This window comes from Columba livia, chromosome 3 (genome assembly GCF_036013475.1).
Source record: "Columba livia isolate bColLiv1 breed racing homer chromosome 3, bColLiv1.pat.W.v2, whole genome shotgun sequence".
Taxonomy (NCBI): domain Eukaryota; kingdom Metazoa; phylum Chordata; class Aves; order Columbiformes; family Columbidae; genus Columba; species Columba livia.
The window spans coordinates 76,705,744-76,993,226 of NC_088604.1; the positions used below are offsets into that span (position 1 = coordinate 76,705,744).

The 287,483-nt window shown below is 42.8% G+C and overlaps 7 protein-coding genes and 1 long non-coding RNA gene across 15 annotated transcripts; 5 read left to right on the plus strand and 3 right to left on the minus strand.

Annotated features, from left to right (window-relative positions):
• Positions 1-35,840: 35,840 nt before the first annotated feature.
• Positions 35,841-89,823, minus strand: LOC110363364 (uncharacterized). 2 transcript variants are annotated; one of them, XR_010471478.1, is made up of 4 exons: positions 89,689-89,823; positions 37,290-37,374; positions 37,041-37,078; positions 35,841-36,025 (listed from the first exon to the last, which is right to left on the minus strand). It is a non-coding gene; the product is annotated as an uncharacterized LOC110363364 (long non-coding RNA). The 2 variants fall into 2 exon arrangements; XR_010471477.1 differs by lacking the exon at positions 89,689-89,823 and adding an exon at positions 82,538-82,662.
• A 3,978-nt stretch (positions 89,824-93,801) lies between these two features.
• On the minus strand, positions 93,802-112,668 carry URB2 (URB2 ribosome biogenesis homolog). 2 transcript variants are annotated; one of them, XM_005508634.3, is made up of 9 exons: positions 112,373-112,668; positions 110,672-110,848; positions 105,597-108,975; positions 103,242-103,402; positions 101,879-101,989; positions 100,713-100,955; positions 99,575-99,665; positions 98,037-98,176; positions 93,802-94,535 (listed from the first exon to the last, which is right to left on the minus strand). In XM_005508634.3, the coding sequence occupies exons 1-9, from the start codon at positions 112,496-112,498 to the stop codon at positions 94,338-94,340; spliced, it is 4,626 nt and encodes a 1,541-aa protein (XP_005508691.2). In that variant the 5' UTR covers positions 112,499-112,668; the 3' UTR covers positions 93,802-94,337. The 2 variants fall into 2 exon arrangements, with proteins under 2 accessions (XP_005508691.2, XP_064913808.1); XM_065057736.1 differs by lacking the exons at positions 93,802-94,535; positions 98,037-98,176 and adding an exon at positions 98,355-98,589 and having other exon boundaries at positions 112,373-112,659.
• A 277-nt stretch (positions 112,669-112,945) lies between these two features.
• Positions 112,946-135,024, plus strand: TAF5L (TATA-box binding protein associated factor 5 like). Of its 4 annotated transcripts, none has more exons than XM_065057741.1 (5): positions 112,946-113,085; positions 118,000-118,144; positions 122,893-122,997; positions 126,425-127,149; positions 133,049-135,024. In XM_065057741.1, the coding sequence occupies exons 2-5, from the start codon at positions 118,003-118,005 to the stop codon at positions 133,844-133,846; spliced, it is 1,770 nt and encodes a 589-aa protein (XP_064913813.1). In that variant the 5' UTR covers positions 112,946-113,085; positions 118,000-118,002; the 3' UTR covers positions 133,847-135,024. The 4 variants fall into 4 exon arrangements, with proteins under 4 accessions (XP_064913813.1, XP_064913816.1, XP_064913815.1 ...); XM_065057744.1 differs by lacking the exon at positions 112,946-113,085 and adding an exon at positions 113,127-113,330; XM_065057743.1 differs by lacking the exon at positions 112,946-113,085 and adding an exon at positions 113,762-113,781.
• A 6,595-nt stretch (positions 135,025-141,619) lies between these two features.
• Positions 141,620-171,397, plus strand: ABCB10 (ATP binding cassette subfamily B member 10). Of its 3 annotated transcripts, none has more exons than XM_013369081.3 (13): positions 141,620-141,876; positions 154,271-154,471; positions 154,818-155,020; positions 156,854-156,988; positions 158,585-158,731; positions 159,504-159,639; positions 162,070-162,165; positions 165,969-166,178; positions 166,451-166,530; positions 167,854-168,034; positions 168,258-168,301; positions 170,150-170,184; positions 170,778-171,397. In XM_013369081.3, the coding sequence occupies exons 1-13, from the start codon at positions 141,870-141,872 to the stop codon at positions 171,067-171,069; spliced, it is 1,767 nt and encodes a 588-aa protein (XP_013224535.2). In that variant the 5' UTR covers positions 141,620-141,869; the 3' UTR covers positions 171,070-171,397. The 3 variants fall into 3 exon arrangements, with proteins under 3 accessions (XP_013224535.2, XP_064913811.1, XP_064913812.1); XM_065057739.1 differs by lacking the exon at positions 141,620-141,876 and adding an exon at positions 143,186-143,659; XM_065057740.1 differs by lacking the exon at positions 141,620-141,876 and adding an exon at positions 143,990-144,030.
• A 3,121-nt stretch (positions 171,398-174,518) lies between these two features.
• Positions 174,519-210,960, plus strand: NUP133 (nucleoporin 133). The gene is made up of 26 exons (XM_065057738.1): positions 174,519-174,790; positions 176,933-177,051; positions 177,841-177,944; positions 178,999-179,106; positions 181,402-181,533; positions 184,018-184,188; positions 184,846-185,001; positions 185,094-185,164; positions 185,700-185,847; positions 186,731-186,878; positions 187,551-187,708; positions 188,711-188,802; positions 190,894-191,057; positions 194,052-194,146; positions 194,279-194,503; positions 195,437-195,559; positions 196,011-196,110; positions 198,103-198,345; positions 199,531-199,664; positions 200,352-200,510; positions 201,877-202,012; positions 203,840-203,958; positions 205,462-205,542; positions 207,469-207,533; positions 209,632-209,720; positions 210,709-210,960. Exons 1-26 carry the CDS (start codon positions 174,609-174,611, stop codon positions 210,843-210,845), a joined length of 3,459 nt encoding a protein of 1,152 aa, XP_064913810.1. The 5' UTR covers positions 174,519-174,608; the 3' UTR covers positions 210,846-210,960.
• A 4,260-nt stretch (positions 210,961-215,220) lies between these two features.
• ACTA1 (actin alpha 1, skeletal muscle) lies at positions 215,221-217,675 on the plus strand. Its single transcript, XM_065057747.1, has 7 exons — positions 215,221-215,384; positions 215,465-215,605; positions 215,775-216,099; positions 216,240-216,401; positions 216,623-216,814; positions 216,937-217,118; positions 217,265-217,675. The coding sequence occupies exons 2-7, from the start codon at positions 215,477-215,479 to the stop codon at positions 217,406-217,408; spliced, it is 1,134 nt and encodes a 377-aa protein (XP_064913819.1). The 5' UTR covers positions 215,221-215,384; positions 215,465-215,476; the 3' UTR covers positions 217,409-217,675.
• A 20,410-nt stretch (positions 217,676-238,085) lies between these two features.
• Positions 238,086-253,220, plus strand: CCSAP (centriole, cilia and spindle associated protein). The gene is made up of 3 exons (XM_065057749.1): positions 238,086-238,442; positions 247,026-247,309; positions 249,190-253,220. Exons 1-3 carry the CDS (start codon positions 238,145-238,147, stop codon positions 249,361-249,363), a joined length of 756 nt encoding a protein of 251 aa, XP_064913821.1. The 5' UTR covers positions 238,086-238,144; the 3' UTR covers positions 249,364-253,220.
• A 694-nt stretch (positions 253,221-253,914) lies between these two features.
• RAB4A (RAB4A, member RAS oncogene family) lies at positions 253,915-274,665 on the minus strand. The gene is made up of 8 exons (XM_065057748.1): positions 274,421-274,665; positions 265,924-266,004; positions 264,652-264,766; positions 263,054-263,116; positions 261,702-261,856; positions 260,702-260,797; positions 258,474-258,634; positions 253,915-257,186 (listed from the first exon to the last, which is right to left on the minus strand). The coding sequence occupies exons 1-7, from the start codon at positions 274,449-274,451 to the stop codon at positions 258,519-258,521; spliced, it is 657 nt and encodes a 218-aa protein (XP_064913820.1). The 5' UTR covers positions 274,452-274,665; the 3' UTR covers positions 253,915-257,186; positions 258,474-258,518.
• Positions 274,666-287,483: the final 12,818 nt, after the last annotated feature.

The window sequence follows — 287,483 nt, forward strand, 5'->3', positions numbered from 1 at the left end:
TTTCACCAAATTTGTTTGAGAGCAGGTATAAAACCAGACACAACTCTGACAACAGTTTAATTCAAAGTGTTAGTGTTCATCTTCTTGTAACTAAAGAGTACAAAAGTTGCTTTATCCTTTTCTGGAGTTAAATGACCTAGTCAGAGGTGAATGAATCTTCCAACTGTGCAAATGGAAAGTAGTCCTCACCTTTAGGAATAAGTGAGTCAGTCCCTTACTCATGCAAGCAACCTTATCCTTGCAAAGACAGGAAGGAGGATTTTCAAATCAGGTCTAAACCACATAAAATAGTTTTTAAAATCTTTAAAAGGCCAAAAGTCCAATCAAGATGCCTGAACCCTTTTGACACACGGAAGCTAGTATGTTGCTGATCCAGTTCAGATTACATTCTTTCAAAACTATGCAGTTATGTCAGAAAGTATATCATTCCTTCTCTCTCATGAGAGAGATTACTCATTAGCCTAATGCAAGATGGTTTGTAACATAGAAATTACGTATTAATGTGAAATTTTAAATACATCTGTAGAAGACATAAGTTTGTTAATGCTTTGAGAGCTTGAGCTGAGTACTCAGCCCGAGCCGAGTTCGTGTTTGTAGTGCAAGAATTGTGTTTGTAATGAAAGATCCTGATCCTACAAACGTTTATGCAAATGTTTAACTTCATTCAGTGCGTATTCCCATTGGAGTCAGTCAGACGACTCAGATGTTTAAAATTATACGCTCATGGCTGAGTACTTGCAGGATTAAAGGTTAAGTGCAGCTAGCAGGTCTGAAAATCTATGTGGGTGTTTTGCAATTCCTCACTGCACAGTGGTAACAATGAGAAACAGACTACCTCCTCAGCTAAAGACTTGGGAGTCAACATGTCCTTTCCCATCTGTTTAGATGCCAAGAACTATGTTTGTTTAATTTTTTAGCAGACTTTCTGATGCTACCCAGAGTAGGCAGACATGCTGGCAACAGCATTTGAAAGTGGCTCACTTCCAGAAAATCTTGTTACCCTCCAAGAGTATTTTTTTGAGCTGTTAAAACCCCAAGTCACAAATATTGTATCATGAACATTTTACCTTGAAAATAGTGTGTCACCCTGCCTGACTTGTACAGGGTTTGCCATGCAAGGTCTGAATCCCTTCAGGCCTTTTAGAACTTAAACTCTCTTGTCCTAGACTTTAATATCAAGAAGATAGTATCTTCACTTTAAAAGCATAAAGCAATGGCTGTTTCCTCTGATAGCAGTTCTTTATGCTATTTCCCCATTAGAGATCGATCAACACATTACATCATGCGATACAGATATTGTAAACGCTGCATTTTCTCACAAAGATTTGCAGTATCAGCTTAAGCCCTTGTGCTTCCAAGTCAAATGATCCAAATCTGGAAGCCTTTCCTCTCTATTAAATAAAGTTTAAGGTTCAACATTCCTTGGAGTTGCTCAGTTCTGCAAAGAGAGGAAACAGATTCTTTTCCTATGGGTGGTGAAGACAAAGAAAGAACAACTCAGCCTTTGGTTGGCCTCCCGCTAAAGATGGCAGAAGCCAGTACAAACTGCAGTCCCATTGCCAACTATTCTTCCCAAGCTGAGTCACTTAGTGTGTTGGACTGAACTTCAGCAGCACAAAACAAACCTCTTGTGGCATTCTGTAGGCTGGTGATCAGATTTCAAAATGTGATACGGCTCAGAAGCATCTCTTATAGGAGAGTGATGATAGATGAAAGAGAATCGGCTGTGGAGAGAGAATTGCTGAAACAATGACCTCACCTTTGATTGAGGTAATTTGATCCCCTTTCATTGCATTTATCTGAATTCTGAGGGTCATGCTGGATTCTTTATAGCTGGCAGGAGTGGTAGAGACTGATGATCTATGGTCTGAGACAGGGCAGGAAATTCCATGCTTTCCTCTCAAGCAAGACTATGTTGCAGTGGTGTGCAGCTGTAGTACTGTAAGTCATCTGAGGCTAGGGTTAAACACTGTGTGCTAATGCGTAATACAAAAGTCTATTTTTGAGCAACAAAGGCAAATGTGAATACATCACACAATGGTGCTGTAATCTCAACTGGCACTTTGTCTATTCAAACTCGTAATCCAGATCAGTAGGGCTACAGCCAAGTAATTTGAGGCTATCAATCCATGATACAGCTTTGCTACAGCAAAGCATAGAAAATACAGCTAAATTAGCCTACAATAACATTCATGTCGATCAAGAAAGATGTTTCAGAAGTTGAAGTGTTCTGCCAGAAGAAGGTTTCACCTATCTCTTTAAATAAAGTCTTCCCTAGCTATTTGCACCCTCATCAGTTCACCACAGGGAATGTGAAGGAAAGGGAAAAAGAAAGAACAAATGTAAAAATGAATGAAGGAGATATGGTAGGAAGGGAGGTGAAAGTACAAGGAAGCAACACAAGCCTCTCCATTCCAAAGTCTTCCAGAGTCTCTCTCTGCACTGATAAGTGATTCAGATCACCAGCTCCCCAGGAGGTCAGACCCTGGCTTCTTATACAGATGACAGGGAGAAGCTGATGCTAAGCAAGTGCTCAAGCTAGGTATTGTAAATGCCTCTCTGCAGTGACCTATATGATTCAGAGGGCCAGAGAGAGAAAATCTTTCCTTGCTATACAATATTTTAGTTTCAGCTGGACAGTAGAAAGCACCTCCACACTTCTCCACTTCCCTTACAATAGGAGGTAAAGAAACTGCTTTCGATTTGAGACATGGAAAGCAGATCTCCACTTTTCTGCAGAAGCATCCCAATAATTGACAACGATGAGTTACTTTGGGAGGTGCTACGGTGGACAGGCTGAATACAGCTCAGATGCCTTTGAATAGTGGTTTTTTTATTTAAAATTTATCATTATTCCATGTTCGCACTGTTGACTCCCACTCAGATGCACACAGTGCACTCTGTGCCTCAGAAGCGATGTGCTGCACATAGCAACTATCTGCGCCATTCCTCCTGTGCACAGAGCAGTCAGCACAAAGTCAGCAGTGCTCTGCATCCCCAGAGACTCCTCTGCGCCAGGTGAAGGACACTCCTCCACACACACCTGTCCTGGCATCCCCTCTGCTTTTTGCATTACAACTGGGGCTAAACAAATACACCCCAGTGATGTCTTTTTATCAATGCTATAGATTGTACTCCCAGATACTGCTCAAGAATATTTTGCGTTGTGCAATTAAAAGTAAGAGGTTTTGCACAGCATATATCATCAATAAATACGTTACTTTATCACATCCAATTGCAAAATTTGGTGTTTGGATCCCACAATCATTATAACAAATTACACAGGTATTCTGTATTGCACTCAAGAGCATATTTCATGTAAGAGGGAAAGAGATGCTCGCAGCTATTTCAGTTCACATACCCTCTAGAAGTCATATATTGATTTCTCCCAAATTTAATCTTTCAGTTCTTTGGAACAGACAGTAAATAGGCTCACTTACCACAGGGGATGGAAATTGACCCCGTTTGTAGTCTTCATGACCCTTTTGGCTTCAAACCTGTGCTATCATCTGTTGAAATCATGAAAGACGCTTTCTGAAAACAAGACCAAAATCAGCAAATCTGGAGAAACTAGTTTTACACTGTTTCTCTTCTGACAGATGTAGCCAGATCCACCTCCTGTGTAACACAACTGAACCATGATGAACTTGGCCCTGACACCTATCACACAAACATAATAGTTTGAAAGAGAAACTGGGATTGCCCTGCAGAGACCATGTATTTTTCGTCCCCTTTTTTCTTTCAAGAGTTTCAGGTAGAGGAGCAAGTGTTTTCTTCCAAGAAGTCAAATGGCAAATAAAAGAACTTTCTGTCCTATTTCTATAAGCTGGATCTGTGTGTTTGCAAACTGAGATTAAGGTCCTTTTTCCTTTCTCATTCTACCACAGTATCGCTCACTGTTTCCTCTAGCTTTCAAAACTACTTTTGAACTGAGAGACACATGAACCTCGTGGAGAGATGGTCAAAGAATGACTTTACTTTTACTTTTAAATTAGATTCTTCCAGTGCATACAGGTGATAATGAGGCCTTCCGTATTGAAATAACATTTTTGGCTTCAGGAATTCCCCAGCGAAGTTATTCCTTACATAAGTCTAAGAGAGAGATATTTTGTCCAATTGTCATCTCCCAGGTACTGGTGTAAACTGGGAGTAACTCTGTAGAAAACCATGTAACTACAACAGGTTAAAACTGATGTAAGTTGAGAAAAATAATGAGGTCTCTCATACAGCTCCTTCTCTCATTGAATGGTGGTAATAATACAGAGGAGAAAAAAAAAAAAGGCATTTGCATAGAATACTGCACTTCTACCTATACTTTTGCACAGAACAGCTCTAAAAACTTTCACCACAGGAGACTTTGTGTGTAGAAATGCTCCCAGGGCCACTGATGGCCCCAAAGGCTTGTGTGCAGGGATGGGGGATTGGCAAGGGAGGCACAGGTGAGGAAGGCATGGGAAGAGGAAGAGGAGAACCAGAAAAGAGAGGACATGTGCTCTGCTTGGTTATGTATGGACATATACTGGTGGTGTCAGGAAGCCCAGCATGAGGGACATGCCTTCTCAGTGTAGCCTTTCACACATCATTTCTTAAGAAGGGAGAACCCCACATTTTAAGAAATGTTTCCTACCATGATTCTAGGAATAGAAAACTCTGTGATGTTGAATACGAAAAAACTGTTTCTGGTATCGCATCTTTATAAGCGGTATTTCTACTGTATATTTATTTTTCTTTTGCACTGCCTAAGTCGTCCCCACTAAATGGATGTCCCAGGACAATCTGACAGGAACAAACATCCTTGGCTGTGCTGCACAGTATAAAACATCTACCAGCTATTCTCTGTGAGTCCTTGTTGCAGAAAACCTCACTAAATACTTGCCTAGGGACACAGATGTACCCGCAGAGGTACCGAGTGACAGTGGCGAGACAAATGCGCATACACAATATTGACCTTGGCGGCTGCACGCCGTGTGGAGCACCAGCAGAAATCCTAGCAGCCCGCTGGCAGAAATCCTGCCTTTAAACAGTACAGCCCCTGCTTGGCTTAGCAGTGCCTCACCTAAACCCATTATTTGCCTGAGTCACCTGCCCTTTCAGGATCCTGCCTGCTCTGTGCCCTGGAGCAGCTGAGACCCAGAGCTCTTGCTGACAGGAGCACAGAGTGAATGGTGGCTCAACACTACAGACACTGTCACACCTGAAGGCAAGGATCCCATCAGGAAGGGGGCCATGTCACTGCATGTTAGCCAGGCACACACCTACACACTGCAGATAAACCCTATACTCCAGAAATTTATCCCCCTGTGCTCCCACACTTCCCTGGGGCTCCATCAAGCCACTGGTACAGGGTTTCATCCAGAAAAAAAAGCAACATCCTCTCTACATGGGTGTCACGGTTTTCCCCACTTTCTGAAGGGACCTTGCTAGGGGCTGAATGCAATGGGGAGCCTCACTTGCTGCAGGACCACTATTAGCTTTTATCTTGCTCTTTCCTGCTTCTATTTCAGTTTATCAGATTCACAAATGTTGTCTTTCATCCTGGCAGGCAGACTTCTTTTAATTTGACAAAGGGCAGTGCTTTTTCTTGCTGCAATTAATCACATGTTTTCTCTCATGTGACTAAACTACAATAATTATCCTGGCGGTTGGAGTTTCCCTGGGTTAGATCACAATGCTCTGCGCTGGCTCTCCATAGCATTTGCTTGCTGTCGATGCTGCTTTCTTGGCTGGGTTATCTTCAAGCCTACTACGTTCTTGAGTAACAATAACAAACAGGGAAAATGAGGCAGTTCATAAGATTATTATTTTAGTTAGATTTTCTGTTCTAAAAGCCAAAAAAAACCATCAGCAGGCCCAATGCACTAGGGAGAGCTGTTTTTCCCCTCTAGTCACTGAAACATTGAGCTGTTGTATAGTTATATCAAAGAATGTGATGGGTCACCAAATTTGTTCAGGATCTGACTGGTACTTCAGCTACTGAATTGCATCAACCATTATCTCGTACCATAGCTCATGAAGAGAGACAGAGGAAAGGTGGGGAGTTTGCATTTGAAAGACCTGAACAGATTCAGATCTTGAGCACTTGTCAGGGTCAGTCTGCACATAATTCTTTTACTTCTTGCAGAATTGTACTGTGCTGCTGCACAAGGAAAAAGATTTGAAATAAAGAGCCTCCAAGAACCAGAAGAGGTCCTGACAGGACTCCCTCACCCCGTTCCCCCAGCCAAAGAAACAGGGTCCTGGTGGGAACCTGAGGCAGTAGCTGATACATGTCTGAAAGAAGTCAATGTGCTTCTCATGTCCCAAGAAATGCAGAACCGAAAGGCTCACACCAACAAACACAACAGAGATCTGCATTTGCGATTTACCAGGTGGAGGAGTTTCTCCTTCCAAGGGAAATAAAGTCTTCAGGGAGGAACCTCTTCAATGTAGGAAACCCTGCCAGAGCTGTGTTTTTATTCTGCGTGCCCCATGGGGAGTGATATTACCTAGAGCCGAGAAAAATTTGAGTAAATGAATCTGCTGTGCCAAGGCCTCTTTTCAGTATGTAACCCATTACCCCCTTTCCATGTAAATCTCCCTGCCAAGATTTTCCTCTGCTTCCTCGAGAAAAGCCCAGAAGCATCCAGACTGATCCTGCCACATGCAGACTCTCCACACATCTGCTGGTATAGCTGGCAGCCTCAGGCAGCTGTTAACAGCACATGGAGCTCCCGGTGCCCATCAGAGAGACCTGGCCGGGCTGCTCAGCTCCCTGAAGTCATCCCATAGCTGTCTGTGAAACGATCTGGTCTCATGGTGGACACACTCCAGCAAGGAAGCCTTAGCAAAGCCAGCACCAATCCTGTACCTGCTCTATTGAGAAGAAAGGGAACATCAATACAGAGGCTGTTGATCTGGCACTGTTCAGAACCATTAAATTCACTAAAACCAGCCATACAAAAAGAGCAGTTGAAACTGGAATTCAATATATTTTCAGCTCATTGTTCCAGTTAGATCTCCACCCTACAAAGAAAAAGCAGCATCAAGTAAAGGCAGGATTAATACCTTCTGGAGGCAAAAAGATGTATTTTGTCAATTGATTACACAGACGGGAAAATCATACAAGCAGTGGCAAGGTTAACAGCAACTTGAGAGAACTGGCAACATCCCAAGGGCTAAGGAAAGTATCCTCTTTGTCCAATGCTTCTTGACATTTCCTCAGAGAGCAAGTTCACAAATTGTTCATTTCTGAGTTCAGACAAAACCACCCAGGCTTGTCAAAAGTATAGATGCTGCAATTGCCAAGCCAGGGCTGTAAGACTTCTCTAGGTGTTACTATTTCTTTCTTTCCTTTCTTTTTTTTTTTTTTTTTGTGCTAGAGATGGCTCTTGCAACATCTTGACTCCTGAGCAAGATGAATTCTGTCACTGCGCCAGTTCTTAGCACCAGGCAATGGAGGGCAAAGATAAGGCTTCAGATGTGTCCCACTTATATGTCAAAATACTGCAACACTGACAAGTATTTTAGTGCTGTACATTCCCTGAATACTAAACTTCTTTTTGGTACTATCTTGTGCTATACAATATGGCTCTTTTTATACTTCAGTTTACCAGTGTCCTTTTTCATTTGCCTTTAGGCTGGTAGGGGAAGAAAGCTCCTCTCAAAAATTAGTATTTTGTTTTTCCAATCTTTACTCAAGTATGTAGCACATACAAACTATTTACACAAACCAGGATTAGAAGTCCTACAGCTAAGATATATTTACACCTTTTTCATCCTGAAGTGTTCTTTATCAGAACTTAACTCACTATTTATCTTTGCAAGGTTTAAAAGTAATGTTTTATTACCTAGCTCAGTATCTTCTTGCCATCCTCAGAGATGATGGAGTGGAGAGTGCACTTATAAAATTCATGGATGACACCAAGGTGGGAGGGGATGCAAGCACTTCAAAGGATGGGATCAGAATTCAAAATCATCTCAATACGTTAGAGAAGTGGCTAAAACTAGCAAGACAGAATTTAGTAACAACACGTACAAAGCGCTACACGAAGAAATGAAAGATCAAATATACAAATATAAAATGAGGAATCAGAGAAAAAGTGGAAGGAGTGAAAAAAAAGGATGTGAGAGCTACAGCCAGACCCAAAGCAAATATGAGCAAAGCAGGTAAATCTCCTGAAAGACAAATCTCATACTCAGATGTATTATTACAGGAGTGTCATATACAACAGTGAATTATGCAGCTCTGCAAGGCACTGGTGAAGACCCAGCTGTAGTATTGGATCTAGTTCTGGGTAGCTTTTGAAAGAGCAAAAGGAACATCAGACATTTAGAGAATGTGGCCTATCAGAAACAGCTCAGATAATTAGGCTGGTCAGTTTAGAAGCTCCAAAGGGAGATTTTATAATAGTTTTCCAGTATGCGAAAGACTGTCCAAGAAAAAACAATAATCATTTATTCCCTTTGCCCAGTGTTCAGGAAAAAGTCCACTAGATCCTACAGAATGGCAGTTAGATATTGGAGGAAAATGCAAGGCTGACTAACAGTCCTTAGGGAGACCCAGATCCCATGCTAGCAGAGGATTTTAGGAATATATCTGCCAGTGCTACAGATATATTTGATCCCACTCGGAGCAGGGAAATTATCTCAGTGGTTTCATATAGCTTCTCAACATTCTCAATCCTACTTTATCAACAGCTCCATCCAGTTCCTTTCTTTTTTTTTTTTCCAACAGCACAATGTTGAAGCTGAGCTGCAGGAGCTTTTCAGTCACTTAAACATTTTGGCAGTTACAAATTCCAGATCAGACACCTTTCCTTCCTCATGGTTTTGCTGGACAAGCAGGGACCATTCACAGGATCTAACTCTGCTTGCGCATGTGCGTTTCCCAGCAGCAAGAGTCCTGAGGGAGCAGCTCTCCCCCTTCTCTCCCCAATGCAATGTGTAGGTTCCCAGCTATGTGACAGGGTTACACTCGACTGGTCACATATACCCCTTTTCCAGTCACTCCTAGACCTTGTTCTGATATGGGACTCTACTCCTAATATTTTCTAGGTCACCCTGAATTTTTGTCCTCACTGTGGCTGAAAGCAGAGAAGGTTTATTATTCAGGGTTCAGCTGCCCATGAAGACCCTCAGACTCAAATCTCTACCCCAGGACCAACCCCTCTGAAGGCAAAGCCTGAGCTGTGGGATGCTGCAGCCCCCCAACCTGACCTGTGGGCTGCTGTGCAGATGTTGAGTGAGCCCTGAACTACTGTGAGTCCTGCATCCCTGTCTGCCAGGCCCAGAAAATGAGGAAACCAAAGCATTGTTCCAGTTTACTCCCCTGCATGCTGCTTCACAAGAAGTCCCATAAAACAAGGTCTCTGCCAGAGCCTGAAAGCCCAGCATCCATGGCAAATCCCCCCTCTCCCACTGCACACATATCTGCAACAGCTTTACGATCCGGGGACTTGGAGGGATGGACCAGACTGTTTCCTTCATGCAGGTTTGTAGTAGAGTACCAGGGAGTGCCTGTGCAGCAGGAAAATGAAGATATCACCATCACCTCCCTTGCTCCTTGTCTTAGTGGTGGGGAGCAGTGTGGTCAATGTTGTCTGGGTTTCTGCTCTGTTGCGTGCTGCAGACCCTGGTGCAGTGTCAACATGTGCAAGATAACTTCAAATTATGAGAAATGGTTTAGCTGCAGGAGGATAGAGCCCCATGCAGGCTGATTTGCCTTACTTCACAGTGGCTCTTACAAACAACCTTGTTCACGGACTGAAAGACTGAAAACCCCAGGAATGCAATTAGCACAGAGAATAAAGCCGGATGGCAACCTCAGGACTGAGACTGGTGGAGGTAAACAGACTGAAGATCCCAGTTGCATCACCCTGCAGTGCCTTCATTATGGTTGGAGAATATCTGCCCCCTCCCACCTTGACAGACAACCAAACCTGTGTGAAGAGGTAGTAAGGCAAAATGTAGAAGCTTCCATACAAATAATTCTTTTCTTGGAAAGTATAAAAAAAAAGTGCAATCACCTCTGCTTTCAGAAATCTTTTTTCATTCAAAAATATTTTAAGTCAGAAAAAAGGAAGGCTTCTGGTGGAACTCTAATTTGCTCATAACAAGCTGTTGGGCTTTGCACACAGCAGCATGCACCAAGAAAATTCACTGTATGGACGCACTCAGGTGAGTCCTTGCAACCACAGAAAAGCTCAAGAAAACTTCTGAAGAGAGAGATTCACACTTGCACCCAAAATGCAAGGGCTCATGTGCACACCATTCAGCCAGCACCAGGCCTGACTAGTTCTTCCTCTGCCTCAGCAATCATTCATTGCAGAAAGTGAAAAATCAAAATTTCTTTCCACAACATTCTGGCATCAGCCTTTCCACAGTAACATTGATTTTTGTTATTTGTCTTGCACTTTCTCAGCCATCCAATTCTCCATCGACCTCACCCTCCTGCCAGATTCTGATCCCTTCTTTCACACAGACAAGCCCTTTGCTCTGCAGAGCATCCCCCAGGGTTCACTGGCTTACTTACACTGAACAGCAAGAGGTTTTACATAAGGACAATAAAGTCTGGTTCTACTCATGTTTTACTTCCATTCACAGCCTATGTTTTCCCTTTCCATTAGTTCAACATGTTATTTTAAACATTTTTATACCCTTCAGCATCTTCCTTTTCCTCCTTCCTTTCACAGCTCTTAATTTCTCTATTTTCTTTCTTCCCATTCCCCAATTCCCTCTCCAAACTCCCCTGAGAAAATTAAACACCCAGGAAATTTCCCTCTCTCCCCCCTCCCCCATCTCTTCTCCTTTCCTTCTCTTCCAATCCCTTTCTGTAATTCTATCTTTTCTTCCACTTACTTTTCTTACTATACCCAGGGATATGTTTCCTCAGCTATTTACTGATTTATTTACTTGTATGTTATTTGGGTTTGGCTCTTTTCCTCACAGAAGTCCTCACATTTTTCACATTTCCCATCATCTCCCAGTTTTTGCTCATGTCCCCTGCATCTGGGATAACCTTCTGTACTGCACCCCTCCAGCTATGGGTACACTGCAGCCAGTTACCACTTGCAGCTGATAGAACACCTAGTTTTATGTTAGCACAGTGTTAAAAACAGTAGGACTATAGCTATGCAGGGTTTGGAACAGACTGCAAAGTCTGTCCAAGATATTAATAAACACATCGGGGATTAGCTGTGGCTTTGCTCTAAGCTGTGACAGCTACACGAGCCCCAAGAGAGCTGTAAGCACATCCTGGCATGGGGGAGTAGCTGTAAGAGGCACCACAGGGAGCTCACAGCTTCCATGGTGAGGCATAGCAGCCTTCAGCCACCTGCGCGTTATCCCATCTCGTGTTGCTTCAGAACACTCTGAGTAACACAGAAACACCACTGGAGTCCAAAGAGGGACATTCCCAGCATTTTCGCAGGAGAAATGGTCCTGCCTAGAAATGGCAGTGGAGAGATCTGCCCCCCCCATCTCCTTATGTACCCCTTCCCTACCACTCATGATACCCCAGCACATCTCTGCCCACAGTTTGCCAAATGCCCAGGAATGTAGCCTTGTGGCTGCTCCCTGCAGAGTTCACAAGGAAATCATCTTCCCCCAGATGAGTGGGACCTTTTGTAGCTTTGGTGAGCAACATTTAGGGGTCCGAGCAGGGAAGAAGGTAAGGCAGGTTAACTTTTTGGTTGTGCAACACCTCACATTGCCAAGTGCTCTGTGTGATGTTCATGTCTGGAAGAATTTTGCTTTTGTGTTCAAAGGAATAAAAAGCCTTGTGGCTTTTGCTTCTGATAAGATACAGCACTTTTTCAGCATGCAAGAAGGGGGATAAAAGAAATAAGAGAGAGAAAATAAAAGGAAAGGCAGACCAGTGTGATTTAGGAATGAGGTACTGGAATTCCCACTGCAGCCGATTTAAAGTCCTGGGTTCTCAGCAAGGGCAGATCCCCAAAGGTGTTTGAATGTACAGCTAGCAAATGAAACAAAGAAGAGCTTGGTACCTAATGCACCCATGTGAAACCCCTTTCATGGTAAGCCCTGAAGATAAGGGAGTGAAAGCCAGACTCACCACGGCACAGCACACCGGTATAACTTGGCTGAGTCAGGCCCTGCATGTTTTTCCTACATGGTGTACAAAACTGAGCTCATTGGCAATGCTCAATAAATAAGTAATGATACCAAAATCGGAAGCATAACCACAAGGATACACAGAAATGACTTGTATGTGGAATTCCCTTAGATATAGCACATTGCCTTCAGCACAGGGAAATGCTCTTCCATCGGAACCTTATAGTAAGATAATTGTTACTTTTCACCATTTATTCCAAGGCAATAAAAACAATAATCTGAGACTGTGGAAGGTCAAGTGGTATATAAATTATCAGGCAGATTATATTGCAGGTCCATAAACCTGGTGTTCTGGGAATAATGACTAAAACGTTAAAGATATCTGAATTATTCTCTTAACGTACAGTCCAACCTTTGCCTCTTGATGACCTGCCAGACTTGTCTATGGTGTATCACTTGTTATTTGTGAGAGAGGACTGGGGGAACATAAAAAGGCTGGATGAGTGCAGAAGGTACAAAAGCATGTGTTGAAGGAAAAACATCTATCTCAGAAATTGTCCTTTCTTCTCATGCTGTTCAAAACCGTTGCAGTGAAACAAGGGATTTCTAGTTGCAGGATACTGACATGGGAGATTTTTCTGTGGATCTGTACTATTTTTTTGAGAATGCAGGCAAGGCACAAAAGAATAAGCTGCAGCAATAAAATGCTGTGCAATGGGTAATAGATAAATAATTCAGGGCTATGGACAAACAGCCACCCCCCTAGCTCAGATTCTGGTCCCCAGCTGTGACCGGAGCAGCACACATCACAAGTCACCCCTGCAAATTCATTCAGGCAGCTGAGCTCTGGGCTAGCAGGACCTCTGAGCCCCACCCTGCTGCACACCTTGAAAGGTGACACTGATGACTTGCAATTGTAATGGACTCAAGCTCTCTCCTGCCATAGATAAGGGTGATTCCCCACAGAATTCAGCTGAGAGCAGGATAAAACCACAGGATCATATCATCCCTGCTGTGATGATAAGAAAATATTGTGTAATTGTTATTAACACTATAGCTAGACAAGAAACATGCTGCCATACAAGCACATGGGGAAAAAGTCTCTAAATCAAATACAATTAAATCGGATTTAAGGCATATCATCAAGTGTCAGAAGAAAACTCATAAGGAAAGAATGGAGAAATGAAGAGGAGGATTAGAAATTATAAGACACTTGTGTTCTGGGCATAAGTAGCACAGTTTTATTCTTTAGAACAGACAATTAGGAAATACCGAACCATGTTATTAGCATCTAATAAATATTTACTCAGAGCAGTTGACTTGCACTTCACAACTGAAATGAGATTTTCAGAGGACAAAGTGGTATTTTTATGAATGACTTGGAGACGTTTATTCTGTGCATAGTAGAGAGCAAAAAGAAAGTTCAAAAGCCATCTGCTGAGGTGGAAAATCACTTGTTATCCAGTCTTGTCTTCCATCACTCTATAGAGAGAAATATTTACCCCCTATTGCTTACAATGCAGATCTCCTTTAGGTGATTCGTGATTCGTTCACCCTGCTCACATAAAAGCCAATGGCTACAATATAGTGATGGGTCTGGACCAGATGACATTCATCCCAAGAAGTGAGTTTCCACATCAACAGGTGACAACAACCTCTCGGCCAACACCTGGCAGAGGGAGCGAAGCTGGGATCTTCTGTATGAAAACCGCCAGCTCTTTCCAAAAAAAACAGGCACCAGCAGAGAGGGTGTCTTATAACACCCACTCACCAGAGGTGAGTCCTTCTGCTTGCAGGGTTTGCCATGATTGGAAAGAGGGATATGCCATGGACACATCCTTCTAGCCCAGGAGGACTGCGCAGGAGAAACACAGAGCTGAAAGAAAGTTGGATCTAGGGCTTGTGATACTTGGATTTTCAGTGTGGTGGGGGAAAGTGAAAAACAGCTCCAGGTTTGGGTAAAAGCGAATCAGAACAAATTAGAGGTTTTGTAAAACAAACAACACCCCATCCAAAACAAATTTTCCTGAAATATTTTGGTTTATTTGAAATAAAAGTTTCTTTCCATCCCAAATGATGTTGCATAATAATAATAGTAACAGTAACGATAATATTATAATAACAATATTTCCTGTGATTTCCCTCCAAAAAAAATTCAACTTCAAAACCATGAGCACAAAGTATTTTAAAATCTTTGATTTGACAAATTTGGCTGTAATTCATTAATAACTTGGTTCTCTTCCACAAATTCCATTATTTTCTGAGTGAAAATTTACTGTTTCTCAAAGAACTGCACCTCTTCATATCTTCAGCCACTCTTACCCTCTGTGCATCACACAGAGGCTTACAACACGTACTCACTGGGAGCTGCTAAGATGGTTGCCAAATGCTGCCCTGTTCTGTACTGTGATTAGCAGTTACTGACTTTTCAGGGGATGGCATTCAAACGGCACTCTCAAACAAACATTAATTTAAAAGTACTTGAAATATGACACAGGTCCCTTCTGAGATGTTCTAGAGGTACTGTTTCCAACAGCACAAACACCCTCTAACAGCCTGGAGCGCTTTCTTCTGTCTGAATTGGCTGGGTTTGACCCTTATAAACAGCAGCATGGCAGTAATAAGCACTGTATTCTCAGTGTCATTCTATCTCAAAAAGAAAACAAACAAACCCCAACAGGTACAAGATTGTCAGTTTTACATTACTATTGATATACATCTATATTTTACTAGTATTCATGAAAGTGCTACTTGCTGTGCTGACACTCTGCCACATCATACTTGTAAAATATTTTAATCCAGAGGTTTGACTACTATTTACAAACTGAAACCTGCAAGAAGAAGCAAAAAAAAAACCAACTTTCCTCATTATACAATATCTGATTTTGCTTAACATTTGCTGCATCTGGAAACAATTTAGGCAGAAGAGTGTGGTTTTGTTCATGGTGTTGCCTTCAGCTGGAGGAACATGCTGCGGGTGTGCAGTGTGATGGAGCTGAGCATGAGCCAGCACCAGAATCCACTGACTTCTGCCTCTTGCTCCTCTGGTGAATCCACCCAAAGCCTCTGCTGATGGGTACACAGGGGTATTCACAGGGAAGTCTTCACAGGGTTTCAGTAAGTAGGTTACTGCAATGCTTCATGTCTGCCTCAGGTCATCAGATGCTCCAAACCTCCTTAAACGGGTATCTCTCCAGCCACCTTAGGCATGGGAGATAGGTTTCATCTCAGTCACATTCAGGGCTTGTTGATACAGGGGGACATTCAGGAAAATTAAACTGATTTATCTTTGGAAGTGGATTAGGTGCTGACATGTAATCAGCGGCAGATTAAACTCATTCAGAAACAGAGAGACCCTAATTCAGTTTATCTTAACTCTGGAAGTGAATTAGGACTGTGACTGAAGCGTGGGGAAGGCAGGCTCGGGCACATCAGTCGCTATGCTCCTGCAGCTCTCGCCCAGCCCCTCAGCAGCGGCTGCCAGCCCACGCAAAGGATCAGAGAAGGAGGGGTGGGAGAAAGCAAACCTCTGCTCCCACCTCACTGCCACAGCGCACAGACTGCATCTCAGGGCACTGGGTACCAAGCAGGGTGTTTCAAGGTCTCAGTGGTCCCTCCACCGCCGCCCACACACGCCCTGGCATGGTTGATGAGTCCTTCAAACCTGTCTTGGGAAGTTCTCCTTTCTCCATCCTCTTTAGATATTTTGAGAACTGAGGTTCTGGCAAGGTCAAAGTCCGACTGCCAGATTAATCTGATGATGGGAACAAAATAAAAAGATTTGGCACAAAGGTACTGAAGCTTTTGAAAGTTTGTCAGTGAAGAGCTGGTACTGGAATAGGAGGACAAACCCTGCAACCTGTTAAAGCACCAACTAACAATGCTGCATGACCAACAGCAGAGTCCTTCGCACTTTTAACTGTGCCCATCTCCCAGGAATGTTATTAAAACCCAGGTTGCCATGTTTTATCTACTTCATACTACATTCAGAAGAACAGGACAAGCATAAGGTAGTCAGCCCTTCTCACCAGGCCCAGCTATAGCACACGTGTGGCTTTCTGCTGAGTGAAGGCAGCTGGGGACACAGGAGGAGAGGACCTCTCTTGGGACCTGCCCTGACAGCCAGAAGAGCATGCTCCTCAGCCTGAGACACCTCAGTGCCCTTTGCTAAAGCAGTTTCTCTTTTCCATTTGGAATCCTGTGACCTGCCATAAATAACCTCTTTAGCCCAGCCGATACCAACAAGGCATTCTGCAGAAAGCAGTTCACAGTCTGGCACCCACTCTCTCACAAACAGCAGTTTGCTTTCATTTGAGGTCCCAAATTTCGGCCTGTCTTGCCTCAACCAAAAACCAACTGCTCCGCTTTCAGACACTGGCCCATGCTCCCAGCACGAGAGCAGCTCAGCCCTCTGCTTCGCCTTTTCCAGATGCTCGCAGCAGTGCATTACGCTGAATAATGGCAACTTAAAAAGAAATTGGAATCTCGTCAGACTTCAGCTGACCTTAAATATAGGTTCTGTTTCTAAAATCCCTTCCTCAGCAAAATGAATGTCTGGGAGAGTGGGTAATGGAATATAGAGGATTGCTGCCTCTCGCCATGCCTGGCAATTACCAAAAATTGTTACTATTTGACAGCAGCTTCTGTGTGATTGTACACCCGTAGCAGCGACAGTGTTGATCCTATTCCATGCTTTCTACAAATGTGCCATTAGTTAACTGATAATGCTCCACGGTCCTTCACTGAAGCTCACCCAAGCAAAAGAACAGTTGAGTGCAGATCCAATTATAAGTATTTTACAGTCTGGGAACTCATAATTTATTACTAGGCAAGTTTTGATTGTACAGATCTCAGCTACAGTCACACATGGAAATACCACCTGTAACCATTCACAGATTATTCCCGTGACATGAATTTCCTATTTGCTAACAGTAAAATTACTCACAGAAAGAAAGAAAATGAGCAGGTGACTTGGGACCATCCGCTAGCATATAGACACTTGGGTTGTGGCAAGAGGTGGTTATTTGGGGTGGCCTTACTGCTTTGATATGATGTAGCTGTCTCTTACCTGAGTGCAACCTTTGTATGGTTGTACATCACCTATTATACATACTCACTCACATATACTAACACACGCACTTCCATCCTCTCTTTAGTGCCTGAATTCAGGAGTCCTAATATGCAATTTATTTGTCCAATTTGGTAAATATGAAAATAATAAGTATACGTCCAAAGTGCAGTAAGACAAATAATGGTATGCCAGCCTATTCAAGAATGTTATATACTCTGTCTAAATATATACAGGCTGCTTAGGCAGAAGAAAGCACATATATATATATGCATAGAGACAGACAGGAAGATGTCATTTATATGTACGTGTATATACACATGTGTACAAATATATTTAGAATATTTCAAAACTAAAGAGGAGATTTAGTCACACAGCTTTTTTATGCTAACTGTTACTGTACGTCTATCTGCATACACACATGTGCACACTGCTGGTACTGTAAAAACCATCTGTGCTTGCACCGTATAGCAATTTTAGTCACATTTCCCATGGAAATAATGATTTATTAAATCATTCTCCTTCTGCCTGCTTGCTCTCCTTGTAATCCCAAACCTTTTTAGCAGCTCCAAGCTTACCTGGAGATAGCTAATTTCCTACAGAATCAATGAAAATAGGCATCCAGACAGAGAATAAAGCCTTGGTCTGTATCATGATGAGGTAAAGGCTATAATATAAACTTACCATCACTTTAACCCACAGAATCTGCAAGAGGCAGCAAATTTAGAAGTCTAGAAACCCTAGGAAAATTTAAATGGGAACTTTCATTCAACCACCAAACTCGAGCTGATGGGAAGACTGGCTTCATTAGTTCCAGTACTCATGGCACTACTTTGTTTCTCTTGATCTGAAGGAGGGTGTTCCTCTGTCCATTTCTATATCGGACTTTTGGCAAATACAGTCGTTCTGTACAATTATGCTTCTACCCAACATCTTCCTGCTTGTTAAGGGACTGAATGACTCACTTCCAGAGATAAGATTTCACATTTTGGGTGAGTGACATATATTTACGTCAGAAGGACTTAGACCGGGACTTAACTGATGGGGGAAAAGGGTCCAAGTATAATGATGATTTCTGGGTCTGTTAGCTGGAAAGGAATTAAACATTAAAATAATTTCCAAGTCTGTTTTTCTTTTTCCAAATCCTGAACCTTATTCCCTTCCTAAAGACATAGGAATGGATAAAACTGATGCAAACTGTAGCAAAATTTGCCCACCATGAATGGAAACAGTTTAGAGCCCACATGAAATAGTGGGAGAGTTTCAGCTGAACCGGAGATTTATGCCTCCTGGAGGTTGTTCCAGATGCCAATGGGAAGAACGTGGTTTTATGTCTCCCAGCCCTTGGATTTCTGACCAAAACCTATGCCAAGCTGGAGAAGCACAGTCTGAATTGGCTCCTATGCAGCCAATTCTATACCTGTGCTCCGGAAGATGCAGGGGCGGTAGCCCAGGGATTTAATACAGCAAGTGTCTCTAACTGTGGATATCTAAACTTGCTAAGAGTTAGAAACCTGGACCTCCTAAGACCCCTCCTAGTGAAGGAAATCATGCACTTCCACACTGTATAAACATTCCCATATTGCAGGTTTTGCATGTGATGGCAAGATAGAGCTCATTGGGATTCAAGTCACCTCATTCCCATTAATCATGTTAATAATTGAAAACATATGTTCAGCTTGAAAGCACAGCAAGAGAGTTAGGCAACCCTACATGGAAGCATGTTGTTACTTAATTCTAATGATACTCATTAACATACCCTTGCCAACCTCACACAGAAAATACTCCCACCAAAATCAGGTACAGTGCCTGCTGTTAACTTGTTGTATTCCAGCCTGACAAAACCCTCACCCAGCCACTCATTCCACCCCTGAAACTCCTTCCAGTTAAGTCTGACCACAGCATGGACCTGGTGCAAGTGGTGAGCTCTTCTGTACTGGTTCATAAGCCACTTGTACAGAAAAGCATTTGGGCAGGGCTACTGACTTTGCAGGGCTTGTTCGGCCACAGTCTGTGCCTCCCGCTCCAGCAGCTGCACCAAGGACAGGCACTACCCATGGTACTGCTACCCCTGGCCCTGCCACCACGCTTCAGCATGAGGCTGGGTTGTGACCCCCAAGAAAAACTTTCAGATTTCCAATACCAAAATAGCCCAAACAACCTTCAATAAGGACATCCAGTGATTTTACCCTTTCATTGCTCCTGCTAAAGTGAAGCCAGCATTTCCATTATAGACTCAGTTTTGCCAGAGCTTGCATGATGTAATCGTTAAAATGAATTCCAGGTGAAAACCTGCAATACAAATTCTTGCTGGAGCAGTGAATTTCAGACCAAACCTCACTGCCTGTAGGCAGGTAATGTTCTTAACTCGGCATCTCAGCCTTTCCCAGCTCCTGAAACAAAAAGAGGGACCTTTTGCTTTGAATGATGCAAAGCTGGGTTCTTCTTAGGCCCGGACACGCTATCAAGTTACCATGGCAGCTCCAGAAACCGCAGTAACTCCATCACGCATCTGAGCCCTGAGGGAAGGATGAAGAAGAGAAAGCAAGTTTGGATACAGGTGGAAGAAAGGACGGATGGTTTTTCCTTTCAGATATGCTTCTTCCCCCAATGTGCATATAAATTCCTTCTGCTGCTATTAGTAACAGGAAAGAAATAAGCCTGTTTGGAAATGAGTTGTGCAATCCTGTAAGAGTAAGACAGGGGAGGGAGGGAAGAAAAAAAACAAGCCCTTTTTAGGTATTAATGATATGGTTTACATAGACTTTGAAATCCTGACAGTCTGGTTTAGATTGCATACTGTGTTCTCATCAGCCCTTCTGTCCTCCTACACCCTCTCTCCACTGATGGCAAGTCCCTAGTTGCTACCTATATTTGTGCTGGTCCTTACCTCAAAGGGACAAAGTGGCCCATGGAGAAGCTCTGGGCAAGGAGCCTGGGGGTGATGAGCATCATACGTATGACATCCAGCTAGGGACACTGCTGGGAGCATGAGCCTGGGCAAGACGGGGCCTGTGACTGACCTACTGGGGCTATTGATATATAGAGATGGATCTGAGGCTCCAGCAGCATAGAGAGCATCTCCTGACCTCTCTGGCCATGCCTGCTCTCCTTTCTTCCTATCTCCTGCCAAACAGCTCCTCCCAGTAGGCACTGGCAAGGGCACTGCTGTGTTTCTGAGCTGTATAGAAGAACATGCAGAATAAGTCAAGACCTGCCTGGTACTTCATTTTACTCAGAGGAATGGGATTTTGCAGGCCCTAATGCACTGTCAGCTCATTTCTACTGCTCCCAGAGTTGAATCTAGGCAAAGAGAGGAGACTGTCTCTGAGGTGCTCTTTGGGGCTGAAGGAGTTAATCAGCATCAAGGCTTTTAAATCTTATGCATGCCAAGGGGTGCTCCACAGCTTTTGAAAGTGGGAGCTGAGTGCACTACAGACAGTCTTCTAGATGGGTGAAATCCAGCAGATAATCTCCTGATGTCCTGGTGCCTGCAGACCTCGCCCTGCATGCCCAGCAGGCTGGAAGAGATTGCACCCGCGGCATCCCTGAGGAAGGTTGGGGAGGGAGGGTCCCACACCCTCCCAGCCCACAGACTGTGGTAACCTAACTCTCCGCTGATTAGAGCACTCTGGTATTTTTCATCAGCAAATTTTGGAAAATCCTTTGGAAAATATAGGCCCAGGCCTCAAGCAGTGTAAATCAGCGTAACTCCCCTGAAATATATCACTGGGATCTATCACGTGAAGTGCTCGGGATTACTATTATATAAACAAAGTGTAAAGTCTTGGGCCAGGCCCAAGGAGCTGGAATCCCAGACAACTCCATCATCCTTTCCTCAGCATTCCTGCGTCCCAGTGTGCTCAGATACTTCTTCATGAGGTTTGCTCAAGCTGCCTGTGCTGCTCAGCTCCCAGCAAAGCTTTAGTGGCATGTCCTGCACAGAGGCTTCCTTCTGCTTTGAAAGCAGAGCTTGCGGTGCGCATTGATAGCCAGTCAGAAGGTATTCCAGCTGTCAAAATGAAACAACGAACCATATGCTCTGTATGTATACACCTTAACCCCTTACAAGGATAATATTTTTTTGCCAACACACCAGCAGCTACTTCTTGTAACAGGTGTCCCTCCCCTTGCTGGGCCCAGGTCCTGGCACCACAGACAATGTGCGGTGGGACCTGGGGCAGAAGGATGGTCCACGCCTCCCTACAATACTTCCCAACATGCCATTATAAGCTCAAGTGTTGTAGTAAAAGCCCAGAAGCTGTTCCCACCAGAGGCTCCAGGAGGGCTGGCACACCATCCCAAGATGTCAGGGGGAGAAGACTGTGCCCCCCCTTGCAGTGACAAACCAAGTCAGAGCACCTGACCTGAGGGAGAAATCCCTTTTAGCCCCAAAGCTGGCAATGGGTGTATCTGAGCATGTGAGCAAGGCGTAAAGCCAGAAAATTCTGTTATCAGCTTGGAGAAAAGCCATGCTAATGATCTCATGCAGGGGGGGTGGTATTTTGTCAGAAGGAGCAGAGTTAGACACAAATTGTTGTTTCCCAAATTCCTCTTCCTGATTAAAACCAAACTTTCATAGTATCTTTTTCTTCGAGACTCTAAACTTCTTGGCTCCATCTTTTCTTTTCCATGTCTGGTGAAAGCCAGAGCTGTAAGTGCCAAAATCTTGAGTGAAAGCTTGTTATTTTTCCCAAGAAACTCACCAGTACGGCTCATCCCAAACCTACAAGCAGTGGAACAGAGTTAAGCAGCCAAGAGAGGCGGTGACCGAGCCAGAGACACAGTTACGGGAGAGTTTTCCCTCTGACCCTGGCCATGCTGCTATCCCATCCACCTCCTGAAGACTCTTCCTCAGCCCCGAGGCTGCCAAGCACGTGAGTTTCCTCAGGAAAGTCACGGAACTGCGCAGGCCAAAAGCAAAGCACGCGTGTTATTGCGTTGCAGAACCAAAGGCCAAAGATTCCTCTTCAGCAGAATTCTTAAATATAAAACAATGGGACCACTTACACACTTAAAATAAGGGCAGATGTTTAAACATCTTGCTGGATCAAGGACTTAACCCCTCTTTCTCACAGCCCACCAAGCTTTTAAAAAGCTTTGAATATGTTTATCATTTTTTTTTTTCTGACATTATTTGGAGAATCAAGACTAACTTAAACCAGTGCACATAAAGGACAACTCTAATGTGAATGCCATGAGCCTAAGGGAATAAATGGAATGAATGGATAATAACTGCATGTACTAACCCCGTGTCTTTCTCCATTCCATTTCTCTAGTCAGGAGGATGTTAAAATCTTTTCTTTTAATCTGATTTCTCCAACATCCTTGCATGGGCACCTCAGGAAAAAACAAGATTCGAATCAGAGCACAATCACGTGCACAGGCATTCTGTCCTTGTCTTTGATCTGCTTTTCCCAAAAGAGAGCCTGATCCTGTTTCCCCTGAAGGTTGTATGCAGCAAAATTCCCTGCTGACATCAATGGCAGCAGGAGCAGGCAATCATAGTCGTACATATTAATGCAATTATTCCAGTTTACAGGATCCTTTCTTGCCTGACTGGCTTTCTACCTGTTTCCTCTTGCAATCCTGTCACAGTATCACAGTATGTTTGGGATTGGAAGGGACCTCAAAAGACCATCTAGTCCAATCCCCCTGCTGGAGCAGGAACACCTAGGTGAGGTCGCACAGGAACATGTCCAGGCGGGTTTTGAATGTCTCCAGAGAAGGAGACTCCACAACCTCCCTGGGCAGCCTGTTCCAGTGTTCTGTCACCCTCACTGAGAAGAAGTTTTTCTCAAATTTAAGTGGAACCTCTTGTGTTCCAGCTTGATCCCATTACCCCTCGTTACCTACCTATCATTGTTTGCCACCGAGAAGAGCCTGGCTCCATCCTCATGGCACTCACCCTTTATATATTTATAAACATTAATAAGGTCACCCCTCAGTCTCCTCTTCTCCAAACTAAAGAGACCCAGCTCCCTCAGCCTTTCTTCATAAGGGAGGTGCTCCGCTCCCTTAATCATCTTCGTTGCCCTACGCTGGACCCTCTCCAGCAGTTCCCTGTCCTTCTTGAACTGAGGGGCCCAGAACTGGACACGATACTCCAGATGGGGTCTCACCAGGGCGGAGTCGAGGGGAAGGAGGACCTCTCTTGATCTACTAACCACCCCCCTTCTAATACACCCCAGGATGCCATTGGCCTTCCTGGCCACAAGGGCACAGTGCTGGCTCATGGTCATCCTGTTGTCCACCAGGACCCCCAGGTCCCTTTCCCCTGCACTGCTCTCTAATATGTAATTTCCCAGCCTATACTGGAACCTGGGGTTGTTCCTGCCCAGATGCAGGACTCTACACTTGCCCTTGTTAAATTTCATCAGGTTATTCCCTGCCAACTCTCCAGCCTGTCCAGGTCTCACTGGATGGCAGCACAGCCTTCTGGTGTGTCAGCCACCCCTCCCAGCTTAGTGTCATCAGCAAACTTGCTGATAGTACACTCAATTCCCTCGTCCAAATCGTTAATGAATAGATTGAATAATGTTGGCCCCAGTACTGACCCCTGAGGCACTCCACTAGATACTGGCCTCCAACTAGACTCCGCACCACTGACTACCACTCTCTGGCTTCTCTCCTTAAGCCAGTTTGCAACTCACCTCACTACTCTATTGTCTAGACCACACCTCCTCAACTTAGCTGTGAGGATGCTGTGGGAGGCTGTGTCAAAGGCTTTACTGAAGTCAAGGTAGACCACATCCACCGCTCTGCCATCATCCATCCACCTTGTTACATTCTCATAAAAGGCTATGAGGTTGGTCAAGCATGACTTACCCCTGGTAAAGCCATGCTGACTGCCCCTAATAACCCTCTTATCCTTGATATGCCTTGAGATGGCACCAAGGATAAGTCGTTCCACCAGTTTCCCAGGGATGGAGGTGAGGCTGACCAGTCTATAATTACCCGGGTCCTCCTTCTTGCCCTTTTTGAAGACTGGGGCGACATTTGCTTTCCTCCAATCCTCGGGCACCTCTTCCGTTTCCCAAGACTTGGCAAAGATGATGGAGAGCGGTCCAGCAATGACTTCAGCCAGCTCCCTCAGCACCCGCGGATGCATCCCCTCTGGACCCATGGATTTATGGAAGTCCAGACTATTTAATTGCTCCCTAACCCAGTCCTCATCGACTAAAGCAAACTCCTCCATTGACCTGGCTTCATCCGGGGTCTCAGGGGTACAGGGCTCCCCAGGACAGCCTCCAGCAGAGTAGACAGAGACAAAGAAGGCATTCAGTAATTCTGCCTTCTCTGTATCTTCTGCCACCAGAGCACCCACCCCATTCATCAGTGGGCCTACATTGCCTCTGGTATTAGTTTTATCTGCTATGTATTTTAAAAAGTTCTTTTTGCTGTCCTTGACCCCTCTCGCCAGCTGTAATTCTAAGGAGGCCTTGGCTATCCTAGCTGCCTTCCTACATCCTCTAACAGCAGCCTTATATTCCTCCCAAGTGGCCAGCCCCTGCTTCCATGACCTGTAAACTCTCCTCTTCTGCTTGAGCATACCCAACAGATCCCTATTCAACCACACAGGCCTCCTGGCTCCCTTCCTCGACTTCCTGCTTGTGGGGATGCTCTGATCCTGAGTGTGGAAGAAGCAATCTCTGTGGAAGAAGCAATCTCTGAATGCAATCCTGCTATCTTGGGCCCCTCTTCCTTCAAGCAGCCTGTCTGCTCCTACACCTGAAGCTGGTGGTACTTCACAGGGTACAGAAGGAAGCCAGTTTCAGGTGACCACTGCCAGAGCTTCATGTGCTTAGACCTGAATAGAGATTACATGTTGCAAGCCACAAATCTCTCTCTGAGTTGCTTTCAGATGAAGGCATTTTGAAGAAATCCCATATTAATGTGACATTCAGGTTGGCATGCGTAGCACTGCAAGACACCCCACATGTTGGGGAAGACTTTATGAGTTTTGTTCTGGGCACAGGTCTCAGAGACACGAAGACATGACCACCCTCCATTGGATCCTATCCCACTTTGCTGCATCTCCATGGCTGCTACTACATTTCATGAGGATGGGGACAGGGACAGAGTCATTGGGCTCACCCAGTGAGCCCAGCTCCTGGCCCCAGCTGGAGCAAATCACAGCAGGGTGAGAGTCTGCTATGGGGTGGAGAAAGTCTTGACAGAGCCAGGCCTGGCTTCTCACTGCAGTCCTGCTTGTGAACATATAGGTGGAGGAAAAACTTATTTTCTAGTGTCTTTCTCAGTTCTATCCCCATTCTGTTCCACCCAATAAGTCACTCTACAGCACGGCTCAGGATAAGAGGAGCCCTGTGTTCCTCTAACACATGGTGACACACATGGCATAAGTCAGGTTTCCTATGTGAGAGCTGAGGAGCCTTTTGGATTACATTATTTCTTTTTGCAGATACCCTTGGGGTTTGTTGCTTTTCCTTTTGTCCCTTTTTCATTTGCTTGATTTCTTTTCTTTATGCTGCGTCTGTGACATTTTGTTCAGGGCTGCAGCGAGTGAACAACAATTTAGGATGATGAATTATGGATTAAAAGAAAAGGCTGGGCTATTTTGGAATCACTATTCAGTGCCTTTTGCAAGGACAAAGGAATTCCAGAATGACAGTTTTTCAATTATCTGTGTTGAAGAAGAGGGAGAAGGAAGAGAAAGCAAGCTGGGGAGGATGGGAAGGCAGGAGGAAGAAAGGAAGGAAGGAAGAAAATAGAGGAATGAAAGAACAAAATAAAGACAATTTCTTCTGGTTGGAGCACTGAGAAAGAACTCCACTCTTCGATGAGATTTCCCTACCAGATTTTCCAGGGCAAATTATGGAACCCACACGAATTTTTAGTGGCGCTTACAAAAGTACTCACTTGAATCTACTGCGAGCTACTCACAGGAGCACAAGCCATGCAGCACTTGCGAGGGTTGCAGAAGGCTGTCCTCTACCATGCCTGAGTTCCCTAAGCACAGAGCTGTGAAATAACCCATGGGGGACTCTGCTGGAAATCTGCGGTCCTTTAGCTAAAGCCACAAACAAACATTTTCTCGAGTACTTTGAGCAATATCTGTGTAAATACTCCCTCCCTTGGCTCAAAGATTAGGGGAAAAACAATTGCAATTTTGCTGACTTGACTTCAACATTTTAAAACTATTAATAATGAGGCATGGGAGAGCTTCTGTCGTGGAATAGAAATTGCTATCTAATTTAACTGCAATTTATTGAGCTACAGGCATTTTTGTGGAATGCTCTACAGAAATGCTAACCCTTCTCTGAAAGGACATCATTGAGTAGGGGATGCTTTAAAGTAGATGATTGTTGCCCATTTGGCATGTGAGGCAGCGTGACCTAGGAGATACGGCACTGAACCAGCATGCAAAAATCCCACTGAAGGCCCAGCTTTGCTCTCAGGTTGTGGACAGGCAGTGGACAATTGAATCTTCCCATCCTTTTCTTCTGACTCCCATCTGCAAACTGAGAATGCTCAGAGCAGGACACACTTCAAGGTTTTGGGACAAAAAGCGCTATATGAGAATATGAGGGTGGTGTTTCAATACCTGGCTTTTGGAGGGGACCTGTACTCTCTGTTAGATGGCTTAATATCAATTTGTTTTGTTCAATAAATTATTAGCACTATACTCATTTCATGCTCCAGCCTGCATGTTTCTGTGACCCTGGCAATACGAGAGTCAGGAAGACACAGTTGTGACTCTAACCAATTCCCCACTGCCTGCTCCTACAGATTTCCTCTAATCTCAGCTGAATAGTTCCATTACATGACATGTTAATGCACCAACAGAGCTGGAAATGCTGAGTGCTCCTCTAGGTGTACACAATGTAAAATCATTAGGCTGCTTAAGAAGCTTCCCAAATGCTTTCTGTCAGCAGTTAGATGGCAATTACAGAATTAACTGGAACGGACCATGTTTCCCCCTTGCTGACCCACAGCCTGCCAATGAGGGGATACCATTTCAATGGAAAAGAAGGTATCAACTGTCAGAAGAACAATACGAACATGAATAGCATATGGAAACCATTTACCAGCTACCACAGTATGCACTCACCAAGCACCCTGCCAATTTGAATACTGCTTGGACCAAGCTAGGATCAACAGACCTGCTGATAACACTTGTGTGGCCCTTTCTCTGCAGACCATGCGAGTGAAAAGAACTGGCGGGGGATCAAGAGTTTCAGCCACTTGTGCTGATGAGGCAAGGCCATCCATGACTATTGCAGGTGGGATGGGGTACGCTGCCTGCCTGCCTGCCCTCCCTGCTGCCTGGGACTTTGTTGCTGGCAGAGCATGTCACGATGCTGGAGGCAGGAGCCAAGTTTCCCTGGCCTGTCTCTGTGGTCAACGGAGAGCAGGGAGGTCCTCCAAAGTGCTGTTCGAATGTCCTGAGGGAGGACTCTGCTTCAAGTTACTTGTTTCTGTCACTATCCCTGCCTCTCCCTGTGTACCAGCCACTGCCAGCCCAGTGGCTTGCCTGCCCTGAAGGGGTGACTAATGGAGCTGCTCTGCCCATGGAAATGCTAATCCTAGCCAGATGTTTTTCAGAGTGATTAAAAGCCAGAGACACAGCTTGCAATTTCATATTGGGCCACACACTTGCTGGGCTATTACTGTCACCTCACCCTCACTCCCACAGAGTAACCATAATCCTTCCCCGAGCCATCACACATATAAGCCAGTACAATGGATAACCTCTTTTACTGGCTTTTTAACCTTTCCTTGTCCTCTTTAGGCCTGGACCTTGTGCAACACCTTTCTTTCCTGTATTACATTCCAAAGCCACTCATGGTTCTGCTTTTCCCTATATCTCTGCCCCACGCCTCCTCAATCCTTTCCCTTGATGCTTCACCAGAAACACACTTGGATGCTGCTGCCCACTCCAGCTTGGTGCCATCTGTCCAGACTCCTCCTGTCTCTGGAGGAGCTTCTTCACTACCTACTTATTCAGTTAACTCCTTAGGGTAGTGGCAAGTAAACTCCAATGTCCACCACCAAAGCCTTTGCCTCTGAATGTCTCATTGTTGTGGATCTTTTCCACTCTTATTACTCTGTGTTGCTCTTACTTGCACCTTAGTGTGTCACCTGGACAGATCCTGAGACATCCACATCTGCACTCAAAGCTCATATATAGACCAAATACAGGCACCACTACTATTTACCTGGTCCACAGCCTGCTCCTGGTACCTTTTCTCTCGGGAACAACCAAGGAGGAGTTGTCCCAGAAGCTGTCAAGGCACTTACAGAAGACAGTGCACTGCTGACTGCCTGCCCTGAAGGCACTTCTCAGAAAGGGTGGTGGGCAGCAGGCAGTATGAATTGTCCTGGTGACGGCCACTTCCTCGGGGGGTTCCCAAGAATAGCAAGAACATCATGGATACCACACACAATCACAGGCCTGACGGGGCCCTGTGAGCTGTCAAGCCTCATCACACGCTAAACCTACTGCCCTCCTGACAGATGTTCACCTAACGCGCTCTTACAGACCACCGGGGTTGGGCACCGTCCCCAAGCAGCATGTACTGCAAACGAGCTGTGCTTGCGCAATATTTTGACAAGGTGCATTGGGATTTATAGCAATAGACCGTATGGCGCACGGGCAGGAGATCTGGTCAGATAGAAAAGAAATGGGTCTGGCATCCAGCCCACCCTGACACCAGAATAACAGCATGACCCACCCAGCTGGAAAGTTTGGGCTCACTGCTTTATGTTTGTCTAGGCAAGAGCCTGTTAAGCGTTTTTACACTCTTTCTTCCCTTATTTATTGTAAAGAGCCATGTGAATTAGGGAAATTGGTTATAAATGTTTGGTTCTGGTTTGTTCCATGAGGGAAAAATACGTCATTTTGCTTTTTTACATCTTTTCTTTCATATTTCATTTTTTTTTTGCTCCAAAGAGGCACAGGAAAGGAAAGGAAAGGAAAGGAAAGGAAAGGAAAGGAAAGGAAAGGAAAGGAAAGGAAAGGAAAGGAAAGGAAAGGAAAGGAAAGGAAAGGAAAGGAAAGGAAAGGAAAGGAAAGGAAAGGAAAGGAAAGGAAAGGAAAGGAAAGGAAAGGAAAGGAAAGGAAAGGAAAGGAAAGGAAAGGAAAGGAAAGGAAAGGAAAGGAAAGGAAAGGAAAGGAAAGGAAGGAAGAAAGAAAGAAAGAAAGAAAGAAAGAAAGAAAGAAAGAAAGAAAGAAAGAGAAAGAAAGAAAGAAAGAAAGAAAGAAAGAAAGAAAGAAAGAAAGAAAGAAAGAAAGAAAGAAAGAAAGAAAGAAAGAAAGAAAGAAAGAAAGAAAGAAAGAAAGAAAGAAAGAAAGAAAGAAAGAAAGAAAGAAAGAAAGAAAGAAAGAAAGAAAGAAAGAAAGAAAGAAAGAAAGAAAGAAAGAAAGAAAGAAAGAAGTCTGTCTGTGAAAGGGCATTCAAATAAAGCAGAATGTGGGGTTTCTTTAACATCAAAAACCAAAAATTAAAAAGTACAAATTATTCTTTAAATACCTTTTTGGGTTTTGTTTGTGAAGCACAGCTAGTTGTCTCTATGTGCCATTCATTATAACTACAAATAACTACATTATAACTACAAATAGCCACAGGCTCATTTGTCAGCCAGATCTGGGTAAATCCACGAACCTTGTCAAAAGGCACATTTTCGCCTGTGTAGAGAAAGACACGACAGGGCAGACACTATGGGCTGGGCCTGGAAAGAGGGGCAGAAAGTGCTCAAGGAGGACTGTTTAAGGTGTGTAGCTACTCATTCTGCCAGCATGCCTCTGGTTTGTAGATATGAAAATGAACTGTTCAATACTCCAGTCTTTATTCTCACACAGGGAAAAAGGCAAACCAAAACCAACTGCCAATCCAGGGACCTGCTAAAGGGCAGCTGTAAAGGAGGACAGAGTTTAAAGAACTCCGGGCATTTAAAACAACGAGCAGCTTAGGAAAATATAACCAGCAAGAATGCAGACAAAACAACTGTTCAGGCTGCAGCTGGGTCCTGTCTAAAGGAAAGCAATGGGTGTCAAGTTCAGTTTCCAGCCCTCTCCATCATTGTTCCCTGTATTAACAAAGCAGCCTGGAAGTGAAAGCAGTGCCAGAGGAAAGCCTGACCCTCTTTTCCAGATCAGTCGTTCCCTGGCTGTCCCAACCGTCACCTGTCCCAGGCATCTTAAGTACACGTGGCCATGTAAAACCTCTGCCCTTGCTGAGAGCTCAGTGCCACCCAGGTAAACTCCCAAAGCCACCTGGGGGCAGGGACCTTCCTGCTGCTGCCAGAGGTGCCCTCCAGTTCCCAAGACATGGGTATGCAGCAGGCACGTGGAACAGTGTCTGGGGAGCCCAGGCCACCCCACGCCACCAGCTGCAGCCCCAACACGTTATCTGAGGGCACCTCCGTTGGCTTTAAACATCCACTTGGGGCCTAGTGGATCAGCCCAGTGGTTTCCCAGTCCCCTTCAGCAGCACAAGCAGGTTAAGTTGAGTGCATATGTAAATCAGTGTAGAGCTGGGGCTTGACATACTTAGCTCCTACCGTGAGCTAAATTTTCTTATTTCATATGTAAAGTGCCCTACACATTTTTGCTGATGCACAGACAATCATTTTAAAAGCCAATGAACCTCCTCACCCCACCTCAGGTAGCACCTTCTAATCACCACATGAAATTTCATCCTCTGTATATAAAAAAAGTATGGCAACAGACTTGCCTGCTATATGCCTGCAGAGATAATTAAATGTCGATGCCAGAAAATATGAAGCTGGATGCTGGCAAAATTTCTCTATGCCTTTTCATCCCTAGCTTTTGAGTTCATGAGAAGGAAAATGGGAGTTTGGCAATGACAAGAGATTTAAGCGAGTCTGTGAGAACCATTTTTTTCTGTGAGCAGAGGGGGAAGATTTCATTAATCTTTTTATCTGTCTAGGTACTGCACTGACTTATGCATAGCCACAAATTTCATTCAGTGTGTGATATTATACTACACAACCGACAATTTTTTTTGTAAAATATGTTTTGGCTTATTGAGTTGCTGTACCAAATCATTCATTTCTCCGTTTTCTCCCTCTCTTTTTTAATAAACATTGTCTGCCATATATTATGCAAAAGTTCTCCCATCTAATGCACCACAAAGCAGTGGTGTAAATCCAAATATGAGTAAACAGAGAAAAGAAACAAAATAACACTAGGCCTGTGTCACTAGCAACCAGTGGAAAATGTAGGATGAGCTTTAAAATGTCTAGAAAACGACCTCTTTCAGGGATGTTCTTTGGGGCAGAGGTAGGTGATTAGCAGAGGGAGAAGATCACAGCAGAACCGAGTTGGACACCAGCCCTGAAGCTTCTGTCCTGGCCCATGTCTTTGTCCAGAGTCTGCTCTGTCCAGCCTCCTTGGAGAAGGCAGCAAAGTGATATTGTTGGACACAGCACAGGAACCAGGCACTGCTGCCCATGCACGGACAGGGATGTGTCAGCATGATTGTGCTCTTTATCTCTTGTTTTACCATTTCCTCTCCTCCCTTGTCCTGATGTTCTTGATCTCTTGGCAGGTATCAGCATCTTCCTTGCCAATGGTATTATTGACATCCTAATTGTTGTCCTCATGTTTCTTCTTCCATGTGCTTTTGGTGACCTTAGCATCACGTCTGGTATCCTACCACATCCTCTTTCTATTACTGCAGCTGCTCAGCTTCTGGGAGAGCTCCCCATGGCTCCCTCCTTCCTGCACCAGCAGCTGGGAACAGCATGCTTCTCACCCCTCCTTTTCCTCTTTCCTGCACAGTCACAGTTCTCAGCCTGTGCTGCCATTCTCAGGGCTGCTGCTTTCTCTACAGATGTTTGCTTATTCTACCTGGCTGTGAACAGCCTTTTCTGCTTTACACATGGGAACTGAGGATATGGCAATTATATCTTTTCGATGTTCAGATATCATTGGGGAAAAGAGTCAGCAAAGGATTTGCAGGCAAGACCTTAATGATCTGTTCTATATCAGTTCTATATCTGTTCTATATCTATATCTCTCCTCTCCCTCCTCTTCCTCCTTTATCTTGGCTTTTCTATCATTTCCAGTGCAGGCAACTACACTCTTTTTGGCTCCTCTAAATGTTTCATTCCCACTCCTTCAGCTGGGAGGCCTTCTGTGTCCTTCCTTCAGCTTTTGGGGCTTCAGGCTCTGTCCTTGGTTCCACTCTCTTTTCTTTCTCCATCATTTACTTTACAGAATATGATGCAATCACCCAGCGAGGATCTTATCCTGTTCTTCCTCATCTTTCATCTCTGTTGGTGCAACACATATTTTCTCTGGCTTTAACTTGACTAAAGCAATCCTGCACTCATCCCTTTGTCAGGCTACTGCTGCAGAGACCCACATCCCTAACCCATAACCCTGAGGCTTCACCATTGCTCTGACAAGTATTGTTCCTTTATCTCATTCTGTTCTCTGGATGGGTTTTTGTCTCAATACAAAGAGTGAAGTATTCAGGGCAAGGACTATCTTCTTGTTTTGTCCTTGCACAGCACGTAGCACAGTGGGGCTACGGTCCCCAGTGAGAGTCTCAAAGCGTTGTCACTAATCAGTGATAAAATGATAAGTACACTGAAAGTGGCAGTAGGTGTAACGAGCCTGATCTAGTTTGTCTCCCCTGCTCTCACACAGGTGGTCAAAACTGACTGACAATGCTGTTTCCAGAGAGGGGATTTCAAACTTACAAGCCATAGTAACCAGCAGAGGGAACAGCAAGGTAATGGGTACTTGGGCACCCAACCACCATGTCCAGTATTGCTACACTTACCTGCATAATAAATTACATGGATTAAAAAACCCACCAGGTACCTCTCCAATAGTTATACCCAACAGCCTGCAGGCAGCTGGGTTCATATCATCTCAGTCGCCTTCCCAAGGCTGTTGTCAGTGAGAAAGCCTGCCCTTACTTTGGCCACAGACTATACTTTTCCACAATAAATCTCTTCTCCCGTCACCACTCTTCCTGCATGCTTGCTAGAAGTGATGGAAAAACAGATACATTGTTTTACAAAATAGAGCAAAGTCATGTTCATTTGACTGAGTTTGAAAAGGAGCTCTTCTCCTTTTTCCTCACATACTTCTTTCCATTGTTATGGATTTTACCACAACTTCTCTTAATCAACCCCCTTTTCCCATTAAATTATACATTTGTAAGATTTTCACTGAGATGCCAGATGATGCAAAAAAAAAAAAAAGCTGTAGCATAAACATCTTCCAGAAGCAGAAAATGTGTTTCTTGCCTGTTGCAGAGCCAAACAGCCCTTTGTCTGATCCTCTCTTTTTCCTCCTTCTGACCAGTGACTTGAGAGGAAGGCAGCAGCTCTCCGTGCTCCTCCAGCAACCTTCAACACTGGAGGTGGTTTTGGTGTTAGCAGGAGGGTGGCTGGAGTTAGATGTCATTGATCCTGCCCAGTGACACTGTCTGGGGTGCGGCATGCGGCAACGTATGGTAGAAAAAATGTATGGGGGAAAGGAAGGGAAAGAAGGAGGTGGAAGAAGAAAGGTGTCTTTTGACATCAGCAAATATTTGAAGTAAATATAAGATTAATTTTGCAATCTATTCACATAGTAAACTGATGCCAGATGTGGTTTGTTCGGTTTTTGTCTGCCAAGTCCAATGAATATTAAAATACTATCAGAGTGGAATTCGACCGTACTTACAGTATGCCAGGAAAGAAACAATGGCATAACTGTGGGTACAGGGAAAAAAAACAACCAACCAACCAAAACCCAAAAAAACCCCAACACACCACCAAACAACAACCAACACTGTACAGCCATCTTAGGAGCTTATGGGAAGAAACTTAAGTAACATATATAGGACATGAAAAGCTAAAAGGAGGAAAAGCAACCAAGAAGAAAGCATACAAATATTTTAAAAATTGAAATGTCATCAATATAGTGGAGGAATGAAAGCTATGGAAAAATAGTGGGTCGATAAGTAGAGCTCTTGGAAAAAAAAAGTGACAGAGGAACTAAATGTTTTCCTTGCCTCTCAATTTGTTAAGAAAATAAACTAACAATAAACCTGTGGAGGATACGTGTGTGTACTAATGGGCATGAACTGGACATTACTGAGATTAATGAAAGAACGCAAAAGAGCGTCTCGTGTAGGATACAGATACAAAATGCCAGGCAAGTATGAGTTAACCCACAGCTGATATTGGAGATTAGGGATCAAACAGTTGGACCATAAACTGTACATTCTGAGAGAATTATTTATTAATCATGAGTCAGGAGAGTTTTTTGAAAGGCAAATCATGTCAGACAGCTGTGGGTTTTCTCCACAAAATAACTTGCTTTTGGAAAGATGAGGTAAAAATTGAACTGGATTCTCAATAAACTTCAAATCCCATGGATGTGAGAGCCAGGGCTGACCTTGAAAAGCCTGTCCTGACAGAAAGAGCCGCAGTTCACATTAAGGTCAGAGTTCAATAGTATCAGTCCTGATTTTCTCGAGGGTAATCCAGAATGAATGAGGATGCACCAGCAGTTTACTACAGATGAATTAAAAGATAAAAGCATGATAAAATTTTTGGTGGGCCACAGAATTAAATTTCAGAGTAACTGCCAGATTGTTTCTAAGAAAAAAGAAAAAGTATGCAAGTGGATGCTGGTGGGAAATTCTATTTTCTTTGCAAGAATTGGTAAAGCTGAAGTCCTCTCTCTGCCAAAAAGCAACTACTTCTGGAGCCACATTATTACAGATTTTGACATAAGAATAACATGCAAAACATATTTGGAAATTATACTAAAACAGAGTAATTAAGAGACATACAATACTGTACTTCTTAATTAGTATAGTAGCCTGAGTAACAATAAAAGGCTCTGAGTTACAAATGGATAGCCACATTATCAATCTCACTTTTGCTGCCATAAATTGGAAGTATTTCTAATGAAACAACAAAAAAATATGCTAATATAAAACATGCACATATGTGTATATGGGGCCCAGTTTTGTATGATTATGTAATTAGAGAACAAAGTTTTCTCCGAAGGGTATAAAAAGAAAAACTGTAACCTTAATTACGGCACTTTTTAATTGCATTTTGCAAGCTGAATAATAATCTTCTAGGAAGTTTTGTTTTAAGGGAAGGTAATGACAGGGGCTAATGAGTTGCAGACAAGTAAAAACATACAAAATAGGGCTTGAAAAGCAAGAAGGCACAAGACAAACTGCAACTCTCTCAGTGATGTTGTATGCTTAAGCAAGAATTTCTAATTGAGGTCATTTCACTCACCAGAATTAGAACACCAGCTGAGGGGAAGGCGGAATATGTATCTAAATAATTTAAGGAGGATTATTTTACAGAGAGAGTGATCAGTAGGTGACACAGATATTCAGCTGAAATGGAGAGGTCAGACAATGCCGATGTGAGCAAAATCCTGCTGTCCACATGGAGCTTTAACTGATGCTCATGTGAGATTAACCAAGAACCCAGAGTCCTGCAGGGAGCAAAGAATTTTTCAGTCACCACATTTTTCTTGCAGGCTGGCTGTGCGGGGCTATTCACATTATTTTGATTTCTGGGAGTGGTTTTGCCCTTCTGTGGTACACGTTTTCCACATTTACAGATCATAAAAATCAAGCAGAGTCATAAGCTTTGTAAATGTTATTATGCAAATTGTATTTTTTATAAAAGAGGGAAAGAAAATTCAAATTCACATTTTCCAACCAGCTTTGTGATAGAAAAATGCCAGACAACAGTCAAACTCTCCTCAGCAGGAAGAAAACATGGCAGAATAATTTCAAATGGAAGAAAGCTGTGTAATTATAGAGACGTCACCTTCCACACCTAGTCCAAGCACTCTGCCCAGAAGGGCTGCTGAAGCTGTATTTCTTCTTACCTGTATCAAGCCACAGCCAAGCAATTATTGCAGAATCTTGTAGGGCTTACCTGAAAAAATAAAAATCAAATCAATTTGGATTAAGTCATCTCAAGATTGCAGAAAGAAGTCTTGGTTCCTGGTTTACACTGTCATGAAGTGATATGAAAAGCTAATACCCATCAAAAGTCAGGAAAAGGATTCGTGAAATTTCATAAAGAAACTTAGCACCTGTTTACTTTTCAGCTTTCAGCCAGAGCCCTCCAACCACCTTCAACTTGTCATATGTTGTGTCATCCCCATTTCACAGCCCTCAAATTTAGGCAACAGCTGTTCCCACAGACTGCCTGCAACCCCAGCAACAGAGCTGTAAACCATGGACTAGCGTGGCGTGTCCTTCCCCTGGGTTCCCTGCTCTGATCTCCGGACAGCACTGCCTCCTGTGAGCTCCGTACGTGCATGCACACAACACGCACAGGTGCAAATGCTGAAAAGAAGGGATCCCTCTCTTGAAGAATGGCCCATTGAGGCCAACAAACTTTGCATTTAGACTTCAGCCTTCTTGGCCTCCACCCAGTGCCTGCTTCCGAAGAGCTGGGAGCCCAAATCAATATTGTCTGCAACTTCAGTTTGGCAAACGCACACACAACGAACAAGCACTTTGTGTGCTTCTGCAGGAAGAAACAATCCTGCACCACTGAAAACCATTTCTTCTGCCTTTCATTCTTTGACCTAATTGAATCCTGGCTTTGTCCCTTATTGTTGTTATAGAAATAAGAGAGACAGAAATGTTATTTAGCAGTCCGAGCAGGAAAAGCTAACTGATTACAAAATTGTAATCCTAAACTGAACATAATTTGCTTGGTCAAATCTTAATCCAGCTCCTCCTGAAGTCAAAGAGTATTCCTCAGTGGTCAGGAATTAGGCTGGACAACAGAGATCACTGCTCACTATCAGTCTGCAAGCTCTCCACAATTAATACTTGTATCTGAAAGAAATTATAAAAATTGTGAATGACAATGTTTTTATCTGAGTCTAAAAATAAGGGAGTATGAAGTAGTGGGGAAACAATTCATTTATACATACCAGTCAGGGCAGTTCGTAATGCAGGAGCCAGAGCTTGCCTGGTGGAACAAAGAATTTAGCAACTGTTAAAAGATGGACCCCAGGATACTGAAAAGGACGAGGGTGATCGGCCTGAACATGGAGCTGAACATCCCATGCAATAGTACAATTATGTTGGGGATGCAAGGAAATATCAAGGATGTAGAGAAATCATCTGTATAAAGTAAGTGAAACTATTACAGTAATACTGTGCCCGTTTCAGAGACTTACTTGTAAGTGTATTGGTTAGATATGCAGAAGGGATCAGAGGGACAGTTTAGTCTCCTGAGTTGTCCATGGGCCACTTCTAGAAGGTCTGTAAAAGAGCACAAAAAGAGCAGTAGGCATATGGAAATATTTACAAGTCCATTTACTGAAAAAGGTGAAAATTGCTGTTCCAGTTTGACCTCCTGCATAAAAGACCTTTATAAGCTCTCTTGAATACAGAATTCACTGCTTGAAACCTTGGGAAGCAGTTAGATGGCTAGGAACTCCTGGTGTTAAAAAAGAGTGAATCTTATCTCAAAATGGAGCTTTGTAGCTTTGGCTTCAAATCGTTGGATCCTGTTAAGCCCATAGGGTGCGGAGCCCTCTAGGACCAGATTTCTGCTCTTAGTGTAGCTATGCAGGCTTGGGTCAAGTCCTTTATGGGGTTGCCGATATCAGAGGCAGCACCCCCCTTTCTGTAAGTGCAGCCTACTTGTCCTCTCCCTACAAGCATCACTTCACTTTCAGCCCTACTGAAGCACACAGTATTTGCAAGCTGACATTTTACGAAGGAATTCGGCTCCGTGGCCTGTTTTCTTCATTGTCCTCACTCCCCAGACTTCAGTAATATTTGTAGATTTGCTTTTAGGTCTTTCGTACAGCCAAGGGTTAAACAGCACAGGTCAAGAAAGCAAACAGTTGCTTACTGGAGATAGTTCTATCTATACTTAACAGCAGGTTCTGGGCCCAGTCTGCTAACATATTTTAATCCAGTTTAATATGACATGTTATTTCGAATAGTTCTCAATACAAAATCCTCACTACCATAAAAATAGCCTGAAGAAATATGAGTACATTACCCACAACACCTCTGCCACCAAACAATTAAACACGGTACCATGCTGGTTTTGAACAATTTGTTTCCCTTAAGCCTAAGTTGGTTACGGTTTAGTTATTTTTTTTGCCTTGTTGTTAATGAAATTGCATTATTTTGCTTGGGCTCACTGTCAGGCTGATATGCCTGTAATTATCAATATCTGTATCTTCTGTTTCTCCAGGCAAGCAAGTCTTTCTAGCATTTCCAATTTAATAGCCCACACATCTCCTCATCCAGCTCTTTAAAACTCTTGCAGCCAGACCTACTGGTTAAAAACAGCCAGCTTATTAGCTCTTGCTTCACATATGGCCAAGTTACTGTTGGAAGGGAACAGATTTCATCTTCACCCTCGGTGAATTCTTCATGCAGACTTTTCAAAAACACATTTGGAACAACAAGATATATTGAAACTATTTGCCATTTCTACATTAAAGACACGTTTTTACAGGCTAGTATCATTGTTAGTATATTTTGTATTAAGACACATACTAAAAACTTTGGTTTACTGCCATTCTCTCTCTTGCCTCAGGTTTTTTCGTTGTGTCCTGTCACTTCACTAAGGCATTTTCTGCTTTTCCACCCTTCTAATTTATATTCATTACTATCTCTTTTTCCTCTCTGTGTGTGTGCATTTGTATTCAGCTACACTTGTGTATTCCAGGCCAGCCTGGTTCTTTCTACCAGTGCACAGTTTTTCCTCTTACTTGGGCAGCTGTGTGGCTTTGGGGCACGCAATATGTGATTGTATAGTATTCTCAATTACATTTCCCATTTTAAGACCACGAGAACAGCTGGACGGGGTGCGATCAAAGGCCCATCCAGTGACTCTCCAGCAGCGACCAGCTTGCCTGGAGTACAAACAACCGAGCAGCAGAAACACAGGCAGTACCTCCCCAAACCTTCCCTCCGTTCCCCCCCAGCCCTTGTGTGTCCCCCAGAGCGGTCTGAGCTGGCGGCAGGGGCCTTTGCATTCGACAGGGCTTGCTGGATCTTCCTTTGCTTGGTCTCTTTTGAAATCCATATGGACTTTTAGCAGCCACACAGCCCACATGGCAGGAAACATCCTTGTTAGATTAGAGGCTGGGTAGAGAAGCATCTCCTTTTGTTCACCTTGTCTTTGCATTCGATGCCTCCTCATCATTGCATTCAGTCATTGCCATTCACTTTTTCTGCATCATTTTCAGTTGTATTCTGTCACCTTCCATCCTCAATCAACTCCTTTCCAAGCTGACAAAGCCTAGTCTATTTAATGACTCCTTGAATGAAATTATTTTCACTGTATCTGTGATCACTCTTCTTGTCCTGCTCTGAACCTTCCTACTTCTCCTTTACCATTTTTGAGGTGCAGGGAAACAAAAGTGCGTGTACTACTGTGATGTCTTGCATTTTAAATTCTTCCTCCAGGATGATTTGGCTTTTAAAGGTTTTCAACTTCATGAGACTGGGCTTTGAACTACAGTTTTTTGAGTTTAGCTTCTTCGAATATAATAGAGATTCTTAAGCCACCATCACTGCGCTCCAGCAAGCGACAAGTTTCAGGTCTGTGCCCAATGCACACTTCTTACTGAGTTAATGCCTAATTCGGAGCTATGTGAGGCTGGATGCAGTCCCCAGGCAGGGAATTGCCAACTCTGGGTTTTTGCAGTTCTAAGGAAATTTTATGTCTGCATCATAAAAGCAAAAACCAGAAAAGGTTCAGATGGAAGCTGCAAGAGTAATCCAAGATGGGACAACCTGGTTGTACAGTAAAAGACTAATAAAGCTCAATGTTTCTAGCTTATACAAGAGAAGATAAAAGGCAACTTGATCCTGACTTACAGACACCATTATGAAAGAGATTTCTGACGGCAGATGGATCTGTAATCTGGTGTTGTAAAGGCACAATAAAATCCCATGGCTGAAAGCTGAAGCAGGACAAATTCAGATTAGAAACAAGACAAAAATGTTAGCATCAAGGCTAATTATCCAAATAGCTTAAAGGGATGTACCGGATTCTGTAACACATGATGTTTTCAACTCATAATTAGTTGTCATTTTAAAAGATGTGCTGTTGCTCAAGCGGAAATTATGGTCTCCATGCAGAAATAATCAGAAGAGAGTTTTTAGCCTGTATTAAGCTAGAGGTCAACCTAAATTATCTTAATTACCCCCTTGGCCTTAAGATCCATAAATCTAGAAAAGTGGGCACAATGGCATGTATTTAACTATCTTGTGTTTTGAAAAAGTAAAATTGGGAGATTTGTTCACAGTGAATAATTTATCCTATACATTTAGACCAATTTTTTGCTCATAACATATCTTGGAACAGACCATTAACTCCTCAAATCTATTTTTTCAAATGTGATGGACAGCTATCTTGTCCAATGTTTTACTTAGAATTTGTGAGCTGTTCTGCCTAATTGGCTTGCTAAAGGGTAATGTGCCAGTTCAGCTCTACGATTGTTTAGCAGGAAGGCAAAGCAGGCAGGCATAGTTAAACATTTTAAATGCAGTTTGAGTGAACATGTGTAGGAACATGATTTTGAAATCCATGTTCTTTTAATCAAGCTCCACCATGTCCCGGCTACTGAGGAGTAGGCAGAAAAACTGTGTAAGCATCACTAAAGCAGATTCATTTATTTTAAATGCTAACATCTAATCAAGTATAGTCACAACATGATTTTGCTCATCAGTCATCCAGGTCTAGGTCTAAAGATGCATTTTGTTTTGAAAATGAACGAATTCCCTAGCCATTTGCTTATACAGTAGGTAGCACAGTGAGGTCCTTCCAGGGGTTAATGTAATTGAAACAGCAAATACTCAAGATACTGGGAAGTAAAAAGAGACTGCTTTCCCTTAATACAGGCTGATATCCATGGGAGGATGTACATCATACTGGGAGACAAAACAAGAGCAGGGGCAACTCACTTGGGTTGAAGTTAAATATTACAAAAACAAGATTGCAGTATTAAGATAGGATAGCCACAAAGAGGAACTTCTGTTAAAGAAAAAACTGTCTTTCAAAGCAGGGCCTCTTTTGCTAATGAAACACATTTACATGCTTTTAGGACCGTGGAAAGACATCCCTGGTGATGATGAGCCACATCTGCGAGTGGTCCACCCTGGAAAGAAGAGGGCCCCTCCAGGACCACAAAGCCAGCAAGTCATGCTCGTGACACCAGACCACAAAGGGAAGGCACAGCAAAAGCAAAGAACAAGACTTTTACTACCAAGCTTTGGCAACCTGTGCTTGTTACTCATCTTGCCTGCCCTTCCAGTGTGTGCAGCTGCACACACCTGCATCTGCAGGGCTCATCCAGCAGAGAGGACCTGCTTGGTCGGACCCCGGGCAGCAAGGCCAGGCCATGGCAGGGGTGGAAGTGCTCTCTCCTGGCCAAACTCCAAGGGCCCTGCTAGTAATCAGGACTTCAGCCCACCAGCTACTGCATCACCATGAATCAAAAAGATGGTTCCCCTCCAGATGCTTGCAGTCTCAGCCACATCCACCTGACTGCCAAGAGGTGTGAACATGATATGTGCAGACACAACCAAGCTCGTCATAGTCAGACGTGAAAGCACAGGGCAGTACTCAGACAACCAGCAAGCTTTGACAGCCTGTGGTGAAGCCTGTGTTTCTGCAGCCTTAGATTTTGCAGCCCAGCCTGGATTACAAGCAGTTTGGGTATTGTAACACGTACTTCAATGCTGTATTCCAGCTGCAGCACAGAAACACCCTGCGCAGGAGCCGAATGCCTGCGGACGATGACAGAAGCACAGTCAAGTGCGATTAACAGCCATTTGGCCTGCAGTGAGCTTGTGAAACGAGCACTGTTTATATTACACAGAGATGTCAGGGAGCAGCAGTGAAGACTGTGACAGGCAGGAGGGAGTAGCTGCCAGTGTCGGGGGCCACTTCGTTTTTCACCTCTTAGCTGAATTTCCTGTTATATCTCCAGCCTGGTGTGGAAATTATGCTTGTTCTGTGCCCTCAGTTCAACACTAAATTGGAGGAAATATACAGCTGCCCTACTTCCGTGCGCTTTGTGATGGGAGGTGTGAACATCAGTTACAAGTCCGCTCGGTACTGCCAGCACCTGGGTGGAGTGGTACTCCCTGATGCTCAGTACAAATGTGATGCTTTGGACCAGACTAATCTCTGCTCTGTCTGTATCAAGAGCTATAAGAGCATCTACGCTCCTGGAGACATGCCGTGGTACACAAACAAGAAATAATGCAACAATTTCCTTTTTCCCTACCCATGAAAACAGACTTCTGAGTCATCAAACCTTTGAGATAACTGAGAAGTACACACAGAGGGCAGTGCCCAGCTCACCAGTCAAGCACACCTCCTGCTGTCCTGCTTCACAGGCAAGCAGGCTGGCTGATTTCTCTGCTCCTCAGGGATGGTGGCACACAGGCCACACATCTCAGCTGCTTCCTGGTGTTCGGCTGATGCAACATGCAGGTGTCTGACTCATCGTTGTGGGACCCTGTTTCTGCACTTGCAGAAGGAGGTTGCTTTTACACCTGCAGAAAGCTGCTGACACCAGCAAGGTCCCTCCTGTTGTCTCTGGTGAGACCATGAAGGCAGATGTAGACCCCAGTGAATTCTTCCCAGGCAAGGAGAGCACTTACTGGCAGTGTGCAGCCTGTTTACAACCCCTGCATGCTTGCAGCGCTGGCTAGTAAATGCCTGTGCTGTCAGGCCATATGTTGCTTTATTGTGGTCTGAGCAGCCAGGACAAAAAGAACGGACTCCACAGTGTGCTTCCAGCCAGCAAAGCTGCCCTTCAACTTCCTTCTGGATGTCTGAATTAAGCAGAAGCTGGGTTAACCCCAGCTCTGGATGCTGAGCCACTAAAAAAATGCTTCTTTGCCAAGAATAATGCTCAGGGTTTAAAGTGCTTCAAAACCGCCTGCTCTGCCTTCTGCAGTGGTGGAACAGTGCTAGATTTCTCAAAACGGGTTCAATCCTAGTCATGACCAGGACTAACCTCTGTAATGAGGCTTCTAAGAAAACAGTCTTGTTTTTCACCATCTGTGAGCTAACCTCACAGAGCACTGCAGACGTGGGGGCAGCTGTGAGTTGGGGAGGTGGGTCTGGGTCCCTTTATCCTAGGAACTGGGCGGGGGTTGGTTGGGGCAGGCAGAAATTCAGGTTTGTGTCTAGTCTAGGTCCATTATAGAAACACCTATTTGTTCTCCCTTTACATTCATGAGGTTAACATGGGTTGTCTAATAGTCCAGAAACAGGCTCTAGAAGAATTCCACCTTTCCCTTCCTCCATCCTCCCACCCTCCATCCCTTCCCCTTGTGCTGACTCTGACCTCCAAAGCCAGCCCTGAGCCTTTTCTCTACCACAAGGCTGGGGAGAGCTGGCGGTTTGAAAACTTGTAGAAGTTCATGGCTTCGTTTTAGGGATTTTGAAGGCTTGTTGCACTTCAGTGGGCTGACAGAGATGCTTAGGTATAGCTTACTGGGGATCTGTTTATCTACAAAAACAATGAAGATATTCCCACCAGCTGTTGCATGAAGGCCAAGGAGATGGAACATACAAAGACAAGACCTGTTCTTTAGTTAGCGTGGTTTGTACATCAAGGTTTTATTAGCTTTCACTGCCCTACTCACTGCTGCCTGCAATTGCTTCACACTGGCCATTTCTCTAAAGGCTCCTCTGCTCTCTCTGCTCTCCTTCCCACTGTGTTTACACGAACCTGTTTATTGTCTGCTCCAGTGAGGCAATCAAATTTGGCAGCCGTTGCTGGACAGTTCAGGTTTATTAAATCTGTTAAAAAATCTTTAACTCTCTAAGGTGCACAGGGCTGGGTAACAGCGGGGGAGCAGAAGGAGTGGCCCTGGGACTCCCTGTACATGTACAGTTCACAGTGATTTAGTATTCAGTACTGAGGGGCAGGGAGGTGATTTACAGGCTGGCTGTACACATACATGTATCCACCCACCTGCCCATGTGTGCTTGCCATGTCCACAGGCACATGCTCCAGATATGCATGTTAACCTCAGAGATTTTTATGTCTTACTTAATGCCTGTGCCTCCTTTTAAGTGCTATTATTCAATGTACTACTCTTATCTCAGTCGTTGTCCCAAAGCATTTCAAAGGCCAAGCTTAAGGTGAAGACTAGGTCATCTCTGCAGTTATTTCCTCTCTTTCTTTTAACCACAAGCAGCTCTCAGTCCACTGTTTGTGAGCTCTGAGGACTCCAGATTTCTTGCCTTCTCCTGTCAGTCCCACACCGAGCTTTTTTTCTTGTCTGCCTGCACTTCTGTTCTCAGGTCTCCGCTGCTGGGGTCTGTCTATCTTTGCTGGATGCACAGGATCTCACTACCAAACTGTGTCAAATGCTTAAATATCTCCAGCATCTGTCTGTTGCAGATCTCAGTCCATCTTTTCCACAGCCCTATTCAAAAAGTCATGCATAGAGTGGGTTCTAATGTGGGAAATATACAGTTTTTCCTCCTCCTTTCCACTCTAGCAATGAAAACCTGGGAGAATTGGCATGTTGTACTCCAGCCTTCCCAAAAATTTGGTACTGAGCTGAAAAGCTGCATGAAAGTTTTCACACCAGGAAAAGTGTGTGCTCCTAAAAGTCAGTAGAATGTGAAAATGAGAGATAATCATGGAAAGTGCTTTAAACTTCCCACAGAGTGGCCACTGTTGGCAATTTGCATAATAACCCTGGGAAATAAGCTATTATGCTTCACGACAGCAGCAATAATTAAATGCCAGAGCTGGTCATTACAAGACTTAACCACTGATTAATTAGTCTGTTTACATTAAAAAACAGGGTTGGCTTCACTAACTAATAAAATGCCTGTGTACAGCTGTTACCAAAAAGATCACTCATTAGATAATTGCTTAAGTCATTTTAAAATTGTTTTAATTAAGTTTCAGTAATTGGACTCCCCCCAATTTATTTTCCCTTTTTTACGGAATGGGAAAGAAATAAACAGGCACTGTGCATGTGTAGGTAATACAAGGCAACAAAAGCATGATTGGAAATCTATAGGAAAACAAATACCTGTTGTGATCCTCTTGTCTTCCCAAAGGCTTGTAGAAATCTAGATAAAATTATTTTTTTATTTTATCTTATTTACTTTGCCTCACAGACACTTGGTTCCTACCTCACTCCACTCAGCGAATTCATAATAGGGACAGAGATGCTCAAGTCAGTAAATCTTCGTGTGCTCATTCAATTTATTATGCGTGACAGTAGAGTGCCAAGTGATGCTGTGGGGGGCAGTTTATGGCTTGACGAGAACGCCTCATATACAGCTGCAGGTCCTCTTTAGAGACCCGTGCCAATGGTGGCAACAACGGGGATGCCTTCCCCAAATCAGCCTCCTGACATTGCCAATGTGTCAGATCAAAACAGCCTTGGCACAAGAGAGAGCAAAAAGTTCTTTTGTTCCTGGAAATTCAATTTTAGGGGAGTTGCCGTAAAGGGCCTTTTTAACATCTTGCCACTCTCCGCATTACCAGTCATTATGGTATAGCCTGCTCCTAAAGAAGACTCTTGGGCTTCATTTCACCGGGCCCCTGCATTGTCTTCCCTATCCATAAGGTCACTTTGTTAATGGCTTCATTGATCCATACCTTTGCGTGGTTCAATATGCTATTTTCTGCTATGCTATTTCAATGGTGTGGAGCTTAGCTCTGGGACACAGTCATCCAGGCATGACACTACGTTTTGCTGAAATACAGTTGTTTGGCAGCTTACCGGCTAAGGTTCCATGTTTAACATATTTGCAAGCTCCATGTCCCGAATAGAGCAGTAAGGCCAGAAAATTACAAAAGCAGGAATAACCACATTCTGTTATCTCTTAAAGAGTTTACTACCTGAACCACACCTAAAACATATACATATGTACACATACACAGAGCTTGCCCAGTACACAAACAAAACCACAAGTCCATAAATTCACATCAAAAGTATCCTCCCATACCAAACATTCAATTCCATCTTATTTATATCTGTAATCCACCTGTGGCTCTGCTAAAATTAGTTCTTAGAGCTACTTTTCTTTCCTCTTAAGAAAATGCAATTGCTTTTTAATTGAGAAAGAGTCTTATTGGAGAACAGCAAACCCAGAGTTATACCCTCTGGAGATGTCAAAGCACATGACACAATTATGAGCGGTGTGAGCAGTGTAAACGTTGAGAAACCTTCCTGCTAATCCCCGCTTTTTTGAGCACATTGGCGTACCCACACTCACACCTCCCAGCACCCCTGAGCAGGACAACTACGAAACACATCAGAAAAAACGCAGTCAGGTTTGGAGAGGGAAGGGATGGACACTTCAGAAGAAGAGCTGAAGGGGCCAGGTGCTCGCTCTCCTGCAAGGGGAAAATCCCCACTTGCCCTTTTCAGCCTTACGTCAGAAATTAGTAGCAAGTGACTCCTGCTCTTTATATTCACCCAACATTTAGTCCTGGTGAGAAGCCTCCCATTCTGGTGATCCCACGCCAGAGAAAACTTTGTTTGGTTGGCCTCAGCACTTGCAGCCTGGCCTGGGCAGCGGCTGCCAGCAAGCCAGAATGGGATGGATTTGGGGTGAACTTGAAGTTCACAGAACCGTGACTAACCCGTGTCTCATTTCTCCTCCTTCACGACACTGACGTGCAAATGCTCGTTCTCACTGTTCCAGTTTCCCAGGTCCTGGTCTGACAGCCCTGCCTCCAGCAGCCCTGCAGACCTCACACAGAAGCTGTCTAGACAAATTCACGAAGATTTGGGAAGCACTTGGATGCTTCCCCAAGAGGTTAGGCAGGAAAGCTAATCAGGAAATTGCCGTCCATTTCCTCCACAGCACAGTTTGAATCACAGATTGTAAATAAGGCATGAGGCGCACTCTGAATAATGAAGAGAAATGATGAAAAGTATGAAATAGCTGATCATGAGATCACGATTTATTTTGGACGGTGAATGTAGGAGAGGTTCCCAGGGAAAAATTAGTATGCATGTATGTAGGTTCAAGATGAAAGATGGTATCATAATACATATGGAAATGGAATCAAATGAACATTGCCCAGACACTCCTAAGTCTAACTGTTCTTATATTCCAAGAGCTTAATTTTGCCATTTTAAAATCCTCTTACATTCAGAGGATTAAGACTTTATTAATCGCTAGTATGGAAATGCTCCCAATGTGGAAAAGGAATTCAGTGACCAATAAAATAGCATTTCATGTTTTTGTCATTTTATTGAAATTTGACTTTGTACATTGCAGTGTGGGGTTTCAGCTATTTCTTTGCTTAAGAGAAAAAGAGCTTTGCTGAGCAAGAAAGAAAAAAAAGCCCAGAAAAAAAAAAATCCAGTCACATAAAAATTTGTTCTTTACTTTTAGTATATTCAGCATTTTTCCTGAGTAAAGTTCACAGAACACTCACATGAATAAACCAATCTTTTGTTGTTGTTTAATTGGATTGAGCCTGGAGAGAGAGGAAACCAAATAAATCTTTAAGTGTGGGCAGGGAGGGATAAGGGAAAATACTTTAAGGTAAAGTAGGAAATAGGTAACACTCTCATAGAAATTTCCTCAGCCAGAATATTATCTAATGCTGGGTTATTTTACTGGACTCACAGATTTAAAGGCAGAAGGTGCCTGATTTCATGCATAACACTGGCCATAGGATTTCATCCAGCTGGTCCTGCTTTAGGACCATACCCGAAATCCGTGTCCTGACCACAGGTGAGCTTTGCTGCAGCTGTCCAGAGCAGTGGGATGAGGAGGATTCTGGGGTGAGTAGCCTTTCTCCATGCTGCCTCACAGCTCGACCTCGTTCAGCAAGTACATTAAGGAGATCTGGAGAACAGCAGCCCAGTTGAGTAGTTTATGGGCTAGATGTTAAGAACTCCCACACCCCCATATTTCTGTTTGCCAGTTCATTTCAGGGCTATTGACTTCTGTGGGAGTTCAAATGCAGGGTCAACACAAGAGCTGCTTGAAAGACACATTCAGGTCAGCATGCTGTGTTGTAGGGCTGTGAAAGGAGATAAGACTCTTTAGCAATAGCCAGTATTGTGATGGTGTTGGCAAAGTCTGTCAGTCAGCAAGCAGGTTTTGGCCCTGAATGGAGCAGGAGAGTGAGTGTGACAGTGACACTTGCTTGAGTGCTCTGTACCTTTTAGTTACTACCTGTGGTTGAGCTGGTAGCTCTTACAGATTGGTGTCCTCATTACAATGACCATAAACTGCCAGTGTGCAGGTCATGTTGGTAATCCCAGGAGAGAAATCAGAAACTCAGCTGGAATGGAAACTGCTCTCCTCTGCAAGGGTGGATCCTCCAGAGCAGTATGGAAAGACATCGATGGCATGCTGTGATTTGACATAGCAAACACAACCACTGCCTGGGTTGGACATGAGCTGCAGTTGAGGAGGAAGTCAGGATGTGGACTTGTTAATCCAGCACATCTCAAAAGCACTACAAAAATAGACTAGGAGATAGTTTATTTACAAATGAGATGTTATTTTTATCGCTGGGGAGAAAGGAAGTGCAGAAGGCTGTGACACTGTTCTTCACACTTGTTCATTTACCCAGGCTTCCCCCAGAGAGACCAGCAGCCAAACACAGGCTAGTAGAGGAGGTTTGCAGTAGGAGAGCCAGTTTCCACAATTTGCTTACAGAAAGAAGGCTTCTGTGGCACTCAGTGCAGCACGAAACATGTTGTTCTTCAGTATGGGGTGAGCTATCTTAGGCAAATGCTACCTATTCAACAAGGAGATGAAGAGGACCAGATGGAAAGATGAATTTCCTTTTCTAGGATCCAAGAGAGTGGGCTGATGCTGTTGCAAGCGGAGATGAAAGCTGAGTTGGAGAGTGAGGATCTGGCTGCAGATCTAAAATTTTTTGGGTGGAGGGGGTGAGAAGCGCTGGCCCAAATGTTCACAGAGAAACTGCAGCATGAAGAAAACTAAAGATACTTTCAGTGTAGCTCTGACCTTCAGCACAGCAACACCTGCCCTCCATCTGTGTGTTTCTTAAATGAAGATGCTCGTGCATTTAAAAAATGCAGATGGGAACACCCCACCCCACATTACAATTAGAGAATTGTATTCACATATTGTCCATGGCAGTCCAGCTGTACATCTCCCCTGCTAGTGCTCAGGCCCATCCTCTCTGGCCAGGTCTGTCCCTCAGGTGAGGACAGTCACAGCTTACAGCTACACCAGCCTTTTATTTGTCTGTGATTACCCATTCCCCTGTCTGCTCCCACACACCAGATCTTCCAGCCTTGTCTGAAACGCTTGTCCCTCCCCACCAGTGACTGCTCTTTGCCTCTACACTCTCCTGCCATAAGTGCATCCTCAAAATCTTTCCTCACCAGCTCCTGTGTCCCACTGTGTCTCCACAGGGTCATTCCTATCACTTATCCACAGCTGAGAAGTATTTCACTCTACCCTCCCACCGTGCTGCCCACTGCTCAGCACCAACACAGGTTGGTCTGCTCCCCTCTCCCAATATAGCTGCATTTCAGAGGCAGCTGTACAGCTTTTTATAGATGGGACTTAATGTCACTTGATGGACCACAATGCTATTTTTGTGCCAAGTTAGCACAGGCTTAGTATTCTGCATGTATGAGTGTTTCACCCAAGACTAGTTGCCGAAATATAAATACCACTCAACCAAAGTTATTTAGAACTTCAGTCAGATCGACCTGATCTGAGCCAATTATTTTCCCCGACAGAATTAATTAGACTGTATATAAAGTGAGTGAGATGTGAAAGACAGGTCTGCAGAATCAGTTATTCCATTAATAGTTGGTTTGGGGAAAAAAAAAAAAAAAAAGCTCTGCCCTTGACTTGGCTCTGCCATGGCCTCATCAAGAAGAAGGGAATCAGGGGTTTCGGATAGGAAGCTGCTCTGCTGGCAACCACAGTTCACTTGATGTTAGTTTGCATCAACAAGCTCCCTGCTCTCTCATATTCATGATGATAAGGGCTGGCTGTTTAAATGCTGTCACAGAATCCAGACTCTCTCCCTGCTCAGAACAACTGTTGCTCAGACCTCCTCTGCAGAGCTAATTTATTGCCAGAGAGAGCGACATGTAAATAGTTTGCAGCAGGTACACCAGCAGGCGTTTCTTCACCAGTATTACTTGGAGAAGAGCCAGTTGGTGCCTGTACACAGAGCTGGGGGAAGCAGCTTTTCAAGCACGGGAGAAAAGTCGAACTGGCTTCAAAAGCAATAATTATTTTATGGGATTTATTATCTTTCCAGGAAGGTGGGAAGAGATTGCGAAACTCATTTTTTCAAGTTCAAAACTCACGCTCAAGTTTTCCTGGGACTCCTTTCTCTTCCAGAGCTCAAAAAAAAGTGAGAGCAGCTCTGCAGCTCTAGTCCTATGTGAATACTTGATTCTGGGGTGACATACTTCCCAGTACCTTACGACAGAGAAAGCCTATTTTTATTTTAAACACAGACTATGAGAAAAAGGTGCAAATGAGACATAGGGCTGGGGCCAGCTTCCCATCCTCTGCACAGGGAGAGGTGTTCATGTGTCCCACTGAGCCTCCCGGTGCGCATGCTATGCCTGCTCTGGATGCACCTGCGTTTGTAGGGACTGGGGGAACTGTCCCCAGCCTCAAAAGATAACAGTTTACATCTCATAGCAAATAAACTCTGGCCCTCTCATTCACCATCCCCTCTGACAAAATCCACCTGGGCTCTCCCTGTGTAAAACACCATCCCTGGTGCTAGTCAGACCGGGGTTTGTCTCCAGAAGTGAACGAGTCACTTGCACCTTCTTCTTTTCCAAGACCAACTTCTTTCTAACCCAAAGCCCAGGTATTCAGCCTTGTGGGAAGGGAGCCTGGGAAGTCAGAGAAGTCACTACCTTGACCCTGCAAACAGCTTCACCTTCGATGCAGTTTCATCCCAGCACAATTCTTCCTCCACTGGATGTAACTCCTTACGGGCAGGTTAGTATGAGCAAAGCAGTGACCTATAGAGCATCTGATGGTTGTAAGATGTATTGGACATAACCCCAGAGTCCCTTTCACAGCACAGGGCTGCCACTGCCACCTCTGCCAGGGACAGACAGAGCTTAGGACTCTGCTGTGGCACAGCAGAAATTAGAAGTATTGATTCCTGTTTTATGGGGTTATTTTAAGCACCATCATCTTGTTTCCTGAAACACAATAATGCTTCGTAGTTAACTGTACTTTGGGGAGGAGGAATGGACTATATAGTCTCCCAAAACATCTCCCCAGTGCCACAGCCTGGCTTGAAAAAGAGATGAGCTGGATATTGAAAAGTGTTTGAGTCTATCCCCTCAGTCCTCTCACCTGCTCTGGAAAGCTTTCAGTGGAGGTGATTCCTCAATATCCTTCCTCCCACCCACCTTCAGGGCTCACAGCTCTCCTACAGGCTTTTGTTACATCTGTTATAATCTAAGGGTACATTGCTATATATTAAACCAATTATTTTTCATCCTAACTGCAGGAGATAAGGAGGAAAGTAAAACCCAGTTCTCTATGTATTAAAAGGTTTGTGATTTCCCTCAGTCATCTGCTTTCTAGACAAACCCAAAGTCCCACTTAACCCATGCCTTCTGAAACTTCTCCTATTTTTGCTTCTTTGCCCAGATTGTCTCTGACATGATATCCAAATCTGGACACATTGTACCAGGTGGGATCTCAGCAGCGCTGGGTGGAGTGGCATAAGTAGCTCTCATACTGCCTGCCTGCTAACACCTCCTACCCAAAGATTCACCTTTTTCAAAACACCAACACATTATTGGCTTGCTCAGTTTGCGGTACGCCAAAACCCCAGCTCCTGTTCTTCAGTGCTGCTGTCTCAGCACTTATTGTGCAATCTGTTTTTTTTGCATTTGATTTGTATGTGTAATATTTCCGACTTGTCTCAAAATAATTCCATCTCACTGGGTCCAGACCATTTCTCCGGCTCATCAAGATGACTCTTTTTCTGATTATGTCCTCCAAACTCATTATAGCTCCTTCCCAGCTTGATGTCTGCTGCACATGAATACTTTTCCATCATCCACCCTGATAATGAAGACAGTGAACAGAAATAGTCCCAAGGAAAAAATTCCTCTGTAGAATCCAACGTCAAATGCCTTCTCATTTTGAGAAGAGACCATTGCAAACCAGGCCGTACATTTTCTCAACCACTTGAATGTGACTTCATGGCAATTTCTTTTCTAATGAAGATTCACCCAAGAAAGCATTGGATACTTCAAATACCTCTTTGTCATGCTTTATTTGTCCTCTGTGTCCATTCAGTGAAGTAACAACTCCATTTGCCTTACTCCTGCTCCTCATGCATTCAGAAGAACTGCTTATGTTGCCTTGTTTTTACTCTTTGCAAGACCCCTTTTTTTTTTTTTTGAATTTCAAGTAATGAAGTGCTCCTGATGCAGCTATATAAAGTTTACTGTAAACTCTATAGCTTGTCTGCACTGACACAAGCTGCTGATTTGCTTGTAATATAGCCACCAGCTGTCTATATTCCTTCACTTAGAATTTCTTCTCAAGAGACTCTGCATTACTGTTCTCTGAATTTGCTGAAATCTGCTTTTTTTTTAAGGCCAGGTCTTCATTCTGGCACCCTTAGACCCTGAAATAGCCAGTAATTTGCTCCCTGGTTTCAGCAGAAGATGAAACAGACACAGAGAATGTCCAATTCTCATTTCATAAATTGGCCTCTTCCAGGACTGAGATGAATAGGCCAGATAATCTGAAAACTGCTGCTCTCTGCTGTGCTTGATCTGTAGGTAAAGGACTTCGACTTCAAGAATTGTAAATCTAGTGGCCTTCATGAGCAAAACAAAGAAAAAGAAAAAGAAAAAAAAAATCCTATCAATCAAGGTGCAGGGAGGGGAGATGGAAAGATATAAGGTGTTAATTGACATATGAGAGTTATGTTTTAATTTGTTCTTTGAGAGATGGACACAGCTAGCAGTAATTTAGGAGTGCTGGCTAACTTGGACAGCTGCCAGAATGGACAGAACATAATTTGGTGCACCAAAATCAGCTCTCAAGTGACAGGAAGCTGGAATTAATCTAGTGGGATCAGAAATAATCCAGAGAATTAACAATAAATGAGAAACATTTATTTGAACATAGAATTAAAATCAGGAATGAAAACCACAAAGCAAGTCAGGAAATTCACCGATTAAGCCCGTTAGGCCAACTTTTCATACGAGTGCCCTGAGAAAAGGAGGCACATAGCTTTTGGTGCCTGATAACATATCACTGTCATTGCAACAGTGGGATGTCAGGGGAACAAGGGAAATGCCGCCTTTTTCTTTTTTCAGTTGTAGAATACCAGGTCAGAAGGGACCACAAGGATCATCTGGTCCAACCAGTCTTGGCGAAAGCACGGTCTAGACAAGATGTTCCAGCACCCTGTCCAGCCGAATCGGAGAAGTGTGCAATGTTGGAGAATTCACCACTCCTCTGGGGAGATAATTCCAACAGCTGATTGTTCTCACTGTGAAAAATTTCCCTCTTGTGTCCAATAGGAATCTCCCATGGAATAACTTGTACCTCTTACCCCTTGTCTTTTCCATGTGACTCCTTGTAAAAAGCAAATCTCCATCTTTTTTGTAGCCACCATTTAAATACCGTTTTTCTTAACAAATAAGTGTTAAATACTGCAAAAAGAGGTTTAGAAATATTGCAAAACTAATTAGAGTGTTTTATCAGCTTATAGAGGAAAATTACGAAAATTACATATGTGACTTTCTCAGGAACACTGGCAATGAGCCACATCACAAAAATACTTCTTTGCACATACTTCAAGAAGAGACCAAGTGCATTTATGATACATATATTAATTTTTCCTAGATACCACAGCCACTGCTCAAGTGAGGATCACAAATCTGACCCTGAAAGCTGTTGAGGATTTACCAATAACTTCAAAAAACTTCAGGGAGAAATGATGGGTTGGACTAGATGATCTCCAGAGGTTCCTTCCAATTCAATCCATTATGTGATTCTGTAAGGACTTAACTATGTTACCAGGGATTTTTGACAACCACTTAGGCACCTAGATATCTTTATAAACCTAGACATCTTTCTCCATATCTCCAGAACCAAGTTTTGTTCAGAAGAGGGTCTCAAACATCTGATCAGAGAAGGGTCATTCCACTTCAGGGAGGATTTCAGTACATTGAAACCCCCCAGGTTTGGAAATTACTGCTTCAGTGGTGAGAGAGCACCTTTAGCAAACCTATCAGCTGAGTTATAGAAAGGTTTGTGAGTATTTTTCCAAGAAGCTGTACCAAATTGGCATAAGGAGTAATCTGCCTTTCTGAAGTAATTGCTTTTCTGCTCTCTCTCCCTATCTCTTTTTCAGAGGCCAGGTTCACAAGCAGCTTGGCCTGTTTCTCATATTTATGCCAAATTGCTTCTCCAGGTCCATCCCCTCCCCCAGGCTGAAAGAAGAGCATGTGAAGGAGACAATCAGGCTGGTGTTTTCTGACAGCCCTACACAGCGTAGGGTTGGGAGCTTACTGACTGCTTTCAACAGAAAACAAAGCCCAGCCCATGCTGCCTTCCAACCCAAAGCCCTGCCTCAAGCAGCTGCCTGCCCAAAGGATGGATCCACCAGCCACTGCAGAAGTTCAGGTCAGCTGCAAACCGTTGCGTCTGGCTGTGGTTGGGTGGCAGCAGGATGTTGCCTCAGACCAGCTCCTCAGGCCTGCCTTGAGAAAGATGGCAAGAGGACACACTGCTCAGGGCTGGTCTGAGCGTGCCTTGGGCTCTGCTTGAAGCTGGAGTGTGCTCAGTCACTTCTGCTAAACCCACTGCCAGCCATGCTCAGCCACCATTTAATTTGTAATATAGACAAGGCCACATACACCGTGAAAGAACACTGTCAGCTGTGGTTTTATATATTTAGACGGCATTCACAGTGGGTTATTCTGAGGGCACGTACCCCCAGAGAAGATGCCCACTCATAAGATCCAAAGTGAAGTTACAGTCGTGCGTGTGCTTTCAACCTGTGGTGGGCGTCAGAATAAGGGCACGAATGTGGATTATGACCGTAAAGTAGTTGACAGGCTTTAAGTTGACTCTCCAGCTTGTTCCTGGTAGGATGCTCATTTGACCTTACCCTCTGGGTCCTTGGGTTTGGTGCTTACTCGTCTTGCAGAGTAATTTGCATTTTGGTATGCATTTCCAAGAAAGAATAATAGCATTTTACATGTGTAAATGACTATAAAGTGCACCAGGGAAGGGAGAATTAGAGCCTTATCATTTGAAAGAATATCAAAAAGAACAGAGGAAACTTTGGAGTTGAGCCAAAGGATATTTCCTCATTTAAAATCTAAAATACTAAGAGAACTGTATTAAAAACCATAATTATGGAAAGAAAAAGCTTTAGCTAAGGTTGTGTTGCTAAATATTCAAAATCACCTTCCACAAAAAGTCTTACCCCTTCAAAAAATCCTTCAAAATTAAGATAATGTATTCATTACTGTACTCAAAAGATTTCCATTTCAATTTATTGTCAAGGTTGAGAGGTTCTGAATAGGACTCCTGGGGAAAAGGTCAACTTCACTATTGAAAAGAGCACTTTACTGCCTGAAAGTGATTTCCAAACACTGACTAATTCAGCCACAGAATAACACAGTGGCACAGGACAGCTGTGATTCCCCTTGCAATTCACATTTCACAGTTGGGAAGCTGAGGCATAGGCATTGAGTACTTTCTTCAAAGCAACGGTCAATGACAAGGCAGGACTTGGACAGGATTCAGATACTCCAAGTATGAGCATGCTATGAAAACTCCGAACAGGTTATCAGGAACTTTCCTGAATGTCTCCCATGCCGTCAGAACAATCCTAATTCTGCCTTCTGGTAGTGAAAGGGTGACTAACTGTCTCAGGCAGAGGGAGAACGGTTTCTTCATGACTCATATGGACCATTTGGATTCAAGGGGCTTCGTTTATTTTTTCACATTAAGGAAAAAAAGATAGTCACCCACACAAAAGCTGTAGATGCCCAAAGAATCCATTTGACTGGCTGTATTATCCGTTGCTTCTCCTCCGCTCATGGAGAAGACTCAGCCTAGCTCCCGAGCAGAGGTTTCTGCACTATCAGCTGTGACTCTTTCTGGGTCTTTGAGCCTAAAAGTGCCAACTGACGGAAGACTGTGGCCTCAAATGCAGTTCTGTGAGGATAAAAGGTTGTGAACTGCAGCTCTGAAAACTCCTGCCTCAGTGCCCCACATGTTGGACAATGTAGAGGATGCAGTGAAAGTCAGAGTTTGTCCAAGAATCATGTGATTGCAGATCAGTGCAGTTGCAGATCAACTGATCTCAGTTCAACTATTATTACATCAAGCTGAGGAGAAGAAAGGGCCAAGAGACCCTGCACCAATCTTTGACAATAAAGGACACTTCTGCAAGTGACTGTCACCAGGGAACAGACAGTAATGGTAGTGGGTTTTCTCCAGGAACAGGGAGGAGTTTTGAATAGAAATGTCCAGATACAATCTCATTCTTAATAGATTTGCGCTCCAAACAGTGAAGGATCTTGATCTGAGCCAAGGAGATGTCTTCCATAGTCTCACTTATGAAAGGAAGGAAGAAATTTTCTCCTAGAGTTCAAGGTTGGAAGGGACTCTTCCAGCTCAACCTCCTGAACATCATTAGCTATGCATTCTGCCCAGTTCCCCTCCACTGAGCCTGACCGCGTATGTCTGACAGTGTAGGCTGTGTCCAGGTAAGGCTTCAGTTGATTTTTGACATGAAAGAACTATCCAAAAGGTTGGGAGAAATACTCATGGCCTAAATCAGCAGAGACTCACTAGCCTCTGAGAAAAAAGTCTGCTAAGAAGATTACAATAAACAAACAGGGCAGGAACACACTGAATTGTTTTTCCACAGACATTATTGTTTAGTCAGATACAACCTGACTTCATGAGTTACCGTCACTTGCACTGTGCAAACAAATGGCCAAATAGAGCTCTTGTAAAGTGGATGCAATTTCAATGGCTTCACTAAGATGAAACCTACCTATCCCAGCCTTGGATTTGACAAAGTGCATGAAACACTGATAAGTGTCCTACAAAGAAAATGCTCAGAAGCATTAAATTGTTCTGTCAGATCTATGATGAGCATTCGATCAAAGTTGTGCATGCTTAAAAAAAGCCATTGAAAGAATGTTCCCTAACAAGTAGACAGTGCATTAATGAAAGAAACTATTTTCCTCAAATTATGCCAGAGGAGAAATTAATTACTGGGGGAATGGGAGAAGGAAAGGATCTCCACCTTCTGCAATCTCAGAGTACTATGCTATTTTTGGCTCTTGAAATCTAATTTCCATGAAACATTTCTGCAGAGTGCATTTTTTCTGAACATGAATTCCTTAGCAGCCTTGCTAATAGAAATGCCGGAATTCCAGAATAAAGAGACAGTGCCCTGCTACAAAGGCCTTTGGATGGGAAAGGCTGTATTTCAAAAGGAACCTACAGGCCATGGCATTTTAAGTAACCACTGCTCAAGTAGGAGTCCGACTGACAGAGAGAGGCTTAAACTCCCTGAAGGTAGGTAGTGGGGAGGGTGTGTTTTATCTCCAGTGGTACAGGCTTAGTCCTTGCCCAGAATACAAATACATCTCCACTTTGATTTTAATGCCCCTCGCTGACTCATGCTGATGCCAGATTCTAGTGTAACATTGTGAATAGTATCTGGCTTCAGATGGTGGAGTTTACAATAATAGTGACGTAACTCACAGAGCATTCCTAGAAGTACGTGTATGCTTTGAGCAGTGCTGCTTGAATGCTCCCTGCTTCTTCAGCTCCCCTTCAGCATCCTTTTAATCCCATCTGCACCACTCTCCCAACATCCTGCCACCCAGCAGATATCAGAAAAACACTCACGCTTTTCTCAGCCAACCTCATGTTCAGAAGAACAAGTGTTTCAGATCAGCACGCTGAGACAAGGTCAGCCCCAGTGAAACATCTGCCTGCATATACTGCGAACATTACCCCTGGTGATGGGCTGCAGGTGAAATTCTGCCCCTGGGAAGTGGGACCCAGGCTCAGTATCTGCTCCTGACACCTCCATGACAGCATCCTCCCCAGCAGGATCTCTGTGGCTGCTGCTATGGGAAATATTGCCTCCCACCCTGGCATATCTGTGGAATGGGCTGGCTCACAGACATGCTGGCTTTGCCTGAGGACGACAGCTGCTAGATACCTGTAGTGAAGAACAAAACTCCCAGGGATTTTATCATTGCCACCTGAAGACAGAGAGAGATGCATGGCGGAACCCTCTTTCTAGCTCTTCTTTTGCGGGGACTTGAACTCATGATCCTGTCCCACATCATCAGCCTGTGGTGCCATCCTGTGCCTTCTGCCTTGGGAACAGAGGGGAAGCCAGCACAAGTGGACTGGCAGGTGCTTTAGAAAACATCTGCTCATCACCCCACTATCCCTCATCATTTTAATGCAGCACTCCTACGTCTACACAAGGTTTGGACTTGTCAGCAGTAGCCAGTCTTTTCCTCATGGATGGAAGCCCTTCTCCTGGCACACACAATATGGCAAGGGGTATGGTGGAGCTGTTAATTTCCACAGCAGGCAAGTGAGGCAGCCCTCACTTACGCCTCAGTCTCCAAAGAGCCATTGGCCAAAGGAAGGAGGAATGAAAGCCCTCTCCATTGCTACTGCAGGAGCAAGAAGAAAACAGAATTTGATGGTGCTTGTCTTCTGTGGTTGATATTACCTCTGCCATGAGCCAAAGCTCAGTGCCCTCTTTCTGTTCTTAGGGGAAGCTGTGGCAGTGTTCTGTGCCTTTGATGGATCCCTGCTCATTGACTAAGGCCACAGAAACGTCTGCTTTTCCTGGACACTGTAAGACTCAAACAACAGAAGATTGTCCTCTGCCCACCGCCTTGACTGAGAAAGTCCCCCACCTCTGGCAATTCTTTGGTTGCCAGGCTCCCAGCACCTTTTCAAGCTGAAGACTCTCTGGGTTGCCTCTGGTCCCAGTTTCCATGGGCTTCCTGCTCCTCTCCCAGGCATGCAAACTCCTCTTGCTCAGACTGCACCCATTTTGGGCAGTGAACGAACACTGTTATTTCAGCTCCTTGACTGTGAAGAAACCTCACCCTCTCCATATAGCTCTTGGGAGAAACATCCTATGCTTCTTACGCCAGAAGAAAATGTGAAATATTACATTGATTGAGTTAATACCTCAGAGGCTCATTTACAGCCCTATTGTAACTGCACAGTGGTAACCTTCATGTACATAGCAGAATGACTGTCACCATGGGCTATAATGTGCTAAACTTTGCTAATGCAGCAGTTTTCTTGCTCTCCCTGAAGCATAAAGCAATAGCCTCTGTGCAAAACAAACTTGGAGGCTGTGTGCATGGATGTACCCTGTAGCACTGCCTCTTTCCTCCTTTGGGGTCAGGGGAGGGAAGAGACGCAATAAAGGGAATCACCCATCCAGATTCATCTGGCCAGTGTGGCATGTCCTCAGAAGCTGCCTTCCATCAGGCTGTGCCAGCAATGTTCCACCTGGTTCCACATCACTAGCATCCAGAATGAGTCACCAGGCCCTTTGCAGGCACATTTCCACCCTGTCAGCCAGCAACAGCTCAGGCTCTCATTAGCACAGAACATCCCCAAATTCACAAACAACCTTCACCGTGTGACACCACTTCCTCCCCTCAGGAACAAACAACCCTGTGTGTGGATTCAAAGTGGGACACTTGAAGGCTCGTCAGTGGCTCCACACATGGCAAGACTGTGGAGTCTCTTTACCTGGAGACATTCAAAACCTGCCTGGATGCATTCCTGTGGGATCTGCTCTAGGTGTACCCGCTTTAGCAGGTGGGTTGGACCAGATGATCTCCAGAAGTCCCTTCCAACCCCAACCATTCTGTGATTCTGTGACTGAGCCCAGCAGCTTTGACTCGCAAGCAGGATGGTACAGTGCGTTTTGTGCTTAGGCGTTTGCTTTGTTCCTCTCTGAGAGGTCCCTGTCCCCACTGCAGATATCTCAGGTGGCCCTGAGGTGGGTCCTAGACCACTGTAGTCTGCACACCAAAACACGGAGAAGAAACAAAATGGGTGACAGAGTGTAAATTGAGTAGGAGCCTCCTTGGAGAGGACTGCAGTTGAAGAGGAAACCAGATGTCCTGAGGACACTGTACTCACAAGTCAGAGCCCTCACTGAGAGCAGGGTCAAAGTGACTGCAAGATCCCTGTGAAACACACACAGCAAGATTTCTGAAGTCTTCAAATGTTACACTTTCACAGTTCAGTTTCTCGCAAACAACCCCGTTTGGAGGCATGAATTGTAACATGTCAGAGAAAAGTTGTTGGAAAATAGGATTTTTGAATTTCAATGGACTTCAAAAGCAAAATTATTGTTAAAGCCAAACTCACACCTTACCTCCACTGAAAGTTATATTAGAATGAAATCCAGTCACCAGATAGGCAACTTAGTGTGAAAATGCCCTTAAACCCAGAAACCCAGCCCTTAGCCTCAAAACTACCCACAAAATAACTTTTCTTTTTCCTTTTGTTATTTTTTTATCTCAGTTGTTAACATTCTGCTGGTGTCTCTGTTAGCATATGAACTGGCCATGTCCCTTCTGTTAAATCTCTCTGCAGAAACAAAAGAGGTACTCTTGCTACTGGTAAATACAGCAGTGCAGGTGCTCCTTGCAGATAAGGTAAAAAAGCCACTTCAAACACTAGTAACAACTTACAAAAGCCACGGCTGAATTTTTAGTAGCTGAGTACCAGATATACCTGGGATATAAGTACATATTTATAATTTGTCTTTATTTGAGTACAAAACTCTGGGTTCATAGACAGGTTAAATGAAGGGATTTCTCTATTGTAAGCAAAGATGGTACTGAGGTTACGTTCAGGTCGGATGTGAGCATCTGGTTTGTTTCGTGTCACAAGATCAAACAATATCAAAGGAGCTGCCCATTTTGGGGCTAGCAGGTGAATTCCAGCAATGGCAAGAGGCCACTAGAGAACAGTCTCATTTCTGAGATGATATGAAGGTGATTGCTCTGAATCACTCAGCATCTTGACAGAGGCAATGGCTCAGTACAGACACACCACAAACATCAACCAAATCACACACATCCAGCGCAGAGGAGTAGTACCAAATCCACCCTGTTCCTCCACCCCAGCTCTACCCCACCAGATAAGACCAAACACAGCCTCCTCAATCTCATCATCAGTATTTGGCCGTGTGCCATGAACACTGCTGAGGTTTATTCCCACTCTGATGGTGGGTGCTGCAAGGGGGCAAGCCAGACCCCAGCCCCTTATGGCCAAGCTCTTTCCACAGCACCGGTGCAGGTCTCCACTTCCCAAATTGTTCAGCATCCAACCATGGCAGGCCACACACAGAGCTGGTGACGTGTGCAGTTTTATCCCTGCAAGTTGGGAAAACCCCTCACTTCTTCAGGAATGATGCTGTTGTGGAAACCTGTCTCTCAAACCTAACATCCCTCTTTCCCATGCTGGAGGAAGGTGAGGGACATAGAGGACCCATAGGTGCTCTGGGGGATACAGAAGTTTAGTTTAGTGCAAAGACATTTGCTTTGAAACGTCTACTTCAGGACGACCAGGAATATTGATCCATGAATGACTACAGCACTGCTTCCCGGTCCAGTCTCTGAATACACATGACCAGGAATTTTTAAAACTAATTAGCTACAATTAAGTGTTTCACATTTATGTCAGCTCCACACATTGAATTATAGTTTCCCAGATCTTTTATGTGTTGCAGTTTAATTTCTTTTTCAATATCAAAGACTGCATTCTTTTTCTTCGTAATAAATTTTTAAGAGTGACAAGAGATCGATAAAAACATGTAATTTAGGGATCCATAAAACCCACATAGTTCAGCTTCATATACCATGTTTTAATAAAACAAGACGTACCAGTCAGTCAGTTTGCACACAGGTATATACGTCTATGTCTCTGGTTTGGTTTATGTTAGGCTTTGTGCTTTTAAGATCTGTCAGGTATTTAACACTTCATTAGGAAAAACAAAACTTAATTGAAATATTGAAATGTGAGTTTCCTCAAGTTAAAAATGATGGCCTGCTCTCATTTTTTGCATGGGAGAGAAAAGGAAGTATTAATAATTCCCCATCCCTTGCATTTTTAATGGGTATTTGTTGCACTTAGGCAGTATTTTTCTATAGACTTTAGTCTATAGACTTGAGTGACTGTGATAGACAGTCAGCAACGAGTCTCAATTACAAATAACTTTCGGTTACTCAGCATGACCCTACCTGGAAAGAGGAAAGCTGTGAAGCAGGCAGCCCCGGTGCTCTCCATGGGGAAGTCCATCCATACATAAAGGACAGAGCCACTAGCTAGACAAAGAGCCCAGAGCTGCCCAGCTCCCCAACAGAAACTCGGTGTGAAAAGTCAACCAACCACATGAATATGTCCCTTGATCACAGTCATGGCCATGCCAGGTCAGGGGAAGAAGCCAGGAGAAAACTTTCCTTCTGTAAAAGCGAGTGGCAAGCTGCTGAATCACTCTGGCAGGCGGGAGTCAGCATGTCTAGGGGAAGGGAAAGTCAATGTCTCCTGGAGGGAATATTAATAATAAAAAACAAAGCAAGGACATTCAGGACTCAAAAAGATCTTTACATTTGGTAAAAAAAAAAAAAAAATTCCAAGAGCGGCTCCATGCACAAATTAATATTTCAGGAACCGTAAAACAATATTCATTTTATATTTATGATACAACATTATTCATCCACTAGGGTTTCAAAGTATTTTACAGCCACACACTAAGAAAGCATCTCATTTGCTGTGAAATGCAACCATCTTGTCACCAGAGCACAGCAGCTGACAGGACTGTCTAAGGCTCAAGGGAAAAAGTGCTGCCATCAAGGGAACTTGTCAGAGCCCAGCACTGCTGCTCCTCTTTTTTAAGTCAAGGATGGGCCTACGTATTTGCAGAAGCTGGGCTTAGGGAGACATGACAAGTGGAAAAATTAGGTACAGCAGCCACAGTTGAATAGGTAAGTTTTAGGTAAGTCCTCGTTGAAATCCCTCTGGTCCAATGCAACTAAATAAAGACACAGTAACTTAATGAAAACCAGATTTTATTGTCTTTCCTCCCAGTCAGGTCATAGCAGAAACTAGCAAGGTCTATCAGGAGCAACTAGTGTTTTGTAACCCAGTGCAAATCCACAGGAGCCACCATCACTGCAGCAAGCAAACCACTGGGGATCCCCTCCCTCCTGGGGCTCATCTCCTCCTCAAAAATTGGAGGGAGAGACTCTATTCTTTTTCTTCTCTCCATCCCTGACAGCTTTCCCCTAGCAGAGAAAAAGGGATGAAAAGTGTACTGGGTTTGCTGGGATCAAGTTAATTTTTCTTCAGAGTAGTTGGATTCTTTTCGGCATCTAGCACAGCCCTTTGCTTTGGATTTAGCATGAGAATAATGTGACAAGACACTGAACTTCCCATGGGAAAGAGTTAATCTTCCCTGAGACAGAGTTAAATTTCTCTTTCCAGTAGCTAGGATGGATTTTGGAGTTGGTATGAAAGGAATGTGAGGATTCACTGATGTTTTGGCTGTTGTCAAGGAGACCAAGGACTTCTTCGACTTTCCAGCTTCAGGTGCACATAGAAGCTGGGAGGGAGTGTAACATGACAGCACCTAGACTGACATCCTGGCTGGCCAATAAGATATTCCCTACCATTAGCATCACACTCCATATATAGCTGGAGCCCTTTTGCCATCTTTCCATGAACAGCTGTTCAGGATCGGGGCACTCTCTTTTCCAGGACCAGCTGTTCAGCCTGATTGTGTTTGAGCGCAAACTGCTGTCTGAGTCTCTGCGCTTCCGGGATCGGCTGTATGGGACCAGTGTTTGTGAGCAATTGCACCGTGTATCATTTATTTAATATATCTATTATTAGTATTTTCTCTTCTTTGGTCTCTTATTAAACTGTTCTTATCTCAACCCATGAGTTTTGCCCTCCTCTTTAATTTCTTTCCCCCAGCCCACTCGGGAAAAGGAGGGCGAGCAAGTTTCTGTATGGTCCTAGTTGCCAGCTGGGGTTAAATTACAACACAAAGTTAACCCTTTGTTTACCAGGGATATTCAGTATTCACCAGCCCATATGTATTTCCACCCATTCCACAAACTGAATTTATGTGAATAGTCCATTTAATCAGTAAATCTAGTAATATTCTTCAGAAGAAAAAAAAGCAGAATGCAACCCCTCTGTCACCACACTAAATAATCCTGTACACATGTATATTCTTGAAATATAGAATTTATATCAGAAGCTGTGATATGGGATGCGCTTTGTTACAGTCTGATGTAGAATAAAAGTCAAATAATGCACTTTCAGATAGACACAGCCCCAAATCCAATTTTCCTCTCAAAATAGAAGTACAATAAATAAAATAGGTAGCCAAAACTGCATAACTCCAAGTAATGCCATGCATTTGGTTTTTTATGTGTTTAGGTATATATATGTACATACACACACAGTTCAAATGTGAATTCATATTTATCAGGGACATAGTTTGCTTTTGGTCTCTCTATGAAGATTGAGTATTTCTAAAATAACCATTAGAAATCAAAAAAGAAAGGAAAGGGAAAAAGTCCTTCAATTTTCATTTGTGAAAACCTTCTGCTTATTGATAGGGCTTCTCTTTGCTACAAAATTTGCTAGGAAAATGAGGAAAGAAAATGTCAGCTGCAGCTTACCCAGTGCAAATGCAAGCATAATTTATTGAAAATGTGTATGTTAATGGACATTGAGGACTGTTGATTCCGAGCATGGCAAAGAGCACAAAACCTCCTATAGCTCCTTGAAAAAACACTGAGAACCAAGATGAGCCACTGGAGGGTTTTCAACTGAGGTATACAGTATTTTACATAAGTCTTTCTAGCTGTATATGGCATCTCAGACAGCACTTGTAGCTTCTTGAGAAAGGCCTCAGAGCCTGCTGGGACAGCAAGTCAGGTGCTAGGTGTTGGCACTGTTTTACAAGCTGGAGGAAGGAGAGACTGTGGAAGCACCTGCCTTGACAAAGCTCCTCAGCAGGACCCTACCAGAGCTGGGGTCAGTAAACTGCTCTCCAAAATCCCACCTCCTCCAACCTAAGCACTACCATGGGCTTGCTGCCCCCCTCACACCTGAAATTGCTCCTAATTTTTTGCCACTGCTTCTTTCTTTACACATACACTCGACACACACTTTCTGAAAATGTGTGCCCCTACACCTCTGTGTACATTAGAGTATAAATCACATGAGTGCTATGTAAATGCTTGCAGAGTACAGTGGAGTATTTGGTGTAAAAACATTTAAGAGTCCAAAGGTGAGTTAGGAATACATCAGATGAGAAATACAGAGGAAGAGGCTAATTCAACAAGAGCTTAGCTAGGACTGTGCAAGCAGCAGAGTGAGATTCCAGCTGTATTGGAGCTCCTGGTAAGGTTATCTGTTCAGTGGTATCATATCACCCCAGCACATTTCCATTAGCTGCTCACACCTCAAAACTTAATATTATTTTCAGCTTTATGGGAAAACAGTAACTTTGGTGGATGACAACTTGTACAGTAAAACTTGTATAGATGAGAAAAAGGATTGTGAGTGTTCTAGCCCATAATTTATTCCCAGTCACAGAATGTCTGGTAAATAACAGGAACATGCACTTTCTGTAAGGTGGGTCTTTCAATTCAAACACAAATGTCTTTTAAAAACAACCCACTGCCACTCTGTTATCATATTGTTCTCTGCCATTGAATCTAAGCCAAGGACTCTGGGGACAGTGAACACCTTAATATACTTGGAAAGTCATTTAACATCTGTCTCTTTCTATTTAAACCCTGCTGATCACCCCATGGACTTAATTTTCCCAGCCATAAAATGAGCCAACAATGTATGCTTACATGGTCTGCAGACAGAGATGTTTGCAGTAAAGGACTTGAAGAGCAAAGTAATTAACTAAGAAAGACCTCTCTGTCTGCCACAGGGTTTACCATCTGTGTGAGGATGTAGTGTGAAGATCAAGTTAAGCAGCTGAGATATCTGACAGACTGACTTACACAGACAACTAAGTCACAGGGCCAAAGGGACATCCATGCACTGTGTGGGACAAAAGGATGAGGTAAATGGGATGCAGTGGTGGGAACAGCTCCTCTCTTCAGCACAGGGGCTGGGGGGAAGGCTTGATGCAGGGCAAAGCATGCAGCAGGGAAGTGAATAGAAGTTTGTATTGAAGGATGAGTGACTCCCCTGTCTAAACACTATTAAAGCTTACATCAACATGAAAAATGTCTCCATCCCAGATTCCCTAGTCAAGTTGCAACACAAGCACCATAATCCAACCACTAAGCATCTCTCTATCTGTAACTGCTCTCAGCTGATGCCTCTTGCAGGGCAGGAACGTCTCTCTCCTGTGTCTCTCAGGGTAAGGGCAGGGAACTGATCTGTGTTGCTCCCCTGATGGTCACAGAGCTAATTAAGGACTGTCTTTCTGTGCCACAACTCAGGCAAAAATCAAGAGGACACACTTGACTCTAAGTATCTAATTACCTTTTCCTTTCATGGTTCTTAATTATCAGTAAATACAGGAATAAAACACTAGAAAGGACTGCTCTGACATACCCAAATAGCCCCCTGCCCTGGTGTCTGATCAGCACACCAGCCCTTTTGCTGTTCCCTCCCCTGTTCAAGGCGTTACCCCCTCTTTTAGGGCACAGAACCTCACACATCCTCATCTGCCACTGCCTGGAGCTGCTCCTGAGCCTTGTCCACACAACCACCAACAGAGGCAACAGCTCACATCACCGTGGGGCTTACTGAAATCTCCGCCCTCAAGCACACGATGAGTGCACCTCTGCTAACTCCTGTCCCTGCAGAGGCACCCAGTGCCATCCACTGAGCATTTGTTTACTCCACAGAAGAGGGAGAAGGCTGTGTAGGACAGGCCAGGATCACAGGTAGTTTTGGTGTGGGACTGGTCACAGGCAGGGGCAGATGGCATCGCAGGACTCAGTACAAACACAGGTCCCCGCACAGACTTCCTAGTTATCCAACAAATAACGGCCATGTCCCTTTAGGACACGTGTAGCATGTGGCAACCCAATTACAACACATGGAGCAGGAGGGGATGGTGCCATAAAACAGCAGCCAATAATGAAAACTAGCCCGGGGGGACTCTTCTGTCTCTTTTTTCCCTTTCCCTATGTTTAGTTCCTTTCACTTCCTCTCTTCTTCTGTTGTTTTTTAAATCATTGCACAATTCTTTTGCAGTCAAGTATTTTCTGTGTTTTCGATTCTTAATTGGTGCAGGCTTCTCCTTCTGCCAGGCAGGGACAGAAAGGCTCAAAGGCAGAAGAGCTGCCCCTTTCAAGCTGGTCACCCATGAAGGCAGCTCCAGATGACCCACAAGCTCTCTGAACACAGCCCTATCTTGGAGCATAATGCTCTTGTAAGGCTGCTTATGGTAACAGAAACTCATCATTCACTATGAATAATCACAGATTTTATTTATAGTGACAAAATGAGAGGGCCTTTTGTGCAATATTCACACAGGTTACCCAGGTCAAGAGCAGCCTAGTCATAGTGACTCATACTGTGGAATTAAATATTTTAAACATAGCACAGTTATAGTCTGAGCCTGACTTGCCTTCAAGTAATTGCATTGATCTCATTTTTCTCCTTCCTTGCCCAAAACAGTCTAGAGAATTCAGAGTACCCCATGCAATACAACACCTGGTTCTCTTCCTCCTGTTTCAATGATCAAAGACACAGAAGCAGGTTCTCACACTGTCTTTTGGAAGAGTTTTGCCTAGTGATCTATAGGAAACAGGGCATGTAGTAGAATGGGGCACACCAGAGGCTCCCAGCTGCAGTGCCAAGACACCATCCTTGCAGGGTCAGATAGTTGCCGCTCTTACAGGAGGGTCACTTGAGGATCCAGATAGCTGAGTGATTCATGCAAGGTCACTGAGAAAAACAAATAGAAGAGATGGGGACAAAGTCCAAGGCACCACCAGGAAACTGCCTGCAAGTTTTTCCAGTTCAGATGACTGAAAGGAGAGTGATGCTTGCTGAAGCCTTTTGCCTTCCTTTGATATTCAGTGAAGGATCTGTGCCTTTGGTCCAGGCACAGATCCTGCTGTCTCAGCACAGCTTCACAAGAGATGTGCTAAAGCGTCCCCCACTGGAGGTGCAAGTTGGTACAAGGTCTACCCTAAGGTCAATGCATCAGGCCAAACAGCACCATTTGGGATGAAGGACCTTCCCCACCTGACAGTTCTGCTGTGAAAAGCTCAGGCCAGTCATCAGAGAGGATTTGAGCTTTGTACAATCAAAACCCCTAAAAGTAACTGCAATGAATTGCAGTGCACCAGTGTGTTCCCAGTCCCACGAAGATCCACCTATCTTTGCCCATGAGGTGGAAACAGAAGAATGACTGCCCAAATCCATTAGAAATGGCAGGAAAGAAGGAATGTAACAGGGACACAATTTTTCTGTGATTATAAATTACCTTACCTACCAACTTTCATGCAAAGATAAACTCCCTTATTTTTTTACCTTACTGGGTTAACTTTGGCTCTCACTGAATACACAGACCCAAACTATGGGCCTGAAACACCTTGTAAGTCAAGGTGAATTGGGAAGGACCCTGCTGGAGGCGACAGCCCTGCTGGAGACTGCAGCGCTGCAACCACTGCAAGGCAATTCAGACTCTGGTTGCCTTGCACTGTGCTGGGGTATTGATGGACCCCCACACTGCCAGCATGCCAACCTCACCCTGGAGAATCAAAGAATCACAGAATAGTTTGGGTTGGAAGGGACCTTCAAAGATCATCTTGGTGCAACCCCCTGCAATGAGTAGAGAGATTTTCAACTAGATCAGGTTGCTCAGAGCCCCGTCCAGCCTGGCCTTGAATGTCTCCAGGGATGGGGCAACCTGGACCAGTGTTTCACCACCCTCATCATAAAACATTTTGTGTCTAGGCATCAGCACAGAAATTTCAGAGACCAAGTCAGCCCTGGGAGATGATGTGTGCACTGCAACTGGTTTTAAATATGCCATTCAGAAGGTTGCCTGAGACCACGCAGCATGCAAGCTGCTGACATTTTTCACACAAACATATTTTCAGGGTGTCTTGTATTTTTCCCCCAGTGAAGCTGAGCAGAAGAGAAACTACACTGAAACAAGGACTAAATTGCTTTGACTCAAGTCTTTCCCATTTGGACAGGGCATTATCGGAACAATGCATATAATAAAGTGATGCTTGTTTACATGACTTTTCCATTAGCAGAGGAGAATTTGCGAGAGGTGTAAACTTTTCCAGACATTCAATTTGAGCTGTTTAATGAAACATTTTAACTAAAGCATCAGGGTATAAAAGGGTGATTTACCACAGCTTATTGCTTAGTTAGAGGGGAACATTTTAAATAAGTGCAAGTAAGAGATTAAGCCTAGAGTCTCTTTCTACACATTGCAGTACTTAACAGCACGTGCAATCCTCTCTGCATTATTGGCCAGTTAAAAACCCAGACCACAGTCACTGTTTCCAAGAGGTCCACAACAACCCCACTAAGTTTACTCTGAGAAGGAAAGGCTTCAGTCAGCAGTATCTAGTTACAGGGCTGGTTCCATCAAGGACAGCAGCGTCTGTGTTGGTGAAGGCATCATTGCTGTGTGTCAGGTAGCATCTTTGGCCTGAGCAATGGAACCTCTTTCACAAAAAAAAAAAAAAAAAGTTCAGCTAACAACTGAGGTAATCCCTTTCCTTTCCAGCAGAGCCACTTCTCCAGCAGGGAGCTACAAAAGGACTCTCTGTTTACTCTGCAACCAAAATGTTGCTTACCTCTGAAAGAGCAACAACTCCCTACAGTTGCCCTGACATAACCAAAGAGGCGTGAAAATAAAACTGTGGTATAAGACTTGAACCATGACCTTTCATCCACCCTCCAGGGACTCACCAAAGGGATTTATTGTGCTCTCTTCTGTCCAGTCAAACCTATTTGGCTGCTGAGTAAAGACAGATCTTTGCAATTTTTGGGTGGATATGACAGCAGTAAACAGCAGCAACCTGCAGCAACCCACCTGACGGGGCATGGCCCCATTCACCACTGCCACAGGGGGAAGGATGCATAAAGCTGGAGAAAATTGTAGTTCACCATATCAATAAACCTGTTGGCAGGACCACCGTGCTCTAGAGGACCCCAGTGCAATGGAATTGGAGGTCGGTGTCAGTCAGGATGCTTCCATAACAGTCACAAAGCACTGAGAGCTGCTGCGCTGCCGCATGGAAGCGTCACTTGCTCAAAGTCTGTCATTGATCCTTCATATAGCTGCTCCTTGTCTAATTAAGTCTCCAGAGAAGATAAGGGAGAAAAATAATTTAGGAAATGGAAAGCATCAATAGCTGCAGCTGAGGTGCTGAAGAGTTTTATGGATTCAGGATGTCGGAACAAGCACCATAAGCTTCCACAGTAGAGAAATTATATTCTTACACAAAAACCACCTGGGCATCTGCCACTTCAAATTGAGTTATTCATACCCCGGAGTTTAACCTTTGGATACATCCTTAGAAATGCCAAGTTCTGCTGTGGATGTACTGACTTTTATTTCCAGGGAAATACTGAAATCTCATCACATGCAGCAGCAGCTCGCAGCTGGCCCCACTCTCCCAGGAAGGGCAAAGGTGCTCTGCTCTAGCACTAGCACATGTTTGCAACTCTCTGAGCAAAAGTTCTGGAGCCTCTCTCACTTTTCCTGCGCTGTAAATCATTTTAAATAATCAACTTGCACTGCATCATCACCAGGCTGAAAAAATGTATGTTTCTGTCCTAAAAAAAACCCTGTTCTTCCACACCAGTAGACCAGCAGCACTAATAGCTGCCATTAGCTAACAGTGCTTGGAGCATCTTTATGGGTCAGCTGTGGGTTTGTGCATGACATCGATACATGACATGAGGAAATGAGGTCCCCGTACATGAAATAAATTTTTTAAAATGTGAAAAAGAAAACAACACTGGAGGGAAGCCAAATGTAAGAAGTACAAGTGTTTAAACGACACCAACATGGCTAATGCAGTTCTCACAACACTGAAGGACCTGCTGACCCCACAACTCTTACATTTGGCATTACAAAACAGGAAAACTCTGCCACAGGAAAAAAAAAAAAGAACTTAAACGCAGCAAGATGTCCTCGGAGTAAATGTATGAACAGCTTTATTGGTCCTGATGGATGGACAGACACTGTCACAGTTCACTTCATCTGACAGAACTAAGACTCATACATGGTACAAATTGATTCAGAAGAGAGAAGACTGCCACGTGCTATTACTGTTACAGTTGATCTTGATAACTAAGTACTATAAACAGATTTCAGTGCATGGTGGCTTTAAGGGAAAAAGTGAAGAGAAGCCCAACATATCCATACAAAACAAGAATCGAAAACTCTCCTGATAAGTCCCCTCAATAGAAGACTTTGAAGGGTGGGAAGAATCAAGTTAAATCCTGTCCTGCTTTCCCCTGTTTGTCCTCTCCATCCATCCCCACCATCGCAGCACTTGGTCCCCCTAAAGGATTCATTAAAGGCAAGGGAAAGAACTGAATCTGTTCTGCATGTGGCTTCCTGATGTTGAATCTAAACACTCTTACAGCTGCTAATGCTGCTTCTCCTGCTCTGTTTTGAGGAGAAATTCTGGTCTTGTTTGTCCTGCTGTCACGCAAGACAAGCAGGACTTTAGGATTCCTATACACTCTAGCCACTTGTCGCAGTTTCATTGGCTGGACATACAGAATAGTTGAGTCCCCGAGGAAGAGGAATTTACATGAGAAGAGGTTTCACTGAAAAGTTAGTTCAAAGCAGTTAACCCTTCTCATGAATACAAGATTATAACAAAAGGAGAACAGATAGTGGTAATATGGAGGCCCAGGTGATACCTTCCATTCTCTCACCCACTGCACAGCACAACAGAGGCTGGACAAAATGTTCTCCTGCGTCCTGCAGCCACTGCTGGGAGATGCTCCAGCCAGCTCAGGAAAAGCACCCAGCCCAGCACACAAAGCCCTGCCCTGTGTTCAAGGAGAGAGGACTCTGTCCCCAGTTCTGCCCAGCACTTGCAATGTGAGGAGATGCTGGTTGCATCAGTGCCTGTCCCTTTGCCAGCAGCAGAGCAGCCTCCCATGAGGAATACAGGGGAAAAAGATGTATTTGTTTACATGTGAGCAGTCACTGAATATACTTGCTTTTTTTTCTTTTTTTCATGAATGGCTCTTATTTCTTCTTGGGTACTTCCTGCCAAAGGCAGCAGAGGAGAAGGGAAACAAGCTATAATGTGGGTGTTAGCAAAAGTCACCCTTTGCTATCAGAGAAGCCCTAAACATCTTTCTTTTTCTTCCTTTTCTCTTCTAAAGCAAACAATCAAACACAATCCACCTGGGAGAGTGATTCATCATAAAATCTCGCTCTCCAATCAGCAAGTCCAGGAAGATTTTTGCCTTCTTATAATCACATGGAGCACAGAAGTTTCAAGCAATGCTCCTTCCCGGTGTAAATGAACGAGGCAAGAAACCCCTTGGAGTCCCACAGCCCTTTATCTGATGGGCAGCCTCATTCCATGGTCATAACGCAGAGGTTAAAATTGGTGTCATTACTGTCAAAGGCAACAAATCTGATACCAGATTATCACATTTCTTCCCATCTCCTCCTCCTCTCCTAATCCCAGCACTTGTGGACATAGGCACGTGTGCGCTTGAACACACTTCAGCCAGGTTCCTTATCCACATGCCATATTGCAGGTGGATTTTGACAGCTATACAGGTAGAGGCTGTGAGCTGCTTATCTTTACCGAGAAAACTATTTAGCTGTAGCACAGCAAGCTAGAAGGCAAGGGAATTGGAAGGACATAACAAAGAGAGAGGCAGCAAATGAAGAGATGGAGTGGATAAGCAAAGAAGAAAGAGCCTTTAACAAAAATGCACAACAAATAGAGGAACACAAAAGATTGTTTCTATGGCAATGTAAGTAAGACTGCAAAACTGCTATCTGCAGGCAAATGTATTTAAAATGAAACATGAGGTAACTGAGGTAACATAGTCTGTATCATTAATGGTAAAGCAATTTAGCAGCACTGAGCCTCCAGCGTCCCCCAGCCCTTTGCCACCAGTTGCCATGTGAGAGCACTGCCCCAGATTTTGGGGTTGAGAACTTTCTGCAGGGGGTGGCGTGCTCCCTCAGTGCCCCAGGAGTACTGCCTGGGCCGCAGGACTGCCCCACCCAACACAGGAGGCACCAGGGAGCACAGCAGCAGATCCTTGCTGAGAAAACCCACCTTGCTCTGCTCCCACTTCCCCCAACACCACCCTGGAGGCCCCCATGGCCCCCAACTGCCTGGGGGTACGGGGGCGTCAACATGGCCACTTTAGCCAGGCCTGTCTGCCTTCCCTCCCTCACCATGTGGGACAGACATAGCCTCCAAGTGGGACTTGGGCTCTTCTTGGGACTAACTGTTGCCCTCCCAGATGATAACAGATTTTTGGCAAGAGGATGTGAATCTGGGGAGGTGACATGGAAGAGGGTCACCTAGACCAAGGAGAGGGAAAGAGCTGCCATATCCCATTTCAGAACCCTCTTGAGGCAGAGACCTTAAAAGGAGGCAGGGGACAGGTCAGGGTTTACCTGCCTCAGTCAGGGCTGAACTGGGAATGTTGTGGGAAGGCAGTGATGCTCCTGGTGGGGTTTCCCAAGCAGATGAGGCACTGAGGCAGCTGTAGAAAATGACAAAAGGTCTGGGCTTGGCCCACAGCAGGTCCTGTTCACACCACGTAACTACCCTGGCTGATGCCTTCACTGTGGCAACAGTCTAAGCAGAGCGCAGGAAACAAGTCTCCTCACATGTAAACCAGGCTTGTAGCTTGGTCCAGCCACACCGCTTTGAACACTCCCTTCCTGCACAGTTTTTGACAATCTTAAAAAATGAACATGTTAGACACACGCTGAAGCCCAAGCTGAGCTGTGTCTTGGGGTTTGCTCCTCTGTTTCTGCTGCATCCTCTTGTCTCAGCCAGACTGCTGCCTGCACCTCACCCCAGGGCCAGGGAGCCTTTCTGGAACGCAGTGGTGTGCCAGGGCAGGCAGGGGCAGGCTCTTAAGCTAGCCCTGCTACAGACATGAGCTGCCTTCCCCTCTCATGACACTGGGCCATCAGCTCACCAGCATCCTGTTGAACCCCCTCTTCCAGCTTGCCTTAGGTCAGTGATGAGAGCTTCTTAAGTTGTGTGAATATACTGTAAAATAAAACATGTTACTTTGTATGTGGTACATTAGAATTATTTTTTAGGTCAAATAGACTGAAATAAAAGCTTAAAATAGAGGAGAAATTAGCTCAAATACAGCTATCTGGCTGATGAGCCTGTTCCTAACCTGCTGCAAGGAAAGCAAGACTACTAAAAAATAAATCAGCATTTTGTCCACATGACCTCTCTCAGAGACCCTGGCTGTTCTCTCCTGGAGACGTACAAGACTCTTCCTTTCCAAACCAGGACTCGAATGAGAAACTGCCCAGGGACCTACCGCTACACAGAGGTAGGTGGCCAGCTGCCAGCAGCCCCAGGTCTTTCCCCCTAGAAGACCAGCCCCTCTCACTCACCCCCAGCAAGCCATCTGTGTTATACCAATGTTAGAAGCAACAGGACAAAGATGACAGGTACACTTATCTAAATTAGATGTCGCTGAGTGGTTCTCAAGTATAGGGCTCACAGCAAAGCACAAGATGTAAATTGAAGTGCAAAGAGATTGCTTCAACATACATTCTTATCAGTTTTGCTGCTAGATGCCCCTCTTTCAGCTATGTGGCATTTTAGTTCACTAAACTCTATTATGCCCTGTTTATTTCCATTTTCTGAAGAGTAAAAGCTGTAACCTAGCACCTCAGGCACTGGGCTGAGGCTTTCGAGAGTTAGGTCTGGCTTGTCACTGCACATGCAGCCATGGCAATGCCTTTACTGAAAAAAATGGGGATAATACGTCCATGCTGCAACTAAATCTAGGTTATAAGAGGCTCATATGAGGGCCCATTGAATGCTGAGGGCATATGCTGCCACATGTATTGCCTTTGAATCCAACTAAGCTTTTTTTTTTTTTCCCCGATGTAAGACAGCTTATTAACTCTCAGTGTTCTCATCTGTGCTATGCCACTGCTATTTATCAAAATGCAGCTGTTGTCAGCTATATTTCTCTGCTGTCAACCTGAGCTAAACAGCAGTGAATGAGGTCCTTTCCCTTCAATTAGCGACCTTTGTTCCCCAAAAAAAGCTGCACCTGGATATGGTTGCCACAATATTAACTAAGTGGTACAGAGCCTTCCCACTGCAGTCCCTGTCTCCGAGATGTTGCATGGACACCACTTAGTCATTTAATTCTGGCTGTCCACTTTCTGCTAGTTAGAGCAGTGTGCTCATGAGCAGAGGTGAATTCCATATGCAAGGATGGGAAGACAGGCTGGTTCCTGAAACACTCTCCGTTCATGATTCCTGTTGTGGGTTTTTGGCTTTGTTGGGTTTTGTTTTGGTTTTTTCCCTCAGTGATCCAAACTTCACCCCTACTCTTCCCTCCCTCCACAAATGGCAAAGCTACGCTCAGCCTGCTGCTAGGATGGGCTGAAACACACCTCTCCTGTTTACAACAAACACTCCAAATTCTCTCTTTTCCTCTCCCCTTCAAGTTCAGGGTTTGTTTTGGTGGTTGGGGTAGTTCTCACAAAAATGGTCCTTGTGGAAGCAGCCTGCCTGACAGCCCTGCTGGCTAAAATCTGCTGTTTATCCACAGAGCAGGAACAGTTTGTGCTACTGAAGCTTTCTTATTCTCATCACCTGCATGCCGCTAGTCTGCTTTGAAGAAGCACCTCTAGGGGTGAAAGCATACTTCTGTCTCTAAGCTAAATTCAATCCCTGATTTCTTTGCAGAGACTACCAACAAGAGAGACACTTGGTATGATTGATGGGAGCCAAATGAATAATTCATGGCAGATCATTTATTTTGATGAATTTTAGCCGCTTTTTCTGTTTGCAAATTGTCTGCAAGTAGCTTATGAACATCTCAAATGTATATGGGATTTGAAATTAACTGCTGGATACTTCCCACAAATAACTCCTAGCCTGTAGATTGCTCATGAACCATTCAGGGGGAGCATCTGAAATTTCAAATTCTAGTCACGTTGATAAGCTTTGATTGCTCTTGTGAGCCAGAAGCTCATCTATAACGCTGGTGTAAATGCAGAGGAACTCCATGGACTGTGCTGGGGCATGACTCCAGGTTGACTTTGATGCTACCAGCCTCTGAATCTGCCCAGAAAATATTTTTGTTCTGTAAGCAGGTAGGTGACAGGGACAGGAAAAAGTGAAAGAAAATAATTTTATGTTTACATTTATTTTCCATGAATCATAAAATGTGTTGTTCCAGTAACTCTCCCTGCCAGTAAACACCCATATCTTTAATGTGCCTGGCTATCAGTCAGAAACCTGTCATTTCTTACCTGATGCATTTCCCATCAGTTACCATGACATTCCTGTTTCTAGAAATCCATTATATGAGTTTGTTAAAGCAAATGCAGGACCAGACTCACCATCAGGCTGCCTCAGCTGCACGCCAGCATTGCTCCACCCAAGCCAGTGGTGTAAAACTGGCAGGATACAACAGAAGAATGTAACAGGAGGAAGTAACTTTGGTTCGATACTTTAACGACAGTCTTGTAGGAAAGCAGACCAAGAGAAGGCTTCAGTTGATGGGAAGCTGTTTTTGGGAACCAGAAGAAGAACGTCTCATTGAACTGGATAAATTTGGACACATGCCCATTTAGTGAACGCTTAAGTGATATTTGTCTGAGACTAGTGGTCCTCGTGCCAAATTCCTGCTGGCTTTCTAGGGACCACCACATCTATTTTACACAACGCCAAGCAGCTGGTAGAGCCTGTCAGAGCCTGTCATGTTATTTGTATGGTGTACACTGAACAAATGCCCCACCAGTGAAAGGCCAACTCACCAGCCACCAGACCTGTGGTTGTCAGCTAAGCAGGCAGATAAGAGCCTATCTTAACTTAGAGCTGAAAATCTGCCTGAAAATCCTCTCCAATCAGGTTCTCTGGCTTCAGTGAGACCCCAGCTACTCAAAAGTCAAGACACACTATTGCAAACACCAATATACAACCCGTCTGAGCTCTGAGTGACAGCTGGATATTGGTTTTCTCTGAGCTGCTCTGGCTACAAACAACTTGCAGCACAGCAGGGGGAACAGAGGAACTCCTCGATGATGGGAACTGTCAGCTGATGCTGCTCCTCCTCTACCTTTCCACACCTCTGCTCCCAAAACCCCCCTGCTGCCAGCCCCCCAGGGCCTTTTCCCTTTGCCACAGCTGGGCTTTGCCAAGCCTGCGGCATCACACTTGTTTTCTCACCCCAGTCCTCTTGGATCAGAAACCCCAGGACGAAGGAGGAGGCAGAATGACAAACTCCAGTACCCTTCTCTGAAACGCTATGCCAGGGTGGAGGGTGGCATTTCCTTGGGGCAGAGCATAAATTGTGTGGCACTCCCATCCCACCCCACATTTGTGTCAGCCTTTTGCTGCAATACTTGTAAGCCCGTCACTGCTGAAGTCCTTTTGGCAACCGAGTCTTAAATATAGACTCTAATCACAACTGCACATGTTGTACAATCAGCCTAAAAACTGATTAACTTTTATATAAGCTTATGTTCAAGGGGCAATTCAAGATGCAGGAGCTGGCATCAGCTCAGGGTCTGCAACACTTTGCCATGTATACCATAAAAACAGGGCACAGCATACTTAAAAGAAAACCAAATTACACATAATGGGAAATTAAGAGGAATAACCATGGAACAGCCTTCATAAATTAGGTGGACCATCAAGCTATATTACATATACATATGTATGTATATATAATCTATGGAATAAACTGCTGTGAAAATGCTTGTTTTACTAAAGAGTCTTCACATGGTTTATTTCAGTGGTTTTATTTCATCAACAGGGGGTTTTTCATTTCATTTTGAGAAAAGTGCGGGAGGGGAAAATAAGCCACTCCAGCTCATATATTTTCTGTAGAAGGAAAGGGATGGTGTGGGTGAAGGAGGTATTTGTCAGTGTACATATCCAAATGCATCACTGAGGTAGCCCTGCAAGTTCAGTTTGAGTAAATTATGGTAGATGTCCATAATACATCTAATGTCATTTGGGACAGCAGTCACAGCTCAGGACATAAGCTGATCTACAGCAAGGTCTACAGCTGAGGTCCAGCAAAAAAAATTCTCCTCTGGAACTGAACTCCAGAGAAGCCTACACCCTTGCTTGAAAGAGTCAGCACTCAACATGCTGGAAGGCAAGACTTTTACTTGATGGTTCTTTGATCTTTTCTGGTCCTTTAATTGTGCACTGTGAGGTTCTGAGCAACTGGACATTATTTTTCACGCAATCCTCCCTACAAAAATAATCCCTTTATTGGTCCATAGTCCCCACTGGTCATATTTCATATCCCAAGTCCCCAGTGTTTCTCACTGACTCCTGGTGCCCTGAAAGTGAACTGTTAAGCAGCTAGTGTTTGAACAGCTGCCAGCAAGCACTCCTACTTGCAGGCTACTGGCTTGCTTTCCCAGGCAGTGGGTGCTTCATCTTTAAAATCAATCTGATGCATTGGCACAAGCCCAGGCAGTGTTAGTCCATCTGCTGCCTAACTCTCCCAGGTTTTTTTTTGCAGAGGCTTGCCATCAGCTGTTCAAATCCCTCCTTTTTGTCTTCCAAGGAATTTCCTTTTTTTTTTTTTCTCCTCCCCTAGCCTTCACCAGGATCCCAATAATCCCCACTTCACTTTCTCTTAATCAGCCTCCAGAAAGCTATGGAAAGAAGCTTAGGAGCACACCATGCAATTAACACCACTTCTCATTTAGTTGGCATGGTGAGCACTGTACAGTGGAGTAGGTGAGGCAGCAGAAGCTCAGGTTTCTGAGAGGGCATTTGGCATGGTCAATCCGTGAACCAAACACCACTTTTCTGTGGGGCTACAGAACAGAATCCTATTTCCCACACTTTCCTCCTGCCTGTTGCAGTGAACAGCAGACTGCAAATCACTCCTGGTAAGAGACCAGTAGAAGACCTCGCTAGTCACCTGCTGCCAGGTGGACGTCTCAGCTGAACTCCCATTGCTTTGCTACTTGTAGCAGAAGTATGACTTCTGCAATGAGCAAGGAGGTTGGGGACTGTGGGGAAGACTGCTGGTGGCCACGCTGTGTTCTGTGGCTGTCAGACTGAGGCAACATGATTTTTGCAGCCCAGTGAATGTCTGGAGTCCCCTGGGGAGGGTGTTAAGCTGAATGAAAGATTCAGTGCCAAGCCTGCATGTCTGGATAGATGGGGATTCCAGCCACCACGTAACACCTGGCTGAACTTGGGTGTCTGCCAGAGGAATAGAGCTCACCTGCACTCTCCTCACCACCTTCTGAAGGCATCCTCTAGGGAGAAGACCCTGTCCCAGCCAGGTAAGACTTTAGGCTGTTCAACCTCCTGTGTGGAGCCCCAGCTAGCTGCAGAAGCAGCGTGCACCTCATGCACGGCCTGGCTTGCTCCTGCCTGGCCCTCTACAACAGTGCTCTGGGAAGAGCAGCAGCCAGCCCCTCGTCCACAGCACAGTGCAGAGCGGCCGTGCATGCCAGGACTGACAGGCTGAGAGCCACCTGAGGATGGCACCAGTTTCCCTTTAGGGCTTCCCCAGGCCATTGAACACCTCCTCCTGGAACAGGAGGAGAGATGGGGTAGGATTTACCAGCATCCAGTTTTTCTCTCTCCCCCCGCCTTCTCATCCTTGTGGCTCTGGTGTATAACACAGAGCTTGGGTCCCGATTTTCAGTGCTCCTGCTGCTCCAGCCCTGAACAAAGACCCCCATTCAGCCCCCCAGGCCATGCAGCGGTTTAATGCTACAGAAGAACATCTACCATTGTTGCCAGCACTGCAGACTAGAGAAATTAAATGCAAATTGTCTTTGTTCCTGAGCACAGACCCCCATTTCTTCAGCCCGAGGAGCCTAACAAACACCCTCTGTGCTCCCCATTTGTTCTCCACATATCACCTGCTTGTCACTAATACCCGGCTCAGCTGCGGGATTTAGCCTTGGGTGCAGCCTGCTCGTGTGCAACAGCATACAGATAATCTTTTAGGTCTGTAGCTACACGTATCTCTTGTACAGTGGGATGTGTTTCAAAATAAAAACACCAAAGATCATTCAGTGGGTCAGGAGGCAACACAGCTGAAACGCAGCAGGTTTGCTGCTCGCAAGGGAAAGGTATCACTGTTTCAAAGCCTGGTCACCCACAGCTCCTCCACAGCTGGAGCAACAGCAATGCCACACCTCCAAACCTTGATGCAAGAAATCCTGCTTCTCCTACCATTGTCCCTCATATCCAGGAATAAGAGGATAAATCTGAGCCAATGAAAGTCAGGCTTGAGATCAAAGAAAAATTTCCATGACATTAATCTTTAAAGGTAGGAAATAATTTCCCGAGGATACAGAGAAATCTCCATTGTTTGGAGTGGTTAATCCTATTACAGAAGAAAACAAACAGCATTAAAAACCCCCAACTTTTTGACAGTGCTATGATAAACCATATAATTTAACGAGCTTGGTTTGCTAAGACACTTCTAATGTACTACAGGCACCCATTCCGTGAGGCCCCTGAATATACAAACTGCTGGACCCCCCCCGCCTCGCCCAGAACTCCACTACGATCAGCTGGATTTCCTGCAAACAGTCTGAACCCCTGCCTGTTGTAGCTCTGTCCCCTTCTTGTGGCTGGACCACAAATCCTACTGAGACAGTTCAGTCTCATGGTAACAAAGATGGGCTCCTCAGCTCACAGTTCAGACACTTGATGAGTTGCTACAGCTCAAGAAGACACTGCTTATCTGCCAAGCTGCAGCAGCAAGCTGCATACACAGCCTATCACAAAAGTCAGATAAAAACGCATTTGCTTAAATCTTTTTCATTGCAACTTACGCAAATACGCTTTACCTCACGTTTGGTCACAGTGCACTTGCCTGCCTGAGCCTCCAGCTCATACCAGGCTGTGCTTTCAGATCCACAAATCTCAGGTTTAAGCCTAGATGATGACAACGCCTAAGGCCATGATATTATATCAACGCAGGACACAGCAAGACCAAGGTTTGTATTTTATATCAGGCTTATCACCATGGTTATCTGATCAGCCCTATCCACTACCAGTCATCACTTACCTCTGTAAAGCAACCATGTTCAGGTCAACAGCTTTGCAATTTGTGAGCAATGAGGCAGACAATTCTCTGATTTAGAATAGATGAACATCCAATTGGATGATGCATAAAATGAGAAGGTTTATTTAAAGTAGCCAAATATGGGTTTTCCCCCCACACTTAGAAACGTTCATCATGTGCACATTAGCTTGCTAGCTTCCTCAAATACACACAGATACTCACTGTCCCAACACACTGAGGGAAAACTCCATTTCCATGAGTCAGTTCCTAGTAGAGAGCACAGAGCTGGATAGTCCTTTGCCAAAAGGAAATGATTAAAGCCACAAATCAGCCAAAACCATATGGCAACAAGATGTTGGGGTTCCCCTCCCTCCCCATAAGAGCAGGGCAGGGTATATCCAACCCAAGACAGAAGGAATAAAAGGATCAACACAGTAGCATGGCTTCATGCAGATGGCACATAAAAGAGAAGCAGTCATCAGACTGGAAGTGGCAGGGCTCATGATTTTCATGCTGTCGCAGAAGACCCCTGGAAACTGTTGTCAGCAGAATCAGAGATATAAGGTATTTCAGAAGATGCACATTGAAAACAAGAGTTGAAAAAAGTGGAAACATTTAGAGCAGGTGAAACTGCCCTGTGGTCTGCTACAGACGCTGACTTCCCTTCCCATGGTCATGCCTACCACATTTATTTCTCAGACCAGTTTAATATCTCAGAAGCCTGAGAGTTATATATATAGTTACCACATCTGACTTGGGGAGTATTTCACACTCAGTACTGAACTGCAGTTTTGCTTTTCTTTAACAATTGCAATAATAGTCTGCATTTCTGGAACCTAAGGAATATTGTACAGGAGGCAAAAATTATTCTGTAATTACAACACAAACAGAGAAAGCGCATGAAGGGGTGAAATTTTGCAGATACTGGGATACAGCACTTATTGAGGAGGATCAGCAGCCTGACAGAGGTGACGCCACCCAGCACTGAGCACTAGAACCTGGGCAAGATGAAGGCTTGTGAGCCTAGGCATCCACAAAAACTGAGCACGAAGCCACCTCAATCTTTGACCAGTCAAAGAGCAGTGGAAGACAGTGCCTTATATAAAAGCTACACTATAAGGAGGCCACCACACTTACCACATTCCAGCTGATGCTGCCATTGCTAACAGACCACAGTCAGGAAGGGCTCACATCCAGTGCTAAACAGCTTAACAAGGAAGAGCAGCACATCCTGTGGGAATCCAAGGAAAGGAGAATGGAACCACCCACGGTGCAACACATGCCATGCAGACTTCAGGACCTGCTTTTCAAAGCTCTGGCACTCCACCACTCCAGATAACACCTGTCAGCTGCAAGAAATCAGTCTCATTGTGGCCTTCCTCACCTGCAGTTCACATTGGCTCCAAAAGAAAAGGAAGAAGGGGCTACCAGGGCAGAGCTTTTTAATCTTAACCTGTCCCATTCCACACTGCTGTCCATCCCAGCTGTCTCTTGTAATAACAAAATAAACACATTCTTGAAGTACTATAAATAGAAACAACAGGGCAGACCTTGCTTTGAACTGAGTTGCACTGGGGATTTCTACTTCGCTGTCTTCCCGCGTGCTTTCCACTTGAACATTTCCCACTAGCTTTGAAACAACACCCTGAAACAGACTTGCATCTGAGCCTGTGAATGTTTCTTTTGAGACTGCCCCAAAAGGATGGACTCTCAAGCTGTTTGGTTCCCAAACAACTGGGTATTATCACAGCATTTTCAAGTAATGAAGCCTTAGTGGCTCACCTCATTCACTGAACCAGGTTGAAGGCTCAGTTCTAGCTACAAAGACAAAAACTGCATCACAAACCCTACAAACACAAACTCCATTTTGCTCCAGTTCAGTTTCACTTCCTCTTTTCTCTCTCTTGTTACAGAGTCTGAACAACTCCCATCCTGCTGTAAGAAAAATAAGCTGTTCTCATGCTGGAGCCCAAGGCAAGGCTTTAAAGCTAAAGCACATCTGCTTTGCCATCAGAGGTACAACTGCAGTGCTTCTGGTAGTGCTTTGGCCAGCTTTAATCAAGGTAGCTGTGACAGCAGCACCTGTGGTGCCAGGGTAATAAGGGCCAAAGGGAAGACAGCACCCCCACCCAAGGCAATTAGTAGCCCTGACTGAAGCCTGACTTTGGAGCCTGTGGGTAACCAGCTGAGCATCAGTTTGTCTGCCAGTGCTGTGGGTGACCCTGTCTGCAGCACTGCCATAGCCCTAGGCAGGGTGGGGGGTTCTGGACAAGGCTGAGCTTCACCTTGAGCATGTGGCCACAGGACCAGCAGTGCCCTGAGGACTTCAGAGACAACTTTGTCAGACTTAGCTGCTTCCCATCCAGATGCTGCCTTGAGTTTCAACAGCCGTGTTTGTTCTGCCTGTGTGCCAAAGACCACTGCCACACAGCAGGGGCCAGGGAGGGCAGAAGTGTGTTAGCTTCTCTGCAGCTTGGCATTTTATTTTAAACTGTCCTTCCCCAGTGGTTTGGGGTAATGGATCAGGCTGAGAGCCACAGGGTCTGAGGGTCTGAGATCACAGCTCTCCTCCACTGATACTGCTGGGGGAAAGTAACCTCTGACAAGGTGCAGTGAGATTGCTGAAGTCCTATGCTGCTTCAAGTAACCCAGCTGTAGCTGCTCCACCTGAGGGCTGTAAGAAGCAAATGACGGTGGTGGTGGGCACTGCTCCTACCCCAGCAAATAAACTCTGGTCACTTCTCAGTGCGTTTGTTCATCACCCTCACTCCCTGGGCAGCCTTCAGCCAGTCTGGCAAACTCTACACAGCCCAAGGTGCCAAGGGGAAGAGATGAGCTCTTCTGACAACAAGCAGGTGGTCAGGAAGGATCTTTCCATTCCTATCACCCTGTCCTGTCACAAACACTTCTATTTTAATAAAGGTTTTCTTCTTTCAAGTTGTTAGGTTAGCTTTTTCAGTGGAACAGGATGCTGACAAACATCTTCCTGGTCTGACAGAGTTTGAGTGAAGCTGTGGGAGTGTCAAATCCACATTAGCTGAAAGAATTCTTACAAAAAGAAAAAAAATATTTACTTTGCTTGACAAGCCCCTTTCCGGCAAAGTGGCACAGGCAGGCTACTTGAACTCTAAAATAGGAATAAGGAGATATACAAACAGAGCTAATCCTCCATGTTTAATAAAATCCTACATTTCAGACTTATGGCATACTTACCCCATATGCCATCAGTGGTAACATTTTACTCCCTTACTGTTGTACGGAGATCAATAACATAACTACTTGTAACTTGCTGCAAATGCGTGTTGCTGGAGAACAGCTCCAAGCTATGTTGGGGTTTTTTGTTACAACCTTCTCCACTGCATTAAAGAGCCCTCCCAACACCTGGTTTGTTGCCCTGCAGAAGTATTTGCATTCCAGAATTGAAAAGCCACTCTCGATCTCCTTTCTGAAGGTTACAGCTGGTATATAGCGTCTGGCTTCATGGTTTAGAAAAAATCTTTGTGAGCTTAACCAATAAAATATTAATAGATTTTATTACAATTAACATTACTGGCAGTACCCTTGTTGTTTTTCTTGGTGTTGATGTCAGTTTAATAACACTGGTGAGAAGCTCTGCTTAAAGCATGGCTAGAACACAACTCCTCTCTTGCAGAGCTTAATGTCGAAATTTTGGCTTTGTGCAAGATAGGTTTTAACTACCCACAGGTTATTGGGCTTGCTACAGCAATAACTGTATCAAGCTCAATAAACTGTGATGTGATACGCAACAGGTCTGGCCAGATGATCTAGCAGTCCCTCCTGGTCTTAAGTTTGTGAATCTAAATAAACAAGACAAGAAGACGACAGAGGTGAAATCACTAAATGGCAGAGCACTGCCCAAGATGCAAATCACTACATCCACAGTGCAGCATCCCAGTCACTAGTCACTGAGTCTCCGAGCTTTTTTGGGGGCATGTCCTTGTTCAGGGAAAACACTTTATGTCCTTCCACCAGCATTTACTGTGAGAGTAGGCACAAAACAGCATATGTATGGTAACATCCATATGGCATGTCTTTGTGTGTGCTTTGAGGGCACAACAGGCAACATTTGAGGGGTAAGGACGGAGAAGGAAAGCAAGATTTCATTTGCTTTAGATTACAGCTTTCAATGCCTTAAATCCCCTGACACAGTCTTTCATGACCTTCCTCTACCTCCTGGGTCCTGCAACTTATCACCTCTGAAATACTTAATTATACTGGTTCTCATAAAAACACCTAAGACGTTGTAAGCATGCGTAAAGTCAAACTTTCATATAGCCTTTCTTCACCTTGCAATTGCAAGCTAGTTTCATGTTTTCCTTTCCTGCAGGTCCAAGTCATCCATGACCTCCTTTTTAATTTGCATTTGTGTGTACTAGCACAAATGTTGCATAGATGTGCAATTACATGTAGGTTAGGGGAGACAGAAGCAACAAAGGCTGCACAGCTGCCAGCTGGGAGCTTCAGGGGGTTACACCTAGACTGAAATTGCTCCTCTCCTTTCACAGTGTGGCTTTATTTACCTCCATCTCTTGTTCTTCTCATCATTCGTGTTCCCTTTCATGTCTTTGCTATTAAAGTTATTAGAAAAATTATTCATTCAATTGCTTGTAGAAGCTGCCCAAAGATAAATACATTCAGCTTAATAAACCTTGTTAGCAGGAAGGAAGGGGAGAATGCCTAATTAATGTATTAATGATTATAATGCACTTTGAAGATGAAAAGTGCCATGAGCTCTAAGGGCACCTTTCTGCCCTCCAAAGTCCCTAGGAATCGTGTGCAGAAACTAATTCTACACATTACCACTACCACAATGTGTCAGGCAAAAATATGCATGTAACACAGCTACTCCTAAACACCCTGGGTCTGCATGTAGAGGTTAACTCATCTTCCAGACACCACCTGCCTTAAGACAACAAAGCTACACATTCTCCTCCAAAAACAGGAACGGAGGAATGCCAGGAGCAACCATTTAATGCAGTTCATCCATGCTCTGTGGATACACAGACCATCCATAATACCATTACGCTCGCCTTGAAAGAACGGATTGAAACTTCAGACCTTGGAAGCTAAACAGTAGCATTTCTGACAAATCAAACTGATGGGTTTTCCCAGCTCTCAGTATGCCGAGAGCCTCCTCTCAAGCCAGAGCCGCTGGGACTGTCCCCTTGCTAACAGACAGGATGCAACAGGTCTGGTGGTGCTTTTAGAAAAATAGCAGCTTAGGGCAGAAGTACAAGCAGAAATACTGTGACACATTTCCCTGGCAAGTCCAGGGAAATGGCATGTGGGTCAAAGGAGACTTCCAACTGGTGAAGTTTCCACGGCTCAGGAACAAAAGTGTTTCTCCTCCCCAGGTTTCTCCTCATCTAGACAATACAGTACAGGCTGAGATCTGAAGAACAGATTTGTTTTTTTGTGGCAGTAAGGAATCTGCCTTTACAGGAAGGGAAAATAAGTCACTGCACAAACAAAATCCGAGCTGCTAATAACAGGTTTCTTAGACACACGTTTCCCTTGCATGTGGTACCAGGAGGCATGTACTCTAGGCTCTCGCTATTATGGGCTTAGGTTATGAAAACTTTAATGAACATATTTTAAAATGTCAGTCTGAAAAAATCAGGTACTAGCAGTTCACATTTGCATAGCTGCCTCCCGAAAACAGTGAGCAGTCTCAAAAAATCCTAAAAAAAAAAGTAAAATGCACACTAAAACAATATCAAGTTTCACATATGTCTGTTCAGAGGACAAAAGGGGCAGAAATTATGCTGCCAGTCTACATATTTCCTGGTTATCACCTGAAATATTGCGAATAAATCAAATAATGCTGTATCATTCACCTCTGTAGTATTAAAAAAAAAAAAAATCTCAGTTCACCTACATACCCACAGAGCATTGAAAGTTCTGCAAACCTCATGAATCCCCTGTGGGGAAGACCCACGTCTGTGTCAAAGCCCAAAGCAGGGAAGGCCTCGGCAAGTGAAGCCCACGGGTGACCTACAGCAGATGGAGGAGCAAAGCCCCACCAAAGCCCCCAGCTTTACTCCCAGCCACAGGTGCTCAGCACCGACTGCACCCCGCGCCCGGTGAGCAGGAACAAGCTGCAGCCGCTTGCGTTCGGACAGAACAGCTGTGCTCAAGTGGCAACGCATTCTGCCAGGCTGAAATCAGCATCTGTTTGTTCTAGTGTCTCTTCTCAAGTGATAAGCACGGATGGCTACTTTCCCTTCAGGGGATTACGGACTGAAAATTACCAGCTGGATGAAGAGTAATAAATCAACCTTCCCTCCACAAGTTAATACACTGCCTGATAAAGCTGAGGCTTTGTTTGCACAGGCCACATGATCTACCCATGGCAGTAGTTGATGAAATTGTCTTTTACGAATTCATCTGTTTCTGCCCTAACATGAAAATCTGATTTTTTTTTTTTAACATGGTAATTTACTCTTCCTTTCTTTTCCTGGGATACTAAGAAGATCCAAACCAAACAATACCATTCCCTAAGGTTACTGAAGGGAACTCCCACACACCGCTCTAAAACCGACATGAAAAACTCAACACAAATCAATCACTTCTCCCCGCGATGTTGTTTCCTCTCCCACCCACCGTCTCTCACAGCTGGCAGTGCATTAGGACAGCGAGTGCCTGCTCACACTCCACACTGCTGCACACATGGAGGCCCACCACCCAAAGAGGCTTCTGGGCACTCGCACTACACCAAATAAACCAACAGATGTTTAAGATGCACTGAAAACCAGAAACAGCCTGGTTTTCAAAGCTGCTTTGCTTTCAGCTACCAGGAGCTTCCTTCTTTCTTGTAAGCTGCTGATTCCTATCCAAAATCAGACCATTAACGAAGTCATACCAAGATCAAAGAGCCCTGGCAATACTCCAACTGCATCCCAGACCTCCATTCCTGCTCTTTTTCCTCTCTCCTTTCTTACAGCAAAAGCATCCCATGGTCCTCATCCACTGGACAGCAATGTTCAGCTTTGTGCACTGTCCTGAAAAGCGCCAGCACAGCGCCGTGAAAGCCTGCAGAACCAATCCCTCAAATGGAGTCTGTAGATATAAAAGCAAGGGTGCCTAAGCCTAACAGAAAACTCAGCTGCTGAGTGAATTAACAGGGGACATGTCCCCGATTTCTGTCTCCTTTTGTTCTTTGCTTGCTTTCCAAATCCTCTCCACCAGCTATCAACAGAAAGGCCCCTGTCCTCTGGTTGTGGGGAAGAGCTAAAAGGGCATTACAACAACTTCCCTGCTGGAAACAGAGGGCTCAGGCGCTACAGCAGCCTCCAAGAGAAGACGCCTGGTTCAGAGAAGATTACCTGTGGAACTCCTCCCTTCAGGACACAATTCATAATCCGAATGCTACAAAAAGTAATCAAACCAAGACCAATTGCTTTGGAGCAGGAGCTGGTCTCCACCAGTCTTAAAAGAGAAGCCCTAGAACTATGTGTCAGAATAATGCTCTTCTGACACAACTCTATACCTAGAAAGGATCAGTCAGCCACTGCCAGAAAGTCCTTGCAAGCCTGGACCTCTTGCCACTTTATGGTTGCATTAAAAGATGCCTACAAAAGACAAAATGGATTTTGCCATTTTCGTTCACTACCGTCTTTAGAAATAGGTCCAAAAAGTTAGTGTCCTTCAGGAGAAAAGGGATGGCAAGACATCTTAGGCACTTGAAATGGCTTTATTCATTCTTCCAAAATTCTCTTGAAGAACTGCCAAGGGGGTTGCTAGAGGGCACTTCTAAACTAAAAGGTCTGAGGGGGTCACAGGAACACATTTTCTTTCAGAAATTTTCTAGGCTTTAAAGTCACCAAAAAAAAGAGAGAAAACAAAACCCTTACATAATTAAAAAAAAAAAAAAGTACACCAATACAAATCAGTATTACTCCACAGCAAGTCAGGTTCCATTTCTACTTGCCTGTGACAAGGGCAGATACAGTAACAGGAACATCTTTTTTGGAAACTTTAACCATTTGCAGAATACTTCACTGATCATACAGCAGCAAATTCAGCACTGCCAGCAATAATACAATGGTACTTTTGTATGTTTCTTATTGAAAAAAATCAAGCAGTCATTTTGCTGAAAATAAATACATAAATTTATCCATGCTTGCCAACACCATTTAGGACACAAATGCAGTCCTCCACCCGAATCGCTAGAATCTGCTTCAAGTAGAAAAGCAATCGTTGCACCTCAAGGTAAGTGTCCTCACAAGTCTGTAACACACAAAGATTATAGAATAAACCCTGTATACCTGATATCGTAGAATCACGGAATCCTGGGTTGGAAGGGACCACAAGGATCACCTGGTCCAGCCTTTCTTGGCAACAGCGCAGTCTAGACAAGATGTTCCAGCACCCCGTCCAGCTGAATCTTAAAAGTGTCCAGTGTTGTGGAATCCACCACTTCCCTGTGGAGATTATTCCAAGAGCTGATTATTCTTATTGTGAAAACTTTCCCTCTTGTGTCCAATCGGAATCTCCCCCAGAGTAACTTGTACCCATTGCCCACTGTCTATTCCATGTGACTCCTTGTAAAAAGCAAATCTCCATCCTCTTTGTAGCCACCCTTTACATACTGGAACATGGTGATGATGTCTCCCCTAAGCCTTCTTTTCTTAAGGCTGAACAAGCCCAGTTCTCTCAGCCTTTCCTCCTGTGGCGGCTTCCCAGTCCTTTGTGGCCCTTCTCTGAACCCCCTCCAGCCTGTCCACCTCTTTTTTGTATAGGAGGGGCCAAAACTGAACACGGTATTCCAGGTGTGGCCTGACAAGCGCTGAGCAGAGTGGGATAATGACTTCTTTGTCTCTGCTGGTGATGCTCCTGTTGATGCAAACTGACACCCTGTTGGCTTTGTTTGCCACAGGAGCAGCACACTGGTCATTCATACTGAGCTTGTTGTCCACCAGCATCCCCAGGTCCCTTTCCACTGAGCTGCTCCCCAGCTGGGTAGATCCCAGCCTGTGCTGCACTCCTGGGTTTTGTTCTTCCAGGTGCAAGACCTTACACTTGTCCTTGTTGAACTTTGTCAGGTTCTTGTTAGCCCACTCTTACAGCCTATCCAGCTCTTCCTGCAGGGTGGCTCCCTCTTCCAGAGTGTCCACTTCCCTGCTCAGTTTGGTGTTACTGGCAAACTATTATCACTGTAGGTGTCTAATGGTTCAGTAATAATGATATAGGAATCTCTCAAAGTACTCCTTTATTCATGCTATTATGTTTTAGCCCATACAGGAAGATCTGGAAGGAGCCTTCTGCTATCCAGCAGTCCCAGGCACACATCAAGAAGCAAAAATATAGGAAGTTACTGATCCATTTCCAACTCAAAGGAACGTACTCAGTATGTTCTCTCCTCCCAGCAGATAAGAACAGGAAAAATAACTTCTTTCTAAACTAGTAAAACAATTTCTACCAACTTGCACCATCATCTTTTCTGGCATTTCTATCAACAACAGCAAGATAAATCAAGCATCAAGCCCCACCTCCAGACAGGTAGAAAAATCAGCTGATTTTCACAGATGCTACACAAAACCAAGAGATAAATTAAACCAACATGATCTTTGCCAGTAATGACTGTACATCTTGTTCATCTCTTAATTTATATTTGAGTCAGTTTCGGCACAGCAGACCAGGCACTGCCTGGGCATGAATAACAAACACCACACCCAGAGTCACAGGCTGAGCCTGTGGCACAGCCAGCAGGACCCTGATGTCCCAGCCAGTAGGAACCTGATGTCCCAGCTGGCAGGACCCCGAGATCCCAGCCAACAGGATCCAGACATCCTAGCCAGCAGGACCCCGATGTCCCAGCCTGAGAGCTCTGCCTACGGGAGGTATTTCTATTATCGCAGCAGCAGCAAAAGCCCTCAGAAGAGATGGGCTGCGTCAATACTTGGAAACTGGACAAGTTTACCTGGTGCAGAAGCCTGTAAGGACTGTGCTTTTAGGGTCACTTGCACAAAGCTAACACTCAAGTGAAACAAAGGTCCCAATCCTGTCCTTTAGCCCTGAGATGGTGCTTCATCCGAACCATTTACCTTCCCAGTGCTCAGAGCTCGTCAACTAACCCGGCCTAGGAGAAGTTACTCCAAATCTGTGCTTTCAGAGGGTGCTCCTGTACGCTTGCAGGATGGCTCCATCGTGTGACAAAAGAAGAACACTGCACCCACAGGGGAATGGGCTCAATAACAAAGCCTGCTTTCTCAGCAGGTGGTCCTCTGCCAGTGACTTAATTTATTCTAGCTAACACCCAGAGCAGTTCTTGGACAAAGACATAGGATTAGCAAGTGAAATACAGCCTTCTTTTTAACCCCTTTGTACCTCCTACACAGAAATGCTGCTTTGTGTTTCAGAACTCCACTGCTTAGCCTGGAGTACGGATGTGGGATAAGTGACAGTTACACAGTGTATTTAAAATAAAGATTTGTGGCAGGGTTTCAATGTTTCATTCATGCAAGCACTGTGTCCTTTTTAATAGTAGGAGTTCGTTAGCTCCCTCACCCCTGTCCACGTCAGTTACACATTTTCACTTCCAAGCCAAGAAGTTAACATTTTTTTACAGTTACTATTAATTAAAGAAACTGGGTATTAACTCAAGTAGTTTACTTCCTTTAAAGCCATGAGTAAGATGTTATTTACTGTGTGGTCTACACTCAGCTTTTGAGCTATGTGTGTGGCTTGCAACCATCTGGCTACATCAGAGGAGCCTTGACAATTACATGCCAGAGATGCTACCTCACTTTCCTCCCCTGCTCCAAACCTAGCTCTCCTTTTTTCACTGTTCTTTCCAGATGCTCTCCCAACACTCATAACCTTCCCTCATTTCACTAGTGTATTAACTGGGAGGAAGAGAGGCAGGTGCTGATCTCTTCTCTTTAGTGACCAATGACAGAAGCCAAGGGAATGGCAGGAAGGTATGCCAAGGAGGTTTAGGTTGGACATTAGGAAAAGGTTCTTCCCCCAGAGGGTGGTGGAGCACTGGAACAGGCCCAAGTCTGGCAGTGTTCAAGAAGACCGGACAATGCCCTCAGACACATAGTGTGAGCTGTGGGGTTGTCATATGCAGGGATAGGAGTCGGACTCGATGATCATTGTGGGTCCATTCCAGCTCAGGACGTTCTGTGATTCTATGGTTCTGTCTTCAGCCTGGAGACCTCCCCACCTTGGTGCCCATTTGGCTGCACCCAGCTCATACACATTTCCCTTCTGGGACCAACCAGGCACTTCAGTGCCACACAGCCTGCTGGGGCAGCAGTAATTGCCCTTCACAACACTGGCCCACATCAGCTTTTCACCTTTGAAATAAAATACAGAAATGGTAGTGGTGTACAGCATCCACCTTAGATGAAGTTAGCTTGCTTCGTTAGCAGCCCATATGATGCTGTGCTTTGCATTTATGGCTAGAACAGTGTTGATAACATACCACTGCTGTGGCTGCTTCAGAACAGGGCTTGCTCAGTATTAAAGCTTTCTCTCCATGCTTCTTGTTCAGGACATGAGGAAGATCATCTCCAATCCAAAGGATGAAGTTTAGCCAGCACAGGAGGCTCCATAAGGCAAAGATGAAGTGCCTTGTCAGGATCACAGCCAGTGGGGCAGTGCAGGAGGAGGAGGAAGGGCTTCATGTCAGACAGCAGCTGCCCTGCCCTGCCCTGCCTGCCCTGTGGTCCAGCTCCACCTGCCTTGGCTCCCCCACAACCCCGCTCACCTCCTGTGTCTGTGCCACGTGTGGTCTCCCACCACAGCCAAACTTCATCCTTTGGACCTTGCTCTGAGGCAGAAGGGCCTAGTAAAAGCAGTAAGCCATATTCCAGTCTTCCTCTGCCCTGTCTGTAGATTAAAGCAGATAATCATGCGAGAGTATTGAGTTCTTACTAACTGCATGCACATGCGAAGACTGTTTTACCACTTAAGTAAAAGTTTGGATCTTTAGCCTCTAACATTTCAACAAAATAAACTTCTGTAGTCTAAGCTAATGAAAGGCAGCTATTTCATAAAGCTTCTTACACGCTCAAATGTGATTAATTTACCACAGCTTATTAAATTACTGTCAGCTGAGCTGCAGTAAATCCGGGGCTTGCTCTTGACCTAGAGTGAATGCAAAGCACCAAAGCTTGGCTTAGACCAAAGAGGCCTCAGATAGGTCTTGGTACTTAGCATTTGTCACAAGATAAAAACGTACACCAAGAGTGAGCGCAGCTCAGATGACCACGTGTAATTGCTTAATGACAGTAAATCGACCAGAGCTCTAAGCAGTCAGTCTTTTTGATTATCATGAGATCACAGGGTAATTAAGTTGGAAAGGAAATTCAATAGGTCAGACCAGGTTGCCCAGGGCTGGATTAAAGAGCAAAACTAACCAAGCAAAGATATACAAACTTTCAAATTTTTTACTGTATTTCCACAGTTTTGCACAGTAGCCTACACACAGCGGTGTAACATTCACGAGTTTCTACAGTAACAAAACATAAAATAACAGGGCATAAAAATAAGCACTTTAACTGCTTTAATTCTGCTTACCATGTAAGCGAGGAGTTCTAACCCTCACTGGCTTTTACACCAGACTATTGCTTCCACAGAAAAGCACTGTGATGTGCCAAAGCCTGACATCTGCTGCCAGACTGCAGCTTGCTCCCCAGGGCTCCCAGAGCACTCACCAGGGCCAGCACAGGTGCAGCAGTTCTGCTGTGTGTGGCACGCAGCAGGACCAGAGCTAATAGCACACCCTCCCTCCCCGCTCCCCTTTTCCCTTTACGAAGCCTGGCTGTACAGAGACAGATGCAATTCATGTTTACAGGACCCTCTTCAGATTTGACCTTACTCGTTGTCCCAAACCAAAGTTACTGAGGATTTTCTGAGCACTGTATGATCAATTAATAACTGAGTATGCAGCACCAGGCAGGATTCATCATGCAGTATACTTTTCCTCCCCCTGTTTTTTTGCTTTGTGGTAGTGGTTGTAATCACTATACAGATCCTTAAAGACCTCCCTTACACCTGCTGGTAGTGATGCATTTAAGAACTTGATGTCTCGTTCAATGCAAAGGTCAAGGATGTGATATATCCCTTCTGTGAGATGTTTCTTCACAGCCGGGTGCAAAGTCACCTACGAGAAGAACAGAATTGCATGAAACTTGAAGACAAAAAGGCAAAAAACCACCCCTTCCACAGTCAATATACATTAAATGCTGACAACATGTTATCCATTGCATCAGACCATCTGGAACAGTCCATTAGATAAAATCTGAGATTTTGACTTGTGCAGTATTTTCCTGATTTCTGCAAACATGTTTTGCAGAACAAGCATTCCCCTGGCAATGAAATGCACAGGAGTGCTACTGTACACATTGCTGAGGAGGCAAAGACACTGATGATCTTGAAATCACATGAAAATTCATCAGCAGAACAACTGTAATTAAAAAACTATAAAATTTATTTTTTATAACCTGCTCTGGATTACACATTCCAGTAGATTCTGTATGTGTCATACTAGCTGTATGCTACTAAGTCTCAGTTTCAAATGAGTGCTTCCTTTAGGCTACTCCATAAGCTACTTTGGGTAGTCAATCCATTTTAACTTATCATTTAATAACTTGATATTAATCTAACAGTTTATATCTGAGGACTTCAATGTATAAGCCTGCATAAAATAAGCCTTCAAAGAACTCAGGAGATGTGCGTTTCCTTTATCTGTTTTAACATCAGAAATCAGGTCCCTTGCCTGAAGACAGGCAGGAAGTTGAAGGAATACACCAAGTGACTGAGGACTCAGTGCCCTGCTCCTGCCATTACCCCTGCTCAACCCCTCAACTGGCAGAACAACCGCTACAACCAGGAACATCAGTGCTGACTCTATTGCTCCAGGATAACTGGAATTTGTCCTGTGCTCACAATCACTTGCTAAATACTTCACTGCCTGAGGTGGTGCTGGCCTTTGGCATAATCACATTATTTTTCTGCACAACCATGTCTTTGCTGAATCCCATGATTAGCTTTATGCCTCCAGACCTGAGCATCTGCACCCCAGGCCTAATGAAAATTACATTAAAAGCTGTCATTAAAATTCAGACTTCTTTCTTCCTGAGGCAACTAATAAACTTTTCACTAATGAAGTGAACTCCTAATCACTCTGACAGGCTCCTGCTCTCCTTCTGCCCCAAACATAAAACAGCTAGTATGTTTTATTAGACCTGCTAACATAGCCAGGAAAAACATAGAGCAGGCATTAAGACACGTAAGCCTTTCTTTAGGTTCGTGACCCCAATGAGTTTGCACGTCCAGAAGTTTGACATTTTTCCCCTCTACATCAGTTGCTCTATTGGCTGGTTTACAACAGATGTTATTTCTCCCCAGGCCATGCACTAAAGTAACAAAACAGTTGAGCATCACAACTCCCCGTGAATGCTTTGGGCCAGCCTCTCCCTTCCCAGGGCAGAGAAATCACTGCAGAGAATGAGCACAGGAAAACACACAAATATTGACAAGATGGACCAGCTGTCTCACTTGGGATAAGGAGATACCGCAGAGCTGCAGTTAATGGAACTGCACCCCTCACATCACAAATTAATCTGGACTCATGCCCTATCTGGGCCATTCCTGCTTTGTAGTGCAGTTACCCATAAACACCCTCCAATAACACTGTGGGAAGCAGAACCAAAGATTTAAACAGCTGCCACTACCGGCTGCCAGTTAATTATGCTTGTAAGTGTTTTATGGTGTACATAGTTAGCACAACCAATTTGTCAAGCGTTACAGAGCTCTTGATGTGAGACATCAAATGTGTGAAGAGATATTTCACTATTGCTGAGTTAAGCAACAGCTCATAGGCAACAAGGGAAAAGCACTGTCAACAGTATGAAAGAGGCTATAGATGCCACCCACTCCAGCAAGGAACCGTTCTAGATTAACACAAAATATTTCACAAGGATATCTTATTTCCTGGTATAAAGAGGAAGCACTGAGGGAACTGTTACACTGCTACTTTACGAGTAAGTGGACGTTTAGGCCCATGGCTTTCACCAGTTTTAGTCTGCAGACACTTAAAAGGGTTCCAGCAAGTGTGCAGATGCCCCTATAAAGATTTAAATCTACCAACATGTTTTCCACAGTTACCTTTGATGGAGCCCCATGGTCTTCAGATCACAGGCTGAAAGCCACTGATCTGGACTCAGAAGAATGACTAAAGGAGTGTATGTGAAAGATGTGTGATTCCCTAAGACAGGCGTGCTGAGGCCTCCCCTTCCTCCCTTATCCATCAATTCTCACCAGCCTAATGAGCAAATCATCGCTCACTTGTGCTCTATCTATTCTGTCAGACAGAAAACACCCTTTGTCACAGCACCTGGTGGCTCACTACACCCATTCCCCTTTCCACACCCAAAGGTTCCATGCATACACTGCTGATCTGTGGTTTCAGCTGTCATCCATCACCTTCCATTTCCCAGTGATCAGTATTGCACAAAACTCTCCTAGAAGTCTCATGAGACTTTGTACACTGCTGACACTAAGTGTCTTTTTAACTTGGAAAGGTTATTTGACAGTTCAAGTCAGGTTTTCTGAGTAAAGGCTCTGCATTCAGTAACAAACAGATTTCAGAGTTCAGAGATAGTCAATTAGAGCACAAGTAATCTTAATAGTTATTTGTTTCTAGTATTTCCTGAAGTACTATGTTTATTATGTAAACAATAACCAACTTACCAGGAACATTAAATAAAGTAGCTAAAAATTGACATATCCTATTGTTTTGCTCCTAAGCCTTGGAAAAAAGCTGGGCAATAGAGAAGGCAGCTGAGTTTAAGCTACCTAGCAACCTTCATGGTTAGTTACATTTGCTATACCATAATCCTTCAGCAACACAGCACCAGTTGGGATATTTTTGTGGGAAGAGAGCCTAAAATCAAATACTAAAACTCCTTTTTGCATTTCAGCCCATGCCCAGACCAGAGCCACAAAAAAACAATTTGCAGGCACTTGCAACACAAGCAGCATTCAAACCCTGGTGAAATCTAAATTTATTAGGCTGACAAGAATGACAATTTGAACTTAGATCTGGATGTGAGAAGCTACTGACCTGGTTCTGACATTCGTAATAGTAGGAGTAGTTCTTTTCAGCAAGGATGGGAATGATATCTTTGGTACAGAAGGAGAACTACTGAGAAGCTTGGTAACATTTTCTCCATTCGCTTACTCATTTAGACCAGATGAAAAGACATTTTCCAGGAGAATTTTTCTCCATCACTTTGCCAGACGGGCCCTAACTGCCATCAATCCTGGACAACTGAGACTAGCTAGAAGAATCTAACTACCACATGAAGAAGAAACACCACCCAATAAAGCAAAGCAGCTCTGTAAATAGGCATTGCATTGTTTTCCCTTAAAAAACAACACAGCCCACAACTTCAGAAAGTTTTCATGAGCTAGGTAAGAAAAATCCTCAGGAACTCTCGCTCAAAATAACAGAAAGTCTGGATCAAACCTGTAACCCATGAGGCACAGCAATTTTATAACTTCAAAGATTTTAAAAAACTTAATAGAGCTGCCTCTGGAACAGGAGCTCCAAAGCCAGTACAATACCACGGCATTTTGAAGATGGATAAGAACACGTTACCTTCTGCAATTCTGTCACATACTGAGCCACAATGAAAGCAGAAAACACAGTAAAGTCTTCCATTTCTGCAGCGATATGAGTATACATCCGTTCCACCAAGTGTGCACACTTCAGTATAACTTCAAACTCATCTGTGTTGCCTAAAATAGAAAGTGAGTTGCAGTCTGGCATTTAAGGCTTAAAAACACTAGGAAAAAAAAGAAAAAAGTTCTGTTATCTGTCAAAATGCTAAAAGCTGCAGCTATGATCCCTTCCGTGATTCAGTCCCAACCAGCACTGTGGAGGAGAGAACAAGGAGACTAGAAAATTATGTTCACTACCTACAGAAAATTAGAAGGCATCTCTTAGAAACAGCATAATGAGAAAGCTTTCTGATTAGATTCATTACATGTAATACAGCAGCAGAAGCCACAGCACTGGAGATAAAGTGAGACTGCAGAGATCACCTGAGAATTTACCCTTTCAGTAGGCAGTGAATGAAGATAATACAAACATGGGAGAAGGGAAATCTAGAAATAGCTTTCACGTTACCTGGTATGAAAATAAAACAATCCTGCAAAGATAAACAGCATGTTTTTAAACTTTAGGTTGCCATGTACCCATAAGCTTCCAGTGACCCTTGCCTTATGCAAACATATTACAGAAGCGAGCAAAGCCTAAAAGTTCGGCACCAGTTTAACATACCTGTTTTTCTATCATTGGGCAACATATCAGCTGAGATAAATCTGAACATGGAATAAACTGTAGGACACCAGTGGAAAACTGGGATACAAGCAGTTGCAGGTCATGAAGTCAACTTGTCTCAGAAAGTCACACTATTAATGACAGGTTACTTGTGTCCTGACCAGCGTAAAGCACAGGAGGATTGCCTTAATCACTGCGAACATCTTTGAGTTGGCTACTTTAACAATGTAAATTATTTAACAACTTCCAGTAATAAGTCTTTTTTCTTTCTTCCTTTTGAGATACTTAACTGCACTAATTCTAAATCCTTCAACATACAGATATATAACCTAATCCCAACTGATGCTTTAGATACATGTAATGTTCTGGCTTTATGCTTAGCACGGAATGGTGACAATTCAGGTCTGTAGTAAACATAGTTCCAGTCTCAAGAAGCTCCACTTAGTAGGATGTATTTGGGGCTGTAAGTTCGGCATATTAACGTGTATCACCAGAATCCACAGCCACTATGTTTCAGGCACAGGGTTTGATAGGAAGAGCAGAAATCGGGCACAGCAAGCCTTACTGGTTCCTGTCTACTTGCCAGCCAGTCAGTGAAGAATACCTTATTCACCTAAAGCAGTGCTATCTGGATGCAGCTCCACAGGAGCCCCAGTTATCCTCATAAGCCCACAATACTGAAAGCTCATCCTCAATGTTATGTAAAGGACAGATAGGGCTAATGGTTTAAATGCCACCACTAGGTTTTGAGGATTTGCTTCTGGTGTCAGACTGCCCTGTTCTGCACCCCCTCTTCTAGAATATACAAAATCACAGTGTGTATATGTAGTGCCAAAGTGGGAAAGAAATGGTACCTCTGTCTCCTTTCTGACGTCCTTCATGCATGACAGAAACAACCAGACGATGGAAACTGTTCAGAAAAGATGGTGTTGCTTTCAATAGCACCTGCAAAGACATGAAACAAAAACATCTGAGATTATGCAGTAAAGAGAGTGGAGAGGTACATCACCCCATAGGTCTGAGGGAAATAAATTTCTGTGAAGGAAGCTATACAGTTTATACAGCTGTCAGGAACAGAGACTGTCTTTTCATTCTGCACCCACACAGTATCTAGCACATGAGAATCCTGTAACAGGACGGCAGTCCTGGTCATATTCAAATATAAATAACAAGCAAACATCCTATTAGAGTTACTCCATCTCTCCAAAGCAGCATTTGATTTAGTATTTAAGGTCTAGGGAATTTTTTCTTGCTGGTAGAGAATCTGTGCAGCCAGACAGATTCACAGAACACTGGACCCAGGAACACTACAGATCACCATGTGAAACAGCCTGGGCAGGCAGTTTCCTACCATAGGGTTTTTGTAAGGGCACTTCAGCAATGTCTACTGCCTTGCTTTTAGAACTTGCCATTTCCTCATCTTTAGCTTTCTTCACTCTCAGTCGTAATACAAATGCATGAGGCCCTTTTCCTTTTTTTCTCCCACCTCTGCCTACATATTCCATGTAGGAGTATCTCCAACCCTGTGCAAGTCCTGGCACATCTTCACTTTCCCATGCCAGCAAGCTGACAAGAACACCAGGATGGTACAATGCTTGAGGGTCACGAACTTCTAACACGTCTAAGCCATGTTTTCAAAGGACTGCAGAATCTTAATTTCCAGTGAGAATGAGGTTCTACAGCCCGAGCCATTTGTGCTTCTATAAATCAACCATATAAAAAGGGCAAGTTTTATTCTGCTCTAGCATCAGATGTTCATAAGCAATCTGCTGCCAAAGACCAACAACACAGGCATAAAATAAAGCAGGAAAGCAACTGCAATGATGTGATTTTGAGATTCCCACCCTTTAAAATGACAAGCAGTACAGAGCACTTTTGTACTATCAGGACAAATTATTTCAAAACCCCTAGTAAAATAAAATTTCTCATCACTGGCCTCTATGTTGTTTCTTTCTACCTTTTTTGCTTCCTCCCACCCCCTCACACATATACCTTTGGATGACACTGCACAATAGAGAAGAGCACTTCATGGACTCCTAGGAAGACACCACGATAGTCTTCTGTCTTCAGACGATCCAGAGGGACTGTCAGGAGAATGGTGAATGCCAATGCCACGTGGTGTGGATTCAAGAGAACCCCTTCTCCTTGCCTTAGCAGAGCTGCTACTGTCTCTAGAATAGGTATAACTATGGTGGGAATCAGCGACTGGTCCTGACAGGCCTCTTTGGTTTGCATCTACAAGAAGAGAAAAACAGATAAGGAGGAGTGTGTTAGCCACCTCTCACTAGTATTCACACACCAGAGAACCACAGTGCTCTGACTTGAGGCAATACAATTAGCCTGGTACAAGCTGGACTGACAGGAAGACTTCTGCACTTTAGCCATTTTTGTGCTGCTGCACTGTGGGCAAGGATGCATATGATGCATTTCCAGCAAGCACTGCTGTGAGCGTGGAATTGTAACTCCTTCCCAGTCCAAACAACCAGCACCTCTTTGCACCTCCTCACATCAACACAATGATGCAGTTCTTTCCCTTACAAGCATGCAGACCTACCAAAAAAGGGCAGAAACGGCATGCTCATGATTCCCAGGAATTGTAGAGCCAACCTCTAAAAAATCCTGGTCTAGAGACACCATCATCATGAGAGAAGAAAAACCTATATCACTGGGTTTGTATGCTGTACAAATGAAGGACAGGAAACTTGGATTGGGTTATGTTCCGTTAAGTTTCCCATTCATAACTCAGTGAATTTATATTACCCTTTATTTTTTTTTTAATATGATCACATTTTTCTTTTTGTTTTGCTGCTGCTGGCTTCTGCTGTGACACGTGGCTGACAGTTACCTTCACCTTTGGACAGGAGACACAAGACTTTCTTCTCTGCAGCCTATCAAGTTTCTCTCAAGCTCCAGATTCAGCCACAGAAAATTACTGGTAATAAGAAACGGATAACAAACACACTGCACTCATATGAGGAGATTTACTTGAAGGAGGAGAGAAAGGGTTGCGACTAAAAAGTGCAGGTGAATCTGGTATGGATTTCTCTAGTATCCACAACTTTTTTTCCTGTACGCCTCTGTGCATGTTAGATGTAACCGCTACAGACTTCAATAAATAAAAGGGATAAGTAATGGAGTTACAATAAAGAGATACTTACAGCTAAAGCTGTGATTATCTGTGGGCTGGCAAACCAGAAAGCTTTCTCTTTGTCTCCACTTATCGGGCAGCTCAGCAACAATTTGGTTAGCGTAACAGCTGACAATACTTCCTGCAGAAAGCAGATTGATGATCAGTCACGGGTACAATATACACTGGCTCCTTTCAAGTACAGAAGAGCCCTTTCAAGGGCAGTGGCAGTTTTGAACGTTACCAGAGCCTTGACACATGAAAGTCCTCCCACCAACAGATCTCTCTGGAAACTGTGAAGTAAACAGCAGCTCAACAAAATGCAATATGCTGAGCAGCACTGGCCCAAATGTACTGCATGCTACATTTAATTTAGAATCAACTTACTGTACAAAAAGGCTTATGTGATTTTTAAGAAAGCAAAGCCTTCTCCTTCAGCTGCCACTGGATAACAGAGGGAAGTAGGAAGAAAACAGGGACAGCAGTACACTATGCACTAAGAATCCTGCATTTGGTAGCAGGGGCTTTTTCACTTGCCGGCTCTTACGACAGACTGATAAAAGAAACATATTACAAGCTATACTCAGGTGGTAGGAAATATATGCATAGCACGGGAATTCCAGATACACTTTCAAAATGACATATCAAAAATTGATGCAGCACAACTGTGTTTATTTCTGAAAAATAAGAAACACCCAGATAAATGCCCAAGTTTAATCCAAGTTTCATTCTCAAGTCGCTGAGCTTTCTATGGAGGGTACAGCTCGCCTTTTTCCCCAAAGTATTCCATATGTCATCACTGCTGCTTAAGCTGCTTTGGAGAAAGGCACAGTATTTATAAAGCTACTGAGTGGTATCTGGTTACTACAGAGTAAAAGCCTTTATAGAGACAAATACCAAAAGCACAGGTGCAGTATTGGTTTTACTTAAAATTGCCAGGATTTCTAAAAGTGCCTTTAACCCTGTTAAGAAGAGCCACAGACAAACAGCAGTTAAACTTACTGACTGCTAGTATCTGTTGTGCAAGTATAACAAAATCTCAGCATGGCCTGTAACATCACAGCTGTGTGACTTCTGTTGACAATACATTAATTAATGTATTACTAATTAGTATTAATGTATTAATGGATTAAGACTGCTGAGTCCTTAAACTGGACAGAAAGTTTTTCCAGTAAGTTTCCATGGTCCTTCCACTTCTCTCAATTTATATCCAGAATATATCTCAACACAGTCACTAAGCCCTTAACTGTGCAAACTAATTTGACCTGACCACTGAACATAAATCAGGAATAAGAAAAAACACATTTATCAGATTTATCATTCGGTCAAAAAAAAATTCCAAGATACAGAAAACTGAAGAAAGAAGTTGAAAATAGACAAAGCTTATGCCTTACTTTAGCGTTTTGTTGCCAAACGTTCCTCATTTCGAGTCCCTGCAGCACCAGCCTCATTATGGCATAAAACTCCTCAGCAGAGCAGTTTCCCAGCAGCTGGACAAGCACCTCTGTCAGCTCCGCCTCCATAGTTCGGATCACCTGGGTTGTGACTGCAGGATCTGGGTATTCAAGAGACAAAAGCATGTCTTAGTGCATTCCCAAGACAGGGACTTCCACAGGTAAGAACAGGGCAAATCGAACCTTAAAACAGCTCCGCAGGTACCTTTTTAACACTCAAATGCACAGAAGACCCCATGCTTTCCCTTTACCTCCCTCCCTAACAGCGCAATGAATTGCTGTTCTTGAGAATTTCCTGCCCTAGGTTTCAGAGAGCAGTCCTCATACCAAGAAAAAGCCTTCAGCAGTATGGAAATACTACAACAAAACATGTGCACAGGCCAAAGGAGTCAGCTAAACAGGCCGCAGGGCTTTACTACAAATGCTGGCCACAGAGCAATCACAAGTCACAAAACCATTAAGCTGACAAAGTTTAGGTCTCTGCTGATCATAAGTCATACTTCCCACTTGTTCAATTATTATTACATAGGCAGTCCTGGACTAGCTTGTATCTTCATTGATTCTGAAGGCCTGCTTTTTAGCTACACAAGTATCTACAACAGGGGTGTCGAACTCGTTTTGACTGGGGGCCACATCAGCCTCGCAGTTGCCTTCAAAGAACCAAATATAATTTTAGGACTGTATTAATGTAACTACTCCTACAGTTATACAGTCCTAAAATTACCTTCGGCCCTTTGAAGGCAACCACGAGGCTGATGTGGCCCCCTGGTGAAAACAAGTTTGACACCCCTGATCTCCAGGACCTGTGGCAATGCTGAAAGACTTCTTCAATACGAATCCATATTTCATCTTACTGAAGACTTATTCACCAGAAATTCTTACAGATTTTTACAGTGATTAATTACATAGTCAGGCTAAAGCACTTTACCAATCTCAGACAAAGTGAGGCACAGGATGTCAGCAGAAGTACAGCAACTGACACGTCCTCACGGTCCCTAGTTGCAGTGTGAAATCCCCACTCTCAGTGCCCTCACTGAAAACCACAACGCTGAGGGATCAAAACACAGGCCAGGGAAGAGACAGAGACAGACTTTGCCTGCATCTGTGCGTAAGTTCTAGCTCAAACTCAACTGTATAATGCAAGATCAGATTTTCCATGGAGAGCTGTGCTCTGTTCTTCACCATCTAATGCCAATATAAACATTGAGATCATGACTGTAGTACACTTGAGCAGCAGCCTCCGCAGTGGGGTGCACCCACCCCAGGACAGGCACAAGACAATCCATTGGGGTGCAGGAATTATAAATCAAATATCTTTAATAAATAAAATAAAATGTAAAAATAATGTTTATTTAATCTTTATCTCATGCTTTTTAAACTTTTGTGTGTGTGCTTCAGAACGTATGCAGCATACCAGTAGAGCAGCACATGAATATCATTTATAAATAAATATATACTGAGGCTGCATGCTCTTTTTTTTTTATTATTTTTACTCATAGGTGTGCACAATCAGAAATGTTTGGAGATCACTGCACTACAGCATGTTAGCAGTAAGTTTGACAAATTGTAACTGTTTGGAGAAGTCAAAGAGAACCATTATGTCAATGTTAGTTTAGTTCATCCCACTTTCTGAACAAGACAATACAGAGGAGCCATTACGCCACACAGTTGGCAAGAGACGTTTGTCACGTCATTTCTAGCCTTGGCTCTTCATTTTATGACGATAAAGGGACTGATCTGCCAGTCTCCCACAGACTTTATCAGAATTACGGGTGTTCAGCATCTTTAACAGTTAGGTGATTTCCATTGTTGTATAACCTTGCCCATCAGATACAAAAACAGATGAGTATTTTACTGTAAGGTTCTCTGAGATCCTCAGATAAGATGTATCAGATCTGACCTGGTGCACATCAGCTGTTTCACTGGTATCTGCTACATCAAGGACAGGAGCAGGACACTGCACCTTCAGCCTTATACCCAGAACTATCACCACATTCCAGTTACTGGCACAATGCTCTAAGGGGATGAGTAACTGAGGACCTCAACTCTATTAAGATGTTTGTGTCTTCCAGGAGAAGTTCGTTACCAAATTAGATGGTGGCTGTGATCCAGGTACCTCAACATTGCCTCCTTAAAAATGTTCCTGTTATGCATTCACAAAAGAATAGCCTACTGCTTTAACACAAGTAAATAGATACAGACTTTTCAAAAAGCCGTATGTTTTACTAAAGAGCTTTTAACTCGCCCCTGTGCTGCAAAATTAACCAAGTGCATGGAGAGTGGGAATTTTCATACCAGTGAGGAGTTTCTTCATAGCAAAAACAACCGTGACTGCAGTTTCTTTTCCGGGATACAGCTCTGGTACCGAGCAGAAGACGGTCAGGAACTGCAATGCAGACTGAAGGAACTGCAGATTACCTCCTGCGCAGGGCAGCTCTCTCAGTATCTGAGAATAAAACTTTTGGTACAGTTTAATACGGGGTTGCTCCAAAAACCCACTGAGCTCTATCTGACAGCTCTTCTTGACAGCATAGCTCAGATCTGCTTTGAGAAGAGTAGTGACAGACGGTATGAACGCTACAGGCAAAGGCTGGTTTTGGGTGTTACTCTGAAGACCGTGTTCAACAGTTCTGACCATCTGCAGAACTACTGGCTCCAACAGAGCAGACGCTACATCCACAGACTGCAGCTTCTTTTCTGGCAGCTGCTGAAGGTAGAGTGTGACTACATGACACAGCGTGGTGAATGCCATGAGCAGTAACTGCCCAGCTGCGGGATTCCAGTTTTTGCAGCCTCGGCTTTTGGCTGCACCAACATCTGGCTTGCAGCTCACCAGGAACGACATGAACTTTTCCAAGTTGAGCTTCACACTTTGCCTTCTTTCAATAATCACCTGAAGAAAGTCTTCCAAAAAGTCTTGGACTTCCTGGAGATACTGTGCCCAAACAGGAACAGTCAAAATATCAGTGAAGAATTTACTGGCTGTGAGCTGTGAGGTCATGACAGCCTCAAGAATATCACTGGCATGAAACACCTTAAAAACTGAGTTGGCATTCCTGCCAGCTTGCAGGCACCTCAGGAGGTGGCAGCAGGTACTTAGAAACTTCAGCAGTAATGGCTTGCTGCAAGAGACACTTGCCCTGGTATTGGCTAGCAGGGACAACAGCACCAGAAAACACCGGGTACAGTCGGAGGGAAGAAGACCGTCTAGTTTCAGAAGAGAAGCAATTTCTAGCAAACCCAAAAACCTTTCCAGCTGACTTTCTTTAAGCATGACAGGGCAGCCGTTTTTTACTAACAATATTATACACTGGGCAACTTTCTCTAGCGTTTTCCAAGACAAGCTGAGCTCGTTCTTCAGTGGTTTGTTTTCTGATGATGCTTCCAACAGGTCAACATGTCTGCAAGCAGCCAGGATTTCTTCGTGCCAAGGGATATTACCTGCAGAGAGCTGTTGAAGTGGCAGATCTACCGAGTCCCTGGCAGCAGAGGGCAGCACCTTAGCAAACTGATGAATAAGACTGGTCAGAAAAGCACAATGCAGGACCTTCATTTCCGGGAGAAAGGAGCTTTGCATCAAACCAAGAGATATCTTTCCAATGCTGATGGAAGACTCCGTGTCTGTATCAGCTTCCTGAGCTTTGGCCAATACTAATGTCTCCAAAAGCATGTTTGCAATGTACTCTACATCTTTCAGAGACATATATGGCAGCAGGATAGTGAGGTTGGAAATGACAAGGTGCCAGTGGGCCGTAGGGTAGGTGAGATCACTTATTGCAGTGATATCTCCATCCCATGGTTCAGATTCTCTCCTGCTCATGCTGGATCTCCCAGACTCCACGATGAAAGCTGCAGCATGCTGTAAGGCCTGCAGGTCTGCTTTGGTCTGCATTAAGATCATCTTCATTTTCTGAAGTGTGAGCAGTTCTAAGCAATATTTGCTAGTGGAGGTAAAACTATTTGCAAGTTCCATGACTCTCTCCCATGACTGCTCCTCCGCACCAGGGAGGAAAGCCGAAATGCCCCCATGCCTTGCAGCAGATGCAGAAACAACACCTGCAATTTCAGCTGCTGGAGACACATATTTACTGCAGCTAACGCCAAACAAAGTGTCTACCTCAATCCAAGTGTAAACAAGGAGGAGAGCAGAGTCACTGGCTTTTCTTAGCCAAAGGTCTGGCTTTTCTTCCTGTCTTCTAGGAGCTTGCAGCAGCTCCATCAGTGGCTGAATTATTCCTTTCTGCATCTTTGCCAGCAGACTCTGAGTGCGAAGGACCACAGGTGAAGGAGTGACATCATCTAGGCTCCTCATGTTGAACAGAAAAGCATGCAGCACTGAGCTCACTGACAGCAGCTTCAAGGCCATGTCAGCCGACCCTTCAACAGCAGGAACAATAAGGGTCTGGCATTTCTCCACAAAGAGACACAAAATGTCCAGAATCTGGTTGGGCGGCAGTTCAAGGAGGCACTCACGAAGCTTTGCTGTCAGGCCAGCAGAGAAGACAGGCAGCCTGAGCTCATCAGCAGCCGGCCGGCAAATGACTGTCAGCACCTCCTCAAAGAGCCTTGGGAACTGTCGCAGTTTGGAGTAGGTCTGAAACATAGTGCTGATGAGGGACTCCTGGGGCTTCTTCGTACGTGGCTCAGAGACCTCGGCATCAATCCAAGCTGAGGCCACTAAGTCATCCAAGTCTGGCTCTACTATAAGGTGGTTTAATGAGACTAGGAGTTTGAGACACCTGAACCAAGCAGGGACAGAAGCTTGGGAGTGACTCATCAGCATCTGTGCTAGCTTGCGGTAAAACACGAACTGTATCTCCTTGTGCCGGATACGGTCACTGGCAACATTATAGACATCACTGCTAAGCACCAAGTTCAGAAGCTGTTCCAAAGCAACCAGCTCTGTGCTCCAGTCCGCAGGAGAGAGTGTATCCTCCCTCGCCTCCTGCTGCAGGCCAGAGAGCCTGAGGCAGCCAAAAAGCCTGCTGAGCATGTGGAAGCACACGAGGTGGTTTTCTGCCTTACAGTACGAGTCCAAAAAGAGCTTATATAGCAGGGACACCGAACCAGCCACAACAGCTCCATGGATGGCAGGTTCACAAAAGCCACTCGCCAGTCTGGTCTGCACTGTGTTGACTGGGAGCAAAAGACTTTTCAAAGCTCCTTTCTTTTTCTCCTGGAATTCCTGTTCTGGCAGCAGCTCCTCTTTGTAGGACGAGAAAAGCTCAGGCTGGAATAACCCAGCCTGCAGCAAAGTTTCTACTTGGTTTCGGATTTCCTTGCTCAGGTGCTGACGCACATGGTTGTCATCTGCTTGTGTCCAGCTCCTCACAGTCAGCAAGTGCCTCAGGAGCAGACATGGCTGGAGCAAGTGACTTGTCACTTGCCCAAACACACGATTTGGGTTAGTTTGCTGCCTCTGGATCAGGAGGTATTGAGCAAAGGTAAGCTGGAGGACACTGAACACCTCGGAGCCCACAGTGTTGTCAGAAGCCAGCTGCTGACATGCCAGCTTAGACAGCTTGCTGAGAAGATCAACCAAGAGTTCACATTTTGCTGTGTAAATGATGGAGAGTGAAGGAGTAGAAAGAATGCCACTGGAGCAACTCAGCACAGTGCCAAGGTTTTGCTGTGTTTTTTGAGAAAAGGCCTCTGATAATCTTTCATTTATGACCTGAAGATTGGAAACAAACAAAGAAACCAACCAGTTAATTTTGCACACAAAGATAAAATTCACCATAATGAACCAACACCACCTTCTGTGAGCTCTGGCCGCAAGAAGGAAACAAGGACCTGCCAACAGCTGCTGCTGGGCCTCTTGTATTGTGGGTCTCAAATCAGAAATTCTTCTGGCCAGAAAAGCATTCCTGCATTTGTTTATACCACAGGATGTGTAAGGAAGCCCCAATTCAGTATGTTTGCTACCTGATCCTAACAATTGATCCTACAGAAAGGGAGTAGGGGTAAATTTCCTCCCTTCTTGCAAGGTCCCCAAAATTATGTTTCAAACAAGCAACAAAAAAACCACACACTACACACTTCCAACCTTTGATCCAGGAAGCTTATTTAGTAAGAATGCCCACAACTAAATATTCTTTCCACATTTTAAAAAGAGCCAGTTTCCTGTGCTGATATCTGGAATGTGAAGGGCTGTTCTCTCTCCTCTTTAAGGGATGCACAGTTCTAAATAATTGATGTTTACTTGAACTTGCATTTCCCTTCCTTTTCTCAAACTTTGTGTTGATTTCCCTACATTTTTTTCCTTTGATTCCCTTTTCATTTCTTCCCTTTTCTCACATCCAGAAAATCTTGTCAGCAAACAAATTTAGCAACAATCTACAACTCTGCCTCTATTCCAGAGTTAAAAATCTCATCTGTCTCCTTACACCTTACAGCAGACAGTTCATCTCCTCAGCTCAAGCGTCACTGAACTAAAACAGATCCTTAAATTCTTTCCACTGGACCCTCTACCACTTCTGGCCTCGGTCTTTAGGGTACTCTGGTCTATACCTCTCTCCTAATCTTCAGACAGGCAGGTTTTCACACTCAGTCCGTGTTTAAAGTCGGTGTGCTTTCTGCCTAACATCTCTGAAGCACAGATCGCATCCAACCAATTCTCTGTACTTCACAAATCAATTTCTGCAGGTAAAGACAGTTTTCTCCCGCTTCCTTCCAACTGGATCACAACAAAAAGGGTCATTTTTCCAGCCATTTTGATGGCATTTACAGCCATCCACTAATTCTTCTATTTCTGTAACCGGGAAGCTGAATAAGAAGTTAATAAGAAGTTACACTTTCTCGTACACTTTCTCCCCATTCACTTTCAAATGAGGTTAAAATAATGATATGATTAAGATATGATATGATTAGTAATAATTTGGTGCAACCCCCGTTCAGAGTCATCGTAAGAAGCTGCAGTGTCTGCTGAACAGCACGTCACTCTGCACAAGTACTCATGTCACGCACACTGATGAGCCCCACAGTGAGGGAAAAATCTCTCTCTTTAAGAATCCCAGGCAAAATGGCAATAAAAGCAGTAAATAATACAGAATAGCAACATATGGAACCAAGCCTTTACCAACCTATTAAAATACTTAAACGAGTTCACTCTCTGATAGTTTGAAGAAGTCAAAGACAGGAAATTAAGGCTGTTATTAGAATGCTCTGCCATTTTCAGCCTTAGTGCTGCAAAAATACAAATTGTATTGCAGAAAAGAAATAGAGAAATTTTTATTAAAGGTCCTAAAAGCCATCTTATTAATTATTCTATAATTCAGGTAACACTCTATACAGTGAGGAAAAGTCACATACTGTAGAAGACACACACACTGCTATCCAGCATGTTGCAAAAGATCCAGAGTTTTAGTTACCTGTGCCACTGAAAAACTGAGACCGATTGTCTTTCCACTCTTTAACAGATTCTGTAGTCTTCTACTATGGATAACGTTGTCTAAATACGCCCACAGTTTATCAACAACTTCATCCTCCAGTTCAGGTTTCTTATTGTAGTATGAAACCAGTGCATGGCTTACCCAATCGAGTAACACCTGTTACAAAAGGGAAAAGAAGTAACCTTTAATAACCCTCAGGTGAAAACAAGACAAAGGTAGTACCTCTTCACAATTACAGCACTCATCCCTTGAGAGCTGCTCTACATCCAAGCAGAACAGGCTCTGACTTAGCAGAGAAGTCCACCCTTGCGGGTTTTAACTAAGATCTACATTCCTTAGAGCTTTCATTCTAAGTCAAATGTTGGCCCTGTGCTGCCCTGTGCCCCCATAAGGCAGCTTTAAGGAGTCAACATCCTAAGGCCCTTTCAGGCTATAATTCTGACAGTCAATACTGATTAGCAAACATAGTCTTTTAAAACAAAACATAAAGAATCAGATGGTTTTCACTTTCTGAGCGTTGGTATTCCTTCCACATCCCCTTCTTGATATGCTTAAATTTACTACCTAGAAATTCAGTCCTAGGAATTTTGACAAGCAAACTGGAAAAGGTTGAAACCTATTTATTTAAATTATTGATTTCAAAATAAAATGATGGTGTATGGCTAGATCTAGTTTTCTAGGTAACTGAAAAAACAGGAACTCAAAACACTGATCTCAGATGGCACAAGCACTAGGCTGCACAAGACCACAAGGCTGGGGGAGCAGTACAAGACACTCCTCACTCGGGGAAACACTGGACAGACATTTGGGAAACATGGTCAAAGCAGAGGACTAGAGGGGAGAGGATGGTTTCCAAGCATCTTCCAAGGAGATGCTCATGAACCCTGAGTGCACTCTCTCCATGTGCACAAACTGAGAGCACCAGGAAACACGTGTGTAGCTACAGTCGCTTCTCCCACTCGAGTCCTTGTTCCTAAGTAGGACCAGAACCATCAGACTTTAGAGCATCCTGTGTAGGATATAATAAACCATGCTAATGACAGTTCTGTTGACAGTGGTCTCTTGTCTACCTGGGAAACAGAACATACACCAGCCCCTCTATAAGAAACACTCCGCAGGTGTTTCTGCTGGAGCGTCATGAATCATAGAATCACAGAATGTTAGGGATTGGAATTGGCCTCAAAAGATCATCCAGTCCAATCCCCCTGGCAGAGCAGGAACACCCAGATGAGGTTACACGGGAATGTGTCCAGGTGGGTTTTGAATGTCTCCAGAGAAGGAGACTCCACAACCCCCCCGGGCAGCCTGTTCTAGTGCTCTGGCACCCTCACCATAAATAAGTTTCATCTCATATTCAAGTGGAACCTCTTGTGTTCCAGTTTACACCCATTGCCCCTTGTCCTACCATTGGTTGTCACCGAGAAGAGCCTGGCTCCATCCTCATTACACTCACCCTTTACATATTTATAAACATTAAAGGTGATGTTATGAAAACATTTTGTACAAGCACACAGAGATCAATAGCCGTTCATAATTCATCATCAGAGCCATATTTGCACTACCACCTGGGGTCAAAAGCTGAAGCAACTAGATCTGGATTTTATTAGTCAATTTATCCCCAACAACAATCAATTATCGGGAATTTTTTACTTTCGTTGCTTACCATTGAAAAGTACTTACTTGCTCTTTATTAGGAATAACGCACTGGTGGGAAATCCAGGCAAAATGGGCTAGTTTGAGTTTGTCTTCCCAAGAAGTCTTGGCGCTTTTCAACTTCGGGTAAATGCCGGAGTAGATGGCGGCCATGGGGACAGCACATGGGCCTCCAGAGCCGGCGAGACGCGGCTGAAACAAAGGCCAAAGCTACGGCAGCAGGACGGGAAGGCGGCCACGCACCCGCTCCTCAAGGCCTCCCCGCCAGCGGGGCGCCCCAGGCCCTCCAGCCCCCTGGCCCGTCCCTCGCTCCCGCCGCCCCCGCTCCCTCCGGCGCTCCCCGTCCCGCCGGGCCCACGCCGCTCGCCCCGCCCGCCCCCCCGCCAGGCAGCGCCAGCCGAGCGCCGAGTGCGGGAGGCGGTGGGGGGAGCTCGTGCCCATTGGCGGCCGGAGGGCGCCTGCGCGCGGGGCGGCTCCAGCCCCGCTCCCCCCCCGGCCCCGCTCCCGCCCGCCGCGGCGTGTGTCAGGCAGCCATGGAGCGGCCGCCGCCAGCCGCCGCCGGCCCCCGGGGAGCACCGGCCGCGCCAGCGCCACCACCACCGGCAGCCAGGGGAGGCGGCAGCGGCGGCGCGCCCGCCGGCAGCGCCTGGCGCCGCTGGGCGCAGTGACAGCGCCTCCCCCCCACCCCGGACCCGGCCCCGCCGGCCCCCGCCTCCCGCCGCCGCCGCCTGCGATGCTCAGTGAGTGGCGGGGAGAGGGGAGCGGGGCCGGCGCGGGGCTGCGGGACGAGGCCCGCGGGGAGTGCGGCGGCGGGAGCGGGCCCGGGGCGTCCCGCCGGGCCGCCTCGTGGCGGAGGCCCGCAGGCCCGGCCCGGCCCGGCAGGCGGCTCCCGGGAGGCCGGGGGCCTGGGGCAAAGGCGCGGCCCTCGGGGGCAGCCCCGGCGAGCGCAGGGCCGGGCGCCTGCCTTGCCGCTGGAGGTCGCGGGGTAGGCTTTTCTCCTTTTTTTTCTTTTTTTTTCCCTGAAAAGTGCTTGGGTTTAATTAGCAGCTTCTTATCGCACCATTTCCCTTCCTTTTTTTTTTTTTTCTAATTTTTTTTTCGTTCTGTTAGGGGAGGACTTTGCCTTCCGCATCCCTACAGCGAGTGCCGGTCAGTTCCCCACGCGTGAGTCGTGCCCGGACGGCTGCAGCCCGGGACACGTTTGGACGGGCCAGAGGGGCTCCGTGGGGCCCTTGGCGTGGGTCTGGGTGTCGGCTGGCAGGTTGGCCGGTGCTCCCGGGAGGACGGGTTGGGTGGCGGGGCTGGAGGCGTGAGGGGCCGCCTTGTGTCCCGCGGGTCCTGCCCCGGCAGCACCGAGCGGGCAGCGCGCTGTTTGGCGCTGTCTCGGGGAGCTGGGGAGAAACACTGAGGAACTGGCGAAGCTTAACCCGTGGACGGTGAGCCAAATCGAGGTCCAGTGCAAATGGATACCGGCTCTTCTAAAATCACAGCTGTTTCCTCTCTGCCTCATCGCCTGAACGCCGCTGCTTGGGAAAAAGCCTTCTCCGTGGTTCCTGCTATCGGCAGCACTTTTCCTATTTGCACCGCCGGCACACCGCGTCTCCATGTCAGCTTGTCGTGTTTACTTACCTGTTTTTTTGAATTGCAGCTGCTGCGTGTGTGAAGTCCATCCGCTCTAGGTTCACAGCTTGCTTCCTATCAGTTCATCCTTCCAAAATTTCGTAAATCCTAGATTAATTCAGTGTCAGGAAAATTAAAATTAAGTCATATAGTATTGTTGGTAGATGCCAAATTTCACCTGTAGTGATAGGAGATAAAAGGTGGTACTTCTCTGTTCATAGCTGAGGCCTGAGATAGTTCTCCATAGATAATATTCAAAACACACTTTTGTGGGTTGTTTGATTGTTGGTTTGGGTTTTTGCATGGGTTTTTTTGTTTATTTTTTCTGAGATTGCTTGTCCTTGGTTTTTCTCTGATGCTTGCAGATCTTTCGTTAGTCTATTGTAAGGAAAAGGCTGCTGTGCCAGTGTCGGGACAGGAGTGCTGAGTACTTAAAAGCAGAGTTTCTAATGCTAACTTTCAAGCTCCTGTTTGTATGTTCGTACTGGTAATATTTCAAGGCTGTGGAATCTGCCTAAACCTGTACCTGAGATGTAGCATAGGCAGGAAATTAATTTCCGTGGCCCAGTGGTTAATACACAGATAATTTCCAGCTTTTCTAGGAAAGAGGAACTTGTGATGTGTTTTCTGTGATTGGCCTCTCCTCTGTGTTTCTTCATTTGTTTTGGTTCCTCCAAAAAAATGAACCTAATATCCATGCATTTTTGTGTTCAAATTTGAGATACTGTAGAAGACATTGCATTGTCGCTGTGCAGACTCCTGATGTGATCTTTCTTCTCTCTTTCCTTATATATTTTGCTTATCAGTAAAGAATAGTTAATGGCATTAGTATTTTTTGTTCTCTCTGGCTGGTTGAGAAGAACAAGGCAGCTGGGACTTCTGAGCAATTGTTGCCAGTTTTCTGCAGGCATGGACAGGGAACGCTATACATGTTCAGTTTGTTTTATGTTTTGGAGATTGTCTTTCGCATTGAGAGCTAGAGTCTTAAAATTGGTTTGGAGGTTAAAATGCCGGGTTTGTCCTTTTTTGCCTTTAAATTCTACATCCTTGACCGGTTGTGAACTGGCTCAGCTTGAACCCATTTGAAGGCATTTTGGCACGCTGTCCTTATGTTTATTTTATGATAAACTCTGATTGTGAGGGCTTTGTGAAGAAGATTTGTAGGAATGCTGGGTTTGCCCTTCTTGCACTTTTCATGATCGCTTTCCCTGCTTCTGTGACATTGCTCTTTGGAATGCTGATGGTGAAGTATAAAGGCAACATAAATGAAGAAACAAAGACCTGAAATGGAAGTAGGGGTGATGGTGTGTCCGATGCCAACGGGTGTTTCTTGATCAAGGTGCGTTTCCTGTGCGGTAGTTCCTGCTCTGTCACCTGGGAGTAGGGAAAGAGATCTCCTTGAGATACTGCTCGTAGCACCCACTAGTGTGACTGCTGGGAGGAGTACACAAGGTGTGTGAAGGGAGCAAGAAACTGCACAAGTTGCATAAAGCAGCTGCAAACGCCACCTTCCTGCCCTTTGCTGAAGAAGCTGGGGCTTCTATGTTATCCCCAAAGCTCTGGAAAAGCTCAGATTTGAATCAGCTGCCAGCGACTGCTCCTTTCCCAGGCCCTTCTCTCTGGCTGCTAAAATGTCTGATCCTGATGTTAGAATTTGCAACTGCTGGGTAACCTGCTGCTGGTTTTGCCTATCGTGTGAAATTTACCATTTTCTCTGTTGGTCATCTGCTCCTTCAGCAGCTTGAAAAGGCTGATCTCAGTGCTCCTCTTGTTTGTCACTGTTATTTCAAAGGGTTCCCTGGAGTTCTGCATATTTGACACACCAGTTTTTGGTTTCTCTGATGCATTGTGAGTGTATGAGGAATTATCTGTACATGCATGCTGTGCCACATGAATAATGGGTTTTAACCTAGTACCAATTGATCCTGTAACTGAAACAAAAAAAGTATTGGCAAGGATATTTCTAGATGCTCTCTCTTTGCAATTGAGCCACAGACTTGAGGCTGATTGCGCACTTCTGACTGGCTAAAACACTTTGGAAACATTCAGTTGAATCTGTTCTGTGCTATTTTGGGAGTGAGTTTCTTTTGGATTATAAGCCAAATACAACAATCTAGATACACACGCTTCAAAATGGTTTCTAGACCTGAAATAAGCATCTACGAGAGCATCTCAAATACAATGAAGTTGCTACCCAAACCTAAGCTGGGTGGCAGACTGTGTGCAGAGGTGTCAGTGTGGACATGGGCAAGTCATTTGTACGTCAGGCCGTGCTACTAGCTGAAATGCAGAATAGTAACATAATATATTGAGAAGCTTAGTTAAGGGTATTTTTGAAGAGGATACTAAGATGCTGGTCCATCCCAGTATCCACCCTTCTTCATGTTCTTCATTAGAATTTGGTCTTTCCTACAGTTTTGTGCAGCAGAAAAAGTGTTATATTTGAGACAGTGTAGGTCTCGGATTTAATTTATTTAATTGCAAGGAAGATGAAAAGGAAGTTTGCTTTTGGAGTGGAAAAAGTTGTGGTTGAAGCTAATTATTTTAATGGGTCTATCTGGAAATGCTTTGAAAACTTCGTACCTGTTGATGCCCCTTCCCCACCCTCAACAGTTATTTCACCTGTGAGAAAAAATGAAATTATTTTCAAAAATTTTCATCAAAGCATATGGGTTTGCAATTCCACATATCTGTTTAATGTAACTTTTGCTGAGACTTTGCTTCCCTGTCTGCTTGGAAGTTCACAGAGGGTTTATTGTTCTAACAACTGGGATAAGCACTGAAGTGAGCATGGGTAATAGAAAAGGCTCATTTATGTTCATATTTTTTAAGCTTTCATTTTGTTAGAAATACTGTTCTTCCAAGGGAGAGGAATGGGCATCCTTGTCTCTTTCTCTGGAAAGTTGTGTTTCATTGTATTCAGCTGCTCAAACCAGAAAGCTTGTACGCTTGTAAAATGTATGCAGGTCTTGTGGCAGCGGGGCTGTAAGGTGTAGAGCTATCTTGAGGCAGCCTGTACCTATTATTCTGGTAGAAGAAAACTGTTGCTTAGTTCTGCTTTAAAGTCTTTTATGTTATCTAAACTTCTGTGTAAAATCGATGGCTATTGAGAAGGATTGGGAGCAGTTAGGGGCTGCTCAAATAGCGAGAGAGCTATTGCATTTGTCTTACTGAGGTTCTTTTATTACAAGCCAGAGACTAAAAGCTAGCATCAGGCTCCTTTTGGTCTTGAGATACTATTAAGTGGTGTTTGTGAGGATGGCTGTCAAAATTTATATAAATGAACCTTCAAAAGCTTTTTTTTTTTTTTTTTTTAGCTTGTGTGGGAGGAAAGTCTGCATAGATGGGGGCAGGCAAAAAAGTCAGAAGGCTCTAATTTTGTTTTTAATTTCCATGGTTTTGGGGGTTTCTTTGTGATTTTGTTTTTGTTTTTCTGGGGGTTTACCTAACTTAAGTGCCTCAAGTCTGGCTCTAACTATTAAGTTCAGGCTATAAGCTATTGCTTCTTGTACTCCCCAAATAGGTAAAATAGACGTGGTGTGTTAAGAACAATTCTGGAGTTTCCTTCCTGTATATTAATTTCTCATTCCCTTGAGTCTTCTGGTATCACTTTGTTGGTTGGTCAAGCAGAGGAAACAGAAAGTGACTGAAGAATACCCAAAGTGCTACTGTAAAAAAGAAAGGAGAAGAAATGTTCCCTTTTTATGAGTTATTTTTAACAAAATCAAATACTTAGATCACCACTGCAGTTTCTGTCTAGAATCCTCAAAAGAATTTTGGATTCCTTGGTGAAATTAGTAGAACTAGGCATCAAAATATCTTCATGGATCTGATTCAAAGTGCCTAGTTATGCCTTAGTAGTGAGAGGGAAACGCCTAGAGGTTTTGTTTCATGCTTCACTAATGCAGTTGTTTGACTTCAGCAATGAAAATACTGAGCTGTTCATTCTTGGTTTTAATACAGCTGTGGTGTGTGCTGGTCTTAGTATATACCTACGCAGTCAGAGCCTCATCATCTCTTTCTTTTCTTTTGAGGTCATGAAACGCGTACGCACAGAACAGATTCAGATGGCAGTGTCCTGCTACCTCAAGCGCCGTCAGTATGTGGACTCTGAAGGTCCCCTAAAACAAGGGCTGAGGCTGTGTCAGACTGCTGAAGAGATGGCAGCTAATCTCACAGGTAATCCTGGTGTATTTTCCATGCATGCTTCTTGGCAGAGTAGTGACAAGTGTGAGTATGTGTATTGGCAACATGTGAATTTGTCTGTATGTATGGACAGCTCTCCTTTTGAAATAAAGAAATTTCCCATTTTGAAGTTGACGTGAGTTCTGATGATTTGGAAAATTAAGATGTGAATGAAAGTGTAACAAGGTGGGATTCATCGTCAGTGAAACAACAGGCTGAAATACCAGGTCAGGGTAGTGAAAAATGCCTGTCTTGTATCCCAAAGAACATGAGGTCTGGGGAGCAGGGGTGCTTTGGGATAGACGTGAGGAATTAAGAAGCAGGAAAATCTGTTGTACCTTTGTATTCCAGCAGGGCTATGTCATATGAAACGAAAGTGATACAGCCTATTTCTTTCTCTGGCCTAATCAGCTTTCTGGTTCTAAAAGCTCTGCTCTGTTGCTTGGGAAAAAAAAACCAAAACACAACACAACACAACAACAAAAAACCTTCAGTGGATGAGACAGTTCTTTTCCCTGCATACTCCTTCTCCAACATTTCAGAATCCTCTTACACTACCTGCTTTTCAAATCCTGTCTGTGACAGTCTTCATTGTAATTATTATTTTTGTTATAACAAACTACACTGCTGCATGAGCACATACAAATATTCAAAGGATACAGACAATGTGGAGGTTATATAGATTAAATTTACTTGTAAAAGTAATGGAAAATACTGGGCTGACCTTTTGGGTGAAAACGAAAGGAGGAAATATTTTCTGTTAATGAAATCGCTTAGATTGTGACAGTATCCCAGGCTAAGAGTGGTGGAGACCTTATTTACTTGTGATAAAACTTGATTTGACAAAACATTAGTTGCTGTATAACTGTGCTTGCAGGTAGATAAAATTGGATGCCAAAATAGCTCTTTTCATCTCTAGAGTATATTACCGTAGTTACAATCCAACGAGTGTCTTGTGGGTAAATGTCCAGGCTGATTCTCTCAGAGGCCTGAAGGAAATTGGGTAATATTTCACTAATAGAAGTGACTTATGTCGTCTTCATACTTTTCATTTCCTTGTTGTTTTCAGAGTAACTACTAGAAGTTTGTTGCAACTCCCTGAAATAATACTGAGGGATACAGGGAAGGCATGAAACCAAAATAAAATGCCAAATTGTTTTTGTCTGTTTTATGGAAGAGGTGTATAGAAAGGTCAGTGTTGAAATGGGGTTTAGAACTTTGGACCAATCCATATGAGGAGAACGCAGGAGTATCTGAGTAGGAGAGAGGAAATGTTTCAGTAGAGAGTATGAATAAGTGTGCAATTGAGTTTTGTCTTTTTACTAATCTTCCACCAAATGTTCTTACTAAAGTTCTTATTAATCTGTATCCTCTTACCAGTGCAAGGGTTTTGTGGCTGGTGATTCAGAACTTAGTCATCAGTTTTCGTTAGAACTGAAAACGGTCTGCTCTCATGTATTCAGCTGCTTACTACTTCTTGTCAAACATGCTCATCGTAAGCTGTCAGTGAGTACGCTGCAGTTCCACGAATGACTGTTGAGAAAGAAAAACTCAGTTTGTACTTATTCTGACAACAGGCTGAAAATACTTTCTGCTGCTGTCATCTGAAGTTTTGCAAACTGAGTAAAACCTGACCAGATTCTAAAGCCTGCATTGCTTTATTTTGGTGAAGCAATCAAATATTTTTTTCTGAAGATGTTTTTACTCATTTCTTAACAAAACTCACCTTGCTTTTTCTGTTCAGCTCTTATGTTTTGTTTGACTTTTAAATTAACAAACCTGTATAAATGGGAGAGTTGCTTCCTTCTGTCTTAAATTCTGCAATTTCTTCTTTCACAGTGAAAAGCATCCTCTGGTTTTGGTTTTAAGTTGTTTTTTTTCTCAGCTGTACCTCAGCATTTCTTTTTGTCTTCTTCCAGACAGCCTCTTCAGAAGAGTTCAGCCCTTCTTCATTGCCTCACTTACTATATCTGTACAGCTCTGCTTTCACAGAATCATAGAGCAGCCCAGGTTGGAAGGGACCTCAAAAGATTATCTGGTCCATACTTTCATGGAAAAGGGAGCCCAGATAAGATTGCAATCAGACAGGGTGCTAGATAAAATACAGCACAGACCTTCCTTGTGACTGTCCTGTATTTCTGTAGAAAACGAGAAGAATTAGTGACTAAGGAACAGGTTCCTCTAGTATTGCCTATGCTATACTATCAACACATAAGACTATCTGAAAAGAAGTAAAATTACACGTCATTACATGCATGTAAAAGAGGAATCAGTTGCTGTGAAACACTGTTTGCTGTAGCCCTGTGTTTGTCAGGTGGAAGCAACGCTGCTCGTAGCCAACACAGGACACCAGGAGGGTACTGCCCATTTCCCTGGGTTAGGAGCAAGTTCCTTTGAGTTTGCTGTCAGATCACACAGCTGGCTGCAACTACTGGAAGTGAAGTCAAGGAGCAGATGTTTCCAATAGATGTTCTTATAACCACTGAGGAAGTGGAAAAGACACTATGGTAGATTTATTAATGTATGAGAAGGATATGGCCAGTGTTCTATTTCTATCAGGAGAAGAAATATGCTTGAAAATTTACTCTTGTTTTGGAATCATTTGATCCTTTTTGTGGTGGGAAGGAATATAATTAGAAGTAGAACTTGTTATAACTGTCTGGCCTGTAGCGTCTGTTCACCATTTGCTTGATGGGAACAAGTTCTAGCATCATTACTGAAAGAGTAGGGCGTAACGATTGCCCACTCAGACTGTTCCAGGATAGGTGGCCAAAGATGATATTTCTCTTTCTGAAGCATGATGTACATCTTAATTTTGGAAGTAAGTTGCTTATGCAGCAAAAATTGAATGTGTGGCGTGGAGGAAGCACTTCATGGCACCAAGGGCAGCCAGTCGTGCTTGTGTGGCACGGGCAAGGTGGCAAGTCATTCCCGCCCCTGCTGAAATGAGGCCACTGGAACTCCAGGGAGAGTTGACCCTTGGATGTTACCCTGTGACACAGCATAAAATACGGGCCTTTGTATTTCTGTTTTTCTTTGATTTTACAAGGAGTAGTATGGGTGGTATCCAAAAGTGTCACTAAGTATTCCTGAGTTACTACATGTGCGTGCATGCAGTTTAGTTTCTCTTGCTGAATATTGGTTAAGTCCAAATAGCAGAATAATTTTCTTTAGCTGTTAAGTAATACTTAATGTGAGCTTGGAGATCTTACCAGCTTTCAGTTTTTGAAGCAGTCAGGCTGTAGGAAGTGCAGTGTAGCTCTACCTTTCAACAGGTCATATTTGTGTGTTTTCAGCTGATTTGAGAGAAGATAGGATGTTGATGCTGGAGTCTGTGTTTGTTTTTAACTCGTGATAAGCCCAGCCCAGCTCTCTGTTTCCGAAGCTGAATTCAGCTTGCCCTGGAGAACTGGTAAACACGCCTCCTGTGTTTCCGTAAGGACAGACCTGTGTCTTACCAGAGAGAGAGGGGAGAATAGCGAGAGGCTGCCTGTACACCATGTGCTGATCTCTTTCTAATTAGAAGCATTGAAAGGAGCTGGAGGCTGGCCTATCTCTCTTCAGCATGTGAAAATTTGATGATGTTGTTTATAGACTTCCAGGGCTGTCAGAGTTGTGCCTCTGTGTGTGAGCCAAATGCTGGGACAGAAAGTGATCAGTCAGGAGTAGGAAAGCAAAGAGAGAGGATGGAAAGCATTGGGGGGCAGAGGAGACTGAAGGAAGTTGAAGAAGTTAAAAATGAGAGTAATGAAAAGAAGTTTTGTGGAAGGGAAAGTAGTTATGAATTTTTTTTAAAAAAAAAAAAAAAGGAAAGGAAAACAGTGAAATTCCTTGCCTTTTTGTGCTCCTCTTAAAAGAACACACAAATAAACATATTAGTTATAATTTTGTAACTTGTGTTTCTAATCGCTGGTATTTGTATACGCTTAGGATGTGTTGGTGAGTGGCTGTAAACCTGCACAAAGTCCCCTGAGAGGTTAGCAGAAGAGCAGAGGTTTGGTGCTGGAGAAGGAGAAGCCAACTCCCTTTCTAAATAGTTCAGAACCACTTTTACGGGAGGTGATAATGGTTCTGAAAACAGGTTTAGCACCATCTCAGGAGACCATAACAACTGGGTTTGTGGTCAGATACCAGCTGCTACTTAATCTGAAAAGTCCTTAGGAGGACACATTTTGATTAGAAACTAGTAAGTGTTTGCCTAGAGATTCAGTGTGTTTTCATCACCACCCCCGGGAGACTAGTAAATGATAGTGACTAGGGCAAGGAATTTGAGACTCTTGAGGCAGTGCCATTGCAGACCTTCTGTCCATGATGGGTTGTGGGTCCCACTGAAAAAGAAATTTTGGAGAAAGTTGCAGATTGTTTTCCTCATCTTTTCTGAGTGCCCAAGTAGTAAAACCGCTGAGTATTATGTAAAACTGTTAAGGAATCTGTGATGGTATTACTCTGAATTTCTTGGGAACTTAAGGTTGTATTTGAAAACTTAAAAATGTGTTCTGGGGGGAGCACGTGAGTTGATTTTTTTGATTTAATTTTCAGTATACATCCGGTCATTCATGATCTGTCTGAGTTGTTAATGCCACGTTTAGATGCTTTGGACTATGTCATCCCTGGATGGTTTGAAAGATGAAATGTCATCTTGGTGGCTGCATTACCTTGGATTTTTATGAGTAGCTTTGTTTCCAGACACACATGCAAAACCCCTTAAATCCCTATTTAATTTTACTTATTTTATTTCACAGTCCAATCTGAATCTGGTTGTGCCAACGTTGTGTCTGCAGCTCCCTGCCTGGCGGAGCCACAGCAATATGAAGTACAATTTGGACGATTACGCAATTTTCTCACAGGTAAATATCAGAAAGCAAGGAAGAGGAAACTAGCTGGTTTTTTGTTTGTTTGTTTGTTTTTTTTGGTAATTTCAATGAGTAAAAGACAAGATAAATATTAGAGACATGATTTTTAATTTTATTGATTTCTAGTTTTGAGATTTCAATTACTACAATTAGAAGTTTGTGGGTGTTTTCCTTTTTTTGTTGCCTGGGTGCTGACTACTTTTGGCTTTTGTAGACAGCGGTATGTTTGCCCTTTCTTATTCAACCATTTGGCCTTTGTGTTGGACAACAGCCAACCATGAGCCAGCAGTGTGCCCAGGTGGCCAAAAAGGCCAACAGCATCCTGGCTTGTGTCAGAAATAGTGTGGCCAGCAGAACTAGAGAAGTGATTGTCTGCTTGTACTTGGCACTGGTGAGGCCCCACCTTGAACCCTGTGTTCAGTTTTGGGCCCCTCACTACAAGAAAGACATTGAAATACTGGAGAGAGTTCAGAGGAGGGTGACGAAGCTGGTGAGGGGTCTGGAGCACAAGTCTGATGAGGAACAGCTGAGGGAACTGGGGCTGTTCAGCCTGGAGAAAAGGAGGCTGAGGGGAGACCTTATCACTGTCCACAACTGCCTGAAAGGAGGCTGTAGCGTGGAAGGGGTTGATCTCTTCTCCCAGGTAGCAAGTGATAGGACAGGAGGAAATGGCCTCAAGTTGTGTCAGGGGAGGTTTAGATTGGATACTAGGAAACGTTTCTCCATGGAAAGGGTTGTCAGGCATTGAAACAGGCTGCCAAGGGAAGTGGTGGAGTCATCAATCCTGGAGGTGTTTAAAAGACTTATAGATGAGGTTCTTAGGGACATGGTTCAGTGCCAGAGTGGGTTATCGACTCAATGGTCTTGAGGGTCTCTTCCAACCTAAGTGATTCTATGATTCTAGAGAACAGCATATATATATACATATATATACACATATATATATATATGTGTGTATGCAGGGCAAAAAAGATTAGAGTGCTTTATGTGAAAGGCAGGTAGCTTAGAAATGAGTGTAGTTCTCTGCTGTTTAATAGTTTAGGGGGTTGAATTTTATTCATAACGGGCTTCATTTTATGAGAATCTAGATTTTTAAGGGAGAATCTTCTGTTCCCTTAAATTTACCTGTACTGACTTTGAGACTGGAGGTGTGATGCAGAAAAAAAGAAAAAAATTAGATACTCCTTGGAATGCCCTTATTTCTTCTGAGTCCCAAATGTGGGAAGAAGAAAGCAGATAGGATTTTTAGATAATAGTACCAAGGAGAGTGAGGTTGCTACTCTTTCTGCCTTGTGGTATGTCTACATTTGTCCAGTACAAGGACTCAATTCTGGCATTGATATTCCTGATAGCTGTTGAAAGGAAAGGGAAGAAGGCAGAGGCAGAAAATAGTGCCTTAATCTTAGCCTTGCCACCTGGAGCAGTTCAACAACATTGCTCTTTAGTATTGAAGGTAAATCTGTATGGTTTAATAGATTTTTGAGAAGTGTGACTGCTGTGTTCAGTGGCTTAAATATTACTTGAGGAAGTGCTAGGCATGGTTTTGGTGTTCAGGTCGACTGTTTTCATCTTTTTTGTCCCTCTTGCTCAGTTTTGATTTCTTATTCCCTTACAGAAACAGGAGCAGTTCATGTGTGTAACTTGCCAGGCAGCCGCATGGCACAGCAGGACACTTCCCACTTTTGTGACACCTGCCTACAGGGGCACTGAGGAGTGGGCGAGGGACTAGGACCACTGAATAATTAATTTATTACTTACTCTAGAGGTCTCTAGTTCAACCAGCTGCTCAAAGCTGGGTGTAATTGGGGTTTGATCAGGTTGTTCAGGGCCTTGTCCAGCCAGGTTTTGAAAATCAAAAAGTGTAAAGAATGCACTGTACCTTTGGGCCTCAGCTGTAGTGTGTGAGCGATTTGGTGAGAAGTTCCTTTGTAGCAGCTTCTCTGTTCTTCCACTGAGCACCTCTGAGAAGAGGCAGGAGAGGCTGGCTTTGTTTCCTCCATAATGTCCAACTGGGTACCAAAGACAGCAGTTACATAGCCCCTTAATCTTCTCCAGGCTAGACAGACCCAGCTCCTGTAACCCCTCTTGAGATGTCGCTGGGGAACGTTTTCTTCCTTCCCATTTCTGCCAGTTTGCCATCTCGTCCCTTTTTCCTGTGCTGCAGAGTGAGGTCCTTCCTCTTGCTGCGTTTCTGGACTATATAGCACCTGCAAAGAAAACAGCACCTGTTGGCTGCTTGGTGCTCGTACTGCATACAAACCACTGGTTTCACTGCCTTTGGCCCAGTTTCAGTGGGACAGAAGGGAAAATGATGCCTAAGTCTGCAAGTATGTATGTATACATTGCAGACCACACACACATTCTGTAGTTACTCATATAGAAATGAGAGAGAGGCACAGAATGGACCAGAAAAAGTCTGGAAGAGCGCTCAATAGGAGAGGAAAAATAACCTAATGGAAAAAGGAAAAAAGAATATGCATTGTTGAGTGGCAGGAGGGAAGAACAAGTTGAAAAGAAGCAGTGCCTGTTTTGTTCCAGTAATTTGGACTGTTTGGTCCTCTGGTGACTCGTTGTTGTGCCCTGTGTGCTGCCATGGTGTTCTGCAGCAGTGCTTCGCTCCTTACAATTCCCTGCTGAACGTGGGAAGGAAGAAGCCCCAAGAAGCTGGTGAGGGTGGGGTGGAGCTGTTGCACAGATCAGTCTCTGCAATGTCCAGCACAGCCTAATGGGGAGTTCCTTATGCTGTGTGCTAGGAATTACTGCTGGGATTTGCCTTGGCAGAGAGAGGAGCATGGGGAGAGTGAGAAAGCGTGCACATGAGCAGGCACAAAAATAAAACAAGAGCACAGCACATTGCAGTAGCTTTGAAAACTGTAGCTTGCTTTTCCCTAGAGACAAATCAATTCCATCCAAAGCAGCCCATGCAAGTTTTATTGAAGCTGAGAAGAAAAAAAAACCACCAATGTTCAGGCCCGCACTAAGCTAGGTAAATAATTTTGACTTAAACATGTTAAATACTATTCTAAATATAATTAATAAATTTTAAAGTCCATTTATTGCAATAAAAAGAAGGCATGTTTTTTTTTCTTTTAAATTCATAGGGTAAAAATTCAGCTGTCATGTAGTTTGAGATGGTATTTTAATAGCTGGCCCGTGCCTAAAAAGGGTTTTGAAATGTTTGCATTTTGTTCTGACAGCATACCTCACTGACTTGAAAAATCTCTCTTCACATCTGTAATAGGTACTGTGTATTTCCTTTGGGTGACAGAAGAGGTTCACTTAGATTCACCAACAAAAGTCTCCTCTTGCTTGCTCTCTCTTACTGTCAAGGTTTTTTAAAGTAGTTGTCCTTGCTCTGTTTTGTTCCCAGTAGGAAGTGGATTGCGAAATCATTCAGAGTTTGTTACTGTTTTTTATATAGATTCAGATTCTCAGCACAGCCATGAAGTGATGCCTCTTCTGTATCCCCTCTTCGTCTACCTCCATCTGAACATGGTCCAGAATGGCCTAAAAAGCACAGTGGACAGTTTTTACAGCCGCTTCCATGGCATGTTCTTGCAGAACGCCAGCCAGAAGGATATCATTGAGCAGTTGCAGACTACCATGACTATTCAAGATATCCTGTCCAACTTGAAGCTCCGGGCTTTTCTGGACAACAAGTATGTCATCCGCCTTCAAGAAGACAGCTACAACTACCTTCTTCGCTACCTCCAAAGTGACAACAACAACGCCCTGTGCAAAGTCCTGACCTTGCACATTCACCTGGATGTACAGCCTGCCAAGAGGACCGACTACCAGCTCTACGCTGGTGGGAGCTCCTCACGCAACGAGAGCAATGGCCTGGAACCCAGCGATGTGCCGGCTTCCATTCTGCAGAACGAGGCGGCGCTGGATTTACTGCAAGACAGCATTAAACGTGTCAAGGATGGGCCTCCTTCCTTAACGACCATCTGTTTCTATGCCTTCTATAACACAGAGCATCTGCTGAACACTGCAGAGATTTCACCAAACAGCAAGCTGCTCGCTGCTGGGTTCGATAATTCGTGTGTGAAGCTGTGGAGTCTGCGTTCCAGAAAGTTAAAATCTGAGCCCCACCTCGTTGATGTGTCTCGCATCCGCTTGGCTTGTGACATGCTGGATGAGGAGGTCTGGATACCTTTTTCCCCCTTCCCCCTCCCCGTTTTATGTTGAGGTATTTTGGGCATGTGTTGTGGAGTATTAAGTAATATCTTAGGGGAATGTAAGGCTGTTCCACAACCTGTTGGCCTTGACACACAAATTTTATAGCCTATTCTTGTCCTTGTTCTTTCCTGCAGTGGCTGTAAATGCTGCACTGAGGTGTAATGAGTTTGTGCTCTGGTTGTACTTTGTTAGTCCTAGGTGCTGATCTCCCTCCTCCAGCTGTCCTTGAGCAGATGACAGTACACAGGCAGCCCAGTAAGGACAGGTGACTAGAGAAGGTTCCCTTCCTCGAGGAGCATGAAGCCTTCTTATGGATGGGAAGATGAAACAAGGATATTCAGGCAGTAAAAACACATTATGGTAAAGGAAAACTAGAAGGAAATTGGCTGAGAACCATCAGTCAGAAGGGTGGAGAGAAAGGGAGAGATGCAGGAAGAGGAAAATAAAGACGAAGTAAGGAAAGAGCCAAAGGAGGCTGGTCTGAGGCCTCAGTAAGAAGGAGGGATGCCTAAGTGCAAAACTGTATTTAAGGAATCACCTTAACCAGAGATGAAGAGTTAACATGCAAAAAATATCTAAAATGTCTCTGTTAAGGAATCTGCAGTGTAGAAACTTCAGAGTCTTCCCACTTGGAGTGCTGGAGAAAAGGGCAGGGGGGTGTATGCCTTCACATGCCAGACTAGATAGCATCTTCTCGTTTACTCTTTTTTTTCTGTTCTTTTTTTTTGCCTTCTAGTCACGCCCTTCCTTCCCTCTCGCCACAGCTGCCCACGTAGCATCTTATATCTGGTTAGAGATCAGATTTTGTGACTCTTCCTTTGTTTAATAACTCCCCTCTTGAAGGAAAAAGAAAAAAAGAGCCTCATTTGTTCTTGTGTTGAGTGTTTAGCAGGAGTAATGTCTTTTTCCTACCGTTTTTTATTCCTCTCATAAAAAATACCTAGTGGCAGTGTTGTGTTTATTTTGGAAGAGTGCATAGAGCCTGCTGTGTGCAGGGATGTATGGTTAGGGATTGCTTAGTTAGCTTGAGAACCAGGGGCAGGCATCCAGGTGAGGTAGCACAGGGGCATGCTCACCGCTTCCCAGGTTAACCCTTTCTGCAGAACGAGCAGGTAAGTGGGTCAGACTAGACAAGATGGACTTGTGGACTTATTTTCATTATGAACTGCGAGAGCTCATAGGACATGTGGCTGTGTGTATCGCCTGTCATGGAAACCAAATGTCAATAACCTGCAACAGAGGAGAATTTCTCTGGTAAATCAGCGGGTTACCTCCTTTCGCTCCAGGCTATAGAAAAGTGAGATACTGCCAGGTTATCAGGAGTGCGTATTAGCTTTTTTTTTTTTCCTTTGCACAGAGGCACATACTTTGATATTGTATGTGTAGTATCAAACAGCCATGGAAGCTTGAGTACAAGTGGCTCTCATTGGTTATTTAATATTTTGTATATCCTGCAGTGTTTGTGCACAGGTCAAAAACCAAAAACTGGTCAAAGAGCAGCACAGGTTAAAGTCATTGTTGCTCTGAATAACTTCCACCACTGACAAAACAAATAGTGACCTGATCGGGAGTTCAAAGTTAAGGAGTTAAGGGACGATACCAGCCTGAATGGTCTGCTGGTTACGTGTCCCATGTGTAAATGAAAGCCTATTGACTACAAAGGAAATGAATTCCTGTATCTGAGAGCCCAAAGTGAAAATACACAGGCACCCACGGGATCACGGGTGGGAAGAGACCGTCACCTGCTTGGGTGCCAGGGGAGCAGAAGCCACAGATACCGAGACAGACCGAACAAGACCACCCTGAGCAGACTGCAGTTAACCAGTAATGCAGCTCAGTGTGAACTTGGGCTGTGTTTCAGACTGTTGCTGCACTATAAGCAGCGACGATTCACAGCAATAAATCTGATAAAAACTTTGACAAAAAGAACGAAAATTCTGTATGTGCTTTGACATTGCTTCTCTGGGTTCTACAGAATAACTTGTGAGGATGTTAAACTTGGCTGGGTTTTGTAAGGTTTCTAAATTTTGTTTGGTTTGGTTAATTTCTGTATTGTGTAATTAGCTTTGGATACTGTATTTAGTAGCTGAAATAAGAATTCTTCAGTTTCATATTTGATTTGCTGCAAGCAAAGAGGTCCTTCTGCTTATGAAGAAATAGGAGTCTAAAGCTTCAGTGGATCTTGTTCAGGGTGGCACTAAAACTACACTGTTGGATTTATTAGCTCTTTACATATATATAAATATAAAAATGAAATTGAGACTTGGCAAAAGTATTAGAGAATGATACTTTTTCCTAGTCCACGTAAAGCCTTTGTGTCAGTAACGTCGAAGTCATCTACTAAGTGTAATTTTAGTGAATTTTCCTAAGTGTGGTGCCCCAGGGCACTTCACTACTGTTATGTTGTCTTGCCTCTTGGAAATAGGAGAGGCTTACTATTTTGAGATAAATTCTTTTTTCTGTATAGTAGCATCTCACAAATGCCACTTTATAGCTCTCTTACTTAAGGTCCAGTGTAAAAATGCAGTTTTGCAGCCATGCAAATGCACGTATTTATTTGTCTCTTTGCCATTTTGCCATGCCCATAACTGGTACTACGTAAATCAGTATGAGAAAATAGTACTCTCTGTTTCAATCTGCAAGAGTGTCAGCCTTTAAATTCTCTAAAGACTAAGACTTGAGACCATTCAGTTCTGCTTCTAAGATTCTGCTTTTAAGTGGCAGCGGGCCTTTAGGTGGTAGTGAGCAGGGATGATGCTGACACCTGGGTGTATGGCAGATGGGAGAGAATTCTGGAAAGAGCAGAATGAAATGTCCTGCAAAGAGTGCTGTGGTATTTAGTCCCTCATCTTTCCCTAGTAGGACATCCCTGCTGTAGGCAGGGAAGAGATCTTCCATTTTGACATATTAAGAGCACTGCAGGATGAGAGAGATGACAAAACCCAGGGAAACCTGTTACTAGTTAGGAGGAAAAAAAAAAAGGCAGTGAGAGACATACTGTTTTGCTTTCTTGACGTTATCGATGCTTTTTGTGGCTCACTGGTTCCCTCGAGGCTTGTGCTGGGTGGAAGATAAAGATAGTTTTCATCAGCTAGGTGTTTGCTGCTCACAGTGTTAAATGCATTTCCACTAAATTCTTCTGGGTCCAGATGACTGTCATGCAAAATCCATTACTGATTTAAGTAACAGCTGAGGAGTTGGGTAAACTGTCCATAGGTGTATCATTTGAAAGGTGTCCTGCGTAACAAAACGTGCCAACATTTTTGTTATTTTCAGTTTCTTAATGATATAATTTTGCGGAGTCCTGTACTTTCTGAGGAGGACTTCCTTTTCACTGCTGAAGAGTAGATTTGTTTTTTTAGCTCCTTTTAGTAGTGTTTGTAGGTTTTTCCACTTCTATTACTTAAAATCTGTTTCGATAGTTATTTTCAAAATGGATAGTACAAATAATAAAAGGTACTTTTTAGTGTGTATGTAAGTTATTGATTAAAATAGGCTTATATAACTTAATTTCTTGTCCATTCCAAGGAAATACAAATTGTTCATGTTAACCTGCAGCAGCAGCCACTTCAGAAGGAGCTAATGGATATCTGGGTAGTGCCCAGGATATCCATATATCCAGGAAACTTATTCAGTGTATGAAATTCAAATCTTGAAAAAGTATTATGAAGAGAGATTCCCTGCCACCTTGCTGATTAATAACACAGGTTGTAACCTTTCTGTAGCTGCTGTAAATGCTCACCTACATGGTAGCAGCTGTGGGATGCCAGGAAGAGTATGCTTGATCTGACAAAGAAATGAAGCTTGATTCAAAGTGGCTGCACTTCCAGCCACTTTGTTGATCTGGTCAACAGAGTAACTTGGATAGGGAGGAAACGGAAAATTTAGTGACTCAGAGGCATCACAGGTATAATATCTTTGAGTTATAACAGCAATGTGCAGTTGTTACGCTAAGTGGGTGTCAAACAGAAGTCAAATATAAGATTTGCTACTTGTGACCGTATAGGAGTGTGGTTTTGGTTGCTACAGAAGACATTGTCAAATAAGTTGCTACTGTAATACAAGAAAAGAAGAATAGGTGCTTGCTGACATACCAGGTAACTCTATATGAATTTGAAGGCATAAAATTAAGTACCTGGACTTGCAGAATTTACAGAAACTATAGTACAATATAGGTAACTTGAATGGGCTTCCACTGGTAACTTGTCAGGAATCTTATGGTCATACGTAAATAGTATAAAATGCTGCAGGTATCAGCCTCTCTCCTTTAATGTGGCAACATAGCCTAGAGATGCCGTGGGCTCCAGCAAGCAATGCTCTGAGGTAGAAAAAGCAATTTGAATGAGAATGGGGCTTTGCATGCTAGAGCCTGCAATTTCTCTCTGCCTCACCTCCATAGCAGAGATGAAGTTGGCTCCCAGCCACATCGTAAAATTCCCATGGGCACAGGCTGCTCTGAGGAGAATTAGCGTGGCTAAACACAGCCTGCTGTTGCCTACTGCTAAACACACGGTGGGGATGGAGAAAGGCAGCCAGTGAGCTAAGTCAGAGTTTGCTCACCTCAGATGTGAGGTTTGAAGCCACTGGAGGAGAAGGGCTTTCAGGACTGTTGCTAAGTCTGAAGCAAAGCTGTCCTGAGGTCAGAGGGACGGGAGATGTTGTGTCAGCCAGGACAGCTGCTCAGGACACACTGACTTGTGCTGGTGGCTAGCATTCTGGCAGCCCTGGGGAATTGGGTTTCCTCTCGGGGCAGGAAACGGGCAGGTTTTCCACGGCAGAAGTTAAAGGGGCTGCTCACAAGCAAAAGGGCGTTGTTTGAATTTAATGTGCAGAGATTGTCCGTAGATGAGTGTTACTGATTCAGTACTGAGGAGAAGGGGTGTCTCAAGCACCCCAAACCATGGTTGTCTCACACTCTGTCACTGAGACCCCAGTTTGTTGGGCAAGGATATTCTATTGAGTTGAGATTAGTTGAAAATTGTGCAGTCTTTAGCCTTTGAAGAAATGATCCTTGAGCAGACTTTCAGAGGCACTTACCCTCCATGTGGAGATTCCTTTAGCACAGCTCACTGAACAGTCTTTAAACATGAAAGCCTTTACTTGTTAGCTATCTGCCCTGGTACTTGACTTGGAGAATTGCAGGATAAAAAGATTTCCAGGGCCATCCTTTTTGTGATTATTCATCTTCTCCTACCCCAAAACAGATCCTTTGACCTAAATAAGCTGCATACTCTTGTTGTTCTTGAAGAGTGAGGATGTAAAAGCATGCGGATGGAGCTTTCATGGAGAATTAGATATTACAGCCTTGCTGGGTTTTGTTCACATGTGGGACTAAGCAGGAATGTCAAGCAGACAGCTTGTCAAATATGCTGTGTATTTCTCCTGCTTTTTGTTTAAGATCCCTGTGTTTCTTTGTCTCTACTGTGAGATTCACTTCCAATAATAACCACACCAAAAAAGAAGATGCCAAGATCCGTTTCAGCATCTTAGCAAAAAATTTAGTAGAGAGCAGATAGGGAATAAGCTATGTTTTTAGCAAGTGGAAAAATGTCTGGTTTTGTTTTTCTTCCCCTATTTGCATACAGTCCCAGGCTAAAGGTGCCTTCTGGAGGGAGCATGAGGCTACCCAAAATGAAGATATAAATCTTTATATAAAGTCTTTTCTGCCTATCTCTTTCAGCATTAACTTAGATATAACAAATGCCCTAGCAACGTTTGTGTCTCAGAGTTGCATAAAATGTGCCACATCTAAAATAGCTTCTTTGGTATCAACGCCCACCTGTTTTCCTCATGGTGCTTCCTGTATTTGTTGAACAGATAAACATGCTTTCCTTTCTTGTTTCTTTTTCTCCTCCCCAACCAGGAGGAAGAGGACGACAGTGCAGGCACAGAAATGAAGACCCTGAGAGGACACTGTGGACCTGTCTATAGCACGAGGTTCCTTTCAGACAGTTCAGGACTCTTATCTTGTTCTGAGGACATGTCCATCAGATACTGGGACCTCGGAAGTTTTACAAACACTGTGTTGTACCAGGGACATGCCTATCCTGTCTGGGATTTGGATATTAGCCCCTGCAGCCTGTACTTCGCCAGTGGTTCCCACGATCGCACTGCAAGGCTCTGGTCATTTGATCGGACGTACCCGCTGCGGATATACGCAGGCCATTTGTCAGACGTAGACTGTGTCAAGTTCCACCCCAATTCCAACTACGTAGCGACGGGCTCCACGGACAAAACCGTGCGCTTGTGGAGCACTCAGCAAGGGAACTCTGTGCGTCTTTTCACCGGGCACCGTGGCCCCGTGCTAGCGCTCGCGTTTTCTCCCAACGGTAAGTACCTGGCATCAGCAGGTGAAGACCAGCGGCTAAAGCTGTGGGACTTGGCATCAGGAACTCTTTACAAAGAACTGAGGGGGCACACGGACAACATAACCAGCCTTACTTTTAGCCCCGACAGTAGTTTAATTGCTTCAGCATCGATGGACAATTCAGTCCGGGTCTGGGACATTCGGAACACTTACTGCAATGCCCCTGCAGATGGGTCTTCCAGTGAACTGGTTGGTGTATATACCGGACAAATGAATAATGTACTGAGCGTACAGTTTATGGCCTGTAATCTTCTTCTAGTGACTGGAATTGCACAAGAAAATCAGGAACATTAACTTTTTTTTTTTCCTAAGGAAGCGGGTGGGTGTATTGAATGCCAGAGTCCATTGCAAGCTGAGATTAATGACTGTGAAACACTTTTCTTCCCCTACCCCCTTGAAAGGCACGTTCAGAGTGATAAAAATGCTTTAAAATGTCTTGCCCACAAAAAGGCCTGTGCTGTTGAACAGAATAAGGAAAAAAGGAGGAGTAATGAAAATATGTATGCATTCTAATCTTACAGAGATGGGGAAAAGTTGAGTAACTAGTAGCCTGGAGAGACCGAAAGCCTGTTCCAGACAAGCGAACTGCCAACCAGATAAGCTGCTGACCTGCACTTAAATATCCTGCGTTGATTGATGGGCAAATCTTACCCACTGTTAACTGAGGCTTGAGTGTGTGGAGAACTACTGGCCCAGTGTGTTTTGTTTTGCTTTTGTTTTCCTGGTATTGCAGAAAACCAGCATTTTAAGACCCTTCTATTAAAAAAACATTATGTATTTTCTACTGTGATAGTGGTCCTAAATATTACAGTTCCGAATATTTTGGACTGGCTAAGTAGAAAATTCCATCTTTCTTTTTAGTAAGGGGATGGAAATCCGACCTCAGTTGGGGCCCATCTCTGCGTTGTCATTTGGATTTGGTTCCTGGTACTAGCTGTGAGATTTGTATTTATGTTCTATTAATTAGGAATCTTTCTGAATCTGGTTGCACTATGTTTTGAGGATGGGAGGACAGTGGGAGTAGAGTGGTGGTTTAAGGGTAACAAATGACTTGCCTTGTCTGGACGGAGGGCACAAGAGAACTGAAGCAGCTAAGTTTGGACTCCTAATGGAAACGGGGCATGTCAGTCCACCATTGCACCTCACAGAAATATTTCCGTAAATGGAAGTTGGCAGTCTAGGGAGAGGGGGACAGGGAGAGAGGGAGAGACACAAAGTGACATGGGGAAAAAATAGTATTACTAAATTATTGTGCATACACAGAGGCAGCTCTGCCAGTGTTGGATTTTTTTCAAAATGTTGCAATATCAGTTTCAGGAACACTTTGTGAGATAAATCATCAGCATTTACAACAAGGATCTGCAGAAGAAGCACGTTCTAGTTTGTCATTTGGAGAGATTAAATATTTCTGCTTTCTGGAAAGAGTTATTTTGTATTTTGTTTTCTATTAAAAGCATTTAGTTTAAAAAAAACCAAGTGTTTGGCCCCTTTCTGGGAAACTTGCTCTGACGTGCATGGGAAGAAGAAAGCAGGAGCATGTCTCCTACACTGCTTGAGCCAGAGCCCGCTTGGGCACGCAAAGGCTGAATCGGGTGGTCTCGCTCGCTTGGTGCATGCGGTTCTGATATCCCCCTCCTTGCTTTCCACAGAGCTGACTTGACAGGTCATGGAGTAGGGTGTTAACGCAGCTTTGTAGATCAGCTGAAATGCATGCAGAGGATCTAGGTACCCCCTACAGTTGACAGCATGCACCAGAAGGCCTCATTCTGTAGCACTGCATGACCTTTACTTTGTGGTTTGATGTTCTAAAATGCCTCTTTTGAGCAAAGGCATGTTCCTAATGCCTTCTAGATAGGCTGTGGATAGTAAATGATAATTCCCTTCAGCTTCCCTCAGACCTTCTGAACTTTCATGAAAGAATTCTCTTGAGACCATCCAAATAATCAAAAAAAGTTTAGATGACAGCTCACAGTTGCTGTTTTTTATTGTCTCCTTAGGCTGATAAATTACCAAAACCTTTTACCAGAAAAGTGTTTGACCTTTCTGAGATTTGTAACTGCGTGTGCTGCAGCTCAGCTCTGCGAGTACCAGAAACCCTCTGTATGCTTGGAGTTGAATGGCACTGCTAATCTCACGGCTGGGTATCGAAAGTGTGAAGCAGCTCAACAATCTCAGACCAGGGTCAGGCACTTTGGAAAAAAAACAGTATGGGAGATGGTTGTATCACTCATGCTTTGTGCTATGCAGGTCTCTAGGGAGAGCTTTTCCTTCAGATCTGTAGAGCTGATACTGCTCACCAGACTTAAGCGCATTGTATTCTTCAACCTGCAGTAAGCTCTTTGGTTGTTTTGAGTGGTTTTGTTTGATTCTGTAGATTCTAGCCCAGAGATTTCCTTGTGAAATGATTGCTCTTGTATTGTAGCACAGTATAGAAGTGCTTGGCTGACAGCCTCTGTGAATACCAGGGAAGCATATGGCTCATAGTGTTTGCTGGAACTGATTTTGGTGTTTGTTGCCCTATGTCCTGAGCAGCGTTTAGATTTAGAGCAGCTGGACTTCTGGTCCTGAGTAGAACAAACAGCAACCAAAAGGGGGTGGGAGGGTGGAAATAAAGGTAAGGTGGGTAGAGAACAAAGTTTCCTTTTCACATCTTAGTTCTGCTGAATTATTTTGCATAGAAAAGTGATAAATAAAGAGACATAGGAAGCAAATCATATTGTATGTACATAGGCCAAAAGACAGATTTCTGAGGTGTTGGAAAAACACGGATGATATGCCTCAAACCTATAAACTTATGTATTGTGTGGACAGTTTTTGTTGTTCATGGAATGTAAATGTTTGCAGACAGGAAGCCAGGAAATAATCTAGTCTATAAGAAATGTCTACAATTGATTGACAGGCTGAATTTCAAGGCAGAACTGGCAGGAAAGTATGAGTGGGAGGAAGGAATACTATTAAGTCTAGCTAAATTTGGACCATAATCTCTATTTATTGTGTATTTCAGAAATAAGTCTGCATTCGCACAGACCCCTTCCCTTTTCTATTTTAAGTATATATCATGAACACAAAAGCATTTAAGTTGACATAGTTAAGCACACAAATATTAACAAGTGTCATAGCAGGGACTTGCGAGCCCGGGCATAATAGAGTTCTCAGTGATGCAGCCAGGTGCTCCTTCCCCTGCAAAGCTCTGCTCGCTTCACGCACCTCCCGGGCGCTGCAGGGTATCTGGCAGTGCCTGGTGGGAGATGCTCAGAGAAAGCGGGTGTATACACAGCAATCCTTCCATAGTCCACACTCTCATATCTTCTTCCAGTTACTGTTTGTTGGTTTTGGATATTTTTTTTCGTAGACATCCAGAGTTGCGGGCTTTGTATCTGCAATAGCTACTGATGGATTTAGTTTTCATTGATTTTGTCTCATCCCTTTTATTAATCAGCTATATACTTGTAGCTTCCACAGTTTGCTGCAGCAAGAAGTTCTACACTTTGATTTTATGAGCAGGAAAAGTATTCCCTTGACACCAATTATCTGACAATTTTGTTCTGTTCCCTAACCTCTTGAATTAATATAGGCAATGAACAACAAAACACCCTTTCAAAAGGTGCCACCTAGTCCAGGCCACAGTAAATATAGACAAAGCTGAGGTACAAGTCCATGCTTAGTCACTGAATACTGATGAAAGGAAAGGGTATTTGCTCTAATAAACAAACTGTTACACCCATTCACGGGTCTATGCTAAAGGTGCCCTTCCCACTTGTAATGCTGGCAACTCCACAGCAGCCATGCTGTTCAGCCTAAACATCTTAACTTCCCAAATGGTGAAGTTCATTCTATTCCTCCCCATTCTAGTTCGTTTGTGAAAAAGCTGTCTCTTACAAGCGTCTTAAGTCTAAAAACATTTTACAGAAATGATATTTCCATTAGCAGATCCTTTGGGTTCGCCAAGAAAAATGAAAAGGACTTCAGGCCATTTTGCTAACCTCGTTTCCACTGTGCAACTGTTTGTGAGTCCTCCAGGCTCAGTATGTTCTTCAACAAAGTCCTGAAATGGCCTTCCTTTGGAGCGGTGTCTAGTTGCTCATAGTGAGCCAGGCTCTAAAACCGTACCATTACAAGGCACCAATGTGACAGTTAAATTAACTGCCTGGATGTTCCTCGCCAAAGACTATCCCGTCATGCTGCATGTTAGTTATGCACTTTATTTTTTTTAAGTACTGGATAGGAGCCCAAACTGACTGAAATAACTCAACAATGCTCACCATACTCAGTGCATCTCAAGTACAAAATAAGGGTAAAATTTGTCCCTGGACTGGTAGTCTTTTTTAGCAATTTTAAGCATGCATTTTGCTTTCTGTTTCCAGGACACTGTCATACAGCAGCACTGAGCACCACTTACACAGAGAAGGTGGTACATTCTGTCTAAGTGACCAATTTAAAACAAGGCATTATCCACCATCTCTGGCATCCTGCAGAAATGTTCTCTTGGGAAATTCTTGAACAAGGCAGCTGTGGAAACTATTTCTATAACTTGATATCATAGGTGTTACTCTGTAACTAAAATATGCATCCTCTTTTCAAATAGAAGGGCTCACCTGCATTAAGCTGAGGGTTAGTCAATTTCAGAGCCATGCTTGCCTTATTGGTAGCCATGCTTGCTTTATTGGTAGCCCTGCTTTCCTACCTAGTCTAATTCATTGCAGTTCTTTTTAGGATAAAATTGCCCTTACATAAGTTTGTGATCTTCAATGAAGTTGTGATCTTCTGTTTATGACAAGCTTGATAGCAAAGGTATTTTAGCATATAGAGCCGGGGACCAGCCAAGAACAGGACACGATGGTGTTTGGTGCTGTATGAGGATATAATCTAGCAGATGGACAGTGCTCCTCCAACGCTGCCTGAGAACAGGAGGAAGAAACTCTGTCTGAAGCGCTTTGCCCCACCATTGAAGGGAGGGGGGGATGTACCAGTATCACTGCCCCTGCTCTGAAGGATGGAATGGGAGGTGGTGCAGGAGCTATGAGTGTCAGGGAACAGGACTGTGATGGTGTCCACTTCTACTTCTTTGCTATCACTTCTTCCCCGCAGCCAGTAGAGATGCTTCTGTTCACACTGTTACACATCATGCAACACCACCAACTCCAGCAGCTTTGGGAGGATAGCAGAGCTGGTCAGGCAGCTTGTTGAAATAATCAAGCTGTCTTCCTTGCTCATAAATTTCTTGTAATTATTTCCTTAATCAAGCCTGTTTGGTTTTGGTGTTTTGTTTTGGATGTTTTTGGGTTTGCTTCCCCCCCACTCTCCCCCTATATCTTAAAATTGTTTAACAGAGGTAGGCTGTAACACACTGAAGTACCTGTTTCCGTCTTAGAGAAGCCTTTGATCTTGTGAGATTCTTTGGGATATTCAGGGGATGTTCTGAACCCCCTCCCCCTAATTTGGAAAGTGCTGGATCAGACTCTACCCTTAGGGAAGTGGGCTGCCTAGACAGAAGGGGTGAGTGCTGTGGCTCCGTTCAGTGGCACAGCAATGCTCCCGCTGAAACATCCGAAGGCTGAGTTGCACGGGAGTCTCAGGAAGTTCCTACGAGTGATGGACAGAGGAGAGGTAGGTTCCGTAAGAGGAACAAGGCTGCTAGATAACAAACCACACCTGCCAGAAGCAGTTTCTTTATCTCTGGACAGCAGCGATAGTACCTGTCCACTCTGATGTCCACCTTAGGAAAGCCCTGGACATGGCTTTGCAAGAGCTAGTGATGCTTCATAGTTCATGGAGCGGGAAGGGACAGTGCAAATAAGGGCAGAAATGGCTACGTGCTTGCTGCGGTGATGAACTGGGATCAGGCTGTAAGACAACCCCAGGCAAAACAGTGCCGGACACATCTGGAGGACAGCCATTTGTCTGGCATCCAGAAAAGCACTGCAAAACTTGTGTAATGACAACTTGCCCTTTAGAACTAGCACAGATCCTTCCAGAGCTGCACGCAGTTCAACACCAGCAAGCAGCCAAGCTCAAACTATGAGCTCAAACATCCCGAGGTCTGGAGTTGGGAGCACACACGCAATGTTGCAGTATTTTAGGTTAACGCGTTGCAACTTCAACCCGTTGCTGGAGTTGAAATGAGGCACCTTCGCACAGCTTTTACTCTCTTTTTTTTTTTTCTTGTATCGGTGTGCAGTGTAGCTGCAGTTGTTCCTTTTGCCGTTTTTGCTTAAGGCAATAGCAGAGCAATCTGCTTGTGGTAAACAAACTGGAAAAGAATAGTCAGAATTTTAGGCACTCTCTTCCCTCCTGGCAACTCCACTCCACTAGTGCAAACATTTCATGACCACTTAGGATGACTGTATAACCGTCTGTGAGTTGGGGGTTTGTTGTGTTTTTTTACACTATTTTTTTACCCTAGAAGCAAAATCTAAACCAAACAGGAATGTAAAGCTCTGCTGCATCTAAACTTCTCATCACCTTTGCCAGTCAGATCTCACCAGAGAGGAGGCAAGGGGTGCGTGGCTTTCTTTTATTTTTTTTTTTTTTTTTTAATTACTTATCCATAATTGTTTGTTACTTCTCCAAAGTCCCTCAAGAGAAACCATCCTGCATTCTCCAACAGCCTTCATGCTGCAGCCAGCACAGGAAACACATGAGTGCAGAGAACCTGCCTTCCTGAAGCACTGTTTGTGTCTGTGTGGGTTGTTTTATTGTGAGCACGTGGTGCTTCTTATCTGCAAAAATTTGTCAAGGAATCACCACATTAGTCCCAGTGACATCTATGTGCAGGAACAATAGAGCTGCCCCCTGCACGCCTCGCTGCTCGAGCTGCTTGTGCTCCTCTGGCTCAGAGGCACCGTGCACCTGGCAGTGGGAACAGCATGCTTCAGTCGGGTTTAATTTTGTTATGGAGATGGTTTGGTTGCCTTCAAGTGGTGCTGCAAAAGAACACGTATCGTGGGATTTCAATGCATTCTGATGCTTTTGTACTGCTTACTTCACTCAATGCAAAGGCTTTTGTCCTGCAGTGCTTGGTTGTTTCTCCTTGCAGGTGCAGGACAGGCCACAAAACTATTTCAGTATCAAGCAATAGCTGAACATAAATCTAGCATTTGCAGTTTTATCTACAATATGCAACCCCATCAGCCTCCATGCACCTACTCAGATAATGCAAGGACAGCGCAGGCTGAGCAGGACAGCCTGTTGAAGGTCTTCTGGAAGACAGAAACCCATGCCGCTGCCAACTTTCCTAAATGTGACTTTCTCAGTGCCTGCACCTGCCGTCCTTTCACCTGTACCTCCCCTGCACTCACTGGGTTCACCCTCTGCACCTTCCAGCTCCCTGCAGGGGAAGGGGGCCTGGGCTGTGGCAGGTTTGGCAAGAGCCCTGGCCCTCAGTATTGCACCCTGGCCAGAGGTTTGCTCTCTGTACTGCGTCCTAAGCCCCAGTTAACTCCCCGCCTCTGGAGGTGTGGGGTGTGACCAGCCTGGGGCGGCTGTGGGGGCTGTGGTGTGTCCCCACGGCCACAGGGAACGGCGCTGCCCCCAGGGAGCACCACGGCACACACACCCTGCGATGGCGTTGGCCTCCTCACAGCCCGAACAGGCCCAACTAACCATCCCTCCTATTAAAAATATATTAATTTATTGGGTCTTTTCTCCTTTTACAGACTACTTCACCATCGTTTTGCTCCAAAAAGCCCCTCGTGTTCAGGGAACACTGATGCGGCTGAGCCAAGGGCGCTGACCAGGCCTCTCACGGCCCGCGGGAAGCGGCAACGCGCCGCGCCGCCTCTTCAAACGGTCAGCGAATTAGCGAGAAACACACGGAAACCGCCCCAAAAATGGGGGCGGAGGGGGAGTTCAGGTCAAGATTCTCCCCCACCCTGCCCCCTCACAGAGAGGCGGGCGGGGCGGCTCCGCGCAGGGTGAGGCCGAGGGCCTTTCCCCTCAGGCCGCGCTGGGGCCGGCACAAGGGCGGGCGGCCCGCTCGGCCCAGCCCGGCCGGGCGCCGCTCCGCTCCGCCCCGTCCCGCCAGCCTCGCTCCGCGCCCGACGGATCGATTGGTCGCGCCTCAGTTTCGGGGACCGCCGGGGGAAGTTGGGAGCGCCAGAAACGTCCCCCAGGTGTTCTGGGCGGGGAAGCGGCGTGAAAAATCTCCCCATGCTCTTGCCTTGCGCGGTGTCGTGCCCCCTGGCGGGCCGCCGCGCCGCGGGGCGCTGAGGGGAAGGCGGCGGCGTTCTGTGAGGCACCGCAAGCGCTGGAAAATGACCACAGGGTTTGTTTAAATATTACAGTTCCTCCCCGCAGGACAGCATCGTAAAGGGCAGGGATGCCAGGTATGAGAAAGGGAAAATGAACATCTGAGGTGCCGCGGCCCTCGCAGCGTGGGTCTCAAAACGTTTCAGACATCGCCCAAGGGCTGAGGAAGTTTTGTGCCAATTTACTCAAATACGAAGGGAAACAGCCCTAGCAAGGTGGTGATTTTCCCAGGATGAGGCTCCGTCCCTCAGCACTGTGCTCTGGGAGTGCTAACCTCTCAATTTCCCTAAATACTGGCAATTTGACTGTATCATTTGTGGCAGCAAACCACCGTATTCACATTTTCTTCTGATCTTTTAATACAATTTTATTAACCTGCAGACTTTAGAGCCTGGTTGTTCAAACTGCTCTTGCAAACCGGATCTCATGAGTTGGCTTTACTAGCTCACAAAGAAGCTTGACTCCAGTTTTAGAAGTGTCGGTGTCCCTGTCCTGGGCTCCTGGTTGGGGAGAACATGACAAGGGTCCGTTCCCCGCTCCGGGTCCCACAGTGCACGTAGCCTCAGGAAAGCCGCAGCCCCGGTGACTCAGCTCCCTTCTCTTAAACCGGGACTAAGAGCAGCAGATTCTCTGGGAAATGGCTCGTACTCTGAGCAGCGATACGTGGAGAAAACAGCAACGATGAAGGGCTGTTCATGAGGATTCTGTAGCCTCTCGCCTGAGCATGAGAACCTAGGGCTTGTTGATATGGATCCCATGAGCACCAGCCTGGGCACAAGGTCGGGCCTGGGTGTCTCTGACAGGCAGCTCTGCTCTGGCTGGAGATCACAGTATCACACAGTATCACAGTATGTTTGGGATTGGAAGGGACCTCAAAAGATCACCTAGTCCAATCCCCCTGCTGGAGCAGGAACGCCTAGGTGAGGGCGCACAGGAACATGTCCAGGTGGGTTTTGAATGTCTCCAGAGAAGGAGATGTTCCCTTGTCCACACCCAAGTCCGAACCCAGGGACAGAGGCAGGATGTGCTTTGGCCACAGGCCACCAAGGCCTCCTCTGGCATGACCTACACTGCCCTGGAAAGGAGGAACAGGGGAAGAGAACAAACCCTCCCGAAGTAGGGGAAAGTCCTCCCTCCGTTCTCCCGGGGTCAGGCGCGTCAGCCCCCAGCCCGCTCCCAGCTGGGGCCCTGCGGTCACCAGGCAAAGCAGACTCGGGCGCCATTTCTGTGGGCCCGGGCCCTGACCCCATCCTCTGCCCGGGCCGGGCGGCGGCAGAGGGCGCTGGCAGGGGGGCGAGGCGCGGCCCGGTGGCCGGGAGGAGGCCGACAACCGCAGCCTTATCAGCGCGCCGCAGGCCGGCTCGGGCCCGGGCCATCGCGGGTCCCCGGCTGCCGGCCCATGGGCGGCGGCGGCGGCTCGGAGGCGCCTCCTCCTGCCGCAGACCCGCGCGGAGGGACCGGCTACAGAAGCAGCAGCAGCAGCGCCGCCGCCTCGGCTCCGCCGCGCCGGCCGCATGGCGGGCTACGCGCCGCGCCTGCCCTGGCTGCTGCCGCTGCTGCGGCGGGCGGCGCCGCCCCCCTGGGCTCGGGCCGGCGGTGGGGCCGCCGGCCTCCGCACCCCGCCGCGCCCGGCCGGCAGGTGCGGGCCGCCCCCTCCGCCGCCGCTGCGGCCGCCGGGCGCGCCGTCCTGCCACCGCCTCCTTCTCCCGCCAGCGGCGGCGAGCAGCGCCCCGCGCTCCCTGAGCGCCGCTGCGGGCGCGGAGCCGCCGGCGCCGCCGCGGGGGCCTGCGGGCGCCCCGCCGCGCTCCCAGGCTCGGAGGCTGCTGGCGCTGGCGCACCCCGAGCGCTGGAGACTGACAGGTACCGGGGGCCGCCCCGGGGCTTTGTCCGAGCGGGGAGGGGGCGGCGGGGCGCCACGGGGCTCCCCTCGCCCCGCCCGGCGGGTCTCCCGGGGCCGAGGTGCTCGGTGGGCCGGGTGCGCAGCCCAGTCGGGGGGTCCTGCCCTGCCGCCTGCCCGCGGGGCGGGGGCGCCGCCTGGAGCGGCTCCAGGTCGGGTGAAGGAGGAGGTGGAATGTGCCTCCCGAACCCGCGCATCTGGTAGAATGAGAGAACAGCGTGAAATCTTTGAGCGAGCATTTGATAGGTGTGGAAAGCTAAAATCGTGCTTTCCCCCTCCCGCCCCCTTGACACCTCTTCATTTATTGTTCTTTCGAAGGGAAGGCAGAAGTTTTGTAAGTTACAGAACTCCCTGTTTTGCCAGTAGTGTTGTTGGTTAATGCCTCTCTGCATGTTCAATGCTGCTTCACAAGCAGCCTGCGGTAAACTCGGGCCTGAGACTATACAGGAAGAAGTAAAAAGAGGAATCCTAAGTAGTTTGATTTTTGTGTGTGTGTGTGTTCTTTTGTTTGTTTGTGGTGGGGTTTTCTGTGTGTTTTTTGTTTTTTTGGGGGGGTTGTGTTGGTTTTAGTTTTTTAATTCATTAGATAAACTGGAGTTCTACCTCCCAAGAGTTGCTTGCCTAGAAGTTTTGTAAGTTGTTTTGAAAAATATTTATTTATTTTTAGTTTATATGGTGAAGTCAAACACAGTGGTTGTATAAATTGCGCCCTTTACAGAGTGATATAATCTACAAAGAGTAGAAACCTTTTTTCTTGGCATTACATCTCACTGGGATAATACGATAGTAGTTGTCAGTAAGAAAACAATATAATATTATTATGTGGTTTGTTGTTGTGTTTTGGGTTTTTTTTTTAACCCCCCCCTTTATTGGTGGACAGCACCCATATTAATCATGGCAGCGTGAGGCCTGTAGGCTTTTGTAAAAACTTGGGTAGAGTTCATGGAATGGGTAAACGGTGTTCAAAAGAGGTGAAGTAGGTAGACTTAAATAAAGAGGTGGTTTTGAGAAAGATTAAATACTTTGTACATGATTTTATTCACAGTGGATAGTTAATAGAGCTTTATAACATGTTGGCATTACATAGCCCAAGTGTTTTGGATCCAAATTAATTTTTATAAGAAATTAGAAGTATTTTAATGCTGTGAATACATGTTTCAAGCAGCTAATACCACTGTCTTGGGTGTGCAGAATAAAAGCAGAAGAAAATTGATCCAGACAGGGTTGGATGGACGGAGGAAAAGGTGTAATGTTCAGTAAGGCTTCAGTCTTGCTCAGGTTTATTTTTCTTCATTGGCTTGTGGGCTAAAAAGTAAAAAAAAAAACCTTTGCCAGTAACTAATGTTCAGTCTATTCATATTTTATTGAAGAAGTGAGTAGATGATCAGATAGATTACCTGCTGATTTTACAGTGAAGTCCTTTGATTTTCCCACTGAAATGGAAACAAATGAATCAGTTATTTTAAGGATGGCTTTTAAGAGCTAAAGGCCCCTAAGTAACTGAGAAGTGAATTTGGTTTCCTTTACTGGGCACTTGTTGCCAGCTTGTTTATCGCAGGCAGGGCAGGGAATACGTGTTTGTAATTGTGTTTTAAAAGAGGGCTCAGTAGCCTTAATCTGTGCAGTCTGCTGGTGGTTTATTTAAGTAAATAGACTGCCACAGTTACTAAAAATCAGATACATGGAAGTTTGTCTTTTGAGATAACAAAATGGCCTGAATTAAAGTTTTTAAAAAACCCACAACACAACAACTTGATAATATCACATACTGAGGATGGAAAAAATGTGCAAACATAATAACTGCTTTTCAACTTTCTATTGGTCTTGGTTTTAGGAGAGGAGTAACTTTATGTAAAATTTTTCTTTCTTGTTGACTCTACTTAAGGGAAAACTTTCGTTCTTAAATTGTAATTAATTGGGAAGATGGAAAAGCTAACAAGGAAGATATTTTTCATCATTATGGAGTGTAGGAGTACCAAATAATGGATAAAATGCCTTTTAAGTGGTTGTAGGGAAATCACATCTGCCAGTTGTATCTAAGATGTTAAAATATGTTGCATTTTGTTCCTGTTCCATATTTGTACTGAGAAACTAGTCCTAAGAACTCTGTGTCTGTTTTTCCTGCATTCAAAGAAAGAGGAAGGCTGATGGTTTCACTGTGTGAAACAATGAACCTAGGGTAAATCATTTAATTTCCTCTTCAAGTCTGTATAAATGGTAAGCAAATGATGTGGGATCTCTTCGGAGGCTTCACAGGTGCAGTTTTGTTTTGCAAGAAAGTTTGGCTCTTCCAGATCTTTTGCATTTTATATAAGGTATAGTTGGTAATACAGGTGCATAGCATTACTGCTGTGGAGTGATACACACCTTTTCTGTGATCTCACGTGGCACAGGTCGTGATATTCTGCTCGTTGCAGTTGCATGTTGACATTCACAGTCACAGACGGTGAAGTAGTTGTAGTGATGCCAGTGAAGGTCCGGGGAGCAGAGAGTGATTTGTGAGGAAGCTGAGCAAGACTTTGATCACCTGTCTTGGTGCAGTGGGGAGAAGGTGTCAGCTGAGGAGACGCAGGTACAGAGGTGAAGGTGACCTGCTCGGGGTGTGACTGTCACCGAAAGAGACTGTTGCACCTTATTTTACACAGGGCCTCTTCACCATCTGCTGGCCAAGGAAGAAGCGATGAGCTCTGGCCAAGAGTCCCAGCATGCTGGCACATAGCATCTCTTGCGATGCTCTCCTTGCTGAAGGAGAGTCTGACCCTTCACAGGCTCTTAGGCATAAAAATAGATGTACCAAATATCTTTCTGCCAGAAAAAGAAAAATATATATCAGCATAATGTGTTCCATGTTTCCTCTCCAGTTACTTCTAGGGTTGGGTAGAGCTTTGAAAACATTTTAAACAGGACATCTTTGTTAAATTTTGCTGTTCATATTAACAGTGGTAAAAAGATGGCTAAATACTATGGTGGGAATTCTGTTAGTGGCCACAGTTTTCTGCAGTGCCATTAGGAGTCCGTAAATTTGCAAATTCTGTAAAACCTCCCAGGTTTAACAAAGGAGAAAAGTAATTTTAGGAGTTCTTTGGCTGATGCTGTGCAGGCAGTTCAGGTAAACCTGTCTTCAGTTACATTCAATTCCCACGGAAGAGGACAGGGCCATTGTTTAGATTATTAAATCTTGCTGTGTGTGCGAGGCCACAAAAATGCCTTTTCAAAATGATGCCTCTTATTTCCTCCTGCCTCCTTGCTTGTCCCTGTGAGAATCTCTCTGTTGCGCTTTATCCAAACCACACTCAAAGAAAACAATAGTTGTATTGAATTGTAAAGTAAGCACAAGGAACTCTGAAATTTTTAATCCAATAGCAATGAGTGCCTTTTCCCTATGTAACACTTCCTGCCCGCTGAGCCAAAGAAAGAAGGATTGTTTTGTACACAGGTCTTCTCTAGACATGTGCAAGAGATGTTATTTCATAGGTTTCATTTTAGAATTTTGGATGTAATTTGTAATAACTATCTTCCTATAGGTTAAAATTTGCCATGAAATTGGCAGACCACTGCCTTGTTCATAATGTGATTTTTCTGTGCTTTAAAGTTACACCAGAGTTGTACTTTCCCGTACATCTACAGCAATCTGATATTTCTCATTCATGTTTTGTAGTTTGTAATGAAGAATAAGTGCCTATGAAAACAATTCTTAAAAAAAGGCAATTAAAACAAAATGAAAATGTTGTACTTAAGACTACTTGATTTTTTTTTTAGATGTATTCTTTGTAATGTAGTTCAGAAACTGTTTTCATAATTAATTTGATTGGGGTAGTATGCAATTTGAATATTTTGTACAAGATACAGACAGAAATGTGGAACACATCAGCTGCATTGCTACTAGTAAGTCATGCTTTTGGTTACTTATACTTGTACAACCTGACATTTTTTATGTTAAGTGCTTGAGTAGAAGTATCTCTGAAAATTTCAGTTATTTTAGGAAATTAAATTGGACGGATAATATGTATTTAGTTTGTAGTAACATTTAAATGGTTTAATTTTGAAACTTTTGCTCTGCCAAGCTTTGTGGCATGACTTTGAACGTCAGCAGGCAATCCACACGGTGTTAAGGACATGCTTTTCCTGCCTCCATTTAAAAATTAATGGAAAGTCAGCCATGTGGTATCTCTGAAAAATCATTTTCCATACACCCATTCCACCCTTGACAGTAGGGCAAGTTAATTCTGTAGCGTGCGTAGTGGTAAGGATGCTAGTGGGAGCAGAGGGAGGGCTCACAGGCACTAGAACACCCTTCTCTTTGGAAGCCGGATTGAACCCTGGTCTTGTCAATCTTGTGTGCTGTCACCCTGTAGCTGGGAAATTCCTGGCCAAAATTTGGGTTCACCTCTCAAGTCCATGTATGTGGCCACTGTTTGTTACTGTAAAGTGGCTATGCTCATCTCAAAGCAACTCAACAACCACACTTGAATTTCCTGAAGGCAATTCTTGTGAGTTTGAAATCGTAATTCCTGTATATATGATACAGATAGGGATAATGTACTGATTGTTTTCTCATGTGCAGTGTGCCTTTTGTAGAAATCAAATAGGCTTACATGTGTTTTTTTGTTTCCCCACTTAGTTTTTCTTCTGATTTTGGAATGAAACTCACAAAAGGTCCAAGCAGCCTTGTAGCTTCGTCACAAAAAGTTTGCTTTCCTGTGGCTAATTGGTGACGGTTCCTTATTTTAAGTTGGTGGTGGACTGTTAATGAAGCTACTTGGATAAGACAACACAGAAACAGTAGCTGCTGACCACTGTGATCAGTTGGGTGCTTATAGCTTGTTTTCTCTGCAGAATATTTTTGCTTTGCTGTTTGTGTAAATTGTGAAGATAGAAGAAATACTCGCAAGATTGGTCTGACATAAAGACTCTTCTACACAAGATAAATATGAACAAATTAAATGCTTCAATTTTAAACACATGGTGAGAAAGAAGCTGTGCTCTCTCCTGAAGATGTAGAGTTAATTTATTACTTTACAACATTTGGTGATTAGAAAGTTGGCTGATTTTTATGGCTGAGGATAATCGATATCATGAGAAAACACAATAGAAATTTTAAAATATATTGTCTTTGAAAGGAATCGTGGCTTAAGTATCTCCAACTGAACTCCCAGAGTGTGTAATTAATGGTTTATGCTATTTTAACGTGTTGTGATAAAATACAGAATTTACTATTGTTTTCCTGCTTTTCTGAGTGAGCTCTTTACTTCTGCTGTATCTGAACTACAGACTGGTGCCTTGTCCTGAAATAGTCCAGGAAAACTGTTGAAAATGTTCACAAGATTCTAGCCTGGCTATATGAGCCATAATTTTATTGTGATATTTGATGGGACAGTAAGCTTTTAGAAAAAAAATGATAGCATTCCGCTTCCCTCTACCCTGAATTGCTTTTACATTTTGTGCGTGGATGGTGAGTTCTCCAAATATTTTCTACAATGGCAAAAAAAAAAAAGAAAAAGTGAAAAAATAAAAAAAATCAATGGGTTCTTGAACAGGCCTGTTTGTGATAAGCTATTTTTTGGATGTCTTAAAAAGACTAGCTTGTGGTACTGTTTGTAGTGAATAACAAATTATAAACTAGAGATAGCATTCCATCTTTGCTCCCAGGCGGAGGTTTTGCACAGCTCTGTGTAGGGCTCCTGTCAGGCTGTGTGCCGTCTCTTCCTCTCCTGTGCAAAGTGAGAGGCTTATTTGCTTTTCCCTTTCTTGGGATTCCCCAAATACCTGTGTTCTGCTCTGCCTGGAAGGGCACTTCTGTTAAAGATCTTCCCTGAAAGCTCCTTCTACAAACCCTCTATAGCCTTTCTCTGCAAAGGCTCCTTGACATTTTGTTTCCTTCACAGCAAAGGATTCCTGGCAAGTCTGTCCTGTTTGATCATAGGAGCCTTGTTGAGGAGCTACCGAGGGTGGTTTCTGTCAGTCCTGAACACCCAAAGACTAAAAGAACAGGCTTTCCTCAAGGTGATAGACTTCTTATGGAAATTGTGTCGTCTAAATGTACTGAGCATGAAAGATGCCACCAGCCAATATTCTGGGGCTTGCTCCTGTGCTGGTATCTTGCTGTGCCCTCCAAACCCTGGACACTGGTCTTGTTCATGAGATATTATCTGAAATGTACCATCTGTCCCTTTTGTTTAATGCTGTGCCACAGCAATTTTCTGCAACTGATAATTTCTCCAAACTGTTGAATAATCCTGGTCAGTAAGATGACCCACAGCATGCTAGCCCTTTAGTCAGATGTCTTGAAAATACTTTCAGTAAGTTGTGCAACTCTATTGTTATTGCACCAAAGCAATCAGTCTTTGTCATTTGAAAACCTGAACTGCTCTTTTGTGCTTAAAAAAATAACAAAAGAAAAAACACCACAGATTCAAATACCACATCAACCATTTATAGAATACTCCTATAAACATTTTCTAAAAACTGATCATCACTGGAAATAGTAACTTGCAAGACTCAGTAACTGATGATACACGCAAATTAAGACAATTCCATTCAAGAAACTAGCAGCTTTCCAAAATGCACCAGGAATACAGTATCCAACTGTGCTGTCAAGACACAAACTGTATTTTTTTTTTTCTGAGCACAGCAGCGCAGTTGTTCTTAATAACGTAAGGAGGACAATTCCAAAAAGTTCTTCTTGCATGATAATAGGTGCAGTCCAGATAACATATATGAATTTACTTTCACTCAGAAAGAAAACCACACCAGTCATACCTACCCTAGAATTGTACAGAACATCCTTAACTGCTTACAGTGTGCTTTGGAAAAAGATTCTATCTTGAAATAAATATTTTCAAAACTGACTCTTTGCAGGGTTGATACCAGTCCTTCAACCTCCCTATATTAATCCAAAACAAATTCCTTGTGGGCAAGGGTTCTCTAAACAGAAATGGACTTTGCCTAACTAATAAATATAAAACTTATCAGTGGATCTTTCTCTCATAAAAGAACAATCGAAGAGCCCGATCCCTGTGCACGCACATGAGAGAACGTAGTAGACTTCATTCATCATTCCTGATGCCCTTGTGGAAATTCAATGTTAAGCTAAAAAAGTCACTGTATATTAGAATAAAACTGCGCAGATAACTGGTAAAGGACAGACATTCTCAGTTATTGGTAGAAGGGTGCTTGTCACAAATCCAAAGCTTGCTTTCTGATCTGCCAAATGAAACCAGTAGAATACTTAAAATATTCAGGGAGGTAGAATTCATAATTTTACTGAATAGTGAAAACCAGCTATTGGGTCTTGTTGCTATGTTACTGTGCACTGCCAAACATCATCATTACCTTATTTTTCTGTTCTTCATCCCTGATGGGCTTGAATGATCTTAATTCGTCTGAGGTCAAATCTTTCTGTATTTGTGTTTAAAATAGTCTTTTCCCTGACAGGCTCGCAAGCCATTTTTTGGCTTTGTACACTTCCACATACTGTACTGGGTGAGAAGGATGCTCTTGTAAGAACCAGCAAAATTAGAGCCTTTCACTCTCTTGGTGGTGTTTGTGTATGTGGAAAATTTGGTTATTACTCTTCGGAGTCCACGTTCTGAAGGGAGGTTTCTGATAGCTCTGTCTAGTTGTTGCCTGTAAACATCCTGGTTTATCAGTTGGTGATCAATTCCTTGCCCCCAAATACATCTATGAAATGAAGCCGCAGATTTTCTGTCATGAAGCAAGCTCATGGTAGCCTTGAAAAAGAGCATGTTGATCTTAATAGTGATGAAGGCATCACTTTGTGCATCCTTCTGGATTTCTGTGCAAATAGACAAGCAAAATGTTTGCGTAATGTTTCCAAGAGGACTGTGCAGCTGCTGCTGGAGCCGGCTTGCTTTGTCTTTGCTGCTGTTACCACGTTGTCATAGCCCTGGTTTGATAAGTTCCATTGATCTGCCTTATATTTGCTTTGTTTTCATTTCAGAGCCTACAAAAAAGATTTACTCTAAAAAATAAAGCTTCCAAAATATGCTCTTTTGTTTGACATAATTTTCTGGGTAACAGAGTAACCTATGTGAAACTAATACTATACAGTTTACTCTGACCTTTTTTTCTGTCAGTAACAACCTTCAGTGTCACTGAAGGGTCTTCGTATCTGGTTGCTGAACACCTTGCGCTCCTCCCTTTAGCCAGTTATCACAGTGACAGCTCTTCTTGGAATGAGGAGATAGAGTGAGTGTTTGCTGATTCCTGTTTCTTCAATTAGTCAGTAGTTTAAAACAACAACAACAACAAGAGCAACATGTTGGCTTCTGTCCTGTTTTCTAGTTGTTCTGCTGGTGTAATCAAAGTGAGAGCTTCAATTAGGGAACCTTATTTTGCATGTGGTTTTTGATTAAATTAATAAAGACAGGTGTATTGCTTAAGGGAAAAATGAAAAAAGACATCTGGATTATATAAGCTTTCATCTTTGAGACTGCATTGTTCTGATGTATTATTGATACTTTCAGTAACGTTTAAGTAGTTTGGTAGTCTTCAGTTTGTTTTATGTGCTAGTATTTGCTTTTAGTTCAGTTAAGACTGTTGGAATTTACTTACAGTGAAACCTACACTAGTTTGAATGAAGAAGAGCTGAAGGTAAATCCAAGCCAGGAAGGTTGTACCATGAGACAGACACATATGGGATTTTTAGCCATACAGTCCTCTTCCTTCAGTTAATTAATATGTCTTGTTCCAGCCAAAACTGAGAAATTGTGTGGACTAGTGGAGATTGAGCTGCCATGCAGCACTGTGCTTATAAGCAACACTTCCCATCATCTTCACCTGCCTCACAGACCAGCTTTTCCAGACAGGAGGTGACCTGGCTTCTGTTGGACTTTGCTGCTTCACACCAATGCAGCCAGCCTGTTAGTAGGGTCACTCTTTCTTATGAAGTTTTAGCTGGTAAATAATATGCTTATGAGATGTGTGCATGGCGTGGATCACATAAGCTTGCAGCAGGAAGTCTTTCCCTTTCTACTCTGGCTTCTTATAGTTTCTACAGCTTCAAGTTAAAGATCCACATCCTTCATTTAGTGGAAGGCGTCCCTGCCCATGGCAGGGGCCTTGGAACTAGATGATCTTTAAGGTCCCCTCCAACCCAAACCATTCTGTCATTCTGTGATCTTTCACGTGCTTGCTGGCCAGAGTGTAATGCAACGGGAAGATCACAAACAAATCATGAATAAGAACTGCAGGCTGGATGCAATGGCAAGAATAAAGGGATAAAGCGTGTTTGGGCAGAGTGTGGAGCTCTCCTGAGACTGCTCTGGGGCACTGCAGGTGAAGGTGCACGGAAGCGTTTGCTTTAGGCAGTGGCTGGTATGTATTTTTTTGTACCTTGAATTCTGCATCATAAATGCACAGCTGTATTTACACTTCAAGTTGCAACTCAAACAAAGCTTTCCACGTGTGTGTGGAGGTGGTAAGAGGCACCAAACCATCTGACACAGATGTTAGAAATACTGACAGCAGTGCACTGCTGGGAGGCTCTCCGCTGTCTTCATCATGGAAGTAACACAAGAAGCTCAGTAGAATGGAACTAAAACTCAGGCAGCTTGAGGATTTTCAGTACATTGTCTTTTTGCCTTTAAAGGCATTATCTGCTAGGGGTTTGTAGCAATCCTAGGGATGGTTGCTCTAGGTGTGGGATTGGCTGTTGGAAAATTACACTGTATAAATGGCATTGTTTGTTGTGGTTCAGTGGTTTTCATATCAGGTTTGTTCAGTTTTCAGTTCGGATGGGTTTTTTTCTAGCTCTCAGCCTTCCAAGTTTGGCTTGCCATTTCAGAATCAAGCTGTGTTCTTGGCTCAAGAAATTTCTTTGCAGATTGAAGTTCAAAAGGCCAAGTCTTGGTCCAGTGTGATTTTCTTACTCTCTGATACAGCTTCAAACCGTTACACAGGTTGTTCCATGGGTGATCTTGCAACTGGAATTCAGGAGCTCTGCTCATCAGCAAATGTACTAATTCAAAGTTACGCTATTATTATTTTATACCAACAATAGTAAAGAGCTAACCAAAACAAATGTATATAAATTTAGCCAGTCAAGAGTAAGTCAAATGGTTCCCTCCCTCCAGTAAAACTGTGTGGTTTAGAGTTCTCAGATCAGATCTTTACTTCAATCCATTGCCATCTCAGAAATAGACAGTTGGAAGCTTTAATATAGTAACAGGCAGGAATAATAAAACCCAAACCAAACGAGAGTTGGAGGATTGTATGTGAGATATGGAAAATTTGGTAATGGCTAATGCTTTCTAAGGATAACATTTGTGAAAAGTTAACTTTGTTGGATGGTGGTGTGGAAGGTTAGACAAGTGATTCCAGGACTGTGCCTGTATACAGAGGCTTTCAGGGTCTTAAAATGTGCCTTACCTAAGTTAATTTGTACAGACACTTGAAATATCCCATTTAGAACTGGTCCTAGTGGAATGCTGATTATTTAATACTGGCCCTATCAAGCTTAATAGAAATTTCAAGTGGAAAATTATTTCATATGTACTATTAATGATCTTGCAAATTCAGAATAATTTCCCTTTCCTTTTCCTTGTTGATTGCAGCTGCTGTTGGTTTTCTGACAGTTTCCAGTGTCATTACCATGTCAGCCCCTTTCTTTCTGGGGAAAGTTATTGACATTATTTATACAAATCCTGGTGAAGACTTCACTGACAGCCTGACCAGCCTGTGTGCCTTGCTGAGTGGAATCTTTTTATGTGGTGCTGCTGCTAATGCTACTCGTGTCTACCTCATGCAGACTGCAGGTGAGAACAGAAGGAAAAATGTGGTACAGAGAGTCATTTTTTTTTCACAGAGTTAGGATATCTAATGATCTGAAAGAAGTTATTGGCACTGGTTGAGAGATACTCTTGGAATCAGTAGCTTTTTTTACTAGATCAAAGGTAAGCTAATAGTGCAAAGGTAAGTATGCCAGAATAATTGTGCACTTTTACTTACTGTTACATGACATCTTAAAGCTCACTCTCTTCTGGTAAATTAAAACTCTGTAATGTTATTTGTTCAGTGCTGCATAATCCTGTGATTTTTCTGTTGTTGGTTTCTGCGTGAAGTCTTATGTGCCATGTTTAGTCAAGCTTCTGTTTCTGACAGGACAAAGAATTGTGAAACGTTTGAGAACAACCATGTTCTCCTCTGTTCTGAAGCAAGAAACTGCTTTCTTTGACAAGACCAGAACAGGAGAGCTGATAAACCGCTTATCTTCAGATACAGCCCTCTTGGGCCGTTCCGTGACTGAAAACCTCTCAGATGGGCTCAGGGCAGGAGCACAAGCGTCTGTGGGGGTCGGAATGATGGTAAGGTGCTTGCTTCCCTGCTTATCCTTTCATGTAGTTTCAAGTTTGTTTCAGTTCTGTTAGGTAAAGTGTGAATGTGATTCAGTCCAGACACTGTTGTGTGTTCTTGGATACAAGTGTATTTCACTGGTTACCTGCAGTAACTTTTATGTACTGCATTGCAACAGATGATGTGCCTGTAGCCACTTGATATTTACTCACAATGCCAAAATACGGAGAAAGAAGGTTTGAAACGAGCTGCTGTTGCTGCCTAAATTTATCAAGCAAAATATAGGAAACAAATAGCTTTACTCTGTTCTCACTGAAGATATTAAAATCAGTGATAATGTTCCCATGGTTGTAGGTAAAATAGGGCGTGAAGGGCCTGATGTAAAAGTCACTGAAGTTGGTTGATTCTGGTTCAGGCCTAAGTGAGCAAAGGCGGCACTCAATATCAAATTACTGCTGAGGACTTGTACAAAAAGCATTAGTCTTTCTGCTTTAGTCTATCAGTAAAGAATATATTTAGGTAGGAAGTGTGTTAATGAAGGCCTCAGTGCGGTGCACCAGTTAGTATTCCTTCGTGGTCAGCTGGATTGCATAAAGATCTGCCTGCCTTTGATTTTTTTGGTTGGTTGGTTGGTTTTGTTTTTTTTGGTGGCATTAATTTCATTATGCTTATCCGAGGAAAGATACGTTGGTTGCAATTATCTTTGTTGAAGGTGTGATAATTTCTGCTGTCTACCTGGAGTTAAAAACAGCAAAAAGTCTCCTCATAAAAATAAGCGTCCAATACTGATGTGATTAGAAACTGTTACGAAGTTTCCACTATGAAGCTTTAAAGCTTTAATACGTTATCAGTGGTAAGAGTTATGGCTTTCTCTATTGATGTAAGCAAAGAGAGTCTAAGGCTTTATGTTACCATAGATTAAATTAAATAACTTTATATAAGGCATTCTGCTCAAAAATGGTGCCATGGTACAGCGTTAAAAGGTTGCCCAGAAAGAAGAGATTATTATCAAATAATTACAAAGACTGTCAAGTTGATTTTGAATTTTTCCGGAGGGTTTTGTTTTCAATACAGAAAGTAAGATGAAATTAAAGCACATTACATCTAGTTTCAATAAATCTTACGAAAATAACCTAATTAGGGGCTGTGATGATGATTGTTACAAGTGATAAGGTTTTGCAACGGTAAATTAAATCCATTATTCCAGGTAACAAGCATTTGTGGGTGTAGGGAGCACTGGTGGCTCCGTCTGTTCCCCGATTACCCAGAAGCCATGTATGATATTTCTCTTCTCAAACTTTCTGTATTACGCTATCTATTTAAAAGTTGTGAGAGCGCTTTAGAAATTATAATAGCTTACATCTTTTCAGCATCCCCAAGAGATTTCCTGGTAGGCCTGTTTACTGGCAGGTTAAGATACTTGGCTAAGACCACACAGCAAATCGGTGAGAAATAAAATTCAGGCCGCTTTGCTTATAGTCCTTTGTTCTAACCATGGGATATATCCCAAATACTGTGGAGAAATGGATATTTTGCCTGGAAGAAATAAAACATGATAAATTCATGTATTCATTCAGCATTCAGGAAAAGACTGGACAATGCCCTCAAACACACGGTGTGAACTGTGGGGTTGTCATATGCAAGGGGCTGGAGTTGGACTCGATGATCCTTGTGGGTCCCTTCCAACTCAGGACATTCCGTGATTCTATAGAAGACAGCATGGCAGCACTAAATTACAATCCTACCAGTTTTAGAAAATTCTAGTGAGGAAAGTTGCTCTTCAGTGTTCCAGTGGTTATTTTTAATCTGAACACTAACCCCCGACACATACCTTTTTCTTCTAGTTTTTTGTGTCTCCTAGCCTTGCTGCATTTGTTCTGAGTGTTGTGCCACCCTTGGCTGTTGTGGCTGTGATTTATGGAAGATACTTGCGAAAACTTACTAAAATGACCCAAGATTCTCTTGCAGAAGCAACACAGGTAATCTTTTGACAGATGCTTTCTGATTAACTTCAAAGTTGCTCTATTGTATTTAGATTAATGTCTCTGAAGTTCCAGATCTTTTGAAGATAATTCATGCTGAGCCTGTAGTTTTGCACCTGAATAGTGTGAAAGGTAAATGTCAGTAACACTAATTCATAGATCTCAAAACCAACCATGGTTTTGTTGTCCATAACAATAAAATCTGGAGGTACCTTAGGAATTTGGAAGTGGAGGAAAGGATAAAGTGGTTAGGCTTTAGCTTTGTGAGAACATTAAAAAAAAAAAAAAAACAGCCTATGAAGTTCTGTATAATTTGATACTTGGGCTTAAAAAACCCACTTTTCTATGGCTATGAGTTTGAAGCCATCAGAAGCATCCTAGTGGGGTCCATCTTTTAAGACAATTTTGCTAGAGAGTCCTTCTCTGGAATGAATCCTTGATATTTGACCTTGTTGTCAACTCTTTAATGTTTATGAGGCTTGACATTTTTTAAACTTTCCTGAGCATCTCAGTACATACCCAGATATTTGGGAGAAAAGCAGGGGAAGCTGTTGTTTCTAAAGAGGCTGTTGTAGAGGGGCCCTCATTGTGCTCACTGACTGCACTGAAATATTGCAAAGTGCAATTGGAGAATAGTAGTGATGGTGACCTTTTCCTCAGAAGCTGAGGGTGGGGAAACATCCTTAAAAAGCATAGAAATGTTATTAGGAAAGACCTAGTTAAAATAGCCACAGTTGTCAGCTGTTTTAAACTTGGGATGTCCTTTGTAGGACTTCTGCAAATTGTCTGTGCGGAAGGAAGATTAGCTCTCTCTTCTGTTTATCTTCCTCATCCTATGGTGAAGGGAAGCTCATGCCTTTGTAAATGGTGTGGGACTTCACATGAACAAGCCATTCAGTGTTTCATTCAAATTTTCAGGTTGAACGAGGGCTGGAAGAAGGATAATTATATTTTTATATCCTATTTTTACTCACAAAAGGGGGCCTTGTTTTTTGTAAGACCATCACAGTGTCTATTAACAACTCAGTCTAATTGGTTACAATTGAGATCATTTTAGAATCAATACTTTGCTCTTTAGAAGTTAAAATAAAATACTGAGTTGAAATGAGACATAAGTAGTTGAGCTCAATTAATTTCTAGTGTTGCATTGATCAAATGAGTGGAGTTGTTTCAGGAATTAACTGCAGGCTTTCTTGCATGATTTAGTGTAGAATAAAATATTCTTTATGTTTCCCCTCCCCATGTTGCAATTGCAAGTTATTGAGAATAGTCATTTTCTTCTGTGTGTTGTTCACATCAAATTAAGGGTTTTTTTAACCCTACTTTTATATTTTTCTATCTCTGCTAGCACTTAAGGCAATCTTGAAGTTCCTTTTAAAATGCCTGGGCATGCAGTTTACTTTTAACTGAATAGAATTTAAAAAAAAAGGGAGGATGGGTGGGGAGAGAAGGGCATGAGAAATTTTTCCACTGGTATCCAAAGGAATGTATTTGGAGATTAGTGTAGTGATATTCATTTAACTTTCAAATGTTCTTTAATATGAACATTCCAAATTGTGTGTCAATATGTATTTGTTCTGTTCTTTAATATAGTTAGCTGAAGAGCGTATTGGAAACATAAGAACAGTTCGAGCTTTTGGGCAAGAAGTGGCTGAAATGGAGAAGTACACAAATAAAGTTGATTATGTGCTACAGCTGGCTAAAAAAGAGGCACTAGCTCGGGCAGGCTTCTTTGGAGCAGTAAGTGTTTTTGATGAAAGTAAAGCGACGATGTTATGCCGAGTGTCAATTATTTTAAAATTCATGAGGATACTTTTAAATCTGCAAATAAATTGAATGTAAACTGAATCTACATAAAACTGTGGGAAGACTGAACTTAAATCAGTCTAAATTACTGTGAAACTGCACCTCAGGATACAGTGGTATAATAAAACCAGTTTAAGCCTCTATTTCTGTCTTGCACCCCGTAGCTTGGTACTATTTATCTGAGCCCATACCTCATATTCAGGGAACGAAACTAGTGGAAACCTTCTCCCACCATTAGTGTTTTACAGGTTTGGGTTCCTGATGAGATGAGCATCAACTGTAATGAAGCTGGGAGTGGGAGGGTGGATGTGCATTTTTCCATAACAGTTTGCAGTGAGTTTGCTTAATCTAACTGCAATGAAACTGCAGACTGTCAACTCTCCTCCTGTAATGATGGCTGAGAATAATGTTTGGTGTTCCTTTTAACCTTGTGGGGAAGAAAAACAAAGAAACCCAAACGAACAACAAAAAAGCGTTGCTTGCTTTTTGAATGTTTGTTGGATAGCACAGCGCAATGTCACTGGACATCTGTCTGTCGGCTTGCTTTGCTTTAGAATTGGTTTTGTTCAAATTTAACTCAGTCCTGTAAAAATCCAGTAACCCATAGTATGGGAATTCTTTTATCAGAAGGAAAATTCTGAAACAACATTTCAGAGGATGAAATTCAAGATGTTTTTGATAAAATCTGACTTCTTTTTTTCCTTAGACTGGCCTTTCTGGAAACTTAATTGTCCTCTCAGTCTTATACAAAGGAGGATTACTAATGGGCAGTGCCTACATGACAGTTGGTGAACTCTCATCTTTCCTGATGTATGCTTTCTGGGTTGGAATAAGTATTGGAGGTATGGAATGAGAAATTAGATTTTCTTCACTTCAAAGCATTACAGTCAGTATGGGGGTGGGAGGGAAGAAGCTCTTAAAAAATCTGGCTTTCTTAAAAAGTCTCTTCCAAATGATCTTCCCAAGAAATCATACATAACTTTTTTCTCAAGAGTTAATGAAAACAATAATTTATAACGTAATCTTAATAAGGCCTTCCATTTTTCCAAAGGGGATACAGAGGTTATTTTTTCGATGTGTGTACATGACAGATACATATTACTTTAATTTTCCTTGGGTCTAAATTAAGATACTTGCTGTATTGTGTAAATAAATAATACTGGTATTATATTTCTTACAAAATGTGTGGGTCTGTGCTTTAGAAAGACATGTAGAATTTAGGTGTAAGTCAGTGCAGAGTGTCTTAATCTGGAAGAGTAAACACAGTGCCAGCAGAACATCACACACTGGTGCTAACCTTTTGTTTTTCCTTACTGACTGACTCCTCCTGGAAGCTCAGACTCTATAATCTACTGGCCCAGAAACAAACCGTTCATCTTTTTGACAGAACAGTCTTCCATACTGCCTACAGGCAAAAATGAAGATAAGCTACTTTGAAGTTTGGCGACTGATGGAAGCGTTGGTTCTTTAAAACGAGTCTGTTACTTCTGATAGACAGGCAGGGCGGTGCAGCTCATCTGTACTCTGGTAAGACTAAGCCTGATACCATGGGAAGCATAAAGATCTGCCTGAGGGCAAAATTCACAAAACCTGCTTCTTTGGATATCAGCATTCCAGTGGCAGCCATTCCAGCTAACATATCCTTTCTTCTCTGCTTAAATCATTCAAGTTTGGTTAACAGGCCTGGCACTGTGAAAACATGGGACAAATTGATGTTAAATAAATGAAAAATAAGGGTAGAAACACTGATAAATTATCGTTTAATTAACTTTTATTTGTGTTAAAAACATCTTTTTCAATATTCTACTTAACATTATTGAAGGCTATAGTTCTGCAGAGAGCTCATTCTCATGGAGACTCTGAGGTAGAGGTGTCTTGCCACTAGAGGCCTGCCTGCCTTGATGTCTACAAGGCATATAAATCTGCAGAGTGCAAAGTCTGTTTGCTTGGTGTGTGTCGTAATCCATACACATAGGAATTAATGCAATGAACTATAAAGTTCACTGCATAATTTGGGACTTTGCCCCTTTCTGTTGTAACAGTTCATTGTGTTTTCCACCAAATGCTAAAGACAGGTTATGAAAATTAAAAACATTTTCTAATTAGTGTTTGCTGTCCATATTATACAATGCTTTTTTACGAGTGGTTGTGAATTTGCGAACCTTTGTGTCTCAGTTTCAAGGCATTCTCTGATGCTTGTGCCTTCTCCCCTGTGCCCTGGTTGTGGATGTAGATGCTTTGGCTCTTTTTTCCAAGCAGAAGGCTTCTCACTGTGGCTAGTGCCTCATGTTGCAGCTTTCAGAGAGTCTTCAGCAGCAGCATGATGAAGTGCCCTGTCTACACTGAGAGACTCATGACCTTGTGCTGCACTTGTTGCTCTGCAAAAATAAACCAGTAAACCTATTGTAATGTACCTTGGGTTTTCTGCCCTCCTGAAATTACTCTTAAAACTGTATGCATTTCAAGGTGAAAGTGGAATTCAGAGATTTGAATTTGGTTCCTCTATTTTGAAAGACACACAAATGAAGAGATAAGAGATTTTGTATTTATGTCTTAGGCCATTTTTGGCTCTAGGCTGGTTTCTATGTTTATCTCAGCTGGAAAGCCTTTCAGCCAAGCCAGCTCCGAGGTGACTGACACAGCTGCTAAGAGCTGGGATCCAGTACTATATGTAGGCCTTGTCCTTAGCTTTTGCTTTCCCCAGTAATGGTTGAAGCATGCTGACTAGGGAGACATACTTTACTACATTATCCGTTCTCCACATGGCTTCTCAAGCATCAGTTCAGCCTTAGGTTTTGTGCCCTCCCTCTGCTGTGGCTGACACAGCCAGGCTCTCCCACAGTAGTATAACCCTGTCTGGACAAAGAAGGGCATTCAGGATGCTCCGTTCTACAGAATGATTTTGTAAATATAGCTGATTGTATGCAAGGCTATTTCTCTAAAGTTGGATACTGTTCTTCCTGACAGATGAATTTAAAAGAGTTGCTTTGCTTTTGAGTATATGCAAGCTTAAGTGTATTAACTTTTCTGATTACTTTTTTTCTTCAGAATGATTTGTTTTACAGATATAAATAAGCATGGTCAATAAGGGTTATTGGTAGCTCTGAAGTGAGACTACACAGGATTTGTATCAACACACCTGATAGTGTGTTGGAGTAAAAGTTTCCCTACAAGTCTAATGCTTCAATGCTGGTGATGAAGAGTACAATGCAAATGTAACATTTCATGTGTCTTCATTATGGATGCATAATACTCTTCTGCTTTTTGTTTAGGTTTAAGTTCCTTTTATTCCGAACTAATGAAAGGACTAGGTGCTGGTGGACGTCTATGGGAACTTATGGAAAGGAAGCCCCAACTGCCATTTAATGGTGGGTCCTTGGTTTGTTACTGTTCATTGGTTGATTTTTATCTTATTGGTCACCAGTATTTCAGAAGAGTTGTGTAATACTTGAGGTAATACCAACTTACATTCTTTCAAAAGAAACTAGATACAGTGGTAATTCTTCTGAGTTTTCCTAACTATGAAACAGATAATGCAAATTTCGTTAATCAAAAGTTTAGAAGCTGTAAATTTTTTTCTTCAAACTGATTCAGAATATTCAATAATATTTAAATATGGCTAATAAAAATACAATGCCAACACCACCTTATTTATAGCTTTATTGTTCAGAAGCTAGACGATGCCCTCCAGTATTGAGTATATTTTGAATAAACAACATTTGCCTGGCTCCATCAAAGTAGTTCAATGAGCTGCTCATGGAGGATGCTTTCTGTGTGAATTGCTGTTTTATTGAATGAGCTGCATCCCACTAAGCAAAAGTCATATGTGAGTTTTTACCAGCTCTGTAGGTTGTTAAGAAACGCAATATAGCAGAGTCCAGGTGATCTGTCAACACTGTAATTTCGCTCTAAGTTTTGTATGGTTCTCTAATTTAGAAACCTTTTAAGGGCTTGTCGAGGGTTTTGATTGCGGGGTGACAATAAAACCCTGGTAGATGTATTGTTAACCTCCTATCCTCCCCACCTTCCTCCTTTTGCCTCTCCCTCTTCCCACTAAGGACAGGCAATCAGGAGGAAAAGAAGAACAGGGAGAAGAGGATTAGAAAAATTAACAATGTTTTACTAATGCTACTGATAAGAATAGAGAAAATAACACAAAATATACAAAACCAGTCTTGAAAGTCTCAGCAACTGCAGAGCCGGCACCCAAAGTCCTGGATTGGACTCTGCAGCCAACCGGAGCTGGATTCAGTCTGTCACTAGGCCTCAGTTCGCAGGGACGACTAGCAAGATCCTCTCCTAATGTTGGCCATAAGCAAAAGGGACAAAAAAGGGAAAAAGGGACGAGATCCTCATGATCTCCCACTTTTATACGAAGTATTCACGTGAATGGAATGTTATACACAATTGGTCAGTTTCTTGGTCACCTGTTTCTGGTTGCCCCTCTCGCGAGTTGTTCATGCATGCTTATCAGTGGCTTTGCATTCCATTGCTATGTTTACCAAAATGTGTATCTGGTTTTCCAGGAAAATGCAGCTAATATGAAGGCTTTAGCTGACAGGCAAATTCACTAAAAGAGAAACTTATTTTTTAACAAAACCAGGACGGGGCTGGTGTAAGAGGAGGAGTCAGAAAGGAACATCCAACAGACCTAACAGATTTTTTGGGTGAGCTTTGGCTTTAGGGAATAGAGTTTTATCTTTTGAGTTGGTTGATACAGAGGTTTTCTTTTGAAATGCTGTTCTTCAAATTTCTGTTCTGATTTTGTCTCCCTGCACTGGAATTCCTCAAGTTCTTAATCTGATGGACAACAAGTCATAGTCTGGCCTCTGTCTCATTTCTCTTCACAGCTGCAGGCCTGTCTGTAGGATGCTTTTCAGTGTGCATAGACTTTACATAGTGAAAAGTAACAATATTTTCTCCAGGGGATGGAGGCAGACTTGGAATAGCAGCTATTTGTCCAGAAGGTAACCACCAGCTGGCTAATGCACACACTCTTGTTTGCGGCAGTGCGTCTGGCTTGAACTGCCTGCCATGCCCAGTGCCACGCTGCAGTTTGTGTGACCCTCAGAGGCTTAGTACAACTGTTGATTTCATCATCATTTGGATGTGATTTTTTTTCAGTTGGGATTATTTCTGTGGTCTTCATCGTTACAGTGGCCCCAGCACAGAGTAAGCAGTAATATTGGGGTAGAAATTGTTTAATTACACCAGTAGTGACATCTGGACTACAATCTTTATTTCATAGACTGAACAGAAATCAGACAAAGTTTCAGACATCTTACAGAAAGCTTCTTTTAAGTTTCCTTTCTGTATAAGCTAAATACATAGGAAAGGATATAAACTTTTGTCTCCAAAAACTAATTATAGTTGATTTCTGGCTCATCAGACAATAAAGCTGAGAGACTGTTTCTCTACTGTCCAAACTCACCTGAAACATCTACCCTCTTTGCTACTTAGGTTTTATTTTCATGGACATCTAGCTATTGCTGGTGACAACAAATATCTCAGGAACAGATTATAATGTCTTTTTTTTTTTTTTTTTTCCTGTATCTAGAATCCCAAGAAGAAACAAGCACAATCCTGTAAGATATTTTTACAGTAATATATAGAGGAAGGACTTGTGGTCCCAGACTTCCTGTATTGCAGTAGATTTCAGTGTTTCAGGCCGTGGAATAGACTGTGTAATAACTGGAACTGAGAATAAAGATAAGCGATTACTTGTTACTTTGATACTAGTAAGGATGATGCTGCTAGCACAGGATTCAGCAAATACATTTATTTTCTCAAAGGGAGGTATGCAGACCATTGTGGTTTTACCTAACAAACAAGTTACAATGTGTATGTCCCTGAATTAAAGTCAAGGAAGGAATCTGAAATTGTGTGCTCTTGCCTTTGCCATTTCTATGCTACCACTGTTGAACTGAAAGCCTGAGAAAAGGAGGGAATCTGGGAAAAAGAAAAGGAAAATAAATTATTTGGTCTAGAACCAGCTGGACTAGTGAAATCTTGAGTGCTACTGGTGGGTGTCTGTGCTTCTGATCCACAATTACTTGTTTAAACAAACATGGGCACATTACCATGTGCTGTGGCTAGCTGGGCTTACTTGTGTGCTGCATCTGAAAAGAATTAAGGGGTTTGAATCACATGTCTGTAGCATGAACAAACACTACTTGAGTGTCGCTCTGGTGCTGCCAGTTTTCATGAAACTGACAGGATCTTCATCAGTGAGACCATCCTTCGGGAATGCAGCACCACTGTCCACTTAGTTTGCTTTGTGTGGCTACATTTAGCTGGGATTTAACAGGGCTTGAAGAAATTGTGTTGCTTTGTTTTACCTGTTTATGAGCTTTTTCTAGTGCTGATAGGCTTTTAAGATAACTGTTTAAATAAAATGCTGCACTTCAGAAAGAGGTTGGTTTTATTTATCTTTGCCAGTCATTCATTCATCATGGTTTGTTGTGGTATTTCACAAACTGAGATGCTGGTTTCAGTGAACTGTTGCCTAAGAGTTATGCCTCTGATTGGTCTCTGAATACACTGTCATCTTGAATTTATTAAATATACTTTCCATGTAAAAATCTAAAGAATGGCCATTAATATAACAAATGTAGCAGCAGCTTTATTCTGGTGACAGCCTCTGCTTAAAACCCACCCACCTAACGGGTGGTGGAGAGGGAACTGCTCTTGTTTGCAGATGAGGGTGTTTCAGGGGACTTTTGTGGCTCAGTGGAAGTGCAGTAAGTGATTTGCAATGTTTATCTTTTTGCATCTGTTCTGTGGCAACAGGACTTTGGCCTTCAACAGTGCCGTTTTATTTAATTGCTCCTAATTGACAAGGCTTAAATCGTTTATAATGTATTTAAAAATTCAGATAATTCTACCAGAAGTTAAGATTTTTAGTTGTTAGGTATAAGCAAGATGCAAATTCTCCCTCTTGCTGCAGGTAGCCTGCAGGTTCACTGCTGGTGAGCAACCTGAAATTGCATTCAGGAAGGAGTGGTGCACCACACTGATTCACTCATGGCTGAAATATAACCCTTGTGGTCCTGAATTGTGGCTTGTAGCCATCTCTAGATTTAATGTGGAGACAGATATTTCTATTGGGTGTCTGTAAAGCAACTTTTAGGAGCACTGACCTGAGTTTTGTTTCTGTATTTTTGTCATACAGAGGGAATCACATTAAGCAAAGATACATTCAGAGGTGCTTTGGAGTTCAAGGATGTTGAGTTTGCGTATCCAACACGTCCAGAAATATCAATTTTCAAAGATTTTAGCCTTTCCATTCCAGCTGGCTCTATTATGGCTCTGGTTGGCCCAAGCGGTACGGGGAAATCAACTATTGTATCCCTTCTGCTGAGGCTGTATGATCCTATCTCAGGTATGTTTTGCATGTTGGTCTCATTCAGGACAATTGATGCTTTGCATCTCAGATGCACTTGATGAAGAGTTGGGGTTCCTGTGCTTGAGGTCCTGATGTGACTGTTCCACTGATGGACCGTGCTTCCCTCTGGGACACATAGTTACCTTGTTGTGGCGCCTGCATAACTTCGCATTTCTCATCCACCCACACGTCTTTGTTCTCAGCTTTTCTTTCCAGCTCTTTTCAGTACTTGCCAGTACACACTTGACTTCACTGTTTCTTAATTTAAGGTACTATCACTGTTGATGGCTTCGATATCCGTCAGTTAAATCCACTGTGGTTCAGGACAAAGATTGGAACAGTAAGTCAGGTAAGGAAAAAAAAAAAAATCTGAGTGAATGAAGGAACTTTGTGTGATCAACTAGCTGTGCCTCATTTTTCTTCTTTCTAAAACAACGTAATCTGTCTTCTCAGTGAAATCCCTCCATCTCACCATAACTGCTGTTGTGTATGCTCTGTTCTAAAAATAAGTATTCAGAGCTAGTCCCATTATTCTGTAGTCCATTTTTACATAATCATAGAAATTCAAAGTGTTAGCTTAGAAGAAAAGTGTGCATGTGCATGTGGAGACTGGAAACCACATTGCTGCAAATTGTACAGGTATGATCATTTTCATGTTTGCTATGATTTGGTGAAGAAAGTAACATAAATCACATTTTGTATTAATGGAAGTTACACAATCATATTTTACACAACCATTTGAAAACTGACCTGTGTTCTGTGTTATTTCTAGGAAACACAGTTCTATTAGGAAAGCAAGAAAATGCAGCACTGCTGGCACTTACTCTTGTAGTGCCCACTCGCTAGCAAGCCCCAGACTCTGGAATTACAGAGAGATATTCAATGATCTCTTAAACTGACCAATTAAAATACACATGTTCCTTCCCTCATCTCCCCAGATGCTTCACAGAGCAATTAAGTGTTAGGTTAATGTTCTGGTTAAAAGCATAAGGATAACTGGGTATATATTGCACTTCAAATATCTCTTTTATGTAATAGTGCCACCAAAGGCTTTTGTACAAAAATGATTTTCCTGTGGGCACATTAGCGTTTTTCTTTTTGAATGTATGTATTCCACTTAACAGTAGAAGATTCATACTGGTATTCATACTATAGCATGTCTCTTTATTTTATAAAAGAGCAGACTTAGCTTGTTTCAGACATTTTCCCATGTTACATCACTTTTTCCATCTTCCAGTCCTCTTCTCTAAGCCTTAATATAAATTAAATTCACCAAATGCCATGAAATCTGTGTAGAGTTTAAGAGAAGAATCATCATTGTTGCAAATAGTTATATGTAGTAAAGCACAAAGGGAAGTTTTCTGATGTGTGGATGAATAGCTCTTTTTGAACTCTTCCTCAAATAGTAGGAATTGAGGGTTATGTTATGTTTTGTCAGTTAAAAAAGCAAATTAATTTTTAATTGGCTTTCACTGGCTATTTTAGTGTTAGCAGAGGTGTTTTTATTTGTTTGTTTTTAATTCAGTTAACTCTAGCTTACGTGTTCTTTTGTATGGATATAATAGAAAGTTATGCTGGGTCTTGTAAGTGGGATTTCTGTTATTTGAGATACAGACAATGCATGCATGTAATTACAGATCTACCATATTAGTTATGTCTTTGAATTTATCAGGAACCAATTCTGTTCTCCTGTTCTATTGCTGAAAATATTGCCTATGGTGCAGAGGATCCTTCTACTGTGACTGCAGAGGAGATTCAGAAAGTTGCCGAAATAGCTAATGCTGCTGGTTTCATCAGAGATTTTCCAAAAGGGTTTGACACTGTAGTTGGAGAAAAAGGCATTCTGCTTTCAGGTACATTTTTATACTGCTTCTTTCAAACATCTTGCTGCTATAGATTGAAGTAAAAGTTATATTATTTTTTGTTACCAGTTTTTTCTCCAAGTCATAGACTGCCAAAAGTATTAAAAAAAATTCCCTCCTTCATCTCCATTTTCCCCCCCACTTTAAGTACATGTGCCTAATTCTGCTCAGCCCAGCTCATTCCTATTTGAATTTACTGAGCTTTTTCCTCCAGGTGGACAGAAGCAACGAATTGCAATTGCTCGAGCTCTGCTCAAGGTGAGCCAGTGCCCAGAGAGCTATTTAACTATTTTGTGGGGAGGCCAGATGGGTTAAAAAGAAGGAAGTCTTTCAATGGAAACGGTGGAAAAATATTTTTAAAAAGAAAATTATATATTTTACATTGATGGGGAAGTTTGAAAGAGCTGAGTGTTTTAACTAAACACAATTTATGTATTTAAGTGCTTATTCCTATCTTTCAGTCATGTTTTTCTATAGTTCTTCCCAAGACTGATGGTAAATCATTGTATAATGGCTCACTTTCATAAGATTGCATCAAGGATGAAAGATTACTTTAAGAATATGGTGTTGGTGAAGTCATACATCACAGCATCACAGTATGTTTGGGATTGGAAGGGACCTCAAAAGATCACCTAGTCCAATCCCCCTGCTGGAGCAGGAACGCCTAGGTGAAGTCGCACAGGAACATGTCCAGGGGGGTTTTGAATGTCTCCAGAGAAGGAGACTCCACAACCTCCCTGGGCAGCCTGTTCCAGTGCTCTGTCACCCTCACTGAGAAGTTTCTTCTCAAATTTAAGTGGAACCTCTTGTGTTCCAGCTTGATCCCATTACCCCTTGTCCTATCGTTGTTGGCCACCGAGAAGAGCCTGGCTCCATCCTCACATGACACTTCTCTCCCTGTATTTAGATCTCTCTCATTTATGGGTTGATTTTTCTGGGTTGCAGTTTACTAGCATAGAGGTGCCCTGTCTTGGCTTTGAGGGGAGCTGGTTTTGATTTGGGCCAAGATGCTATTTCCAGTACAATGTTGTGTCTTTTTTTAATGTTTTTTTTTCTAAGGGCTGGCAAGGGTCTAGCTTTAGGGCTCTGTGCTGCATAAATTTGAGGAGGCCTCTGAGGACCAGAAGGAACAGGGCATTTGGGTTCAGGGACAGCCATGGGGCCTCACAGGAAGGCAGTTTAGTGCTGGTGCTCAGCTGGAAATTTTGAACCTTGCTGAACCAAGTTTATGTGCACATTAAGCTGGATGGATCTCTATAGCATCCTAGCATGCCCAGTTCTGCTAGATTACTGGGATTTTTTCATTATACCAGTTCTTTTTTACCATGAAGACTGAAAAGCTGATTGCATTTCATGTCAAGTACATTCCATGGGAGTAGAGGCTTTATTTTGGGGGAAAAAAAAAAAGTAAAAAATGAATGAGTAGTTGATATATGTGGCGGGGAGAGGTGCAATGGAGTCCCTTCTCTTGCAGATAAAGTTTAAAGCTTTTACTGTCAACTTAATCAAGGAAGGTTGGGTTACATAATTCAGAAGAGGCTTCTTAGGGTTTGGAGTGCTGATGATTTGTTGTTGTTGTTGTTGTTAAATTTAATTGGGAAGCGTTCTTAAACGCTAGTTCTTAAGTACTACATGTTTTGTCTGTGGGTGAAATACTGCTTGTGAGTATTTGTTTTCTTTTTATTTTTTGCTACTAGACAGTTTATATATAGCAAACTGACAGCAAGCAGAGGGTAGCTGAGCCTCTGTGAAAAATCCACGTAAGAGCAGTAAATAGGAAGTTGAACTTTTGATAACAGTGCTGCCAAGTATGCATTAAAAATCATCTTCTGCCTTTACTTTGTGTCTTTCAAATAGTTACCAGGTAAAATAATGGTGTTCTGTTAATTTAGTTTAGAAAATCTAAAGATGGAAGTGTGTTGTTTCTGTTCTGTCCTTGTAGCATTTATACTTCTTAAAAGTAACACTTTGAACAACACTCAGTTCTTTTGATGAAGTATTTACACTTACTTGGAGTTTTAAGCTGTATGAATCCTGTTCTCTGTTGATACAAATATTCAGATCTTGTCTAATTGTTATTATAACCAATTTTACTTTCTTTTTCAGAATCCTAAAATTCTACTGTTAGATGAAGCAACAAGGTAAGAAAGAAAATAAATACAACCTTAGAAATTATCTGATCTGGGAGGTATTCTCTCTTCTTTCTTTCTCTGCATACCCTCGTACAAATAATCTAGCCCCTTATTTTTCTCTACCTACAAAAAGAATGTGCTTTCTAGAATATATGAAGTGGTTAGGAAACCTGTGATAAAAGCTGTTTATGCAAAGGATAGCTGATCCACTGTGTTTTAATTTTTCATGGAGTTAAATCTGTAATACGTAACTTCATTTTGAAACATCTACTTAAAGCTTTTTTGTATCTTTAGTTTAAATGAAGATCTTACTGTAAAACAAAGATGATTATACTGCATTGTAACTTGTTTTTTCCACTGAATTAATTTAGTGTTATTTCTCCACGAACACGTTTGCATATGAGAATATGCAATGCCTATAACCTGAATGTGTGCTCTAAGCATATTCACAAAGCTTTCCTGCAGTTCCATTGGTTCATCTTCACCAACAATACCAAGGGTTTGCAATTGTAGCAAAATAAGCCTAATGCGTGCAAAACTAACCTGTCTTAAAATAACAAATATCCTCCTCTCTCCCCTCCTTGCTTCCTATTTCTTATTAGTGCTTTGGATGCTGAAAATGAATATCTAGTGCAAGAAGCTCTGGACCGGTTGATGGAGGGGAGGACAGTCCTAATTATTGCTCATCGTCTGTCTACTATTCAGAATGCTGATTTTGTTGCAGTCCTTGGTCAGGGTAAAATTCTCGAATGTGGAAAACATGAGGACCTACTTGCAAATCCAAATGGACTTTTCAGAAAACTAATGCAGAAACAAGCTTTTCTTCAAAATAGTGATACTTTTGCATTAGATTTACAATCCAGAGAAGAGGATGTATTAAAAGGAAATGTATGAGAGGATGTATGAGTAACAGAGGTTACAAAGAATATAACTTATGTTTCAGTTATGTAAAGTAAATGTTATATTTTTCCAAAATGTACAAAATATTCTTTTGACACTTAAATGTGTTTAAACTTTTTATTGAAAGCTTTTTAATAATTATTGCAACTTTTTAAAATGTCTATCACATTGAGATCATTTTAGTGTATAGATTTTTCTGCTTTGTGTTATGTTGAGACTATTTAGAATCTTGTTTGCTGTAAGGCACTGTCTGATGATGTGCTGCATTCTCAAGTAAGTCCAGTATTTTAAGACTAATTAAATGACAATCTTATCATTTTCATATTATTGTCTCTTCCCTTTTCAAGGAACTTTTGTTTTCTGTGCTTGTCAGTAGTCTTAAAATGCTAGAACTCAAAAATGCGTGACTCTAACCTACTCTGAAAGGTCTGTCTGACTTCCTTGCACTGTTTGTTCTGTGGAAGTTGGTTGTGATCACCACCTACAGTTACTGAAGGAAATTACATATGAGAACACATTTTAGAGAGTATGGAAGTATGAGTTGGAGGGAAGTTCTTTAAAAATCAAGCAAAAGAGCAACCAAAGAAAAAACCTAACTGACTTTACACAGAGACAAAGGAAGTACGTTAGTATATTGTCAGCATAGGCAAATTTAAAATTTGTATGCATTTTCTTCCCTTCTCTATTTTCCCCACGCTTTAGTTTCACTTCCCGTCTAAGGTGACGTCCAAAAGAACATGCTCTTGTTTCTTCCTTTTTTAAGTTTTTTATTGAGACTTAAAATTTCATTCATAGAAATCCCAGGTTTTGCCCAACTACCTTATTAGGGACAACTAGTAAACTACCTTCTCAAGGACAACTAATAAAAGAGTAGCATTACGTTGAGTAACTGCAGGAGCGTACATTTGGTAGTAAAGAGGAGGATTCAGGTTTCTGATTTAAGAAACTTTTCCAATAGAATTTCTCTAGTCTTTCTGAGGATGCAAAATCCCACAAGATAATTTTTAAAAGAAAGAAACTTTCCAGGTCTCATTAAAACTCATCTATGCTAGGAAAACTTGTTACTGGAAAACTTTACTGGCAATAGGTGAGATACTTAGTGCTGGGCAAGCCTAAAATGTTTACCTAATGTGCCATTAATGGTACTTTGTGGAACATAGTGAAAATGCTAAAGAGATCCCTGTGCTAGGGAATGAAAATAAAATTACATCCAGATGTAATTTTATCTCATGATATAGTTTTACTAGAAATAGATATAGTATTAAAGATGTGCCAAAAATGCCACTGACCCAATGTTCAATTTGAGTCTTGACTACCAATTATTCTCTTTATAATGTATTTTGAGGAGATTAAACTTCAATATTTACTCACGTAATCTCTCCTTATGTGAGATGCAACAAGCCCCTTTATTCACGTGTTCACACAGGGTACAGGAATTGCTTGCAGCTGAACTGAATGAATGTTTTGTGTCTTTTGTTCATTAGTTGTTCTGGTACAGTTACAGTCTACAGAAGAATGTGAAAAGCTACAGAAAAGCTCTAGTCCACAGAAATGTGAATGTCTGTCATAACAGGTACATTCAATAACAGACTTTATCCAGGTTAGAATCCCTCAAAATACTCGTTAGAACAAACCACAGACCTCAACAAGGCGAGAAAATAAAGTTTCTTAGTAATCTGCAAGTAGAAAGCTTTGCGGTTTACACACCTACAATGTATGTGATCTGTGCGCATGTGAAATATACCATGAGTCCCAGTTCAAGAACTGGTCAAGTCTCTAACTGATATAGTTAGCATAAGCTAGCTTTCTGCATTAAAAATGAGATTTAAAGGTTGACTTGTAACCTCTCTCCTGGAGATGGAGCTGTTAACGCAGGGCTGAGACAGCTGAAGGAAGCAGAGTAATTGCCTGAGGAAGTGCAGCAAACTGTTTACAGGATTCAATCAGCAAGAAATTTCTGCTCACACTGTATCATCTTAAATATTTTAGAAATGAGATGTGAAGGGTACCTTTCAGTTTTTAAAATAATTTTAATGTCACCATTCATGGATGTTGGGAAAAATGGACAGCAGCTTGAATTTTACTCAGTTTTTCCCCATTTCCTTGTTTGTGTGTGCGTTTTCTGGTTTGGTTTTGTTTGTGTTTTTCTTGACTAAACAACAGTAACATGATGACTTAGCATTACTGCATGGAGTGAAGTAGAGAAGGCTGTACAGAAGTATACTACATTAATACAACACTAAGTGTTGATGTTTTGACTTTTCCATAAAATCAAAGCAAAAGGAGACAGAGTGAAGTTGAAAGGCAAAGCATTCAAACATTCAGAGAGGCACCTCATACTTCAGTACTGCCAGATGAGGTATCTTTAAGCTTATCTCCTCTGCATTTCAGGTTCAGCCCTGTTGGACCACAATTCACATAGAAAGTGTAACTGCTGTGACTCTTAATGAAAGAACATGTTTTTGGAAAATGATGGGCAGTGTTTGAATGTTCCAGTTTTTGTTATTTTTTCTTAACTAATTAGCTCCACTGATAATGCACATATTAACTCCTTTCCAGAGTAGATGGTACATACGTACCTTCTGGAAGTTCTTATTTTTTCATACAAACCAGTGTGATCGAGTACATACTTTCAATGAGAAAACTTTGCTCCCCTTCAAGACTGATCTAATTCCATACCATCAAATAGTTGTAGTGCGTGATTTTTATTTACCATATATGTGAAATGTAGCAAGATTTGCACTGAATGTGTTGGGATGGGGGTGGTGGCGGTGGTATACTACTATTAATTATTAATAATAATTTGTGGACAAACACAGGTTACAGCACAGGCTGTTTTAAAGATAAGGCAACTCTATTACTGGAATACATGTCCTTCCTAAAGTGCCAAACAGCCGTTTCCAATGGTGTTTCAACAGGAATTTTTTGAGTGTATGTAATTGTCCTTTTCTGCTCAAGAGAGCGCCAGAACTGCACGGAGTCGCTGAAAAACGGTTCCCAAATCCAGCTGTGTGAACCCCCCTGGGAGCGACCTGAAGGACCGGCTTTCCAGGAACACCTGAGTGAGGGGACCCGTGTTTCCGTGAGACCACCGGGCCCACAGCTGCCTCCGGCGATGGGGAGGCGCCGGGTAACGCCCCCACCCTCTGAGGGTCCTTGTGTCCCAGCGGGCCCGAGGCGAGTCTCCCGCTGCTCCTCGCCCCGGGAAGGAAACACCCTCCCCTGAGGCGCGGGAGATCACACGCAGCTGAGGCAAGAACCCGACGCTTGACCGTTAACGCTCGACACTGTGGTAACTGCGACGTTTTTACGAGGGTGGCTTCCCTCAGCGGGGCTGCACCAATGACAGCCGGGAAAGCGGGGCGCGAACCCCAGCCCGCCTCCTGAGCGGGCAGCTGCGCGGGGTCTCCGCTTGTCCTCCGCAGGGGCTGCGCCGCTCTCCGCCCCGCCCCGCAGTGACGCGATCTGCCGGCGCCCGGCGGGAGCGCAGGGCTGGTGCCGCAGCGCGCCGCTCCATTCCGTTCTCCTCAACCATGTTCTCGGCGCCCGCCTCCCCGCGGACCCCCGGTGGCTCGGCCCGCAGGAACCTCGGCAGCGCCGCCCCCAGCCCTCTCTCCCGGCCGGGCGGCAGGAAGAACCTAGCCGGTGTGGCGGCAGCCGGCTCCCCAGTGCTGTTCTCCCCGGCGGCGCGGAGGAGCGGCTCCCTGTCCGCCCGGTGAGTCCCGCCCCCTCCACCCAGCCGGCTCACAGGCAGGGCCCAGGGGCTTCGGGCCGCCTTTTGCCGCCGGGCCGCCGCCTCGGCCCCTCTTCACCCGGCTCCCCCTCTCTCGGCTCCCTGGGCACCCGCCGCTCGGCCCTGTCGTTTCCCCGCCACCGTTTCTGGCGGGAACCCCGAGCATCCGCGGCCGACGTCTCGTGGCTTTCAGTTAGATAAAAACATTTTACTTTACTGAGTAAAAGGAGGGGGAAAGGTGTCATTTAGTCGTGTGTAATAGCCAGCAATTAGATTATATCGGTCCCGTGTCTCAGTAAATGTGTTGTGGCATACTTCTGAATGAGCCTCATGAAAGGGCTCTGCCTGAAAGCGCTTGCTTTCAACTCTCTATACAAGAGGATTTAACAAAATATTTTGTTTCTCTTTGCAAACCCTGCCTAATTTTTACATGCTTAAGCCATTGTAGGTTACAACATTGCCGTTTCACAAATGCATTTGTACCATTTGTTTTTCCTGGCGGGGTGTAAGATACTCTGTGTCTCTGATCATCCTTCAGTCTCTCTTAAGTTGTTTTTCTACAATATCCTTCTGAGATGCATGCTAGATCTTCGCAGAACTCAAGAAGCTGTATGTGAAACTCATAATGTTTTCTGTTTTGCCTTTTATTCTGTGTTTAGTAACTCAGATGTTCTGTTTGTTGTTTGACTGTACAATACTGCTTAGTACAGTCAAGACACTGTCACTCTGATAGTTGGTTTCTTTTGTGACTGTGATGAAGGTTTTAGACAGTAGTACAGATTTATAGAATGGAAACTTTCCTCCAGTGTGTAAATTAACCTTTCTTTCCTCTGTATTATTTTTGCTTACTGCTTTTATTTTATACAGGGTTTGATCTACAGTAAAACTTTTCCTCATATCTCCCAGCTTGATTTCTGTAGGAGTCTTTGATAAGGGATCTTTTTAAAAGATGTTGAGAAATTTAAGTATTTGATATTGTCTGTTTTGTATTCACTGACTTTTTTTCAGAACATTCTGATAGAACTCTCAGTTATGGCTTTTCTGTTTGAAAAGGAAAAAAAGAAAAAAAAATTATTAGAGTTCCTAATCTATGTTTCTCATTTGGCTCATTTACTTTCTTACAGGTGTAGTAAGACTTTATTAGTCTCTGGTTTCTCAGTTGCTCTCAGGTCCTTTGTAGGGTGTTTGACATGCTCTCTTCTCGTGGTAGCAAGTTGTGACTGCACCATTTTATAGCTGAACAATTTCAAGGTTCTTTAAAAGCAGCTTTGTACATTATGTATGTGCAATACTGCATGTTCAGTGTTATAAATATCTCATTAATTTTTGAATTCAAGTGTTCCTCAGATGTATCCCTGTTATAGGAAAAATACTAATATGTACATCTGTATTTTAAAAGAAGATAAAATAGTCAAAAGTTTAGGCATTTCTCCGCTGCCACCATCTCCTTCTCCCTTCCATATGAATCAAAACTGAGATTTAACATGAGCCCAAGATCAAGGTCAGGGTTTCAGAATCTCTTTTCTCAGGAGCAGCTGTTTGTTGTTGAGATAACCAAGATTGCCCATTTTTGGTTTGGGGGAATTTTTACTTCAGGTCTGTTTAATATGGTATTTTTTCCAAATGAGGAGTCAGGCTTGGCTTCTAGCTGCGTATTTGTCATCTTTTGACATTTCACACTGGGGAGGTCTGCGACATCCATCACTTTACTTGCGAGGGTGAAATAAAAAAGGGCAATATCTTCTAAAGTGATGGAAGTGGGGATGGAAATGGGCCCTGCAGGGAGGGAAGAACCTCTGTGGAGCTTCTCTTGGCGTGGAGGATAGCTTTATTTTCTAGATGAACAAAATACAGAGAAGGGGAACAGTGATTTTGTTGCTGGGGGGAGGAATGTGTATTCAAAACCAGTTCTTTGAAAAATAAAGGAATTTGACGACAGCTTACAACTTGTAAGGAGGCTGCAAAATTACTGCTATAGATGGTGCTCCCAGAGGGAACATGTTTATTTTATATAAACCCATTTCATCACATCTATTTCTAAACCAATATTAATGAAGTAAGCGTCTGTTGAAACTGATGAAGAAACAATAAATAAACTAGTTATAACTTCTTGTTTTGTTTAAGAGCAACTCCTATGAGAGTTATCCAGCATCCCTCAGCAAGTGAGACCATAAACTATGATGTCAAAGCGTTTGGATCCTCTCTGCCTGTTAAGGTTATGGAAGCCTTGAAGAAGGCTGACGGTAAGAACTGGTTTTATCTGTTATTTTTCTCATGAAAACTGACAGGTGAGGGAAGTGTTAACATGTTGTTGATGCCATTTAAATGCTGAGTTTACAGTGGAAACTGATAGGTTTGTGCTTTGGTTTGAATCCAACTTGGTTAACTGTGTAACTGTAATTGTCATAACACATTGTAATGTTAATATCCTTCAGTGCTGTCTTAACTAATATATCATAAAATCCAAGGTTATAAAGAAAGCCAATGGTAGTTTTTTAATAACTTGCATATTTTTTTTCTCACCTTTTTGATTCTGTTGTGTTCTAGAGTGGATGCTTTAATTTTCTTTTTTTGTTTGTTTTATTTGTTTTTAATACGCTTTTTTAATCATTTCTAAAAGCTGCAATGATGCAAACCTTTCTTTGTGTTCAAGAAGTTGGACTCCTAGGCAGTTTTTCCCAGTGGATAAGTTTTCTTTTTGTAGGAGATGTAAGAGGAACTAAAAATATATATCTTAAAATTGCTGGGCAGTTTACAAAGCTGTTATAGCCTGCTGTAAATTGAGGGAAATAGCTTCTAGGATTGTCTTGCTTTTCACTCTCAATAGCTGAGCATTTTGTCAAATGGATTTTAAACTATATGCAGTAATCTGGTATCTTAATCAAGTACATGGGAATTGTAACATGGAGAATTTTAATTTAATAGAAAAATACATTTCTTATTTTAATATGAGAATGAAAGATTACTGGTTTTGAGGTTACCCTGCAGTGTTTTAAAAATCTGAATGCTTTAAAAAATTATTTTTTACTTAGCTGATGACCAACTGAGTGTTCAAGTGGATGAAAATGGATGGGCCTGGCTAGTCCATAAAGAGAGGTTGATTATTTGGAAGATTGGTCAGTCTCCAGTAGCTAAGGTAACTGAAATATCAAAATGGAAAAACTTCTGTATTTTATGCTAGTTGAACAAAATATTCAGTTGTGGTTTTTTTTAAAGCAAGAGTTTCTTTATAAATTGGAGTTTGTCTGGTTTCCCTCAAGAGCAGCGGGGTTGATATGAAGTCGAGTAACTGAAACTCAAGCTTTTGAGAGAGCTTAACGTTTTTATATTCCTCTCTTAATTTTTAGTTGTCACCTTAACATTAAGGTTAATTCTTTGCATTTTAATAACTGAGTCTTTTATGTTAGATAGTCTTGATAAAGCTTATTTTAATAGTTAAAACCCAGTTGATACGTTACAGATTGGTGTAGGTTATTCTGGGACTGACTTTTCAGTTCGTCAAAAAAAAAGGTTTGTTTCAGCTGTGCTGAATATATGTTTCTTCTAGATTTCTTACGTCAAGAATTTCTTTTTCCCTCTGAGCAGTGTTTCTTTCAGTATCATTTCAGTGAATAGCAAGTGTGGTCAGCAGAAGCCTGTAGTTATAAAATGCATATCTTTCAAGTACTGCAACATATGTTAATTATACAGATTCTGCACTTACAGTAGAGCATCAGGTATGCTCAATTCTGGTATTTTTCAAGAGATTAAAATTTTTTTGATTGTTTGACTTTGGGGGGCAGAGGAAGGAGGAGTATTTCCCCTCTCCACTCTGTTAGTACCTAGTAAGCTTTCTCAAGCACTTCTAGCTTAATTTTTATTTGTTGCCTCATTAGCATATTGTATTATGCAACGGTCAAATAATTGCACCTCTGAAAGAAATAATTCAATATTGTAGTGTTGTGTGAAACACTCGGAAATAATTAAAGAAAAACAATGATGTTTGAAAACTTATAAGTAGGTGGGTTTTATCTGTTTGCTGGTTGTGACAACCTTGCTGAACGTGACTTGTGTTATTCTTTTGGTTCCCTTACAGGGTGTCTGAGCTAGTTGAAAATTGATTTTTAACAGGTTCAAAAAGTCTAAAGACTCTGTGGCAGAGGAATAAGTTCTTCCAGTCTCATGTTTATTATGACATCTCTTTCTTACAGTTATCTCTGTGCAAGGAACTGCAGCTGCCACCCAGTGACTTCCAGTGGAGTTCTAGTTTAGCAGCTATATCTTGTGTCAGTTCCTCAGGTGAAGCAACTTCTCTGCAGGTGATCAACTTTTGCATTTTAGTGTTTAAAAATACTCTTAGAGTAACTTTTAATATATCCTTTTTTTATCAAGTACTTATTTGAAAACTGCATTTAGGTTGTGCTGTCTAGTCTAAAGATCAGAATTGATAGTTTGCAATAGTTGTATTTTAAATAAAGAAAATTCTGCTAGTCTTTTCAAATTACATGATTTACGTGTTGTAGGATTTTGTGGTTTAATCCCAGCCAGCCACTAATCCCCGCACAGTCACTTCCTCACTCCCTCCTGGTGGGGTGGGGGAGAGATTCAGAAGAGTTAAAGTGAGAAAACTCATGGTTTGAGGTAAAGGCATTTTAGGTAAAGCAAAAGCCACGCACGGAGGCAAAGCAAAACAAGGTATTAATTCACCGCTTCCCATGGGCAGGCAGGTGTTCAGACATCTCCAGGACAGCTGGGCTCCATCACGGGTAATGGTTACTTGAGAAGACAAACACCATCACTCCGAACATCCCCCTCTTCTTCCTCCTTCCCCCAGGCTTATACAGTGAGCGTGACCTCATATGGTGTGGGATATCCCTTTGGTTAGTTGGGCTCAGCTGTCCCGCTGTGCCCCTCCCAGCTGCTTGTGCACCCCCAGACCATTCACTGGCGGGGTGGTTTGAGAAGCAGAACAGGCCTTGACTCTGTGCAATCCCTGCTCAGCAGTGACTGAAACACCCCTGTGTTACCAACACACTTGTCAGCACAAATCCAAAACATAGACCCATACTAGCTACTCTGAAGCACATTAACTCTTTCCATAGTTAAGTATTACTTGCCATGCTTTCATGACAAACAAAAATATACTGAACTAAATTATTTTGTTATCACCAGAGCAATCAAATATTCAGTCTGAGCAAGTGCAATTTATATGCATGCTGGCTAAAAGAGTTGTTCAACAGTGAGTACACATGGATTCTCAGTACGTGTGCGTGAAGAGAAAACACCAGCAACCTCCTTTGGTGGTCTCTGTAAGGAAGCTTGCACTAGGAGGACAGATGATTTCACCTGTCTTCACTGATTTTTATCTAAGTGCCTTATTATAACATACTGTGCTAGAGCATGACGTGTAAAGATCATTTAAGTTTTCTGAAAGTATGTTCATGAGTCTGTTACTGTGGTTCATAAAGAAAAGCAGCTCTCATTTTTTCAGCTTGGGTGTAGTTTCCAGTTAATATAAGTGGTGCTCTAGTAAAACTGGATAAGTAGTCATCTTTGGAAGGAAGAAGTACCACAGGATGGGATCTTTCCTTTTGACTTTACTGTGTTTTACTTGCAGATGATGAAAAGCAATCTAAGTATCTTATGGTTAGCTCATAAGCTCTAAATGCGGTATGACTAAGTCTACCCAAAGAAGTTTAAGAGGAAGTAATACACCTAAATGAAGATCTTTTTTTTAAATTTCATCTTTCTTCAGCTTTTGAGCTATGCTTGGCTATTATGATTTTGCAGAGTGAAGTGTAAATATTAGTGGTAGAAAATAGTTCACTAAAATGAAAATTATTAAATAATGGGCAGGAATCACAAAGGACAATGCATTCTGAGGTGTTGTTTTAATTGTTAGTTTGTTCATTAGACTGCTTTCCTTTGTGAAGATCTGTGTGTAATCAAAAATCAGTTAGAAAACTCAAAGGAGTTTCTCAATAACAGCTCTAAGCTGCTGTTCTTCTGTTTTGTGACTTTTTTTGCAACAACCAATAGATGAGGTACAATACTTTTCTGTCTAAATCTCTTCTTGAACGCAATTTCTTGCTTCACACTTTGAGTTTGGTATGTGTGTGACTTACTGTGTCAGAAGCCCTAATGCAGGCACGCTGTGGGCTTATGTCTTTATGAAGAGAAGAGCCACTGTGTGATTTGATATTTTTTCCTAATGACACTGGAACGGTTTCTTTGTTAAATTGTAGCCTGTGTTTTAAGTCTTCCACAGTAGCTTATAACTCTTGTCATCTGGAATTTTCCATGGCCTGTTTTCTGTCTTGCAGCTGTGAGTTTTGTTTGCATTTCAATAGCAGACTCTGAATTATCAGGAACAAGAACCAGTAGGAAATACCATTTTTAGCAAAAAAGCAAATATAAGATTCCCTGCATGTATTAAGTTACGCTACAGAATCATTTTGCAATTCAATTCTGGGTTTGACAGTGTGCGTCCGTATGTATTTGCTATTTTTTTGTGTGTTTGTTACCCACAGTCTTGATATGTAAAATGACATGTTAAAGCTGCCATCTGATTGTTATAATCTTGTATGTTCTGTTAATTATTTTCGCACTTCAAGTCTCTGTCAATAATGGTTGCTACCAGCGAAGGTTCTGTGCGCTACTGGCCCAATCTTGCACATGAAGGTTCCTATACGGAGACTTTTACAGACTTTGGAGGCTCTCTCTGCAGTTTCCTAACAGCAGTAAAGGTACACTACAATATGATTTATATTAAAATACTGCTTTAATTCTTAATGTAAAAATTAAAAAGCATTCTCCATATTATCAGTACTAAATCTCCAATAAATGTTGCAAAGCAGACTATCAGACGTTCTGAAGAGTAACTTTGGAGATTGTTGGTGAGCGTGATGATCTTAAATAGCAGAGATGACTGGTAGTCATAAGTAATAACATTTAAGTCAGGGAAGCATGCTGGTTTCAACCAAAAGCTTAACAAGACGGGTTTGGTATCTCAGCCTGTAGGGAGTGTCAGTGTTGCCCCTGTGATAACTTCCAGTGGTAGAAGCCCCACTATCACAGAAATGGAGAACTACTTTATCTCACCCTGCAGACCACACACTCAGCGTCTTGCGGTGTAGCTCACTAGTGGCTGAATTTGAGAGATTTCTGTATGAAGGTAATGAACGAGTAGATTATGAATTGTTCTTAGAAATTCTGTTTTATGCTCTTCATGTGCCTAAATGGGGAATCTCTCAGAATATGTAAAAAAATTCAATGTGTTACAGTATGTGTTATCTTCAAAAGTAGTTATCATCATTTAAATTACATTTTATCTCATGAATTTTTCAACATCTACTGTTCATAGCCTGTATTATAAATATTATTTTAGGACATCAGCATGTCTTAAACATTTGTAAACCTCATCAGAAGACAGTGATGTTAATGACAAATTTCTTAAGATTTTCAAGGTATTAAGATATACTAATAGATATCTACCCTATTAGAGCTCGATTGTGCCCAAGTTTCAGACATCAAGATGAGGAAAGCAAGGTGTTACCATACCTGTGGTTGAAACACTGACATCAGCGTGAATTCAGAGCTAGAGGAACATTCTTTTTCAGAGCAAAATCCTTTTATTAATCAGTTAATGTTCTAAAGCTGCATTATTATGTAGATGAAAATGATACTTAGTTAGTTACCTGTCACTGGGCAGATTTAACCTTTAACGTAATTTTTATATGGTCTGATGAAAATTGTGCTGGTTTTTAAATTTATTTTTAACTTTGTTCTGTGAACATTTCCTGTACAGGTAAACAGTTAAATTCTTTCAGCAACCTTCAGACCCTTAATATTCAAATTTTTTTTAAAATTGTTGTACATCTGACAGACTTTGTTCATTCCCTGTGACATACAAACTTTGATCAGTTTTGAATTGAAAGCACGGGGTGTGGTTTATGCCTTGGTGGTAGGTGGAATGAAGACTGTGTCTATATTATCAAGTAGTGAAAGGCAATAATTGAGAATTTATGAGTTAACAAGGTTAGTGCTGAAGCAGTGCCACTGGCTACACAGGTCATTTTGGAGGGGGGGGTATTTATGCTGGTTCCAGTGTAACAAAATGAATGGCTGTGAGTGGTCAGAGCCCATTGTCCAGTTTAGTTTCACGCAAAGGGGATGCAGCTGGTGCCCCGGGACTGCTCCGACAGGGGGCGTGAAGCCAGCAGGCAGCATGTGGGGACTCGCAAGAGGTCACTTCAGAAACAGAATCCTGATGTTAATTTTGGTGCTAATGTGAGTGCTCCCATTAGGACAGTCAAGAGGTGGGCAGCAAAAGTCTCTGCCTCCTGAACGAGTTACATTAGTACCTACAATGGAGCGTATATGTTTCATAATACAGAAGACTTCTCACATTTTTGCAGTGCAAAGTTAACACTTTTTCATCATTAAATTTCAAGGATGATATGACATTTTAGTTCTGTTGTTAAACTGAAATAGAGTTTCATGGAGTAAAAATGTCATGCAATTGTAAGAAAATGAGTCTCTGCCAGTGCTAAGCACCAGTCCTATGTCTGACTTAGTGCTAATGTTTGTTATTTCTTAAAACAAACAAACCAAAACACAAACCCAAATTAAAATCAAAACTGACAACAACAAAAAAATACAACCAAAACACCCCAGCAGAAGACAACCTCTTTTTTTATAGGTGCATGTTATTTTATTTTCCAGTGTGACAAAAGCATTGTTATCTTTTCTCAGTTATACATTCACTAATGCACTATTCATTTTTAATTACCTACCCCAGTCTTTTTGGACATAACTAGGTGGAAGATTTGTTGTGTAGTTTATTTAGATTTGTGTTCTCTAGGGTAGGATCCTATTAAAGAAAAATATAGTGTGCTTAATAAGGCGTAAAGTTTAAATGCATACATAGAAGTTGAATATATTATTAATTCAACACACTGAATAAATATATTTTCATATTTTAAAAAATTGGTTTAAAATTTTAAAAAGTATACTGTGATCTGTACACTGCACCGATTCAAGCATAGAGAATAATGTGGAAAATTTATTCAAACAGTGTTTTTATGTGATAAATGCTTTCAAGTACTATGGATGCTTTGTGTCTCATATAGTGTTTACCCTTATGAACTAACATAGATAATTTTATCTGACAATAGAATTGTTTCAGGACTTTTTTTTTTTTCAATATAGTTGCTTTTTCTTTTTGTTAGGGAGGAAGCTTTATTTTATCATCTACCAGAGGCCAGCTAGTTCGATTGGTACCAGATAGTTCTGGCAAGATTCATCAGCATGCCCTGCCTCAGGGTCAGGGCATGTTTTCTGGAATTGGTAGAAAGGTTTCTTCGCTTCTGGGTATATTGTCTCCTGGACATGATGCTGTGGTAAGCTTGAAAAACATTCATATAATAATCTGCTTTAATTTCTTTCTGTAATTTCTATCTTCAGTGTTTGAGAAAGAAAAAATAGAAGGCTGTGTAAGGATGTATAATGACTACAACCAACCAACCAACCAGAGACGAGGCTTAGCTCATTTATGTTACTTATGTTTCCTTGGAATTTGAACAAAAGACGTGAACCAAATAAATCTGTCTGCTTTGTAAAGGAGAATGCTGACTTGCTCTTTAGATCTGAATAAAAGAGGACTTTAAAGTAGTAATACTTCCTGGGGAATATGCAATGATTCAAAATCCTGCCTGTTTCTAGTAACAGACTCATTACTACTTGAAGAAACTAGCAGTAACCTGTAATTTTACTTGTCTGATTTAGGGTTGCCAGGGGCTTGTGATTGGGTTCAGCTTCGCCAGTGAACTCCACAAAAGTTGGAAGCATAAGAAACAGACTTACAATAGATGTTGTTATATCTATAAAATAAGACTTCTCTTTGAAATTATCGTAGTACTGTCATCTTGTAATGTAACTCGTGTAGGTTGCCCAAGGAAGTGATTTTTTTTGTGGACTGAGAGTGGTGTAGATTGTTGTATCCAAATATCAAGGCTGTGCTTTAACCTTATTAGCTTTTTTTTCTTTTTGAAATGCAGATTTCTAGTGTTCTTTGGGATAAAGAGAGATCAAGCTTTTATATGCTAACAAGTTCAAATCTAAACAAATGGGAGATTGATGATTCATCAGAACGTTATATTCTCAGCTGGGATATCAACAGGATCCTGAAAGAACATATTACAGATGCAATTTGGGTAAGAACCAGCTCACCTGGAAAGGGTTTATGTGTTTGTTTAATTAGTATGCTGTTTATATATGGTTAAAAGTCAGATGTATTCTTTTTTAGGGTTCTGAAAGTAACTATGAAGATATTAAAGGAGGAGTAAATATACAATACATGGATTTGCAACAGAATCGGTAAGGAAGTGCACTTGCATCTAGTAAGACTTACATTAATGAGATAAATGTGTTCTGTTGCAAAAACTATATGTAATTGCAATTTAATTTTACTTGAATGTCCCGTAAGATAACTAGGTTATCCTATACTGTATGCTATCATTATCTCTTTAGCATTATAAATTTGTTATTTTAGAATAATTCCTTTCACTTTTTTTAGTGTCATTTTATGAGGTATTTGTTTTGTCTTCATATTGCAAAGCCAGCAAGTAAGCACTTGTAACTTGTTCCAGCAAATGCAGAGAGTTCAGTATCTCTTGTTTTTACTTTGATGACATAAAATCATAACTGCCTGGGTTCAGTTCTGTACTGCAATATGAATACTGTTAATACAACAGCTTGAAAGAGCAAATAATGTAGTGTTTCTTTCTAAAAAAAATATAATCTTGGAAAATATTTGTGATTGCACTTAAATATCTGATTTTCTGAGTGGTAGAGCTTGAGCAAGTAAAATATGTAATAATCTCTTGACGGTGTGCTATCTGTTGTTTAATAGTGATGGACTGGTGATACTTGCTGCAGCGTGGCATCCTGGAGATTGTCCATGTCTTGTCTACTACACTCTCATAACAGTAGAAGATAAAGGCTACCAGATGTCTGATGATGTTGTTGTGGAGGTAACACAGTACAATCCATCTTTTCAGGTATGTATATGAAGGCTCTGAAACTGATTTAAGTTTTTCCAGAGTGTTTTAGAATATTCCTGTACGCAAATCAGCTGTCAGATTTTTGTATAAAGGAAAATCAAGTTCTCTGTCTTAAGGTTGTTCTTGGAAGTATGTGCTTGTAGTATTCTGAGGAAAATGGGTATTAGCATCTTTTAATGTTCAATAGGAACTGTATGTAAAGTTTATGCTTTACATTTTAAAGTGTAAAAGAAAAAAGCCTCAAAAATAGAAGTCTAAACATCTGATTATTACTGATTTAATTTTTGTCCTGTCTGTGAAAGTTTTTACAGAGTAATTTTATGGTGTACTCATGCAATCCATTTAGAACAGATCTCTGCTGAGTCTCTCATAGCAGGACAAGGAATTAAGAGACCAGTGTTTTGGTCCTTGCAAGCCAGCTGGCTTGCTGGGAGGGGAGGACGCGTTGGTTGTCCTTGGCGTGCTGCCTTTGTGCTGTCTCTTCTGGAAGCATAAGCTTAGGTATTGATTTCTCTGGTAAACTTCTACCACTCTTCCCCACCTACCCCTGCCTGTAATGGCATCTTAAAATTGAGTCTTAAGATGGAAAGAGTATGAAAACTCTAGAATAATTGACCTGTTTACTTAATCTCTCCATGTAAAATTAGCAAGAATTTAATATATATACAAGAAAAAAAAAACCCACAGGATCTTAAGTTTTAGGGCAAATTAAAAGTGGTTTTGTTTGTGATTTTTTTTTTTTTTTTTTAGGTTATAAGTTATACCCATATCTCTTTGTTAAAAAGCAAACCAACTGCAGGCAACTCATCCTTTAAAATGTTAGATGTTTGTTTAAGTTTGTGATTACATATGTGATATTGTTCATATGTGACACTTGCAGTCAGAAGAGGAAGTGTTGTGCTGTCTGGTAGTCCCAGATTACTTTAGCCATGCTGCTTACCTCTATAAGGAAGATGAAGTGTTTGCTTGTTCCACTGGAACTGGGAGAATTTCTTTACCACAGGAGAGAATCATATTTGGCATACAAGGTAACACAGAATAATCACATTTCGTTGATACTTTCTAATTGAATGATTTTACAGTATTGAAATTTCTTAGAGCGCAGAATCATATTTATGCTCCTTTTTATTTAATCTTTAAAGTTGGGAGTTTCTCATGAGCATATGGAGAAAGTGCTGATGTGACATCCAGTATTGTTATTGCTCACTCTACAGTGTTTTGATGAAGATGAAGTAGATTCCCACCCTTGGTATATTAAAGGGTTGGGGTTTTGTTTGTGAGGGTTTTTTTTTTTTCCTCCTTTATTTTATTTCTTCCAACATTCACTCTGGACTTTTTTTTCCCTTGAAGTCAACTTGGTGTTGAGGCTCATCCTATAATAGGTGCCTGTCAGAGATGTCTTTAAATGTGTCATCCTTGGCCTTCACAGGTGTTTTCAAGTAGGATGTGCACATTGGTCCTTAGGTGGATTTAGACCACCTGAATGTTGATTGATTGATTGATTTTTCTTTTTAACTTGCAATATCTGGAAATCTACATCTTAAGTAGCAAACAGTATACACAATTTCTGTAAATCAAGTGCAGTTGTCAATTGCTGTTGGTTGGTTCATGGCAAAATTTAATAATTGTCTATGAAACTGTTGCATTTTGTTCTTAAATTGGTGTCATTAATGTGCTGCTTTTTTTTTCTCTCATCTTAGGAGATAGCATTTTAGGAGCAGGTTCCTGTAATAGCCTCCCCATCTTCTTTACCAAAAAAAGTGGACTTATCACTATCTTGTCCAGGGAAAACATTTCTGTGCTTCCTGAAGACCTTGAAGATTCCCTGTCCTCTTCTGTTGCTGGACTGAGAAGTGAGGTAGTAGTTGTTTGCCTGGCTGGTTGAAAACTGAGGGTAGAAACAAATGTTTTTCTGGCAGTTTTGAATTTTCACTGTGGAAATCCTAGCTTATTTGAGTTTTAAAGTTTGGGGTTTTTTAGAGACTGAAGGCAGTAATCAAAACCCAAGAAATTTTACATCATCTGCCAGTTTGGGTAATATTTTTTGTTTTCCTTTGTTTTGAAGTGAAGATTTCTATGAAATCTATTATTTTTTTCACATAAATGTATTACGATATGTCACTAGGCCTGATATAATATGGCTGCAGAGACTCAGGCCTTGTTCTCATTTTTTTATCGCAATGGTTTCTTTAGTCTTTTGTGTCTATTCCTCCGTGCATATATGACACTTTTTTATTATCACACTGTGAAAAGCTTGGAGGCTGAGCTGAGAACAGCTATATAGTGGCTGAATGTTGTTTCTGTTGTATGTTTTTAATATAGTCTTATAAATATATGTTAAAGTATTTTAATTGATATTTTATGCAGTGTGCATTTATTAAGTTCTTATTTATAACATGTATGTTTTATTTAAAATGTATGTGCCTTGGAGTGGGAGGGAATAATAGAAAAGTTGTTAAAATATAAATTAGAGAACGTTTCTATGGGCAATAGTGAGCTGCAATCCTTATTCCAACTAAGTCACCTTTTAAATCAGTTGTTATTAACCAGTATTTTAGTGGAAGACCTTTGTGGTGATTGCTCAGATGGAACTGTGTTTTTCTTATTGAACTAATCTCTAGTTAGATTTGTCTGCACTTTGGTTTTGTACTCATGAATACATTACCATTAAAAGTTTACCTGGTGAAATAAGTCGCTGTGTGACTTTGATTGTAATGTCTCTTACCTTTGGCTTAATAAACACAACTGCTTCTAAGCGGCTTTTTTATTTTATGTTGTTGCTACTTAAAAATAAATGTTTTCATTTTGTAATGCAGATTGATATTTGTCTTTCAGCTGAAGTTATTATTTGCATTTTCAGAGTCCTGTGTTTGATGCAACCAATAGGCTGGAAATTATAGCTCAAGAAGATAAGACTAAATTACTGAAAGCTGCTTTTCTACAGTACTGCAGGTAGAAATTGCATTTGATTTTTGAGGCTTTGTCTGTTTGCTCTTCTTGAAGGCACTCTGATATTTGAGTAAGAGATTGTCTCAGTAAAGATACTCTTGTGTTGTTTTAATTAAAGCTATTTTAATGACATGTACACATCTCTATTAGGAAAGTGTTGGATCTTACACTAGTGAAGAAGTGATACGTGCAAACATGTACAGTCTCCGTGACTTTTTGCTTACTCTACATAAATTCTGTGATGTTACGTTACTGCCAGTGAAACAACTTAAAACTTTGTTGTTTTGGCTTCTTTATTCTTTTAGTAAGCGATGTTTTGTTGTTAAGAAACATTCTTTCCTTCCTCATTTTTATTTGCTTAGCTGTTTCCAGTAGTAGTTTCGAATATGTTTAATTACTTTTCATGTGACTGTGAAGAATAACTAGCATTCTGTGGCAAGATCATAGCTTTTTTTAGATTGACTGATATGAGGGGAGTGGAAAGAAACCCACTGTTCATCAAACTATCCTGATTAAAGCAGCCTGACAGTTGGGAGGCAAGCAACGCCTCTGAAAGGTTGTATGTTGAGACAAGTGATGTAAACAAAGGAAGAAGAGGAGAGTTAAGATGATAAACAGTTGTAGATTTAGATTAATTATATTTAGAGGGGATTGTTTTCAATATGTATTAAAAAAAAAAAAACCCAACCTCTTAACACTAATCGCCTTAAAGAATCTTAAAACTTGGGAAGAACAGATTTAAGATAACAGGAAGTCGGGATGCTTTTGGGATAGAACTGTGTGTGAGGTAGAAGATTATGAGGGGGATTAGGCACATATAATAAAGGTTATCAAGACAAGATCTGTAAACATGCACAGAATTTAGAAAGAAAATCTACATGTATTGAGAAATATAGATGTCAGTAAACAGAACTGCTGCTGGGGATGTCTGTAGTCCTCAGGTGACTGGAGTAGCTACAGTCTGAGAGCACAGATAACAAATACAAAAGTTGTTATCCCAGGATGTGGACAAGAGGGTTTGAAACAGGGTCAGAGGAAAGTAGGAGGTAGCAAGGAAAACAATGTGAAACAGTATGATAGTTTAATGTTATTTTGATTAATATTAGGGTTATATTTATGAAGGTAGAAAAATGAATAATTTGTGTATAGTATTGTTGTAGAATTTTTCCGGAAAAAATAGTCTGGTAAAATGAATGGAGAAATCCTCCACAGAACAGATGTAGCACTGGCCTGTCCAGATGGCCAAGCAGCTGATGCAGTGCAAATAGAGAAAGGTTGTTTTTTTAGAAGATTCAGTATAATCCAGGTTTTTAAAGTATAGGTTACTTTAGTAAACCTTTGTGCATTTTCTTGATGCACTGTTGGTTTTTATTTCAAGATATTTTGGTCATATAAACACTCAAACTGAAAGTCTCATGAAAAATAGAAATATTTCCAAAATCAGATAATATATTGGAATCACAGTATCCCTTCTCAGTTGGAATACTATAATTTTTTAGTCACCAGATCAAATCAGTGCTTTTTGTGAATATTGGATACTTCTTACATAGAATTCTTCAGCACAACTTCATACCTTAGAGGCTGGAGCATTTGGATGTTTTTTGCTGTTTTACTCATTAACCTGAATAGAATAGGATGCTTTGAAATTATAACAAGAATAGCATGTTAGATTTGCTGAACCATTTCCCTGAGAACTTTTACTCTGTTGCCATTTATGGGAGTGACTACGTGTACTCTTGAGAATATTTTAAAGTAAGCAATAGAAATTGGGCGACTTAGCTACCAGAAACATCCAGGCAGGTCTGTATGATGAATCTTTTCTCTTACGTAATAGTAATAGGGGAAATAAAACAAAATGTGACTTGAAACAGTTCCTGGCTTGTGTTGTTTGTTTTATAAATTGTGCAGCTTACTTGCTTTAAAAGAATTGGAATGCCTGTTATCCATAAGTGGTTTAGAGAGAGCCCAAGCAATGTTTTATGTTTATAATCTAAAGCACTTCACAAAAGCATGTCAGAAAATCTGATTGAGTGGTTCTTGTTCCTATAATCCTATCATTTTATTTCACATAACTTTGTGTTTCTTTTATTTCAGGAAAGATATACTCAATGCACAGAGCATGGTAGCTGAACTTTTTCCAGGTGACACAGATCTGGATTCTGATGGTGAACTGGACAGGGCAGTAACTCAGATCAGTGTGGACTTAATGGATGATTACCCTGCCTCTGACCCAAGATGGGCTGAATCTGTACCTGAAGGTAAACATGTGGTTTTTGTTTGTTATGGGGGTTGTTTGTTGTGGGTTTTTTTGGTTGGGTTTTTTTTGTTTTGTTTTGGTTGGTTGGGTTTTTTTTGCTTGTGTGTTGCATTGGGGGTTTTTGTTTGTTTGTTTTTAGGGTTTTTTTGTTTGTTTTTGTTTGCTCATTTGTTTTTTGTGAAAAACTATCTATATTACTCTAGATAAAATTACAATTTAAGCTTTGAAAACAAGGCACAGGTGTCCTTTGCCCTCTACCACCACTAGATAGATAGATATATTTCCAGGAAGGCTAAAAGATGCATCTTATGACACTACCAGATAAACTTCCAGTCTACTGTGGTTAGGTCTTGACTTCATGTAGTAAATGCAAACAGCAAAGAAAACAAATTTCTGAGAAGGGTATTTTGTGCAAGGAACAGGTGGTGGCACTTCAGTGTTTCCGTGATTCCTTATATAGTTCTAAATTATTTTCTACAAATAGATGTATTAAGAGAAAGTGTTTATTTGCTCGTGCTTAGACCTTTTGTCAGTGTGGCTGCACAGCTGCTGGTGGGCTTGGATCCTCGGTAGAATGAGCTCATATCCCTCTCGGGCATTGGTATTTAACTTCTGCCTAAAAGAGGACTAGAGAAATTTATTTTGGGATATTTGTTGTGTGTAAAGGATTAGAGCAGATATGTTTTCACCGAGGAACTTCTTTGTTCATGCTTCCCTGTCTCTTATGAATGGTGTCAATTTGAAGCCATCCCCAGGACTAGGCAGCACTTGCCAATTACTGAGCAGAGGCTTCGGTTTGAAAGTTCATGTAGTAAATAGTTACAGATGGATGATGCTTCCTGCTGTTGTTTCTGTATGGCAACCAGTTAGAAATTGTCAGGCATCAGATCCTTAGTATTTTCTGAATCAACTTTATTTTTAATTCGGCAGCTTATCTGCAGTTATTCCTGGCTAAAACAAGAAGTGAAAATTGCTAGCTTCTTGGAAATCATCTTGCTAATTTTGCTTACAGTGATAGTTCTCAGTTTTTGTATCTTGGTAGTCTTTTGATTTAAAATACACTTAGAATATACAGAAATTCTGAAATAGGAAAATAACTTGGGTTCCGGAGCACTCTGCTGGGGTGAGATACTTGTGAGGATACTCATGAATCGTAGAATTCCAGGTTGGAAAGGACCTCAACAATCATGTGGTCCAAACTTTCTTGGCAACGGCATGATCTAGAGAAGATGTTCCAACACTGTCCAGCTGAATCTTAAAAGTGCCCGATGTTGGGGAATCCACCGCTTCCCTGTGGAGATTATTCCAATAGCTGATGATTCTTATTGTGAAAAAAAAAATCTCCTCTTGTTTCCAACCAGAATCTCCTCAGGAGTAACTTGTATCCATTGCCCACTGTCTATTTTGTGTGACTCCTCATAAAAAGCAAATCTCCATCTTCTTTGTAGCCACCCTTTACATACTGGAACATGGTGATGATGTCTCCCCTAAGCCTTCTTTTCTTAAGGCTGAACAAGCCCAGTTCTCTCAGCCTTTCCTCCTGTGGCGGCTTCCCAGTCCTTTGTGGCCCTTCTCTGAACCCCCTCCAGCCTGTCCACCTCTTTTTTGTATAGGAGGGGCCAAAACTGAACACGGTATTCCAGGTGTGGCCTGACAAGCGCTGAGCAGAGTGGGATAATGACTTCTTTGTCTCTGCTGGTGATGCTCCTGTTGATGCAAACTGACACCCTGTTGGCTTTGTTTGCCACAGGAGCAGCACACTGGTCATTCATACTGAGCTTGTTGTCCACCAGCATCCCCAGGTCCATTTCCACTGAGCTGCTCCCCAGCTGGGTAGATCCCAGCCTGTGCTGCACTCCTGGGTTTTGTTCTCCCAGGTGCAAGACCTTACACTTGTCCTTGTTGAACTTCCTTGTTAGCTCACTCTTCCAGCCTATCCAGGTCTTCCTGCAGGGTGGCTCCCTCTTCCAGAGTGTCCACTTCCCTGCTCAGTTTGGTGTTATTGGCAAACTTCATCAGGGTACACTTGATCCCATCATCAGGATCACTTATGAAGATGTTGAACAGTGTTGGACCCAATATCAGTTCCTGGGGGATCCCACTGCTGACAGGTTGCCGGTTTGAAAAGGAGCCATTTGCCACCACCCTCTGGGTATGGTCTGTCAACCATTTCCACACCCACCGCACAGACAACTTGTCTAGACTGTAACGCATCAGTTTCCCTATGAGGTGGCTGTGGGAAACCAAATCAAAGGCCTTGGAGAAACCCAGGCAGACCATGTCCACCACTCATCCCACATCAACTGAGGAGGTGACTTTGCAGAAGGTGATCAGTTTTGTCAAGCACAATTTGCTCTTGGTGAGTCAATGCTGGCTTTTCCCAGTCACGGGCTTCCTGAGGAAGCTTCCACCATCCTCACTGACTCCTTTAAGGACCTGATGGTCTGGACAGAAATGTCAGCTGGCTCTTCAGGTGCAAGCTCAGTTGCAGAGGGCCATGGTGGGCAGCTACTTATCTTGTGCAGAGGAATTGCAGAGGCATTGCAGAGTAAATAGGTCTGAATGCCTGTGAACACTTCATTTTGTAGTAGCTGTGACCTGGGGCATAATGAATTTAGCAATAACTAGTCCACGATGAAGATAAAAATTTGAATCTGAGTCTTACTAAAACTTGAATAAGCTGGTGAGCTGCTATTTTAGCAGAATAATGAATTGAGTGCTTCAGAATAGTTATACTGATACAAAGATACTTGATGGAGCTCTGAACAACCTGATCTAGTTGAAGATGTCCCTGCTCATTGCAGAGGATTGGAGTAAGTGACTTTTAAAGGCCCCTTCCAACCCAAACTTTTCTATTATTTCTTCTAAAGGCTTTACTTCAGCCATGGTAGAGTTCACATTGAAAACAGCATGGTAAATAATGTATAAATGTGTGTACATATATTTTATTTTAAAAGTACCAATGCGGTTACACTAAAGATTTTTCTCTTTTTAGAAGCAGCTGGTTTCAGCAACACATCTCTCATTCTTCTGCATCAGCTAGAGGATAAGACAAAAGCACATTCCTTCTTCATTGAGTTTCTTCATAAGGTAAAATTCTAGTGTTCTTTTGGTATCAGCGTGCCCACAGTAGAGTATTATTTTGCCTTATAGTAATTCTTCTAGAACTCTGTTTAAAGTGCATGTGGTGTGTTGTGTTTTGGTTTTTTTTGTTAATAAAAGGTTGGTGTATTTGAACGTCTGGGCAGTTTTCCAGTACGAGGGATGCCGATGGCAACTCGGTTGTTGCTCTGTGAGCACGCAGAGAAACTGGCAGCAGCGATTGTTCTCAAGAACCACCACTCCAGGCTGCCTGATCTGGTGAATGCTGCTATACTGATGGCATTAAACAAAAGGGAGTGTGACATTCCACCAAGTCTTACCCCTGCAGATGTGTTCTTTCGAGAGGTAAGAAACCCATTATTTCTGAATCATTGTATAGTATAGCATCCTCTTAAAAATAAATTCAACTTCACAGAGTTTCCCTTTAAATAGGGATAGTGAGGTAGTATTTGCCTCACTTCAGTGTACATGCTTTATGTCTGCAGCTGAAACATTAATTCTGACAAATTTCGTGTAGCGGAACTGAAGTTATGATTTCCAACTAAACTACATGAATGAGCAGTGAAAAAGACAAGTGAAATTCTCTGGCACATCGGAAGACATATGCTAAATTATCATTTTTGAGGGGTGTACTGAAGAATGTGAAGCTTTCCAGATAGGAGGGCTGCTTTGATGAGCTGTCCTGAATGGAATTGTATCAGTTCAGTTTCTCGTAATTTTTTTACCCACTCTAACGTTAGTGAATGTAAGCTAGTTCTCAGTTTATGCTGCATTCCAGTCTTTCTTTCTTTCTTCATTCTTGAGAAGAGCTATTCCCAAAACATTTATCTTAGGAGGCTTTTTCCTGCAGAGGACAGTAGTTGCTAGTGGAGAAAAATAAATATAAAAGAAAATAGAAATAATAGTTGACTATTTTAAAGCAGGTATGTTATCCAGTATACTTTGTCTAACAAAAATTCTACTGCCAAATGTTTCAGAATAATATGGAGGAATATGCTTAATTAAAGTTTATGGAGTTGCTTTTAAAAAAAGTTTGTTGTTTGTTAGTTTGATTTTTTTTCCAGACTTAAGTTCAGAAATAAGGCAGTTCTTGTGTTCTAAGTATTGCATAAAATATAAGCTGGTGATTTCATTATCCATTTGAGTAGTTAATACCTTTTAATGTGGTTTCTACTGATATTCTGTTTCTTTTTCTATCCCACTCACAACTTGGCTTTCAGGTGTTAGCTGGTGATGGATATGTTTGTGCTCAGTGCAATTTTTCCTTCTGTCTTTAAGGTGTCACAGATAGATTCCATCTTTGAATGCTTGCTGGAAGAAGAGGAACAAATCCTGAAAGACACAGCTATTGAATCGATTGAGTGGGCCCAGATAGTTGTCAATGTGAACAACATCATTAAGGTATAGAACTGCATTGACTGGAATGTTTGGGGGAGGGGAGGGTAGATATTGAAGACCACTCAGCAAGTGGAGTGCAGTACAACTGGGTTACTGATATGAGAGCAGAAGTGAATGCACTTTTCACCTGTCCAAATATATTAGAAAGGAAAAGATGGTCTCACACAGAATTAGGGACATTCTCTTTCCTCTTGACCCACTGCTGAAGAGAATTTGAGAAGTTGCAGCGTTGTTGGAAGTTGCGAAAGCGTGAGTACGTAGCAAAGAGTGAAGAGCTTATGTTTGAGCACTGAGGCTTCTTGTGCAGTCAGTTGGTGCTCTTCTGTACAACTGTGTGGTGTAGAAAGGAGGAGGATATTAAAAGAATATTTCAGAATTAGGAAAGACAACATCTTCTACAGTCTGTGTATATACAGGCAGACTTAAGGGTACTTCTGTCCTTGTCATTAAATAGGACATGCTACAAGCTGCCTGTCAGTATCGTCAGTCTAGAGCCTCTTTGTATAAAACAGGAGACCTTCCAGAACGAGAACCTGAATACATTCCGTGGACAGGTGAGAATTTATTATTTCTGGTTTATTAATTGTCTATCCTAAACAATAATATTTTTAATGAGTTTCAGAACACAATAATTTAAATCTTAATGTTAAACTTACTGTTAAAAGCTGCTACAAGGCTATCAGTAAGCAAAGGAGAAGCTGAAGGTTTAATTTGGTAAATTAAATGAACCAATGAACACTTATTTGTTTCCAGTATTTATGATAATTCTTCAAAACTTGCATTGCAAATTTGACAACAAAGTTTGGGAGACAAAGCTTGTTGTTGTTGTTGTTATTTTTTAATATGTACTGTTTCTGGTTGGCAGACCTATGGGATACATAACATTAAAAAGAATCGTTAAGTGGAATCTATAACTGTTTTAAAAGGACTGATGATTCTCTGCTTCCTTAAGTGTTTTATTTTGATGCTTTAATAATGTGAAAAACTATCAGAACAAATGTTTGCAGAAGCAAACACTTCCTAATTGGTGCTTAAGCTTCATTGTGGTCTCTACGTATATAATGTACTTTTTTTAGTGCACCCAAGATAAAAATCTTCTGAAAAGCAGGACCTGTGCAGAAATATTTTGGTGTGTTAAGTCTTGATGACTACATCCAAGTATTTAAATCAGGTTAACAGAAGTTGCCTTTTTCCTTGTGGGTATTCCCTGCTTTCCTTACAGATCATGCAAATGATTATTTTCTTCTGAAAAATAGCTGGCATTGATATTTCACACAGTATCACAGTATGTTTGGGATTGGAAGGGACCTCAAAAGATCACCTAGTCCAATCCCCCTGCTGGAGCAGGAACGCCTAGGTGAGGTCGCACAGGAACATGTCCAGGCGGGTTTTGAATGTCTCCAGAGAAGGAGACTCCACAACCTCCCTGGGCAGCCTGTTCCAGTGCTCTGTCACCCTCACTGAGAAGAAGTTTCTTCTCAAATTTAAGTGGAACCTCTTGTGTTCCAGCTTGATCCCATTACCCCTTGTCCTATCATTGTTTGCCACCAAGAAGAGCCTGGCTCCATCCTCATGGCACTCACCCTTTATATATTTATAAACATTAATGAGGTCCCCCCTCAGTCTTCTCTTCTCCAAACTAAAGAGCCCCAGCTCCCTCAGCCTTTCTTCATAAGGGAGGTGCTCCACTCCCTTAATCATCTTCGTTGCCCTACGCTGGACCCTCTCCAGCAGTTCCCTGTCCTTCTTGAACTGAGGGGCCCAGAACTGGACACAATATTCCAGATGTGGTCTCACCAGGGCAGAGTAGAGGGGAAGGAGGACCTCTCTCGACCTACTAACCACCCCCCTTCTAATACACCCCAGGATGCCATTGGCCTTCTTGGCCACAAGGGCACAGTGCTGGCTCGTGGTCATCCTGTTGTCCACCAGGACCCCCAGGTCCCTTTCCCCTACACTGCTCTCTAATATGTAATTTCCCAACCTATACTGGAACCTGGGGTTGTTCCTGCCCAGATGCAGGACTCTACACTTGCCCTTGTTAAATTTCATCAGGTTATTCCCCGCCCAACTCTCCAGCCTGTCCAGGTCTCTGGATGGCAGCACAGCCTTCTGGCGTGTCAGCCACTCCTCCCAGCTTAGTGTCATCAGCAAGCTTGCTGATAGTACACTCAATTCCCTCGTCCAAATCGTTAATGAATATATTGAATAATATTGAATATATTGAATAATATTTGACAGTGTAGTTCAGGGGGTGGTTTTGTTTCTGTTCTTTTTTTGTTTACTACGTTTTGGCCAAATGTAATGTGCAAAGGTAGATGGGAGTATGTGTTTGTGGTTTTTTGTTTGGATTTTTTTGGTTGTGGGGTTTTTTTAATTATTCTTCTTTTATTTTTAAAAATGAAAGTGTTCATTAGCTTCTTTTCTTTCTGGGTTGTTGTTTGTTTTTTTTTAATTACGTGTAGTAATCTTTTGGTTATACTTCAGCGTAGATTCCTGTGGTGATAGGATTATTGTCTTAATGTTCACTGTGTTGTTTCCCCAAGCGTCTAGTGGCCTCCGTGCAGCAATAATCCGTCAGCACGGTGTCATTCTGAAGATGGTGTATCCCCAGGTGGACAGTAACCTCCGCAGCGTGGTGGCTGAGCAGCTGCTGGCACTGCTGGATTGTTTTCTGGATGGCTACGTTTCCCAGCTGAAATCTGTGGACCGCCCTGCTGATCAAGAGCGATACAGCAACGTGGAAATGGAGTATGTGCAGAAAAGATCAGAACTCTTGTCTCCTCTCCGTAAGTACTGTCAGTTTTCCTTCGTGCAAGGATTAAATGTTCCATGCAAATCTGATGGAGTAAATGGCATCTGTGTATGAATTTTATTTGTTCTACGTGCTTGCCTTTAGAGTGTAAGTGGCTGTTTTAATGATTTTTGGGATATTTACAAAATAACAACAGATGACAGAATTGCATCCAAGATACCACCCATGCCCATACGTCTAATAAGACACATTACTGCTTGAGGTTTTTGCTAACTTGTTATATTTTTCTGGCAGGAGTTTATCAAGTGCCAGCTGGCTGATGGTTTTCTAAATGTTTATAGTGTCACTAGTTGACATACATTTATATGCCTGAAAGTTTGTTTAGTGTTTATCAAGAAATAATTACTTTTCAAATCTTGGTTATTTAATAATCAAACCCACTGTTGAACCTGTCAGGTGTGGTCAAATCTTTAATGAGTACTTGAAAGAAAAGACCCCTTGTTAAGTGGAAATAACTCTGAGCCAATACTTTTTAGTAAGCTTATAAAGTTTAATTTTTAGACTAAAAATGAATGCTATAAATAGAACAATTTAATAATTATTGCCTTCTAAAATCCTTAAACCTTAGGAAGTCTCTTTAAACTATCATTGTCAGTTTTACTGACATTTGTGGGCTCTGTTATTTGTAAATACATTTTATATCGTTATGTTCAGTCTAAAGTTAATATTTCCTTACAAAGAAAGTTGTGTGTTCTGCTAACTCTTATGCATTTGAACCAAAATAAAGCATTTTAAATAATAGGGTTTGTATTCAGAATGTGTTACCTTTACTTGCTCTATTTGTTATCAAAATCTTTGCCTGCTGCTTTGTCACTTTGCACAATTAAATGGATATTACTTCAGATATTAAGTCATGGGTTTACTTTTTTCTCTCTGCCAAAATCGCAAATGCTGCTGATTTTTCAGAGAAAATAGTATGTATACTGGCGATTTAGTACTCTAGCCTTTTCTTCCCTCTTGTATTGCGGACAGAGCGGTAGGTACGTAAGCTTGTATGTGCACAAGCTATGGATGCAGTGAGGCAAATGTTTCTTGGGGATGTGTAATATCTCCGTAAACACTTGACATTTGTCTTCTTTTTTTCTGGTCTCTGCTCTCAGTCACTCAACAGCCAAAGATGAGCTTATTTGATAAAACTTTTTTCTTCTTGTTTACTTAGTTTCCCTGGGACAGTATCAGATGGCAGCTGCTTTAGCAGAGAAATACTGTGACTTTGATATCCTGGTGCAAATGTGTGAGCAGACAGACAACCAGGCCAGATTACAGCGTTACATGAGTCAGTTTGCAGATCAGGTAACTCTTTTTTTTATTTCTTTCAGCTGGTGTTTTATAATACATTTGCACCTGAAACGCTACAAAAGTTATGACTGGGGGCGTGTCCTGCTTTTTTTTAATGCATATGTATTTCCATATACATATGGGGTAATGTGGAAAATTGGAGTCAAAATTCACTGTGCGGAACTCAATGGTGTATTTTACCCTGAGACTGCAAAACAAGACATTAGTTTTTTATAATGACTGAGAGAATTAAGGTTGTAGGTTCAGCTGGAGATGGGAGGGAATGTTTCAAAAACAGTGATAGCAGAAGCAAACTTACATTTGAAAGAAAGTAGTAAGCACAGAGTTCTGAGGGGAGGGGAAAGAAACAGATAAATAAGATTTGTATTGTGGGTGATGTGATACCCATTTCCATTCTTCGTGTAAGAATTTACGTTTGGCAGTTCCTTCACTTCAATGGAAGGATAAACCCTGCTGTGTGTATCAGCATCTCTTGCACTGTAGCTGATCCATCCTTTTAACACTATTTCTATCAGAACTCTGAAGTTTTTTCATCAACAGGATGTTATTTTTGTGCATGTGTGTTTTGTTTCGTTAAGCAGGTTCTTGCCAATTGTATTTTATGAAACATTTTGCCTTACAAGACAAACAAGGTATTTAAATGTAACTTTATAAATCTACTCATATTCCTGTTATCTTCAGAATTTTTCAGATTTCCTGTTTCGCTGGTACTTAGAAAAAGGAAAGCGAGGGAAGCTGTTGTCTCAGCCTATTGCTCAGCATGGACAGCTGGCCAGTTTCTTGCAAGCTCATGAACATCTAAGCTGGTTACATGAAATCAATAGTCAGGATTTGCAAAAGGTAGGGTTTCTTAATACAACCAAACTGAAATACCGTATGTTAAATAAGTCAAGTACATATACAAGTCAGCAAATGATCTGTTTCTGATTCATCATCATCATCAGATGACAGTTTATCTAAGTGACTTAAGGGAGAGGTGACATGTATCATTAGTGCAGTTCCAACAGCCTCCTTCCAGGCACCCACTGGTATGTCATCTAAGCCACTGCACCCTGTAATGGAAATTAGGGCTGCTTTTCATCCCTTGTTGGTGACTCATATTTTGTATCAAGGAAGTTTTATGTGGCTTTGTGATCAGAACTTAGGTGGAATTGAGAGTTTACAGGAAATATTAATAGGGTCATCAGATTATCCAGCAAGGGAAAAACTGAAATTTCAAAACTAACTATTCAAAGCAAAATAATTTGGAGGTATCACAAAAGTGATTAAAGTAATCAATAGATTTTTTACTTGTAGTATGAAAGCAGTATTGTCTTTTTAGTAGCTGATGTGCATGTGGATAGGTTAATGTGACACTGGATTCTTTGTTGCCTTGTAGGCTGCCCTGTTATTCGTTCCCTGCTTCCTGTTGGTCAGTCTCCCCTTCCCTCTGCTAGATTTCCAAATGTCTTTCAGTTTAGCAAATAAACTAATTCTGAAGAAATATTGCTCCTTTCAGTCCATGTGCATATCTATTAAGCATGCAGTGCATGGAAATGTTTATAGGTTGATAATCCTTTATGACCCTTAAAAACCCACACACAACCCCAAATCAAACCAACAAAAAACCCCAACAAACAACAACAACAACAGAAACCATCCAGAGAGTCTTGTAACTTTCCATTTGTGTTGACTGAGGTTTTGTCTTTCCCAGCAAAGCACTATGAAGAGGGGACAAAGATTCTAAAACACACAAGTAATTCAGTCTGGGTAGTTTATTTCTGAGTAGGTGCTCAGAAATTTTCTGTTCTGTGTCCAACAGGCATATAAATTCTCGCCAAAATATTTGGTTACTGCAGTGATGATGTGTATAATCCTGGTTTTCAAATTCCTGAGTTAACAAGTAAATCAATCTCTATGCGAAGTTGTCCTGTCAAAGCGTATTTGCAAGTTTTTTATGGCAAAGCCAATTCATCCTTTGATCATAAGATAACTTTTTGTAATTACTAATGAAAATGTTCTTTAGATATAATTGGAGTAGAGCTGTGTTTCTCTTCCTGAAGAGTGTATTGCAAAGTTTTAATGTGCAAGTTGTACAACTTTTAAAAATATGGGTTATACTGTTACAAACAATATCTGTGAGACTGCAGTTCAGAGTAAGTCTTTATCTGTTAACCTTCTGATGTTAAAGTCTAAAACTGATGTATAACATCTTTATTAATTTCAGGCTCACAGAACATTGCAGACTTTAGCAAATATGGAGACCCGATACTTTGCAAAGAAGAAAACACTTCTTGGCTTGAGCAAATTAGCTGCGCTGGCGTCCGACTTCTCAGAAGATATACTGCAAGAGAAAATAGAAGGTAAGAAATAAAAACAGAGCACAGTGAAGAATAGACTACTGAAGTTATTGAATTAGAATTTTACAGATATTTAATCTATTTAATTTTGCAGATAGTTAATCTGTTAGTCTGAGGGCTCTAACTTAATGTGGCAAGGAAAAACAGGTTGATTGTTCTTATTGCAGGAAGACAGCATGAGGCAGTAACTGTATTCACCCTCACTTGTGAGTTAGGATTATGACTGAGGGGAATTTGTACCTTTTCACTTTTTCTAATAGCACACAAAATACTGGCATAAATAACAAGCTGCACAGTCTTTTTGAGAAGTCATTAGATCATTAGACAGTTCTGCAGTAGATGAAGCTGCATTTTATATTTCAGATGCAAGGTAAAAATTATTTTATTTCTTAAAGCCTGTTTATTGAATAACTCAATTTTGAATTATTCTCAAGTCCTGAGACTCTTGGGCTGTACAAGGAAATCTTGTAACTGTGCCATATTGTAATAATGTGCCCGCAAACGTATGTACTCGAGATCAAGAGGTGCTTTCTCAGCATCTTACTCTTTGTGTCTAGAAAGGTTGGAGTGACATTGCTTCATTACACTTTAGCTGAAAGCGGAAACCTGGGGAAAAGAAACTTCCTTAACAGTTGTTAATGGGAGAAGTAGGGATGCCTGTTTTGCTCCATTGCCAAATGCAACAGTTCCACTGCTCTGCTGTCCTGTCACTTTGGGAAATACCCTTTTCCTGATACTGTTTGTGCAGCATGTGTTGCTATGAGTTTGTGAAAAAGCAATTCTACACTAATAGTTATGCTAATACTGGCCACCAGGGGGAAGCTTTGAAATACTACTCAAGGTTATTACTCAAGCTTCATTCTATTTATCTGCACATCTATCCACGTATGTTTTTACAATTCTTAAAAGGAATCCTGTTGAAAAAGGCAGGTGATTATTATGATAATTAAGTAGGCTTCACAAATTATTTTTAACTTGTAATAATGTCCTCTGTCCTTTAAATTATATAGCATTGTGTGAAACCTTGAAGTAAAAATTTAGTGTTCTCATCGCTGTGAGAAAACCCTATGCTAATGTGAAGAATCTCGTCTCTAAATAGGAAAACTGTAGAAAAATGGGGAAATCAGAGCTTTATTTCAGTAGAGTAATGGACTCTCAAAACCTGGTCTGGACTTTACTCTGCTATGTGTTTCTATATGACACATGACATAGCTTTTAAAACTTATGTTCTTTGTGTATCAGCTTTCTGTTGATAAAGAATAATTATTTCTGCTGCATTCTGCTTTTTTATTTAGACAGATAAAATGCTTCTTTACCAAGCAATGGAACTTGCAGGGGACAGGGCAGGGCTCACATGCTGTGGCTGAAATTATTCTGTTTGGTTAGTTTCTGAGTAATAATTTATAAGCCTAAAGCAGATTATACTGGAAAATAAAACAATCAAAATAGGATAATTCATGAGATGGAGCAGGGCAATGGCACAAATCTTCTGTCAAAATGGAGCTCCTAAAAACTGCAGCCAACTTTCCTGCCTAGTGCAGCAACTTCCCTCCAAACCTATGCATTTATTTTGTGATTTCGAGAAGGGTTATCAGTCTGCATTGCACTGGAAGCCTGAGTGGAAAGTAAGAAATAGTTCACCTGGATGACAATATCGAAATGGAAGTATTTCTCTGCTTCAGGAACATAGATAAGGGTCCAAATAAAAAGCTTCATAACAAACACTTGTAGACCTGAATAATATTGTGACTTGACAGTTATTACTGTTCCATGTAATATGTTATTACATTCTAATAACATGAAACATTCATTTCCTTAAATGACTACAAGAAATATCGGAACAGGAACGCTTTCTGTTACATCAAGAGACGCTTCCTGAACAATTACTGGCAGAGAAGCAGCTGAACCTCAATGATATGCCAGTGTTGTCTGTATCTCAGCTCATTGATGTAAGTATCTCGTGTTTTGCTTCATTGCACAGGTGAGGTTCCAGTATGTTTTCTGCCTCTGTGTGATAAAATAAATGAGAAGATCACAGCTGTCTTTATCCCTTACATGACTTGCTAAGCACCTAAAGATCTTATACATGATTTTTTTTTCATCTTTGCTTAGTTTCTGCCAACACCAGGCTTCAGAATGCTGGTTTTAGTTCAAATTCTTTTTTGTTGAACACATGTACTTTAGAGTGCTGCTGGGAGAAGAAAATCAAATCAGTGCCAGACACTGATTTACTGGTCTAAGCCAGTTTTTAGAGATGAGAGAATTTTTACCTTCTCTTACATTCTCAGTAGGACAGAACTTGGAAGGCAGAAGGAGTTAAATTCCACCTTAGTGGAGAAGGATGCTGTAATCTCGGAAAAGAAAGGACTAGAGGCAGGAAGAGGCTTTTGGTCACCTGTTGCACTTAAAGTCTTTCTACCTTTTTTATTTCTTTGTTTCTTTTTCAAAAACAAACAAACCAACCTCTCCAGCCCACACTGAAACAAACATGAACTGCTCCAGTCCTGGGATCACCAATGGTGCTGACTACCTTTCCACACCCCTTTCTGGTGGTAGCCAGCAACCAGTAGCCTTATTGTTTCTGCCTCATTGCCAGTATATTTTTACCATCCAGTGATGCACAGAAATAAGATTTGATGAGCAACAACAATACCTTGTAAAACAAATCAGGTCTTGTTTTGCTGTGAGTTTTGTGCTTCCTTTTCTTGTAATCCTGTGGAAAATCAAAAGTTGTCAATGCACTTGTTCTAAGAAAACTAGAATGTAAACAAGGCTGATAGCAGATTCTGAAGTCATTACCTGTGTCTTTAAGTGAGATTATCTGTGGAATTAGAGGAGATCAGGAAGTGTCCCTCATTACATGGTGAGTACTTGATACCATGACAGTTTTCCTTCTGAATTCTGTTGTCAAACCGATGCTCATACTTGCTACTTGTAATGCAAGAATGGAACTTGGAAAGTGTAAAGAAAAAGACCGTTAATGTTAATTTTCCTTTAAGGTACTAATTTAGAATTTTGGGGGGAGTGGAGTATGAAATATTGATGGCAGACTTATCTGTTTGTAAACGGTGAAAGGCTGTATGTGTGCTTACGTACTGCTTTGAGCTTAATTACCAAAATAATTCTGAGAGCTTATTTGTGGAGCTGAGCTCTGGCTACAATAGTCCAGGAATGTTACAGCCTTAAATGGCACTTAAATTTGAAACCTAGCAGCCTTATATCCAATATCATTTGTCCACAGACCATTGTCATGTAGGTGGAATGCCGCTCTAAAACCTTAAGTATATTCCTTACTATAAAAATACTTGCAGTTGAATCAAGACATATTTTCATGAGAAGGTCATGTAAGTGGAAAATACATGGTGGTCTTCCCACAATGAGTTGTCCATGATATCAGTTACATTAGTTTGTAGGCTAAAAATAATTCTCCACGTTAATCTCTCATGTCATAGATGTACATATGTGATGAGAACAGAAGGGCCAACGAGTATGACTTCAAGAAAGCACTTGATCTACTGGAATATATTGATGAGGTAAGAAAAGATTTGGAAGGATTTCTAATGCAGAGACTTTTTAAAAATTATTTGTTATTATTTAAGCTAGGATGGTGCATTTGCAGTTAACATATTAGCTTAGTGTACAGTAATTAAAAATAACCCCTGATGTGTTTTTTCAGTTTGTTTTTAAGTCACCGGATACTTAATGCAAAACGTGGTTTAGGTCATTTAAGAAAAATGACACTCCTCATCTTCTCTTCCCATTTATAGTCTATAGTTTCTTTTTTAGAGCCTTGCTTCTCTCCTGGCTTTCTCCAAACAGCAAAAAGATCATCTGTTTTCAGTAGTTCAGCTCTTGTGTCTTCCCTCTTGGCAGTTTCTCTGATTGTCATGAGACGATGTGGGATAGTCACCAGCTTTTTAACATGTAAATAGCATTGAACCGCAGATTTGGGATCTGCTTTCTCACTGCATCTGGTTTTACCATCTAGTATATTGTCAGGAGTAATTCTCCACTAAGCATGAATAAATCAACTTCTCAGAAGCATCAAACCTGAATTAACAACAGTCTTTGCTAAAACGCTAAAGTTGTATTATTTCAGTGAAAGTATTTCTTACTAATTGAAAATGAGACCTCCTTTATGATTATTCCAATTCCTGTTAGTGTGGATAGGGCTCCGAGTTAAAATCCTCTCTGTAGTTGTACTTTGTAAACACCATCGTGCCATTTGGTTGGACTGCAGTAACTTTAATTTGATAATTAAAAATGCTTTTATAATTAAATGTATTTTAAAATCTAAATTTATTTCAAATTTGTTTAATTGCAGTTCTTTAATCAAATTTTATTTTTAATAACATTACTGTTATTAACTAGGGCCTTTTTGCTTTATTTATGAATATGTTTACTTGTCATGTGTTTAATATTTTGTGTACTGAGGAAAGAGTATCACTACTTAGAGTAGCATGTTACTCTGAGTTCTCTTTAGTTTTAAAAGAGAAAAAAAATGCATTTCAACTTCCCCCTTCATTTTTATAACATAAATAGTTCAAATAACAATATTTTGCAGTAAAATATACTTGAGTGAACTCATTTGGTTCTTTCTTGTAAATTAGTTTTCCTCTTAAATTTTGTCAACACGATTAATGAACATTGAGACAACTATATTGGTTTCTTATATCTAAATAAAGTAATTGCCACTCTAAAAACATGAGATACAAAATGATTTTTTTGACTCAGATATTTGAGTCTCTAACAACTTCAGTAGAACTGTTCAACACAAATTACAGATGGTGGTAACATCAAGACCCATCTTCTTGCTTCCAGGCTTCTCAATGGAAGAGTTCGTGCTTTCTTTTATTGGGGGAATTTAAAGTAGATGTGATGCTTCAGCACATTGAGATGGGGAAAAAAATAGATGGTCTTTTTTTCTGACGTTATATTTTAAAAGGGGCTCTGACACCAAGTATCTCAGTTTCTGTGCAATGAAGGGACTGCCCTTTCCAAGACAAATGTGTACCTTTGAAGACATTTACTAATATATTGATAAACCATACATCCTAATGTGGGCCCTAATGCGTGCTTGTTAGGTTGGCCATGCTGAAAAAAATAAGCCTTGACTTCAGTCACCATTTAGCACATTTTAAAATAAAACTTGCCTAGAATATGCTGTTCTACAAACTGATACTTGTTCACATGCTTTAAAATCAACCTTTTTTAAAATTGAGATAGTCAGTCTTCAGCAATGCGTGGTCGTGTAGAAAGTCTGAGCCATGTTTTTAAATGGAAATGAACACTCTTTGGTGTTTCAACAGTCTGATCAGGTCACCTGTTAAAATAGCATGTGTTTAAAAACAATGTTCAGTAATTGAATAATCTAATTCTTTATCTGTGTGACAGATTGATTATTTCTTAAAACCAAATAATTTTAACTTGCCTGTCTTTTCTCCTTATATGAACTGAAGGAAGAGGAAGTGGATGTAAATGATCTTAAACTTAAAATTCTCTGTAAGGCTCTCCGAAGAGATGGGTAAGCCCACTATGAATATAAATTACTAAGAGTATTTGTGACACGGCTTGTCCAGAATTCCGTGTTAGTATGCTGTTGTCTGGCTCACTGAAAAGATTGAATTTCATAGTATAAGCTTAGTAAAGTAGGAACTATCTGTTCCGAATGTGTCTCTTTATTTGTAAAGTGAAACACCAGCAAAAAAAAAAAAAATCTGCAGTACTTTGTTCACTTAGCTCACTGGCAACCTACTGTGCATTCTCAGCACTCAAGATAGAAATGTACCCATGCAGCTTTCACTCTTGAACTCTTTGCTAGTGTAGAAGAAATGACCAATGCTGAAGCTTTCTTTTACTTTGAAGCATCTCAAATGGAAGCCTTTTAAAAGAAATATGCAGACGTCACTCTTGTAAACTTTTATTTCACTTACTTTTGGCCATTGAACCACATTGACACGTTCATGACCCTTTTGGGCTACAGCTGCGTTCGTGACTGTAAGAGGTCAAAGGCTTAAATACTGCTTAAAAGAGCCCCTCTTACGGACATTCATCACCAAATACAGGCTGAATCCAATTAGTCAGAAGAATCTTGTCAAGCAGCGCTACTGTTTTCTCCCAGGTTAAATAACTCAGATGGCATTTTCTCCCTTTCCTTTCTCATTTGCAGAAGTTACCCAGCTTTTCTAGCTCCCATCCATGTTCCAAGAGGACCTAGGGAAGAAAAGACAAGGAGAGAACACATTCCAAGTGCACTCTGCCATTTGTGATTAAAATGGAAATGAGCAGCACTTGGATTGACGCTCATGTATAGGATAGATTCTAAAGGACAGTGGTCTGTAGAAAATAAATTCCTACTTGCATAGCTAAGTTATTGTCACATCATGACATAAATAACATGCAGAGACAGGTTCACACTATTCCAAGTGTTTTTTTCCCTTTGTATTCTTTTCAGGACAGGAGAATTCAGAACTCCTGCATGGCACCAGTCCAGTCATTGGTTTATGTCCTTTCTACCCTGAGCCAAGAGCAGAGTTCTGAGCGTCATAATTAAACCATTCAAATCATATATAATGCTGACAAAATCTCATCCACTCCACTGGCTACCCAGATGCAATTTGCGATCACTTTGCACTGAACAGTGTTGTCTGTGCCTATGAGTGATTTGTTTCCTCAGATCACTCCCTCCTTCCCTCACATTCTTCCCAGTAGAATTAAAGATTACATCTTAGAGTTTGGGAGTTTACGTGACATACAGGGTAAAACTGGTTGCGGTGAGGTGCCAAGAATTTGTCAGTAATAGCTCCTGGGAGCCATGTCTAGATCTGTTGCAAGTGTGTCCCATTGGTCCAGGGAGCTTCATGTTGGTTAAGGGGGAAATATGTGAACTGGTTTTGTCTGGTGGTTTCACATCTGGAACAGGAGACTTTCACAACTGAAGAACTGCAGCAAAGGAAGTTAGGTTGGTGTTGGCTTAAAGCTGCTACACATAAAGGTATAATCTTTCTCATAGAAAAATCTCTTTGGGATTTTCTTATAACAGATGAGACTTTCATTTGTGAGTCTTCGCCTTCACATTTAATCACAAATGAGGCAAACAGTATTTGTTTTGTGTCTGTGTGTACTGTCACAGGCCTGCAACTTACACTTTACAATTTTTTTCCTCCTCCTTCCTTTTCTCAGCATTGGTGCTTTTTTTTCCAAAAATGTTAGCAAATTGCTGCTCTTGCTTCATTCTACCAAAAAATAAACCCGTACATGTATCATCTCAGTCATAAAATACAATTACTGAGAATAGGTAATCCTTATATTGATAATATTTTTTATTTTTATCAAAGAAATAATGTTTTCTTTTACAGTTTAGAAGATGGGAAGAATTTCTGTTATTCTAACTAGACTATGTTATAGTAGTGCAATTTTGTTGCAGTTTTATTCTTGGAATAAGGAATAATTAACACAAGATAGCTAAAACCTCTTACTTTGAGATATAGCTAAGCACATAACACATGTGAGCATGTCTTAATCACCTTTGATTTATCAAATTATTTTGCATATTTTTTCTTGTTAGTTTTCATTTGATTTCTTCAGTCCAATTCATTCCACAATTATTCTTTGACTTGCAGATGGTCCAGTTCAGATGGTAAAGATGATCCAATTGAAAGAGCTAAAGATAGCATATTTGTGAAAATACTACAAAAACTACTGAAAGAAGGTAAAGTGGACTTTAATTGGACCTCTTGGAACTGTTGTTTCAAAAGCTGCTTAAGATGAACACATATAAAAGTAGTGTTAAGAAATTCCCGGAGTAATAAAAATTTCCATATGCATTCTGCTAGATAATTTCAGTCATATGGAGCTAATTCTATCTTGGTAAAATCTTGAGGGGATAAGAAATGAGCAGATTTACCAATTATTTGCTCAGTAGGGCAGCTGTTGGATTTTTAACAGTTTCTTACTGTACAGTAAAGTATGTCTCCTGGAGTTTAAATATTTATCTTTTGTAAGATAAGGGATTAATAACTATTTGTCTGTCATTCAGAAAAGCTTTAACTATTTTAGCTTATTTTTTTTGTTGTTTTCCCTCCCTACAAGAAAAAAAACCACAACCATCCCCAGTTAAAGCTGAACATGGGAAATTATGGCCATGGAAATTACAATTGGGGGGAGAGGAGGGAAGGAATTTAGAGTCAGAGTTTGTTTCAAATATTACTGCCTATGAACTTTTTCCAGAACAGACAATGCTCCTTGTCAAAAATACAGACATGAAGTTCTTCAGAACAGTTCTAGTTTTGTGTGTTCAATCCTGTCAGTTTGTTCTCTCTTGTAAGATTCCCACCCCCCAGACTGAAATGTTGCAAGTGATTACATAAATATTTATTATATTACTGATATTCCTTTTTGCCCTTTTAAAATTTTATTTTATTAATTTTGGTGAAGTGTTATATAAAGACTTGGATTTAAGGTTTAAGAATTTTAGGATTAATTATAAATTCTCTGGGTAGGAAATACCTTTTTTTAAACTCAGTTTTACAGGCTGTTTAGGCTTTACTGTATTTCTTGACATGTGTAATAGAGTTAGATCATCTCAATTCCAAAAGAATAACTGAACTCTGAGGCAGGCACAGGTGTTTACTCAAAAATCATCTGAACTAATGCAAAGTACTTTTATCAGTGCTGTAATTAAAGGTTTTGTGTTGTAGGAGTTCAGTTAAGTGAATATTTACCGGAGGTGGAGGACCTGATGCAATCGAATGAACTTGGCAGCTTGAAACATAGTGGTTACTTCAAATTTGTGTTAAAGGCAAACTATGAACTCTACGTTCAGGGACAAGCGTGATTCTCACCATTTTTTAAAATGCATTTTCTAAAGGATTGTTAAATTCATGTATACTTTTTTGACATATTGGGTTTTTTTTTGCTAAAACTTTATAATAAAATCTATATGAATGATATACTTGGTCTTAAATTTGTATATGTTGACACTTCAGTCAGGGGAGGCAGAAGAAAAACCTTTTGTTTTCTGTGGCGGGTGCAACAGGGACCTGCTGCCGGAGCTGGAAACTTCTGCTCTTACTTCACTGGATCTGTGATTTCAATTCAGAGAACATAATGAAAACGTGAATGCTGGGTGACTGTGTAACTTACGAAATAAATAAATGATTATTCTGTCAGATAACTCTGCTCCCTCTCTGTACAACACTTTTTGCTGTAGAAACTAGGTAATTTCAATTTTGCATTGGAGGTTACTGGCACAAAAAGGGTAAGTGGCTTATCGCTAGTCACTCAGCATGTCTGGGACAGAAAAGAATAAGGCACAGTTCTCATTCAGAGTCTCCTGCTCCAGTAAATACACCATTCTTTCCACTTCTATCTGTAAGATGAAAATTTTTCAAAACATTTTAATATTTTATCTATTAAATTATATCCAGATTTCTCGAATACATGTAAAAATGACTGGCAGCTCACCATGTAGTAATTCACAGCAACTGCTTGAACCTAGGCTCGGAAGAAACCTAGAAAGCAGCTATGTAAGTGCAGGAGTCCAGCATGATCTTCCTTACTCAGTGACTTGTTTTTCTACTGGTTGATGCTACACATTTTCTTCTTTTTTTTTTTTTTTACCCCACTGCCCCCATGATTTATCTCTGACATGGGATTAAAAAAAAATCCATTTAACTTTTCAATTTTAATTATTCTGATTGGCAGCAGATAGATTTTAATCTTTAAATAAAAGGTACTTTAATCTGACATGTTGTAGCTTTCTTTTGCAAGTAGCTCAACAGCCAGAGAGTGACTGCAGAGCAACTTGCTTGCCCTTATGTTTTACTCGTCTGGCTCGATGCCTGCTGCAACAACTTGATCCAACAGCTGAGAAGGTCAGAAGTTAAATTGGTTGAAGAGAATCCAGTTTCTAGTTTTAAAAGCACAGCTCCCCTTCTGTGGCTTCCTCTTCTCCCTGTACTAATACAGTAAGCTGGGCTGAGAGTCTGAACATGTTTGGAAGAATAGATTTATCTAGGGGGGTTCTAACTAATATGGGAAAGAAATGCACTAGCAGTCATCTTCTAAGATTGTTCTAAGAAGCGAACTTTGCTCTTCTGCTGCCTTGCATGGCTGAGAGAAAGAATCATAGAATCATTCCAGTTGGAAGAGACCCTCAGGATCATCGAGTCCAACCATAACCTAACTCTGGCACTAAGCCGTGTTCCTAAGAACCTCATCTAAACGCCTTTTAAACACCCCAGCGATGGTGACTCCACCACTTCCCTGGGCAGCCTGTTCCAGTGCCTGACAACCCTTTCTGTGAAGATTTTTTTCCTGATATCCAATGTGAACCTCTGCTCGTGCAACTTGAGGCCATTTTCTTTCATCCTGTCACTTGCTACTTGGGAGAAGAGACCAACACCTTCCGTGCTGCAACCAGCCACGGCTTCAAAGGAGTGTGTCATTGAAAGCTTTAGAACTCCACTTGCTTGTTCAAATGTCACTTCAAAGGTGGTTTCACATTATTAACAAACTTAACATTTTAGGAGAAAGGGAATAATCTAACAAATGAGTGCCACTCCATGCTGAAATATGTTCTAGCTGAACTCTTACTAGACTCTTCAAATTCTGCTTGAAGAAGAATCTCATTAATTGCCCACAGCAAAACACTTTAGGGGTATTTCATCCCTTCCTGTTGACCACCCACGTTCTGCCCAGGTGGGCAGGGAAGGCTGCAGACAGCTTGCTCCTGAGCCAGGTGTTTGTGTTCATCCACAGCAATCTGTTTCACAGTGCCTGGCTGCTCTGCTGGGCTGGGTTTATTCCTGTTGGCGTAAAAGCATTCTCCAGGTTCTCAAGGAAACGATTGGCCATGAAGGCCTTGCAGCTAATGTTTTACTCTGTTGCTGGGTTGGGAGGCATTTGGCATTTGTACAACAGCTTTCCAGCTGACTATTGCCAAAACAGAAGGCTACCGGCAATGAGTTTACTTAAATAAAACCTCATTAAAATAACTCACACGTCTAAACTGAAGTTGAATGTTCTTGTGCTAGGAGCGTTGAGCTGGGTCAGTATTCTGTTGGGAAGCTTGAAGAGTCTGGGATTTGGGGCTGTTCCTCCTCGCTGTCCTCCAGCTCATTATGTAATAAGCTCTTGTGGCGCAGAACTGCTGTCTCAGATTACTGTACGGGGAGGATGCCTTCATTTACCACCACATATCAAAGGCCGTGCCAGAGCTCTAGGTTGTATCCAAGCCTAACAAAAACAAACTTGGAAAAAAAAAAGATTCAGGTTTTGGTTAAGACCGCCTAAGGAGTATGGATAGCTCCTTTTGAATAACGAAGAACACATTGTTTCTTAAATACTTGCTTTCTCAGTAACAGAATATACACACGGTGCAGGATGTCCACGCTTCTATCCGTTGTCACCAGAATAGCAGGAAAGCTCCTCAGTTGTCACTTGTGATCAATTTCAGCAGCTCAGTGTCGTGGATAATGATCTCTGTGCCCAGCTCTCTTCTGGAAACTGGCTGCTAAGGTTTTCTGACTTGAAACCAAAATCAAATTAATTTCATGAGTCCAGTTAAATATCAGATTTAAGTGCAGATAATTATCTTTTATGCAGAACTATAAGAATTTAATATTGCCATTGGGTTTTTGCTGTAAACTAGATTGGGGTAGGAATAAAATTAAAAGAAACAAGAAATAGAGTAGGTTTATGCTTGCATTAGATTTCATTGAAGGATTAAGAATGTTTTTCTTTCAGCAACATTAGGCTTCCTGTTATTTGATTTCTGATTTAACACAACTGACCATATTTTGGAATCCATGACACAGTGTTACAGTTCTGTAAACAGATTTGATGGCTGTGATGCCTTTGAGTGCTTTCAGGCTTCCAATTTTTGTACTGCCAGTTGTCAATGCCAGAACTGAAGAAGGATACAAGAAGTTGAAGAACAGTGTAAGTGTACTTTTATAGACTAACTTAACAGGAAATTAAAATCTATAGCAGAATGAAATAGGGAGCAGCCAGAGGTAAAGAGGAATGCTGCCAAACTGGAGGATGCAGAAATTAAACAGGGGAGAAGAAAAGTTGTCTCATTCTGTTGGCCCTTCTGCTCTGCCTTGCAGTGGAGGAAATCAGTTGCAGAAATGCATTCAGTTGCAGGAGACTCCTCACAGCATGAACGCTTCTGGTTTATTATTTCGTCTTCCTCCCCTCCTGCTCTTTAAGTTTTGAAAGGTTTTACCCTTGGCCAGTTGTGCTTTCAGAGAAGGCCTTGAAGGTTGATTTGCATTGATTCATCGGCAGGGCTGCAAATCCGCTTGCGTTACTGCTCCTTCCCATCAGTCACAGGAATTTCTATATAAAATCTTCCAAGTGTACCACATGGAATCTCTGTTTAAATATCGATGGCTGAAGGAGATGAAGCGTTCCTCTTCCCTTCAGCTCCTCGGAGGTGACCTGCCGGTGGCACTGCGCTCCTTTAGGGAAGGGTGAGCTGGTGGGTGCCGCGTTGCCCGGCTGAGCTCAGCGGCCAGCAACGGGCACTGGGTAACAGCACCAGCATTCAGGCCACGTCAGGCCTCTGGGATCAGACGGTCACCGGGATTAATGCTGCACCGGGCTCCTCTTCAGGCGCTTGACAGACGTTATCCCCTGCATTTATTTTCCATTTTTAAATCACAGTAAAGAAAAAACACATGGCTTAACTACACATGTAAAGCTGTGGCTTTCACATGGGCTGCTATGTGTCATCATGTACCACGGTGTGATGTGCAAACCACGGACCCGCCTTGTCCCTTCGGCTTGTCTCACAACTCCTGACCTCCTCCCTGGCTCCCACCTCTACCTGCGCCATTACAGAACGGCAGCGACCCTGCAGCCCCGACCGCCGGGGCAGCGGCAGGCCGTGCCCGCACAGCCCAGGGTCCCTCGCCGCCCTCGGCTCCGCTGAGCCCCCGGCAAGCCCTGGGCCCGCTCCGCCCTCACGCCCCGGCGGGCCCGGGCCCGCTCCAAGCGCCCCCGCGGGAGGGCCCGGACCTGGCCCGGCGGGGCTGCGGCGGCGGCCCCCACCTGCTTTGCCCTTAACGGGCCCGGCGGTGCCGGGGGATTATTTCGGCCCCGGCCGCGGGTGGGGGGGCCCGGCAGACGCTCCTTATACGGCCGGGCCTGGCTCACCTGGGCCGCGGCCAGAAGCGCCTTCTTTGGGCAGCGCCGGGCCGGGGCCGCGCCGGGCCCGACGCCCAAATATGGCGACGGCCGGGGCCGCATTCCTGGGGGCCGGCGGCCGCCGCGATAAAAGGCTCGGCGGCGGCCCCCCAGCCACCCGGCGAGGAGCGGGGGGACTCTCTGTCAGCGGCCCGACGCGCGGAGCCCGCAGCCAGCCCAGGTAAGCCCCGGCCCCAGCGCCCCAGCCCTGCGGCTGCCGGCCGGCCGTGAGGCTGAGCCCGCCCTGCTGTGTCCCCGCAGACAAACCACGCCATGTGCGACGAGGACGAGACCACCGCGCTCGTGTGCGACAACGGCTCCGGCCTGGTGAAGGCCGGCTTCGCCGGGGATGACGCCCCCAGGGCCGTGTTCCCCTCCATCGTGGGCCGCCCCCGCCACCAGGTAGGGCGCCTTCCCCCTCCGAGCATCCCCCCGGCCCTGCCCCAGGGCTGGCCGAGAGGCCCCGCTGCCTCCCAGACCTCTGTGTGGAGGGGGGACGTCTGGTCTGCTGGGGAGCCCTGCGCTGCTGCCCGTGGAGAGGTTGCTGAGCACCCCCTTTCCTCCCTCGCAGGGTGTCATGGTGGGTATGGGTCAGAAGGACTCCTACGTAGGAGACGAAGCCCAGAGCAAGAGAGGTATCCTGACCCTGAAGTACCCCATTGAACATGGCATCATCACGAACTGGGATGACATGGAGAAGATCTGGCACCACACCTTCTACAATGAGCTGCGTGTGGCCCCTGAGGAGCACCCCACCTTGCTCACTGAGGCCCCCCTTAACCCCAAAGCCAACCGTGAAAAGATGACCCAAATCATGTTTGAGACCTTCAACGTCCCTGCCATGTACGTGGCCATCCAGGCTGTGCTGTCCCTGTATGCCTCTGGCCGTACCACTGGTGAGTGCAAGCGTTAGGCTGGCCCTTTTCCCAAAGCGAGGATGCCCAGGACTGGTGCCCTGCAGCTGGCAAGTGCTCTGTCCCCGCGGGCAGGGCCCTTCCTGGGCTGTGTCTCAGGTGGCTGCTTCTTGTTTCCGCAGGTATCGTGCTGGACTCCGGTGATGGTGTGACACACAATGTCCCCATCTATGAAGGGTACGCCCTGCCCCATGCCATCATGCGCTTGGATCTGGCCGGTCGGGACCTCACTGACTACCTGATGAAGATCCTGACTGAGCGTGGCTATTCCTTTGTCACCACAGGTGAGCACTATTCCCTCCTTCAAAATGCCCCCCCTCGCTTCCCACCCTTGTACCTCCAGGGATGCTGCAACCTCTCACTCCATTACAAGCCCTGGGGGTGCTCCCTTGTTGGAAGTTTGCTTGTGGTTGCGGGTCTGGAGTCCTAGCAGACCTGTGAAGGAGATGCAAGCATTCCATGTTCCTTCTTTGCAATCACTGATGCCTTTGCTCCCCCCTGGCAGCTGAACGTGAGATTGTCCGTGACATCAAGGAGAAGCTGTGCTATGTGGCCCTGGACTTTGAGAACGAGATGGCCACCGCTGCCTCTTCCTCCTCCCTTGAAAAGAGCTACGAGCTGCCTGATGGGCAGGTCATCACCATCGGCAACGAACGTTTCCGCTGCCCAGAAACCCTCTTCCAGCCTTCCTTCATTGGTGTGTGTGCCCCCCTTCCCTTTCTCCTCCCCCACCGGCTCCCCCCTCTCTCCTAAGTCCTCCCTAGAGCTCTTGCTTTGCACTTAACTTGTGTCTGCTCTTGTCCCCTTCCCTGCCCCCAGGTATGGAGTCTGCAGGGATCCATGAGACCACCTACAACAGCATCATGAAGTGCGACATTGACATCAGGAAGGACCTGTACGCCAACAATGTCATGTCTGGGGGTACCACCATGTACCCAGGTATTGCTGACCGCATGCAAAAGGAGATCACAGCCCTGGCCCCCAGCACAATGAAGATCAAGGTAAGGCTGGAGCACAAAGGACCCAGGCGCAGGAGCAGCTGCCTTCTGCCCCCCTGCAAGCAGCGTGCTGGGCTGTGCACGTTCCTGTGCCTGCCCCCCGTGGTGGTTTCTCATTTACTGATGTCGGCTCTCTTGACTTTTTCTAGATCATTGCCCCACCTGAGCGTAAGTACTCTGTCTGGATCGGTGGTTCTATCCTGGCCTCCCTGTCCACCTTCCAGCAGATGTGGATCACAAAGCAGGAATACGATGAAGCTGGTCCGTCCATTGTCCACCGTAAATGCTTCTAAACATGTTTACATAATCACTTTGACAACCATGCTCAGGATGACAACCTTCTAGGTTGCAGGCTGCCGAGGACCTGCAACAGCCATGTAACTTTCTATTTTGTAACAATTTCTGGTTACTGTTGCTGCAAAGCTCCCTGTGACACAGTGTATGTAAAGTGTACAGAAATTAATTTATTTTACCTCATTTTGTTTGTTTTTAAAACCATTGCCCTGTGGAAGGAAACAAAAAACTTCAAGAAGCATTAAATCATCAGTCATTCTGTCACACCCTTGATGTGGTTGTTTTTGTTGTCGTTCGCTTGGGTTTCTTCCATCACTTGCTCACGTAGCATGTTGTCTAACAGAGAGGGTGGTGGGGCTGGAGCTCCCCATACAGGAGGAGGCCTGGTGAGGGGACAGGATCCCAGCCAGAGGGGCCACCGCTGTGTGACTTCTTTGGGTTGTGGGCAGCTCGGCTGTGCTGAGAGCAGCTGGGGTGGCTGTGTGTTGCATCATGCCACTGTAAGGTGGGTGCCTGCTGCTCTGCAATGTGCTCTTCCCAGGCCCAGGGGGGAAAGGGTTACCTGGAGCCTTGGCTTGCAAAGGATTTTGTTTGGCTCAGCCTGCCAAAAAAAGTAGCCCTGGCATGCTGGTGCAGCTCCAAGGCGTGATGGACGGAGGCAAGGCTGGTGCTGAGGGCAGGTGGCGGGTGCAGGTTAAATAAAGAGCTTTCCACTCCGCTTATGGGAAACCTGCCTGCCATCGTGCTGTCCCTGGGGGACTGAGGGCAGCTAGGGCCACTTCCTCACCCTGCCTGACAAGCTTGCCCTTGCCAGTGGTACCACCCCCTCCTCCGCCCTCCTGGGGCCAGACCTCTCACTCAGGGACTCCCTGGGAGCCTAAGGAAAACCCCAGAGGCTTCCCCCTGCTGAAGGAGTTCCCTGCCCTTTTTGCCTTTGTGGAGGCAGAGCAGGGTGGCAGGTGGGGAAGTCTCCCTGCTCTCATGCTGGGTGGGTTGCTCTGGGGTTCCCCTTTGCTTCCACTGTCTTCCCCACCCCCACCAGGTGCTCAGGTCCCTTGGGGGGCACCCTAAAGCCTTGCCAGGCTTGGCACAGCTCCTGGCTCAGGACACATGTGTAGGAGCAGGTAGACTTCAGAGGAGGAAGCACAGGGCCCCAGCAGGAGTAGAGTTTTTCATCATCCTATCCACAAAGAAAAAGCCTGAGGGAGGAGCTGGCCTGATCCTTCCCTGGTACCTGGGTGCAGGGAGGCCTCCAGGCAGCCCTGGAAGCTCCTGAGCCAAGATCCCTCTCTGAGTGACTGGGGTTGGACTGGAAAGCAGGAACAGGGTTACTTCTTCAAAAACAAACATGAGTTTTCACTTGGCATGTGTGCAAATTGTTGTATAGTGGCACGTATTTCATCTGACAGCTCTGTGTTGGGATTTGAGGAGATGCTTAACTGATGTTAAGTCCTCAGTACTTGACCCCTGATCTCAGGTTCAGTTGTGGCTTAAGTGGTGTTACAAGGTGGATTTTAGGACTTGCTTCTGCTGTTTGACTAAAAGGCTGTTTCAGAAGAACAGATAAAATGAAGTTAGAAAAGCAGCCTCGTGCACAGACTCAGCTCTCCCACCTGCATGATTTAATTTAGAACCCTAAACCCACAATAGAAGGGGCTAATTTGGGGTGGGGTGGGAGCAATCCTGAGCATCCTTCCTCCAGCAAAATCAGTGGGATTAAAATCAGCTCTTCCAGACCAAAATCAGTGAGAGCAGGGGATGTTTCCTCCCTGCGAATGAAGACCTGGGTTTTGCAGTGCCAAACTCAGGTTTAGGACGGCTCATGAGCGCAGCTGTGGGCAGAGGGCAACACCCCAGCAGCCAGGCCCTCGCATGGGCACTGCCTTGTGTGGGGAGGCTGATGCTGCCATTGGCATCTCGTTGTCAGCTGTCTCTAACGACAGCATTTTGTCTCAGATTAACACACAGCATCAGATATTCTCAATAGTGTTAGTGCCAATTTAATCCCGTTGAAGTTAAGAGCCAAAAAGTGCATTTTTGCAGCTGAAAAAAAAAAAAAATGACTGGTGTGTTGTTTTGGTTGCTGAATCAATGAACTGAGATGCAATAAATTTTCAAGCCTTCCAAACAAAACCTCTTCAAGTTTTTGTTTCAAACAAAACCACATTCTTTATTATGAAACCAGCCTTTTCTTTGGGCTTAGAACTTTTAGCGATTGAAGACGGATTGTTTGGAAACAGGTGAGTTGGATTTTCCCACAGCTGACAAGCCCTGGTGCTGGGAAGGTGTTTTGGGAAATTTTCGCTTGTGCACAGCAGTTTGAATTTGGTCTTCGTTGTGTGTTTCTGGGGAATCGCATTATCCTCCCCGCACCCATCACAGTGCAATGGGCTTCAGGCAAAGGATCACCAGGACCAGCATCCGCTGTTTTGAGAGAGGCAAAGGAATAAGCGTGACTGCAGAGGAGTACAAGGGAATAGAAGGAAGGATGCAGGACACTGACGTGCTGTGGGAGGGAGGGTGATGGCAGAATGGCTCTTGCCCACGGCAACAACATCCTCTGGGGCTGTAGCTCTCTGCTTGCTCCACAGCCTGCTGCATCTGAGGCTGGACCAGGGCAGGACAACCCTCCTTAGCTTGGCTCCACAGTTGCACCCAGTGGGTGATGCAAAAACTGCCCTGGACGCAAATATCACCAAGGGTTGGAAAATACGGAGAAAGAAAGAGTCCTTGAGGGGACACAAATTATGTGGAGGTGTTTAAATGAGCTTGGGAGGCACAGTAATGACTGGGTTTTGATGTAAACTTCCCCAGGGGTCTATGGATGTATTGGCTCTTAGTGAAATTATTTAAGAAGATAAGAAACAGGGAAAATGTGTGTTCTGAGGGACAGGCTCCAGGGAGGAGAAGAACAAATGGGATCCTGAAGAAAAGGAATCCACTGGAGCTGCTTCCTAATTTCATTTTGATAGAGATTTTGCTAGTGAGAAAATGCATTGTGCACAGAGCAGAGCAAAATGTCACAGCTTTATCCTCTATTTGGGAAAGGGAACTGTCACCACAATGCACTTCTCCCCTGGGACTCCAAAACTACAGAAACAAAAAGCCCTTTGACCTGCAGTATTCATTGCCTTTGGCTTTGCTGAGAGGACCTGAAGACCCCCTCACTCAGTGCCAACACCAGAGCAGCTCCACTGCAGACTCACATGACTGTGAATCTTCTGCAGGCATTTGGACAATAATATTTGTTCAATGAGATTTAGTAAAAGGACAAAATAGAGACCACTTTAAAACTGCCGCTACTTTTTTATAGGAAACTCCAAAGTAACAAATTTAGTGACATTCTTTGTTTTTGAAAACGAAGCATTAAAATGCAACCCTTCAAAGCAAAGTCGTTTAAAACTTTAAACACTTTTGTTTTATAGGAAAAGTTTTGCTGTTTGTGTTTCATTAGTCCACACAAAATTTTAATCAAAAAGAGCATTGACTGTTAGGGTTTCTTTCTTTCTGAATTGAACAGGCATTTTTGTTTTAAAAATAACTAAGAGAGCTATTCAGATGTATAGGTTTCCGTGGTGTATCTCCTGGGGCTGGAAAAAAGAAGCACATGAGGGTGACCGTAACCTATTGATCAACCAATGGATAACTGCAGGCAGTGCTAATTATGATGATAAACTCTCCTGTTTTGGGGGAGGACACTGAGAGGCAGGTGAACACCGTGCTGCTAAGGTTAGAAGTAGGACAGAGCTGTTTACCTGTACACATCTCCCACTTTGCATCTGCCTGGGATGAGCTGCTGCAAATCTTTAGGAGGCTTTCAGTTCAAATTTGCTATCACAAGCAGCTGGTGTGGAGGGCTCCTGCGTGGGACGGGTGCTGGTCAGCATGGACAACTTTAGCAACAGGGCCATTCAGAGCATCCCCGGCCACACACTCACTCCTGGCGACTGCTGGCCGCTTTGGGTGATCCTTTGCAGTCCCCCAGGGGCTAAAGAGCCTTTGGGGGCACCAAAAGGGTCTGTCTTGAAGCCTGGGAAATTGTTGTAACTGCAGCTGGCAAAGGCTCCATTTTTACACTGTCCAGGACCCGAAAAATAAAGCAGCTTCGGATTGTTATGCAGTGGGGAAACCCGGGACCATTGCTGGTTCCCACTGGGGACATGCGCTGTGTGTGATGGGGATGAGAGAAACATTTTATTGCCCTTTTATTGCCCTTTTATTGCTTTCTTCCCCCATGAGAGCATCCCATCAACCTTGAAACTACACTGCCTGGTGCAGACCTGGGGTCAGCAGCATGAAAACCCCCAGTACGGCGGTGATCCTCTTGCACTTGCAGGGACCACAGCCAAACCCTGTCTTGTCTCGGCTGCTCAAGGCCGAGTTCTGAAACCAAAGTGTGCAGCTGGGTGGCAGCTCTGGCTGTGGTTGTTCAGGGAGTGCCACAGGCAGCCTGAGAATGAGCCTCTCCGTGACCCCACCTCGGGGTTATATATATATACCTGTGTATATATAGATCTTTGGAGGGAGCTTTCTTGCTTGGCACATCCCTCTCACCCATAACACACTCCAAACATGCTCTCCCTGCCCCCCTGTGCCCTCGCTGCTTGGCTCCCAGCAGCTTCTCTCCTTTCCAGGAAAAACAAGGCTTTAAGGCTGAGAAATATCACTGCTGGAGGGAAAAGGGGGAGGACCCCCTTATAAAAGGGCTCTCACATATGCTCAGAGATGAGCAGCATAAAAAGAATGGCAACAGTCGTCAATTCCTGACCCCAGCTCACAGAGGCATGTTTATTTAATTGTAACACAGCTGGGCTCTTCCACAAGGACCTGATTTGTATTTGCAAAGGAGTCCCTGGTTTGTAGCTCTTCTAGCTAGGCTGCCCTCTTTCACCAAATTGGTGGTGCTTTGAGAGGAGGGTCAGGTACATGAAGGCAAGGGGACATCTGTATGGCTGCATCTCTGTCCTTTTCCTAGGGAAAGAGCTACCCTGGTGCCTGGCGTCCACAAACAGGGACAGCGGTGCCCCCACAGGCAGCACTGGGGTGGTGACAGGAGATAGTGACCCGTTATCTCACACCCGCTGGTCCCTCAGACTCAGACATTGCCTAATCTATTGGAGTGCAAAATACAATTTGTTTACATTGCCATTAACAGTGGCCAGTCCTGAGTGTAGGTTGCTGGTGCTGTGCTGGCTAGGACAGCACTGGGAAGGGGACACTCAGAGGGCAGAGGGAGGGGCTGGTTGCCGGTGTGGGGCAAGACCCACAGCACTGCCAGCTGTGCTGGGGGAGCAGATGATGATGGGACAGTCCTGCCCTCCCAAACCTCACAACGGCTGCAGAGAGAGGAATGGGGACCATGCAAGCAGGAGGAGGTTTGAAGCAGATCAACCCAAAAGAAGTGAACAAGGTTTTTGAGGGCAACTACATCTGCTTCTATAAGATTTTTTTAATGGCCTTTAGCAACCATACCCACCAAGAATGGTTAAAATAACAGGAGCATGAGGGTTTAAACTGGTTTGAGTTTGCTGGTAATGAGTGATGCTATCTTTGGGCTATCTGCCTGTGGAGTATGGCCAAGGATGCAGTGTGGAGCGCTGCATGCTCTGTACTACATCCCATGCTGAAGATAAAGTGTGGTGCAGGTGCTGAGGCCATCCACCTTGTTGCTCTTATTTGGAGTGGTTGTGCAGGGATTGAGGCACTTTTCAAAAGGCTGTGGAGCAGCATATTTCCTTCATAAGGATTTTTTTGTCCTGGAAATCCCTACCCCAAAATAACCCAACAGAGAGTTACCAGAGCTCCCTAACCCCATCCATTTTGAAGCAGAGATAGTGTTGTAGTAGGTAGGACCTACTCCCAGCAGCACTGCCACAGGTGATATGCCGTGCTTCTGTGACTGCAGAAACTGAGCAGTTTATATTGGGAGGTTGGTTTTCTTTCTTTTTTTCCCTTTCCCATCCCAAGCCCACCATGGTTTTCCACTGTGATCATGATCAAGTCAACACTTACCGCTCTGTTTGTTGCCACCAAAGTAGCTTTTCTGTTTCCCATCTCAAAGAAGGTAATGAGGAATAGCTAATGTTCCTAAAGGGTTTTAAGATGTTGTCATAGAAGGTGTTTGGGGAATGTGAAACACTTGTGATCCTAAATTTAGCTCTGAAAGTCACGCAGCCCAGTTTCCTGGCACAAATACCAGAGAAAGTCTTGAAATCAGAAAGTCTTCCAAGTGTGGCCACAAGCTGGATGCTGTGGTAGCCCTGGGACCTATGGGTATCTCTGGCTGTCCCTCTGGAGAGTCCATGGTGTTGCTGAGAGTCCAGACCACCCTTTTCCTCCTGAGCTGTTTGCACCAGAACCAGCAGCCTCTGTCCTTGCTCTGGGTGTGATGCCTCTGTATTTGGCCCGCAAGAGCCTTGTGGAATGAGATTATCTTTCAAAACTAATACAAGTGGAAAGTTTAGGAAGATTACAGTATTCAGTCCAGTAAACTCAGAGAGAATATGAGAAATATCCATGGGGATAGATGTTCTAGGACAAACATGGCTATTGATTTTAGACCAACTACTCTGAGATTTACTCTCTCTTCCCTTTACTTTTGTTAGCCCACTGCAAACAGCCCATCCTGGCCAAGACTGCGTGGTCGAGGGGTTATGATCCCTCTGTTCATATGTGAGGGGTTAAATGCCAAACAGGTTAATAAAGAAGATTGATCTGCTTAGACAGCAAAATCTGGAATTAAGTGGAACTTCGTGCTAAAATCCAAAGTCTGAGTTAAAAAGGGCAAAAGGGTGTAATTTAATACTTGAGGTGCTTAAAGTCTGCAGACAACTTGCTTTATGTTTTCTTGCTGCCTGCTGCATGTGCTCCTTTGTGGATAAACCACTGGATGCAACTCCTGTCACATCTTGACCGAGATCCAGAAACCAGGTGTAGCTCTGCCCGAACTGGTAGCACTTGGTTTCTTCCTTGGCTGCAGCTTCCCCAAGCAAAGGTTGCAGCAGGACTGCGGGCAGCCCAGGGAGTACACCTGCTGAATGTGCATCATTGTTTAAAAATAAAAAGGGGAGAGCAAAGATTAACATGGAAAATATTGCAAGGTCAGCAGATGGCGTGGGGAGGGCTCGTGCCTGGGCTTGGGGGTCTGGGCAAGGACAGAACAAATACTGGGAGCCATGGACACGGAGGCATGGCCACATCATGAGAAGTTGTGTGGACTGATCTGCAGCACAGGAATCCAGGAGAAGGCTCCCAGAGGTCTGTATAGACATTGTGTTCAGTATTAATTTTTATTGTTCATGCAGGTTAGATTTAACCTACTTCAGCCTTGCAGGAATGTTTCAGCCCATTTATCCAGCCTCAGATACCCTCTGCTGGGTTAGACAAACCTTCAATTTAATGAGGGTTTGAAAATGTGCTGGAGTTGCTTTATGCAAGTAATCTTCACTGAAACCACTGAGAGGACAATGGACTTGGTTAATGTTTAAGAGCTTGTATGATCAGGTCCCAGATTAAGAAACGAAGCCATAGCAATAAAAGAAATTACATGAGGAGGCACAAGAGAGGAAGAAGGAATGATTAATTTTATTTCTCTAAGTCCAGAACCTAGCATGGCTTGAAGCCATGAAATGATCAGCTGGGATAAAAAGATTTTTAAAATATTATTTTCCTGAAAGGTGTAGGATGCATTTAATCTATTGCTCATTCCATAGAGAGTTTATTGCTGATTTGATAATTAACATCTTTTTTTCTCATCGTCTGTGGAAGAATCAGTCTGAATTAAGGAAGAGTTGAGCAAATGAGGGTATAGAAGAAAACTAAAAAGCAGTAAGACCCAAGTCTGGACCATAAGTATTCTGCAGGAGGAGTAGCTTTTACAAATAAGATACATCGGTGGGGAAAAAAAAAAAAAAAAGAAAGCATTTAAGGATAAAATGTTTTATGATGTAACAGTCATCCCATTGGCTTTGCATTAGGAAAGACTGCTGAGTTGCAGAGCTGGAAGTGAGGGCATGCTCAGGCTCCAAGGAGGTATTCTCCTTTCCAACCCTGGTTTCTCTCTGACCAGTAAGATAGTAGGTGGCTTCTGAGTAGTTTTGGAGAAATCACTGTAAATATACTGACTGCATATGGGAATGGCGTTTTTATATGGTGAGTGTAACCATGAGCAGGGTTTGGTATTGCTAAATGAATATTTAAAGCAAATGTCTGATAAGTTCTTCACTGACAGTTTGATTTGTGAGTCACGTTGCACAGTCCCCAACCATTCCCCTCTCTATTTATAAATTCATGCCTTACTATATCTGACTCTCTAAATAAGCCTTCCAAACTGCAGAAGAGATTCTGGTGGTGTATTATGGGAGGCAGGGAATAATTCAGAAGAGTAAGGGAAGTTAGAAAGGGCATGGCAAATCTTGACATGCTTGCTGCTTTCTGAAGAGCAGAGCTAATGTGCCACTTGACTTTTTGACCATGACAAAATCAGGAAGGCACAGGCCATCAATTTCAGCCTGTTGGGCACAAGGTGAGGATGTGAGGCTAGACGTGAGGAAGAAATATTTTACAATGAGGGTGTTAAAATAACGGCCCAGGTTCCCCAGAGGGGTGGTGGATGCCCCATCCCTGGAGACATTCAAGGCCAGGCTGGACAGGGCTCTGAGCAACCTGATCTGTTTGAAGATGTCCCTGCTCATGGCAGGGGGCGTGGACTAGCTGACCTTTGAAGGTCCCATCTAACCCAAACTATTCTATGATTCTATGGAAGAGCAGAGCAAGGGTTTATCTGGTCTGAGTCCCTGGCTGTGTTTCAGGACATGCAGAGGACCAGGGTGAGGTTGTCCCAGGGAAGCATACCCACAAACCCAACTGCGAGCAAACCAGTTGTTCACACCCATGTACGGTGGCTGGAGGGCAGGTGTGGAGCTGCTGGAGCTCATCCCTACCCCTGCTGGTGGAGACGAGTGGAGTCTTGGTGGGGATCCCTGCCAGCAGCTTCCCAGGGCCCTGCTACCCACGAGTGCTCTTTCCAGGTCACTGCACACAGGCTGGCTGTGGGGTGCCGTGGTGCTGACACAGCTCAGATGTGCAGGAGAATGAGTGGACACATCGCTAGAGCTGCTGCCTCCTCCTCCCCATAGCTCCAGCTGGACCCAGGGAAAGGAGCATGTTACCAAATGCTGGGGCTGCAGAAGCCCTCCCAGACCCTGCACCAGTGCCCACCACTGGCACAGGGTCTCTGGCACTGTCTGTGTTCCTGCCTGCAACAGGGAGGAAAGGGCTGCCTATCCCTGCCCGCCACTGCCTTCTGTGGGGCAGAAGGGGCCCAGCCAGACCCCTTGTGCACAGCTGCTGGGCTGTGCAGGAAGTCCTGTTAGATATGTTCTTCCATGACCTGTGTGGAGTGGTGCATACCTCACCATCAAGCAGGCAGAAGGCAGGGGTGATGAGGCAAGGTTGCATGAGGTACCCAGCAGAAGTCATACTGGGGAGACCAGTGATGGTGCCAGTAACGCAGAAGGAAGAGTCCTGACTTGTTTTGCCTGTTTCCTTTCCATAGGCAAAGGGCAAACAGGGACAAAGACAGGCAAAGAGTTTTCAAAGGGTGGTTTGGATGAATGCATGATCTTTCTCACTGTCAGACATTTTTCCATGGTGGTCATCTTCAAGTGCACCAGGCAAATGAATGACCAGGGCTCAATGTGGGATACAGGAATGTTTTCATCTTTGGAGCCAGCTTGGGACCTGAGGATTGTGTCTGCCTCAGTGGAAGGAAGGGTGGTGCCGTCCGTGTGCTTCAGGGGCAGCCTGCAGCCCTAAAGGTCTTTAATAAAACACAGTTCGGTAACATACACAAAGACATACACAAAATTCCCTACACATAAATCAGTATTTAGATTCTATGAAAGCAATTTCTTTCCTGCCCAGTTTAGCAAGGCTGGGTTACTGTAGCACGTTCTTCCTCAGAGGTCTCATGGCAGGTGGTCAGTCTGAGCACCACAAGGACAATGTACTGAGGCAGACACGTAGGGCTGTTCAGACAGTGGTACAGCTACAAATGAATTAGTATTTCACAGAGGAAGACGCTGCTCTGCCCTTGTGCAGGTGGGGGGACAGCAGGGATGCCTGCCTGGCTGTGGGAGTGCCAGGAGCACAACCCAGAGTCCCAAACTCCTGGTTTCCTCTCTCAGGAGTAAAGCTATCTGCCTCATCAGCCACTGCTATAGCAAAATGCACAGCTCAGGTTTGCTTGTGGATATAGCTCACATTTCCTCTGAGTGAGCATGTAGCTGGTACCAAGCTTCTCCAGTGAGCTCAGCTCAGCACAGCTTGCTTAGTGTTGTGTTTCCTGAATTTCCTCACACTGTCCATCAGCCCTGATCCAGGGTGAGCAGGGGGTGCAGCAGGAGCCGTTTCCTTCTCGCTGAGGTGGCAGGTGAGCAGGGATGCTGGTGCAGGAGCTGGCAAGCTGCTCAGCCAGCTCCTATACTGCTCAAAAACAGCCCCCAGCGGTGCCTTTGGCCCCTTTGGGGGGGAACGCAGCACATAATTCTCTATGCACAGGCCAGCTAACACCTACAGCAGTGTTTCTGGACACCAATGGTTTGTTTTGCACGGGATGGCAGGGACAAAGTGGGCTCCAGTTGTCTCCTCCCCACTCCTGGTGCCACCATGGGCTCAGGGCTCCATGACGGTTCATGCAGGGAGAGGTCTGGTTCAGAGGCGGCTTGGGCTGGATTCACACCAGCAAGCTGGGGAGATCAGCCTAACACTGCTCTCCAGAGCCAACAGGTTCCCTGTGCCGAGTAGATAATTCATTATAAACAATATACATAGATGTCAGCACTCTCTAGGGAAGCCTCTCACAAGTGGTGCACAGGTTTTTTTCAAGGGCATCCATTTGTCAAAACCATTCCTGAGATAATTTCTGGTGCCTGGGGAGGGTGCGGTATTTCAAACTGAGCCTCTTCTTTTTTTTTCCTGCTAGGCAGGGGTTGCACTTGCTGCCTGTCCCCCAAGAACAGAAATCTCTGCTCCAAGCTGAGTGATGGTAGATTTGAGGTATCCTCTTGTAAGGACACGGCAGGGGCCATAGCCGCCGCTGGAGAGTGGCTGAACCTTTTGATGACTGTCCTCGTGGGGATGCTGCTTTGCTGGTGTATTTTAGGATGGAGAACACCAGAGGGGACAAGCAGGTGTCTGGAGACAAATATTTTAAAATTTTAATCTCTGCAGAGACCTGGGGAAATGGCCATAGTGCTTGCTTTTCTGTATTTTAACTCAGTACTGTGTTTTACTGACCAGCTAGGCTTTCTCTGAGGAAGCACTGATGAAGCTGTTAAGACATGATGGGAGATTCTACAAAATGCTGGATGGTGTGAGGGGTTGCAGACAACCCCCCTGCCAAGGTAGGCCAGCAGTTTAATTGCAGCAATGGAGAAGGCCCGGGTTGGTGGATGCATGTCACCTGCTGCCCATGCAGAAGGGGCAGTGGGATGCGGGGCAGGGCTGGACCACGGGCCAGGATGGCGGGTGTCCAGCCCTACCAGCCTCGCAGTGGTGCTGACTGAGGGGCTGAGCCTCGGTGGCAGCACTGTTCCACCTCCAGTGGCTGTGTATCACCCTCTCCGGGGCACCTTGGACCACATGGGCGCTTCCCAGTCCAATGGCCAAATGTCTGATCGGGCGCCTCTCACTCTCTGTGAAGTCTTGCACACATCTGCAGGCTCCAAAGGGTTAAAAATAGATCCCACCCTGCCGATGGCACTTTTTATGCCCATATAAAGGTGTGCAATGCTTTTCATGCATTTCAATCCTAACACTGCTCTGTGAGACCTGACAAAATGCCTTCACAGCGGTGACATTTTGTTCAAGGCCCTTTTTTTTTTCACGCCGTGGCTGCCCAGGCCAGCTCCCCTTCAAAGCACTGTTTCAGCAGAGCTGCATTTGCCCCCAACTACCTTGTTCTAACCAGGGAACTGTAGCATGGTAGCCAGCACTTCCGTGGTGCCCTCCAATGCTGCCGCGGTGGTGGCTGCCCCGACATGTAGTCAGCAGCTAACAAGCTCATATTTCTAAGCAAGGCATGGACTCACTGTCTACACAAGTAAAATGTTTTCCTTCATTTTTTCTTTTTTTTTTTTTTTTGGTGACCCGCTACAGGGAAGTCTTGTGAGCAGTGTCTTTCTGCCACTTGGCCACTTGTTTGTGTTGGCCACGTGGAGTGGTGGTGATACTTTTGGGGTGGACATCTCAGCAGGTACCTGGCATACACATTCCTCCAAGAGTCCACCTTTCTCACCACTCCTTTCCTGAGAGGTCCAAGGAAGCAAGTTTGAACACCAGGAAACAGCTGGGTCTGGACCTGGCTGCAGCAGTCACCCCAGCTCACAAGTGACCCACCCCCGGCCCCACTGGGGCTGCCAGAGTTGGCTCCCTGGGTGCTGCCACTTCCCCATTGTTGGTAAGGCAGGGGAGAAATGTTGTGTGCTGGGCACACCATGGTCCTAGCACACTTAGGCAAATTTAGCAGACGGAAGAACAAAGCAGAGCTGCTGCAGGTCCTGCCGTGGAAGGAAGCAATGGGATGGGGACTGGCACGGTGGCACTGGTCTGCGCCCTTTGAGATGTGTGCTGCTGCTGCAGCATTATTTTCCACAATGCATTTATTTTACCCATCAGTTTACTGCTTGGGAAACGGAGTCCCACCACTGAGCAGGCTGGTGTTTGATTCAGGACTGGCATGGGCCCTTTGACAGGCAGGTGCCAGGCTTGCACATGGGGAATGGTGAGGTATGCAGGTCCCCATGCTGGAACAAACAGCCCAAAGCCATACAAATGGCTTCTGTCTCTGTCACCTAGAGGTGACACTAGCCCAGTGGTAATGGTCTGAAGCACTGATCTTACAGAGGTGGTTGGTTCAGCAGCACTTGCTGCTGTGAGATGGGGAGAAGGTTACAGCACAGGTACCTCTGTTTCTCCCCAAAACTACGTGTTCTCCCGATGACAGGCCAGCTCTGAGAGGAGGCAAACCCATGCCGGAGATTTGTAATCCCTTGCTTGTGCCAAATGCCATACCAGTCTCTCTGGTGCCATGCTGTGGTCCCGGGGTGACAGGAAGAGAGGAAGACGTGCCTGGGATTGCAAAAGGAACACAAACAGGAATGACAGTAAAAGTAACCCTGACCAGTGGCTGGATTGTTGTCCCAGAGCTCCAGAGGGATGGGAGTAAGAGTGGGGAACAGCTTTGTGCAGGATTATGATCTTGAGATAAGTTTGGAGGAAAGTGGCTGGGCTCAGGTACCTCTCCACTGCCTGCCTCTCCCTGGGTGGGTGCACACAGGCTGCCTCCTACCTCGGCTCATGGAGCTGGCACCCTATAGGTGTTACTAAGAGCACGAACTTGAAAATGTCTTGCATGTTGCAACTGAATGCCACCTGGAGCATGATCTGGTTCTGCCTTGATGATTTTTATGGAAGTGAGACCTCTCCTCTTTCAGGGGAACTGCAGAAATAGCACAAATTATTTCTTACAGGCACTCAGAATCCAGACATTCCCAAACTGAGTTTCTTTGTTTTGAACTATCCCCTTTGAGCATGGAGAAGGAAAGGCAGCCACAGGTTCCCAAAGTATTTCACCTCCCATCTCCTCTCCAGCTTCTCTCCCTATTTCTGGTGAAGATGTGACCAGGCTGGCAGTGTGAAGCAGAGATTGAGAGAGGGAGAGGAATAAAACAAAAGACAGGGTAAAGAAGGCAGAGGGGGCCAAGGCAGGGAACAGGTAAGTGGAAATTGCCTTCCAGCACTCCTCCTGCCTCCTCACTTTGACTAGAGTGCCTGTCCCAATAGCATGATCCAAAATGTTGCACCAAATCTGTTCTTTCTCCTGAGGGAAACCTGAGGGCTGGACACAGATGTGGCGACAGTCCCTTCCCTGCAGGAGTAAATCAGAACATTCACATCAATGCTGGGCCATTTCCTTCTGCTCGCCCCCACGCTGCACCTCAGAGGGAGAGAAACAAGGGATGAGCTAGATGTGCCTAGAGGCATGAGAAGGCCCAGAGATAGTTTTCTAGAGCAGGAATAGACACAGAAAATCCATGAGAGGTGACAGCTCTGGGCTCCATTGGTGATAGTCCAGCTGTGAAGAAACACATTTTGCTCTGTAGGAAAGAAGAGGAAGTGAGCAGTCTGCAAAAACCAGGAGGATGCAGGCAAATCTGACAGAAGACATGGGGGAACAAGGGTTGACTTGCTGGAGGGGGATAGGCTGGCTTTTGGGAAGGGGGGAAGACAGTGCATGAGGTGGATGCATCCACAAAGCCATCGAGCTGTGTTGGGAAAAGTGACCCAAAGCCTTTAGAAGAGCTCTACGTTGGAGGTGGCAAGTGAATGCATGTGGATTTCAGGGAGCAGCTGAATCTGTAGTTACACCCCATTTGCTGGCCCCTTGGGAAGAAGGTAGGTGGTGGGGCAGCATGGGGTAAGCCCTGCCAGCAGCATGAAGCCACCTCCACCTTCACCCACTCCCCACTGCTCCTATGGAGCCATGGCCACCTCCAGGGAAACTCACATCCATTGTGCAAAACACACAAGTGTTCAGCCAAAAGTGGGGTCTGCTGCACTGTCTGTGGGGAGCTGCACAGCAGGAAGCCGGTTCCTCACCTTGGCCATGGGATGGGCAGCAGTTGGGCAGCGACCCAGGATCACCAGCCAGTGGTCACTGGGGCTGCTCAAGCAGAAGAAAGGAAGGAAAGCAAGTGGGGAATTTCTCCTGGTTTTTCTGCCTCTCCCTTGACTGCCATGTAAACTTGTATTTTTCCCAAACTGAGCAGGAAGCCTGCAAATGTGTTGCTCAGGCCAGCACCATGGCAAGCACCCCATTACTGCTGGCTGTAAGATCTGTTCCCTTGCTGAGATCCCCTTGACCTGTCAGCAATGGTGTGAACCTTGCATCCTGAAGGAGCAGGAGCTAGGAAGAAGAGAAATGGTAAAAAAAAGACTGATACCAGCTGGGAATATATTCTTTGCCCATAGTAACAGTTTTTAAGCTGGGAGCTGTGTTTGCATCATGCGGTGAAGAGCCAGCTTTGCTACATGCCCAGTCCAGGGCTCAGAGCTGCAACAGCCAAAGGACACTCAGCAGCGGGAGACATCTCTCCCTGCTCCTGAACCCACCTCCCTTACCCACAGCCCCAGAAGCTGCATCTCTTAGAAAGGTGGATGCAAAGCACGGACCACAACAAGACTTGGAGAAGCCACTGAGGTTGATGTAAACTGTAGTGCCATGCATGCCTGGAGGCACAGTCACTCAGAGCTGTAATAGTAAAGCGCTTCAAGCTCATCTAAGAAAAATGTGAGATTTGCTTGGGTAACAGGATTTGTGTTCAGAGCTGTTGGAAAAGAGGTTGCAGGGCTTCCGTGGTGGGTTGCAGCCCATCCTGGCTGTGACCAGATTTCCCAGAGCTCCAGATAACAGCATCAGGCAGTTCTGGGGGCGTTTTGCAGCCAAGTGCACCATGCCTGGCTAACCTGCCCTGCACAGCGTTTGAACTGGCTCTTCTGATCTGTCTCTGGTGACAGTGTCACCCTGTGGGCAGCTGGTCCAGACCTAAAAGGGATAATAGCCCATGAAACCAAAGATCCCGCATCTGTGGGATTAACCAGGCTGCTATTAACAGTGAGATGTCTTGTTTTGTGAGGTGACCGGGACAGCTACCCCTAGTATTTGGCAGAGCCCTTAGTATTTGGCAGAGTTTCACTGATGGGTATGGGTCCAAGTAGTCTGTTTTTTCCCTACCTGGCAAAATAATCTTCCTGATTTGGATTTTGTGCTGTTAAATATTTTAAAAATAAGGTTCTTTATGAGAAACAATTTCTTTCTTTTCCCTGTTTTCTCTGGTCCCAGACTTTACCCAAGCAATAGCTGGATAGCCCAATTTCAGATCACAACAGCTCCTGTTTGGGCTGGAAGCCAGTCTGCTAATCTCAAAGCTGTGTTGACATGTAATTTTCCATTCCTGCTACAAACAAGCTGTCCGCTGTCCCCTCTTATTGCCCAGAGCCACAGAGAGGTGCAATAACAAGTCAAAACCATGTGTAAAATACACCCACAGTTACTCTGTGTCTTTCTGTGATGGCACTCTGCAAAGTAATATCCATGCTTCCTTTTCATTTTCTGCTACTTTTTGCATAAAAATCAAGTTATGTCTCTGCTGTTGACTTTGCTGTGGTTATTTCAGACAGAAATAAGACTGTTTCCCAGGCCAGACTGCTCTTCTCTCTAATGAGAATCTCTGGTCCTCCCACTCGAGTGGAGGTAGTGGAGGAAATCAGACTCCTGGGGTATGGCGTTGATCAATAATCTGCAACTGATCTGGTTTGAAACTCTTGATTTACCTGGACACCTGCTTTGCCACCTGTAGGAGAGCAATAATAAGGATTAAGAGGCATAACTAAGATCCTCAAGGGAAAAAAGCTTTAAAAGGAAAGGCATGTTTAGAATTTCAAATGATGTCTTTATTTCACTTTTTAATGAAGGAAAAATACCACAGCAAAATATGTAAGGGAGGAAATTCTAATGTTAGTATCAGCATCATAAATATTGTAGTTTCTCATTCAGGAATCATTTAATAACTGGCTACTCTCAGCCCATGGAAGTGTTTGCCATGAGGTATTGAAGCCAACACTCATTAGGACTAAAAAAATATTAATGTTTATGTAGCTACACTGAGAACATCCAGAGCTGCTGTGTTGGGGATGACAAATTATTCTTGCCCGACATATATGGAGACATTTGGCTCTAGCTGGAGGGTTTAGTGAGGAGTTGTGTGTTCTTCACCCAGTACAGTCTCAACATCCACCCCCAGAGATGCTGAATGTGCCCTGGAACCAGTTTTGGATGGCGACTGGCCTGGAGGGGCATTGGGCCCTATCACCTGGTGGTTCCTGCACTGTAAGCCTGAAGATCAGGAACACGCGGAGAACATGTCTGACAGCCACCACTGCTGCTCCATTGGCCTTAGGTAACACGCAGTTTCCAACATCAGTGTTGTCAGGTGTCTCTGCATGCTTCTATTGCAGATCTTTTCACAGAAATGCTCCCCAGTTATTTTCCAAGCCTCACTGCTGCCAGTCCACCCAGTACTGTGTGATGTGTGTGCAAACCATCCAGTGGGAGGGACACATTGCAAAGGAGAAACTGGAGCAGGAGCGTGAAGGTGCAGCTTACCTTGTAGCATGTGGGCAGCTGGGCATTTGTTTTTGTGCGAGCAAGGGATAAAGGCCCTAAGAGCAGTACAGTATAGTGGAGAGAGTTATTGACAATACTATGTTTTTAACAAAATGCCGACGTGTTGCAGGCTGATATGAAGAGTAGATGTCTGCTCTGAAGAGTGTGCAGAGTTTAGGGACAAAAATGCAGAAAACAGGAACTGACCAACCACATGCCAGGATCTTGTGGTTTTGGTTCTGGAATTTCATGTGTGATGGCTGAGACACAGGCTAACAACTGGGAGGTGGGTTTACAGGCACCTCAGAAGTCTGGCTCCTCAAAAAGTGAATCCCTTCATCTCTGACAGGAAGGGAAGCCATCAGAGAGATGTTCTTTGGGAAGGAAAATCTGTAAATCATTGTTGCTCTAAAATGACACCTGGGAACAACAGTAGCCTTTTCATAACCACAACTGCCAAGCAAAAACGTGCAGGTTGGCTCAAAATTATGTTTTATATTTTAACATTGGATGGATAGAAATGAAGTGATGCAAACCCCAGAACTTGCCCATTTGTATGAATTCTACCAATGCTATTTGCTCATCTAGACTGAGCAGAATATCACAGTAAGAAACCAGAGCCTTGCTTAATTGGGGAGTGCTCTGCTCTCCTCTCTAAACAGCACTGCTACATCAGCCTTCTCTACTGCCATCTTCAGTTACAGGTATTTTTATACCAATTGTCCCCTGTTATTTTCCAACAAACAGCCTCTGTTAGAGCAGGTGGTGCTGAGGGCAAGGCTGGACCGCAGTGGGATCACAGGGGTGCCACCAAGGGCAATGGGAGAAGGCAGCAGGGACAACCCACCCAGCTGCCACAGGAGCCCTCAGTGGGGATAATGAACGAGGCAGCTCCCAAATGTAATCCCTGGGACAGCACTGAAAGGGGCCAAACTGATGCATCTGCCTAGTTTTCTTCCAGCAAAGCATGTAGGTAAGACTTCTGTACATCCGTTTTCATATAGGGCACCACGCGTGGCTCTGCACGCTGAGAAGGCACACTCAGAAGTAGCTCCTCACTCATTTTTGTAGCTGTTTTGTGACGGTAGGCACATGAGGGGTGCTATAGCTGTGCCTGTCTTCCCAGTAGATAACACTGCCCAGGCTCTGCTCCCTTGCAGCTCCGTAGCTGCCAGCCCCTGAGAGCAGCTGACAGAGCCAAAGGGAGCCACAGAAGCTCTAAAGTGGTTTTAAAGTGGAGCTTAATAGGTTTATGAATGCAGATGTACAAGGTGCCTGCCTGCAGCACCAGCACAATTGACCTCTTCTGATTGCATTTTCCTGAATTTCAGAGGGTGATCCTGCATTTCCCTGATACGCTGCTCTTGTGGGGCAGTTACCGTACCTGCAAAGGCTGTGGGGTTGTGTGGGCTGTGGGGCCGGATGGGAATATCCCAGCACTTGTGCAAAGGTCAGGGAGTACTGTGCTCCCCTCACTCATCCCAGGGCACCACCAGCTTGCAAAGCCTCAGCCAGTCCATATAAAAACTGAGAGCTGTATTCTGCTCGGTCTGAGCATCGATTAAACTAGACCAGTTTGCTTGTGCTAGCTGTGTTGAGGATTGCATCAGCCTGCTGCACAAGCAGAGGTGCTGTGTGTAACCACCATCTCCTCACCTTAAAGCCACCGACACTTCTGTTACACTGAGCAGCCTGGGCCAGTGTTTTTCATCTTGCATATCTGTGTCACTGTGGATTCTTTCATTTGTGTCAGTTAATGGAGGCACAAGGCAAGGCAAAACATTGTTCGCCTTCATATTAAAAAAAAAAAAAAAAAAAGTAGTTTAGTACAACTGCTTCTGAAAATCCGTCAGTGCCCCCGTGTGTTGGAGGGGTGGCTGGAAAGGCGGCCAGAGAGCCGCTGTACAGAGCCCTGCTGCCTGTGGCAGAGGGAAAGCAGGTTTGCAGCTCCCCAAAATGGGGCATTTGCAACTTGCGGGCTGGAGGGTTGAGGCGGGATGAAGGGCATCAAGCTGTCTCCTTCCAGAGGGGTGTTGTGGACTGTGCACGGTGGGGTGGCCATGGCACCACAGCAACACTCCTCAGCACGGTGCCAGCGCGTCTGCGTCTCCGTGTGGGTGTGCAGGAGGGTGAACTCCGGCTGCCGCGGCTGCCCTGTTTTCTGCATTTATCTCCGAAGTGCTTCATTTCCCAAGCGAGCGCGGCTGCCCAGTGCAGGGCTGGATTAGGTAAATCCCGTTCAAGCATCCACTGGAGATGGTTTTTTAAAGCAGATTAATGCAAAATGTAGAGAGGTCTCTGTTGTTGCAGACACCTTTCCCTCCCTTCAGCAGGCCTCTTGGGCTACCCATAATTTTTGTCTTGCAGAAATGGAGCTTAAATCAGCAATTACCCCTGCTGCGATGTTGCACAAAAAAGGAATTGTTGTTGCAGATGCATGAATTCTGACGCACTACACGTATTCTGCAGATTTAAATATCCCCCGGCAGGAGCAGGGCTGTGTCTCGCTGTCTCCTCAGTGGGGAGGCAGGATGGGGTTCCCACCTCAGCTGGTGGGACAGGGCACAGGGCCACCAGAGCATGTGGCTGATGGAGGGTCCCCAGTTTTGCAGGCGCTCTCACCCTATTCTGGTCCCGTCACAGCTCACCCTGGTACAGGGGGGCTGCTGCATACGGGGGGGCCTGGGTGCTGGGGCAGAGGGCAAGGGGAGCCCTGTGCCTGGTGCTGGGGGCTGTTCCCAAAATGTGAGGGTGTGGAGGACTACGGTGGGTCTGTGGATTCCCTGAAGGAGGGTATGGGAACAGAGATTGGCCTTGAAGATATTAAGGTGTACCTGTGAGAAAGAAGGGAGTAAAGGAGTGTCTGGAGACATTAAGGTGTACCTGTGAGAGAGAAGGGAGTGAAAGAGTAACACTGATGACAGCAAAATTAGCCAATCAGATGTTACTATTGCAGCCTGTAACCAATAGCAAAAAGACACCTGAACTGGCGAAGACTATATAAAAAAGTGTTTGTGGCAATAAATGGAGACCGCTGTTTGTACTGAAGAACTGGGTCTACGTCGTTTGTCCGTCTCAACCGCAACATGGGTGGGTGTGTGCTGCAGTGCTCCCGTATTTTATTTTATTTTTTAATTTTTATTTTAAAAATATATATATTTTGTCTTATATTTTTCTGTTCTGCTTCGTTTTGGTTTAACTTAATTCCATTTTATCTCACTTCAATTTCATTCAGGTCACGTCACCGGCCGCTGGGTGGCGCTGTGGCTGCTCGGGGCGGCCGTTGCCCCTCTCTCCTCCCCTCCCCCGCCCCGGTATCCCCGCGTGACGGGGCTGCACGCGCCGTGAGGCCCGCGAGGCGGCGGCGGTTGGGGAGGGGGCGGTGCTGCGCCGCGATTGGCGCGGGGAGGGCGGGGGCGGGGCCGGGCGCCGCTGTTTGTGTTTAAACGTTGCAGCGGGAGGGGGCGGGTCCCTCTCCTAGCGCCGGGTCCCGGCTCGCGGCCCCGCCATGGTGGTGCCGGCGCGGCGCGTGAAGACGGAGTACATGAAGCGCTTCAAGGAGCCCCAGTGGGAGTCGTGCGGCGCCTGCTACCTGGAGCTGCTGCGCTACCGCCTCAGCCGCCGCCTGCTGGAGCAGGCGCACCGGCCCTGGCTGTGGGACGGCTGGGAGCAGGACAGCGCCGGCGGTAGCGGCGGCGGCAGCACCGCCGGGTCACCCTCGCCGCCGGGCACCGGCAGCCCTGCGGCGGTGCAGGAGGAGGCGGCGGCGCCGCCAGAGCAGAGCGAAGCGGGACGGGCGAGCCCCGGTAGGGAGCGGGGGTAATGGCGGCAGCGGTGCGGGTGTCTCGGGTGAGCTCGGGGGTGCGATGCAGGGCTGCGGTCCGAGCCCCGGCGGGGCCGTGCTGCCCGCTCCTCTGGCTGCGTGCGGGAGGCGCACGGCCTCCCTTGAGCTCGTTATAACGACCCTCGGCGCGGGGCTGTCGGCGGGGCCCGGCCGGGCGATACGTGAGAGACAACGGTGAGTGTTGCAGGGCCGGCGCTGAGCAAAGTGCGCGTCTGATGCCGCGCTAGGCGGACGGAGAGCTGTGCTGGGCTGCCCGCTGAGTACCCGCCGAACGCGGGGTGCGGGAAAGCCAGAGCAGCCAGGGGCTCGGGGTGAAACCCCCCGTTAGCTGAGGCTCTGAGACCCCGGTGACACAGACTTCCTGGGATGCTCGCTCTTCCTGACAGAACGCAATACGGTGCCTTAATCAGATCCTTGCTAGGCCTGTGGAGAAGCTGTAGCTATGGCATCAGAGGCGTCTCTTTAAAGAGCCAAGTGATAGCAACTCTCAGCTTGAGTCACAGCCACTTATGTAAACTGTTGCCATGGGAGCCGAGCATCTCTGCCCTTATATAAGCTGGTTCTCTGGCAAAAGCAGCAGTGGTGGTGGCAAATTGGACCGTGTCCCAAGGGCTGGCACTTAACACGATTGCTTTCCCGCATCTGCATGTGTAATCTGTCTCAGCAGAACACTTGGTTCTTAGTGCTACCTCAGGTTTGATCTTGTGTTTGTTGCCGAGTGCAGACAACTCTGTAGGCCTAAGCAGGTGCAGGGCTGCTGATGTTTTGCTCTTTTCTAGAGTATTTTGCCTTTCGATGTCTCAAGAATTAACTGTACAGAGTGGGTAGCCAGGTAACAACACTGTCAAGCTCCTCAAGTTTTGTTTTGTTTATTTTTTTTTTTTTAATCCCATACCTATAATGAAAGGAAACTTTATCTGGCAGCCATTGATGGGTGTTTTGCAGTGTATTTTGAATTGTCTGTGCATGCATCTGATGTATCTGTTACACAGTAGCAGTGAAAAACCTTGAGAATTCTTAAGTTAAGCTTTGTGCTCCCTGGGGGTTGTTCTGGGGTTAGATGTGCTTGTTTGGAGTGAGGAGACTGACTAATCTGTTTCAGTGTCCCTTGGGGCCTGAGCTTCCCAGAGTGATCTGTATTCTGATACCAGAGTGATCTGCATTCTGGTATTCAAGGCTAAACTGCATTCATTGTCCTTAAGAATACCCGACGCTTCATCTATGCTGTCATATGTTCAAGAGGTCTGGTGTTTAAGAGCATGCTAGTGACAGGGGCTTTTACAGCCCTTGTGGTTGGATGGGCCTGTGTACGCAGCCCCCAGGTGGGAGTGCACGCAGCTGCTGGCTGCCAGCGTAATGCACTCCAGCTCCCCAAAGCTGTGCAGTGATGGAAGCACCCCATTTAACCAGCATGTAACAAAAGTATTAGTGGGTCTAATCTTGTTTTCCTCACGGAGAGCTTTGTAGTGCCTGGAGGAAGTTAGACTAGGGAATGTGTGTGAAAGAAGTACGTACATAGCATCTCAGTGAGGAAAAAGCACTAAGGAACTGCAGAAGAGCAGGGAATGGTTGCATGAGAAAAGGTGGTATGTCCTGATGGGCAGTTGAAAGGCCTGGCTTCTTGTGAGAGGAGAGAGGAAACTATTGAAGCAGTGCTTGTAACTTGGCACTTCCACCTTTTCTGATGCAGTCTGAACACAAGCCAATCTTGGTCAGTTGTGGTAGGGACCAGCATTTCATTTGTCTGCACATTGAGCCAGTGGGGTGGAGCAGGTAGTTTGTTACAATCTATTATAGATGGGACTGGCAGTTGCCAAGGTGAGAGGCTTCTGGCCAGGGTACTCTGCTCGGTCCTCGGCCTGCTCCCCTTCCTGACACCTTTCTGAGAGATCTGGCTGGAGTTACTTGGTAGCCTGATTCTAGTTGGGTCAGTTTTGGCAGTAGATAAAAGCTTGATAGCTGTGGATGTGCTGCTCATCCAGGCACTTTCTGTGGTCAGTGACAGCATGTGTGACTATACAGTGCATGCAGAGATGTCTTCACTTTACCACAGTGGCGAAGGGAATGCAGAGCAACAGTGGCCTGTCAATGTATGGAGTTTGTCATGGCTGCTGTAAGGGAATACCTGATGTTCTATTAGGTTCTTGCTATTTTACACTTATAATGGGAGAAAAATATGTACCTGACGTGCATTTATTTGCCAGGTAGCTTAGGATAAATGTTTTTCTAAGTTCTGCCAGTATTCAAGAGTTGTGCAAGACATTAGCAAAAAGACTGAAAATAACTCTGTTTAGGCAGCTGGATTAAGTGGAAATTTATTGTATATTAATGTGTACACTAACATGTAAGCAAGCAACTCATTCAGTATTGGACAATTATAAGGATGTAATTTTCTTTTGCCTAGCAGCTGGCTAATTAAAATATGTGGAGGAGATAACATAGAAACTACCACTCTGTGAGTCTTCCATTATTCAACTGCTTTTCTTCTGGAAGAACTTAATTACACTGAAGTGCTGTGGGAGTAGCTGAGTGTGTTCACGTTGATGACACCTCTTTGTCTTCTGAATCTGACATCCACCCACATGCTGCAGCACCCTGGCTGTTACCTGGCTACTGCTGCTTCCCTCTGTTCTGTGGGGAACCTGATTTCTGGCTGAGTGATGTCTACTACACATGTGGCCAAATACATTTGTCTGGCACTAGCGTTGCTTAGTATCTGAGGTAAAGCAAATTGGTAATGGTGTATGTGGCCACAGTTGCTTCTTTACCTCATTAATATAAGCCTGTGTGTGCCTGCAATGTGTTTTGTAAATGCTTCTGGTGTGTGTAGAGTAAGCTGATGTATGCAGCTTGACTTTAAGGTTTAGTGATGTTGGTCTAAAGTACTTTCAATGTGAACACATGAGGGAGCACATAGGACAAATGTTTTGTCACTGTATCTCACATTTAAGCTATTGCTGAGTAATAAATACTAAGGTATGCTTGGTGGCAACTTTGGGTGAATTCCTTCTGGCTCTTCACTTGCAGCAACTATTTGAGGCCTGTTCTGTAGAAAGTACTCAGGCACAGATGTTCTTTAAACATAAGCCAACAAAATCTTGACCTAAATCAACTGGTCTGGTTGACACATCCTCAAAACTGTCAACAGAACCCGGTGGCTGGTAAGTAAAAGACAGGAGCTCTTGGCAGCAGTGCTGCTGTCAGACCTGTTGCTTGTGAAACAATGCTGCTGCACACACACACGGGCAGGATGATGGCATCTTTCAATCCTTATTGCCATTTTGCCTTCAGCGTTTTTGTGCAGAGGTTTTAAATGACAGCAGTGACAAGCTGGTATCAAAACAGTTGCCACACAGTAGTTGCAAAGTGACTGATCTGGATTAGTGCAACTCAGCAAAAGATCCAGTTTCAAGGGTATTCCCTAATCTTGTCTGCCATGGTGTTGCAGGTGTATTTGCTGGCCCAAAAACAGGAGAAGTAGCTTGTGGTGGGGGAAGAAGGCAACAGTGTCAGTTTAGAGGTTAATAGTACTGTGATTCAAAGTTGCTACAATTTTTTGGGTTGGAAACAAGCTTTGCTATCAAGCCAAGCCAGATATTGCTTTCTGAACCCTGCTGCAGATTAAGCTTGTGTGAATCTAAAACTCTGGACTGCTGCGTTGCTGGTAGTTCCAATACTGCCTCATACGAGATCTGTCCTGATGCAATGATGTTGCAATCTGTTTTAGCTGTAGCACCTGCTTTCTACCCAGCTGTAGTTAGTTTGTACCCACAACTGAGTATATGCCCCTTCCAGAGGCCTTGGAGACCTGCCCTGTTTGGGTTTTTTACTAAAGCAGTGAACTCTGAGTTCTGCCCATGGCAATTTAAGCACAAAGTGCTCCTTCTAAACCTGAGGTAGTGCTGTAAGGATCAAGCATCTCCGTATAGAGATAATACTGTTGATCCCTAGGACCTATGGGCCTAATCAGAAGATTGTTGATACTTCTATCATAGTAAGAATGGGAGTCCAGTCTGCCCTGTAGAGCATGCAGTACTGTGGGAGAGAGAGAAGCTCTGCTTGAGCCCTAGAGGGTTGCTGTTTGACAAGCTGGGTAATGTATCGGGGTTTAAATGACTTCTTCTGGGTAGGAGCTTTTGACAGCCATGATAGGTGGGCCTGGCAGCCTTGTTCTGCTTGCTAAGCACTTAATCCCCTCCTGTCCAGTGTGCTCTGTTTAGCATCCATGCTGCAGTTTTAAGTGTTCTTGCTTTTCCCCCCCTCTCCTGTCTAATCCCTGTAATGCTGCAGCCAGTCAGTTCTGAGTTTCCTGTGTCTGCTGGAGCTGGCACACTGCATGGGAAGGAGGAGGTGGGTGGGTGTTGCTGGTGGTTCGGGGCTCCCTGAGCAGCTGGGTCTGACTCCTTCCCTGCTATAAACTGCTACTTTTCTACCTTCCTGTGAAAAGGGGTGCCTAACAAAATGGCTTGGATATAAACTGTAGTTTTAAATAAAAGGTATAAATAGCTGTTAAAGATATCTGCCTTGTGCCTTCACCAACTTAGCTCTGCATAAATGTTTTGTAGGAGTGAATTTACTGAAATACCTGCTCTAATAGCAGAGGCTGATAAGCTCTGGCATACAGCATTTACTGTAAGCCTTTGCACAGGACTCTGTGTGCCATTTACCCATATGTTTTTATTGCTATTTTGGGACAAGCTGGCTCAATCATTTCTGCACCAGCTGGAACTATATCCTAGTGCAGCATCCCCAGGCATGGCTGTTGCCTTGAAGTAGTATCTTAAAGCTAGAGTATACCTGCAATTGCAGAGTCCCTACTTTCCTGTATTTTTAAGTCTCTAAGTGCCATCTCTGCTGCTTATGAACTGTGTTGCTCCTTTTTCCTTTGTGGAGAAGGAATATGCAGTTTCCCTTGAAAGGAACATGGCATAGCTTCCCAAAATAAAAGCTCTCCCATTTCAGAATTGACAGCAATGTTTTATTTTCTCAAAACAGTGCTTTCTTCTGATAATGTACCTAGCCAGTCCCTTCTTAGGAGTGAATAATGTTTTGTAAGGGGATAGTACTGTGCTGCTTGTTGCAGCTGTGATGAATGAGCTGCCTTGTTAGAGGTGAAGCTGTGTGTCCCAGAGTCCAGGACACTATGAAAGCAGGTCTTTTACCATACTGAGGTCACCGCTGCTTTTTATCTAGCCTTGGCTATAGTGGCTGAAACTATGTGTGCCCAATATCTAGAAATGTAAAATTCATCTGGCCACTTTTTGTTCTCATTCTGTCACTACTTTTGTCTTGACTACTCTTTCTGTTTGTTTTGTGTGGACACTCAACTGAATTATTAATGAATATATCTTCAAATACTTTAACATTGCTGCCTACTATTAATCAAATACTCAGCTGTACTGCAGTATCATCTGTAGCTGAATGCTCAAAAGATGTGTGTATAGGCTGGCCTGAACAGGGCCCAGCAGCAGGGCTTCTGTGCTGGCTGGCAGCAATTAGAAAATGTGCTGCAAGACTAACGACTGGCAAGAGAGAGCATGAGGCTTACCTTCTGGGGATGCTAGGGCAAGTGGCAAGTCTTCATCTCTTCACCCTACAAGCACAAAGTGAGTGCAAGAGGAAATGGATGCTAAACCACTGTGCCAGGCAGGTAACTTCCATTTCATCAGAGCCGGATGGATGCAGGAGCAAATTTAAAGCAGTGTTGGATTGGGCATGTACTTGCTTGACTAGCTGAATCATAGCAATTAGCAAGAATGATTGCTATTTTGTCATAGATTGGCGAGCCCTTCTGCTTTTAATAAAGGCACTTAGGTAAAATTTATTCTAGTTGTTTGTGGTCAACCTCTCAATGTGTAAGCCAGCCTTAAACTAGATGAACAACTATACCAGTGGAGGAATTCCCTCTGTACGTAGCAGTGTATGCTGGTGGTGGCTGAAAGCACTGGGACTTGGAACAAGAGGTAGTTTGCAGCTTGTCCCTATCACAACCAGAAATAGATGGTGCGGCAGAAGACATGCAATTTCAGCATGTTTATGTCAGCACAGCTTGAATGTATTGCTGTGTGTGTCTTGCAGAGGGCAGCATCTAGTGCTCAAAGGTGGATACTTCAAGGAAGTCAGTAGTGGACTGCTATGCTGTTAGGTTAATAAAAGGCTTTAGTTACCCTTTAAATAAAAGGCATGATTTGCCTAAAAGTCACAGAGACTTCAGATCACAATGTCTGCTTGTGCCCACAATGTTGAGAGGTCATGTTCAATGTCTAGCATATACCTCTAATTTGTCTACACTACTGCTGAAGATTTGCAGGATGGAGAATTAAAAGAGGCTTCTGTGTATTTACTTTTTTTCCAAAGTCATATTTCACTAACATACTGTAAACAGTATATTTTATTACAATTATAGAATCATTTAGGTTGGCAAATACCTTTAAGGTTGAGTTCAACTGTTAACATAACATGCCAAGTTCATCACTGAACCATGTCCTTAAGCACCACATCTACCATGCATGTATTTTTAACCACCTCCATGGATGGTGATTTAACCACTTCCCTGGGAAGCCTGTTCCAATGCCTGACAACTGTTCCAGTGAAGAATTTTTTCATAATATCAAACTTAAACCTCCCCTGGGGTAACTTGAGACCATTTCCTCTCATCACTTGCTACTTGGGAGAAAAGACCAACACCCTCTGTGCTACAACCTCCTTTCAGGTAGTTGTAGACAGTGATAAGGTCTCCCCTCAGCCTTCTTTTCTCCAGGCTTAACAGCCCCAGTTCTCTCAGCTGCTCCTCATCAGACTTGTGTTCCAGACCCTTCACCAGCTTTGTTCTTCTTTGGATATGCTCCAGCACATCATTGTTTCTCTTGTAGCGAGGGGCCCAAAACTGAACATGGTATTTGAGGTGCAGCATCACCAGTGCCAAGTACAGGGGGATGATCACTTTCCCAGTCCTGCTTGCCACACTACTCCTGATACAAGTCAGGATGCTGTTGGCCTTTTTGGCCACCTGGGCACACTGCTGGCTCATGTTCAGCCAGCTGTCAATCAGCACCCCCAGATCCCACTCTGCCAGGCAGCTTTCCATCCACTCTTCCCTGAGCCTGTAGTGTTGGCTGGTGGTGTTGTGACCCAAGTGTGGGACCTGGCACTTGGCTTTGTTAAACCTCATACAATTGGCCTTAGCCCATTGATCCAGCCAGTCCAGATCCCTCTGTAAAGCCTTCCTACCCTCCAGGAGATCAACACTCCTGTGCAACTTGGTGTCATCTGCAAACTTACTGTGGGTACATTTGATCTTCTTGTCCAGATCATTGATAAAGGCATTGGATTAGTCTAACACAGTAGTTTGAGATCTCTTGTCACCAGTTTGTAATACCTTGCAGATCACAAAGGTGGGAAAAAAAAAACTTTGGCTGTTCTTTTGCTGTCAGTAACATGGGCATTTACTTTGCTGTATTTAATGATGTAAAAGAGACTTGTTCAAAACAACTTATAACCTTATTGTAAGGCATGACTTTCTTACCAGCCCTTCTCTTAGATTTATGAAGTCTTTCAGTGTTATACCAGATATTGGCTTCTTCATCTGAAGTCTAAGACACAAATTTTTGTATGATATATAAGAACTATGCAGGAAATATCAAGAACTGCTAGCTATGAGGCACCATGAAAACAAGAAAACTAGTTCCTTCATAGCTCTGTAATACAAGAAGATTGGATCTTGTGGAACAATTGTTTTCCTGTGGTTTTATTATTTAATGTCTTATATAATGCTGATTCAGCTTTCAGTGTTGATCTACATCTGCAAATTCACAATGATACAGACTTTAAATTCTCCCTCACAAACCTTACTCTACATAGCCAATGTCTGGAGGACAAATGGTGGACCCTTGTTATGCAAGGCTTAGAAAGCATGTGTGGGGGCAATGAGCCTCTGAGAGTGTTGCCTGTAAAGAGTGGTACTTTAAACATAAAACATACTTCACAGAAAATATAGAAAGGGTGATGTCCATCACTTTGTAAGGCTTTGCCTCATATTCTGTAATAGAGTATGTGTAACTGGGGAGCTTGAAAATGAATCACTCTCTTCTTTCAGGGGAGTTTATAATCTGAGGGATTGCATATTGCACATATTCTTATCAGACTTCATCTCTGACTGGCTGGCAGCATCTACATGGTATTCAGCAGTCCATCTGTTTGCTGTCTGAAAGGTGGAAGGATGAAACAGTGAAGACAGAAGATCACTGGAAACAGTCCTTAAAATACTGTCTGGAGCTATTGGTTATCTATAGCCTCACAAGTGAAAGGCACATTTAAGTATATGAAAACTGATGTCCAGAGGGGTGGAGGCTTAGAAATATTGTAGTCACCAATGAAAGAACGAAGGCATTAAAGCAAGGTATACATCTGTTGCTGAGGAAGTAATGACTTCCTCCATTTCTAAAAAAAGCACAGCTTTAATGATGTAATAAGAGAGGCTGTGCAAATTGGACATTAATATGTTGTCATTGGGAGCTTAAAGCATAACTTAATTTTTTTTCTTTAGAGAAGGAAAGAGAAGATCAAGAAAAGCAGCAGAAGGAAGAGCAAGAAAAAACTGTAGAACACACTTCTGTAAAGGAAGCAGACAAAACCAGCCGTACAGGACGCCGTCCGAGTCGAAGTGCCTTGTCCAGTTGTAATGATCGAAGATCAGCCAAAAGTCCTCAAAAGACAGATGCACCAAAGGAGAATAAACATCCATTTGCTCTGTATGGGTGGGGAGAAAGACAGACAGATACTGGAAGCCAGAAAACTCACAATGTCTGTGCTTCTGCTTCAGCAAATGAAGTAAGTAAAAGCTTCTGTTTCATTGAAGGGCAGTGACTACTTTGTGCCATATAAGAGATACGTCTGATATCTGGGTAAAACTCAGGGATGCCTGGAGATTCTAGCAAAAAATTCTGGGGAAAAAAAAAAAAACAAATCAAAACAAAAACAAGTGGAAAACACCAAAACTTTATAGCAATAAACCTGAAGAGGTTTGACACATCCAAATCAAATAGCTCTTAACTGTTAATTGGTTTTGAAACTTCCACATTTGACTAATACTTGTAAGTTTTGATTAAAACTTTGCAATCTTGTTTCTGGCTGTTACAGTGCTACCAGAAAAACTGGCAGTTATAAATGTATTTCTGCATTCTCAACTTCATGAAAACAAGAGAAAAGCAGCAGGCAGTTAGCACGAAGTGTCCCACAGCAGGCAGGTATATAAACACAGGGGTAGTGCTTGTGCTGTGAAAGAATGACTTTTGCTGGGGTGCTGCCCAGGAGCAGGAGCCTTCCTGAGAAAGTATGAATGCATTGCTGCTAAAATGTCTGTCTAGCAGCCTGTTTCAGCAGGTTGCTGGCAGGGAACTTTTTGCTGGCAGCAGAATGGTCTGTTGGATGGGTGATGGATTGCAGAGTTGATATAAATATTAGAAAGATAGCACAAATAAAATTCATATGGTCATGGATGGCACCAGGATTCTGCTGTAGTGGGGTCTGTTTCCTGGCTTAACAAGAAACACTAAGGTTTGAGTGTTACAACAGATCCATTTATTTCTTCTCTATAGCTCTCCTAGGCTGGTAAAACATATTAAAGACAAGATATTGGCAAGGCTATGTTATCTTACTACTAATGTAGAGTCTATTACCCAAGATATCTGAAGATTAAGGTGGGTGGCGCTCTTGATGTATGAGAGAGAGCTGATTTCTGATGGGCTGTTTTGGAAGGTGTTAGAAGCACAGTCTTCATGGACAGCTCAACCTTTTGATGGAAGTGAGGAACCTGGGCCTTGCAGCTCTTGAAAGAAGCTGCCCTTCCTGAAAATGGACACCATTTCTGGATTGATAAGCTTTCATCAGTGGTGGAAATAGCTGACTGTTGCTTTATGTTGAAGCCTAAGAGAGGATGATGGCTGACTTGAGCAGAGATATTTATACTTGCTAAGATTTCTAACTTTTTAATGCTAGAAACAGTTATAGAACCCCTATGATCAGCTCTTGAGTTTGGAGTGAATGGGCAGGACACTTCTGAAACACTTCAGTTACATAGTGCTTTGTCACTCAGCATGTTTCTTTAAATGGGAACTGACTAGTTGCTGCCTGGCTAGGTCACTTTTCTTGAATGTTTGAAAGGTGTTACTTTCCCCTGAGATGGAAAATAGTTTTAAATCTGGAGATAGAAGCAAGCGAACATAGAAACTGGCCCTTAAGATCGAATTTGGGGAAAACATGATAATTTATTAATATAAACATGTATGTAGGTGTGCCAGCAGCATGTTGTCGAAACTAAGTTCTTCAGTCTCTAGTAAGGAATCTCTAGGGATTGGTCTTACTACTGTGGCTTAGGTTTTAAGGGATACTTAGGTATATTGAGGAATGTTTAAGAATTTAACATGGTAGAAATAGCAGAATTGAGGTTTTTAGAATAGTAAGATTGAGAAACATTTAAGACTTTCGGGATCATTTAATAGTGTGAAGTGAGCAAGATAATGCAGAATAAAATTTGAGACATTTTCATAAAAAAAAAATCTGTGCTTGTCTTTTGTTATTGGTACAAATCACAAAAGAAAATATAATCTTGCTAGCAAACCCTGTTTCTTCTGGATGGGGATTGGGACAAAGTTATCCTCAACTTACCTGTAGACTGTTTTCCTGCTGTAATACTGACTCTGGTCTTCCAGATTCATGAATCTGCTTTACGAGCAAAGAACAGGAGACAAGTGGAGAAACGGAAGCTCTCTCAGAGGCGAGTACAATCAGCAGAAGCAGAGAAATCTTGGCGAATAAAACCCTCCCCACCTGATAACCCTTGGATGACAGAGTATATGAGATGCTACTCAGCAAGAGCTCGGTGAATTCGGATTCCCTTACACACCTTCAAAGGAAGTTACGCATATCAGGACACTGGTGCAAGGAACCAAACTACTTATGCAAGGTTTTTATAGGGAGTTTCCAGCTGTTAAAATATTTATTACACTATTTTTATCTTGGCTACCTACCTCACAGTGGGGTGTGTTGTTGGAGCCATAACATTTGAAGAGGCTTTTAGATATAGCTACCCAAACTTATAAACAATTTCCCTTTTGGGAGTTTTTCTAATGCTTCAGTTAACATGTTTTGGGGGTGGGAAGCAGGAACCTTAGCGTCCAGGGAGTCAAAGCCAACACTTTTTTGATATTGGGTACAAATAATCTGTTGTCCCTTATTTTGAAAGTCCAAGTCATGGGGAGGTGGTGTTAGGGAAGACTTTAAAGGTGTGAAGGAGGTGCCTTTGCATTTATAATAGTATTTGATGTAATACTTCTACCAAAATAAGTACATTAAGACAGGCAACAGGAAAGCCAGTGGGTCTGGTAAGCAGCACTAATAAATGTAGATACTTTAGGCAGGCAAATACCAAGTATTGTCTGTATGTAGAAATTTTCAGAAAACCTTGTTTGATTAGTGAATCTGCTGATGATAACTTTTACTGCTGTTTCTAGCGTCATTAGAATAAACTACTAATCTTCAGGGCAAGAAACAGCTACAGGATTGTTTTGCTGTTGCTGTGCCTGTTGTACCAAATAACTGATGTAGACAATCATTACCTGATAGCTGCTGCTCAATAAGCAGTTGCTCGTTGTACCACTGTATTAAGATTGTGGTCACACTTGCTCTATGCTTAATCATGTAAATGTGTTTATGGAAGGAGAGGGCTGGCTCCTGTCTCATGAAGTCTACTTTTAACACTGAAGAATATCTGTTATGCTCAGTGGGAGTCAGAGTGCAATATGCATTCTGTTTGGTGGTATTGCACAAATATACTGTTAAAGGTTCTAAACTTGAACATCATGTTGATAAAACCTGTAGATGAAATTCTGAGCAGCTTTCTGCCTCTCAAAATCGGTGCAAACCCCTCACGAGAGGGGATGAGGCCAGGGGAATGAGGAGAGGGGTCCTCTTTGGTAAACAAGAACATATAATGGAGTTTGAGCACTCTTGCTTTGTAGGTCCTACTTCTACATAATAAGACAGTCATTGTGTGTGATATCCTCAGTGTTTTTTCCCTTAAGCTGCTGTGGTTTTTTTTTTTTTCAGTTTGATAACTAAGCTTTGGGCAGATTATTGCCATAGTTGTGAGCTTCAAAGTTTTGTTCAGATGGTGTTCTGTGTTAGTTACATATGTGGGTTATCTCAGTTTAATTGTTTTGAAGCTTGTGTTTTCCAGACTGGACACCTTCTCACAGAAGCACACTTGCACTTCTGCAGCAGAAACCTGCACTAGTCTTAGCTGCATTCCACAGTCTCAGTGAGTAAACAGGGGTCTAGAGCTACTACTGCAACAGAGTTACATGCTTGGTGGAAAGTTTGATTGTGCCACTGAAAGTAATCATGCAAAGGGACCAAGCACTGCTGCCTCCTAGTGTTAATTACATTACACCAGTAAGGGTTTCAATACTCTGGTTGTAATCTTACTAAGATGTCCTAGAATCCATGAAATTATAATCTGACTTTTAGCTGCCTTTTAAGTATAAAGCTCTAGAAATACAGACAACACTTGCTCAGGCTACCTACTAGAGATCTTGCAGCTTTTCAGTTGGGGAATGCAAAGTATGATCAAGTATGTTTTATACACAGCAAAATTACTGTTTTCCTACTTTTAAGTAGACTACAGGCTAGAACTTCCTAAAACTTCAGAACAGTGCCCAAAACTGAGGCAAACTATTCCAGAGGATGCCTTTATTCCATATGAAATTATTTTAATTTCCTTTTATGCTGAGTTTTCCTTCTTAAATAGCTTCTGTAAATATGCTTAAGTTACTTCTGATGCTGTTTCAATGCAGAAATCCACCATAGCTTTGAACAACAGTATGCAAAGCACTAACTCAGTAGTGTTTAACAGCCTTATTCAATAGCAACTCTGCTTGTTCCTGTTGGCCACAGGCTTTGTAGGCTTTATGTAACCATAGCAGATGGACTCTGCCCTCAGTGCATTTTGTCACATTAAACAGTTTCCTTGATTGTGTAGGGCAGGACTCATCTTGCCAGGCTTTCAAAGACAGCTTCTGCAGTTCTCTCTTCCCACAGGGAATGGAGGAGCCAAGATGACTATGTGCCTGCCTTAATTACCCATTTTTTGGATAAATGGATGTCTCATTAGATGTTGCTCTTTCCAATAATTATAGAAGGCTTAAATGTCTTGTGCCTTGGGTACTGAATACCGAACTTAGAACACCTGAACAAGCCTGTTTGAGGTGTTTTACAGAGCATGAGAGTCTTCAACAGCCTCAAGGCTGCCACATACTGAGGAGATTATCTAGTTCTTATCCTTGTCTGGCCAAGAGCTGTTCCCCACTGAAACAATTTGCTAGAAGACAGTAGTGACAAGAATCAGGTCTTGTGAGTCACTGTCATGCTTTTTCAAATGCTTTGTGGCTAAAAATAATCCTGGGTGCTCTCCTTGGTTTCAGTAATAAAATGTCTGAAGTGAGTGGTAAATTATTCTGCAAATTAGGTAGCCTTTCTGCATTTGGGCAGTATTTGACTAAGAAGAAGATAGTAGGTTTGCCAGGACTATGTAAATTAGTATAGTTTGGATCACTACAAATTGTATATGCCAAATATTTGGCATGTGCCCCACTGAAGTCAGGAAAAATGTTATTTTAGTGTTTTGACACCTAAAAATGAAAAGCAAACTGATCTGGAAAACAGAACTTTTCAAGTGTAAAAGCTTTAATCTTACAGGAGGTGGCTGTTTGCAACAAACTGGACTCACTAAATGGAAATCTAGTGAATGTCACCCTATTAGTTAAGGAAATTCTGAATGTTGCCTTGCATGGACTCTTGAATTCAGGCAAGTTATGAACACTTTTCACTCCTGTTTTAAAGTAAAACTTTGTAAGAACACAGCAAATAGTTATCCAAAGTCTTCATTAAAGTAACTGTTTATTCCTTTTTGTTTCTGAACGTACTTAGCTAAGTGAAACAAGACTTTTACAATGTGTAATGCTGCAATTTAACTATAGTGTTGTGAAGACTAGTGTTTACAATGTACAATGTTACAATGAAAATTGAATAAGAATGTCCCTGTGATATACAGTAGCATGCCTGCTCAGTCACTGCTGTCACAGCTTTGCAACTATGAATTAGAGACTTTCTCACTGGAAGCTGAGATAGTTGAGGTGATAGGTAAACTTAGAGCCAAACTTAACAAAACTGAGGGACAGACCTGAATATTTGGTAAGAATTTTATCCACATAGCAAATGCACATTTTAATAAATTTTTAACCTATAGGGAAGTATATCTGTTCTCATTTTTTTAAATGGTATAATGCAGTGCCACTGAACTATGAAGTCCTCTCTGACTTTTTTACTGTGATAGGGACCAAAAGCTAGCAATCCGAGGGCCTTTTGTGTGGCAACTTGGATGTTGCAGTTTATTTTCCAGCCCAGTTAGTGTACTCAGAAGCAAAGCCATATGTGGAGCCTGACTTAACACCTTGATGGTAGCCCATATCAAATTCAGGACACAAGTGAATGGGAAGCAGCCTCAGCTATTGTTAGCACTGAATTCACTTTAAAAACAATAGGGAGATACCATCTAAGCTTGAAGCAATATGTGTTTTTTAAAGTTTCTAAAGAGTATTTGTTTTTAATGCTTCTGTATTGTCTATATTTAATAGTGTAGTGTCAATTTGTATATGTGAATAAAATGAGTGATGTGAAGAGCTAAGCTTGTCTTCTGTGTTCCTCCTGCAACTTTCCTACATAGTTTTAATACCCTTTCCCCATCTGACTGGCTTTTTCTACCACTAACAAGGGAAAAAAATAGAGCCTAAAATATAATAGCTGCTTGAAATGCCATGCATGCTGAAGCTCAGTAATCTGAATTTAGAACTCTAGAAAAAGCAGGTAACATGGGAAAAAAAAAGGAAGATGCATCACTAAGAACAAGTATAATCTTGCAAGTAGGAAAGGTTAAGCTATAATATGAAAGGAGGGCTACACTGAAGTTTTACACAAAATGAAAGAGATCTGTTGTTTTTACTCCCTTGGCATTACAATGTATTTATTGAGATTTTTGTAGTGTTAATTCTTTCAGCATATAGAAAGTAATGCACAGAGTAACCAGGTTTTTATATAGCATTCATTTAAGGACTTGTGGGAGCTGTGTACTTTTGAGCCAGAAAGACTGAAAACAATGTATTGCTCCTCTCTAACTGCCACCAGAGTGCAGTGAAGGCACCTGCTCCTGGGTGATGCTGAGGCACTCCAGCTCCTTTAGCAGTTGCTGCTTTCCCAGCCACATACTGACTACCCAATGAATGTAGCTGAAGTGTTTTTCAAGACCATCTAAAGGTTTGTTACAGACTTCACTTAGCAGGCAAAACTTGTACAAGTAAACAGAATGTGCTGTAAGACACCTAGAAAATCAAGAAAGGTTCTTTATTTGGTGCTAGATACAAGCATTAAATGAAATAGTGTAGGCCAACAGACTCATTAAAAGGCAAGACATAGGCTTTAATAAGACATTTAAATCTTTTAGAGGTCTGAACAGCTAAAGCTCCACATCCAATAAATCCTAGGATATAGGTACCCAGTATTATTTCACATAAATTTCTAGGCCATCTTGCTTTGGTAAAGAAAGACTTTTATACTAAAAACATAGATAATTTAACCTATTTATCACTTACTGCTTTGCTGTTTGAACTATAATGCCAGAGCTTAAAATTTACTCCAGGGCTGTTATGACATTTTTATTTTCAGAAATAAAAAACACTCAGAGGAAAAACAGTAAACAATACAGCTTGCAATGGTGAGAGCTATTGCTTCCAACAGAACATCCCTCAGGAGTTGCCATTTTAGAAAGTTTCTTTTTAAAATGTCAGTGAAATATGCAGCATAAAAGGTTGCAATACTATAAAACACACACATTAACCTGGCTAATGTGTATACAGTAAGAGTATATATTAAAAAAAAAAGGTATAAACTTATCAAAACCCCTTATACTGACACTATTCTTTCCTTCCACATAGGAAGGGGACCGCTTAAGACAGTTGGTTAAACAAAGACTAAAACTTACTGCTTTTTAACCACAGACACTTGACCAAAATGATCACAAGAACCAAGTAAGCAAAAGAGGCCAGTCTTACATGTAAAGGGAAAAGGAGAGAAAGGATAAGAAAACCCCTGCCAAACCCCTAAAATTTCTGTTTTAAAGCAACAGAATTAAGTAACAGTCCCCCATGCCTTTCAGCTGCTACTGTAATAATGGAAAATTTCGATCAACAGTCAACACCACTTTAACTGTTGTAACAGTGGCAGGAGAGAGACCTTCAGTTTTACTTGTGCTATGTCCCAGCTGCTGAGTGTGTGCTCAGCCTTCACTTCTGTCAGTGTACCAAGGAAACTGATTCGATTGTGGTGAGGGGGGAACAGACTCCCCAATACCTCAGGCTTTTCCCAGCACTCCAGACCTGGCTTGGGGTTTTGGAACCAGAAAAACCACACATCCCAGTTATTATAATAATATACCATTTGGACTGGTGGAGGAGACCACTGCAGCCAACATCTACTTCAGAGGACTTGCTTTTGGAAATTACTTTCAGTTTTGAGTATTGGAAGCCAAAATAGATTGGGTAAGGATTAAGACAAGTTCTTTAGAGTTCTTTGTTCTTATAAATGCACAGTTAAGTATACTTTACACACTTAGAAGGAAGAGAGTACTCCTTGGGAATAATTCTTATAATTTATGTAACAAATCCAATCCTAAATATAACAAAATATATGGGAGAGAGATAAAACAAAAACTCTTTGGACCAACACCTTTTTTAAAACTAAACCTAGACTTTTTAAGGACAAAGGGACCAGTTTCAAATACAATTCTAATTCCATGAATGATGCTATATCTCTGTGTAATGTTCTTGCTTTGCTCTTGTGCTTTAACTACCCTCTAAATTACAGGACTAGTTCAGTTTTCTGCTTTAGTTTTTAAACATGCATTTGACAAGTAACCCTTAAACAGAAAAGATTCATATATAGAAAATAACAAAGCACGTTTGACCTTGGAGTTTCAATACTGCATTCTGATCAAATCAATTATTTTGTTTGTTTGCACTTCCAAGGAGATGTCACTGGTGATTTCCATCCATGCAAGTGAAATTGCCCCCCTGAACTGGTTGAATTCAGCTAGTGTAGTTCTGCAGCTCCTTATCTGGCAAAACAAGAGCCATGGGTCTCTTACCTCATCAGTTATCATGGCACTGTAAAAATGACGTGCAATACTTGTGGTTCAGTCCTCTCTCTTGAACCCTCTGCAAGTCTCTTCCATCTCCAGCTGAGGAATGAGGACAGGATTCCTAATCTACTGCCCCACGTATCTTCCCCACAACAGAAAGCGGACAGGAATGTCTGAACGGTGTGTTTTAACACAGGAAAAAACCAAAACAACAAGCCAACCACAACCAAACCAAACAGTACCAAGGCTGAAATCCCCCTTGAGCTTCACAGGAATAAGTAGTACACTTGTTTCTCTCCTTCCACCACATTTCCTGGGAGCAACGTGGACAGCATTCCATATAGTGCACGCACATGAAGCTCACAGGTATGGCTCCAGCAAGACAGACTCTAAGTTCCTCATTCTGAAGTCTAATTTTAAAATTCAAGTTCTTAATTGTACTTTGAGTTTTTAAGAAAAAGAAACCAGTATTTTAAGGTTAATACATTCAGGATACTTCAGAACCACCCATTTGGGTTCAGTTCATACCTCCTCAGGTATGCTTCAGAGATCATATTTCCACAGCCAATTGCTCTGCTTGTGATAAGAGGCTGGGAGAAATCCTACCGACATAATTCTCCATAAGGCCATACCCCTGCCCTAGCATTACAGCACACACAGAATATGCACAGTTCTGTTCAAATGTACATTCCACCTTCATGATGCCAGTGCTATACACAACATCAGGACCAAGAAAAAAAAAATCTTAGTCAGTCAACAGCCATTTGAGAAGCTTAAAAGTATTTTTTCTAAACTTTTGAAGTTTGACAAAAGACCTTCAGAACTTGGTTAAGAACCATGATAAAATAGGACATGTGAACATAAATAAAAATTACTTTTCCAACTTCACATATTAGTAGACATAAGTATGGGTCCTAATGATATGATGAGAATCAGTCATGTCAACAGCGTGTTAGAATGTGGCAAACTAAGTAGAAAAAAATAAAACAACAAGCCCTCACTGACAGTGCCAGTGGTTTTACAATTCAGGTCATAAATATAAACTGCTGTGCAACAAACATGACAAAGCCTACCTCAGTTAAATTTGTTTATATGATAAAAAAATAAAATATGAAACTGCTTGTAGTGCAACATTCTATCAGCATACATGAGTATACCATGCTTGGTAAATTTACTGTTACATTATTTACAGTATATAGCAATGCTCTAAACTGGAGGTGAAAGAACAGAAATAGGTAACAGAAAATGTTTATATACAGGCATGAGTTTCAATATTGTCCACCAAATTATCAAGTTCACTTTGCAGACTTCTGTGTCATGTGAACATTCCTGCCCCACAGCACATGGTACACTCTTCTGTCAGCAGTGGACTGCTCTCTTTGTAGATAGTGGAAAGATGTTTTTAAAAACTGCATAGCCTCCAAGCTTTTCTGTTTCTTCAAATACCATTTGTAAGGACAGCTGTAAAATACACAAGAACTCCGTCAATTATCTCCATCTGATCGACCTGAGAGCTCAACTTCTGAAAAAAGTGCAATAAATATTCACTCCTGTAGAGCTCAACTAAATTAATGCCCTTTTCCAGCAGTTTCTTAGTTGAAGAATGATGTTTTATAGGAGGAAAACAACAGAGGAAAGGTGTTCAAGGATTCCTACATATTATTTAAAATTGTGAGCTTTAATTGCGAGCTAAGCTCCCAGAATACAACACAAAATATGAGAATGTAGAATTGTATGCTGCCTTATTTAACATTCTGTAAAGCCTCTGCTGGTGAGCATTGCTTAAACTGATAAAAAAAAGAATACAATAGAAATGATGCAGTAACTATACCTGCAGTAACTATACCTGCAGTACTTATTTAATTTGTTATCTTTGTCCTCATAAGGATTCATTGTATCAAAATAATTAACTACACAGGGAGAAAGGACTGTCCTAAGAGCTGCTTACATACTGCAAGGAGTTAAGTCCATGAATATTGAAAGGTATCTTAAGGACAACCGTTTATAAGACAGACTAACCACCAAGCTGTTCTTCAGAGTAGGTTATCTGACTTTTTCATCTGTTCCTCGCTTTCCCTGAAGAATGCCTTTGGAAGACTTTTACAAGACTGCACACATATTCCATAGGCTGCAGCGGCCCTAGAAGAGCTACTTTTGATTGCAACACTGCTTAAGCAGCAAACACTACTATTCTCTTGTTTACATTTCTGCTCATAGCAGACAGGAACCAGAACAACCTCAGGCTGCTTTTAGAAAGGGGAAAAAAGAGTTGAAATTTAAAATCCAGTATTATCTTTAATTTTCAAATCTCAGTCTTCAAACTTCATATTTTCAGAAAAGTCTATATAATAGCTTTGGACAAGACATTGTACCATACATTTTTGTGAATTCTCATTTCTAGTAATATTTGTCCACAATACAATAGAAATTACTCACTTTCTCTACAATGCATTAGGTAACTATTAGGGCTATAATGCATTTCAAGAATACAGAATTTTAAAATGTTTTCCACAGCATTACTTGGAGTAAGCAAAGAACTGGAAATACTTCAGTAAGAGCACTAGTCTTGCTTTAGTGGGCAGACAGGAGGAGAAAAATCAAAGTATAAAAAAAATCAATCCATTCTACTGTGCATTATTTCACTAGATTTTATGCTGTTTTACAGACTAACTGCAAAAAAGCCGAGCATTTGATACAGCACGTTTATGAAATATGGTAATTTACCCAACACCCTTTTTGTAACCTTACCTTCTGTATCTAAAGTAAGTGTTTGGGATTTTGTGTTTTGTTTCTTTAACACCCACATTCTTGAGCACTTTGTGCTTGTGCTCTACGTGGTGATCTCAGCTGTCTCAAGGCAGCATCTCCATACTGAATACCTGAGCCCATTCTTTCTGGATCCAGTTCTCCTGATGAGAAACAAAATGGTCACAAGAAGGTGGATCGCATGCAAATAATACATTCCAATTCAACTGACAATATTGGATTAAAAAGATGCACAATGATAACCTGTAGAGAGAGATATGTCTACATTATGTCTACATAAGTCTACATTTTCTCTTGTAATTTCAACCATATGTGCTTATTCATAATGACAACAAAGTTTGTCTCCGAGTTAGGCTGCAACAATAAATGTATTTGCACTAAGTAATTCCAACAAACGAAATGTCCAAAGTGGTTTCTGCAAACACTCTTAAAAACTACCTGCCTTCAGAAACCAATATGCGAAGAAAATAGGACTGTATATACCAAGCCAAACAAAAATGGATCAATAGGATCCAATCAAGTAGGATTCCATAAAGCACTGCCTCCAGAGGAAATTATCTCAACCTTCCCTGCCTCTGTCATCCATTTCTGCCTACTCTGTACCATCTGCAATGTTCCTAGCGCTGTTTGGTGGACTGGCCAAGATTAGAAACATTTAGTCTAAAAAAAGAACAAAAAACCAAAACCACAACACCACAAAAAAACAAAACACAAGACAAATAATCCCTTTGAATAATTCAGATCACTTATTCAGGTTCACCGCACACACGCGAGCCCTTTGTAAGTCAGCAGATGACACCACGTTGAGGGGACCAGTTGATAGCTCAAGGCTGGAGCTGCCATTCAGAGAAGACCTTGGCTGAGCTAAAGGAACCTCATGAAATTCAGGAATTACACATGCAGAGCTCTGCACCTGTGATGAATGAGCCCAAGCAATGGTACAGGCCGGAGACTAACTAAGTAGGTAGCAGCAACTGGTTAGCACTGGGACGCACTGCCCAGAGGGGCTGTGGAATCTCCATTCCTGGAGCATCCCAAAACGTGTCTCGACAAGCCCTGGGCCACTTGCTCTGAGTTTTACACAGAAGGATGGACTAGAGACCTCCATAGGTTCTTTCCAGTTTCAACTCTTCCATGATTTAGTGCACATGTGCTGGTAAAAAGAAAAGAGGAGCAGGTCACAGAAGAGAGGACTTTCTTCTGTTGTGGTAACGCCTCTTTAAATCGCTCATGGAACAACAGTATCATGAGAAATTAGCTTTATTTTGCTCTTTGGTGTATTGTGGTACTTTATTTTGTTTGGTGGTGTTTTTTTTGGTTGTTTTTGTTTGTGTGGTTAAAATAAAAGCTGCTGTTTAGCATTCATTGAGGCAGTATTTAGGAAATTCCTCTAAAAATATGATATTCCTTTAATCTAAAAAATTGTGTTTAGCATTCAAAATATGTAATTAGAGTCTGAAATAGACTTTTCAATATGGCCAATACTTAAAACTTTGAAGATATCAAACAGCTAGAAAAGAGGAAAACTGGAATGCAAATTAGCTGTAAAGACACCTAACACTTAGAAGCCTGTCTCTGATAAAAACCTGCCCACTTGTGCTGAGAAGCTTCTGGTATATTTCTAGATTGGCAAAAGTAAAAATGGTTCCAACTGAGAGGCAAGAAGGTCACTTCAGAGAAACACAGTTGCTAGGAAACACCTCTGAAATTTTTAGTATTACTGTTAAAATTCTCTTAACTCTATTTCCATATAAGAAGCAGAATTAAAACTTATGTCTGTCCTGATACTAGGTTTTTACTCTGCATTGCTAAAACTGTCTAGTGTCAGGCTTGATGTTAGTGGGGACATGGCAACCCACAGAATGCACAGGCTACACTCAGAGCTGACTGATAAGGTAAACACTGTGTAAAAACATCCATAATTCACGCCACCCCCCTTTAGATATACAGATCAGACTTAGATGTCCATTCCCATTAAAATATATGGGAAGCAGCTATAAACCAAATGGGTTACTTTATGACAATGAAATTGTGGTTCTTTGCGTTAATTCTATTAGAGAACTTTGAATGGTGATATTTCCATGTGTACTTTTAGTTTTCAGGGAAAAACACCACCCCACCCCCAACCAACCAAAAACCAACCAAACCAAAAAAAACCCCACCCAAACAAAACCAAAAGAAACATTAAAAGAATATAAATCTCAATTTACCTGATTCAATTTTATTCAGTATTTTTCTTGCACACTGTACAAAGGCCTCTTCAACATTTTCCCCTGTTAGTGCACTTGTTTCCAAGAACATCAGCTCTGCAATTGACACCAGAAGAACAATCTCAGAACAAGTCTGGAATATTTGATATAGTAATTCAAAGCATGAAAGCTAGAAACAATAAACAATTTCTTAAAGAGAACTATTGTCAAATAGTATGGTCTGGAAAAACTAGTTTTTGATGGCAAAACCACATAAAACTTCCTCAGAAGTTTATACACTAATCCTAGAAAACTAGAATCCAAAGATGATAACCTGTCTGAGCATGCAAAATAGCACATGGAACCAAAGAAGTTTGTTTAGTTTCCCATTAGCAGAAAGTTATATGCAAAAGGACAGCCAGTAGTCACAGTTGGTAGAAACAATGATTTATCATTAATTTCTAAAAGCAAACCCAGACTTTACTGATGGCAGGACTGCAGCACAGCTTAGACTGAAACTGGCTTTAGCTGCTACAGAAATGTGTCCTGAGACAGGAAATTCTGAATACTACAGACCAGGCAATAGTCCTCTGGATCCACGTCACATCCACGAACACAGTTTCCCATGAGCAAAACTCACTGCTTCCAACTGCAGCACACCCCATCCAACCTTGTTTATCATTTATAGAATCTACAAGATGCTGAAAACTGGGAAATCATGCTCTTCATTTTCTCTTCAACCCTTTGAAGGCAAGACAATACCTGAAGTTGTATTACATTCCCTAGGGAATATATCTTCACATGGAAAGTATTTTTTAAGTAGCTGTGACTGGAAGAATCACTGGTAATAAGACTTAAATAGTACATGTATTATAGTTTTTACTGCAGGCACTGTCCTCTCTCTATGCCTCATGTACTGACAGAATGCTCTTCTCTGCAGGTATTTTACAAGGTACAATTGGAAAAGCACAAAAAAAAAGAAGTATCTTTGAATGCTACATGAAGACTTTGTACTGCTTACCATTTTCTTGTGCAAACCGAGATGCTTCTAAAAAAGTAACTTCACGTTCTGCATCAAGATCCTTTTTGTTTCCACACAGTATTATCACAATATTTTGACTTGCTAACATTCTTGCATCCGTCAACCAATTAGTAAGTGCATTGTAGGTTTCCCGGCTATGTAGAAAGTGACACTCTTTATTAGAACACACTTATTTCTCCTCAACAGACCACTAAACTAAAACTCAGAAGGCAAATCTACATTTGTGGCAAACAACTAATTGCTGCTAGTCAGGTAAGTCACCTACTACTCAATATGCCAGCTATGAACTGAGAAGAGTATCAAGTTCCTTCATAAAACTATTTAAAAGCTTAAAGTTCTTACAAAGCAAAATTAAATCAACAACAACAAATAAATAAATACACACAATTATAAAACAACCTACTAAAGGGAAAAACTAAAATTTTAAGAGCTAATCTAGTTTCAGCCTTTTGGGATAACAGACTGAGTTATTGTTTAACATAGAATTCAACTGGTACTTAAGTTACAGGTAGGATTGTAAGAATTTACTACACTTGTGTAGAACTGCGTGCCTGAACTTTCACATTTGTGTCAAGACAAATAATATTGCAGGCAGCTACCCTGCACATGCCATTAATCATTGCAGTGGTGGTCAAATATAAAGCCTTCAAGTAGTAAGACCGACAGATGAGTCCAGCTGAACCCAAGTACAAAGATTTCAAAGGCTGCTCGGAGGAATACAGTCCACTCACGGGACAAAAAGTGACAGGTCTAGCAAATCATCGTTAACCAACACAAAACATACCTGACAAGTATCCAGACAATGGTGGCCAGGAAAAAAAATGTGGAAATGTGTGAAGGTAAGGTATTCTATTGGCTGCCTATAATACTAATATATTAAAAGATGCAGAGATTAACACAATTTCGGGCTACAGTTAAGGAATGTGTAGGTAAAGCTTGCTCCTCCAGAGGATGACCTGTCATACCAGCATACTAATAAGCAGTTTCCCCAAACAGGGGCGTACCACCTTGGTTAGAAGTGGCTACAGTCCACTCTTAGCTTCTGTTGCAAGGCTTCCTAAGTCAGTGGTTACCTGTAGTCCACCATGATTAGAACAGCTACTGGTGGGCCAATTCCCATGTATTTGAGACTGTTTACATTGATGACATTCACAACGTCATGTAAGCAAGCTCTAAAACTCAAATATGCAATAAAACAGAAGTATGATTCTATGATACTTTTTGTACTTCTTTTCTTCCTGCCCATTCTCCATTAAAGGATTAGGTACTTAGAATCATTATGCATTAATTGTATCTGGTAGTCTACAAGCAAGAGTTGCTGGCTTTCTTACCTGGTTATATCATAGACAAGCAAAGCACCTGCAGCTCCTCTGTAGTAACTCCTTGTTACAGACCTGAAACAGAATTACAGATGTACATTTCTCTAATAACTTCATTGTTTGAAATCTGGGTTACTACAATGCAATCTATATTATGAAACAGAATTCTCATTTACATATTTAAAATAAAATGTGATTTTAGACAACATTATTAGCTGTGCGGCAGCAGACTGTTTACAACTAGACTTCTGATGAAGCACTTTCACTAAATAGAGCTGTACAGGGATTCTCAAAGTCCTTTATGAACTGTGTGCTTCTGAAGCTACACATATCATCATACTATATGGCCTGATCCAGAACTGGGAGCTGATGGTGATATCTGTGGCACGAAAACAGCATAACCAACTCTCAGCAATAAGGACAGAATGAGCAATGTAGCTGCAACTGAACAATTTAAGACTCCTTAAGTTGAAGAAAAGAAGGCAAGGAAAGCAAAGCAAAGCATGCTTCAAAAGGTAGAGGAAGAAGAAAAAAAATCTTCTAAGTACACAGAGATGTGATCAGCCTTGAAAAGAACTGGACAGACTATAAAAAGCAACAGGAAAAAAAAAAAAGGACCTGTAAGTCTGTGAACACTCTGAACTTGGAAGGGCAGAATTTGCACAAGCCTGTGAAAGCACAGAGCCTCCAGCCTCCTCAGAATCCCAGGATTCCTGGCCAAAACACTCGAGAGGTCTCTTTAATGGAGACTATGTAGTATTGCCCAGCTTTACCCACTCACAGATGTAGCCAAGGAAGTTGTCTAACAGAGGACATTTACCTGTATTGCTGCCCATTACTCAAACTTCTACCACCACAGTCACCTTTGTTAACAACTGCTTGTCCCCCCAAACCAAAGAAACTTCTCCCACACCCCTCATCCTCCAAAAATATAAAAAAACCTGATGTCCTATTTGATGCCAAATGTACTCAGGGCTACATGAGATCTTGACTGAGTTTGATCTATGCCTCAGATGTATGACACAGTTAAAATATAGCATTAAAAGTACAGTGGTGGCTCTAAGCTGACAAATACCTTGCTGCTTCTTTAAGACACTTAAGAGATCTCAGTCTTTCTAGAAATGTGTTTAGCCAAGTGAAACTAACAACTGATTTTTTGCCCTCTAATAAAATAATATTATACTATGAAATTCTCATGCACATTTTGAACAGCTTACAACTTCCTGGTATTCAGTTATTCTAACCAATAGAAGATCTTCTAAACACAGAATTAAGCACACACAGTTAGTTGAAAAACTATTCTGAGTTTGGCTTGTGAACAAACTTTTAGCCACATATTCTACTTGTATGCCTTAACTATCACAGAAAATATACAATGGAAGAAAGAGCAGAACCTCAGATCCTGCAAGGCAGCATTGCTTTACTGGAATCAATGAATCTATGTTGCTATGTCCAAGTTGGAAGACCTGGCCTAAATAATAATATGAAAGCAGACATGCAATTCCACTGACCAAGGAATTATGACTACTTATAAGCAAGGATAAATAATACTCAACACCCACAGCAACAATTTAATAACAAAAATTTAATAAAATTATTGAGAAGGGTACCTGAATCTTTCTTGTCCTGCTGTATCCCATATCTGCAATTTTACATATTTACCACCAACATTTATGATCTTTGAACCAAATTCCACTCCTATAGTATGATTTGAGTCATCTTTGACTAAAAAAAAAAAATAAAAAAAAGAAAGAAAATGAGACTTATTTGGAGATTATTTGGAGCGATTATACAAACTGAATTATAAACTCCTTCCTGCATCATCAGATTCAGTGCCACTCATAAGTCTACTACCACCATGCAGAAATAAACATTCTTCCAATCTATTCAATTCAAAATTACTACTAGAAAGGCCTGCCTTAATCAAATAATTCCCATTTCACATTAATAAATGGCAAGATAACTTTTGTATGCTTTTGTCCCCCAACTGTGTTTTCTAACACTTTGATGCAACTTAAAATTCATGGAAAAGTAGAACACAAAAACACAGAGCCTTGCCCATGAACAAGCAAGAGCTACTACTTCTTTAAAGCATGAAATTAAGATACTTGCTCCATGTACACTGTTGATATCAGCTTCTCAGCAATATAGAACTGCCCTTGCTAGAAGCAAGGTCATGGTTCACGTCGGATCACAGAATCATGCCGTGTTCCTTAGTGATTACACATAATTATCCTAGAGCTGTTCCTCAAGAGATAAGGTGAATTACCATTCGGTTGAGAAAGATAACACTCACCTTAGATTTACAAAGGTTTTAAATACATACTATTTATGTTTAATCATGATGCTGAATGCACTAACCAACAAGAAATTTTCTTTTATATAATCTATTAATCTCTAAATAACATTTACAGTGGAGTCTCTACCAATCTTTATCATAGAACACAAGCCTTAAAGATCACAGAGTGTCTCTTTATTTGGAAAAAGACCATAGGCTTTCTAAACCTAGTCAAGCAATTGAACTTTTTTTTCATCTGCTCAGTATTTATTTCTAAAAGATCCAAGTCTCTACTATATATCTAGGGCAGCTTATAGACACAAGATATAATTATCTCAAAAAGTAAGTCTGTATTTTCATCAACATCCTGTTATATTTGAGAGCAGTAGAGAATACTGCTCAACATCAGGCCCTTGATTAGAGGCAAACAGTGAGCAATGAAGATTTACGGCATGGTTCTGAACATAATTCTCAGTCAAAATCCACATCTATGCAAATAAGAGAATTACAGGAACTTCCATACAAAGAATGGGCTCATGTGGGCAGAGCCTTTATCTGTGGTACCAAGCAATGGAGAACTCTTACTGTGTTCACATACACTTACATTTCTTTTCAATAAATTGGTGAAGTAAGCAGGATTTTCCAGTTCCAGCATTTCCTATGACCAAGAACTTAAACAGGAAATCTGAAGGTTGAAAGACAAAAAAAATTGCTAAATTTTAGTATGCAGTCACATTTTTGAGACAAGACCAAGTACACAAGCCAGATATTCTCTAGTAGCTGTTATTTCAAAGAGAAGGGAACAGATGACAAAATCAGCAAAATAACAATAAATGTGAAGAATAACCCAGCGTATTCAATAACGATGCTACAAAGTAGGAGCTAAGAATACTGTTTGTTTATGGAGATATAAGAATGACTAGAAGAGGTGGAAATAGGAAATGGAAATTGAGTTAAAATAGGCTGAATTATAGCCACATGGTTGCTTCATATTCCAGTAACCTCTTTTAAGGGTATGTAAACTAGAGTCAGTACAAATGCCCTATATAACAATGTAGTCTCTAAAAATCTATATGGTTTTGTACTTTGTTGTATTTTAAAAATTCTGTTCACATTAAGTCGAACTTATCTATATGAACTGCTTAACGCTTATAGTTTGTTATAATATTTGTAAAACTGGAACAACAATAATATTTTTCTATAAAATTTACAAATGACAATTTTTATTCTGGGATGCCTGCTTTCACATTTCCTCCACATGGTAATTTAAGATCCAGGTACTCCTAGCACTTTACCTATTTATGAGGCATTGACATCAGTGCTCATTAGTAATACATGTATTCAAGATTTATGGTCCATTTGTATTAACAGTCACATATAATGCTTTAATACTACCTCCCCCGATCTGCTTTCAGTTTGACTGAAGAAAGTTCCCTTGACATACCACTTTCAAACACATACACTGATAAACTGTTACTAAAAACTTTACAGTTGCTTCCACTAATATATAGCCATTCAGACAAGCTTTACAGTTGGTTCAAGATTCACCATTTATTTTTCTACCAGCAGCATTTTTTTTTTACACAGTCATTTTTACAACTTTATTGCGTAGTTTCTCTTATAATCATAAGCAGGCCTCCAGAAGACATCAGGTAAGCATGCTATGAAAAGGATTGTCTGCAATATCAACAAGAATAAAACCAGTGTTCATTAACAGTGTTCAGAGCTGTCAAATGGGTTACACAGATATTGGCCTGGGCGTGGCAGAATTAAAAAAAAGACTATGCTAAAGCATTAATATACTATCAGAACCTCATTTGAATATTTAGTTTTACAAATAGAATTTAACATGCATGCAAACCTATGTGCCCATTCTATTTCAGGCAGGAATTGTTATTTGTTAGGGTACATCATAAATACACCCTAGCAATGGCAAAATCAACAAGCAAGTTTCTCATATGCTAAGAAAATTCCCATGGTTAAAAAGTCAATATCAAAATCGAGGGCTGTGAGTCTTGAGAATGTGCACCGTCCTTTGTCTTCATCCATCTTCCAAATTTTATTCATATTTAAAATGAAGTAGTGTTGCACTAAGGATTTTTGTCTTTTTACATTTTACCTTTGCGTGATTTTTCTTGTTTCAAATGTTGCAACAGGCTTTGTATAGATTCTGTATTCTGCCCTTCTCAGAAAGAGATTGCTGTTCCTTGCCCACAAATATGACCATTTACACGCTCAAGACATTCTGTTCCAAACTCATTTCATTCTTCACGCCCCCACTCAGCTGCTCATGCTTTCTGGATGGAAAAAACAGTTACAAAAAGAATTTTGCTTTAGGTTGTGAAAATTTTGCATGCTGTCTCTTGTAAAGAAGGACCCTTCATGTCATCTCGACTGCAAAACACACTGAAACTGAGAACGCTTCATTTTATTAAATCTTCACTGTTAGCATGAAATGTAAATATCATAAACCGCCCCATAGTGTTAGGTTAAGAAAAAATTCATCTATGAAAGAAAGGCAAGTTCTCTTTTTATGGACCAAATATCACTAGTTAGCTGCCTTGTGCACCTTGTATATTTAAACTACTGTGGGTGTGTGTAATCTCACTAGTTTTACCACTTTCAGAGGGTTCCTCAAAATGCAAGATGTTCTGAGACATAGTCACAATTAAAATAACATGTTTCTGGTCTCTGCAGTTTTTCCAAAAATAAATCTGAAATCCAGTTAAAACTGGTTCTCCCATGTTTCTGGTGAATGCTGTTTGTCAGATTTTTTTGTTAACAACTACAAAATTCAAGCCTGCCTGCCTTTTTTCCATGGAAGACTCATATTATTGACAGTAGTATAACAGCTACTGCCAAACTAAACCGGGAAAAGAATAAAACCAGAACTCTATTCCTACGCTAATTTGCTCTGTGATTGTAAGCATTGGTGGTTAAATGTGGTTCACAAAGCCATACTTGTGCAACCCACAAAACCACGCTGAACAGCAAATATAACACACCGCTCCATTCTGTGCAGACAGGCTGTTGGCCAGTGAGAAACAGAGACAACAGTGTCACTGTCAGGGACTGATCTGGATTAGCTTTGGAACAGCAGCTTTACCTGAGGTGTTTTAAGTTGAGGTGCTATATATTTTGTTCTGATAGCAAGAGTGATATTTGGGGATTTTAAATTCATGTCTTTAAATCGATAACATTGTCTAGCAGCACTTTATAATAAGCTCCCAATTCCTATCAAGATTCTGTTGTGCCAGACAACTTTAAAAGGGAATCTTTCCTACAAATACATCACTTACATGCTGATTCAATACCTGCTTAACTAGACAAAAAGTATATTTCCCTCTGGCAAAATAGCATACAGGCTTCCTGTTGTGAAACTTGAAACAGCAGTTACAAGTCACTTGTTTACAGCACAGAAGTAATGTGTTTTATTCTACCACAGAATGGAAATAGCAAAATCTTATTAAAAAAAAAACAAAAACAAAAAAACTTTCTGTACCAAAGAAGGCAGCGATGTTTCCAAACACATGTAGATTTGAGGAGTAAATGATACTTTGGAGTTACATTCACAAATGTAATTGGGCTTCTATCAGTTTAAACTCCAATTTTATGTAAATGGTTCAAAATAGCAAAAGGCTTTTAGCCTTATGTTAACAGTTTATCCACAAGCACGGGATATCTTGCTTCACGAAATATGGAATACTTTGCATATTCCATCAACAAGGACAAGAAAAGGGATTTGCCAATACTAAAAGTCACAAATATACACATTTAACAAGTTTTTATGTTCACAGCCTAGTATACTAATGAGCAAGGTAATACCAGGTAAGAACAGGAAGAACATTTTTCAGTTTGTTATTCCGGAACTTCTTTCTTATAGTGTCATTCTGTATGATAACAGCACCCACATCCATTATATTTAAAAAGCTTTTTTTATTGCTTGATTTAGGACATGAAATATCTTCTATTTTAATTATACAGATGAATTAAAAAATGTAGCACAGATCAGAAACAAAGAAACTGAATGAGATTGGACAGATAGCTTCTTCTAGCTCAACTGTAACTGTGAACTCACACTCAGGAAAAGCTTTTATATATTCACTTTTCGCAATGTGATCAAATGCAACTCATATTCTAGTGCTCGCAATACTGCTTAATTGCTCTAGTTTGTTGTATTTTTTTTTTTCTTTTTTGGTGTCCTCTTCCCAGAGAAGTTAAGTCACTTCATTTCATAGCTTTTTTTCCCCAATTGACAAAGCAGCTCTGAGCTTCAACATTCCAATTAGCTGCCAAGGCTGTCACCCTAGATAAGTTTTTCTTTTGAATCCTGTTTTTCCTCCTTCATGGAAAAAGCTGAGAAGCAACATCATTCAGATGTTACAAATGCTTGCTACCATGCTGGCTGCTGAAAAGGACTAGAAAATTTGAAGCGCTTCGCCTGTACTTACAGGCTGATCAGTAGATCAGCATAATACAGAAAGGATTCAGGACAAAAACTGAACTCTGTGCCAAAAGGAAAAAGGGTTGGTTACATGACATGCACTAAAGAAAGCATAAAGGCATTTAAGATAGCATACCATGGCTGTTTAGGGAAATAAGGCAAAAAAAAAGAATCAACTTACACACCCCTACCCCATGAGCTACATGCATCACCTGATCCCAAACTGGGTACAGGAAACAAAACATTTTCTAGCATAGGTGAAAAGGACTAAAACTGTGGCTCCACCCCAAAGATGCACCAGCAGCTAAACGATATGTTTTTGGGGAGGAAGGGGAGCTGAGGGGGGGGGAAAGGTGAAGGGAGCCAATTGTGGGCTTTAAGTCAAGTACCAAAAAAGACAGCTGATGTGGAAACCACCCCCAGACACCCAACCTCCTCCTTTGACTGAAATTGCCTGCAGCAGATAGAATAATTGAACAGCTTCTGAGCTACTGCAGCATAGTCTTTAAAATGTAATGAGAATTGTTTCTTATATGCTTGCTAATACAAAACAGGAAAAAAGTGCCCAAATTATACCCTCAATCTCAGTTTGGTCTTCTTCCAACTCCTTGATAAAGAATGGAACTTACATGCACTAATGCTGACACTTTGGAAAGTCTCTCATTCATGCCATGAAAAAAGAGTTTTCTGGTGGGTAGATCTATTACAGTCTTCTATTAGAGAAGACTAATTTTTCTATTAGATCCATTATAGCCTTCTATTTTGCAGAAGCCTGCATAAGGAAAGAGTGTTCTGAAGCATTCCTACTGGCATATGCTGCCTCTGACTGAGAGCAAAGAGGAGCTGCTCCCCCTGTCTACTCCTGTCTCTAGCAATGCATTAACAAGATAAACAGGTCGAAGAGATAAACGTTGATACTTGAAAGAGGGAAGATCTGTTTCCTTACAAGCAAAAGAGCTATGGTCTCAAAGCAATAAAATCAGATTTGAAATAAACTGAAATCCAAGGTGATAAATGCAGAGATAGGTGGTAGGGATGGGGAGAAAAGAATGAGTCAGATTGTCCAGACCAAAAAGGAATATTTTTAAATGGACAGGAAGACTATACATTCTCTGACGATGACAGAGATTGATAAAATTATGTGGCCAGACACTGGTGGAGAAAATAGTGGGAAGTAAGGACTGAAGAAATTTGACTGGAATTTTATATATCACATTTACTCAAAGATAGTACAGCTTTTCTTCTGTCCTTCTACCATTTCAAATCACAAAGTTGTTTTGCATTTACCTATTAAGGGTTAACTATTTTTATTTCAGTTTATATTTACCATAACACAAAACCACTTACATTTTGCATTGGGAAACAGGAGAAAGCGTGCACTTGTTTTTACATGGAAACTACCTACAGAGGTCACCGCATCTCAGAAAACTCAAGTTAAAATAATTTTCCTATGAATAAGAGATTTGTTTCCTACGTTACAAGATAAACTTCTTAAAGAATTACCCTCCTCTCCCAAAAGCAGCAGTAAAATGTTCTTTCTGAACTTAGTCCCACAACACATGGAATTTTCTTGTATTCGTGATTGTTCTGGTTTTGATGCTTTGTAAGTGGAATACATTGATCACATAGGAAAGGAATAAACAGATTAGAAAGCTAAGAACAGAAAATACGCAACTGATGAAACAAATCTACAGGAGAGAGAGTACAGATTGCGAACAATGCATTTAGTGCCAAGACTGTGAGATGCTACAGACTTTGCTTGAAAAGAGGGAAGAGATAAGAATCACAGTAAGGGACAGAAATAGTTGGGAAAACTGGGTGAACAGAAAAGCTTCAAAGCAGATATAATTTGACACAGAGAAAAGAACTCAGGGAGGAAAAAAAAGAAAACAGCAAGAGACATGTAAACTAACTGAGGTGGATAATGAAATATAATAGCCAGAAAGGACAGACCAGAGGAAAGTTTCTTTATTCCTCATGGACTGTGAAAAAATATTGAAAAAAATATCCCCCTTTCAAAGGGAAGAAAAGCAAAATGGAAGTAATATAAACATCAGACAGCAAAATGACATGGGAAAAAACAGACAACCAACCAACCAATCACTTTTATGAGCCTCCCTGAATGGGATGAGAAGCTTGGGGTTACATAATTACAATGGGTCATAACTCAGGTGATGAGAAGAAAAATCCAATCCATGAATAAGCATCCAGAAGGGCAGAAGCTACAGGAATTCCAGCACTGAAGTGATATAGTAACCACTGATCTCAGTCACCAAGGGGAAACTACCCTAATATTTCTGTCATCCTTGATGATCACTGTAACAGCTGGTCAGAAACAGACCACTCTTTGTTTAGGACCGTGAGAACATTAAATCCCAGAGAGTTCATCAAGAGCAGAAGATCCACAATGTTGTCACATCATACTGTATACTTTGAACTGTCAACTGGGCTGCTACGTATGTGACAGGACACCGCAAAATTACATACTGATTACTGTTATGGTCAGAGATGGTACAGTCATTGTTAAATTTTATGTTACAGCTTAGTTTTTATTCTTCTATTTACCCTAAACCTTGACACTGTCAAGTATTCCAGCTTAGGATTTTTTAAGCTTGTGTATGAATAGAACAAACATTGAAACTCAAAGAGAAGTATACCAACCAAGAATTTAACAAACAAAAGGAAGAACCTACAACTGGAAACTTCCAATGTTAATGGCTTCTTTTCTAGGACACCAAAACAATTGCAAACCACCAAGTATTTTGCATCATTGGAACAGTGAAAAAAATGTTCAAGTGTACTTGTCTAAGATACAATCATCTATTTATCTTGCTTACTATTACAGTATCAAAAAAGGAGGATCACTGAAACCCTCTCTGTCAGCTCTGGTTGTCTACCAACCTATTTGCTTAGAGACCACCAATCCCACTATAAGCATGGCCAAAGTGATCCCAGTTCTTGATCACAAGAGTTCAGAGCGTGAAGAATTAGTTCAAACTCAAATTTAGATCTACAAAGCACACCTCTCTGTTTTCTACATGTATGTTTTACATGTTTCAATAAAGTATGGAACAAAGAAGCTGGGTCCTAATATCCTAACATTTGCACTTCAAAGGCTGCTTGCCTCATTTTGTCCCTTAGTTCTGTGCATTTGCTGTACACTGAAGCACCAACTGTTGGGACAAAACATCTTAAGTACTGATGACTAGGGTATTGAAAATAAACTGACTTACATAGCAGACACAATCAGGTTACCCTACTAGTGAGAACTCCCAATGACCCTGGCAGCCCCTCTCACAGTCGGCAGAACTGTTGTGTACAATTTTGCTTAATTATCCAAACTATTCCCTATTATCAAGACTCTGTTTTAAAAGCAAGAGGACGCAAGTTCACCTCTTAAGTCTGAACAGCTACTGAAGATAAAATGTTGCAACAGACAAAGTTAGAAAATGACACGTGAAAGGGTTTATCACAGTATTCAATTCCAGTCCTACTCTTCAACAACTTACCACATGAACTTTGAACATGTGTACATGTATCATGGCATTTTTATAATGCAAAATATTACAGAACTGTATGTTGTGGGAAGGGGAGAAAAAAACAAACTGAATCAAGCAAACACAATTACTTCAAGCCAAGTTATAAGGAAGAGAAATGAGTACTACTGAGACACGTCCCCACCTCCTCCACCTAGCCAGCAATACTAGCCCTGCTCACTTTTTCGACTCCTCTTTGATGCTTCCCTGTGAGGCACTGACACACCTCATCAGTGCCTGCACTCTGACTTACTCCTTCAGATGTTTTTCTACCAGTAGTAGTTAGAAATCCATGCCAATATGAACATATTCACTGATCTTTTCCCCTAACTCATTCTCATAGTTACTTTTGATGTTTGCAAACCTAAGACAACAGGATTGAAATCCTAACTTGACCCTCAAAAGAACATAATCTCAAATTAAAGAAACGCACAGCTTCCCCGAGAGAACATGCACTGCAACTCTCCTTCTGAATTCACTTAAGCAGTGTCTAAGTTCCCTCACCTTAGTTCCACTTACATTTCGAGTCAATGCCTCCACACCTCAAAAGACAAGTCTGAATGCCGTCTGTCGTGTCAGCCTGGGCCACAAAGGGAGGGGAACAACCGTGACGACCAATAATAAGACAAGGGGCAATGGGTACAAACTGGAACACAGGAGGTTCCACTTAAATAAGAGAGGAAATTTCTTCTCAGTGAGGGTGACAGAGCACTGGACCAGGCTCTGTCCAGGGGGGTTGTGGAGTCTCCTTCTCTGGAGACATTCAAAACCCACCTGGACACATTCCTGTGTAACCTCATCTGGGTGTTCCTGCTCCGGCAGGGGGATTGGACTAGATGATCTTTCGAAGTCCCTTCCAACCCCTAACACTCTGTGATTCTGTAGAAGGGCTCTGCGGTGCTCACAGGAACGGGCAAAACCGGCCACGCACGCACCCCGGGGCACAGACACCGCCAGGCCCGCACAGCCGCCCCGCCCGCACCTGCGCTCCCCGCGCCGCCGTTTCCCTCAGCAACGGCCGTTACCCGGCTCCTCAGGAGATGCCTGCCCGGGCCTGGCCTTGCTCTCCCGGAGGGGAGGAAGAAGAGGAGGGTTCCCCCCGCCCCGCCTCCGGGTCCTACCGTAGGTCTCAGACATGGCAGTCTGCGACATTTCAGGAGCGGCGAGCCCCTTCACCTCTTCTGCTCCCCTGCCCGGGGACGGCGCTGACCGGCAGAGCCGAGCGGGCGGGCCGGCAGGAAAGCGGAGCAGCCACGGGCGCCCGGGCCGCCTCAGCGCCGCCGCCAACGGCCGCAGCTGCGCAGGCGCGCCCGCCCGAGCCGCCTCGCCCGCCGCCGGCTGCGCGGTGTGGGGGGGAGAGGCCCCGCCTTCCTCGCGCAGGCGCGGCGGGCTGGCGGCCGGCGGCTCCGCCCCCCCGCGGGGGCCGTCACCAAAACAAGGCGCACGTGCCGTGCCGTGGGGCTGCGGGACCGGCGGGGCGGGGCCAGAGCCCGGCCCACGTGACACCCCGCACTGCCACACGCGCCGGGAGCGGCCGTGTGGGGAAAAACCTCCCTCGTCCAGACGCGCCCCGTGCGGCTCCGGTGTCTGCGCTGGTGGTGCTGGTGTGATGGAGCGGTGTCCCTCCGCTCCGCCTGGGAGACGCAGCAGGTCTAGAATCTGAGCCAATTCCCGCTGGACTTTTCCTGCTAGTGAGCATACAAACATTTTTCTCCCTGGTGCAGAACCTCTTGGTGACAGTTCCTCCTGAAAACTGTACCCCACTGTCCAGCTTTATTTCTAAATTGTCTGCTCCAGATTATTTGAAATAACCGTTCCCCCCACCCTCCAAGTACCAGCATTTCAGCAAAAGGCTGGACCTTTTGCTGTAAGTATCTTTGAGGGAGGTCGCATATGTGAGCTATCAACCAGGATTTTATTTTCAGAGCCCTGACTTCACCATTGCTTTTCATACCTGCAAGATAAACCCCAAGGGAAGTCAGATAAACTGACTAAATAAACTTCCTGAGTACAATAGCACCTCATCCGCGTTATTCTTGATTTGATGTCTTACTAACTTCCCTGTGATCTTGGTTAGTCTGGCCACAAGAGGCACCAGGACTCTACCACAACAGCCTGTCTATCTTTTCCCTCCTCAGACAATACTTCTGTGTGTCCTCCGCGTTCTCCTTTCTGCCAGCCCTTTAAAAAAGTGCTCTTCTGTTATTTCTGGTTTTTTAATCTCGTTGCTCACAACTTCGCATTCTTTCCACTTCCCCAGCATCTCCCAGGCTGTAGGGGAAACTGCATCTGCCTGTCCCAGCCATGTCCTTACCGAGCCTTTTGCTGGTCAAAGGTCAGCTTTTAAGTTCCTGTCTCTAATCAGTGAAAGAAGACACGTTGAGCCAGCACAAAGAACCCCTCAGAGAATCTGCTGATTATTCTTGATGTTATGGATACATATGGACAAAGAAACTTGCTACAGTTTTCAAAGAACCAACTACTTAATGAGTTCATACTATTAACAGTCATTAGAGGTTATATACACAGGTTCCCAAAGTTATCATAGCCCTCATGCACAGACGATATTGAGGTCTAAAATGTCATACATGAGCATTTATCTGGGGTATCTGCTCTTCAGAATGCTGGAGGAAGCTGACGGGTCTTCATGTGAGCTGCACAGATCCCAGCATGTTGCAGATGAGAGCTTTGTGGCTAAAGGGTTTTTCTCTTGAAATGGTGTGTTTTGAGGCTTACGTTGGGCATTAAACAAGTTTGATGTAATGTTGTTTATTTTTTGCTAAAAACAAACAAACAACCCAAAAGCATTAACAGAAAAATCCCTAAGGAAGTAGACAGATTTTACAGATTACTAAAAATATGTCATATTATATCAGTAAGAGAACATGGAGATTTAGATTTTTTCACTGAATAAACATCACTTTACGCTCAGAGACAAATTAGTCTTGTCAGATCTTATTTTTTATTATGTGTATCTTGCAAGATGGGCTTACATACAGGGAGGTTATATTTAATAAATATGTCATTGTACTAATGCCACACTGCTCTGCCTCCAACCACTCTCAGTTTATGTGTACATGCCAGTAAAATACATGAAAACTGTAAAGCTTTCTATAAAACCTATTAGTAATACTGAAGAGGAAGACGGAGGTTTGAAGAATGGTAAAGCAAAGACAGGATAACATGAGAGATGAATAGGATTTGGTGTTTCAGTATTTCTGCTTTGAAGATGAAATTAGAACAAAGAGTAAAACTGAGGAATAATAAAGCTTACACTAGGTTAGAAAATATATAGCTGATACCTCAGTAATTTGAGAATATAGGGTCCTGTATGTTAATAAAAATATTATTTCTGAATAATCAAAAGGTAAACAGCTAGAATATTAGTATGAAGGTGAAAAAAAAAACCCAAAGCGAAATGTTTGATTCATCTTCTGATTTATGGTCTCTGTTGTTTACATCTGCTAGAAACTCCTGGTCCACGTAAAAACAGATATGTCAAATTTTATCTGCAGACTAGGCATTTAAATGCTATCATTTGTTCCTCAGATTAGTTTCACTACAATTATTGTGCCTATAGTTGGTTGTGGTTGTAAAATTGCTGCTCAGAGGGTCATGGTAAGGTTTCTCTAAAAATGCTAATCCAATTTTTTACTAGCTTTTATTTACCAGTGCCTCACACCATAGGAATGGAAGAGGACCCACTCTCAGAGCCAGACTCAGGATGGGGTATTTTGTGAAGGCTCTTTTTTTTTTTCCCCAAATAACCTGACTTAGAACTTTGTAGATTTGGACAGGGCTTTTAATAACCTAGCACTGAAAGGGGACAGAAACTTCTGTTTCCCTTTGCCGTACTGTGGGTCAACAAAGTTCAGTCTGGATCTGAAGTCGGACCATGTTTCTGATTCAGCTGGTTCTGGCTGGGGCTGGAGTGCAGGTGAAGGAGGGGGGAGCATGACAGGGCATGTCCTGCTTGGTTTGGTCTGAAGGTGGCACCACACGGCTGTCGGTGAAAGGCACGGCAGTAGCGTGGCACTGCTGTGTGTTTTCTCTGTTAGTTGTGGCTGTGTGGCACGCAATCCAGCCTGAGAGACTCGGGTAAAATGGGCAATAACGTGTTCTGCCGCACTTCCCTGTGCCTTGTGTGCTCAATATGGAAGGCAGCCAGTGTATCTGGAAGCTGCAGGCTTCAGTTCGATTTGAACCAGCCATTAATTTGTCTCAAACAACCCAACTGAAATATGAAGATGGGTGAGTGATGCTCTGAGAAGCCTCTGAGATTTACATGACCTGCTTGTAGGCATTGGCTAGCTGACTTCATCTGACAACAACTGACATCATCCGAACACTGTCATCTTCAGCTTCTACAGAAGCTGCCCTCGACCTATGAAGATGGTTGTCAATTAATGTAGTTGCAATTATGCATGGAAATTTATGGGTTGGATACTTCTAAAATCGTAGGCTCATCCCTCAGCTGTTAGGCCAGAGTGATGGGAGCTGGTGAAGAAGGTGACTGCAAAGGTACGTTGGTGCTGTAATTGAACTCCTTTATCTTGCCCTATGCCCACAGGCTACACTATGATACTGGCAGCTGGTGGTAGCAAGAGTCTGGCATGCTGCATGCTAGCTATCTGCTTTTTATTTTGACATGCTCTCTGCACCACTAGAAGGGAGAAGGCAGCCACACTGTGCAACCTGGTTTTTGTGGAGAATCACCAGAAGCTGGGATAATCTCATTTTAGGATAGCTTTATGCTATAATGTGGAAGTACGGACTTGCCCTGATTTGCCCTGATGTGGGATTGGGTACCATCTCTTTTTGTCTTGCAGAACTCGATATAATATTTTCCGGTGTTTTGTTCAAGGAAACATATGAATACACTTTTACTAGCATAAAGGTATATGGAAGGCCTATACTTAAAAAAGAAATGCAAAGAATAGAAACAAAAAAAGATTTTAAAGGAAATAAGACCATAGGCCAAAGCTTTAAAAACCAGTGATTTAATTTTGTAAGACTCATGTAAATATAGTGAAGTGGCCTAAATACTTATTTCAGCATGTCAAGAGAGGCAGAGAAAAATGAATGCAAAAGAAATTTGGGATAGATTATGAAAGTACATTACTTATTGACAGTGTCTACAACACAGACAGGTTTGTGTGACACCTGTATTTTGTGAAGTTAGCCTCATGGTGTCACCGATTGACTGCTCTGTTGGTGAAACAGCAATAAAGGGATGTAAATGTCTGCATTTGTTCACTTTTAACAATAGGGAATGGCTGAGGAGTTTGATATTTTTAGTACTGCATACCTGAACTAGAAGATTTGTTAATAGATTATTCAGGAACACTCGAGGCCATGTGAGTGTTCCCCCTTTCAAGCTCAAAGCAGTTCTCCCTCCTCACATTTAATGAAAAGGTTGATCATTTAGGTCCTGTTTCAAGTGAATAGCCCCAAAGACACAATACAGCAGTCTTGATTCAGTTCTGCCTCTTAAGTTGCTTTGAATGCAGCACCCCAAATCTACCAAGGCTGGCTTTGTAAAGGGGGGTGAACTTACACGGTTCACGTGGATGGCTCAACAAACAGTGCCTCTGTCTGGGTCAGTGTGTGAGCTGCACACTCGAGGAGGAATTAGTCTTGTCATGTCCCATGTTACAAATAACGAAGCAGTGAGTGCATGATCTTATGCTCCCAAGATCCTTGTCTCCCAGGCAGCTGAATTAGTGACCTGTCCAAAATGTACCATGATGCCCATGCCTTGCTGTGGTTGGGGCTGCAAGTGACAGTGCAGCTGGACCCTGCTGCATAGACCTACTCCCATGTCACGTGTTCAGGTGTAGCCTAAACACACACTGGTTGTCTGGGCACTGTCTGTGTCAGTGCAGAATGAGAGGCACCTCTGGAGGGGTCTTCAGAGCAGAATCATCATCATCTGTCTGAGGACAGAATAGATCACTTGCTCTCCATTGGCTCTGTTATAGAAGGAGCCCAATGTGGGCTTCAAAAAACTAACTTCCTCCTAAAACCAGGAACTGTCAACCCCCACTCCAGGGGGTCTGGCTTCATCTTCCTTTCTCCTGGCCTTGCTTGTGCAGATGGAGGAGGGTCAGTGATACAGCACCAGGCTGGCGGGGAAAACCACTGAATCTGCTGGACCTGTGCCCTTCAGCTGTCCCCTGCTTCCCAGCCTCCCTGGTGACGCATTGCTGCCAGCATACTTGCAGCAGGCTCTGCTTGCAGCTGCTTTTGGATGCAGCCAGGAGTTGTGTGCAGCTGGCTGGCAGTATATTGTTTTACAACTTCTAGGCCTGCTACTGGCAGTTCATCATGCCATTGGAATTATAATGGGCAACCTTTTGTTCAGGTTTGGCGAACAAAGCCAAATTTTAATATGCTTACTTTCCTCTCTGAACTGTTACATACCTTTAAACATGCAGTCTGTAGTGACATCCTTGCCTCTGAAATCTGCTTTCATTAAGTAATCTAACAGACTGTGAAGTGCCTGAAATAAGTTTGTTTTGTTGTGTACATAGGTGAGCTTAGAGGGAAAGCTGGTGGGACACAGGCTGGCAGTACTAAGCTGTGCTTAGTGGAGGGAGGCCCTGACTAGCAAAAGAGTCCTCTGGTCATGAGGTGCTGTGATTTTGAGTTGCAGTGTTTCTAAAATAAGCTGCAACTGCATGTAACACTTTCCCAGTACTGCTCTGCCTCCTGAACGCAATGATATTATGCAGCCATGAAAGCTGGGACAGGCCAGCTTTCATGTAAAGAGGCCAAAAAAGGGTGCATAGCACATCTGTCGTGGCTGTAAGGAGAGCTCAGCAGCTGGAAGAGGCCTGGGAGAAGAGAAGGCAGCCGTGTGTGGGGAGATGTCTCCGGGGCTAAAATCTTGCCACGGCTTTGCATGAACCTGGAGATGTGATCTGTGCCAAGATGGTTTGAGAAGACTGCTCTGCAGTGCAGTGTTGAGCCTTTCTCTGCTAAACATGTGCTAAATTTCTCTGAAGTCACAGAATATTTGTCTTCAAAGCTGCAGGATTAGCATTTTTCAACTTGCTATCATATACTCGTGAAGCATTCCACAAAAGAAAATCTCTTAGTAACTGATCACCTATTAAGGGATCAGACTTTGGATTTTTTTTTAGACACACGTAAAATGCAGATCATGTGGGGTCTAAAGCTGCTTTTATGTAGTTTTGTACAAAAGCCAAGGAATTCACCTTGCATTTGCTGGAACAGAGGTGACTGAGCTGCCCCATGTGGATGAGGTGTGCAAGCTCCCTTGTGCTACAAAGAGGAACACTAGAAACATTCAAGAGGAAGAATCTGTGAATAAATATAATAATATCTGTGTAGCAAGTGAATCTCAGTTCCCAAAATGTAGTTCTGTCTCTGGCCATGCGCATAATTTTTCATGTCTGTGTTTCTGCCTGCTTCACCTTCACTTGCAGATAACCTTGTAGCTAGTTTTGTCTTGTAGCTATTCTTTTTCCGTAGTATGTTTTTTTAATAGAAAAATTTGAAAATGCTTGTGGTCTATGAAGAATTTTACTTCCTTTTTTTTTTTTTTTTTTAAATTACATCATCAAACTGACATGTTGATTGAAATGAATGGGCATGGGTTTCTATCCAGCCTACGGTGCTAGTGACTGAATATTGTTATTGATGGCTTAGATAAAACATGTTTGATGATCTTATCTAACTTCCTAGCTGTTGCTGTCACACAAACCCCACACAGATCTGTTATCACCACTTAGAAAAGAGGTTGAAGACAAATGAGGCAGATATGTTTTCCAGCAGACATTACAGAATTTTTAAGTCTGTCAGAAGATTCAACCCTCTCTGTGTTTGTCTTTCAGATGAATGTTTTTGTTCCTTTTAATCTTTCAGGTGTGTTGTACCTACAGCAATGCCTACAAATGGGTACATCAGAAGCACCAGCTTTTCACAATGCCTCTTGCTGCCCATTACAAGTGCCCCAAAAGGACGAATTCCCTTTCTCAGCTGTGAGGGCAGGTACACTTGGCAACACCTCCTTCTGGTTAAAAGCACATATTTAGGCCTGATTCTCACATACTAAGGTCTCTTTGTATCACTCTGGCAATGTAAATGTCCTTGAGGCAGGTATAGATGAGGGACTTGGAATCCAGAATTCAGCTGGTAGCTCTTCTGCAGCTGTGTACTGACTGGGATTTGGGACAGTGCTGCTCTTCAATAACAGGCACATAAATTCAGAGCAGATGCCCATTAAGGCATCCCAAAACAGGTACCCTGCCTACATCTACTTGGATGCTTGCACATGTTCCCATCTGTTGGGATGGCGCTGGGCCCAGGCTGGCTGGTCCTCTTCATAGATGCCAGTGCTGTTCCAGGCATAGTGTTTGTTGCCTGACCTCCATCACCTGGCAAGTGACCTCCTAGCGGCATGGTGGACTCCTCAGACAGCTGGCACAGATGTATCTGAACAATGTTTTTTCACTCTTGAACACACTTGTTGACCTGCCCTTCAGCAAAGGAGGAATGAGGGCTCAGGGGCTGTTTGCCAGATGCATGGGTTGCCTTGCAGTAGGCAGCTTGGAAGCTGTCACACTGCTTCTCCTTTTAAGGGACAGGGAACGTATGCCAGCAAAGCTCTAGGGCTGTTCCATGGAAGGTCATGCCAATGTCAGTCCATGGCAACAGGAAGAAAATTAATTTAACAAAAAAAGAGAAAATCCCGCTGAGCTCAAAGCATAAATTGAGCACTTAGCTTGCTGAGTGGATGAAGTGTTGCCTCAGAACATAGGATGCTCTTCTATATAAACAACAGAACAGAAGAGGTTTCTGTGCTGGAAAGTAAAGTAAAAAAGAAATGGAATGGAACAAATTCCTAGTCATAGCTGAAAATATCAGATGCAATTGATTTTCTACAGGAACAACTCATCATCCTTTAAAGCTATACGAATACATATTTGCAGGCTTGCATGAAGCCATGAAAGCTCTGCTTGTGTGTTGATTTCAACATTGTATAGATGAATAAAGTCAGTTAAAGCAATTCAATGTAACAGAAGCAGTGAAGGTCAGCTTCTTCTGGGACACTGAAGAGGATAATTTTCTGACACCACTTAGCTGATGGGGTGATGCCCAGACTCCACAGATCACTGACTGTGCTCAAATTTTTGGCTCGGGATTAAATTTTACTGCAGCTGAGACACACAATCCCTCTCTAAGTTCCAGAAATCAGATTTAGGTCTGCGTAAGGTCCTTAAACATAAAGCCAATGTAAACAGCACAGGACTTAATGGAAATCCTATCAAAGTATAAATCCAGTGGATTTATTTCTTGAAGCGGTAGCGAGAGTTAGTTGTGCAGAAGCCACAACTGATCCAGCATGCCTAACTCTATATTTTGTAACACATCTTTCATAGCAGTGTTTAAGCACCTTGTATGTTGAGGAGTTTCACATGGATTAAGACAGAAAAAGACTAATTTCACTCTGTCCTTTGGGGATTTGTGCAAGGTTGTTTTGGATTATGTTCTAGGTGGTTTCTGCTGCATACATTCAAAAAGATCATCTGCATCATGTTCTGAGAGTACATAGTGCAAGCTCATTCTTGTTTCTCAGGGGAGAAAACTCCACAACCCAGGATGCTTTACACTGAGTTTTTCTTTCAGCTTCTGCACCTTGTGCATGTTCGGGTATGTTTCCTCTGGATCAGAATATTTTTGTTAGAAGTAAAAAAAAAATGTCGCTCCACCTGATTCTGTAAAAGGAGACTTAGGGAGATTTGCCTGTAGTCTGTCAACACTAAAATTATATTAAAAGACTTGTGACAAGAATTAAGCTCTTTAGCCTGGGCTTCCAGTTGTGTTTTTTTTCTAATAGGATAACTCAAATGATGGTCATGGTCCATACTGATGGGAGAAGGCCCTGGGTCTGAATGAACAATTTGTAGATACTTAAAAAATTCCAGACGCAAATTACTGAGAAGTCCAGAGGCAGTAGACTGAAGCTTCCTCCACTGGAGACATTAGTAAAGATAGCACTGGTTTATCCTCAGATTAAAACCCAGCCAATTAACACCTCTTGCTAGCTTCATTTCTGATCCATCATTAAAAAATATTAGAGAAATCTCAAGGATTCATTAAAACTGAAATACAGAGGGAATTTTCCTTATTCCTATCAGCAAAGCAGTTGTTTACCTGGGTTACTCCAGGACAGCCAGGCAGCAGTGCTGTGGTGGGAAGTCTAGAAGTGTTACCCTTAGGAGGGTTTAAAAGAGCGCTCCTCTGAAATACGCTGCTTAGGCCCTGCTTTCTCTATTTTACCTTCTCACATTCTGATTAACTTTTAGTCAAGGCAATTAACATCTTATTTTTCTACAAGTGGCTTCCACAAAATAGAAATCATCACTATATTTTCATATTATCTTGTCTTCGTGACTAACCAAAAGGAATTCTAGTAGGCTTATAAAACCAGCACATTTTCATTTTATTTCTTAACAAGAAAAAAACATTTCCTATAACACACTTGCATGCCTACAATGAAATTCACTGGCATTAGATGAACATCTCGCCTCCAAATATTCCCAACCTGTATTTCTGCAAAAGTAAAGTGTTCCCGTAGTGTTGGGAGAGACTCTCCTGGCTGGGCTGATAACAAGATTACACACTGATAATGTTTAATCTTGTTGCAACAACTTTGGCCCTGTGATAGTAATCAGATTTGCTAGTGGCATGTCACTATTAATTTCTGTTACTAAAAATATTTCTATTAAATCAGTTGTTAATATTGCAAGTCAAATCATAACCTATGCTGCCACAATTCACTTAGGGCTTAGTAAAATTTTAGATGAGAACTTTCAGTAGTTGCTGAACCTTTCTGTTGGGCTTTGTTGTATTTTAAACAATGACTACCTGTGTGCTAATTATACCTTTACTTGGATATTTTTCTTTGCCAGTTTTTTTTGGGGATACATCATGCACAATTGACCAGAATTTTTCTAATTAATTTTTATGGTTACTTTTTTTTTTTCTTAGCTTTCATTGCTTACCTTTAGTTGCCACTCTAAACCCAGCACACCTATGGACAAAGTGAAGCTGGACAGCAATATTTGTATCGTCCTGATATACAGTTAAAAGGGAGGCATTGAATTAATCCTTGGTGTTACATATATTGGTTTCAAAATGACAAGAAATGGACAATTGTGCAATTTATTTATCAGCATCTCATGAATCACACATGTACAGGTAAGAACTCCAGAATGACACAGATAGGGTCTTACTGTCCCAGCAGCAGGAACCATGTTTGGATAAAGTGTGAGGGTTGCCCAAATGCAAATAGCTCTTAAATCATGTGCTGCAACATCTTGGCAGGTAATAAAGCCGTGTGAGTATAAGTATTTTAAAATTATTTAAATAAGTCATAAAATTAGAAAGTGATGTTTCCTTCTTAGGTTGTAAAACTTTGGCATGTTATCTATTATCAGCTAAGTAAATGACTGATTTCCCTATCCTTTTCTATTTGACTGAATAAATATTCTAATACCTTTTCATTAGTTAGATGATGTACTATAAACTGAATCCATTATCTTTTGTGGATGATGCATATTACACATAACACTTTGCCTAATAGTTTTTATCTGAATTTTCAGAAAAGGTTTTTCTTAACAATAAATGTATTGAACAGGTTCTGCTGTCTAAAAATCTTTAAAGATAATGAAATCCTATAGCTCAAAACTTAGCTAAAAATTAGAATTTTATTAGGAGAGCTCCTACTAGATGTCTTGGTGGTTTTGCCTCAAACCTTTTGTAGGGTTAAAAAGAAACCTGCCCCTTACCTCACCATCTCATAATGAGCATATTTTCTTGTTTCAGGCTTTTTCAAAGATTTCACAATTTATAGACTCATGATACAAGTTCTTCACATTGGCATAACATGCTGAATTTGTGAACCTTTTTTCTTTCCTTGGTGACTTTTATCTTTACAGTAACCATTGAACCAGGGGGGGTGGACTAGATGATCTGTAAAGACCCCTTCCTACCCAAACTATTCTATGATTCTATTAAATTAATTAACTTGGAGAGGCTACACACCGCTTGCTTAAAGGAATCATCACAGAAATCCTTTGGACTTCAACTTGCAAATCCTTACAACATTCTAAACCAACATCATCATTAAAAGAAAAATATTTCTTTATTTCATTCCTCATAAATTGTATAGAATTATAGCCTAATTTCACTGGTAAAGAATAAGCTTGCAGCAGCAATTCCATCTTTAATATTTCCACACCTCCAGGCCAAGTGGCTATAAATCATAGCTGGTAGGGGCTGGTTGAGGCAGCTTCTGGAGAGGCATTTTCCAACTGATACTATTTCAATTAATTAACACTGGAAACACTATCCACAACATTCTTGCTTTCAATAGCCCTAATTGGACACACATAAGTCTCATGTATTAACAGCTCAGTGAAATTCAATCATTTGTGGACAATTTAGACTTAAAATTACATAAAGTAGTAATGTTACAATATTCTTAGCTTTCCAAGCATTCTCCTACAAACGTGTCAAAATAAATATTGCTTTGGCTTCCCCAGCTTAGCAGGTGTGCCTAAGTCAGTTTATAGCAACTGCAATTAATTATCTAATTCTCCCTGGACCAATGCCCTGTGCTTGCAGTCATTGGTTTCCTCACTGTTATTTTAATTATATGATTAATTTGATCCATCCTTCCAAAAAATAAGGCTGATAGAGAACTGGTAATTCAAACTGGGCTTTCAGTAGTTTCAAACATTTGGCCACTGTGGTTGGAATCAGGAATTATCAGTGTCACCCCTAAAGGAAAGTTCCTCAAATGCTCCTAAAAAATGCTGTGGTTCCAATGATGGTGTGGCCAGAAGCTGCTTTTAAAGGCAAGGCTTGCGTTGTCTATGTATAAAATATACAGAACTGCCCATGTGGATGCATGTAATCATGCATCTCTTCTAGCCAATACTTCATTTTCAAAGTTGATTGTCAAATACAGAAATCATAAATATATCAGCATACAAATAAACCCCCGTTAGTATCCTAGTAAATGGAAAACCTCTAATTACATTACATTTGTTAATAACAAAAATGCTACTATTCCAATCTCTTATTAACAAATCTGCTAGCTCTTACTTTCTGAAAGGTTTATAAAAACTTAGCAAATGTAAAGTTTTTTTTAATTGTACGTAATAAATGATTTCTTAATGTGTGAATAGAGAAAAAGTTTGAAATGAAAGCTTCCTCTTATTAAACGCTATTTTACTAATTAGGAGAAAGTTGTAAAATGCCTAGGAGCCAATTTTTCTAGCCTTTATGAAAACATATACAGGATATATGTCTGTCAAATTCACAAAGTATTTGTATTTAGTCAACGTTGGTAATTCCCCAGAAGTGAGGCTGTGGGAAAGTGCCTGCAACCTGCTCCTCCAGCGTCCCCCTGCTCCCTGGCTGGCCAGCTGCCAAACAGTGGCCAGAGAGCAGACTTGGAGAAGAAAAGGAATATCAGCTGCCACAGTGGAGGAAGAGGAAAAAAAAAAAGCAAACCACAAATTACTCAGAGATTGTCCTGGAGCAGCCAAATCAGGAAGTGTTAATTGGTAAAACAAAAGGCCATGGTCTTCTGGTGGGTTAGTTTTTGGTATGCTGTATGAGGGACCTGTTTCTAACAGAGCCTGGGGGAACAGCCTTCCACTTTGGGGACTGAGTGACACCTTGCTGTCATGTGTGCATGCAAGAGCGTCACTGGGGGACAATGAGTTTAATGGGTTTAAACTGGATCATAAGAGATTCCACTTAAACTTGAGAAGAAACAACTTCTCAGTGAGGGTGACAGAGCACTGGAACAGGCTGCCCAGGGAGGTTGTGGAGTCTCCTACTCTGGAGACATTCAAAACCCGCCTGGACACATTCCTGTGTAACCTCACCTAGGTGTTCCTGCTCCGGCAGGGGGATTGGACTAGATGATCTTTTGAGGTCCCTTCCAATCCCTAACATTCTGTGATTCTATGATTCTATGAATGAGGCCAAATTTGGGATGCTAGTCACTCTTGGGCACTGCAGGTGATTTGAATAACCCAGGCAGATAATTGGGGTAGAGGGTGGATCATTTACACCAAGCTGAGAAAGAAACAATGTGGCTTTCGACAGATAACTGCTTCAAAGTCTGGGTTTGGCCTA

Bases quoted from the DNA above. Each gene is read 5' to 3' on its own strand.
- NUP133 (XM_065057738.1), top strand. From the start codon at position 174,609: ATGTTCTCGGCGCCCGCCTCCCCGCGGACCCCCGGTGGCTCGGCCCGC. The intron at 179,107-181,401 runs GTGATCAACTTT...TCGCACTTCAAG, and splicing joins GTGAAGCAACTTCTCTGCAG to TCTCTGTCAATAATGGTTGC. The intron at 184,189-184,845 runs GTAAGCTTGAAA...TTTGAAATGCAG, and splicing joins CTCCTGGACATGATGCTGTG to ATTTCTAGTGTTCTTTGGGA.
- ABCB10 (XM_065057739.1), top strand. From the start codon at position 143,314: ATGGCGGGCTACGCGCCGCGCCTGCCCTGGCTGCTGCCGCTGCTGCGG. The intron at 154,472-154,817 runs GTGAGAACAGAA...TGTTTCTGACAG, and splicing joins CTACCTCATGCAGACTGCAG to GACAAAGAATTGTGAAACGT. The intron at 155,021-156,853 runs GTAAGGTGCTTG...TTTTTCTTCTAG, and splicing joins CTGTGGGGGTCGGAATGATG to TTTTTTGTGTCTCCTAGCCT.
- RAB4A (XM_065057748.1), bottom strand. From the start codon at position 274,451: ATGTCGCAGACTGCCATGTCTGAGACCTACG. The intron at 260,798-261,701 runs GTAAGCAGTACA...TGTCAATTGCAG, and splicing joins TCGGTTTGCACAAGAAAATG to AGCTGATGTTCTTGGAAACA. The intron at 258,635-260,701 runs GTAAATTGAGAT...GTTTCTCATCAG, and splicing joins ACTGAATAAAATTGAATCAG to GAGAACTGGATCCAGAAAGA.
- CCSAP (XM_065057749.1), top strand. From the start codon at position 238,145: ATGGTGGTGCCGGCGCGGCGCGTGAAGACGGAGTACATGAAGCGCTTC. The intron at 238,443-247,025 runs GTAGGGAGCGGG...TTTTTTCTTTAG, and splicing joins AGCGGGACGGGCGAGCCCCG to AGAAGGAAAGAGAAGATCAA. The intron at 247,310-249,189 runs GTAAGTAAAAGC...CTGGTCTTCCAG, and splicing joins CTTCTGCTTCAGCAAATGAA to ATTCATGAATCTGCTTTACG.
- URB2 (XM_005508634.3), bottom strand. From the start codon at position 112,498: ATGGCCGCCATCTACTCCGGCATTTACCCGAAGTTGAAAAGCGCCAAG. The intron at 103,403-105,596 runs GTATGAAAATTC...TTGAATACCCAG, and splicing joins TATGAAGAAACTCCTCACTG to ATCCTGCAGTCACAACCCAG. The intron at 94,536-98,036 runs GTAACGTGTTCT...TTCTTCTCGTAG, and splicing joins ATGTGACAGAATTGCAGAAG to GTGACTTTGCACCCGGCTGT.
- TAF5L (XM_065057741.1), top strand. From the start codon at position 118,003: ATGAAACGCGTACGCACAGAACAGATTCAGATGGCAGTGTCCTGCTAC. The intron at 122,998-126,424 runs GTAAATATCAGA...TTTTTTATATAG, and splicing joins ATTACGCAATTTTCTCACAG to ATTCAGATTCTCAGCACAGC. The intron at 127,150-133,048 runs GTCTGGATACCT...CTCCCCAACCAG, and splicing joins GTGACATGCTGGATGAGGAG to GAGGAAGAGGACGACAGTGC.
- ACTA1 (XM_065057747.1), top strand. From the start codon at position 215,477: ATGTGCGACGAGGACGAGACCACCGCGCTCGTGTGCGACAACGGCTCC. The intron at 216,815-216,936 runs GTGTGTGTGCCC...CCCTGCCCCCAG, and splicing joins CTTCCAGCCTTCCTTCATTG to GTATGGAGTCTGCAGGGATC. The intron at 217,119-217,264 runs GTAAGGCTGGAG...GACTTTTTCTAG, and splicing joins CCAGCACAATGAAGATCAAG to ATCATTGCCCCACCTGAGCG.